We start from the raw sequence: 216,767 nt of genomic DNA on the forward strand, positions 1-216,767 counted from the left end.
GAGTGAGTCGAATTTTATGGGGAACCCTCCTCAACCAAATTCTCATAGTAGACAATCTTAGAAGAAGAGGGAACTCAGTTCCAAACAACCTATATGATTTTTGTGCAAAAGTAGAAGAAACCGTCAATCACCTGATACTGCATTGCCCATTCGCTTGGCAGGTCTAGATGCACTTCTTAAACAAGCTAGGGATTAGTAGCTACATCCCAGGTAGCCTTAAAATGATCAGCCAAATGGCCAAAGGCACTCAGCCTCCAAGTCTAGGTAAAGCTCTCTTGTCAGCCTATATTGCTCACACTCCATGGGGGCTATGGGTTGAAAGGAACAACAGAAGATTCAATAACAAGTTTTCCTCGATTCAAGAAGTCACATATTGGATCGCATGGATGATAGCCGCTTGGATTAACAACAGGATAGAATTTGAGGAAAAGACCCTTCTATTTGAAAGAATTGGCTGCCGGTTGCCCAAATGTCTAAGCCGGCTACCCAACCACTATGAAAGAATAGTTCCCCCTCCTTCCCCCCAATGGAACCTTGTAGTTGAATTTTGATGGTTGCACACTGGGTAATTCGAGTATAGCAGGATTTGGAGGTGTCATCAGAAATTGGGAAGGTACTACTCTGATCACCTACTCAGGACCTCTTAGCACAGAGGAACCTTGAAGTTGAAATTTGATGGTTGTGCAATGGGTAATCTGAGTATGGCAAAATTTAGAGGCGTCATCAGAAATTGGGAAGGTATTGCGCTCGCCTACTTAGGACCTCTCGGCACTTCAGACTCCACCTCAGCTGAGATTCAAACTCTTCTTCCAGATCTCCTCCTCTTCTGCCAACCAGTAAGTGGTGAGCTTCAAATCGAAGGCGACTTCAAAGAGGTGATTGGATGGCGCTTCTTAGCATCTGAACCCCCACGACGCTATTGGAAAACATATTATGAGATTGTTGATGTTGTATCTTCTATTGATTGTACCTGGACTCATGTCCTCAAATCAGCTAATTCTTTGGCTGCTTCTTTGACAAAACAAAGGGCCTCCCTCCAATCGCTCATTGTCTCGGGAAACCCTCTAGTCTAGCCTTTTGTTTGTGTTTTTTCCTGGCTCTGCCTTGAATAAAATTTGCTTTCTTCAAAAAAAAAAAGATAAAATAAAATAAAAATGCTGCAGCTATTAAACTTGTTAACTGACCTTCATCCTCTTAAATGTAATTTTGAGTATATGACATCACATAAACGAGTAGTTAAAGGGAGCTATGGAGAAAGATGGACATATTTGAAGTTGCCTATTTGTGTCCACTTAGTATTTCCAAAGATTCATTCTAATTCCACATTGACACCATATAAAGAATTGTTATCAAACTTCCTTCAATTTCTCTCTTCCTCTATGTCTAGTTCTTCTTATCAGCTACCGTTTCTACTTTTATGCATGTAATTGTGGTCTAAATGGCAAAGAAAAGGAATGTTGTGGGTCTGGTCAAGCAATCACGCCGCCAGAACAGGTTCACAAACATGGATTTCCTTTTTGAAGACACATTAAGAGGCAACTTTTCTCTTGTTTCTTTGTGAATTTGAAAACAGTTTCTTGACATATGAAACCAGAGACTCCTAGTTCCAGTTTCATCAGCCACAGTCATTGTTTCCCCTAATTCCTATATTAATTTGGTCCATTTTTCTACAACATTGTGTAAAAGGATGCATTCCATAATGTGTTGTTTGGTTCTTAATTTGATATTATTTATGTTAAGAAAAAAAGTTTCAATAGCACATTTGGTTAATAAAAGCTCATATAAAATGGACTTGGTATGGATTCTCTGCAATGTCTAGAAAGGATATAGTTGGCAACACTTTCTTGGAATTGGATTTTCACAGACCCTACAAATCACCTAGTTGGTTGTAAATGAATATAAATTTTACTATAAATTGAGCCCATTCACATCCAGAGATTGGCCGCGTCCAGAGGTTTCCTAGACCAAAGTGTTCAAAGATCTTTTCTCAGTTGCTTGGTTTATATGTGCAAAAGATTTTTTTTTTGAAAGAAGGGTGTGAAAATCTATTGCAAAGAGGAGAGAATACAATACCTAGCTAAGGTGGCCTTCCTCCACAACAAGCTGTTGGAGGGAAACTCCCTTTTCAGCTTGAATATCTGCTAAATAATTAGCAGATCTAGGAATGTAATTCCACTTACAGTGTATTTGAGAAAATAAAAACATATATCCTCATATAACTCCCAATGCTGCCAAGGAGGTTTTTGAAGGCTTCGTATACCACTTGATAACTACTTTTGAATCACCTTCAATGCAGAGAATGCTCTCCATCTTTTGCTTGAAGAGTTTTAAACCATTATACAGCCCGTGTAACTCAGCACTTGTTGAAACTGATATACCAATCGGACCCGCATATGTGCAGAAGATTCAACACTAGCTTCTATAAATGTGAATGCAGAGCCAAAAAAACATTTTATGTGGATCCACTGAATTTCCTCTTTCATAGAGGTGGGCACAGGCCAACATTCTATCAATTATCGATCAAAAGTTTGATCATATCACAGGCATCAAGTAGAGCTAGAACAGGTAATGATAAACCACAAGTAGGTCAAATGATTAGGGTCAGGCACAGCAAACAATGACAAGTCAAACAAAAACAAGAGCGGAGATATGTTAGTCTACATTAACCATCAATTAAAGGCTATGTGAGAGAAAGACGAACAAGCTAGGTTGGATAGGCTAATTTTTTTTTAAGCTCTTGGACAAAGAGGACCCAACAATTCAAGTCTACTAAAGATACACCAAACAATAGATAATCAAAAGTTATTATTGGCCTCTTTTCATTTGAAAGGGAAAACACTACATTAGTTTGGTCTTGACGCTTCCACTACATCCCCTATCTTTCATACATCAGTCATTGGAGATGCCAATGACTACTTGTAGATGCAGAATTTGATCCTTGATTATTTGCCACAACTACAAAAGTGTGGGGACATGGGACAACAGATGATACACAAAAAAATGTGACTGAACCACGATGACAAAGCTCTAACAGGGCGGACTAAACATAAGAACTTTATGGGATTTTATTAGTTTCAACAGGTAAGATGGACTTTATGATTTTAATTAGGGTTAGTTTAGCTCTAAATATATTTTAAGAACAATGAAGGGTATTTCAGAAAAACAAGGGTATTTTGAAAAATTAGATGAGATTAGAGTTTTAAGGAAGAATCAGCGACACAAATAGAAAACGATTTGACCTTTAAAAAAGTGGATTTAGAAGTTGAAGGTATGCATAAGAGATTTTCTACAAGAGGACAACTATCCTCTTAAATATTACATAAACTTCCTGTATCATAGTGTTAGCCATAGAGGGCACTACAATCAATTATGATTTCACAATAATGAGCAGGGCCAAGCTTATTAGGAGTATGATTCCTCAAACAAGGAAAATATCCACAGATAAAAATCCAGAAAAAGAGTAGTCAGGTCATTGTCTAAATAATTTAGTAAACGTAGATATCATTTCTAGAGTAAAAGTAGCTAGGAATTAATAATACATATGGGCATATAAAATGCTTCTACCCAATAACACAGAGGTAAATATGTTTCAAATGTCACGGTTATGCCCATCTAAGCGTACATTTCCATTTCACAAAATCTCATTTTTCAAAGGAAGTTTTACTGATTATCTATGAAACAATGAGGATATTACCAACATTCATCGACAAACTATTCCTGAATTACATTTGTTTTATTTAGGTTGAAAATGCCCTTAGTTTCACTGCAAGCCAAGCTATCATTCTCAAGACAGCTAGAGGAAGAGAAAACAAATACAAAACCCATGCCAAAAAAGAATACTAGAGAGCTTGACAAGGGGTGGCATCGAGTCAAGCCAAGCTCGAACCTGCGTATGTTCAAGCTGGGCTTGATTTAAATACTTTGAACTCAAACTCAAGCCAAGCCCAGCCTCAAGCCTAAAATTGGAATCGCTCGAGCCCAATAATTTTAACCGAGTTCAAGCTCCAACCTACAGTAAAAACTTTGCATAAAATACATGTCAAGGAAATTGTATATAAAATTATGCCTAAATTTTACTTAAATTTGGGTATGACCTCTACATAAAATTGGGCATCACCATCTTCTCTCTCTTTCTCCCCCTCCTAATTCCAAATTTAAAGGAATCCGATTAAAGAGGTTTTGGATACAACATAGAGCAAATGGTAATGAAGCTTCCATTGTAACACTCCATAACAAAACAGAAATTTAAAGAGACAGCCACATTTCTTCAAAAATAGTTAAGCTTTGTCCTTTTCTTCTTCCTCCTGACATTTTCTTATTTTTCAGAAACAAATAACTGCTCAGTTTTCAAATTAGTACCCCTAAGCCTTTTTTTATCTAGTAACTATCAACCTATATCAAATTTTCCCAACTATGTTGAGGTTAGCAAATTATATATTGTCAGAAATATCTTTGAGTCTAGTTTCAAACTCAAAAATAATTTTTTCAGACATACAGATAATATAAAGAAACTACCAAAACAAAAAAAATAAAAAAGAATCAGGAGATTATCAAAACATCAGAAAACAAAAATAAAATAAAAGAAAGAAGCAAGCTAAAGATATGTCACTGCCATCACGTCCTTGAAAACTGAGGCCTTTGTGCATTCTAGACAGATGGACTGTTTGATCTATGACTAAACCTGACCTGTACTCTAATACATAATAAAAATAATATAAGAAATATAATAAAGTGAATAAATAATAATAAAACTACCTATATATGGCAATGGAGATAGGGTTCCGTTTGTTTTTCTTGTTCTTCACGAAAGAATTAGATAGTTATCAAAAGGAGTAGAAGCAAAGATTGAAAAGAAAATGGAGATTTGAAACTGACGTGAGAAGAGCAGGAGTTGCAGAGCAGTCCCACCAAACAGTATTCAATTCAAAAGTTAGTATGTATTGGCAACGTAAAGAAGTAGCAGGTTTTTATGGGTTTCATTGCCCTTGGAATCTATTCACCTTCGTTGCCCATCATGCATCGGTTGTGGACTATTGGTGTGTTTTCTAAATTAAATTTCCCAACCCGAAGAACAGAATACGGACCAACAGGGCGATGAGTAATTGGATCCAAGTCAACAACAGGAAGAACGAGACGATCAGTAAAAAAAAAAAGTAGTTAGAGATTAGTAAGAGAGATTAAACACTGACGTAAAAGCAGAGCTTGAATTTGAGTCCTGTATCTAATAAAAATAAATTTTAAAATTGCTGATATTACTGGACGAGAGAAATAGACTATAAGGTGTCTGCATTTATATCTAACAAAAAAAACCAAGCTCGTAAATAGTATTTCTGATGTTGTTAGAAGAAAATAAATAGAAACCAAATCTTTCACAAAACGATAGATTCATAAGTAGAAAAAAATAAATAAAAAATAAGAAAATCGAACCTTTCACAAAACCGAACCTTGACGAGAAATTTCTCTTTTTATGTCGGCAACAATTAATGTCGGCGAAAACCGGTTGATTGAAGAGGCTGTTGAAAAAAAATGGCACCGTTCGGCGGTGAAGAAGGTGATGGCACTGTTGAAACAGGGCATCCCTCCGGGCAGAATCCGAGAGTTTTCTGACTCTAGCGATTTGTCAGAGAAGACGAGATAAGTGGAGTCGTGGAGAGTGGACGGGAGAGGAAGAGAGACTGAGAGGAGAGAACGGCGATTTTTCCGTCGCCTCTCCGCAACTCTGATTTTTCCGTCCCGTCTCGGCTCACGAACCGAACCGTTGTCAAGCCTCGTGTAAGGGAGGGAGGGGAACTTTAGGTCCAACTTGACTTGAAGGAGTCCAATGTGGATCTATTGAGTCAACTTGTTTAACTAAATAGGTTCTAAGTTGATCCAACCCAAATTCGACCTAAACCCAATTAGTCCTTAGAAAAGGACTAAATTGATCCTTAGTAAAATCTTGCAAAGGTTGACAAAAGGGTTCTTTGAGTCCTTAGAAAATCCGAATCGGATCAGAGTGGTTGGATGAGTATATCGTTTAAGTCGAAATGACTTTAGTTCATCTTAATAAGTAGATTTGAGACATGCTCAACTACAACTCTTCTATAAATGTTCTATTGAGTAAAATATTGCAGAGGTCCACATTATATTGAATGTTGTTTCATTAAGGATAGTTTGGAGATTTCACATTTATAATTCGGTTGCCCTATTTTTTCTCTAGGGTTTGGGGTGGTGTTATAATGGTGATGAATGATCATGAAGAGTGTGTGAGAGGTTGGAGAAAAACACAAAGAAAATGGTGTGTACGATTTTCTCTTGTAAACTTTTTCTTCATTATAGTGAATGATAACAGCAGAGGAAGGACAAGACATAGTTTCACCTTGAAGCGAACCTGTATACATATTGTGTATTCGTGCTTAATTATTTCTTCTTCAACGATTATTATTGCTCTCAGTAGTAATGAATTAGAGTGTCTAATTTTTAAAAACTCTTAGTTTCACATCGAAGATTTTTTAGAAGTAGCTTTAATCTCTCATATGTAAATAGGGAGCTTCATAAGCATTGTAAGCATCTCTTATCAATACAATCTCATTTTAACTTTAAGCCACCTAAGGCATCTTGAGCAACAAAATAAAGGATAGTAGGAGGCAAGCCCCTAATTAAAGGGTTTCCATCTTCTCAAGGAGTTTCTACCCTTGGTAAAGGTTAGCCAATTTGATTTTCTTTCCCTTCATCTTTGTTTTACTTTATTTTTACTCATCTTAGTCTTCTTGAGTGTTATTGTGATAATTAGTTAGATATTAGTAGTATTAGAGATCCCCTTGTGGCAAGGGACTCTCATTTTAGGCATGTGTACTGTGCATTACTTCTAAATAACCAATCGCTAATCGGGGGGGGGGGGGGGGGGGACTCTGTCTCTTTGCGGCCTCCTTAGCCCTTATCCTTCTCGCTATGAACGTCCTCTCGGCGTCCTTCTCTCTATCTCGGACTCACTTCTCACTTCTCCCTCTCTTATCCCTCTCGGCCTCCCTCTTTTCTCTCTCTCTCTCTCTCTCTCTCTCTCTCTTCTCCCTCTCTTCTCCCTCTCGTTATTATCTTTTCCCCCAAGATACCTTCTGATTTCGTTCGATTTCCCCCATTTCGATTTCAATTTTCTTTGATTTTGACATTTGGGCATCGATTGCTTAATTTCTACTTCGATTCGACATCGATTTTCCCATTCGGCTTCGATTTCACCCTTCAATTTCGGTTTTCCCCAAACTTCAGAAGGTATGACTAAACCTTAATTTTTTTCGATTAAATTAGTGTTTTAGGGTTTAGGGTTTTAAGTTATGGAATTAGTGTTTAGGTTTAGGGTTTATTATGGTTTTTTTAGTCCAGTTCACACAAAGTTGAGTCACTTACACGGGCGTCCATTAACCAACGAAACCCGACCCCCATCACTGATGAGGTACAGTTAAGTAAAAACCTAATTTTTTCTTAAAAATAAAGATGTGTATTCCATATAAAGGATATTTCAGTTTAAAATTAGAGAAACCAAACTTTATAATCTTTGCTAATATCAATCTTTTATAACAAACAACGATATCACAAATGAGAAAACAATTGTCAAAGAATAGCCATTTTCTTGTCTTCACTCAAATTTCTTACTCATGGGCATCCACACCAAAAAATTTCTTATTGAGATATAGAAAGGGCCTTAAAACAAGGTATAAATACTTGATTTTATTTTCAAAATTAAAATTTTTTCATATTTTTGTTTGCATGTCTTCTTCTTCTTTTTTTTTTTTCTTTTTTTAAGTCATTATGAAGTGTCATTAAAATTAAGTATATTTTAAATTTTAAATATTATTAATAAATTAAAAAATAAAACTATCTTGTTTTTTTAATGTTTAGGCCGATTAGGGTTTAGGGTTTAATTGTGAAGATAACTCTTTCCTATAAAAACAATGAAAGGTACCGAATGGCCCTAATATTGATGGGCTAAGGGAACTCCATAAGAATGAATATGTCACCAGCCTTTAACGGCCTGGCCCAAATATCTATGGGCTTAAGGGAACATTTTCTTTTTAGGTCCATAAGTTAGAACTCTGAAACCTTTTTTTGCTCCGCTAAGTTCCCTTCATTCCCGTCTCTGCCCCAAAATGAGGCTTCCGGCTCGATATCTTCTGCTTCGCCCTCCGTTACTCTTCTGCAATTCCTATTCTTCTTCTTCTTCTGCTGCTGCTGCTACTGGTACTACCAGAACAGAAGCAACCGCGTCGACTGCAAAATCGACGCGAATAACCTCCGACGAACTCACCCAAATAAACATCCTCATCCCTCGTCTATGTGAATCCAACAACTTCAAAGACGCCATACGCCTCTTCGTTACCTCTCTCCTCTTAAGCCCTCCTCTGGATTCCCTCCCCCTCCCTCTCCTCATCCAGCGGCTCTCCTCCGATCCCCAAACAGCCCCTCCTTTCGCGCTTCTCATTGCCCTCCGCCGTACTGGCCCCCACTGCCACTACGTTCTTCCCCGCGCCGCGTGTCTCCTCGTTGCAGCCTACCTCAAAGACCGCCGTTACCGGGAGGCGACGAAAGTCTTCGATTGGATGCTGCGTCTGGGCCTGCGGAGTGTTCCGGATGCAGAGACTTATCGGGTGTTGATAAAAGGGATGGCCTTAGGTAGAAAAACAATGGAGACGGTGAGGACTTTCCGCTGGATGGTGAATGCCGGATTGCCCGTGGAGCCGGAATTGAGGAATGTGGTGGTGAACAGTTTGTTGAGGGAAGCCAGAGTGAGAGAAGCAAGAGAGATGGATGAATCTTTGAGAAGACTTGCTGAGGGTGACGATGACGTGCAGAGTGTTGTGGGATTTATCGACCAAATGCTGCGTGATAGTGACTGGAGAGAGTAGAAAGGAGGTAATTTGCTTATGTATTTTTCTCTTTTGTGGTTTCCTGCAACATACCTGCATTTTGATGTTCTGCATCAATTGAAATGCTCCGGTCTAGCTACACTGATGTGTCTTGATTTTTGTTCATGTACTCATTTTGTTCTCTATTGATTTTCGCCATACATGATGCTTTTGGAGCTTGTGAGGTGATAAGTTCTCTTCGCTTTCTTTGTCTTTTGGAGGGGGGGTTAATCATAATAAATTTTGAACAAGACAATCAGGAGTGGACAGAGAATCGCCTCTTATGTGTTTACTTTTCAAGTAATGTGCTGCACGGTTGTTGCTCTTGTTTCTTTTGGTTGAAATGTGATTTGCTACTCTGTATATTATAAAATGGAGCTGGGTGTTCTTGGTATAAAGTTTTGCCATACTTATCGAGGTGTACACTCTCAACCTGTGAATTTGACCTTCATGAATTGGACTCATTCCTCTAGACATGAATGACCCACATTCATGGGATGGTCAGCATTCACAGGTTTCAGTATTTCCTTTGAATTTGGTCTCAGTAAACCTGGTCTCTGAACTGTCCATCTTCAGTACTTCTATGACATTGGTTTTCCTTGTGTCTGAAGTTGGTAATCAATTTAGTTTCTACAACAGCCATTCGGTGGTCCCTTATCAATGCAGGTGGAAGTTAAAGTTTTTTTTTTCTTTTTAGTTGAAATTAAAGCATCTGCTCATTGAGGATAAATCATTCAATCCTCAGAGGCTGCACTAGCTCTTCTTTTGTTGGTGATCTCATTGAAGTCATGAGCACCTGTACCTCAAACTCTTGACAAGATTTCTAGTATTAGATATTATTTGCTTGATGGCGCAATACATTGTACTCTGAATTGAATAAAATAGATTCAAGTCAGGGCTTATTTAAAGAATTTGATGCTTGTAGAAAATGAAATCTTATGATGTTCATGTGGATATGCTTCTTATTATGCTACAACTGCTTCTCACAATGGTAGCATGAGATTTTAGTAGAGCAAGCATTCATGTTAGATTTTAGTATGCCTTCACATTGTACTATGGCACCACCTTTTCTCTTTGTGATTTCGTGTATTTTCAATGGGAACTCCAATTCCTTCTCACTTTCTGGCATCTAGGGACCTGTTAGTGTTTGAAGATTCTCTCTTATTAACCTCACTTGACCGAAAACCTCATGTGTGTTGAAAGATTGTGTGTGGAAGAGTATTTTCCCCTAGTAAAGTAGAAAACACTCAATCCCTTATTGGATATTTGTGAATACTGATGTAGCAAGGCAGAAAGACACTGATTTCAGGATGTCTTGATATGCTGCAATGCACAGGGTGCTTTCTAGTTTTGAATTTTCGGAAAGTCCTAGAATTGTACATTTGCTGATGATTGTGGTCAACTGGCAGATACTGAAGCAATCTTCTGTGACATTTGAGTATTTGGTCAGGTCTTTATGCGCATGAAATTAGTTTTCAATGTTTTGGTTAAGTTATTAAGTCTTGATGCAGTCTTTGTTTGATCATGGGAAGGCATATTTTGAATGCCTCTACTACTTTTCTAGGCTAACAGTGTTCTTTTTTTAATTCTTCAATGCCTTGATTTTCAGCTAAATTAAGATGGTTTTACTGATGCTTATTCTCAATCGGATCCACAATTTGGCTGCCATGTTTTTGACCCTAGCAGAAACTTGCATGCTGGTTCCCCTGTTTTGAGAAACTGTCCATTGCAGTTGGTGTAGGATCTACCTCAGACAGTTCTTAAAGATGTTTGATTCTATGTTTCTGATCGTTCCTAGAGTTTCTTGCTATTGCAATTTAGCTTCCATGGACAAGCAAATTTGAAGGAAATTGTAATGTTGTTGATCAAAGATACAAAACATTCAAAAGGATGTTATGTGGTCCACCACTCGGAACTGGAGAATGAGATGGACAGGGCTTGCGAAGGCGAAGAGAAGATCAAATTTCGTTTTTTGCTTGATCCTGATGTCAGTATAAACGTTGGCCACTAGGTGACTGTATAGTTTAATGAGTGAGATCCTTTATGAAACTTGGTCTTGATGATATAGCAGGGCAGAAAAACAGTTTTGCCTCGATGCAGGTTACTAAGTTGTCAAAAGAGAGTCAGAAAAAAATGCAGGTTACATTTGCTCATGTTCTTTGTTATCTTATTACATAGCTTGTAAAAATTGACAAAGAATTACTCAGTTGAATTACTCAAAACTGCGCCAATCAATTACAAAATGAACAGTGCCTCATATCCGACGCTAATAGTTAAATTCATGTAACCTGGTAATTCTCCGTAAGAAGTTGAGCTTCATGTGAAAATTTAGGCGGAGGACCCCCACTCAGTGGTAAAATACTAACAACCTGCAATGAGCAAAATGGAGCATAATAAGGACTCAGGGTTCTCTTCTGGTGAAATCTTATAAAAAATTACCCAGACAAGCTGTGCGTTGATTGTTTGGAATTAGTGCTGACATATGAGAGGCTCTGTGTAGATTCAAAAACAGCAACAACAACTAGCAAAACAGTCGGACAAATACCAAATGGCCTGAGTATACAAGAGTCCATTTTTATCTGTATGCACTATGCAAATGGCATGAAACTGTGCACAAGAAGTTTGGCCAAAGCCTGAAATTTTATGCTGTTCTTTTTCTTTTTTGAATGAGGAAATCCATGCTTGTTAAGGTTGCCGAAGGAAAGAAAAAAAATATGTTTTCTGTCCTCATCCAACCAAAAATTCTAAGAATTCTATCAAAGTCAATTTACAAATGATAGAACAGTAAAAGGTTTCCTTAAAAAAAGACAATTAAGATTCAGTAAACTTTGACCAAGTGATATTTGACCATGACGCTGCCATCTACATATGTAAACAATTCTACAAAAAGAGAGAAAAGGAAAGGTACAAGAAGACGCTTCACAACCTCAACAAAACTGAATCAAGAATGATATTATATAACAAGTAAATCCTATAATAGATAGCAGTTATGATAACTGAAAGTCCAAGCTTGACAAACCTTCACGCCACTGAAAGTTGTTGCAGCAGTAAAACTGACATTAACAGGGAAGAAAACTGACAAATCTACAGGAGGAACAACAAATTCCATTGACCCACTGCCAAGGGTTAAACAGAACAAATCAACATTTAACAAGAGGAAAATTTTAAAACAATAAAGACATCACAAAACAATCAAATAAAACCTAGCTACCACTTCAGACCTGCGGTTCGAATTATCAATAAGAAGAATGGACCACTCCAAGACAGAATTTCTCAGGTCATATCTGCAATAAAAGAACAAACCTTGAATACCAAGTGCATGGACAAGGAGGCAAAACTGCAAGGCCCATTTCAAACAAAATGCATGAGGTTTATGACGGGGTGGATCAAGTTTAAACTTCAATTGGAGTAACAAATGAAGAAAGATCTATAAGAAGAGATTCACAAATGTGCCTACCTCCATTCACCGTCAACCTGTCGCACAGTTGGTGCTTCCCGAACAGCAGGAAGCGGGACTGAGATCACAACATTGTGAAGATCAAACAATGAAGAAGATTCATACTCAATGCTGACGTAAGTCTCACTTCCAGAAATAGAGGGCCAGCAGTTTACTGCATGTGAACAGACAGTTATTAAGTTTGTAATAAAAGATTCAACATAATGAGAATCTAGTCAGTTAGAATTTGTAACCTACTTGTCAATGGGACCACTGACTCATCTGTGGTCTGCATTCTCCACTTGAGAAGACCAATTCCTGCAGCATCACCCGCTTGACCAGTGGGAAAAGGCCTTTTAGGATCTTTCAACCCAAGAATATTTTCATTTGAGAACAGCTCCTTGTTGATGTTTGGATGTGTTTTGAAAAGGACAGCAGGATTCCCTCCAGTTTCGATCTGGACAAAGAACAGTAAGCGTATCATCCTATACTTGGACGGAGAGAGAGAGAGAGAGAGAGAGAGAGAGAGAGAGAGAGAGAGAGAGAGAGAGAGAGAGCAGACCTGTACTTGGATAAGAGCATCATCCTGGTTGAGTATTTGCATAGAAAGGGTACCCTGCACGTCAAAGTTCCCAACCCCACCATCACGCTTGAGTGTTACATTGAGCTTTTCCTCAATTGTCAATGTGATGGGGTCAGTAGGAGGTGTTGCAAATGATCTTGACTGAACACCAGGTTTTACGTCCTCGAGAATCACTTCACCTTCAGCCTTCAGAGATTCCAGAAATTGGTTTGTTTTCTGAGTTTTCCCAAGTTTCATACCAAGACCTTTTGGAGGAGCAGTTGCAGATGCAGGTGAACGACCTAATCACACAAAAATGACTCTTTAGCTTTGAAAATTTAGGAAAGGGAACTCCAATTAATTAATTTCTAGGATTAAACTGATTCAGACATAAGTTATCAATCATTAACCATACAAACAAAAATAAGCCTAGAAAATTCATCCACATCGTTATGCACAAACCTTTTGGCTTGCTAGTGAAGGATTCCACTTCATTGGTCACTCCAAATCCTGAACCACCTCCAAACCCATTCCCACCACTAGAGATACTCAAATCACTAATGGTGCTTTCAGTTCTTCCTTGAAAAGACATAAGCCCACCTTTATCACTTTGGTTCCGATCAAGCTGCAAAACTTAACCCTATGGTTAGCAAGTTATTGAACTAAAACAAGATATGGATGAAACAAAAAAAATAGAATAAGTCATATGAAAACTATGGAGCATTAAAACCTTGCTTTTGTCAATTTCACTAGCTTTCCTCTTCATTATATCCTTTGTGTCATTGATCTTGCTCTGCCTCACCAACTTATGTAATTTTTCTTCATGACTCTCCATCTCACAATATTGCTTAATTTGTGCAACAGTTACACTTTCTTTATGGCCGAGAGAGATGACTTCATCAAAAGCAAAAATGAGCTCAAAAGCATTCTTACAGATGCCCTCTTCATCTAGAGAGAGAGAATATTCAGGTACCTGAATGAAGTTAAGTTTTCAACTGACCATACATCACTCTTCATTATTTACAAGGTATGAACAACTTCATGGGCTGCCTTCTTAGAATTAAACTGCTGTATTTCAAAAACCCATGGCATCTGATCAACTTTGAATCTTTATTATTTTAACATTTTAAATAGTTGCATAACTTTGTTGTACAAGAAAAGATGACCAAATTTTAAATATATTTATCCATGAAGATGAGATTCAAATTTCAGGAATAGTACAGTATTCAACAATTGTAGAAAGCAATAAACACAGAACATGCAACAAAATGAGAAGGATACTATTTTAGAAAGCAGCCTCAAGGTCTCCAAATCTTCAAGAATGTTGCTCTGCTTGTTTGTTACAAGCAGCAAGTATAGAGCTTCTATTGGCTGGTAAACATAGCGGACATTTTCAGTTTCTACATATGTGTGTTGTTTCCCAGTGCCAATAAGCTTGGGAAATGCAGCGAGCAGCCCTTCAATTCTTATGCGAGACATATCAACAAACTGCCTTGAAACCAGTGCTGCAATAATAAGTAAAGACAGGTCAATGGTAAAATTGTGACAGTGTGATCTGCCATTATTTGGAAATGCCTCAGATAATAACAGAATGCATAAAGCTCCATTCATAAGTATTTTCTTAAACAAATTCGTTTGGCAAATCCCAATATAAGAAATGAATAGGCAGATTAGTCACAACTGAGTTGGTATAATCAGAAGAAGCACCAGTCCACAACCCAGTACGATGAATGGGAATAGCACTTGAAAGTTGAAAATGGAAAATTAATAATATGATTGCCAAAGTTCTTTGCGACAAGAAGAAAACTTACCTTTACCAGACTTGGTAATTATAGAAGCAGCAAGAACCACCTATTCATCAGATTAAAATTATGAGCAGAAATGAGTACCAAAGGAATAAACCTCATGTAATCTTTATTATACTAGTGAAGGAAGATTGAACTCACACAGCCTTCAAAAATCAATTAGCACATGCATTACATAATCTTCCAATAACAGTTACATAGAAAACAAATAACTGCAAAAGAAGTGCTAAGCCAAAATGACCCAGAGCATTTACCATTGTGGAAGTTTAAGATTCACGACTTTTACTTGAAAGCACAAGAAACCAACTGAATTATAGACTGTGTCCTTATCTTTGGACGGCTCAGCTCCTGGAAAGAGGTCAGGAAAGAAGATGTGCAGTTAGTACAAAGCAGCACAAAATCTTCAAGTAGAATAAAGAAGATAGTTAGGCATAATAAATATGGATATGAATACTATAGAATTCTCCCTTATAGATCCAACACCATCAGAATTAAGTAATTCCAACAGCTTCTTTCTTGATTTCTATGACAGTGTAATTTTTAGCTACCTGAGACCAAAGATGTTATATTCTCTTTCAGAAGCATGTGAATTTGGATAGATTATTTTTCTTATTTAGGACAATTGGCCACCGAAGGACTCCCACAGAAAGTTACTAATAACACTGTAAATTTGTAAACCAGCCAGACTTAGAAGACAACATAGATGCACAGGCAAATTTTGGCATTTTTATTTGGAGCAGTTCAAGCAAGTATGTTAACTAGTCCAGGGCATTTAATGCTACATGGCATTCTCATCAAAATCATATTTATCATGACTCTGATTGGCTTCAGATTCGGTTAGCACCAGAAAATTAAATCAGCATTAGGCAAAGCTTGAAAATGATCTTTAAATAAGAAAAATAATATATTTGCATATTTATGTTATTTACATGGTTTTGTACCTTAATTTTATATTTTTATTTTTCAAAATATATTAGTTAAGATTCACACAAACAAAATACAGTGCATATTAATATTTTTTGTCTCCTACGAAATATCCAATAAAATTGGAAGAATATAAAGATTAGCAAAGCACCCATTCAAGGACGACATGCAATTCGAGAAAATATCCAAAAAATCTACAATTGAAAAAACGTTAACTTAAACTACATCAAAACTTTTAACAACATTTCCTTTCTATTCTTAGAGACAAACAGAGAAGAAATTTCCCCTGATAACTGAACAAGAACAGACTAACCAAAAGAAAAGGAAGAGGACAAGGAGAATTCTTTCAGGCAAGAAACTAAAGCAATTGAATGGGAATGGCTGGTGCCTATTATTAATTTATTTAGGCTATGCTGATGCTCGGAAGATGAAAACTTAACTAAAAGAGAATGCAAGTAACTTGGCAATACTGGGTACAGCCGATGATCTAGAATGCTGGATAATAGACAGGTTGGTGAACATTAACAGTACGTATGATTTACATGAATCCAATTTGAAGAAGACAAATCCTATCGCACTAGATAATGAAGAGAAGAATTATTCCCTCTTCAAAACATAAAAATTTACAACTCAAAATCAGATAATCCCATTCATCCCAATTAAGCTTCATTTCCAACTAATGTAAACTTTTGGTTCGTTTCAGAAAAGCAAATGATAAATGGCGAAGGTCCCAAAACAGAATAAAATCCTAAAACAATAAAACCCAGATGAATCAACCAAAAACTCAAGGCAAATGGACAAATCTTGTGAAGTAGAGAGCTTCCATACAATTCCCAAAATGAAACAGTAAAGGATCCAGAAAGAATATCAAACAAAAGCAACAGATCCAGTAATGCTTGCAAATTAGCGCCAAGTATAAAAACCCAATGCTCAAAAATTCAGAATCCAGTGTTACTTGTTTTTCAGAAATTGAGTTCAAGCCTATAACCAGTTCAATCAGATCCAAACGGAATTATCCACTCGATAAGATGCTAAAGCTATTTCTCATCGCTAGAAGGTTACGGAGTTCTGGACAGTGCATTCCAATTGACGTCCAATAACAAACCATAAAAATTATATGAGTCAGTTCACAATTTCTATGGAGACATATTTTCAACCAAAGGACAAAGAGAATGAGAAGTAAAACACGGTGAATCACAAAGAGTGAGTCGAAACATATCGAGATCGAGAACGAGATCCAGAGAGAAGCAGAGAGAATGAGATCACCACAGTGAACCATACAGACAGATCATAAAAAAACAAAAGAGAGAACTAAAAGGAAGAGAATGAAAGGTACTACAAGTGAGATCATCACAGCAGAGAGAAAGAAGAGCGAGATACCGAAGAAACCGAGGGGGCTACAAGGAGATGGTGGATAATCGGAGGTTGGTCGCGTCCGCTGGATAATATTTTAGAGCTTGATATTGTAATAGTTGATTATTGTTAATACTAATAATATTTTATATTTTATATTTTAGTATTAATTTTAATCAATTATCTTCTAATTAAATAATTATCACCATTATATGTGTAAATTAATTTTAAAAAAAATTAAAATTAATATCATCGCTTATGTGGAGTTGTTTAGTAGACTTCTTTATTTACAGGAAAATGTAATACATTGAATATTAAAAATCGAAGCTAAACACAAATCGAACAAACTAGCACATACGCGTATCAATTGATGCAGTTTTATGTTCCAATTCCAATGATATATGATGTGTACACGAAATAATCCATTAGGATGGGCACGCGCTTATTTACAATCACAAGAACGTGATTAATGGTAGAAATCCTATCTGAGAGTACTGAGAGAAGTTTTACATCTTCTGGCTAACAATTTGATTCTGGTTAAAAGTGGATGATAGTCCAGTCTTCTAGTCGCGATGTGCCAAGCTTTCTCCTGCTAACCATCCTGACTCTGACCCTGGAAGTTTGGCCAAATTAAACACCGATCCTTGCCATGATATAATTCAACGATCAGCCATTGGATGAATGCATAAGCAACATCTGAAATTCAGTGAAGCAGCCAAGAAAAGAAAGTTATACTGGGCGAGCAAGGGTTCATTTAATTCTGCCCTCTTTGATTTTTTTTTTTTTTTTTCCAAGAAGCTGCTCTGTAACACTTTCAGGCCTTACCTACCATTACCCTTTTGGTTGAATCAACCTATTTCTTGTCTTATAGTGGTCAGACTGGTCAGACAGGTTGGACTCCCCCCCTCACACACACACACACACCAAATTGTAAGAGTAAATTTTTTACATGCAAAAGACGTCCAAAATAAAGCAAAGTTTCAAAAACAAAAAGATAAAAAAACCTTTATTTTCAACAAACATGGTCGCAATTGCATTCCTTCAATGCCAAGAAGGACCAGCTTGAGACTGTTCTGATTCATCATCCTAAGACAGGAGAAGGGCGCATACCATAAATTTCACCTTTGGAGCTTCCTCCTCGCCAATGCTGGGGATTTCTTCGGTATATACACTTTGTAGCTCACCTGACAAATACATAATATCAAGTTAAATTTTGGAAAAAGATGAATAAACTAATCTCCACAACTACAACTTCCATTGTATTTACAGTATCAACCGAAATAACTAACCTGCACCAATTCTCCACCACGCATGACAGACATCGTCTTTTCCTCAAGCTGTGAATCACTTTTAGCTTCCCCCTTGACTTTATTTGAGACATCATTTCCAGTGTTGGGTTCTAGAGATGAAAATTCTTTGGGAGCAGTTCCACCAATAGCCTCAACTTCCAGCTCACTGACACTGCAAATTTCAATAGTGGATTTTGGGATTTTTGTAACTTGCCCATCTGGCACAGTTTTTATAAGAGAGATCTGGTCTGGCATTTTGTCATCTGATTCCAGTGTTACTGCACATTCAGTATCTTCTTTGACAACAGGACTCTGCTGACTGGAAGAATCTCTATAATCCTTAACACCCAAGGATACTTCATTACCTTCAGTCAAGTTCCCAGTCACCCTAGCACTAGATTCATGTACTTCACTCTGATTGGATTCGGAAAGTCCACTCTCGTCTTTAGTATCACCAATAGATTTTCCATTACCAAGAAGCCTGAAACGAAACTTTGCAAAATTTTCTATAGCCTTTTGCCGTAGACGAGCTTCTAGATCATCAGTAGAAGAATCTCCAACATCAACAGATACCTCGCCCTTTGGAGCAGCCCCTGAAATATTGGTTGATGCCCCCACTTCTAGCATTCCCTTTCTCCCTGACCCATTACTGTCATTGCTTCTTGAAGAAGGGCAGTGATCAATAGATTGAATAACATCAGCTTTAGCCTCAACCTTATGGTTATTTACCTGTTCTTGTTCCTTCAATATTTTGCAAGCATTAGCACGTGGATTAATATGTGGAGGTAAACTCTCATGGCTACTTCTGCTACATCTGCTACAAGACGAACAACTCCCTGATGAGCGAGACTGATGCCCGCTTCTTCTTCTGCTCTTTACCTTTACCCTATGAGTGGATCTCCTTGACCTTTTATGTATAATCTCCTCACTGCTGCTACTTGTCCAACTTGAGCATGAATCACTGCTTGGAGAAGGTCTTCGCCTTTTTTTAGTAGATTTCTTCCTTTCCACTGATATGGAACGTCGCTCAGAGCGACTTCTACTTTTGCGGCCATTTCTGTCCTCGCGGCTGGGAGAGCGTCGCGATGGCTTCTTAGTCTTCTTGGAAACTTTTCTTTTCTTCCGACCATTGTTTTCAGAATCAGAAGCTGAAGAGTAGTTCTCCAAGACAGACAAGGAAACATCATGACGACGCTTCTTTGGCTTATCCTGACGAAGGCCATAAAATGTTGTAAAACCGGAGCAGCCTTGGAATTAACATGAGCAGACATGCCATATCAAACACTAGTATACCTTATATGAGGAAGGTTTCCGGCGCTTGTGGGAGGAAGAAACCATAGTCCCAACAGTTCAAAGTGCCTGCAAGAAAATAAAATAAAGAAAGTAGAGGTCAGATGTCAAAAGGAATTTTTCTCTTAACAGGAAAAGGAACCACCAAATGACAAGCTCCTCGGCTCCCTCCTACGGCCACAAATTCCCTGTAAATAAGGAGAAGTAAAGAGAAAGTTATCAACAGGGCTTCCGAAGCAACAGTTCGCCACGTTCACTGAATTAAAGTTGGGTGAGCAAATAGATTTTTCGTAGACAGGACAGGTATATAAACATAACAAACAACTTTCACTGATTTAGGTACCATCAAATATTGAACTCATACCATAGCATTTTCCATAGAATAAATCAATGGTGCAGGAAGATTCAACGCAAAAAAAAAAAAAAAAAAATGCATTGACCAGATCTATTTAGCCTAACGATTATAGATAATAACAAGAACTATTTATCAAAATTTTAAATGTTATTTAATACTTATTGTCATAAGTGCAGTGAGGCAATTTCCTGATACTACTTCCGAATATCTCGACAATTGCTTCGACCCTTAAAAAAAGTATGACATTCACCCTTCGCAGTATTCACAGTAAAAAAGAAATAGACCTAATATTTGATGAAATAATTCCCACATTCGAGAACTTTTTAAGCGACGCCCCGCTATTGAACTCAACCCTTTTCATCAATCTACACAGTGCAAGAACATATGGGTTCAATTAAGGCCTAAATTTGTTACAAGAATATGAAAAACATGTATATAGTATCAATCTAGAGATCCCGTTTATTAAAGGTTAAAAAAGAACGGGTTAGAAAACACGAGGAGAAAAACTTACCCGAAGCTTTGTCAGAAAGAGTTGCAAGGAGAACAGATGCTTCGATATCTCACACAACGAAAGATTTGGATGGAGTAAAGATGACGAGAGGAGTAGCAGATAAATAGGGTTTCGGTTTCTCTCGGTTAGGCTTAGAAAGAAGAAACCCATGGATCGTTCTTATAAGGCACAAACTAGGGAAACCTGGTGGAAACACGTGCCGTTAAAGCCAAAAGATTAACCTAGTGGAACCCTTTTATCATCCACATCAACACAACTATCTATTGTTAACGAATTAATCGAATGGAAAATGATTGATCAACATACGCGATTGATCTATCAGTCCACCTATTTTGATTTGATCAATCAACCAAAGAACACACTCCATATGATTGATCAGACAAAAAAATCCTCTCCACTTAATGATTAATTAATAGAACATCTATTGATCGATCAATCATTGAAATCTTGAAACCCGATTTTTTTCCAAAATAAAAAAAATCCCCCTCAAAATTATCCACTCCATACCAATCCTATACAATGTCTCACACAAAACCCTCATGTAAGAGAACCTTTCTAGGATCAGATTTGTTGATACCTTGTGAAAATTAAAGAATACAAAGCTATAGAGAAAGAACAAAGTTTTGGAAGAAAAATGACTAAAAACTGGCAATCACTCTTATTAGGAATTGTTAAAAAACACCCACATGTGTAAGGGTGATATGACTAGTAAATAAGGAAAACTTTCATAAAGTTGTAATTATACAAGTTGGTGTATGTCCTCATATGTCCTTTTTTTTATGCATGTAGCCCTAAGGACATTGTAGTCATTGTAAATATTCACAAAACTATAAAAACAATATCAAAGCATGGGGTAGAGCATTCAAGCCTCTTCCACTTGGCTCAAATTTATCCATACACCTCTCTCTTTTTTCCTCTTATCTTTTCCACGGTTTCTTCTCTTCTCTCTCTTAAGAATTAGAGTTTCTCTCTTCCATCCTTCCCTTGATATTAGAGCGGTTTCTATGAGTTAGCTCGGCCAACTTATAGAGATAATGTGATCATTTTCTAATCTATCAACTCTAGCAGTTTAAGTTCGTATTCTATCTTTTTTCTTTTTTTCTTATCCTAGTACCCATTGTTTTCTTGGTGTTCTTACCTCCATACAGAACTTTTCATATTACAAATTATATATTTTCAAAAATATCTTTGAGTATACTTTCTAAATCAATTTTGTTTTTTGGCAATCTGAGTTTTCTACAAAAAGAAATCGATGTTTCAAGGAGCAACGGTTTGATTGCAAGAAAGGTTCGAGCAACAGTAAAAAGCTTCAATTATGTTATCGATAACGAGACTTTATATGGAGAATTATATATCAAAAGAAATATTTATAAGTATATTTTCTTACCTATCCATCCAATTCTCAATCTTAGTTTTATAGAGGGAGATATCAATTTCGGAAGAGTCAATGGTCATGTAAGCCAAAGAAGAAAGAGTACTCAGATCAGCCAGATTAAAGAGTCTGAAATCAATCATATTTGTTTATCTCAAAATAAGTATATTTTATGGAAAAAATTTATAATTATATGAAATTCATCGAAGTATAGTTTCATAAGGAGAAAATTTTATGTCAATTTGATCTATATTTAAGGAGATATTCACATTGGAGTTGGCACGGGTCAAGCTACTGAACAAATAAAATCAAGAAGTCATAAAAGTTTCAAGAATGAAGGTTTTTTATGTCAAATTTAGTATCAATTTAAAGCTCTTTGAGTCTTTTTTTTTTTTTTTTGAGAAATAAACTGTTTGTGATTCAAATATTGATATTCAAAGTACCAAAATGTCATTTATGTTAAGAATCTCTCCTTCCACATCCCCCCATTTTCTCTCCTATTATCTCTCCATGCATTGATGTAAATTGAGTTTCCTTTTCTCCTAAAATTTGAGTTTGTTTTAGCCAAATTTCTCTTTTAATTAGAGAGTTTTGATAAAACTTAATCACTTCATGATGTGCTCATTCAAGGTATGCATTATCTTGCTTCGATGTTATTTTCAAGTTTTACGTTTTTTTGTTACTTGGTTGTGTATCTTCCGCATAGTTAACACCAAAAATTGTGATCACCCCCAAAAAATTATACTTGGTCAAATTTATTAAGTTCTACCATATTAGTGTCCCCTAGTTTTTTTTTAAAAAAAGTCACTTTGGAAGTATGAGTTTTGCATAGTCGCCTCCTTTCGGTTAAAAAATGTTTTCCTCTAGTATTCTTCAGTTTATCATCTAATGTTTTTATCATTTCAAAGCAATGCCTAGACCCACTACCTAAAATAAGTATAAGAATGTGCCTAACATCCAACTTGAGTTAAGTCTTTTTATTATTCTCCCTAGATGCATTTTTCGTTTGAGCTACCCTTAGAAAGTGAGTATTCTCTTTATTGTGCCCTAAAGTTGGCATATTTTTCTGCCATTAAAATTGAGTAGAGTGTATTTTAGACTATGGCTATTTTGATTGGTGTATAGAGCTTTGTCGTATAACTAGGAGTAGTGTTTCTTCTCTCACCATTATGTTGTGTGAGTTGGGTCTCTTGGTAAAGAACAAAGATATCCCCAACTAGAGGGGACAAGTAGAAGAAGAAGTACAAAAAAGTGGTAACCAACAATGTAAAATTCTACGTGTTGTGGTGATCAAGTTTTATATGGTTAGAATAACCAATTAATGGGGAAACAAGATGAAGCAAGATGAGAACAAAAAGAAGATGAATCAAATCAAAGCAATCAAAATTTCTTTTTCAAGCACACAAGATTATTTGCAAAATGAATTTACAAACATCAGCTTGAGGGGGAGTGTTAAAAGACACCCACGTGTGTAGGGGTAGCATGGCTAGTAAATAAGAAGAACTTTCATAGAGATGACATAGAGTTGTAATTATGCAAGCTAGTGTCTATCCTCTTATATCCTTTTTCTTTTGAAGCATGTAGCCCTAAGGGCATTATATTCATTGTAAACACCTTCGCACAAAACCTCAATGCATGGAGTAGAGCATTCAAGCCTCTTCCTTTTGGCTCAAATTCGTTCATACACCTCTCTATTTTTTTTTCTCTTTCTCATGGTTTCTTCTTTTTTCTCTCCCAAGAGTTAAAGTTTCTCTCTTTTCTCCTTTCCTTGAAATCTCTTGTATTTGTCATCACCAAGTTACATGAATACATAAAATTAAAAGTATGCCCCCTTATACTCTTAAAACACAATTTATGCGAAAATGAATTTTTTTAAGGATATTGATATAATTGAAGTGTAAGAGAGATACAAAAGGTATAACCTTAATTTATAAGAACAATATGGTCATTAAATAGTAATTAGGATTAATCTTTCACCTCTCAAATTCATGGCCTAGCACTTCTCCTCTCTTCTTTTCTTTCTCTTTTCTTTCTCCTTCTCTCTTTTCCTTCTAGTTCTCTCTCTATCTAAATGTCTTCCTCTACTTTACTTCTCTCTTCTTCCCTCTCTTATTCCAACCCTCTTTAACCTTTCTCTTTCAACTTCCTTGAAATTTAAGAAAAGATAGGGACCTTCCACAATTGGTTATTTTTAATTGGTATCAGAGCAATTTTTCTTTGAGACCTCTGTCTTGGTCGTAAGCCAAAGAGAAGATTAGTTCGGCTACACTATAGGTTCAATGATTTGTGAATTCATATCCCTCATAAGAAAGATATTTTATGTTGCAATATTATACTTGAATGAAAGATATTTCAAGTCTAGTTTTGGAATACACAAGTTTCAATTCAATCTAATCTCTAAGTAAAGAGATACTTATCAGAGTCGACTAACGTTTTGATATTTAATAAAGCAAATAAAACTACCATAAACAATTAAAGGTGAGAGATTTACGCATCAAAGTATATACCAAATTAAAAATCTTTCAGTCTCATTTTTGGATCAAAATGAATTTTAGTATTCTGAGGTATATTTAATGAGATATCACCATCAAAGTCATAAAGGTCAATCTTTTTTCTTCCTTGAGCTCATTCGACCTAGGTCTCTTTTTTTCTTCCCCCATTACTTAAAATTTTTTAAATTATTTGTTCACAATATTCCACGTGTTTCATCTACAATTTCACCACAACAACTTAATCAATTCCAAACATCACCCATATACCCCATCACTAGGGGTTGCATCAAACCGAGCCAGTTTGCGAGTAGCTCAAGCTCGGCTCTGTTCCGGCTCGGTTCGGTTTGATTTATCTCAATCTTGAATCGAATTTGAGATTGAGATCAGGATTGTTTAAGTTAACGAGCCTAGCTCGAGCGAACCATGGTTCTATTCAAAAGCTCACGAGCCGGCTCATTACTTAACAACATTTTGTGGAATCAGGGATTTGACAGGAGAAACCTTCGGAGTTCGGGGAATGGATTCGGGGATTCAAGGCTTGAAAAAATCGGAAGATCGATGTTCTTCCTCTTCAATCTTTAATAAGCGATCAACGTGGATGAGAAGGATCTTCTGGTTGAAAGAAGATGTCATCATTCACCGAGCCCAAGAATATTATGTTGCCGAGAAATAAACATTCTAAAGGGACCAAGGAGACCGAAGGTAAAGCTGAACATAAAAAATGGAAGCTAGGAGAAGAAGAGAATTCTGACACTTCCAAGAAGAGAACCAGAGAGAGAGAGAGAGAGAGCTTATGAAAAAGTTGGTACACTTGACAGTGCTAATGTTTACTCTCATACTGAGGCGAACCACAAGGAAGTTAACAGAGGTGGTCCAACCACCATTCTCATGACATTTGGCCAAGGTACCACTTTCCCTTCAAATGAAGATTTGATTACAATATTTGACAAATTTGGAGAGCTTAATAAATTAGAGACAGAAGTGCTAGAAGATTTGGGTCGTGCTCGAGTGGTCTTCATGAGGAGCACCGACACGGAGAAAGCCTTCAATAGTTTGGACAAAATCAATGCTCTGAGGATTGTCTTTGTTAGTTAACGATATATGTATCTGTTATAGTGTTAACCATTTGTTTGAGAATATGTGCATGTGAATGCCATCAGGCTAGAATATCATGGTTTCTTGTTTTTTTTCTTAATAGTGTATTGAGTTCTCTATCAATGCAGCATTGTACTCATTTGGGTTACATGTGGACCTTTCTTTCCCAGTTTCTTGAGCCCCTGTGCTCTCTGTATTGTTTCTGTTTCTTTCAGTGACTCTCTAGTTTAATCGAGAAAAGAACTGTTATGAGGTTTTTGTTCTTTTAAGTTAATTTTTCTATAGTTTTTTAACTGCCTAAAACGTTGTTGAGTAGCATAAATAACAACAATTACTTTGTAATTGAAGGGTAAAAGATATATCTTATTTCTTTGTAAACTGTTAATTATTCTATAATTAATGCATATGTGGATCAAGAAACTTTAAGCTGTGAGGTTGGTTGAGTCTTAGTTTCTTATTTCTTTCCAATTCTAGGATTATTTGACATATTTGATACGGTGGGGCTAACTTTTACCCTTCAAACATCAACTGGAAATGTATTTGCCATGATAAGGTCTTGTAGATCAACTCCACGTTTTGCTAAAGAGTCAACCATTGAATTTGCGCTACGCAATGTATGAACCTGTCGACAATTTCATCATAGAAGTGAAGAAATATCCATGGAGGGATCTTACTAGAGCTGAACAATGATATGACCATAAAAAATACCTTCTATTACTAGGGAACTAGAGAAACTTTGACAAAAATCCTTACTTTATGAAGACGGGTAAAAAGTTCCACCTTAGATGATATGTATTTTATGCAAAGTTTTAAATATAGGCTGGAACTCGAACTCAGTTAAATTCTTGGGCTCGAGCTTGATTACAATTTAGGCTCGAGGATGGGCTAGGCTCTAGCTCGAGTTTGATAAATTTAAATCAAGTCCAGCTCGAACATATGCAGCTTCGAGCTCGGTTCACTCGATGCCACCCCTACCCATCACTACCTACCTTAATACCAAAATAGCCCAAACCTTCCCCACACATCAAAACGCTTACTCCCACTTTCACTCTCAATTTGGCTCTCCTTTAAGCAAACCCCTGAATCCAATCATTCACTCTACATCTCAAAAACAACTCTCACTATTTTCCTCCTCACCTTAACCTATACAGATCACCAATGTTCTATCCACATAAAACTCAGCCAACTCCATCATATTCTCCATCCATCTCAGTTGCTCCCTCTTCCCCAAACTAATCCTCTTCACCAAACTACTCATCCAGTTACCCTTTCCCATGACAATCCCCATCCTATTTCTTCCATAAATTACACCGCACATTATGTCCCTATTTATAATTCAACCCCAACTCGAATAACTTTTCAAAACCTAACCCTAACCCGTCCCAACAAGAAAATTCTCATTCATACCAACAACCACATCCCCACCCTCATGCACCACTTATGTATCACCCTCTCATTCGGTACAACCACCCACCATTGTCGAAGACCAAAATGTTGTCATTCAAAAAGAAGTTTGGTTGCACCGGGATCTGCCCCCATACTCAACAAACACCAACTCAACATATCACAAGAGAAAAAGCAAAACGAGCTTAACAAGAAGTATACAACTTGGGAGATTGAAGACAAGTTCTTACAATGTTTACTTAGTACCTCAACTTTGAGGGTAAGGTTGATCATCAAAGAGGGTGTCGTTTAATTTATTTCTAGAAAATCTAGGGGTTGTCACTTAGGACACATGAGGATGAATTCCATCTACAATTCCTCGACTTTCAACCTTGAGGACAATGTTGCTACAAGAGGGGAGGAATGATAGAGACTCAAAATTTACCCCCAAAATAAGAAGATAAAAAAAAAAAAAAAACAAAAAAAGGAGAAGAAGAAGAAGAAGAAAAGGAAAGAGAAATAGAAATGCCACTACAAAATAGTAAGTGGTGCCACCTCCAAGAAAGAAGGGGGCATGGGGCTTGAGGGTAAAAAGGGAAAATATCCAAGGTGCTTGGGGCATGAGGAAAAAAGGGAAAATATCCAAGAAGCATGTGGTATGAGGAAAAAAGGGAAAATATCCAAGGAGCATGGGGCATGAGGGCAAAAATGGAAATGCCTAAGGGACATGGAGAATGAGGGCAAAAAGGGAAAATGCCTAAGGCTTATGAGGCATGAGGGTACAAAGAGGAAAATACCCCATCTTCTTGATAAAGATAAGATCCTACAAAATTATATTTATTTTTAATTGATATAATTTTTTAATTCCTATAATCTCTCCTTTGAGTTATGTAATCCTAATTGATTCTCCCCTCTCAAATTTGTGCCCTAACACCTCTCCTTTCTGTTTTTTTCTCTCCTCTTCTCTCTTTTCCTTCTTGCTCTCTCCCTCTCTTCTTCTACTTTACTTCTATTTTTGCCCCTTCTCTTTTATCCCAAACTTCTTAACATCTCTCTCTTCCAACTCTTGCTTGCACTTTTAAGAAAAACAAGACCTTCCCCAAGTGGGTTCTTATCTAATAGAGCTAGTAGATTAAAGTCAAAACTAGCTATCTCTGATGCAAGAACCTTTAAACCAAGAAATATATGACGGCTAGATGCAAACCAAGAAAATTCTCCATGTAAACTACATAACTAGCCAATACAACTTTTAGAAAAGCATTGATGTAGCTAATCCCATGAGCAGCAATTTCATTTTCCATCATACTTGTGGAGGATAGAAATTTTTAAGAAAGCCTGTTCAGCATCTGAATGAATAGCAAACCATGGTGATTCTCAAAACATACAACAGATCAGAGAGAGTGTCTTCATTGTTAATCTATATTTAATTCGCTTCAACATAGCAATAAGTGCTGCTATATACGATGAGATAAAAACAAGATTGCAAGTCACGGATCATACTGAGAACCTCCCTATGTCTATAAAAATCAGTAATTTTTCCTGTACACAGTGAGAATCTCGCAATACTTCACATTCATATTACCGGTAATGTGATTGAATGATCAGAAATGCGGAAAGCTCGAGAAAAAAAAGAATGTATTCTAACAGCAACAACGGATGATCCTTTTCGAAAATTCCTCATAAAATAACCCACAAGAAAAAGGTCAAAATTTCAGGCCTGAGTTCCTGTTAACGCATTCATTTGGACATGATTGCGGTCAAAACAATCACCATGACAAATATGACATGAAAAACAAAAACAAGATCCAGCAACGCGGCGGCCCGAAGCTTAGAGTCCTCGATATCACACTTTACCAGTGACAAGGTCCAGCAGCCGATGGCACCCGTCGGGGATGAAGGCCTTTACAGGGAGAGCCCCATTTGAAGGACCCACAAGCCCTGCAGGCAGATGGAGCCGGCGAGGGCAATCTCGGTGATGAACAGTCTGGGATTGAAGGCAAGCGCAAGGGACAGGAAAGCGGAGATGGCGGCAATGCGGGAGAAGAGGGAATCGCACTTGGCGTGTAGTTCTGATGTCTGGATGGATGAGACGGAGAGAGCCACGGTGGACTGAAGGGCGAATGAGGCGGAGAGGAGAGAGAATGAGAGGTCAGGCGGGAGGACAGGGGGACACAATTTGCCATTAGCTCTCTTTCTATAGTCTTTATTAACGGTGCAACAAAGCTAGAAAAACCTGGTTTGTGTTCAAGAAATGTCATGTATCTTATTTTCTAGTTCAATTGCTCGTTGTTAAGATGAAACAATAAAGCCTGTTGCAACTTTCTTTTACTCTCTTTTGAATTGTTGCTACAAAAGGAATGCAAAAAACGTAGGAAGGTGAATACAAAACGCAGTAACAAGAAGAAACTTACAAACCATCCCAGGTTCCAGATACCATAACCAGACAGAAACTTAAAAGAGAGAGAGAGAGAGACCAAATAGGAAATGGCAAAAAAGCAGTGAATAGAATCAAGCCTCAATTCCCTACGACACTTTCAATGAAGAAAATAAATTTGTAAAAGATGAACTAAAAAATGGTCATAATACAGTTTTATTGGCAGATAGAGAGAGCGTTCAACTTTACACATTTGTTTGCCATCAGCTGCCAAATCATAGATGGATACACGGGAGAATTTACATCGGCAACCAGGTTTTATAGAAGAATGCAATTACCTGCTGTCACCTACTTGATCTTTTAATTTTGAATCATAAGGTACTGCCGTTGCAATGGTGAGCCACCCCGTTGCTGTAAGCTTCCTTCCTTTTCAGGCTTGGCCTATTCAATCCCCAGATACGAATCGTGCGATCATCACTGGCTGACGCCAACATATGTGGGTTTGCTGGGTTCCAACTGACACAATTAACAGCACCAGAGTGCCCAGGCAACACCTCTAACTGCTCTCCCGTAGCTCTATGCCAAATATAAACCTACAAATAACGAGTCCCTCCTGTAACTTGGCAAAGCTAATAACAAGAAAGAAGAAACAAAAGGTAGCTCAATGTTCAGTCTTACAAACTACAGTTTTATACGGACTTTTTAGCACAGAGAAATTGTACGGGTGAAAAGGAGGTAAAGAGAAAAGCAATCCATACTAAAGAGGGATTAAAGACTCCAAACGGCTCTAACAGCTCTCCCGTGCCTCTCGCTTCAACGTCCAAACAAAGGCATCATTGGCAAAGAGCACTGTGGTACCTCAAGCACCAGGATCCAGACAAAGGCAGAGTAGTTTCGTGTGCCTGATCCACAGTGTTGCCATGTTTTTTCACACCACACACAAACAAAGGAATTATGGACAACACCTCTAAACCTGTGCCAGCCTTTTGCTATTAGCGATAAGGACTCTCTTTCAACAGCCAAAAACCTAACCCTAAACCCTGGGCAATTAAAAGCTTTTGGAACTCCACTCTTTCAACAGCTCCAACATACTTAAGAGGAAAGTGAATCACTTGACTAAGATTGCACATCATCAAACAGCATATTTTCAAATGTCTTTAGCCTAAGCATCAGTCATGGACTCTGAAATATACTTACAAGACACTTCAATTAGTAATAAGGACAATCTATTACCATCCATTATCATGATACATGAGATGCAAAAACCTTACAAGAAATTATCTTTCAACAGTTGAAGATGCATTTGCTTTTATAACAAATGATGATTCACACTGAAGTCTTGAGTACTACAATCAGAGAAAAAGTGTGTGCAACCACATCAGACTGAGAGCTACCCAAACTTGAAAAAGAGGTAGAGATACTGCCTACAAACTTGGTGGGTTGGTGTACAAGAGAGGGAAAATCCCCATCTTTGTTAGCTAGAAATATGGCTTCTTAGTTCGGGTTAGAGTTGATCCAAGACCCTGATCCATGTTGGGTAGAACCAAAAGCACAGTATTGATGGAAGTTAAGATTTTAGAAGACAACGAATCCAATCCCAACATAGAAATGCTTACTCATAATAAAGGAAAGCTCATCAAATGCACCTCCATAAAGGTGGACTCTATAGAAAGACAATAGTTTTCTCGGGTACCCAAAAGAGCAAGACAATAGAAAGTTCTCTATTATAAGGTTTTAAATGACAAACAAATAGAAATTTTCTGTTTCTCTATCGAAGAAAGATGAGAAAGTGACAAGGAAATTGAGCAAAAGCCTAATTTTGCTTTGAATGCAAATTTAACGTATAATGTAAATATCTTTGTTACTAAATCAGTCACCACCTAATCTCATATACAAACTTATTATAGAGCCAGAAAGAATAACATATCATTCAGATTTTCAAGGACTCTATAGTGTTGGAGTTTGACATGAGCCAGAAAAATGATGCAATATTTTCTATGAGTTAGTTAGAATATGCAATAAAAATTAAAGCCATCAATAAAGCACCATATATTGATGATATATAGGCATAAAAACCACATACCTGTGAATCCTCACTTCCACTGGCAATGAAAGCTTGCTTAAACCCACCAAAACAAGACCTTATTACAAATCGGGTCCTTTTATGACCTTTGTACTTGGCAACAAGTTTCAATTCCCCAACTATGCTCCACAAATGAATCTCTTGATTTATAAGATTTACCAACAAATATTTATCATCTCTTGACAGGGAAAATGAAGTTATTGTCTGCTCTTCCTCAATCAATCTCTCCTGCTTTGCTTCCCTCTCGAGTAACAGAATTCCATTTTCCATACACATTGTAATTATCTGACGACCATCAGATGTAACAGCCATGTCTGAGATCTTAAGGGTCCTGTGCCCTTTCCATGTTTCCACCTCTTTTCCATCCAAGTCCCACATGCAGATACTCCTATCTGTCAAGCCAGACAGTACCCTTTTTCCATCGGGCAGCCATCCACAAGATATTAGGCCAAGCCCAGATTTCTCATAAACATGGAGGCATGCACCAGAGATGGCATCCCAGCGGCGAACAGACTCCTCCATCCCACATGTAAGAATCTGACGGTCATCAGGGCTCCATGCTACAGTCAATATAGGCTTCTGATGACCAGCAAGGGTGTGCCTTTCTACTACTGTGCCATCCTCATTAACCTACAACATCAAAACGCACAATTAGTTTCGCTTGGATTAGTTTCATATTTTCATAGAAGCACAAGCATTTGGGTCGTTTTGCAAATGAAAAGAATAGTGAAATGGTAAGTATAAAGTAAAAAAGTCAATATTAAGAACAAGTAGGGAAATAAAGTTACTGGACATGCAGCAGCAGCATCATAATTTCTTGACATGTTCATCTGAAATGCAAATGTTTTTTTATTTCAGAATCTGCTATATCTTTCATAAACTAATGCATACAGAGCATGACCAAAAATCAAGAAAGAAAAAAAGAATGCCAAACATATAACTAAGGGAAGGGACTACCAATGTTGTGGGATCCCAGTAACAATTGCTGGTTGAACTTTTGATTGAGTATGTTGGAATTTTCTGCATGATCTCCTTAGCAAGATAGGTTTAGGGCCGAGATGGCAGTTCTGGGTTAAAGTAGTAATCTCGTTTGCTTCCTAGGTGGTCCTCATCACTTGATTTCTATTTGGAATCTAGCAAGGCTCTTGCTGCTCCTGTCTAACATTATCGTGAGAATCATTCCTCTCTTTTCTACTAGGCAAGGCAGTCTGGCTGGTTGAGCCTTACTTCCACTAAGCCCAACCTGTCACAAAAATTTACAAATTCACATTTTTTTCCCATGCCTCAGTAAAAACTTCTCCAAGCCGATCACTAGATCAAATATACGGGGTGACTACCGCCTTCTTCATCACAACATCCCAAATGAAATGATAGTCTACCTCTATGTGCTTTGTTCTCTCATGAAAAACTAGATTACTGGCAATAAAGGTAGCTGCTTGGTTCACAAGAAATGGTCATAGGTTTCTTCTGATAGAACCCTAACTCCTGTGAGACTGATCTCACTAACATTGTGAGTCATTGCCCTATAATCTGCTTTTGCACTAGACCGAGCCACCACATTTTGTTTCTTACTCTTCCAACTGATTAAATTTCCCCCAAGGAAAACACAGTACTCAGTAGTTGACTTCTTGTCTAATTTGGAACCAACATAATCAGCATTAAAAAAAGGTTCAATCTTCAAATGACCACTAGGTCTAAAGAAAAGACCCTTTCTTGGTGCTCCCTTTAGATATCGTAAAATTCTCTATGCTGCCTCGAGGTGGACTTTACATAGATGCTTCATAAATAGACTCACTACACTCACCACAAAAGAGATATTTGGTCTAGTAACTATAGCATATATAAGTTTACCACTAATCTCCGATACATTGTTTTATCATTCAATCCTGCACTCTAATCGTCATGGAGATCATGTCCAACCTCCATCGGTGTATCAATTGGTCTGGCTCCCAAAAGAACATATTCTTGTAGCATATCAGGTTTGTATTTCCGTTGTGTCAAGACAACTCCTTTGCTTCTTGCTACTTCAATCCCCAGAAAGTATTTTAGCAGTTGTAGATCCTTAGTTTGGAAGTGTGTTGCCGAGTGGGATTTAACTTCTTCAATGCTAGAAATATCACTACCTGACAGAGTGATATCATCCACATACACCAGTAATACAATAATTCCAGATGATCTTTTCATTATAAATAAGGAGTAATCACAATGGCTTCTAGAGAATCCCATAGACATGACCACTTGACTAAAATTTTCAAACCAAGCTTGCGGACTCTATTTTGAGCCATAAATAGCTTTCTTGAGTCTACATGCTTTACGCATCTCCCTTTGAGCAACATATCCTGGGGGTTGCTCCATGTACACTTCCTCTTCAAGATCACTATACAAGAAAAAAATTTGGTATCGAGCTACACAAAGAGCATCCTTGATCCACTACAACAGAAACCAGTATCTGAATAGAGGATAGGCGCAGAAATGGAGAAAAATCTCAAAGATATATTATCTCTCAATGGACGAATCTACATTATACTTCACTATATACACCCATCAACAACCAACAATTGCAACCTCCAGAGGTCAATCACATAACTACCAAGTTTCCTTATCTACCAATGCTTCCATCTGTTATGGACCTAGCCAATACTACCCAAAAGACCGGCCTGTTAGGTAGCGGAAAGCCAAGTGCATAACCCAGGACCATAACAATACACCCACCTTCACGAGCCAACGTCCACGGCGGCCTAACACTGGCGATTCGGAGGGGTGCCGAGATCTGCGCGACGCTCTCGCATCCACGCCGGGAGTCGTACTCGCGACGTAGCACCTGCTCTGATACAAATGTTATGGACCTAGCTAGGGGTGGCATCGAGCCGAGCCGAGCCCGAACCTGCTTATGTTCGAGCCGAGTTTGATTTAAATATTTCAAACTCGAGCTTGAGCCTAATAATTTTAACCGAGTTCAAGCCGAGCTCGAGCTTCAGCATTCATTTAAAACTTTTAAAAAAATACAAGTCTCGAGTTCGTGCTTTAATATACATTTAAAATTTTTCAAAAAATACATGTCAAATAAATTGTATATAAAATTATGCATCCATTTTACATAAAATTGGGAATGACCTCTACTTAAAATTGGGCATAAGGGTGGCATCAAATCCACCTGAGTCCGAACCTTGTTCAAGCCGAGTTTGATTTAAATATTTTGAACTCGAGCCTAATAATTTTAACCGAGTTCAAACTCGAGCTCTAGCTGAGTTCGAGCTTAACCTACATGTAATATTCTATATAAAATATATGTCAAATAAATTATATATAAAATTATGCATACATTTTAAAAAAAGAATGATAGTGGAAGTTCAGGATTGAATTTCAATAATGGATTAGAATGGACCAATATTAATCTTTTTTACTCCAAATGTTGTCTAGCTTATTTTGTAATTTTTGAATCCGGCCATAAATTTACTATGGCCTCCTTAGTGCCCCTTGTTGAAAATTTATATTCTAGGAAAAAATAGAAATGTTTTTCCTATGATACATATTTCCAAAAAAACCTTTAAATAAAATCCTATTACTATTAGTGACTTATTAGAAAATTACAAGAAATATTTTAAAATTTTCTTAGGAAAGTTAAATGGACCTCTTATTGCCTCTTCTAGGGAAATAAATAAAACTTAATAATCAATCTAATATATTACAATACTTATCGATAAATTTTTAATCAAATAAAATGTCAAACACAAAATTGCTATGAAAATTGCCTCATGTTAAAAGCATTACAACATCAACTGTCAAATACTCAATCAAAAATTCTCTATACGGTTTTCTAGCCCATCTTGGTAGGAAAATCTTACTTCAAAAATTATATGATTTTTTAAAAAGAATTTTCAATTAGAAAAATGTTTACAAAAAAATGAGACACCAGAAACTTATTTCTACTAAAATTTATTTTCAATTTCTTCAAGAGCCATGAGGAAGGAGAGTTTAAAAAAAAAATACACTTTATGATCTCTCACATGTGAAATCAGCTTTGACGGTTACCACAGCAACGGCCAGAGGGGCTCGGCGGTGACGAGGGGAGGAAGAATTTTTCCCCCCTCGCTCCGCTCGGCGCTCCGGTCTCGACTCCCCCAAATCCCCCGCACCACACCGCTCGTTTAATACTCATAAAAATTAGGGATTTCGAGTCTTGATTTGCGATTTAATTACGACAAATAAAAAATAGTAAAAAAAGCTAAGAAGAAATCAATAGAATAATAAAAAAATCTCCGCACCAGCTTTTTCCCTGTCATTTCTTTTCTTCTCTGCCTTTTTCCTTCGCTCTTCCCTTCGCTGTCTCCTCCCACTTCATTTCTTTTTTCCTTCCTGCATACGGTGCTGCCATTTGTCCTTTGTTCGATTCGTGATTTTCTTTTTTGGGTTTTTGGGGGGCAGAATTCGCCTTGGGTTTGTTGCTGCAGATATGAAGAAATCGGCTGGTGGAACTAGCGCCGACCGCGGATTTTTGCGGCATTAATTTTGGTATAAATAATCGGTTCCTTTTGGCTGTGGTTTGATTGAACTTCTTTATCGCCGGTTTCGATCGTTGTCGATTCTTTTGGTGACTGTCGGTGGTTATTATGGGGATGATGGTTTGGATGCAAAGGAAGGCGTGAAATTGGGTCTTCAATTCGCCGGTGGAGAGTTGGGGTTTTGCTTCTGCTGGGATGGAGATATCTGCTGTTTGATTGGCTGAGGTTAATGGTGATTTGCTGGTTTTGAGCTTCGCGGTTGTCTTTTTTGTTGATTATGGAAAAAGGATAAAGTTGGTTTTGTTGGACGAGATTCCGACAATTTTATGAACCAGAACGATCCTTGTCCGTCTTTTGGCGAGGCAACTGTCGACACCGACAGAGGCGGCCACAACAACGGCCGGAGGGGCTCGGCAGTGATGAGGGGAGGAAGAATTTTTCCCCCCTCGCTCCGCTTGGCGCTCCGGTCCCTACTCCCCCGAATCCCGCGTCGCTCGTTAAATTAACGAGCCGGCTCGCAAGCTTTCGAGCCGAACCTTGATTCGGTTGAGCTCAGCTCGTTAATTTAAACGAGCCGATCCCAGATCTCGAACTCGGCTCGAGATTCGGGTATACCAAATCGAACCAAGCCAGAATCGAGCCGGCTCGGTTTGAAGCCACCCCTAGACCTACCCAATGCTACCCAAAAGACCGGCCTATTAGGTAGCGGAAAGCCAAGTACATAACCCAGGACCATAACACCATCACTACATCCATGGTTTGTTTCCACTGGGGAGACAAGAAAACATCTTGCACTGAAGAAGGAATAGTGCAAGTAGAGATTCACAAGGCAAATTTTCATTAACTATCAAATAAGGAGCCAAATGAGACGGAGTACCTTTTTTTACACCCTTCTGGAGTGCAAAAGGAAGGTGTAAAATCACTTACCTCAAGATTCTGAGACGACTTAGTGTCATGGCCCGATGTGAGAGAGGAGTCTGGAACCTTATGCGATTTTGCCTGTCAACATCAATACACCTCAATGGTTTCTCAACAGTGAGATCTTGTGAAGGTTGAATGTAATAATCAATTGGGAGAGGAATGATTAATCCAGAGGGAACAAAAAGTACAATCTCTGAAGAAGTAGATTCAAAGAATAAGACATTCTCAAAAAATGTAACATTTGCGGATACAAATGTTTTATTAGTAGATGGACAAAAAAAATTGTAATCTTTTCGTGTCCGAATATATCCTATAAAGACACACTTGATAGCTTGAGGAGATAGTTTATCCCTGGATGGCCCCAAAACATGAGTAAAACAGACACAGCAAAATACACGGGGTGGTACTGGAAATAAAGGAGATGGTAGCAAAACCTGAATAGGAATTTTAAAGGAAGAATGTATCCTATTGATAAAAAAACATGCAATAAGAACAACATCACCCCAATATGACTTTGGGACATTCATATGAATCATCATAGTAGCAACTTCAAGTAAATGGCAATTTTTATGCTCAACAATTCCGTTTTGTTGAGGAGTAAAAACGTAAGACGTTTGAAAAATGATCCCTTGGTTTTGACAAAAAATATGAAATTTGTGATTCATGAATTCAAGACCATTGTCTGGACGCAGAATATTAACTAAGGCAACAAATTGATTCTTTATTTTATTATAAAAGAGTAGGAATACATCAAAAGCCTCGGACTTCTCCTAAGGAGGTAAATCCAAGTATACCTACTAAAATCATCAATAAACGAAATAAAATACATATGACCAAACTAACTAGTCATAGAACAAGGACCCCAATTTTTGTCTTATGAAGAGAGACTAAAAATGAACTTATGTGATACTTGCCCAGTTGACATGACGCATTGAAAGGAAATGCTAGAAAGAAATTCTGAAAATACTTGAATTAGTTTTGCTGGATATGGATGACCTAGTCTCAGAGATGCCACCATAAGGGTGAGTCTGTTGAGTGTAGCGCATGTAAGGTATTATCTGGTAGGTGGGCCACCAAATAATACAATCCTCCTATCTCACGAGCGGAACCAATCGTCCTCCTCGTCATGTGATCTTGAAAACCACGGTGAGTATGATAAAAAGTTAAGGAAGAATTTATAGACTTTGCCAACTGACTTACAGACAGTAGATTCAAAGGAAATTTGGGAACAAGTAAGGCTGACTGAAGTGATATGAATGACGCTGGAGTGACAATACCCACTCCCTGAACTGATGAAATAGACCCATTGGCAAGATTAACATGCGTTATATTCAAGAACTCCTTCAAGTCATAAAATATAGATGACATACCTTACATATGCTTAGTAGCCCTTGAATCGAGAGCCCAGGATGGTGACGGACGCACATGGAAAGCTAATATACTTGAACTGGTCCCGGTGTTAGTAGGAACAAAAGCATGAGCCACAGATGTAGAAGAGGAAGCAATGGAGATCTAAGCCATACGATGTGCAATCTACTGTTGTTGCTGAATTAACTGTTACATTTCATAATTGGGGCTTAGGTGTAACAGATGCACCAACATTAGACACATTCCCAGTACCATCATGAGTAGTAGAGTTTCCCTATGTGGGTTTTCCAAACTTAATCCAACATCTATGAATACATTTCCTTTCTGATTTACCATCCATGCGACCTCTTCTTCGGCCTGAGCCATCTCTACCTCTACCTCTACCAGTACCTGTACGTCCTCTAGAAGAATCTGTTGAGCCCGATGCAGTGTCTAAGGTATTAAGAGTGGTAGCTTCAACCATCTTAGCATCTTTGCCCACCTTAGGCACAATTGTCTACTCAGCTCCCATAACCCTATTAAAGGTTGTGGATAGAGTGGGAATCTCATCGGAGGCTAGGACCTAGGCCTCGATTCCATCAAATTTGGCACCCTAAACCATCGAGGAATTTTACTACCAGCAACTGATTTTGTTGTTTTCTTAACTCTCGTTCATCCATAGTGCATGGATGGTAAACATTAATTTCCTGCAAAATTCCTAAAAAAAACTATAGCACTCTTTAACTGTTCTGTTTCCTCTTTTCAAGCAACGAAATTTGTACATAATGGATACACCTATGAAAGATTGCTCTCTTGAGCATATAGAGTCGGACTCTAAAGACACCCACATAGCCTTTGCAGTCTCACAATCCATTACTTGATTCCATTGAGTAGAATCAATGTTGTTGACAATCCAAGTAATGACTTAGCTATATTCTACGATCATCCCTAATGAACTTTGTCTAGCCCAACTAAGATAATTTGAACCTATCAATTTCTCAGAAGTGATAGTAATAGTCCTTTCCATCGTATCCTGAAAATTGTCTAAAGCAGCCATATTGATTGTATAGAATCACAAATCTACCCAATTTCACTTCTCAAGATACTTCTTATAGACCATTGATGTGGGCCTCACATTGAAAAATTAGGGTTAGGGCAAAAATATGATATGTGCATTTTAATAACCTCTAATCACTACACAAATCTCAATTTGAAAGAAAATAATCCCAACGAACCTTCAATTAGGGCTGATGTCAGCCTAGAACAAGATGACACATGCAAGAAGGGATAGGTGGTTCACATCCCAAGACAAGCACAGTAAACCCTCAGGATAGTCAAATCATAGAGAATTGCTCAAGGAACAATAAACCAGTAACCCTAGATGGCAGAAAAAGAAGATGAAAAGATTGAGTTTTTACCAACAAGTACTAAAAAGTTTGAGAAACCCCTCTTCTAGGAGATCGTCTTCTTCAAAAGATGATATTTGCTGACAAAGGACCTTCCGAGATGTGATCTCACTACTCTGATACCATGAAAAAAATCAAAGATTGAGAGAGAGATGAAGAGAAAATGAAAAGGGGAGAAAGGAGAATGGGTGAAAGCTCTTGGAATAAGCTGTTTGAGGGTCGTGCACGACCCCCATCTCTATTTAATTAAGATGATTAGGACAATTACAAAAACGCCCCTCACTTACACTTAATGACCTAACTCCTTATATCTCCCATTCTATATGTCCTATGTACATGAAACTTGAACTGCAGATATAATTCAACATGGGGAACAAGATTACAAAGAAATATGAATCTGACAATAAGGTGAAATAACCAAAATGCCCCTAGACTGGTTTTTCAACATGACCACCATCACTACTCACAGTTGCCCCTACTCTACCCTCCTTTCCCTTGCTAACCCAACAAAGTTCTTTAGTTTCCTGTCCTTCATAAAATGGAGCACCGTCTTTCTTCTTGGAAAGGTAGGACTTTATCCAAAGCCAGTAACCTTACCATCTTAACTCCCTTGCTGGCCTCCCCTCCGATTTCATGTCCTCCCTACCAAGCCCGGCTAGCATTGTCGCTAAAGACAAGGTTCGTTTGGAGGGTTATGTCAGATGGTTTCAAGCACCATTTGGTAAAATAGGATTAGATCTATTTTCCAAAGAAAAATATGAGGTCTTTGAGTTAGAAGCATCAGTACCGTGAATCAAGCTCTCCGCACTAGACCGCTTTGCAGATTTTGGAGGCACTCTATCAATGCTATGCTGGAGTTAGATGATAATTGCTAGTGGCCACAGAATATCATTGACCATAGCTTATCCCTTAGAAACGCTCTTACCTTGATTCCTATATACCAATCAGGGATTCTGTTTTGTAATGGGAACAGCTCATCCTTTCAGTTCTAGCAGGCTTGGTGGATGGAGATGGTCCTCCAATGAATTCTTTCCCACTGATTTGAAGCTTTGTTGCCAGCCCCTCGTTGTTGCTTGTTGAGGCTCTTCCTCTTGATTCCAGCATTCATGGCTGGAGCCTCAATCTGCACAGGAACCTTGGGGGGGGGGGGGGGGGGGGGGCGGCGCACTATTGAAGCTACTCTAAGCAGAAAAGACTAGTGAACAAAAAACCAGACCTCCAGGCAAAAGGAACCAACACTACCATCTAGTAAATAATGGATGTACAGTTATGCTATTAAAGGAAATGAAGGAAGCATCTGTAATTGTGGTCCCATTCTTCAGAATGCCAATTCAGATGCTGATAATATTAGTTAAGATAGACAGTACTAAAAAAAAAAAAAAAAAAAAGATTTAAGAGGGTTGCTCTGGCTTTGCTCTTTACCCAGATAAAAGACTACCTTGCTTAACTTTTGCTACACTATGATTTGGTTCAGGCATCTGTAATAGGGTACTAAGCCAGATTTCCTTCTATTTTTTATTATTTTTTTCTCAAATCAATAAATTTCAGCAACTTTTTATTTTTTTTTCACACCTTTTTCTCAAAAAAAAACAATAAAAAGTTGTGATTTCATTAAAAATAAAAGAAAAAAAGGAGGAAAATAAATATTTTTTTTGTAAAAGAGAAAATTAATACTTGAAATAAGAAAGACCAGAAGGCACTATTAGTTTTATTTTATTTTCCTCTAGTCAACTTTCAGCCAATCTACCCATAGTTTAAATTCTTAGCTCCCAAAAAGAAACTAAACAAAGGAACTAAAAAAGTAAAGATGGACTGAAACAAGGTTTTATGATATACAGCAGGTAAAATTAAACCAATAATCAAGCAGTGAACAGAACATATTATCCTACCCTTACAACAAGAAAATAGAAGGTTTGAACATTCCACTTCAACATTTGAGTCAAAAAAGGTTACCTCCCATATAATAGCAGTACGATCATTGGAAGAGGAGGCCAAGTATCTTCCATTATTTGAGAACTGCAGAAACCATACCTCATCATGATGTGCTTGCAACACCTGCTCCAAACAAAGGTACAAAATTTTCCATATCAAAACCAAATATGTCACAGAAAAGTCAAAACTTGTTATCCATTATTACAAAAAGAAAAAAAAAGAAAATTTAAGCACCCTTTGTCATAGGAATTTCAGGCAGATAAGACATACTTTTATCTAGGTCATTGACAGTTTTTGGATCAAGAATCCATTAGAAATCAGCTACGTCATTGACAGTTCTTTTACATCATTATTGCTTATCCCAGGCTTTATTTCCAAAAAAACTCATTAAAATTCAAGTTTTGAAGGGCTAAGGTCCTCTCATGTTGATACCGAAGGATCACACCAAGATCCTGAATAAGAAACTTTTAACATGTCCAAGAAGGTCAGCAAACACTCAAGTACCTGATCATATGTCTCCTGCTCATTCACATACAATAGAACTTAATCATATTCATACATCTCCACTTCTTAATTGAAGTTCCATCAGACTAGTTGCAGAGGAGCCTCTACCAGTAGATCCTAATCCCAAAAATATTTTAACATTTGATGAGTTAAAAACATGCCCACCTGCACCCCCACACCTTTTCCATTGCACAAAAACATACAAATATCTTAACAGATGGACACAAAAAACGATTATTTTAACAAGATAAGACAACGGAGCAAAGTAAAAAAACTGAGGAATAGGACAACTAAGTTGTGTTATCAACATTAAGATAAGGAGGAAAAAAAATCACAACAAGAGTTCAAACCTGCACGGTTTGTGAAGGAATTTGGTCTCTTCCGCACTGGTGATCTGAGTACAACGACAAAGAACTATCCAAAGAGTTGTGGAAGACACAAGCCTCCCTCTGCACATTCAATGCTTGTTCCACCAAATGCTCTAACCTCCTCTCTGGAATCATAACTGTGGGAGGAAGCAAGTTCTGCAAGTTCTCCAAAAGCTTCAAACGTAAGTTCACTTTAATGAAATCTTGACTGTTGAGTCCTAGCATTTCGCACGGGGCAGGACATACAAGGCAGCCTGAAAGCTCATGGATCCGTTTTGTATTTATGCCAAGTGGCACAATCTCGGACCTCAGTGTCTTTAGAGCATCCATGACTTTGTCATTTTCTAATAGTTCAAAGAATTTTTTCTCCAATATCAAAAAAGAAGCAGATTTTAGAATATTTTCATCCGAAAGACCTATCTTTTGCAATGTGGAAACACTCGCATCCCATTGCCCATCAAGTACTTGTTTCCGGAATAGATTGACCATGGATGAGTGTAAGGGAATCCCAGATTCTTCTTCTAAAAGTTTCCCACTTTTTTGATAGCCAAGAGAATAAAGGGCCTTAGTAATAATCCTGACAAACTCCACTCTTTTGATAACTCCTTTAGAACCAACCATCTCTTCATCTCCTTGGGAAGGTAGCGGCCTGGCCATTGAATCTCCCAAAAAGCAGGTGGTTGGCCCAGTGACAAAACTGTTGGCTGAGAGGCTCAATTCTTCTGAGGACACTTTTACACGTTTCGAGGGTGGCTCATAGTCCTCTACACCTCCCATGAAATGCCCAGCTCAGCCCATATATTCCACACAACCAAAGAAGTACGCCAAACTTCTAAATGGCGAATCAATTTGTCTAATGTGCCTCCCAGTGAACAAGAATCACAGTGGTTTCCTGCATAAAGTAATGAAAAAGATAAATTTATTAAAACAACTTAGCCTTAAAGATCCACAGGATGAATGCATCTCGAGTTCCATGAAAAAACAAGTTCGGTGATGCTTCACTTATCAAGAGTAGGATGGAGGTTTAACCCTTGAATCAAACTAAAGAGGCAAGTACACAAAATTCTAACTTTCACTTCTCTGATTCATTAATTTATAACAAGACTACACAAAAGTTTTACAGAATCAAGCAAAGAAAGAACTGAATTGTTGGCCATGACAAGTTATCAGCTACTCTTGAACTTCTTTTCAAAAATATTATTAAGAAGGAAGAGAGAATACGGCTACCAAGCAACTCTTGAACTTATCAATATCACTACAACTTGCTGTGGATTACAGAATGCTGATTAACTCAATGTGCTTCAGAGATTAATTAAATTCATCCCAAGAAAATGAATCAAATATAACAGAACATCACAGAGTGCAAATAGAAAGAAACTTTGTTACAACAATGAGATACCTACTTATATGTATATCTGCCAAAAGAACAAATAAAATGGGTCAGCAGGGCAGTGATACTTCTTCCCAACTCACAAGGCATCGGTTGATAACAAAGAACATTGACAAAACCAGATGCAAAATCCGCCATACATTGGTAGCAGCTCAACATGGCAGTCTAGCATCCTTTTTCTTTGCCCCTTCAGGAAGTGCCATTGACACATGTGACTAGACGAGGCAAATTTGTTTTTCAGAACTTTATCACAGACATTATTGCAAACACAAGTCTCGTACTGTAACCTACAAGGCTAGCACTAACTGATTTATTCTTTTCCTCTAGTGAAATGAGAAAATGACCGCAAAATGCATTGTCAACAAGAAAAGGCCCAGTTTCACAATGATTCTGCACAAACAAAATATAAAGTAAAAAACTGTCATTGTTCAATTTAGATTGCAAACTTTTACTGATGGTAAGAAAGCGGCGATCAGTAAGGGGGCGAATATCCACATAAAAACAATCACTAATAAAGATGCCCCAATAACAGATATAAGTAGAACCACTGCAGCGACCAAGACAATTAAAAGAGGGGAAAGACAGCAGATGATGAACAGAGATTTCTAACCTGAAATAAAAGCATCCGCTAGTGGGGATTCTGCGGATCTAAACCCCCACCCAGAAATCGCCCCAAAACAACAAAAATATGGATTTGAAAAACACCCAGATGGCGATTTTACTAAGGAGTCGATTTCGGGTCACACGAGCCAACAACCATATGTGAAATCCATCGGAGAAATATGCATAGATAACGGACAGAGATAAATAGAGCGGCAGGGACCAAAACCCTCACAAAAAGAAAAAAGCTTTTCTTTCTCTTTGTATATTGTGCACATTAATATTTTCAAAGTTGGTTAGTTTTGCAATGGAAGTAAAAGAGAAGATGAGGGAAGGAATATAAGGGATATAAGAAGAGTGTTAGGCCATTTGTGCCCATGTGTAGAAGTGTGGATTGTTTTTTGCAGGTACCATGGAGTTTGTCTTGGCGTGGAGGAAAACGTCTCTAATGGGAAATGAAAGGGGAGGTGATTGTCTTTTTACCTCCATTCTGTCACCTATGACGGAAAAGTGAAGGTGAATTATCCAGGTAGATGTATCATGTAATGTCGATAAGCTCATGTGTGAGTGCTCCCTTTCCGCCTCAAGTATTCTGGTGAAGTGGGTACCTGGACTTCTTTTACAAGCAGCGCGAACGGCTGCTGTTTTCAATTTTTACTAGAAAAATGGGATTGTGACTCAGTAACCATAGTTTCCCAGATGATTCTCGAATATGGTTCCGAGGCATTTGGTTCAGATTTTGATTATGGCAATGGACGCTGTCGATTTTGGATTTATATAACAAATGGAGAAATAAACACCAGCGGCTAAATTCCAGAAGCAGTGAGCAGCACCCTTGGAAATGGCACATCAAGATCAGGTTTATTTGACATAGACTTGGAGGCACAAATCTACCTCTGACCCGACTCATCTTCTCCCTCATATATGCTCAAGATTACTTCTTTTCTGTACATTCTGAGAAAATATTTGGGAATGGGTGCCCTTCACTTTAGTAGATTTCATTGGGATCGAAGAGGGATGGTAACAAAGTGGGTTCAATGATGAATCACTGTTTCCTCTACACTTGAACAGGAGACAGACTAAGCTTGCCATTTCCCTCAAGAGTAGGCCCAAAATCGAGTTGGATCTATCCATTTGTATTATTTGTAAGAAAAGAACATGTCTTTATATAATAGATGAATGCACTTAAATCATAATTAATGAAATTAAGTCTTTAACTCTCATTTAATTAAATAATCTTACATATTTCGTGATGTTTTTATAAACCTTAAAGTCCCTACTCATTTGGCGATTGTTGCTGTCAACTATTCCAGAATGAATGCATGATATAAAGGAGAGTAACATTTTAACTTTTGACTCACAGCCATGGGGGGACAGGTCGCAACAACTTTCAAATGATACAGGTGACTACTAGAAAGCTCTTCTATACTGCTGTTCTACCACACTTCATTTTCACTAGAACATGGAACTAGCTAATAGAGGACGAAAATTTGTTCGATCGTCTCATAAGTGTCCCTCCTGTGAAAGACGGACGTATGTCGCTCGAACCAAATCACGCAGCTCCTCATCGATAGCTTCAAGTTCACCAGTATCTCGCATTTGGGGATAAAGAGGAGCAATGTAGTTTACTGCAGCTTCAACTATCTCCCACTGAGTAAGGTCAGCTGCAGACTTGGTGACGAGGAGAGCTAATTGGTGGCTAGTTTTCAGACATGATAAGACCACGTTGTAACTCTCTTCGTGCACATCTTCCAGGAGCCAGAACTGAGACAGCCAGGCCAGTTCCACGTATGCCTGAATCTCGAGAAGCTGGTCCTGTGTGTCTAGATGTTTCCATAAGCAATCTAAGCTGGGTTTTGGCAGCTCTCCAGTATAAAACCAGCTGACTAGTTTGCACAAAGCTTTCCAACCAACGGGAACTTTGACAATTTGGGACTTGCTGTAATACACAGATAAAAGACTATGGATAAGAAACTGATGGAAGCACAAACTGTATAAGCACAAGAAACATGTTTTCTATCAGCAAGTTACAATTAATCCTCAACAGACAAGGTAAAGCAAGAATTTTTTTACATTATTTTACCTCATAGACATTAAATTCATCAGCAAGGGCAAACTCAAGATTTGCTAGCTACTATAAAAAATGCTCTACATTTAGTTTGACTTTAGATGGATTTATTATTTCTGACCATGATGGTAGATGAACAAGTCCATTACTCCGTAGTTTTACATGTGTACACGTCTTAGACTTGATGTCTTAGCATGACAGCTGTTAATGTGTGAGAGAATAGTCCATCATTGGTTAGGGCTTAAAACTTCAAGGAGGGAGGAAAAGATAACTATAACATGGTATAAGAGACAACCCAACCCAAGTCAATGTCATGTTTTGTGCGGCTTCCATGTTTGTTCTCCATGGTTCATGTGAATATGTCCTCATGTTTTATGGGCCGAAGCCGTTGCATGTACCATCTACATCCTAAACAGGTGTCCAACAGAGGTACTTGAGGACATGACCTCGTATGAAGCATGGGAAAATAGTCCCATATTGGGTTAAACTAGAAAAGATATGGTTATTAGTTGGCAAGAGGCTTCCATACCCAAGCCAGTCATGTTGGGAGGACTGAACCGACTTTAACAAATCATAACATTCACATATTGCTTTTTGATTCCTCACTAGCAAGGCCAGATTTTCACTTGTTTGACATGCTATGCAACTTGATATTTTTATACCATCTCCACTTCCAAAACCATTTTTTACTATTATGTCAATTTCATAAATAAATCTGCAAATATACATTGTTCCATTAAACATTATAACAATCAGAATATTCCAAGAGTTCATTTTCAGAGTAACAAGCCACTGCATTCACTTAGTAAATCAAAATGATTCATTTTTCACCTCATCTCTAAAAATTCAATTGAACTCCTAAAGAAAAAAAATATTTATCGGTTACTAAGGTTTTACTGAAGCAAATGCTGTAGAATTCACTTTATTCAAACCTTGCATGCTTCAACCTTAAGATAAAGAAAAACACCAGAGAATTTCACATGTACTTAAGGTCTACTTCATAGATGATATGTTAAAATAACGTTCAGATAAGCTCTTTGCCTAGTCCCATTTAGATTGGTAAGAGGACCTAGGTGAGCATTAAATAAGTTCTTACAATTCAAATATCATGAAGTCGTTGGTGAGGTTAAAGTCCAGTGTACAAGTAAGCTCAAAGTTATACCTGTCTTGCATCCCAGATTGAAACAACGCTGCCAAATAAGTACAGCTTGACCATAATAGGATTCTGTGGACATGCATGTGGGGTGACGACAAGAAGCAAATTGTGCAGTTCTGGGACATCACTTCAGCTGGATTTGCTTCCAATATGGTGTCTCTGTAACCAAAGGGAAAGTTTATCAGAAACAACCATGGCCACTCTTGTAACGTCAAGGTGATTCAGTAAAGAGGATTCACCATAAGGAGGAAGCTAAAAAAGAGAGAAATATACAGATTCAATAAAATTGAAAGATGCTTAGTAAGGAAGCAAAATCATTGTGCAAAAGAAAGGCACATACGAGAGATGTCCATATGTTCTGAGTGCAAGAGTGAAATCAAGGCTAGGAATCTGGGTGCCCCATTTTGGTGTTTTCCTGTAAAGCAAATCTGAGAGGTACATCATGTTGCATCTTTTGGAAAGACTTTTCAACTGTTTCCCTATATTATCATCTGCTTGGGTGCATCCCATATAAACAAACTCCAACAATTTAACCAAGGCACCATGACTTACATGAGAGGACAAACGAACTTCCTGCCTAATGCTTCTACTTGGCTGTTCAATATCACACTGTTCAGCAGAGTCATCCTCCAACATTTTCTCACAGGATTTCTGAACCTCTGGAGGAAGCAAAGATGGGCATGTGACCATAAGAATGACCTTATGAACTCTTAAGTGGTGCCCATTTGAAAGAATTAGATCCACATCTGCTAGTTCATTCTCATAAAGAGCCTTCTTGATCCTTTCACCAAGGCAACAGGGAAAGCCATACAACCCAAAGAAACTAAGACAGCATGCACTGAACCATCTAACGCCTGGAGAAAAACCAGTAGAATTGATTTTGTGAAGCATGTATAGTAAATTTTCATCCTCTTTACTTTCCAACTCTATGCCACTACTAGCTTGACTAAAATTCACCTCTTGGTGACTGTTTTCATAAAAAGTTCCCATCAACTCAAAAAGTGCCCAGAGACAAAAAAACAAAATGAGATCTCCACCCACCCACTCTTCTACAAGAACCCAACAGCATATTCTCGTCCCAGTCGCATTTTGTAGATGAGGAGCTATACTTGACCTTGTAACTTGCCAATCACTGCTTAAACACTTCCTGATCAATGCAATTAATGCCTCCATAACTTCACTCTTGGAGAGAAGGTTCTGATACCGAAACAAACTTATATGAGATGTTAAACTAATTAGAATAATGACAATTTGGGAACTGTCAGATGGCATGATGTCATTCCTTGAGACGATTGATTTCAGGTTATAAAGCTGGTGTTGAAGATGCTTCTCACTAAATGGGGTGAGTGCCTCTAATAACAATTTTCTTACTCTGGAGGCAATGTACTTGCATGGCGAATGGACCATTAACAAGACTGCACGGCATATTGGTTCACGTCCAGATACATGCAGATCTTTGTGAGAGGAAAGAGTAACTGTCTGAAATGTTTTTGCTGCCACCGTACTATTCACAAACATAAGCATTAGTTGATGCCATTAAAATTTGCAGCTACTTATGACTAAAAGTTAGAAGGAAATAAAGGAGAAGAAACACATTACCACGCACAAGCAATAAGCATGTCCAGGCAGCATTTATCTCCATAAATTTTGGGATTAAAATCTGGTGGGCAGTATGCTGCAAGCCATCCAAGAATATCCCATACATAAGGCCTTACAACACGAAGACCTTTAGTACCAAGGTCATCCTCAACAACTGCCAGTTCTTGTAATGGTAACTGTGCCTGAGAATGGTCGAATTCAATAGGCTTTCTGAAAATAAGACCAAGAAGAGCCTGGTCAATTCTCTCTCTCCAGAAATGAGAGTGATGTTTCCCTGCCCAACGAGTAATCAATGCTGAGCGACAGGCCTCTACCACTAAAGGAATTTGATCATTTGGAACTTTTACATGAAAATGTGATTTCCAGCCACTCATTGCATTAAGGATGCACTGGACAATGGGCTCACAACACAGTTCTATCATTTTTGAACAACCTTCTTCAGACCTCTGCATCAGAAAACAGAAATCCATAATCACTAAATGATTTTGAAAGAAATAAAATAACAAAACTGGTTAAAAAACATCAGAGAAGTTCAAACATACAGACAAATGCTGCATGAGTATAAAGGCTTCTACTCGAACATGATGAGGCTGTGAATCTCCCATAAAGTGTACCATCAATTTTACTAGCGCTCCACCTTCTAGAAGCTTTTTGGCTCCATTACTGCATAGAGCTGATGAGTGAAAAGAAATAAAATGACATCTTTAATACATGGTAGCATAATGAATTAATAAAGGATAACTCATCAAGGAAAGAAATTTACCGTAGTCAAAAGGGTACCTAAGGCAGAATAAAGTCGTAGAACCTTGGCTACAACAGAAGACTCAAGGTTCTTACATAGAGCTTGTAATGGAGACATTATTACAGCATTACTCCAAACGAAGTACCTAGAAGGTGGCCACTGCCACATTATGGTCCTCAAAAGTGTTAGCATCTCTTTGAAACATTCAATAGGTTGGCTTCCATTAATATAACCTTGTACAGCATGGAGGATGTTCCCAACTGCATCTCCTTCTTCTATTGCTTGCCAAATTTTGTGGTGCCTTCCAAGGTTTGAGAGGGTCATTTTGGAGAGGATGCAGTTCAAAGCAATGGCAGATGAGACAGAAATTGAAGATCTCTGGGAAGATAACAAGCATGACAAAGTACCAACAAGATTTGAAACATCATACTGGAGCACAGAATTTCCTAACAGCTCAATCAACTTCACCGTCACACTTGCTGCAATGTTCAGCACCATCTCATTTCCAGATTGAAGAATTTTTTCCAGAGCAAGCACCATATCAACGATAGAATTCTGATAAGAGAAATATTACATTGTGTAATATCAGTCTGATAAGCATAGAAGATCAATTAGTTTGCTTAAGTTTAAATTCCCTTAATCTTATCTTACATCTTATATTAGCATTAATTAGTTCAACAATAAGTTGATTACATGTCTCTAATTAGTCATGCCAGACATATAGCGTCAACACCCTACATCAGCACAAATCCCATCCAAATTACATGCACAAATGTCAAAAATGATATAAAAAAAAAAATTGTAAACGAGTTTTCTGCCGGTGCACATTTTTTCTTCGCTTTTCAGAGATGCAAATCACAGAAGGATAATGGAGTGTCAGCATACTACATCATTCAAGCTTAAAAAGCAGGCACGTATTACAAGAACTTAAGAACAGATGCTCGTTATTCTATTGGAATGGAACTCTTTCAAAGGAGATTGTACTTACCTTTACAAGTTGATGACGCAAAAGATCAGAAGAAATACATTCAAGAAATGACGCTATTGAGCGTACAACATGTCCCTGTACCTCCACATTTGTGCATTCCCATCTTCTACCTTTGTTATCCTGACACCTGCGAAAACAAAATTCCCCTTTAATATAAATTTAAAATGGTAAAATCTTAGAAGCCTAATGCACCAAAAATACATGCTGCTGTTTTCTATGTGAGGAATAAGTGTGACTGATTTTTCATTAAAAAAAGAAACAACAATTTTCTGAATGTTAAATTGGCAAAATATAAGATTCAGCTCATGTTCAATACCAAAGAAGTTAGCAAAAAGAACCTACCCTTGTTTTCCTTTTATGAGAGTGAAAAGAATTTGAAGAACTTACATCACACCAAGGTCAAGTGCTTGTCGAAGACGTTGATGGAGAGTCATCATGTGACTGTTGAGACTACGATTCTTTGTCTCCCCCATTTTGGGAGGCTTCATTATGTTCCTTAGTACTTCCAAAATTAAGAAGATTAAATCACATCTTCCACTTTCGAGATATTGGTGATTTCAAAAACTTCTTGCCAAAATCAGTTTCTCTCTTTCTGTTCCACTGTAGAAGATTTTTTTTTCCTTGAAAAGGTTCCTCTCTGGAAGATTTGAAACTCAAATGACTTTTTTCCGTTTTTAATGGGAAAGTATAATGAAACAAAGGCAATGAAGTGCAGAGGCCTCCTCAGGGCATAAAATACGTGGAGCCTAGCAAGACTTTGATGTCCTAAAATGACCAACGTGGCAATGAAGCCCCTGAAAGTGATTTCCCAATGCTATACCTGAAATGCAAATTCTCCTGTTAGCACCAACTACTCAAAATTTAAGAGTGAGCATAGAAAGTTGTTGCTTGGTTAAACAAAACAAACATGAATAATCAACTGGATATCTATCTTGTCATGTCATATGTCTTTCTAAAGGCAAAGAAAACAAGTTAGAGCATAGTATTTGTTCATGTTATACTCTTCTCATGTGTTGCTCCATCTGAAAGGTATGTGGTGTTAGTGAGAATAATTCCATATGGGCTAACATCAAGAAAAGCACGTAATTAATTGTTGGGAAAAAACCTCCTAAATTCAGTTAGTCATTTTAAGATAGACTTGGACCCAAATTTAATATGGTATCAAAGAAAAACATCTGTCTTGTTAGGCTCATTTTGTGCCTACACAATTTATCACCATTTGTGTCGCTCACATCCCAGAACCATTATCCATTTGAGTGGGCCTGGATGTAAGAGGAAGTGATTGTGGGAATAATCCCACATGGGTTAATATCCAGAAAAGTCATATGCTGATTAAAAAAGAAAAAGTCCCCTAACTTCAGCTAGTCATTTTAAGATAATTCATGACTCATCTTTACCGTGTGGGACATAATCAACTAATAAAAAAGCTAAGTGCATTTCACAACTAAAGAGGGAGAAATGAATTAAATAGATGCAAGGGAGTGAATGAGAAAATAAGATTTTTCTTTTTATCATGTACATGTTTAATTTCAACATAAATTTTCCAATGAATGCATAGCCGATATCTTTTAGTTGGTTACCACTTATATGATTATGATGTGAGATAAAAAAACGTAACTATATGGTAATTGACCAAATCATTTAATACAACCCATTGAAAACAACAACAATTTTTTTTAGTTTTGTCACATTCATAAAGCAATCTGTAGAGGCCTTCCCCATTTATTAATCCATTTACTTCCAAAAAATCATGTTAAAGTTCAAATTCTACAAATGATGAACTAGAGAAAGAAAACATAAAAGCAATGCCAAAACTGCCAAGAACAATTCAACCACTTTTTTCACCATGAGAGACAGAAACACTTTCCTTAACAAAGAGAGCCCGTGAGAAACCCAAACCAATGCATAATGTAAAAAAAAAAAAAAAACGACAGTAAGGAGACACTGATGAAGATACACTCCTGCGTTGAACTTTTTTGAAGAAGAAGAAAAAGAAGTGCATTGAGTTCTGGAACTACAAAAGCAAAAGGAGAAGAATGAGAACTTCTTTTTATCTGGGCGACATTCAATTTTAAAGAGATGTTCCTTCAAAACAAATCCTAGTTTGAGAACTTGTTCGCCAGGAGTTCCTTTAAAATAAGGAATAGCCTTCCCGAAAAAAATGTCCAAATATGTTAATTTCATGTAATAACTGACTATAGAAAGACTTCTACCCATCCTAAAACATAAAAAAAAAAAAAAAAAGTATTTGTAAGTATGGCATAATCTCCCGAGATAGATACGTTCTGTGAATACAAATTCGAGGAGGGTGATGAGTGAGAGGTAAATGATCCGCAGGAGTTCGTTGGATAAAACCATAATATTAGAAAACTCTTTCACCGATCATATATCTTTTTTTTTTTAATTTTTAATTTCTCTTTCGAAGAAAGAGAATCAGACACCAGAAAAACCTATTTCCTGGTCTAAGAGAAGACCCAAAATAAAGAAGTCATGCGGGATAAATTAAGGGCGATCAAAACCAATAGGAAATCTTAAGCAACGGGCTCTAAAGAACTCGTCTACAGTGGAGCGAAGGCAGAGGAAGTACGAAGAAGACCGGAGGACAGGGAGCGTAAGGAGAAAGAAAAAGGAAAAAAGAAAAAGAAAGTACCTCTGGAAGTTCGCGTTCCAGCAAGAAATCGGCAGTAAGGATCTCAGCAAGAAGGATAACGTGGTGGAGCTTGTGAAGACGACTGAATCGCGTTAGAAAATGAGCATCCGCTGTAATTTTTCGCGTCGAGAGGCTGGAGACACTCCCTCTCACTTTTCAAGATCAGCACGTCTACCGTCTGCGGTTGACCATCCAGAAGCAACCGACTAACCTGTAAGTGTCCCGTCCCGACTTCTCTTCAGAAGACCCTGTGTCTTTATCCTAGTATTTACGTAGAGCCGCGAACCTTTCTTCTGTATTCTCATCATTACGCAATTAATTTTTTAGGCTTTGAAGGATGATTCAGGATCTGCCAGCCGCTAGCCAAGAGGAATGTTTCGTCTCGGAAAGCTTTTGTTATCTTTGGTTTTGTTTGAAGTACGCTGGGGGTCGCACTAAGACAAATTGATTCTCAAACCGTTTGAATTCAGTTTTTACTGTAGCTCAGCTCGAGTTCAAACTTGAAATAAGGTTCATTAAATATAAAGCCAAACTCGAGATTTTTTAAAATCGGTTTGTTAACTTGTAAATAGACTTATAGATTTTTTTACGAAAATACTATTTACTTTAATTGTTCTTGTTAATTTTTTCTTTTAACTGGTAAATAATTGTTCTTATTTACCTCAAACCTCAAACACAATTGATCTTGTAGCCCTTTTGGGCCCCTCAACATCTAATATTGTTGTTCGTCGATATAATACACACTATCGATAAAGGTGTTTGCTCTTTCTTTTAGGTCTATTAAGTTGGTTATTATACATGAATATACTCTATTGTAAAGTATTGGCCTCCTTTGTGATATATGATAACTTGTAATTAAATGGTACTAAGTTCATCATAATATTTTTTTTTTTGAAGTTTTAAATATAAGTTGGAACTCGAACTCGAGTTCAAAGTATTCAGATCAAGCCAAGCTTAGATATATGCAGGTTGGCTCAACTCGATGTCACTCCTAGTTGATGCTATCTTCCGGGTTTTTATCCGAGTTTTGTTGTTTCTTCATTTCCCTGGAGTTGCAGTTTTGACCAGCTCCGGTAAAATTATTCACTCAAGGGCGTGTTGTTTGTGTCATCTAGAAAATAGAGTTTTTTTTTATTTACCAATTTTTTTTGCTTGAGTTCTCTAATTCCTCTTACTTTTAAGAAATATTAAAAAAAAGTAATAAGTTTTCTATTGATCTAATAAGAAATTATAGGAAAAGTTATCTAAAAATACGAAAATAGCTCATAATTACTTCTTTCTTCAACCTTTTTTATTATTTATAATTTTTTATTTCTCATATCATTATAATTAATTTTCTCATAGTAAGAAAATTAGTCAAAGAGAAAAAAATTATTAAAAAATTAAATAAAAATTATATTTCATCATTTTATTTTCATATGACGGTACAAACATTCTCTAAAGCTCAAAAGCTTGAATTGAAGATAATTCAAGAATATTATAAGAACATAAGAGGATAGAGTTCAAACTCAAACCAACTCATCTTCTTCCAAATCTAAGTCATAGGTGAAGTTCAAGTGAAAGTTGGGTTAGTATGGACCATCTTCTTCCAAATCTGAGTCATAGGTTAAGTTCAAGTGAAAGCTGGGTTAGTATGGACGAGTTGAACTGCACTGGAAAACAATTTACAGTGTTAGTGCTATCAAAGCAGTTCCGTCCACTCTTGTAGCCAGTAGTTTTCCACACCTAACATATCAATCTGTTGGGTTGTGTTGATTAGCTATTGTCATAGTATCAGAGCTGGGCACGCCACGTCCCGCATTTGAATCCCGTGAAAGGCGGTAGAAAATGGGCGGGGTGAGTGTCAGAGTGGTTTCGTCCACTCTTGTAGGCAGTAGTTTTTCGCCCCTAACAGATCGGTCTGTTGGGTTGTATTCGCTAGCCGCTATCAAGTACCCCAAAATAAAAAATATAACTAAAACAAGAGAATGAACAACTTTTTTTATAATATAGTTAAATATAACATATACCTAAACAAATAATTAACCGCACCTAATAGATTGGTCTGTTGGGTTGTATTGGCTAACTGCCGTCAAGTGCCCCAAAATGAAAAATATAACCAAAACAAGAGAATGAACAACTTTTTTTAGAATATAGTTAAATATAACATATACCTAAACAAATAATTAACCAAAACAAACATGATTTCTACACTAATAAGTAATTTAATGTATAATTAAAAATATATTAATATACTATTTAATTAAATAAGATATTATATTAATAAATAATTTTAATTTATTATAAATTAATACAATAATTAGGAAAATTCAAGTGAAAGCTGGTGTTAGTGTGGACGAGTTCAAGTGCACTGGAAAACAGTTTATAGTGTTAGTACCCCAAAATGAAAAATATAACTAAAACAAGAGGAAAATTCTCTCATCCTCAAAAAATAACACAAATAATGAAAAATTTTGGACAACTAAAAATCTGCTTTTCACACTTTCTTTCCAATTCTAAAACCAGAATAAGAGTATGCAATAACCCAAAAGAAACCCCCACTAAAGATGTTGTGCAGGTATTTTATGGAAGCGGTATGATGCTGTGTTTAATCTAGAAGATATGATGCACAAAATAAATGGGATTCTGCAGGATGTCATGATCTAAAGGTAGTTTCCCTCTTTTCTCTACATCACTAATACTGAAAGCCTTTGCTCAGGATTCAATTCTTACTCGTTGACTTGTGCACCTTGATCATCCATCATTTGTAAACGCTTGCTTTTAAGAACCTTTCTCTTCTTGTATGTCATCCACAGAATCACCTTCTCCACCAGCAGGCTGGGTACATAAGAATGTTCAAACATTACTTGGACCACTCATAAAATTGGTGCAGAATCACGAGTGTCAGAAGAAATCCCAGAGGAACATAAAAGCATGCAACACACTTTACAAGAGAAACTAAATTAATAGAAAGAGAAGTTCTCCAGAACGATACACAACCCAAACAAGTTACAAAGACGCCAGGGAGCACCTCAACAACATTGCTCTACTTGCTAAAAGGGGTAACTGGGACAATGATGATGAAGAGAAGAAGGAAACCAAAAGGGAGCTAACAAAATGCAGTGTAAAAGAAGCCTCAAAAAGGGTAGACAAGTCTTATCGCTGTATAGAAGTCTTCAGTGAAAAGAAGCTAGGAGATCATATCCTTAGAATGCAGAACCTGCAGCAGCCTTACTACTGTCAGATATGATAACGGTTGTTACCTTATGACATGAATGTTAACCATTAAAATATAAAGACACATCATGAAAAACTGAAAATTAATTAAAATATTGTCAAGCTAAAATCATTCCCAAAGATGGTAACTATGTTTACCAATCCCTAGGTGCAATGCGTGTGTAGTATTGCATCCCACTTAACAAAGTCATGCTCCTATCAAGAAAACAAATAAGAATGGAAACTCAACTAACATATCATTCTCCACAAGAGAAACACTTCATTTAAATAACACAAGATGGGAAGAAAGTAGTAGTTACTTAAAGCTTAGGCAATGCTTTCCTTTCTTTCATTTTCATTTCTTAGAGAAAAGACAAGAAAGGAGATGTTTGGCGACATTAAACCAGGTTGTTGAAGGTATATATACTTTCGAAATAGACATCTTTGTGTGACAGAATAAAATCAAGAAATTTTTGGTGGAAAGAAAGAAGAAGAAAAGCAGAAGAGAGGCTACCTAGTGCATATTGCATCACCCGAATTCCATCCAGGGCAATGAATGCCAGTTTGCAGCCCTCACATGGGGCAATATCAAGTTGAGTCCACAGTGGATGCACGGAGAGCAGTGGCACAAGCACTCAAACACCAATCTGAATTCCGTTGCACCATTTTGAAAAAATCCAGTTTTTCAAGCATTTCTTCCTCGAAATCATTTCTGACAACTTTAGTTCCATATCACCAAAATCATAAATGCATTTACAAGAATGAAGAGTTCAAACAAAAACAGAGTGCTACATTCTCATGAAAAATTAACAAATTACATCAAAATGGCTATAAAATCCTCACTCGGTATAAATAATCATGCTCTCACTAAAATCACTACATTTGAAAGTATACTGCATTTTTAGAAAAAAATTCCACATCCACCTAGAACAGCAAGCCTGCTTTTGAACCTGCCAAAAAGCAATTCCAGCTACAGAAATTGGGTAAATTTGATGAGAGCAAGAGCAAACACAATGTGGAAATCCTTAACAGCTGAGCTCTCATCATCTAAGAAAGATTAGTTGAATCTTCTGGATGCAAATTTAGCTTTTTCTTCTTTCACCATTGTCTGCACAAAGAGCTCTCCTGCCCTATAGGAAGATCGAACCTAAAGAAGCTCATCCATAAGTTAGATCCCACAAGTATCAGCCTAGGCTGAGAAGTTAATGTCAAATTTCAGGACATCGATAAAATAAACAGTATTTCACAAAGAATTACTAAAAATTTACCAGAGGTCCACTGGCAACATATCGGAAACCGATTGACTCTCCATACTCTTTCCAGAAGTCAAACTTTTCAGGAGTCACATATTCTTTTACTGACAAGTGGAGTGGAGTCGGCTGCAATCAAGCAGTCATGACAATAGGAGTTAATAGAGAAAACATAGACTTCAAGACTGTTTACTACATAGATTGTTTCTTGCACCTGTAAGTACTGTCCTAGAGTGAGAATATCAACACTTATGGCACGCAAATCAGCCATTGTCTGTTTCACCTCTTCATCTGACTCTCCAAGGCCGAGCATGATAGAAGATTTTGATATCATTCCCTCTTTGAAGAGCTTTGCATGTTCAAGAACAGATAAACTCTGCTCATACCTATTTCAACAAGACAAGACAAAGTAATCACTCGCCCATAGTAGAACATGCAAAAGAAGTCTTAGACGAAAATGTAATCTACACATGCATTAGTTACATATCTGCACACTCCACAACTCCCCATTATAGGTCTTCCTAGTATAGGACATTCAGGCCATCCACTCAGTAAATGAGAGCTCAAGATTATTTGTTCATCTCAACAATTCTTTCCCTCAACAACTGTTGACTGTATTTAGTAAGCATATCTGAATCCATCATTTTTTTTATGCATTTGTGTCAAAGTCACTTTAACAAACAAATTTTATTTTCTAAATATTATCAATAAAGATAATTGAGCTAAAAGAAAAAAAGTATGCCACCTTACCCTGCCCGTGGATCTCTAACAATTCGTTGAAGTCTTTTTACAGTTTCAATGTTGTGAGCAAACACATCAAGCCCAGAGTGGACCAAAGATGTTACAGCCCTGAGATCCCCTCGGAAATCAGAAGTTAAGCACTCAACCAGGATCTCAGGCTTCATACTCTGCACAATGAATATCAAGGAGTCAATTTACATTGTGAACTTGCCAGCAATCCCCTGTCAAATGAGTTCTTGGGAGTCAACTCAGTTTAAGATCTACAAACCTTCAAAGCTTTAACAGTATTAGCAAAATGGCCACTGCCACCATCAGGTAGGTCATCACGATCCACACTAGTCAAGACAATGTAGTCCACACTGCAAAATCATTGAAAACATTGGAGCTACATCAAATAGCTAATGCAGAAAAAGCATGCATTTTAGTACAGTTTTTAACAGCTTTAAAGGATACTTTACATTTTCCAAATGATCTCAATCATTTCTCAAGTGAATGACAAAATATGCATCAGACCTAAAAACCATTGTCCAACATAGATTCAAGAATGTGCTTGCCAAGCAGGGAGCATCTCTCCAACAACTTGTTGTTAGGGATTTGCTCCCTCTTCCTTTGTAAATTTTTGCTTGTTAATACAATACATCTTTATAAAAAAAAAAAAACATAGATTCAAGAATGTACTATGGACTCCAAGCCACTAACTAGTAGCTTCACCCAACTGGCTATTCTGGATGTCCTTCATCTAACTTTCAATGAGTTGGATCACTGTCAGACCTGAGACACCTTGGCCTCAGATTGCTCACTGTTATCACCTGAAAAAGCATATCCACTTCATCTCGTTTCACAACTACCTGACACAGAGAGGAACTCGTATACCCATACTTGACAACAATGGCACTCATTCCAAAACCCAAAGAATACACTTCATCGATGAATCTACTATGTAAGTACTAGAACTAGAAGAACAAATCAGAGAAGATGTGGGTCTTCAACCAAACTATCAAACGGATCATGAGAACTGCCCGATGTTACCAGCAAGCTTGGGAATAGATACATGCAATTTATCAATCATCTCTTCGGCACTCTACAACATTAGTGGATCGATATTCTGAGTTGAAAAAGAGCACACATAGACCTTTCCAAGCTTCCACCAGCTTAAAATATTGCAGTCAGGTTTGTCCATGAAGCGATGACTCTTAAGGGTGGTCTATAGTATTACCACTTCCCCTTATGGTAATTTGAGAAAAAATTGTATAGATTTTATGTAGAAACTTTTATGGCTTATTCAAATGCATTATAACCTCCACTGGTCGGAAAAACAGAAGAAAATGTTTCCGTTAATTTGAAACTGAAATCTTGAAAATACCCCCAGCTTGCAATTGCCTTGGCAGTGTTCTCTGGTTCCATAGGGTCAGGAGAGGCTGGGGTTTTGCTGGTTTTCACGGCACAGAAACGGCAGCCACGGGTGCAAGTATCACCCAGAAGCATGATTGTAGCAGTAGCAATATCATCACCGCCACCGCCATTCCAACACTACACCAAAACCACCAAAAAAAAAAAAAAGGTTCAGGCAGCGAAGTTCTCAAGTTTCAATGCCGTGCTTTCACAGAATTATTGGAAGCTATCTACACTGTAGTTGCCGCCGTGCAATGCGACTAAATGATATTTTATTTAGAAAAGATGGACATTGGCTTTCTTTCATCACCCATGCTCAACCTTAAAACCCGTCAAGTTCCTTCCACATGGCAGCTAGCTAGATGGGTCTGATTGATAAAACGAATGGAAGGAAAAAAAAAAAAAAAAATCAAATGTATGACACAAAACTGAATGCTAAGAATCACGTGAAAAATCAAATGAACCAACTGAACGTAAATATAATATAGCAAGCCGATACTGCAGAAAACCAACTGAAACTTCCAAAAGCACAAGACCAGGAGAAAGAAAAAGCAAAGAAAAATAGAAACACAAAATTTCACCTCTCCAATGTTGGGACACTGTGCTTCCTCACAAACTGAGTTCAATTTCAACTGAGACAATTGCTCCTTCACCTGCTGATACCTCTTTCCTTGCGGCGCTCTCTGCCGCAACCAATCAGGTTTCTTGACGTTCGGATCTCGACCGGTATAGGGCCCAAGACCACCAGGGTAGGGGCTTGTCGAGCTGACCGACTTTGACTCGAACAATTTCGACGACTGCAGGGGTTTCGAGTCAGTTTGGTTCGAAGAGTCGACGGCTTCGGAGCAAAGAACTGGACGATAGCTGAAATCATTTCTTGGCTTGACTAAAGAGATTGGCACAAAAGAGAGTGCGGCAGTGGTGAGAGATTGCTGGATCATCTTCGTTCTCTGTGAAATGCGGATGGAAAGAAGTGCAAATGAACGCAAAAGAAGAAAGGAGCTGGGCGGAAAATGATTTCAGATCTTCCAATGAATGTGGAGGGTTTCTTCTCCAATGCCGGACTTCGGTTTCTCCGTAGGTAGATGTCGTTAATTTCAAAGCGAGAGCTTTAATTTGCTGACAATGATAAGAAAATATTATATTAAACATGACGTGGCAAATCCAGGTCAGCTAATAAGAGGCCGAATCAGCAAGTTAGAGACGAACGGAATCAGCAATAGAGGAATAAGTCACTTTCCTCGGTCTTTGCACTAGGGTAGGGTTGCACTTGAAGGGTAATATGAAGATCAGCCGCATTACGTTGTTCATCAGTTTATGTCGTTAGTAGAGCACCAAACTTCATGTCATCTGGATGCTGAAGATGAAGAGGAATATCGTTTCCACGTTATAAAAAAATGGAATCTGATTTCCGACTTCTTTTTTTTCATTTTTTTCTCCCTCTCTCCGGCACCCCCCTCTTGTCTCCGTGCCTCCCTATTTTCTCTCGAGTGCTCTCTGTTTTTCTCTCTCGTTTCTTCCTCTCTCTTATCCCTCTCGGCCTCCCTTTCTTCTTTCTCTTCTCCCTCTCTTCTCCCTTTCAGCCTCCCACTCGTTTCTCTCTCTCGCTATTCTTTTTTCTCCCAAAATACCTTTCAATTTCGTTCGATTTCCCCCATTCCCCCTATTTCGATTTTGTTAAATTTTATTACTATAATAAACTTCGTATTTAAGTCTCTGGTAAATAAAATATAATTAAAGTATGCATTTGATTAATTAATTATTTTTAATTTTGTCAAACTATATTATTAATTAATACCATATAAAAAATCCATCTTATGTTATTAATATAATATTATTTATTTATTTATTAATCATATTTATTTTTAATTTACTCTATTGTATTAGTGATTTAATAGTGGTAATTAAAATATTGTTAACTCAAACACTTGGTTTAATTAACTCATTTTTATAATTAATAAAATCAATAGTTTTAAATTTAATGAAAAAATATTTTTAATTAATAATATGTAAAAATATATAGTGTGTTAAAGTTAGTATTTGATAGATTTTTCCTGTTTAATCATGACTTTTTTTATGTTAAAGAATACCATATATTATCAATAAATTAATAACTAAATGTATTATATTCGTTTATGTTATTTTTAACATTTTTTTTTATGATTAGTCATGTGTACAATTAATTGACTCATGTAATTACTGTATTAATGTATAATAAATAATAATATTTAACTAATATAATATATAATTAAATTAATTAATACATTAATATGTTTTAGTTATACATTAAATTAATTATTCGTGTTATTTTACCTAATTTAATGTTTAAGTATTATATTTTAATTAAGTATATTTTACAAGTTACTAATTCTTTTATTTTCTACGTTTTCCTAATTTGGGGACATTAATACTGAAAATTGTTTTCCAGTGGACATGAACTTGTCCACACTGACACCCATTTGACTTTAAATCAAGAATGGATCATTCATACTACTAAGGTGATCACATCAACCACTCACAGAATCATATATCATCAGAATTCAATAATATTACAATCTGTAAAATAAATCTGCAAAGGTTCCCACAATACAGTGCAAACTACAGAAGTAAATAAAGCTGAGAAATACAAACGACCCCCTCAAAGACAGTACAGATACATAGATAACGCCACGGTAAAATCAAAGTGCACAGAGATGAATCAACGGCTTGGGGGTGGGGAGAAGAAGGGTATCTTTGGGAATGACGGAATGGAAGGAATGCTGGGGATTGAAGGGATGGTTGGAATGGAAGGAATGGTGGGGATGGAAGGCATGGGTGGCAACGTGACCTTAGGTAGCGTTGGGATGGTGGGAATGGGCAATGCAGGTGTCAGCGGCACCGTGGGCTTTGGCAAACTCGGCACCACCGGCGAAGGGATGGACGGAATTGGAGGCAACGTAGGATTGGGTAGGGTTGGGATGGGCAAGGCGGGTGGTGGCGCTGCTGTGTCTAGCAGTCGGCGAGCTGCGAGGCATGAGTGTTGGCTCACCAACAAAAGGGTGATGAGCACTGAGAAGAAAGAGCTGGGGTGGCCGGAGGCCATGATCGTAAGGGTGTAAAGAGCTCGAGAAAGGCTGGCCAAGGATGCAGGAGATACTGCTGTGGGTGCTAAAAGCTCAGTGGGTATTGACAGGAGGAAATCGATGCGTTTTTATAGAGGGAGAGAAGCAGAAATTGCTGCATTTGGCTGTTGGATTCCATGTATGAGGCGGTTGCTTTTTGTGTAATAGTTAGTTCACCTTCCTGGTTATATTTCTTCATCAAGTCAAAGGGAAGCTAAGATTAGATATAAATAGGTTGAGAATTTCTTCAAGCACGCAAACCTTTTCTCTATCTTCCATTTTTGGAGTTGGGAGTCGCTACTCATCATAAAAGAACAAAAACGCTATCTCAACCATCCGATAATAATCAATGATTATCTCAATAGTCCTATCAACGGCTATCGCATCTATCTGATCAATGACTATCTTATCCGTCCAATTGTTTCGCATGTTTCGCACCAAATATCTTTTCGTTTTGAATCTGTTGTGTTTAAAACAATCCTAAGTTCTTTGTTGCATGCTTAGACTTCTCATCCACGATAACTTTGTGGCCAGTGTTAAAATATTTATTATTATTTTTAGAAATAGGATTTTATTTTATTTATTTATTATTAATATTATTTTGGTTGATGGGTCCGTTTCAAAAAAATTAAGGGTTTAGAAAAAAAGAAAATAAAAGAGAATTTAATCATTATTATTGTAAAAATTAATTTTTTATCATTATCACATTTTCATTAAATATTTTTAGGAATAATAATTAAATTCTTAGTTTCTTTTCTCTTGTCGGGGTCGGGTACGTTATTTCATGCAAACGGAGTTTTGTTGTCCGTTTCACATATCTTCCTCTCGATCCGAATCAAAATTTACGTGGCGCAGCCGGCCGTCTCTCGTCAGACGGAGCCCCGGGTTAGTCAACCTATAAGTTTCAGGGGCGCTAAGCTTCGAATCCTCGTGCGCTGCGCGGCTGCTTCTCCGTAATCCGATCTCCAGGCCTATGGAGTTCTTACGGCGTCCTTTGAGAGCGTTGCTACCCCGAAACAGCTCTATTTCCACTTCTTTGCTGCTACTTCTTCTGGTTTACTCGTTTTCGTCTCAGTTTCTTCCAATTGAACCTTACCTCGTTCCTTACCTTACCACCGTTAAGCATTTCACCAATTTTCAGGCATGATTCCATCACACCCCAATATTAGGTTCTTCTTGTCACTTCTAGCTACAGTTAGGGAATCTGAAGTTGTAGTTGCTTTTAATACTTTAATAAAGCTTCTATACAAAATCCTCCCGCGGAAAGTAAACAAAACTGTGCTTATGTTGCAAAGAGTTAACGTCATGTTGGGATTTGGCAAGCGTATAATGAACTTTACGAAATGAATTTATGGTCGTATCATCTTTAGTCTGCCTTTCTTTGTCTTTTTTACGTTTCTTTTTTCTTTTTTCTCTGTGTCTCTATAAATCGGCTCCCTAACTTCAATTTTATCATGCTGAGCTACTGTTGTAAATTTGTTTTGTTTTTGATTTTTGTATGTTTTTTATAATCTGCTTGTCATATGTTTTAGTATAGGATTCATGTTCATTCCCTTTTAGTGTTACTGCTTCTAGTTTCTTATCAACAGTTTATTTACTATCTTGGTTGCTTGCAGGTTACTGTTGATATATTTCCTTTCAGTGTGTATGCACAACTCATATTCACCCTCCTCATGGCACCGGCCTGTCTTTATCTCTCACACAAGGTGGTCATTGTTCTAGGTAATTTCCCTGGAGTTTCATTAATCTTCTTATCTGGATCATACGTTACTTACTCTAAAATATTTAGGGTTGCCTGTGAATATGTTTCCTCTGTTTTTACTTGAATTTGCTTAGCTGGTATCAAATCCCAAATTCACTTAAATCATATATTATGGGACAAGGCAAATTATTTTCTATAACTCGTCACTGACTAGAGATAGTTCTCTTTTAGGGGCTTTGGGGATTCTCATTACCTACTTCATTGTTTGGATGGGAGAATCTCTTCTTTCTATGCAATTCATGCAGGTCAGTGGTTCCATTTCATATGTTCTATTTCATATTCCAAGATCCTCTTTACTGTACCTAGATTCTTCTTTCCTTTCTTTGGTAGCTAAACATCTTGTTCATGTTAGACATTAACCACTATTTCCATCCGTTATATAAACATGATGAATTAGTGCACAGTCAAGTTAACTAAATCATTAATTGTCATAGAAAGAAAATCCTGTAATGTAGGACAGTAGGTCATTTCCCCTGGTAAGAGTTAGTTTGTTCCACTGTACCATATAGTAACTGATTCCTTTGACCGTTTCATCTATTTTTTTTATTTTTTTATTGTGGGACTATCTAATGACAGAGGTTGCTTTTTCTAGAATCTTCATGTGAAACAATGAAACTTTCATTATTATCATTTTTTTCTGCTTTTTTGTAGCATGATAGGATGCTTTTTCAGTAATGAAGGATATTTCCAGATTACATCTTGCAGGATAGTTATCTTTGGTTCCCTTTCTCTTTTTTCTTGTGTAGATCACATATGGATTTGGAACAGCAACACGATTGGCTTTCTCCTCGTATATTTTTCTTCTTGCACCAGAAGAAGAATATCAAGCTATGGTATTTCATCCATGTTGATTCTTTTCAGTATTGAAGACACTTGCTGATTTTGGAATCTATGATATAGATCTTTCTCTGTGTATGAGTTGGAAACATAGACAAATTCATATTACTGAAGAATAACTCTAGCAGTAACCTTGTAACTCTCCAACACTGTTATTCTTATATGCGTCCACAGAATGAAAATGAGTAGGGATATACCTTAAGCAAAAGTGATATCTAAATTAAGATTTTGATTTCTTGTTGGATCGCACTTTATCCAGTTATGTGACCATTATTTGTGTTTGGTTCATTTAAGACTTGAAGATTTGATTCTAAATGTGGCTTGCTAAGCAAATTTAGAATATCATATGTTATGTCTTCAATCTATCACTGCCAGATACTTGTTTTATTGAATCAGTCAAGGAAAAATGATGTTGAACCTCTTTGTGCTTAGATGGTTTTCATTGTGTCAGTTCTATTGCATATGCATATGACATTAAGACAGGATAGACACTACCCATACAACTGTAATATTTCATTTTTTTTTTTTTTGCAGACTAGCTTAACCACCACTACCTCACTCTTGTCATTCATGTTTGCTTCTGAGTTGAGTATGTATACCTTTCACTATCCTCTTGCAGTATTATCTGATCTTCATCTCAGGGCTATTTTTTTGTCTTTTCCATCTGGAATATCTGAGTATGGCCAGAATTAATCCATGGATAAAGATTTTTATGCCCTATTTCTAGTAACGACATTACCTTTGTATTTGAAAAAGGCAACTTTGGTTTATAATGTGCTAGTTTTTCTGCTTTTGTTCTGACAGGTCAGCTACTTGCTCTTGAGAGGGTTCCTTATATTACATTCTTTATTCTCACACTGATTTCGGTGTGTATAAAGTGCATGCATCCCTGCCTAGTTACTTGACTGGTTGGCATTTCTTGCTGTCCCTTTATTTTGCCCTATTGTTGGTTTGACTGATATTGTCTATTCTCAGCTTGGAGTGTGTTGCAATATGGCGCTTTTGTTACCAAAGGATCATTCTTCCAGTCTCCTTTTCTCTTCTGTTGCAAACTGTTCTAAATGTCATGAGGTGACTCTTCGCACTTCTCTTGCCAATTGCTTTCTTTGTCATTCCACTTGGTTTTGATAAGTTCTTTTATCATTATAAGGAAAAAACAAAAGTATCTGATTTCATGTAAAGAAATGTGTCTTTCTAATTTGAAACTCTTCTCAATTTTCAATATTTCATGGGGGAGGTAACCAGGGATTTCATTGGTCGAGACTGTACACGGCATTGTCTGCCTTATTAGTAGCTTCAGATTTTCTGTTCATACGAGTAATACTTCATACATAACAGGTCTATGTCCTGCATGGGAAAACCATGGTTTTTATTTGCTGAGAACTAGAAGCATAATCTGCTTGACAAGCTGCATAGGTCTCTGTTAATAATTGTAGTACTTCAGGTATAACAGCTCTCTTGTTTAGAGTCATTTTCTCTCTTCATAAAGTATCTGGAATTGTTTTTGCGGATGTAACAGGGTTGGGTTAGGACTTTGAAGGAAACGTGGCATGGGAAGGAATTACAGTTTCTATCTCTATGGTTAGTTTTCACTTATTATATTCCAGAACATATAGGCTGATCTTAATGCAGATATGAACTTGTTTTATTTTGGTTAATGGATATGAATATTTCTTGATTACTTAGCATTATTTTATTGTTTGAATTTGTAGTGACTGGTAACTGATGTCTTTATACATAGAGAGAAAGAGAGATGCTTGTATAAGCTATTTTATCTTCTGCTTGACGTGTAACCTAGTGTGTAAATGATGGTTTTCAGGTGGGCAGTGGCATATGCTGGTTTCTCCTTGGTGCAAAATTATGGGACAAGTCTTTTTGATGCTATTGACTCAAACTCAAAGCTGAACGGGCATATTCTTGCAGTGTCTCAGGCAGCTGGAAGCCTTGGAGCATTCTGTGCTGTCTATCTGGAGAGTTTTGCCAATCAATCTGGAATGATCATATATGTGATAGGCTTGGGATCCATGGCAATTTTGTGTATATTCATGGGAATCTCTGCAAGGATATGGTTGGCATACTTAATTTATGTGATAATTTCTGGCATCTATCAGACTCTTGCCTGCTTGCTTAATGTTCGTTGCGGGCGGCTACTCTCAAACAAACAGTTTATCCTTCTTTTTTCCATCAATAATTTTGCTGGCCTACTGCTGGAAACCATTCTGCAGGCTGTCCTGGTGAGTTTAAATCTTAGATTATTTCCAACTCCAGCAAGTTTCTTGGCCTCCTAAAGTGGAATATTTAGAAGGATCATACCACAAGCGAGTTGTTTTAAAAGATATCCAACTCCAAGTTATTAAGCCAACGATATTGGTCTGGCCTGCAGAAATTGTGGATGCTTTTACATTCAATGCACAGAAAATAGTTAAGTCGTTGTTTGATCATTTTCACTTGGTTTAGTTCATGAACGTGGCTGGAGTTCAGACTCACATGCCTTCACTGTGTTGTCCTGGATGAACAGTTTGACAAAAAACCCTGGTTCTTTGCTAAGGGATACTGGTTTAGGATATTTGCAACAAGAATAAAAGTGTAGCACTTCAAGAACTTATACTTTGTTTTTTCGTATAATCATTCTACCTTTTTCTTTTCCCATTTTCAGCAAGAGGAGCTCTTAGGGTGAGGTGCCACCTCATGGTGAGGATGTACTTGGAAAAATTAAATGCCCTTTCTCTTTCATTTTAAAGAAAACCTTCAATATATTCTTTCCAATCACAAAGTTTGCCATCAAATTGCTATTAAATATCCATTAGTCCCATTCAATATAGAGGCCCAACTGAAAAATTGACTCCAAAGAACCATTTTAGTCAATACATTTAGTTAAGAATTTTGGCTGCAGTCAATTAAATTTTATTTCTCAGTATTTAAACATTGATTCAGTTTAGTATTTATAACTTGTCCAATTAGTAAGTAATCATTTGAACTAATTGCTATGAATCTTTTCTCAAAAAAAAAAAAAATCTGCTGGGAATCTATTAGCTACTATTACTTGTTTGATTTATTTTTGTACTGTTAGGGAATTGACTCTTGAGGTCTTAGCCACAGGGTGTTCAATAGTAATTGAATTTGTTCCATTCTACAGTTTAGTTTTTGTTTTGAAAGGCGTTCTATTATCAAATTCAGTTTAGTTTGAATGATCTGTCCATCAAATGTAACCATTACTCTATTAAAATAACTATTAGAGACCTGACTGCCATCTTGTTTAACTACTGGAAATTGAGTACTTAATTGACCTTACCATTACACAATTTATATCTGTATTGGTGAGCTACCAAAAATGTGTCTTATTCTGCAGAATGTGAGAATGCAACGTCTCAATATATAGGTCCTTTCAACACTTTTCACTTTTCACTTTTCACTTTTCACTTTTCAGAAACCTATGTCATTTTTTCTATGTAAGCACAATACTTTCATGGTCAGTTCCATGAAACTGTCTTGCAAAAGCAAAAAAATTTGCACCTTTACTTCTGAAGTTTACATGTATTTTATGTTATTTTCTTGGCAATGCAGGAAATTTCAAGGCTATCTGTTTTTGCACAGTTCACTGTTTTTGGTGGGTTTTTCTCCTTGGCAACCATGGCCTTCATCTTGCTTTGTTTTCTTGGAGGAGAGACCAGGACATCTTCTATTGAACTGGAAAGTGAGCCTGAACCTCTACTTTCCGAATGCACAGATTGAATATTCTTAATATTCTTTGCTATTATTTCATCTGAGGAAGATATAATCACTTGGTTTCACTCAGAAGCATGCGGTGGTCAACACACACTAGGAAGACTACGATAAATATTAAAGATACCTAGGGCCTGGTCATTTATGTGCAAGTGAGATGAGATTTTTCTTCTTGCAGTTGTAAAGTTCACCAATTGGTAGTGGTGCTCAAAAGTTTAATTATCACATAATCAATTGCAGCTTTCATCCCATCAAGCCAGTTCTAGAACCAATGACTTCACTCCTTCAAACACTAAAATTACAATTTAGCAATACGAAAGCAGTTAATGAAAACAAGCAAGTGGAAGGTAAGAAAAGTGAACTTTTGCTGTTCCCAGCAATCAAGCTCAGAGCAACCATTGGAAGTGACAAAAAATTCTACTGAAAGAGGAAACTGATTCAAATCTTATACATGCTGCCTCATAATACAGCAAAAAGTTGACTCAATTTTCTACTAAATGTCTCAAATAAGCTCTTAAGCACAATCCTAAAGAAAAATGAAAAAAAAGACCAGACAAATGACAAATGATAAACACTACCATTTCTGCATCAAGCTGAACTCTGAAACTACCATAAGATTAGCTGCAAGACCTAATCACCTTAGCAAAAACATATTGATAGTGTTTGAGTTCCTTCTTTACATTTGAAACAAATTATCAATAATCTGAACTCTTAGTCTTCTAAAGCAACAACAACCATGCAGCTGCAGATTTTTTATGTAACAAAAATGGATATATCAGAATATGAATGAATTAAAGGGAATTGATAATCCAGAAATGCAAGAAATAGATAGGTGGTAGTCCTATGTCAATCTCTGGTCTCTTGATATTCCTTATCTGACATATCCCATTAGTTACTGCTGCATAAGATTAAAGAACTTACAGAACACCAGAAACCACTCCATGTTCCACAACACCATCAATTTCATCAAAAAGACATTAGGATCAAGAAATTGGAGTTGGAATTTGAAGGTCCACTAGCTACATATAAACATTGAGGACACCAAATATTGAGCTTTGTGCAGACTGATTACTGAAACCACTTTTCAGTGTCAAATACCTGAGATTTAAATGTGAAACATCAACATTGTAATTGGTAAATGGATATTCAATGGAATATCTAGATTCATATCTGGGTTACTTCTGCAGGTGCATATTCAATGGAATAAGACATTTTTCTTGATAGGAGATGTAAATATGAGATCAAGAACATTGTTTCTCTCTTGTAACCTCGTGTGACTGGTCCTGGTAGGGCTTGATGCCTCCCAGTGTAAACTTGTGTGACTGGTGGCAAGATTCGGTTTCATCAGATACCCACAACAGTCTGAGGACAAGGGGGGTCAAGGCAGGCACCATTTTTAATGCAGGACAAAGAGACAAAGATACTTAGAAAATTTTTATAGATATTTTTTATAAATATATATTTTCATGAAACGTTTGACACTAATAGTCCTTTTATAATTTGTTTTTAACCTAAAAATGCTAGAAACATTTTTCCGAATGCTTCATGGAAAAAATATATTTCTAAATAAAAATACTTTTCTGATCCTTGAAAATATATTTTTACCTTTTTTTTTTTGTATAATCCAGATTTAATTTCCATTAATTATATAAAAGATTAAAAACTATATAACTTAAATGGAATAATATCTCTGGTCCAGATAGTCAAACGTTCTAAGAAGCTCTGTAACTCCATATATAACAATGTATATAGTACTTGTAAATATTTACTAAACCCAAGTAACCGACCTTAGCTCAGTTGGTAGAGCGGAGGACTGTAGTTCGAGCAGATAATCCTTAGGTCGCTGGTTCGAATCCGGCAGGTCGGAACATTTTGTCCAATTTTTCAAGAATTACATTTTCTGTTGTTACTTGCTACCATCAATTTTTCTATTGTTCGAGTTGATCAAAGTAGTTGATGAGGGAGACGAAGCTACTCTTCTTAAGCAACAGCCGTGATTTTGTTTTGCCATTTATTATGGCGATTATGCCGAGATTAGAGTTGAAGCTGATCAGCAAGAATCCGTTGCAGATAATCCTTAGGTAGGAACATTTTGTCCAATTTTTCAAGAATTACATTTTCTATTACTTGCTACCATCAATTTTTCTATTGTTCGAGTTGATCAAAGTAGTTGATGAGGGAGACGAAGCTCCTCGTCTTAAGCAACAGCCGTGAATTTGTTTTGCCATTTATTATGGCGATTATGCCGAGATTAATCGGAGTTGAAGCTGATGCGCAAGAATCCGTTGCCTCAGAAAAATTCTTAATAGTATGTAAACCAGAGCTGTGATTTCGGCGGAGGAAGAATAACCTTGACTCCAAGAACAGTATCAATCCATCCCCTCTCATTTTACAAATTCTAGGAAAGAGAAACACTACCAGAAACTACATTACATTCATGAGGGGAAACAAAGTTCTTAGTAATTATTTTTCCTACTTGCAGCCGCGTCAGACCCACCGCGATCAACCTTGTCGTTGTTGTCGCCATGATTCTGCTGATCAGAGTTCTTTGCGTCGGAAATCCGACTGGCGCTAGAGAAGAAATCGATTCGGTCAGACTCAGCGGTCTTCCCTCCTTCGAGGGGAGTTCCATGCTTGTAATTCACCCGCATGGCGTCGTCTTCCGATCGCCTCGCCTGAGCAATCCCGTACTTACATCATCCTTGCTTCTTGCCATTTTACTCGATTATTTACTATTGTTTATTAAATTAGTTATTAAATAAAGAATTAAATCAGCAAATCTGCCCTAGTAAACCGCTTTTTGACCTAATTCAGATTTTATAAAACACCACCCTAATTGAGGAATTGGATTCAAGTAAACCCTATTCAACCTGTGATCAGACTAGTTATTGAGGATTGGAGAAGCTGAATGCAAGAGCTCTTCAATTGTAATTTTATATTTTTTAATTTTTTAAGATTTTTATAAGTTAAACTAACAATGAAATGGGCCAAAGGGCGAAATAGAAGTGGTCTGGGGGATAAGGGACGGACGGGGTTACCTTTTCCACCACTCCCCCTTAACCCCCCTCCTCTTTCTGCCTTCTCTTCGTCTTCCTTCTTTCATCCTCACTCTTCTCCATCGACGAGTAATCCGACAAACTTAACCGGTACGTCATCTTCGACAGCACTACGCTTCCGAGACGCGTGCCTACTTTTTTTTTCTTGCTTCTCACCTTCTGTTCTCTTTGCTCTTCCCTTTTCCCTTTTTCCGCTCTCCATATACGTTACTCTTTCTTCTTCCTCTTCTCTCTTCTCTTCGGAACCACCCTTCTGGTGCAGAGAGAGGGGAAGGGTAGATAGTCCTTTTGCTGTATTTGGACGGGTGGCCCCTTTTTTTTATCAATCCGCGCTCCTTCTGCGCCTGAACCAATTTGTTTGGTCAATATTAGCCGAGTTCATGAGATCCTTTATAATGAATGTATTTCTTTCATTTATTCTACTTTTGTTTACTAAGGATTGTATGTGTTTGATCTTGCATCTACACCGTTGATGAAAGATTTGCAAACTACCATCTGATAGCTGATAACATGGGCAGATTATTTAATTGGATGGTCTTTTCTAGCTGCAGCTTTTGATGGTTTTTTAATTTATACTTCTTATCTATTATTTAGCTTGAAAATCATGGTATTGCTCGATGAATGTCTCTTTGCATCATGAATTTGGGCTGTCAGAAAATTTCTCAAACTATGTTACAGTGATAATTAGATAAGCTGAAAATCTGAGTTTTCTATTGATTTTTTTTTTCCTAATTAACCGAGTATCTAGAAATCCTAGGTAGAATCAATTTGAGCTGAAAATATTATTGACTGATTCATTCAGATGGTAGTCTGTCTTAATTCCGATCAGGAGGAATAAATCTTAAGTATGTTCTATCTTGATCCTGCCTTTTTCTTCCTAATCAGCAGCTTAATAAATTGTCTTGTACATTTTCATCACTCTGTCATTTGTTTTTTATAGAATTGTTTCAAGAGAAATCCATAGATTGCTTGAAGAAAATGGCAAGCGGTTTTCCCCAGCCTCTGCGCATGATTAGTGCTGCTGCTGCCTTGGTTTTTGGAGGAATATTCAGTGTATCACTAGCTTCCTCTTTAACAGTCAAGATTTTAAAAGGAGCTGCAGAAGCTAAGCGGGTAATATAGTTGTTCAGCAGCTAGATGTTGTCTAGGGCAGATTAGCAGTTTTAACTTCAGGCGAGATGTTTATTGTCATTTCCTGCATAAGTCTGCCAGAATTAGGCTAGTCTGTGAGAATTATATTTGATTCTTATGGATTCAACTCAAGTAGCATCATGTGCAGGTAATACTATACCAGTTGCCTCTATAGTTGAAGGGTCTCATCGTTTGTTTATACTGTAGGACTCTGCCATTCCTTGTGAAATAATCCTGACCATACCATATCTTACTAATTAGATTATCTTGTTGCATAGTTTCATGGAATCTTGGATATCGGATTTGTTCAGCTAGACGGCTAATGTAGTCTATCAGTGATGTTTTTGGGTGATTATCTTTCCAAGAACTATAATGAGAGGTTTGTTCTCATCATTGTGCCCTAGCTATTCTATGCAATAGTCAAGTTTGAAAAGAGTGCCTGAAATTTTGCTTTAACAGCCAAAAATAGAACTCAAATGACCACCTCACCCACACTTTTTATTAAACTCGTTTCATCTTATCTTGAATTCTGTAAGGCTGTTGTCATAAGGTTCATTCGACTTACCTGACTTATTGTGAGCATTTTTCAGAAAAAAATTGCACCTCCATGCAAAGTTTGTAAAGGAAAAGGATTTTATACATGCAAACTATGCAAAGCAAATTCAACCATTGAATGGTCTCCCCTTCATGATCCCATTTTCATTAATCCATGTGTTTGCCCTACATGCGAAGGAAACAGGTCAGAGTATTTTCCTCTACTTTGTGAGACTTTCTCTTTTGAATCTGTTTGGTTTGAAGCACAGTGATATGATTGCTTGCCTCTGAAACTGTAGTTGTTGAGTATGTAATAAAAGGACAATTATGATTATATAGATCAAACTACTGCATCACGACCACTGAATTAAGAATGTACAAACTCTGTTCCAGGTAAAACATGCTTACATTTCTCCTTAATAGGGGAAAACTGTTAAAGGGAATAGTCTAACATTGATATATGTTATAAAAACTCCTATGGTTATTAGTTGGCAAATGGCCTCCTAACTTGGCTTTGACTAGTCATTTTAAGATGAACCTGGACCCAACTTTAACATAGAATTTGGACGGGTACCTTTACATGAGCTTCCACCTAAAACATGGAAGCTGCAAAGAAGCTCCATGCATAAAGGGGAGTGTAAAGAATAGTCTCATACGGATCAAAGAGTTAAAAGAATTTGTGTTTATTAGTTGGCAAGAGATCTTTTTACTTAGCTAGTCATTTTGGAATGGTTTTTAACCCAACATGAAAACAAAAAACATTCAAAACTTGAGCAACTACTGGAGGAAACATAAAAATGAGTAAATCCAACACGATTTCGTTTTAGATTCAGAAACAAACCGAAACCAATGGTTAGTTCAAAATGTTTTCTAGTATCCTCCAATTGGTACAGTAGATTTTAATTTTTAATGCTAGTTGTTTTTGGACAAGTGCCTCCATTAAGATTCAGTGAGCCTAACCTAATCAGCAGTCTCTTTCATACTGGTTTCTAGAACTGACGATATATTTTTCTTGTACAGAATACAACGTTGTCTGAACTGCCTTGGAAAGGGTTATGTTTGACCAGAGTGTGAGCATAATGTATTTTGGACATGGATAACTTGAAAGGTTCTTTTGTCTGCAAAGGTGGTGATTCTGGTCTGCAGATCAGGGATGACAGCTTCATCTCTACCCAATGTCCAAAAAATGTAGTCTGGATGTTATAAACACCAAAAGTGCCTTTGACTGTAAATTCTGTGGTTCCCTTCAGTTCCAGAGCTTGGCTTGTTTACCTGCCCTGGCAGTGGATATCAGTGTGACAAGAGCAAAGGGGGAAGGAAAAAAAAATTCCTTTAATGAATAAACAAGGGATTTTAATTGAATACCCATTAGCCTTTTATCAAAGAATTCAATCAATTCATAATCATGTCCAGTTGGTAATTGAGTTGGTAATTGAGTTAACAAATGGAGTCCTAACTGCATATTATTTGTTCAACGAGACATTCAATTGTCAATTGAATTAACTATTACTCCTTGAATGGTCATCGATAGCCCACTGGAGACTTTCTGCAGAGTCTACAGCAGTCATCTTCGCAACAAATAAAAAAATGACTATGAGAGCAAGACAACCCGTAAGGAAGGTTTTAGGCTTTATATAATAGGTTTTAGCCTGAGGCTTAATCCGTTAATCTTTCGGGAGTTCAAGAATCGGCGGTCGGTGGAAATTGAGAGAGCAGATAACGAGGTTTTTTTTTCGCTTCTTTGTTTGCGAGAACCGCGGGATAACAGGGACATCAGGGAAAAGTGTATATTAAGTGCTTGCGGATGAGGCTCTTGTGGAAAGGTCCTGCTCTCCGCCTTCGGCCGGAAGAATAAGAAGGAAAATCTTGTTACTCTTATCTCTTTCTTTACTCCGGGAATCTTGTGTGATTGAGTTTGTGAGTTGCTTCAACAGTTCAACGCATGCAAAAGGGCAGCTCCTCTACATATTTCGTGAATCAGCCTCCTTAACTGCCTTCTTCCTTTCTCCTTGCTTTCTTCGGTGGTTTTCTTTCGGGAAACCTTGGAAATGGTAGGTTTGTTGATCTGAGTCTCTTTTTTTTTTTTTTTCATATAGCTCCATTATCTTGCTTACGGAGTTACCGTTCGACGCTCTGCTTCCACAAGACGCTGGGGTTCGATTCACTTCGTATCTACTTCTAATTATTTATTCGCAGTTCAACTTTTTCTTCCTGTGTGAGGATTTCTTTTGGCTAGTTAATTTGGTTAAAACAGGAGTAAGAGCTACCAATGGCAGCTTTTCTTCACTCTGTATCACCCATCCCGACCCAAACTCCATGCATTACCAAAAAAACTCATTTCTTCTCCCAAATCTCAAATCTTCAGACGGAATCTCTCTCCAAAGGGTTTTCAAAAGTTTTGGCCATGACCCATGTCTCAATTCCGCCCAAAGAATCATATTTTTCCTTACCCAATTGGAAAAATGGGAGGAGCGACCAAAGAAACAAAGAGCTTAGGTTGAATGATGCGTTTCTTTACCTGGAATACATGACAAACAAGGGTCACAAACCCGATGTCTCTCAATGCACCCAGATGATGTACGATCTCTGCAAATCGAATAAAATAAGAAAAGCTGTAAGGGTGATGGAGATGTTGGTCACCGCAGGATGTTCAGTTGATCACTCTTCTTATGCTTACTTGGTTAATCAGTTGTGCAAGAGGGGAAACGTTGGGTATGCCATGCAGCTGGTGGAAAGAATGGAGGGACATGGCTTTGCACCCACCACAATCACTTATAATTCTCTTGTTCGAGGACTCTGTGTTCATGGAAATTTACAGCTTAGTTTGCAGCTTCTCGATAGGTTAATGCAGAAAGGACTGATTCCAAATGTTTTTACATACTCTTTCTTGCTTGAAGCAGCATATAAAGAAAGGGGAGTGGATGAAGCCATGAGGCTGTTGGATGAGATTATTGTCAAGGGTGGGAAGCCCAATTTGGTTAGCTACAACGTTTTGTTAACTGGGTTGTGCAAGGAAGGTAGATTGGAGGAGGCAATTGGGTTCTTCCGGAGTTTGCCATCTCAAGGGTTTAATCCCAACGTTGTGAGCTATAACATTCTGCTGAGGAGTTTATGTTATGAAGGACGATGGGAAGATGCGGAAGAGCTCTTGGCTGAGATGAATGATATAGGTTGTAACCCTACTTTGATAACTTACAACATTTTGATTGGTTCACTTGCTCTTTGTGGAAGAACTGATCAAGCCCTTGATATTCTCGGAGAGATGGCAAGAAATGGATTTAAACCCAACGCTGCCAGTTATAACCCAATTATTACACGATTATGTCAGGAGAGGAAGGTAGATCAGGCAGTAAGGTGCCTCAACCAGATGATGTATTGCCACAGTAGCCCAAATGAAGGGACTTACAATGCCATTGCCATGCTTTGTGGAGTAGGGATGGTTCAAGAGGCCTTCTCCGTTTTACAAACATTGGGTAACAAGCAGAACTACTCGATGCATGAGTTCTACAAGACTGTTGTCTCCAGTTTGTGCCGTAAAGGGAACACTTTAGCTGCATTTCAGCTTTTATATGAGATGACTAAGAATGGATTCACACCTGATTCCTACACAATTTCTTCGCTGATTCGAGGCTTGTGTTTGGAAGGCATGCTAGATGAAGCTTTTGAGATTTTTGTGATTATGGAAGAGAATGGTTATAAACCTGATATCGATAATTATAATGCACTTATACTTGGGTTGTGCAAGGCTCAGAGGACTGATCTTGCAGTTGAAGTGTTTGTAATGATGGTTGAGAAAGGTTATATGCCTAATGAAACAACCTACACTATCATTGTGGAAGGTATTGCCCATGAGGAAGAGACTGAACTGGCAGGGAAACTTCTGAAAGAGTTGTACACACGACAGGTTATGACACGAAACACTTTGGAAAGGCTGATGATGCAGTATGATTTTGAGTTATAGGGATGGCCATTCCTCATTTTGAAGGAAGAAATGCTTAGAATGCAGTGGAAGTGATACCTATCTCATGGGAGAAAAGGGCTTTAGGCTTTTGAATATGATATCAAATACCCATTTGCATTCAAGGAATGCTGCTTGAAAGGTATGAGACCGAGCAGTGAATTGGAGTTGGCCAGGACCTTTCACAGGCACTCAGCCACATGAAGTGAGCTGGATGTGAAATTGTTTTCATCCCATGGCTAAATGCTTTTATGCACCCTTTTATATGTTGTAGATCAATTTCTCTAACTTATATCATACCCAATTTAATTGCTAATATTTTTCAACTTTGATATGATGACAAACGGAGATCTTAATTTCTAAAACAGAGAGTAGTTTTCAAATTGATATGATGAAAACATGAGTTTGTGTTGATATAACCTATTCCTTGCTTTTTACATACATCGATAGCCATATTCATGCTTTATGGTCTTAGAATGCTGTTCTACTGGAAAGATTCAGAAAACGCTTCTATCATGTGGGGAAAAGAATGTGTAAGAACCAAAAGTTGGAAGGGCTGATTCAATCATCGATCATCGGCTATCTCAACCATCTGATCATGATCGGACCGCTGAGATACTCTGAGATACTCTGAGATACTCTTAAAAACTGTAAGAAAAGATTTCAAAACTCCCTCGGCCATCGGGCAATGCCATTTGTGCATAATAACAAAATTCACCGCCACCAAATGGAATGATCAAGCTCAATAGCAGGAACATGGCATGTAAGAGTTAACATAGCTTTTAATTGGCAAAATACAAAAGAATATTAACCACACACCCCGCGCCATTGGAAGCCAGACATGCTCAAGGGGCCGACCTGTCTGATGCATTCCACAATCAACATTCATGAACTGCGTTTACAGTCGCACTAGCATGGCTAACAGACAGCATTTGTTTGATTATATCAAACATACAACAACCTTATCAACATTTCTGTAGGCTGTAGCAATCGGTAGATAGATCACAGACCGAATAAAACACTATAAAGAGCTCTAGAGGAAATATGTGAAAGCCAAGTAGATAACATCCACAATAATCAAGTACCAACATCATTCTCATAAACAGTGTTTGGACAACAAGGGTTTATATTGAAGAATTAAACAGAACATATAAGTAGTTTCTATCAATCGTATAGTTTATAAGCCTAGAGCTGAATGACTTCACTAAAAGGAAACAAGTCAGCCTCTCCCAAAATAGATTGTCACCAATGACAAGATAGTGAGGCTCCAGCCAAAATCCTCTCTACCTGTCACAGTGAGTATTGCACAAGAGAAAATCCATCTTGCCTTCCCAACAGAAATTCTACTTCGATCTCTGTCTCATCTTTCGGCGTTTCCTCTTGAGTCTCCTCATACGCTTCTTCTTCCACTGCAAAATGCAACAAAGAACTCATCAGAAAAGTATAGCTGACCTGAGACTTAGGTACCCAAAGATGTAAAAAATAGTAAATATGAAAATTTCTCATTCAATTTAGGTCATCATATGGGGATCAGTAGCATGGCTTGTCCAATACAAGAAAACACAAACTCTAAGTACAGTACTGATGGATATAGCTTGCCTGGATTTCATCACTTATTTTTGCTACAACATTGACATAATTGCTGTTATCTATTACTGGTACTGAGTCTTAAACTGTGGCTGATTTACTAAACAAGTCCCACTAATTCACATGAAGAAAAGAAGTAATTAATCAGGCAAAAAAGAGGTATACAGTAAAAATCCACCCATCTTTAAAACCTGTAATACAGACATTTTTCACTAATCATAAGTCATTCTTAACAACAACCGATGATGATAAATGAAAAAGAGTGAATTTTTGTTGAACAGACTTCATAGGTAATAATGGAATCATGTTTCTTCCATCCAGTAAATAAAGGAAAAAGAGAAGCACATCTACCTCCAATAACTTTTACATTCAACAAAAAAAAGCTACACAAAACTGAGAAAGTATACACGAGAGAAAGTTAATAACTCAATATGTAAAATGCTCAATAAAACAATGCACATAGAAATTACATCTTTTTCATGAGATGCAAAAATAAAAAATAAAAACTTTCTATTTTGACTATCGAACATAAAGAGACTTATTTTCCTTTTGATCGCAAACATGTACACTGCAAAAGGTTAAAAAATGCACCGACACCCAAACGAAGGTAACAAACCCAGTCCACAACGATAAAAAAGAAAGAAAACTAATCCATTAAACGCAATAGTTAAGACGGGAATAAGTTATAGACAACCGCCGGAAGAAAAAAAAACCACTCTCCGTCCAAGTAAAGCACAAGCACAGGTTTCAAAAGAGGATCAAACCTTAGCCCTCATCTTCCCTTCTTCGGACGACTGCTGGAAACTTCTCCGATTTCCTTCGTCTTGTGACCGTAGTAGCTCACAGGGTCTTAATAAGAGTGGAAACCTAGTTTTTCACATGAGGGTATTTTAGTCTTTCACCTGCGGTGATAGACGATAGTCATTTTAAGCTTGAATTAACGAGTATGGGCTAGCCAAAAATTGAAAAAACATAATCCTTCTTTAATTCTTCTATCTTGAGATACCTTTTTATTTAAATCGTTTTCATCAGAATTATTTTTTGCAGCTTGTGTGGATTTTTTAATTAATTTTTTTTTTTTCATTTTAGCCAACCTGAACCCACCCCCTACAATTTACAAGCTTGTCATAATTGCTGCCTCATCTTCTCAAAAATTGGTGCTTGGACGGTTTCCACTTTCTTGAAATATTATTTCATTTGTACCAATTACAGTTCACCCTCATCACCATATCCAGTTTAAAACTTAAAAATTGAATTCTGAACCTGAAATCTCCCTTGCACATAGCAAAGCTTCTACACTGAAAACACAGGAGATATTTCTCCATCAGAAGAATTCTAGGTGCCATGAGTTCTTCAGCCTACTTTTCAATACATTTAAGAGTTGCAGAACAGGAACAACAGTCAACAGTATTCAATTTGTGACAGGAACTCATTTAGTTGTTTTTTTTTCCTTTTTACTTTTGGATGGACAACAGTGATAATTGTTCATCAATGGAGCTATCCACATGACAAGAAGTTCGACAAGAGGAAGGAATGAGAATGAGGCCAAGACACCGCTGTTCCATCGGAGAAGGGGATGATCGTCGTGTGCTGCTATACTCCACTGCATCCTGGAGGATTATATTCCCTTGCTTGTCTATGCAATGGAAGGCGCCAAGAAAGAAACGGCCATCATTTACACCCACCAGCATCCGGCGGAATAGTAGTTTGCAGACCTGACTGACAAGAGGAGATCTGTATGTGGTTTGGTTCTGTTGATGGTGCAGCTCAGAATCTTGAAAACTTGAATAGAAGTCGGATGGTTGCTCCATTTGACTCTTGGGTGAGGATAGCTTCAAACAAAGATCAATTATTGAGTAAAAGCAAAAGCATAGACTGAGCTCAAACTATCTTCGTGAAGCTTAGTCGCGTAGAGCACCTCCCGACTGCAAAGACCAATGAAAACAAGCCAAAAATATAAATATGAGATTGAAGATTAAATAAACTGAATGAGCTCCCCAATACTGTTTGATTGATATGACATTAATAGAAAATGTTGATAGAATCACAAAGTTTCAAAGGTCTTCATCTCCAAACAGTCTTATTTCAAGAATAAAAATCATTTGTCTAACAAATCAAGCTCTCAGTAACACAAAGAAATTAGTACTTGAAAGAAGAGAAGTTCAATTAATAGCACGTAACAGATGTTCTAGCAGGAAAAGTGAGCTCCATGGAATGAGATCCATCTTCAACTTAAAATGGCATTGCAACAGTGTATGACATAGTTATACACCAAATCATTCAATGCTGACAGTGTGATCCAGAAGATGGTCCACAAAATTTCTTTTAGCATCTATTCACATATGGAAGCTTCCCTTTTATACTGGGTGGAAAGGAACTTACACACCACAAGGTTTCAGAAACAATGATAATAATGAACAAGGACAAACACTCACCCTAGACGCTTTAGCAAAAAACAAGCAGAAATTCACTCCTTCATTTGCAACTTTTTCAAGAAGAGAATTGGAAGAGTAGTAGACTGAGTCTACGAAGAATGCTATAAGTAAAAAGCTCTACAAAGTAAGTAATTTTAAATAGATATCAAGAACATATATATTTCGGTTTAGGACTCCTATCATGGAATTGAGACCTGCAGTCTAGGCATGGGAAATTGAAAGGGAATGGACATCTTAGTTTCTTAACAAAGATGCTTTGCGTTCAACATGTTAGGTTTTATTCAACTGTTGTATTGTCTTACTTGCAGTGTTAAAAATGCAACATGTTCATCTTCTTCATGGAAGTTGCCAATCTCACACTGTAAGCAGCATGAGATATCAACCTGAAAATTCTGCTAGCTTGATAGCATATGGGTCAGAGTTCACTATCACATAAGATACACCTATAAGAGTCACAATCTAGTGAACCTATTTCAGTGCGAAAAATGCTCCCTTACCAAATAAAACTTTGAATAAAGGAGATCCAAGTATATCTTAGAGCCTACAGGTGTTTGTTCAGCGAGCCCCTGCTCATGCCCCTGAATGGAATTGCATATCCCGGGAAAAACAAGAAAGGGGTTTCCAGATTTTTGAGTTTAAGAAGAAAATGTTCAACTCCAAATACCATTAGTGCCTAACTAGGAAAGTGCATGGAAATCCAATCCATTTCCCCTGGTAGATATAAGTGCAAATTCCAAGACATAAGAGACGGAAATGAATACAATAAACAGTAAATTGCTTGGCTAGTTTCCTTTCAGTTACGCTACCAATATAGTCAGCAAGACCTGCAGTAACTGCCAACTACTTTCATTATCATTAAACTAAATCAATAACTATATACAAACATCATTATGGACAATGAGCCAGTATTCAAACATTTGCATCTTTTGCTAATTGCCTTAAAAATGTTTCCACATAGCATCTGTGAGGAAGACAAACAAATCCATCTCTACCTTCATGGTGAAATCAGAACTTTAAATAAGGGTGTTTCCAAATTCAAATGAATTCACATAAACAGGTGCTTATCATTGTTCTTATTCGAAGCCTTAGGTGTATCAGCAGCATTTAGATCCTTAGATATCAATCCAAGTCGTAAGTAGTGCTAATGTCATGTCGCGATTTTTTTATGTCTTGCTGTTCATTGTTAAAGTAAGATGCATAATAGGACTCCCATCCAGAGTTCTTATTACCTTTGATCTGCAACCAAATAGACTACGTATGACACCACTTGGTATTTGAACCATGTCTAAGATCAAATTATGTTGATTGAATAAGGTTGGACACCCCAATGTACTACAAAAGCACTACTATCCAAAAATAAGAAATTTTAGTATACTCCTAATGTCATGCTCTTCAAAAGACAAGGACACAGTTTTGATTTTAGTAAACAGAGTAAAATAAGTAATGATGGATGAATCAAGAGAGAAAGATCAAAAGACTTATTTCATGCTCTTCAAATAGAAATATTTGATTATCAGAAGTTGTTTGAATGACTTTTACGAAGGTTAATGACCTTATCTACAAAAGGCCAGAAACACAAGCATGAAATGTTCATTTCATTTGTAATAAGCTTTGGTTAACAGAGTTGATTCATTTGGGGCTTTAGACCCTCCTTGGAGCTATTCAAACAAATAAAAAGAACACTGATGGATTTGGTTTAACAAAATGAATTGAACAAATTAGATCGTAGCAAGGGTGTTTGCTTAAATTTGTTGTAAAGGAATATAAGTAGGGAATCAACGTGAGTTCCGACTTGCTTTATTAAGAATTTCTAATGGGTGTACATAATCAAACTAAAAGAGAGTAAAGTTCTGGAATAAATTCTTCTTGAATCATTATTTCAGCAACTTCCATTTACCTATAGAAATCTATGCCACCAAGAAGAAACAGCTTTATGCTTATTTCCTTATAAATCTAATGAAGTAGAGAGAGAGGGAGAGGGGAGAGAGAGAGAGAGAGAGAGAGAGAGAGAGAGAGGGAGAGGGAGAGAGAGAGAGAGAGAGAGAGAGAGTTCAGCAACTTCCATTTACCTATAGAAATCTATGCCACCAAGAAGAAACAGCTTTATGCTTATTTCCTTATACATCTAATGAAGCAGAGAGAGAGGGAGAGGGGAGAGAGAGAGAGAGAGAGAGAGATCACTTGCAAACATGTTCACAAAATATAAAGCTGGTATTTTTTTATTTTAAAATTGTAGAGTGTGAGAGAAAGGAATCAAATGCAATTGGAGAAAGCATAGCCCTAATCAAATTTTCAAGTGGAAACCAGCAAAAAAGCATAAATAGAGGCTTGCCCACTACTCGATTCCCATGAGCACTTAGGCTGCATTTGGCAGCACAGAAAGTAGAGAAAAAGAAAAAAAATATTGGGTTTCTTTCTCTTGTTTGGTAGGGAAGAGAAGTTAGGAAAAAAAAAAAAGAAGAGAAAGATGGTTTCTCTTGTTTGGATGCGCATGAAAATGAACAAGAAAAATGAGAAGAACTAAAACACTTTGAAAAGCTTAAAAATCAAAATTAAGACAATCATAAAAAATCTTAATTATTATTTCTTTGTGAATTTGATTGGTTCTACACTTAAGCCTTCACCTTCATATAGATCTTTTTAAACCTTATAGCAGCATCTTTGCCAGTACACTTAGGTGCAGAATGAACTAAAAAAAAACGTATACATTATGTAATGCAACAACAATTATGACGTTGCATTTATGTCGCTTTTGAGCTCACAATAATTCAACATCAAACTTCAACGCAGAAAAATCTCAGTAATTTACACAATACCAGCATTTGATTTTAGTTTCATCATTTACAAGAATATAGAAGGATTACTAACCACCAAATCCCCAAATACCAGAAAAAGAAAAAAATAAAGCATCACTTTCTGAGTCAATCCTATGTCAATATTCATCTGCCCATAGAAAACTAAATATTATTGGTCTTGGGCAATCATGAAGTAAGCAGAGAGTAAGAAACTGAGTAAGGATTGTAAAAGATCAATTTTTATTCTAGTGTAGCACCAATCAAATCATAATCATCTTCTTTGATTAATCAAGCCATACCAACGCTAAAAAAATGAAATTTAAGTTAGCTCTGACATTTTCATTGCTCAGTTTAATACATCCAATCTTCAAACTCAGAACTGTATGAGCAGCTACAGTCGGTCTAACTGATGGGTCGGGCGTTCCAATAGAATGCCCTTGTCGGTGGCGCCTGCAGTTCAACGCTCTTTTACTCAAAAGTTAAATATCGCAGTGAAAAATTTAAACAGTCTTGATCAGCAGTGCATTGAACATTTTAGAGCAAGATAACCATTTCAGGAAAGGAACGGAAAAAAAATGCAAAGCAGCAACCTCGAAACCCACAAGGCAAAATCTAGACTTTTACAACGACTGCAAAAGGAGAGCGTCAGTTCTGATTTCTGAAAGCATAGAAATGTGATATCTGAAGCACCCATTTGGAGAGAGAGAGAGAGAAGAGGATGGACAGATATGAGAAGGACGAAAGCGAGCAGAGGGAAGGGTTGTTACGAGGGAGAAGTTCAGATAGATAGGGAGTTCTTTAATATTTTTCGGACTTACAAGGCGGAGGGATGTCTTAAGAGAAAAACATTTCCAATCAGATAAATAGATACGACGATGACATTATCAGTTTTCCAATGGATGATGGTCTGTTTGCCAACTCTCAACGAAATTTACAACAAACGAGGATGCTCCAGGGGGCGATTTCAAGAAGAAAGAAAAAGAGAAAGAGCTAAGGGGGAGGGGGGAGAGTACCTGTAACCGGAGAAGGCACGCACGATCGTCCCACTGGCTCTGGCCTCTCGGCCCCTGTAAATGGGCAGGTTTTGAAACTCATCCCTACCTTAAGTGGGGTGGATCAATGCAGCTTTCCAAATTAAACCTGCCTTGTCATCCATAGGTGCAACCAGTTTAAATTTAGCCTAAAATTAAATGAAGTGACTTAGTTTTTGCATAATATTTTGAGGCCACATATGTAAGTGTGGTGTAATTGGGTTTATTTTAATGAAAAAACTAGTAGAAAAAGTAATAGTGAAACTATGTGTTGGCCCATATGGTTTCTTAAGAAGGGGTCGATTGAGAATTACAAGTTTAAAAACTTTTAAGTGTGGAATAATTGATAACGAGTGTTTTGTTACTGTTGTTCCCTTATTGGTATTCACCACTCAATAACCCGAGCTTGGGAATTACATAAAAAATTTTTTGACTCTCTTTTAAGCCATATGTATGTTTAAATACATGATTTATAATACAATTTGCCTAAGAGATTAGCTAGATTTTAGCTCTAATAAGGTACTTTCTATCTAAATTTAACCAAGTTCTAAATGAACTTATCACAAATGAAAAATATAAAAGAAAAGTAAAACTTACATCCTTGTCAATTGGAGAGAAAACCTTCTCCTATGAGAGATCCAAACTTACTAACCTTTGTAGCACAATATAGAATGTTGGAGTTTGACTATGATGAATGCAAAGAGATGGTGGGAGAAAGAATAATGGAATTTTGCAAGGTTTTGGCTTACTCTTTCAAAAAAAAAATGCATCTTAGGAAGAATTCAAGAAATTGAGAACAAATGCTAGTGGATATGTCAATAAAAGCCCATTAACTTCTCAAGAGGAGGTTTGGTGGGGTATTTATAAGTTACCCAAGCCAAACTAGTTGTTTTTTGCCCATTTTCAAAAAGTTGAGTTTATATTGATCGATTAGTGTAAAGTAGATGATCTATCAATCATGTGTAGCCACTATTTTTTTTGTCAAAACGTGACTTATTGATCGATCAATATCTTCCTGTTGAGTCTCACATTTTAAGTTGACCATTCAATGTATATGGTATGATCAATCAATTAGAATTCCCATTGGCAGTGTAATGCAAGTATGATCAATCAATTAGAATTCCCATTGGCACTGTAATGCAAGTATGATCAATTAATGATTTTGCTATGATCGATCATGTTTTATGTCTCTGACTGGTAAAATTTTGTACGATTGATCAGTCTCAAAGGTTCATTGATCAATCAACTTGAATTTGCTTTGCTTGGAAAGTATTCACCTATCAATCCAAATGGGTTAATTGATCATGCTTTATAGCACAGATTGGCCATGTTATAAATGATCAATCATGCTTTATATTTTTGGCATATGCACTTCTAGTTGATCAATTGTTCTAGTGCTAGTTCATCATGTAGACTTTTAAAACATGAAAAATAATGATCCTAAGTGATTCTAACATGTATAAAATGTATGTGTGCATTTGTAAAACCATGTTTGAATGCAAAATATGTTAGAAGACTCCAAATTTGTATTATACCTCAAGTTTTGGAAGAAGTGGATTGTTCTCACGTATAGAATCAATTTTTGGCTTTTCTCAGTGATTCCTAAAACTCTACTATCCATTTTTTTTTTATCTTCTAAAGGTGTTTCTTCAAGAGTTATTCGACATTCTATGGAGCTTGAGGACTTGGAAAAATTGTATCAATTCAATGTTTTAGACCTTGAAATTGATGTTTCTTAAAAAAAAAAATATGTGAAATACTAGATTTGTAATTACCAGCTCAATAAGTTTTGTTATCATCAAAATCAAGAAGAGAATAACATTTGGTCAACACTATGCTGGTGAAAATTTCAATGCTAGAGATTAACTCCATTTTTTTTTCAATTTTGCAAGGGACTGCTCAATTAAGTTATTAACTCTTTAAGTTTATTTTAAATAGATACTATTAGTAGGAAATAATTATTGGGGACAAAGAAGACATGGATTTGAGTGAGAAACTGTAAGAGTTAAATCGGTTAGTAAGGACTAATTAATTAAAATTGAGAGCTTTACAAAAATCCTTAACAATTCTAATCAATTGCTCAAATAACTCATAGAGAATAAATTAGAACGGGAGAAGAGAAATATGAATAGGATTTGTTCCTCCTCTACTTCATGTCTGCATTTGAATTTATTCTTTGAAAGTAGAATAAAGATGGAAAAAGTGACCCCATAAATGCTTTTTTCTCCTAAATAGGGAGCGTTATTTGGGAACCAAAAAGACCTTTTGGAAATATTTCTCGAAAGTATCTTATAAAAAATATTATTAAGGTAGAAACTTAGAAGACAATTGGTCTAATAACTCATGTAAAAACCAATGTGAATCTAAATAATATTTTATTGGCTAGAATGCATAAGAAAATGTTGTATTAGTAAAGGCTCAAATATAAACTAAGATTTAGTATTATAATGTTGTCATACTGATTCAACTGACCAATTTTTTAGCAAGTTTGGACCTGTTGGTCAAGACTATGATGTGCCCGGGTGGATACTTGAACTTAGGTTTAATAATATCGCGACTAATCCAATACGAAAGGCCATTTGATATAAAACATACAAAACAATTATCTCAACCGTCCAATCATGATCAGACAACTGAGATAGATGATTGAGATAGTCATTGATTAGACAATTGAGATAGTCATTGATCATGATCGAATGACTGAGATAACGTTTCTCATATTTCATACCAAATTATTTTTCATATTGGATAAGCACTCTGATAATATTAACAATTTTTTTTTTTATTTCACAACTTCAAGGTACTCTTATCTTTGAACTCAGCAGCCACACCCATTTGTCTTTTTCTTCCACAGGCAGCTTAATTACAGGCTTCCACCTGCCTAAATCTTGTCGAACTAAGAACATGCTTAACAGATTATGGATTATAAAAAATATGATTCTTCGAATGCCACTCATGATTCATTCATTCGCTTTAGTGGTGCTAAGCATGTGCTACTGCACTTGATGAGGAAGAGTGATCGATACTCCACTGCCATGGCCGGTGGTCAACTTTTTCCTCCTTTTCTCTCTCTTGATTCCAGTATTTTCCTCCTTGGGCATTTCCAAAACCCGTTAATCAAGTGGAGCTTTGTAGTTTGTATTGTATATTATTCCATTATAGAGTAGTTCAGAGAAAAATCCTGACTTTGTCATTGTTACTTATCAATTGTTGATTAAAATGGCACTATTAGACTCGGGGGTCTGAGCTGAATTGTGGAAATAATATAAAAAAGTAGCATTATGACATTTTTTTGGTATTTATTTGAAAAAGTTTCTGCATTTTATTAGGAACTGCAGGGGGGAAAAACCAAGCGGCCGTGAGGACATGGAAGAATGGGTGATCACTGGTCACCGAAACAGAAACAGGAAGTTTGTCCATCCTTCTGGTGGGCTCCATTGAAACGACCGTTGCTCTTTGCTACCGGATTCAAGCGTGAAACCTGTTCAAATTTATCCAGAAAAGATGTTTTTGTCTCAAGCCATTTGAAGGAAAGTATCACACGGGCTTTTTTTTATTTTCACATCTTCGGAGAAAATTATAAAAGGGAGTCATTTATGGAAATTAAAGATGTAATCTGACAAAGAAGGGATATGTGCGTTAACCCTTTAAAGAATTGAAAGTAGAGGGACATGGTGAGCTGAAGAGTGGCACAGTGGAAGATCCAGTCAACAAAGAGAGAGAGAGAGAGAGAGCAAAGGGTGCTCTGTAGCCTGTGGCACGGTGGTGATCTGTAATTCATTTATCTCGTTAAAATATATAGAACGTTGGAAGAGAACAAGGGGCTGTGTGCCTGGAAAAAGGCTGCAGTCATCGAATTTCTCCATCATTCCCCGTATGAGTACATTTATAACGTCTCTCTTCCATGGGACTTTCTCCGGAGGTGGCGTTTTCCTCATTCATTGTCTAGCTGTTTTTCTGCTCTGGGATGTAGAGAGCACTACATGACACACTAAGTCACGGTGACCCTAAAACTGGAAGAAAATAAAGGAAACTAGAAAAGGGACCTTCGTCCCCTTTAACAAACGTTCATATTCTCTCACACCACCCAAGAAAGAAAAAAACACTTGTAGAATCTCATCTCGGTGCAGCAATCCTCATCCATCTTTTATGAACTAAGGAAGCATTAGGAGGGTGCTTTTCTCGCCAAACAAATTCTTTCTTTTTGTTAACTCGTTCTGTTTAGCTGGCTGTTTCTTAGCTAAATTCCGAAAAAGGGTATTCACTCTGTCACGAAGTGCTTTTTTTTTCTTTGTCTACGGAGGACTCCGGAAAACAGGGTGACTCAATCTACTACGGAGTGTTGAACCTGCGGCAGATTCTCTTCTCAACTATTTTCATACGGAGGAGAGGGAATGACTAAATCTATTTATAGAGGGTTGAAGCTCTTGCAGATTCTTTACTCAGCTATCTTGAAATAGCAGAGAATGGTCTCTATTTTGGTGGTGTAACTACAGAGTGAAGAAGGATGTTGAGTTTCACGCAGGAGTTACTGCTGATGTTTTGAATTAGTACTACTGTATTTTGTTGGGTCCTGCTTCGAGTGCCTTAAATGGAGAGCATTTATTTGTTGCATTTATTGGTACTACTACTGGGTGTTGGAGGCCAAGTCTTGTGCCAGGATGATTCCGATGCTGCGGTTTATATTGTTACTTTGAAGCAGACTCCGGCAACCCATTACTACAGTTATATGAAACTAAGGACTACTCATTCAAATTATGGGGCTCCAGGAAGAATGAACCACCTGCATAAACCATGGTACTTCTTTTACCCCCTCTTTAACGGTCGAAATTGTTCATTACCATTTCCTTTTTTTTTTCTTTCTTCAGTCTTTTGATCAACAAGTTTCAATTAGTCGTTGTTGTCATAGGATGTCAATGGCTGCCACAGTTTCAAAGCTTACTGGATTTTTTTGCCATATCTCGTCCCTTGTTTCAGTATTTGTGATTTCGTTTGCTAAGAGCTCACTGTGACATGGTTGACTGTGACCATCTGCCTGCCGTATTAGCAATGTCAATTGAGGTCAAGGGATGGGTTTTGCCATTTTCCTCACCATCCCTCTGTTTGTTGGAGTATTGTAAATTTTAGCTACCTATATCTTTTTTTCAAGTTATTGTATTGTTTTTCCTCTATTAGTCTGGTTGTGGTATGGATGTGGAATTCTTGGTGCTTGCACTTCTGTTTCGAGTTTCCTCATCCAGGATCTGTGATTGTCTGTGTTATTTACTGAGGGATAGGAATTTCCAATTAGTTTTTGGTGTCAACTTGGTAATCTGCCTGTCAGTTTTTTGCTCATGTTGGCAATACTTTAGGTTATATATCTTATATATTTTTGTTCTCCGGGAAACTGGGTGCTTTGTTTTTATTTCTGTTCTTGATGAGGTTGATCTCTTATTTGTTTTTTATATTCAGGAACGTGTCAAGATCTCACAGGAGTTACAGTTCTTATCTAATTCGAGTACAGAATTTATTACTGAAGCGAGTCTTTAAGGGGGAGAGCTATCTGAAACTCTATAATTACCATTACTTAGTTAATGGCTTTGCTCTTTTTGTTACTCCTCAACAGGTAACTTAGTTATTATTTTTTACATTCTATCTGAATTTTCTTATTAATGTTACATTTTGTTTGCTTGAATAACATTTGTTATTAGTTTGGTCTTTTAAAGTCATTTAACAAAACTAGACTCTTGCAGCCAAATGTTTTAGATGATTAATTTGTTGATCTTGATTTGTAAAAGGCAGAGAAGCTTTCAAGGCAAAGAGAAGTGGCCAATGTGGTTTTAGATTTTTCTGTTAGAACTGCAACCACTCATACCCCAGAATTCTTGGGTCTACCCCGAGGGGCCTGGGTGCAAGAAGGAGGGCCAAATTTTGCAGGAGAAGGAATTGTAATAGGGTTTATAGATACTGGCATTGATCCTACACATGCCAGTTTTTCTGATGATGTTTCTGAGAACAGTTATCCTGTTCCAGCCCACTTTTCTGGAATATGTGAAGTTACAAGGGATTTTCCATCTGGATCCTGCAATAGGAAGCTTATTGGGGCCCGCCATTTTGCAGCATCGGCAATAACAAGGGGAATCTTTAATGCTACTCAGGACTATGCTTCACCATTTGATGGTGATGGCCATGGAACGTGAGTTTTTTTTTTCTCTCTCCACCATGTAATCCTACAAAGGCAAGCTGTTGAGTGTTTTTTTTCCCTCTGTTCTCCGTGTTATCCAATAAAAGGAAGCCTTCGTATTGTTCATGTTCCAACTCCCTGACCTGCTAAAGATGCCCAAATGAGCAACCTAATCCAATTCTTGTATAATAATGAACTATTATAAGTTCATTTCTAACCTCAAAATTGGACACTTGTAAGCCCCTATCAATGTAAAATTAAAAATATTGAGATCTAAACTTTTTTCTTGGAGTGGTTGCATTTATGAGTTCTTTTTCTTTTTAATTCATCTTACATAAGCTTTACCAAATGCAGGCACACAGCTTCCATTGCAGCTGGGAACCATGGGATTCCTGTCATTGTGGCTGGGCATCATTTCGGAAATGCAAGTGGCATGGCACCTCGAGCACAGTAATCAACTACATTTTAATTGTTTTATTGTTAGTTGTGAGTACAAATGTGCATCTCTGTCAGAGGTTGATTCATTTTTACTTAATGTGCTTCAGCATTGCCGTTTATAAGGCCCTATACAAGAGCTTTGGTGGATTTGCTGCAGATGTTGTTGCTGCTATTGACCAGGTAAATGATTAAAATTGTCTATGATCTGTACGAAACTTTTATTGTTTCTCAATCAAGCTTCACCTCCTTTTCTATGGTAGTGCATCTTTATACTCATTTTGGAATTATAAGAGTAAAGCAGCAATGAACTTCGTGATGTCAAATAGGAACCTTCCACAATGAATATCCATCCATCATGAAAAACCTTTGTGACCTACAAACTGCAGCCAAGTGAAATCCATGTTTTCCTACACCATTGCAAGCTCCAACCAAATTTTTATACAGTTATATGTCCGCACTTAATCCACTATTTTTCACTTAGAATTCTATGTCCTTATGTCATTATGTCCCTTTGATGTTTCTTGATTATAATTTCAGGCAGCTCAAGATGGAGTTGACATAGTGAGTTTGTCTATCACTCCCAACCGCAGGCCTCCTGGGTTAGCGACATTCTTCAATCCCATAGACATGGCTTTGCTTTCAGCAGTGAAAGCAGGTATCTTTGTTGTTCAAGCAGCAGGAAATACTGGGCCTGCACCCAAGAGCATTTCTTCCTTCAGCCCATGGATTTTTACAGTTGGTGCAGCTGCTCATGACAGAGTTTATCAAAATACCCTTATCCTTGGCAACAACATTACCATCTCAGGGGTTGGACTTGCTCGTAAGTTTGCTATTATTCTTCTCCAAGATTCTTGCTATTTCATGGTTTTCTTTAGGTTCATATATCTTCCATGTCTACCTTTGTTTTTGGTTTTGGTTTCCCCCCTCTTTTCAGCCCAGACTGATTCAAGAGGGGTGGAGAAAGGTAGAGATTAAGTCTTCAGTTCATGAAGAGCCCTTTAGTCCCTTAAGACTCATTGTCATCTCTATTCTTTTACTTTCACTCCAAAACAACAATGCATATAAGAGTAAAAAGGGCAACTTTTGCCATTCAAGAAAGAGAAAGATAACATTTAATAAGAACTCTTCAAAATCACTGGGTTCATCTTGATTTTTGGGAAAAGTGTTTTTGGTTGACTTCATCAAGTTCTTAAATTTCAACTTAGTAAGATTAAAGTGGGCAATCTCAGGTAGGTATATGATTTGTTCTATAGCTTTTTAATTGGCCTTAAAAGCCATTAAGGCCAACATGATTGGGAATTATAAGTCCAGCCAGTACCAAGTTGAGTTGACTGGTATGGTTCTAAGGTGACAAGATGCATTCCTGGGGATTGTAACCATGTTGTTTGCATAAAGTTATCTTCTACCACTGCATGACTGTTCTTTTTTATATGATTCTAAAACATATGGGCCTTTGAAAAAAATAACTGAAACAGACAGGTATTAACGCTTTAGGAATGACTTAGATTGAAGTATCTACTATTTGTTTTCTGTCTCCCTGGCAATCAAGGACCTACTTTTAAACTTCAATAATGGATGTATACATGTGGATGCTGACTTTTATTCTATTTTCAGCGGGGACTGATGAAGATAAGATGTATACCTTGGTTTCTGCTACTCATGCTTTGATCAATGATACAAGTGATGTCAATGATATGTATCTGGGCGAATGCCAAGACTCAAGTCGTATAAATGAAGATTTGGTCAAGGGCAACTTACTGATATGTAGCTATTCAATCCGTTTTGTGCTTGGCCTGTCTAGCATCAAACAAGCACTGGAAACAGTCAGAAATCTCAGTGCAGTTGGTGTAATTTTCTACATGGACCCATTTGTTATTGGGTTTCAGCTCAATCCAACTCCAATGAAGTTGCCTGGTTTGATAATTCCATCAGCAGATGATTCAAAGGTATAAATTGGCATAGCAGTTTATTTAAAAGTCCTAATTGTTTCTAAAGCACTGCATTACATTCCAAGAGTACATCCAAATTCCTTGCCTTAACTGTAATTCCTTACTCTTTAAAAAGAATAATGTTTAAGTTTCTAGTGACTGCTATTTATAAAATGTACCTTAATTGTTCTGGTTTTGCTCACTCTCTTTCTTCTTTTTGACAGGTTTTCCTCAAGTACTACAATAGTTCCTTGGAAAGTAATGAAACTTCTAATCAAATCTCTAAGTTTGGAGGTGTTGCAAGAGTATTGGGTGGACTAAAACCCAACTATAGTAATTCGGCTCCAAAAGTGATGTATTATTCTGCGAGAGGCCCTGATCCGGAAGATGGTTTTCTCGATGATGCTGATATACTGAAACCAAATCTGATAGCCCCTGGTAATCTCATCTGGGCTGCTTGGAGTTCTCTGGGTATGGATTCTGTTGAATTTGAAGGTAGGAGATTGAACATTGGGTGGTTTAATTTTTTTTACTTTATTTTCATTTTTATTTTGACAAAATTTGTCAATCAGGAGAGAATTTTGCCATGATTTCTGGGACTAGTATGGCTGCACCTCATGTTGCTGGGCTTGCTGCGCTGATTAAGCAAAAATTTCCCAGTTTCAGTCCTTCAGCAATTGCTTCAGCTCTTTCAACAACTGCTTCAGTTTATGACAACCAAGGAAGCCCCATTATGGCCCAACGGTCATATAGCAACCCAGACTCAAACCAGTCACCTGCAACTCCTTTTGACATGGGAAGTGGATTTGTGAATGCCACAGCAGCTTTAGACCCTGGTCTGGTCCTTGATTCAAGTAAGGCCTCTGTCCACATTAATTTTTTGGAAATAATATAAATTTAACCTTTTTTGTTGAAAAAAAAACTGTTCAAAATTTTAGGAACAAGAAAAGAATTAAAATCAGGTAAAAAATTACCGTGTCATGCTCATGATTTATCCTTCATTTATGACACTTGTTATAAAGGATCATTTTAGGTGCCCTTTTGTCTTGTATGCACTACAACTTGGATCCCATACATGGATAATTTTCTCAGGTCTGATGATACATGAGGAACAGATAAAATCTGACTGTGTACAGACAATTATCCAATTTGATAGTATAAACTTTCCTGAGGACAGACCATGACAGTGTTCAAAATCATGTCAATTTCAGTCTTTTTGAGGGATATAGGTCATACAGTTCACCTCTCTTCTCTGAGCATTTTAACAATAATCAGTGTAATGGAAATTATCAACACATGCAGGTGTTCCTGAAGAAGTGCAAATGAATCTATCAGTGAATCTCTCCTTGACTGAATTTGGTTCTAATTTAAATTGATTTCTACTAATTCAAGATAAAAATTATGCTTAAAGTACCACAATTTTCTCAAACTCTGACATGTTAATGAAAAAACTATGACAATATTATTCACAAAAAGGAAAAAAAGATTAAGATAATAACTTTCTGATGCATGTATTTTCTATTTGTAAAGATTTGTATCGAATGCTTGGCTGGTGCCTGAATCATTGTCTTGCTCATGCTTTACAGGCTTCGATGACTACATTTCATTTCTTTGTGGTATAAATGGATCCAATCCGGTCGTTCTGAATTACACTGGCCAGCCGTGTGGGAGTTCTGCTATGAATGGGACAGATTTGAACTTGCCCTCCATAACTATAGCCAAGCTAAACCAGTCAAAAATTGTTCAAAGAACAGTGACCAACATTGCAGACAATGAGACCTATGCTGTTAGTTGGACTGCTCCTTATGGAGTTTCAGTTTCTGTGGTCCCGACTCACTTTTCCGTATTTAACTATCAAAAACAGATACTAACTGTTGTCTTTAATGCTACCATGAACAGCACCTCTGCCAGTTTTGGAAGAATTGGGCTCTATGGGAACAAGGGGCATATTGCTACAATTCCACTATCAGTTATAACGAAAATTGTGCCCAGCACTACTTTCTACTGAAAGAGATCCTCATGGGGTGTGTGGTGGCTGTGTTTTTATATGTTTATTGACCCATTTTTTTACTTTTTATTTCTGTAAATGAGTGTCAGCTTGATATGTAGAACAGTGGCCCATTTAGTTATATGAGATAAATCTTTTTTGCATTAATGAATGTTTCTACTTTCCAAGGTTACTTTTTTAGCTAGAGAGATTTTTCTAGTTGAGTGCTAGCCATTCCCAAAAAGCTGTCGTATAAAAGTTTGGAAAACTAGTGCCAATGTGAATGCACTTCATGGTGTCATTGATTTTTCTAGTCTTTCTTCCTATCTTGCAATTTTTTGTATCTACAACCATCAGTATGAGCCTTTGGAATGATTCTTCGGAATGATGAATGCTTTTGCTTATTTAAATCAATACACAACACGCTTGCTTTGGACAACCATGATGGTGCTTTTGTTCAGTAGATTCCATAGCCGTGCTTCTGTTCAAGAGAATCATGAAAATTGTTCTGCTTCAATTATGGTCAATGAATATAATATTTTACTGGGTAGGCAACATAAAAGTGATCTGTTGACAAATCTGCTGGTTAAGAAGATAAATCTCAAAGACTTTGTACATCAAGGTTTCGGGCATATGGTCATTTACATTGCAATAATTGAGCCTCCACCCTCGAAAGTCATGCGCAGACATTAGGTGGAACAAACTGATATAATGACACTAGAGGTAATATGTACAGAATAATACATGTTGTACACTCTTTTGCTCTTTCTCATTTGCTAGGCATGCAGCTTTCTTCTCTGGTATGCCTGAGTGATCTTCTAAAGAAGCTTTTTTCTTCTAGTGCGAGATGGTAATAAATCCTGGATAGCCATTTTTCATCTTATTAATCAGGTACTAGTATGTGAGAATCCACTTGAAACTACGGTTGCCAGTCAAAAATTGCAAGCTTTTCTCATGGCTCTGTGGAACTTGAGTATGGCATGAGGTTGAGCACACGTTTGTCCAGGAACTTGAGAGACATTGAGCTTATCAAACAGAAGCCATCAGGGCCTGGAGCAGCTAGAGAGGAAAACAACACCTGAAATCTGGCAAATATTCTCTTAAAACTGCAAGGAAAATAAGAAACATTTTAAAATCGGGACAACAAAGTGGTTTACAAATGTTGATTAGAAGAGAAATAAATAATCATTCAAGAAAAAACATCCTTGTGGAGATGATATTACCAACCTTGGTTCTGTACCAGACACGAACCAAATTATCTAGAAGAGCTTCATCAGCCACTCAGCTGATCAATCTGGTGCATAAAGACCCAGCTATCTCCTGATCATCATTGAGAGAGAAGAAGAGGTCCCAACTGAACACTCTAAAAGACTTACTTCCAATCTCATATACCAACGTAGAGACTATTTTATCTGGCTTTTTCAAACAAATCTCACCTCCAAAATACCAAGAAATGACAACAGCCACACCGATGAAGTATGAAAGCACAATAAGGTACAAGAATACAGATATGTATAGCTGAAATCCTGTCCAAGACAATGACTGGACAAAAAGGGAAGAAGATACAAAGAGGCTTTCTGTTGATGTTTTGCTCACAAACGAATAGAATATGTATCACAAAGATAGAAAGAATGCTCTCAAAGAGACAATAGAAAAACAAACTCATAGCCAGATAGTAAGAAGGAAAACACGCCAAAAATGTTCATGGTCCAGGTGAGGTTCGTGTTCGAGTCATAGAGAACTCCTACAACAAGGTTTAAAAAACTTTATCAACTTAAAAGGCCAATATTTGGGAGACAATAAAAAAGGATTTGTAGACCATCAGTATACCTCATTTACATTGAAAAGCCTTGGATTTGTGATATTAGTCATCTGGTTGAGGTATGTGGCTTAGTTTTATGGAAATAGAGCACCAAAAGCAAGATCAAAGAAGAGAACCATAGATCCATTCAGAACAATCATACCTGAAAATAACTATTGGGCCCAAAACTGGGGAGACCAGGAGTGCCATGTGTGTCAAAATGATCACCCAAAGAAAGACACCTGTCATATTTTCATTTTTGTTTTCAGGAAATCTAGATCAATGCATCAAAAGAATCATAAGCTTGTATACCAATTGAAGAACAGTTTACTCACAAAATTCCATCTGAGAATCCTGACTGATCTGCACCGAGCATGCTGTGCCCACGTAGATCACTTGGGCCAGGGTCTTGCCAAATAATAAATAGGTGAGGATAAATCAGAATATGGATCAGATTTCTTTATCAAACAGCTGGAGAACAGAAACATACCTAACATCAAGCCACCGCCAGTACCAAAACTTCCCCTGAAAGACCAAAAAGAGATAAGTCTTTCTACACAGAGAAACTCAGGAATAAATTCCCATGAAGTCATAAAGCATATAAGAAAGTACCCGATGGGCCTCAATCTTGGACACAGAGACTTGTCATGATCATGCTCCTTACAGAGACTACATTTAACACTCTTTGCAGTTTTCTCAACACCAAGTTTTGAACTAGAGTTTCGTGGCCGTCCTCTTGCCTTTGATTGTTGTGGGTCACAGAAAGATATGCTGTTCGGTGTATTATCCACCTCACTTTGAATGAAATCATCCCCTTGACTACTGCCACTTGCTTGAGTCTCAACCTGCAAAACCCTAGAAACTTTTTTCCTGGAACCAACAATTTTATCCCAAGCTTCTCTAAGGGCTCGCACTGCCACATCATAGTCCTGGACAGATGAGGCCCCTGCCTCAGCACATCTGATAGCTTGTTTGCACAAGTCACTGTAACGCAATGAGTAAGATTTACGACAGTTTGTTTGCATCGCAACACTTCGTCTGTCCAAGCCAACCCCACTTTTAGCATTTCTTGTCCATCGTTCTAAGATGTAATACGGTGGAACTGATATTATATCTGATGCTGTCAGCACGATTAATGCATGCCTACAGAGAATGCCTGAAAATTCAAACATCAGGCAACTGCAGCTAACTCTCTTTTCAGGCACATTGAAAATAACTGTACACGATCTTCTTTGCTCCTCATAGCTTGACACACTGTATGTGTGAATTGTTCCTGCCTCTTTAATTTTATTTGCCACATATCCAAGACTTTCATATATTTCCTCCTGGAATTGTAAAAAAACAGCTCGTGTATAGATGTCTGCCATTTGCTTTTCAATTGGCAATCTTGATTTTAACATTGGTTTGACACGTACTGTTTGAACATCCTCTTCAAGTTCCTTCTCAAATCGACTAGTCAAAGCTCTTTCATAATGCATAATGAAGTCTTGCAAGGTGGTGCTTGCATTCAAAAAATCATTAAAAAATGAGTTTATGGTTTCACTTCTTTGACTGGTAGGAAAGTGAGCAAAAAATGTGTCTCGCAAATATATCGGTACCCATCTTTGACGAGCATTATATAGAGAATGAAGCCATTCATTGTCCTTGAGTTTGTATTTACTGATAATGGACTTCCAAGCAGACTCAAACTCATAAATTGTCTCACTCAGGCTTATGCACTTCTGGAACTCCTCCTGAAAGAGCGGGAATGTACGATTTACATGAGACAACTGCTTTGGCACTTCATTTAGAATTTCCCATGTGCAAAAACAATGATGAGTTTTTGGAAAAACTTGTGCTATTGCAGCTTCTATGCCTTCATCTTGATTAGTAACCATAGTGACCGGATGGCGACCAGACATAGCTTCAAGCCATGTCCTGAATAACCAAACAAACGATGATTCGATTTCTTTGAAGAGCAAGACACAACCAAATAATATAGGCTGTTGATGATGGTTCAGTCCTGTGAATGAAGCAAAAGGGATTTCATAATTTTCTGTCTTGAACCTTGTATCGAAACAGACCACATCACCAAAGTAGTTATAAGCCAACCTTGATCGAGCATCAGCCCAGAAAATACAACACAAAGATTCATCTTCATCCTGTTGTGTAGCATAAAAGAAAGCAGGATTTTCAGACTGCATCCGCTTCAAGTAGTCGAGGATACTTTGGGTACTTCTTTCAGGGCTTCTTTTTCTCTTCCGAACAGTTCCATTATGGTTGCCGATGCCTTCTTCAGGGGTGTCTAGATTGTTAATTTGCCTTTCATTTCCACCAGACACCATACTTGTTTCATTTTTACCCATTTTTTCCTCCTCGGAACCTTCCAACAATTTTTTTGAAGCATCAGATGCATTGCTATGTGTTCTAATGCAACGCATTTTACTTGGATCTAGAAGAGCATGGTTATGCTCTTTTACAAACTTTGCAACAACCCACTGTCCATTACTTTGCTTTTTTACCATAACCATTGCTTCACAGCCTAACCTTGTAATGGCTCGTGGTCGGTATATTCTCTCTTTCTTATTCTCATGCTGCTTAGCACGAAAGCCCTCTTTGCAACAAACAAATTTCCTGGCAATAACTTCTCCATCTTTCCTAGAACGACGGTTCTTACTTATACGGCTCCGAAAACCAGTTCTCCTGGCGTACGTACTGTAAAATATCCTAGCTGCCTCCTCAGATTCAAGCTCCATGCCCTCATATGGTTCCATATTTCCATTGATTTCTACATTTCCAAGTTCTTCACGAGCTACCATCATTCCATAGTCCCCATCTGTACGAGATTTAGCACATAATTTTTTTGACTCAGATGCAACCTTGTGTGATCGAAGGGCCCGAGCTTCACTTGGGCTAAGTAAGGGATGGTTATGTTCCTTGACAAATTTTGTGACTGCCCACTTTCCAGTATTAGTCTTTTTTACCGTAATCATGGCCCCACAGCCTTCCCTAGTCACTGCTCGTTGCCTCCTGCTTCGACCTCCAGTGTTTCCCTGTCTATTAGCACGATAGCCCTCTTTGGAACAGACAAAGTTCCGAGCTATATTTTCCCCATCTTTCCTTGAACGTCGATTTCTACTCACACGGCTACCAAAACCAGCCTGTATAGCATATTCATTATAGAAAACCCTTGCAGCTTCTTCAGATTCAAATTCCATACCTTCATATGGTTCTATAACTGTTCCCCCTGAACTCCCTATCATATCACCATTCTTGATGGCAAAATGAGGTTCTATATCTGGTGCTATGCAATATTCATTTGGATCATTGTGGAGTAGAGGCCCGCCAGAGTTTCCTCCCCCATCATGATGTGTAACAGCCATATGTCCAACACTAAGTGGTACATGACATCTGGTAGGGTCAACTTGAGGCGGAATATGACATTCAGTCAAAGCATCCTCTTCATTTGGATTGCCGTCCATTATATTCCTTCACATAAAAGCTGGTCAACAAGCAATTGCATGAACGAGACATTGCTGACATTAGTCGGTTGGAAAACACAAATGGGAAGAGAGAGAAAGAGAGAGAGCATTTTCAGAACCTTATACTGGATTTGCAAGTTCCACAGACTACCAACATGAGCACCTGCTACTTTCCTGAAAGTAGTTCATGCACAACAACTCACCATGAGGAAGATCTCCTTGTGTCACATAAATTTAATGAAAATAGTTTTGCATATAAAGAGTATTTGAAGCAGTAAGTTATTCATATAAAGTACATTTAGATATGAAAAATAAAGAGTGGGAGAGTCTTGATGTGGATTAGACAATAAATCATGTATTTAATAAAAATAAGGTTGTTCTTAGTGTAATATATCTATCTTGTCATTAATGGTACATTAATGTCCTTGGGTAGAGGAATATGGTATAAGCAAATAGATTGAGTTTCTGTAGTTGTCCAAACACAGTTATTCTATACACAGTTCAACCATTACATGTTATTGTATTCAATCAATTTGATGAATTAAGAACAATGATCCACCTCATTTTCTTTAATTCAGCTGCACGACGGATCAACGGAGGGTACTGCAATGCAACAGTCATGAACACCAGTTAACAAAACAAAAATCGCTCAAAACTTAAAAGTTTAAAGAGGAGCAACGTCAATACCGATAATAACATCAATTCAGTAAAGAAGTACAGACAAAAAAAAAAAAAAAAAAAAGACGAAAACAAATGGAAGTTAAAAGTAGTCGCAATTAGAGCACAAAACTCTCGTTACATCCATTACTTCAGCTGTGAAACAGTAGCAAATGGCTTTACTCCAACCCGAGCGACTCACGCGAAAAAAGCAACTAATCCCATCAAGCTGAACTGGATCCAAACCACGCAACAAAACTAAATTCAACAAACAATTCGTTCAATTCACGAACGCAGAAAAATAGAATCAATTACAAAAGATTCTTCGGACGAACAGATTCTGACCAACAATTGAGAACATCAAACTGAAAAGAAGGGGAAAGGGCGTACCGTAAATTGAAATATTTGGAGTTTTGAAAGCGTGTCTCATCCGTATCCTTCTCTCCGTTCTTCTTCCCGGTTCGATTCGTAAAGATACCGAGACAGAGTCGGGAGAAACCAATGGGGGGGAAATTTTTTGTTAGGGTTTGGTAGTCCGAGGGACTACCATCGGTCTCCCCCGATTTGATGCCCCCAGTCGGGGGAGGGCACGTGAGCCATCAGACGGATGACTCGCTTCTTCTGGGCCTGTCGGATAAAACAAAACGACTCGGACCTCCGTTAATGGATCCGTCTCGTTTATCCGCGAGGGCCTCTTCGTTGATTAGCTAGAGGCTGCTAGGAGATTTGGAGAGTTGGAGACTCGGCCACGTCAAACACGGTCAATTATGGGGGCGTTAAGCCCACTCGTCCATTTTGCTATTAATCCTAGTTAACACGGGGGCACGTAAGAGCGACTCAGCAACTCAGTCTGCCAAGTTCCAACCAGCCAAAATAAATAAATGACTTGCGAGAAATTTTGCAGCTATGTCTGGTGCTATCAATGATGGTCGCCCTGCGGGAGCTACAGAAGAAGATGATACCGTTAATTCTTTCGAAGAAAAGAGATCACACCTGGATCCTGTCAGTAAGATTGATCTTACAAATGAGACCATTTCTTATGAAGATGAAAGGCTCCTTGGTCATCAATCCCTGAATGGAGATCAGATTAACTGGACTGTTTTCTCATGCAGATCTTCATGCACTGGTCAATCGCCTGGGCGGCGTAAAAGGAACCATGGCTCCAGCAGATTCCATGAATGTGGGTACGCAATTATTCCATTTTCTATCTCAACACCTGGGTTTTTCTAATACTGAGATACGTTTCAAGAAATCTGTAAAAACGATATTTGATACTTCGTATTGCTCTTAATTTGTTAATACAAAAATTTATTTGCAGGGTCTTCAACATCTCTGCGCTGGAGTTAAACTCATGCATTGACCGCTTTGCTTGGAGAGACTCTAGAGAGGGTTACTGTGGCACTCGTTTCAAGTCTTCAGTTCTCCCAATTCCTCCTCGTTTAGACCCATCCTAACCATGGCACAATCTTCTAGAGGTTCTTTTTAATGAAGGTTTAGTGATATCTCTTACAATTCAGAACTTTTCTGTCATAAAGCCGCTTAAGTAGGCCGAATCTTTAACCTTTAATCTGGCTCGAGGTTGAAGATTTAGAGCTCTAGAAATGTGCACATTTATTGCTCTCCTGGGTCTGCATGCATGAGAGAGCTCTATATAAACCGTCTTCATCTCTTCTGTATGCAGAGTTCGTAGTACTCCAGTCATGGCTTCTCAGTTTGACCTCCAACTGAAACTTTCTGTTGCTTTTCTTTTGGTTTCACTCCTATTCTGCAACACTTTTGTCCCCGGTGACAGTCGCAAGCTCAAAGTGACAGCCCATGTGGGGACCGTGAAGGGAGAAGAAAATGTGAGGCTGAAACTGGAAGAGACGACTCTGCCACCATTGCCGCAATTTCCATTTCCACCACCGTTTGTGATGCCGAAGCTACCTCCTCTTCCTCCACTGCCTTCAATCCCAACTATTCCCATCTTTTCTCCTTTCCCTCCTTCCAACTTCCCTCCTTTACCATTTCTTTCACCACCTCCACTGTGAGCTTAGCCTTCCGACTGGACTAGGGTCGTGTTTGCTGTACTGGAATAACCTTTCGTAGTACCGTTCTTTAGTACACGTACATGGCATAAGTTTTTGTTGATCTCTCTGTACTGAGAATGCACTCTGCACTATGGTCTTTTGTTAGTTGAATGTATCTGAGCTAGTTTGTGGTGTGTACCATTGTTGATGCAAAAGAGAGAAAGAAGCAGCTTGTGAAAATGTTTCGAGACGGAACAACCTTGTGTGAGATGTTGATCTCTCGATCGATCGATCGAGAGAGAACAATGCAGCTTGAACATACAAAAACAAGAGATTTAAACACTTATCACCACCCTAAGAACTAAAAACCTGGTTCCAAATTTGATGGTGGAAATCTTCAATAGTTTTTTTCGTTCTTCACATAATAAAAGCAAAAGTATCGAATAATCAATAACCACTAGCATTAGACCCTCCAAAAGCGGCCGAGCCACCATTTCTCAACGAGACCCAAGTTCCCTAGATGAAAATACACATTGATCACGTTTCTTTCTCTCTCTACTGCAAGAAGAAGATGAAGAGGGAGAAAAGAGCTTTGTAAATGGGAAAGAGGGAGATGGACACATGAGAGGGAAATTGCCGGCTTTGGATTTGGGATATCATATTTCATCAAATTATGTAGATTTTTAATCCTTAAATTTGTTTAAAATGTTACTTTTGAAGGATCGGAAACCAAATTTCTAATAATGGGTAGGTTGAAAAAATGTTAATCAACATCACTAATTTTATCTTTGTCAAGTTATATGACAAGCTCCACTCACAGCAGACTCATCCTACGCTCTCGTACCAAATTGAGCTTCACTAATTTTGAACCAAACCCATCGGTTCACCATCATCTATATTATTCATTCAGAAAATAAAACTGGTTCCGTTGGCGTTCTGCGACGCCAGAGAATCCACAGAGACATTCCTGGAGCTCCTTCAGCAACCAAAAGCACGACACCAAATTAAGATGAACCACAAGACACCCCAGTTAAGTATACAACAGTAATCTCACAATAATTCATCTCCAGATCGATTTCAATGCCGTCTCGGCTCTCGTCAAGCCACAGATTTGTAGGTCACGATCCTTAGAACTCATCTCAGCCACTGCATTTTTTCGCTATAATAATGTAAACGATGAATGAAGTTAAACAGGACATTACATAAGAGGTAAGGTGCTCGTCATTCCAGCCATCAGAAGCTCCCTTGATATATCATTTCACCAGTGTTAGAAAGACCCAAGTAGCCTCAAATGAAAAATGGCATATGAGGGACGTCTTTATAAAAAAACCCCGCACCTTTAACAAAGCAGAAATGAGTCTAGTGTGATATGAAAGCAGACGGGACTGTTGCTCGCTGCTCAGCTCAAGGTAATATCTAGAGATACACTCATTCCGCCAAAAATAATCTCTAATTGGTCCATCCTGCCGAATCACAAACCACAAATTATTTCAAAAGATAATTTAATTAGAAGCAAGATATCCAAGTACAGCTATATACCAGAAGTAGAATTAGCCTTGCAGATCAAGATACGAATTGTAGCAAAGAAACTAATATTTTGGCATCAAGATGCCTTTTTCCTTTTTTTGAGAAGCAAAAAAAAATTGCTAGTTCTTCCTGCAGCTTATAGAGATGGACTATTCTACCTTAAGCAGCTCCAGATAAGGTGGTTCTTCCCGCAGGAGGGAGCCTAGTAACTTTTCCAACTGCAACTGTTTTTCCTATAAAAGCATTGCATCCTTCTTTTAGTGACCTGAAGTCAAATAGACAACCATCTAGCTTTTTTACTTCTTTCTTACCTTCAGACCTAAGAGTAAACCTTCCAAGCTGTTGGAAATCAGAGAAATTCTCTACACAGATTAAGTTGTTCACCTGTCAGGTAAAAAAGAATAAGAATCAGGCGACCATAATCTAACAAAAATGTTGGAAAGTTATAATTTAATGATGGAATACGGGTACAGGGGTATTTTAGTCATTGTATCCTCTCATATGAATGTCATATGCATCCAGCAAGTTAAGACTTCTCATCATGTATTTATGTTTCAAGTCTCACTGAATTCTGATGTGTATTGAGTGAGATATAAGGGTTTTTTTACTTAGAGGCATTATTGTCCTTTTACTGTAAATCCACTTAATTGAAATGATCAAGGGGGTCATGCTTGAACTTTGAGTCAGACTCCAGGGCAGCACACTGCTGCTGCTTCTACAACACTCTTCCTCTCAATTTTCTCTCTTTCTTCCTCTTTAATCCTCCCAAGTTTGTTACTTTTCATGATATCAAGTTTGTTACCTGCAGTAAAAAACATTCTTGGGCTGTTTTTCCACAGATCTTGACTTCTCTTTCCACATTGATCAACACTATTGAAGATTTTTCAAACAATTTCTAAACTGATAGGGTAAAGGTCAAATTTTTCCTTTTTTCTTCCTGCCATAACCATTTGGTTGATAACTTCTACTGCTAATTGAGTAGTTATTATGATTACTACCCTTAAAGAGTTCCTAACTGGAGCCCTAGCTTCATTCCTACCTGTGTACCCACCCTACCCATTGCTTGTGCCATCCCTCTTTTGCCTGGTGTTGTCTGAATTGCATTTTCCCAAGCTTAATCACTGAATTGAAGAGTGTGTGTGCCATTGTTCATTGAAGTGTGATTTGGGTGTGATGATTGTGCCCTAATTCGTAGAGTGGGGCCCATATTTTGGGTGGATTTGGGTTATTGATACCTTGAATTTGGAGCATCTTTGGAACATCTTCTTGAATTCATTTGGGAGTATATTTAAAGGATTAAATGGCAGATTCCAGCAAACATGTTGCTGCCCTTAGACCCTCTGAGAGCTCAAACAGTAAGGATTCCAGTTCCATCCAAATTACCTCCAAGTTGAATGGATCATACTAAGTAAACTGATCCCTTTTGGTTCTTATGTTGAAGGCCACAAAGAAAGTGAAATACATCCAGGATGACGACCCCTAGCCCCTTAAGTGAAGATTTGGAGGTTGAAGATAATCAAGTCATGACTTGGATAGTGAATAGCGTAGAGTCCCGGTTCATTAATCAGATCTTAAGTTGTGGGACAGCCAAGGAGACGTGGACTATGTTGATTTCCATTTTGTCCCAGGAGAGTAATTTGGTCTCGCATATATAAACTGTATGTCTGGTATTTCAATATGCAGACAAGTGATCACTCACTCATTAACTACTTTACGAAGATGAGGGGTGTTTTGCATGAAATCAACACCTTCCATCCTTTTTCTACGATCATTGATGACATTTGAAAAGAGAAAAAGCAGATTCAGGTGGTTCGATTTCTTGATGGTCAAGGATCTGAATACGATGTTATACGTGCTCAGCTGCTAGTAAATGATTACGTAACTACACTTGAACAAACTTTTAACCGAATTATATAGGTAGGTGTAGTGGCAAGCAAAGATGAAAAAGATACATGACTTTCTAATGCAACTGCTCTGAACCTCAACTCATCCTATAGTATGCCTGAGACTCGAGGTCATGGGAGCATTAACAGATGTCATGGCCGAGATTCCTCTACTCGAGACCGTGGTAGTAACAACAGAAGGAATAGGAAGTGTATCCACTGTGGGAGGGCAAACCATTTCTTTGATAAATGTTGATAGAAAGTATGGGCTAACTCTAGTGTGACTGATCATGACTCGACTACCTAATTTGATCCTCAAGAGGAGATTCAACAATTACTTCAGAGACCTGGTCAATTGATCACCACAACTACGGCTTTTACTACCATTGTACTGAACACCTCTACCTCAGGAAGTGCCATGATAGCAAGCATAGGTGTACCACTGAATGTGTCTCATTCTCCCTCCTAAATCAGTGATTTAGGAGCATCTACCCAAATTTCAGGTATGGCTTCTTTGGTTTGGTCTATTAAACCTTCTCAGTCATATCGTCAAGTTACTTTTAGTTGATGGGTCTACCTCCCGTATTCAAGGGGAGGGTATTGTACAAACCACACCTGAGATATCATTGAGCTCTATTCTTTTTGTTCCTTATTTTCTTATTAATTTGTTACTTGTCAGTCACATGACCAAATCTCTAAGTTGATAAATAACCAGTTCTCCTACTTGTGTGCTTCAGAACTTGCAAACAAAGAAGACGATCGACTCCAAATGTGAGAAGGGTAGTCTCTATTTGCTGGAAGGTGTTTCTACTCCACAGACTATGGCACTTGCACCCAAAAAATTTCTACTCCCATGGCACTTGCATTTGGGGCATCCATCACCACCTAAACTTTGTCAGTCCTTTCCATCTTTGTCAATTGATATTTCCTTTGATTGTGAGACATGTCAACTGGGAAAACATCATAGAACTAGTTTCCTAGTTAGTTCTTGTCATAGTTTGTGTATCTTTGAGTTGATCCATTCGGATGTATGGGGTCTTTATAGAGTCCCTAGTCCATTTAGTTTTAAGACTTTGTGTCATTCATGGAGGACTTCAGGAGAGTCACATGGTTGTATATCTGACAAGAGAAATCTAAAGTCTTTGATGTATTTTTTTAACTTCTCTTAATGAAAAGCAAATCAGTTTGGTGCCCATATTTATATTTTTCATACTGATAATAGACTTGAATTTCCCGATCAAAGATTTGCATCATTTTGTGTTTTACGTGGTATTACTCATCAGACTTTTTGTGTCTACTCTCCCTAGTAAAATAGGGCCATTGAACGTAAAAATAGACACCTCAAAGTGACATGTACTTTACTATTTTACATGAATGTCCCTATATCCTTTTGGGGAGACGCAATGTTAACATAATGTTACTTGATGAATCGTATCCCTTCATCTGTTTTGCAAGGGCAAGTTCCTTTGTAGGTCTTGAAACCCTAGTGTAAATTATTTGCTATTGTTCCTTGTCTTTGGTACCTCTGCAGATAAACTGTCATGCTTTGTTCATTTATTTAGTTCCTATATCTCCTCGAGCTGTTAAATGTGTCTTTTTGGATTATTTACATCATCATAATGGATACAAATGTTATGATCCAATTAAAAGAAAGACGTATGTCTCCTCCGATGTTACATTTTTCAAAACACTCCATACTTTGCATCTTCTACAGAGTCTTATTCTTCATCTAATCAGTTTGTGGATAACCCAATACCCATTGTTGTTATGGATGCATCATTGGCAAGTCCCTCTCCACCTCTACAGGTATATAGTTCTCGTCGTTTATTACCTGCATCAGTGTCTATTGATGCTCCAACTCATGAACTCGCCGCACAGGACCAGCCATCTTCCTCCCCTCTTTGCCTATAGTTCTTGGTTGGTCTAATTTGGATCTTCCCATTAGCCTTCAGAAAGATAAAAGGTCATGTACCTCTCATCCAATTTCTCAATATGTTTGTTTTGATTTTGTATCCCCATCATACAAATCATTTGCTATGTCGTTGTCTCTATCTTCTACGCCTTGTTCAGTGTAGGATGTTAAGGCTTCACATGAGTGGAAACAAGCTATGAGGAGATGGATGCTTAGGTATCTAGGGACACATGGGGTCTCTATGACCCACCTTCCAAGGCAGCTGTTGTGGGGTGTCATTGGGTCTAAATACAATTAAATATAAAGTTGATGAGACTATTGAGCGCTATAAGACCAGATTAGTAGCCAAGGGCTATACACAAACCTTTAGTGTTGATTTATCTGAAACATATTCGCCTATGGCTCGACTCACTTCAGTTTGTATTTTGGTTTCAGTGGCAATTATCAAGGGTGACCACTATTTCAACTGGATGTAAAAAATGTTCTTGTATAGCGACTTAAAGGAGAAAGTGTATATGGAGCAACGTTCTGGGTATGTTACTCAAGGAAGACAACGAAAGTATGCTAATTAAAGAAAGCTAACTATGAACTTAAACAAAATCCTAGAGTGTGGTTTGAAAAATTCAGCATTGTGGTGATGAAATTTGAGTTCTATAGAAGCCATTTTGACCACTCTATGTTTGTGCTGAAAAGGAAGATTGGTATTGTTATCTTAGTTGTGTATGTTGACGATATCATTTTATCTGGGAGTGACTTAGAAGTAATTGAGGAGGTTAAAACGTATGTGTCCACACTTTTCAAACTAAGAATTTTGGACATATGAAATATTTCTTTGGCATTGAAGTGGCTCAAAGTAACAAGGGTGTTGTTCTTTCTCAGAGGAAGTATATCATAGATATGTTGCAAGAGTATGGTCTCTTGGGTGCTAAGCCAGTGGATACTCCCATATAAGTAAATGTTGATCTTCACAACTCTCATAATCTTGTACTCAAGGGCAAGAGCCGGTATAGACGCCAAGTGGGGAAATTGATTAATGCTACAGTCACTTGGCCTAATATATCCTTTGCAATAGGAGTAGTGAGTCAATTCATGGAAAGCCCAAGACTGATACATTTAGAAGCAGGACACAAAATTTTAAAATATTTGAAATGTGCTCTTGGAAAAGGCTTACTATATACTCAAAATGAGAAAATTGATATATTGGGATATCCTAATGCAAATTATTTTGGGTGCAAAATGGATAGGAGACTACCACTAGTTACTGTTGTTTTGTTGGAGGTAACTTGGTGAGCTAGAAGAGGAATGGATCTATTGTCGAGGTAAAGTATAGGGCAATGGCGAACACAGTTAGTGAGCTTATGTAAGTAAAGTCAGTCCTTGTTGAGTTCGGATTTCCAATCCCAAAACCTACGGTTATGAAGTATGATAGTCAAACTGCTATATTCATAGCAAGTAACCCAGTATTCTACAAAAGAACTAATTAGATGGAGGTTGATTGTCATTTTTTAGAGATGCAAAGGAAAAGATTTTGTCAAAGCAACTTGGAGATGTGTTCACAAAACCCCGTGGTAGACATGAACACCTGATATTTTGTAACAAGCTGGACTTTTTAACATTTAGTCTCCAGCTTGAGGGGGAGTGTTAGAATACTAGTATAGGGTGTTTTGGTCATTTCATCCTCTCATATGAATGTCATATGTTTCCAGCAAGTTAGACTATCATGTATCGATGTTTCAAGTCTCATTGAATTCTGATGCATATTGAGTGAGATATAACAGTTTTTGTACTTGGGGGCAATATTGTCCTTTTACAATAAATCCACTGAAGTAAAATGATAAAGGGGTCAGCTCGGATTTTGAGTCAGATTCCAAGGCAGCACACTGCTGCTTCTTCTCCATCTCTTCCTCTCAAATTTCTATTTCTTCATCTTTAATCCTCCCAAGTTTGTTACTTCTCATTTCATGTTCACAAAATGATAAGTCATTCTGCCCATCACAATAAACCAATTTTGGGCAATGCAAGGACCACCAATAATACGTTTTTTAGCCACAACATTTCCAGAATTATGCAATAATGACATAACTAGAAGATTTATTAAAAGTTAACCATAGTACATACCTGAATACGACATACTATAACAGCACCATTCTTCACAAAAAGAGCTTTCTTCTTTAGAACTTTCCTGGTCTTAGGGTCAATCTGCTCAAACAGCTCCACAATCTCACACTCTTCAACAACTGAATGTATGTGCATCACCGCCTTGTAGCCAGCAGTAAAAATGGCCTGTTGCATATACATTTTGAGATATGTCCTTCAAGAAGATACATCTGCCAGAAGCTGAGAAGAAAGCCCTACAGTAATAGTTGCAAATACAAAACAGGCCAAGTCAGAGACATACATTATCAACCAACTCCAGGATCTGCAATTGTGCATCAAATTCGGAAATTGCACTTATAGGTCTATCTGCACAATGGAGAAAAAAATGTGACACTTATCAGCAATATATTTCAGCTACTTTGAAACTAAAAATGTGATCTTCCTGCAACAAATATATGACAGTTGCTTTTTTTGACCTCATTTGAAATTCCTTGCGAGTCTAACTTCATCACTATACCATTTTTTTCTCTCCATATGTGCAAGCGCAGGTTCTGATGTTTCCCTCCAAATCCTTAACCCTGTAGTATTTTTTTAAAAAATAATTTTTAAAACAATTTTCTCTTCACTTTATGATCTAAAAGAAACAACACTGTTTCTCTTTCTTTCAACCAAAAGTAGTTTTCTTCACAGATGCATAAGATGAGGAACGGTAAACTTGATGCACCTGACATATGGTATGAAGTTCCACAGAAGCAAAAATAATGAACACATTGTTTATTATTTTAGTCAAAAGCCAAACACAAGGAACATGGGCAAATACACCTTCATAGGAGAAAAAAAAAATTTCTTTATCTTTTCCATTCAAAGAAAGAATTAGCATTCTCAATCCTATTATATTTGCTCCAACAAAACAAATAGTCAAATACTAAGCAGAAGCTTAGAATGATTACATACCAACACTGCATAACACAAAACCACTGAGTATGTCCTCTTCTTCAATCCCTGATAATTTGACTCTGACATTTTCACCTGGACCTGCACGTTTTACTTTGTTTTCATCGCAATGTAGGCCAATAACTTTAACATGAGCCTGTAAGGGAGAATATGCAAACAAAACTGTGATTATTCAAAAATAAAAAATAAAATAAAATAATATGATAAGGTTGAAAATTAGAAGCTTCCCTGCAACGCAAGCTCCACTATTAGACAGAGAAGAGGAAACTAACAAACCTTATTGGGCATGATCAATAAGTTCTCACCCTCCCGGACAGTACCAGACTCTATTTTTCCCATCAGAACTGTTCCCATGTCTTTAAACTTGTCAATTATAGGCATCCTACAAGCAGATCACCATACATACAAACAAACAAAGGATATGTAATCACAGACGTGGTGGAAATAGAGAATCAACATTAATGCATTAAGCACATCATGAAAATCAAATGCTTTAGACAAAATAATGGCCAGAGTTTCCAATTTCAACTACACGATAACATATGAGAACCCCCCCTTCCTAGTCAGGGTTGGACGTCTCACCGAGACACCTTGGATTTCCAAGGGGATGAATCTTACACCTGAGATATCTCGGGCAATACACCCGAGCCACATCTTTAACAGGGTTGAGACATCTCGGAAAACCGAGATGCCCACCCATGTTCCTAACTGCAGGACTAAACCTCACTGGTTAATTTGTCTTCTGCTATGTCTGTGAAAGGGACAAATTCAGTGTTTATGGGAGTTTTAGCATATCTTCAAAAAAAAAAAAAGGAAATCACTTGAAACAAGAAAACCATGGTGAAAAACTTGCATGTAAGAAGAATATTCTTTGATAAATTATGACAGTCAAAGAGCTTTTAAAAAATTAAATTAAAAAAACTACCTGAAATTTTTTTATTCAAGAAAAGTAGCATCTATGAGAACCTTTTTGAATAACATCTGAAGACTGAAAACTATAATCTATTGGCTGTACGCAGAGAAGCCAATTCCATAGTATATCTAAGGAATATATAACTAGAAAGGACTGTTTGCATGATAGTGATTTCCAACAAAGACTCTAAAATGGTCTTACACCCATACTTCATCAATCGAGAAAGAAATTTGAAAGGAAAATAACATTGTTTTCATCTAATAGAGTAGATCTTGACGAATATGTGCTGTAAGTAGATTAATAGCCATCACAGAAATCCCAAGAATAAAAAAAAAATTATCAAATATAAGCAACAATTAGACAGTGACAACCAAGTAATAATCAGCATGTAAACAAAGAGTATCATCTACACCTAGCAGAATTAAAAATATATATACATATAGTTCTCAGCCCAACTGAAACTAGACTAATATTCAAGAGAACCTGCATAAAATTTAATCATCACAAACAATATTCAAAGGTATAAATCTGTTAAAGAATTCAGAGGATTGAACATACAGAATTTCCAACAAATTGAAAAACTAAACCAGAAGTAAGGACAAGTACTTCACAGGTAATAAAACGACTAGCTCATAAGTAGCCTACAACAACATGTAAGGTTTTTGGGAAGAAAATTTAGTAGAAGAATATACTCAATTTAATACATAAACAATAAGAAAATCTTGTACTTCTACCTTAATGGACCTTTAGGATCCCTTGGAGGAACTTCAAGAACATCCAGGGCTTCGAAAAGACATTGACCATTCCACCATGGGCAAATACTCTTATCCACTCTTTCTTTCATGTTAAAGCCCAGCAGTCCAGATATTGGAAGAAAAATAACATCTGCATAAGATAAAGAAAAAATCATTATACTAATCATTAGAGTTTTTTTTGAGAAACAATAATGGTTTCATTGCTTTTGCATGGGCCACTCCCTACCTTCTTTGTTTGCTGCACCCCTTGTCTTTTTTTCTTTTCTTTTTTAATGCATGCCTTGTCTTTTTTTTGAAATGCACACCTTGTCTTTTTTTTTTTTTTTTAAATGATGCTGACCTTGTCTTTTTTTTAAAGAGCATTTGATAGAAGATCAAATCAATAAAAAAAAAAAAAAGAAATCCAACACTACCTTTCTTCACGTTGTAACCAGAACTTCTGAGAAAAGGTACCATCTTTGATTCTATTTCATCATACCTGGTAAACAAGTGATTGATAAAGCAACTACAAGCTCCTGAAGCACAAGAAATAGCAAAAAACAAGCAATATGACTATTGAGAATGCGCACCTTGTTTTAGACCAATTAACAGTAGGATCATCCATTTTGTTTACAACCACAAGCAGCTTAGAAACACCTAACGTTTTTGCAAGCTGGACATGTTCACGGGTCTGGCCACCTCTCTCATATCCAGTTTCAAACTCACCCTTTCGAGCTGATATCACCTGATAGATAGTGATACTCACATAAAATACGTACATATATATATTAGACATACTTAAATCACAATTTGCAAAACCATGGTTACCAGAACTCCAACATCAGCCTGGGATGCACCACTAATCATGTTTGGGACGTAACTCTTGTGACCCTGGAAATTAGACAGCAAAACGAAGAAGATAACTGAGCAAGAAAGACCAAGGGAAATCTTTTTTTCTTTTTGCAAGCACAATGAAACATATATGCAGGTGTAGAAGCATGGGAACCAATTCTTGTTGGACCTTGAGTCAAATCCATTGCAAACTCCAGATAATGATGAAACAACACAAAGTACCAGTAATTTTATATCACATAAGGAGACCCATGGGTATTTGGCTATATCATGTCCAAAATGTAACCACCCCCCCCAAAAAAAAAAAAAAAAAAACGAACTACGTAACAGTTTCAGAGCAAACATGATGCTATCCCATAAATCCCAGTAAAAAATCAGTGAGGATGCCCTGCAGTTAATTACAGAACAATACTGAAGCATCCTACCAGTGTTCACTCCGTGATCCATATGACAGGAACCACGGCCTGTCAAAAATATAAGCTTCATGAAGTGATAAACTTGGATCATGACAAGTACTAGTAAGCACCCCAGACATCTCCACAGTGTGTGCAGGCAGTCCCTTGCAAGGCACACATGCATAAAGGGAAACAGTTTATAATGAACAAACACTTACAGGAGCATCTAAGATGGTGAACCTTGTTGTCTCTGTCTCAAAATGAGCTCGACCAACTTCAACCGTGATACCCTACAATCAAGTTTCAGATAGAAATACTTCAAAGTTATAAACAGTAAGGAAAAGAAGTAAACATCTTACAGTTAGCTACACATAGAAATAGCAGAATGAGAAATGCAAAATGGCTTAGGACAGTGTATTACAAATTCCCTGGGTCTTGATAAATGTTATGGTCCTAGGGATAAGTGTCTATGCCTTCCGCTCCTAACAGGCCGGTCTTTTGGGTAGTATTGGTTAGGTGTTTAACATTTGGTATCAGAGCCGGTCCTTACGTTGCGAGTTCGAATCCCGGCAGACGGCGTGGGCGATCGCGAATCCCAAACGCAGGCAAAACCTCGACGCTATATGTTAAGTTGTTGGGGCCGGGCTGGGCCCTGGGCCGTATGGGCTTGGGGACAAGCCCATTCTCCAGGGGGGATGTGATGTTATGGTCCTAGGGTTAAGTACTTATGCCTTCCGCTCCTAACAGGCCGATCTTTTGGGTAGTATTAACTAGGTGTTTAACAATAAATGTGGAAACAGCACCAGTAGCAGCACTAAAAACTGAATGTGCTTCATATATCCAATAACCACAGAAAAGAGAAAGTGGAGACAAAGAATAATCATCATCTTTATCTTCAGAAACTCGTTTCCAGCAATAAAAAAATAAAATAAAAAGAAAATTAGCTTCAGAGATAATTGAAAGTAACCATATTTTTTTAAATTTATCTTCAGTTTCTGAGTCTAAAACACTCCAAAAATGATACGTATAGAATCAGGTAAGTAAATCACTGTCGGCATAAATTAACTGATCAGGCAAATAATTAGAAAAAATAAAAAAGAAACCATAAAGCATAAAATTATATATCCAAAGCCAACAAAAGAGGTTGATTGAAGAGGAGAGGGGTGGTGTGTGTGTGTGTGTGTGTGTGTGTGTGTGTGTGTGTGGGGGGGGGGGGGGGGGGGGAGGGAGAGAATTATACCTTGACTCGCTCCTCCTCATTTGTATCCATAATATATGCCATATACCTATCACAAACATGAAAAAAAATCAGATAAAAAGCTACCAGCAAAGGTGAAAATGATGTAAGAGAAGTCAACTGATAAAATTTGCAATCAAACACTTCTTGCCTGCATGAAAATGGTATGAACACAAGGTGTGCATCAAAACATAGTATCACAATAAGAAGCAAATAAAGTAAACTGGAAACATGAATTTCATAACAAAAACTTACCAACTTTCTCTACTCTTATCTTTGGCTTCTTTCTCGTATTTCTGAATTGTTCTATCATCAACCTGACCACTCATGAAAAGTATCTGCCCCCCAATTGTCGATTTGCCAGCATCTGCACCCACCATATAAATGAAGTCAACCATAATCTATGAAGCAGCTAAGGGCGAACAATTTGTGAATCAACATAGTATAATCATAGAAAAACCGCCATATACTAAACTCATTTTAACAGACAAAATAAGTACTAGTCAGCTCAGTAAATAAAACATCTGCATGGATAGCCAGAGAGTTAAATGTGGTAAACAGAAGACAGTTGGCATGGTAAAGCTTGCCTGCTGGTAGACTCATATGTCTAAGTTTCCTCACTTGAAATGTCAACTCTATTCATATTAATAACAGTATAAACAGAACATCAACACGACAATGCCAGAAAACTTTAAAAACATACAGACCTCAACATCATCTCCCTAAAGGTCATATAATCTAAATTACATCATCAAAATTAAAAAAAAAAAAAATCTCCTCAACAGACCCTACTCACCAACATGACCAATAAAGACAACATTCAAGTGTAGTTTCTTTTTTGTGTCATCTTCCTCTTCTTCTTCGGCCTGTTTTGCAGTTGTGACATCCTTATCTTTCCCTATAGGTCAGCCAAGCCAGTCACAAACAGCATAAGGAAAATGATGCTTATTTTATCCAATTTTAACACAATAGTATATAAGCTAAAATGTACAACCATAGGCACCTTTTGGCTCCAGTTGCAATGACTGAAGGGATGACTGTATCTCTTCCTTGGCAACTGAATGAAACAAAACTCAGAATTATTAACAGAAAGTTTCTATTAATGCATCCTAGCACTATAAAGCTTCAACTTGTTTTTTCCCTGATTGGTTGGTATAAACATAACTAGAGTCAAGAACATTAAACCAGGGACTTGATAGATGGACATGCATATCTCATCTGACCATCTCTCTAATCATGATCACCAATGCCATGCCTATTGTGCATAAGTAGCCTTGGACATGAATTAAAAATATGAAATATGATTACAATGTTTAAACAAGTACAATCACACAAAAAGATACTTGAGGTGAAGGCCAGAATACACAAGTCCTAATTGGTGTGACCCTACCCTCTTGAGGAGCAGCAACATCATTTAATACAGGTTCTTCCCCTTCTTCTTTCTTACTAAGTTCAGCATCCCAATCAGACTTCTGATCCTCTTCCTTTTGATGCATTTCAACATCCTCTGAGAAGCTCATATCTTTGTCACTTTTCCCTGGAATGCAATTAAGCATCAAAATACCTCAAAACAATTCCCTATTCAGCAAAACACGTGAAAAGGATCCTTTTATAGTAAACCAAATCAATCTCATGGCATCAAAAAAACATTCTTCCTCTTTTTTTTCTCGATTAAGAAAACGAGGAACTAACAGAGGATAACATCAACGTGTTATAAAGGTTATAAATCGAAGAGTTTAACTGCCTCCACCTAATCTGGAAGCCACCTATAACTAAATATAAAAGAGCCTAAATTATTCAACCAATTGCCAGAAGACAATTTCCATCAGCGAAATAAAAACAACGAACAAAACTCTCAGTTGTCACAGCTTTCTTCCTTAAGAAAACCTCAATCAACGGTCTGGTACGAGACAGTAGGTTCATAGTTTCCGCAAAACGCACAGGGCAAGACCGACTGCCACCCTAAGTTGTCCTTTACACCAATACTTCCTTTCATCAATTTATATGCTACTCCCCCCGCTCAAAATTTCAGAATATTTTGCTTCCAGTTAAGGTTTCAAGCATTGCACACTACATTACAATCGATAAAACCCCACAATTACAGGTCCTCGGATAATGGAGATATGAACAGCTTAACCCAAGATATTCAAGAATTAAAAATAAAAAAATACAAAAAAAAAAGGAATGAGGAAAGGGGAGAAATTTACTCCTTACCATCTATGACCGGCGGAGCGAGATCCATATCCATGAACGAAAGTGCCGCAGGGGAGAAGCGATAGTAGTGAGAAATGTAACAAGCCGTAAGCGAACGTAAGCTTCTTCGAGTACACAGTGTTGCCGCGGTTACTTGAGCGCGTATACTTTCATGTAACTATACAGCTGGCAAATCATTCTTTGGATTAATCGGATTGGGATAGTAACTATGAATTTATGAATTTTAAGCTATTTTTGTTATTTTAAAAAAATGCTTCTAAAAATAAGAAAATAATTTTTGAATATGATCTCTCACGATATTATTAAATATTTTATTAAAAATATATTTATTTATATTTAATTAAAATTACAATAAAATTTTCTTGTTCTTCTCCCTAACCACAGCTAGACCTATAACAACAAATTATTAAAGAAATGTCGTACATTTAAAGAAAACATAAATAATTGAAGATCTAAAATCTAAGTGCAAAAAAATCATAATAAATCTAGGCATGAAAGATGTTAACCAACCAGATTTTTATTTTTAGGTCAAAGGATGTTTTATTCATTTAATTTTGGCTTATATTATGATTATAACTTATTTTTATATACTGCCAATATACATAATCGATATAACAGTATGATCGATTGTCCTAAAAACAACTAAGCATGATGTATAATGCATGATCGATCATCCTTTGTAGAGCATGTTCAATCATACTCTCTTTTAACATTATAACATGTTGTACTATTTTTCAATTTTTAATATTTTATCTATATTTTTATTTACTATTGTTTTTAATTTAATTACCCGACTACTGTAGTGGAATAAGGTTATTACATATATCGACAATAATCAGGAAAATTTCTCCCCGGCATGCAAGGGGTTTTTTCTTCTAACAAATTTGTAAAGTTTCAAGAGTATAACTCTACCAAATTGTAATATTCTTTGCCAATTTCTTCACATCAAAATCAGCCAAAAGAGTTTTAGGAAAAATACCATGTATATACGATGTTATCAATATATAGAATAAGTTGTTCCATATATCATATTCATATATTTACCAAAATATAGAACAGGTAATCGAGTAAATAAATGGAATAGTAACAAAATTAACTTAAATTTTATAAAAACATAAAACTATTAATTTTTTTTTATCATATGCACAAAGGCCTGAGAACAATGTCATTCTAATGTATATAAAATTCTTAAAAGAATATTGCAAAATCCTTGCAGAAAGGCATATAAATCATGTTTTATCTCAATCGTACATTCACTTAAATTAAAATCTATCGAGTTACATATACATAATTAGTTAATCAGTCAATTGGGTATAAATTACCCTTACCCATTTTTTGTTCCATTTAATAAATGGTAATTAGGTGTAATCGGGTAAATTACCCAAATACCTAATTGGCCGAGAATTTTTGTTTCATTCTCATACTATCTAATAAATGATAAATTCAAAATCAATTAAATTTGAAAAAAAGGATTTGGGGAGAGGAAGAGACGTGCAGGTAAAGAAAAAACTCCATTTTTTCTATATACACTCAATAGCAATGAATTGGAAAAAGTAGTGGACTTCATCCAAAAGAAAAAAACTCAGTTTTCTTTAATGAAATTTAGATGGGTTCAAGAAAAAGCCAGATCGAATAGAAGGGTATTTTGGTATGATGTTTAGTAATTTTGGTGACGAAAATAAAAGTTATAATATTATAAAATTTTATAATGTTTAAGTCCACCCAGAAAATTAGGTCTGATTTGGATTTAGATTTAGATTTTATACTATGTTATTTAAATAATATATTTGAAACATAAAATTTGTCTACCTAAGGACAAATAATTAATTTTATATTAATAAATTAATACATATAAAATAAAAGTATGATACAGATAAAATAATAATATATGTACCATTATTGTTAGAGATAAACATAAAGATAAAGATAATGATAACAATAAAGATAAAAATAACTAGTTATTGAATTAGAGACATACTAAAATTGTAGAGTTGTAATCATCTATTGTCTCTATTGTAACTCTATAAATAGTATACATCTGATCAATAATAATTACGATAATATTATTATTCATTCCTATATTTAACATGGTATCAGAGCTCTCAATCGATTAATCAGAACCAGTTGCCATATTGCCGGAGGTATTCTTTACAAAAAAGAAAAAAATAGAAAAAAATCCCTTATGTCGACCACCCTCTTCTTTGTTTTTTAACTTCCCCGCCACTATCAACGATCACCCTCGCCGTCGTTGCTGCCCTTGCCCCCACTTTGCCCAACATCCTCGTCTCCAACGTCCCGCTACAACCGCCTGACGCCAGCAAATTCCACGCAACAAAAAGCTCATCTCTCCCGTCGTTGTCGCTGAAATCGATCTTTTAACGATGTCGACCGATTCCTCGTCACTGTCGCCACACCTAATCCCTCTCCATGCGCTTCGCCTTGTTTGCCACCCGTCGTCGTCAATGCCGTTCGCCCCTACGACCACAACGCAAACCGCCTCTAGCCAGGTGGTGCCGCCCAAAGTTCTGTTGTGGACTCAATAGCGGCGCGAGTCATTGAGAGGCGTCATGGCTGAGTTATTGAGTTATTTGTTTTTATTTCAATTTACTATTAAGTGTAGCCGTAGTGGCATAGCTGTAATTTCTTCCTCATGAACTTTTGTATTCGTGAGCCCATGAGAAAGGAAATGAGAAAGGGAAGACTTGAATTCCCAAAAACCAGGATCAACATTCTCCTTTAATGAACCCAAGGATCGGCGTTCTCCTTTAATGAACCTAAGTTACTCGTTCTCTTAAACGAATTTGGATTCTCATCTTTCATCATTGGGCACCCAAACAAATTAGACAAAGCCCCAATCTTACCATCCACTCTAGATCTCTCTTCTCAGTGCTGTGTTACACGATCTATGATTTGAGACCATAACAGTTCCCCCCCGCCCCTGGCGCATCTCGACAGAACTGAGATACCTAAGTTGAGGGGAAAAATTATTTTCCCCTCTCGACTGTGACCCGCACAGCTTGTGAACTCGCACGAGGGAAAAAAACTTTTACTATAGTGCCTCTTCTTCCCATTCAAACGATGAAATTTCTGTCGGTTTCAGCCATTGCTCTTCCACCTCTCTTCACGGGACCATGCAATTCTGTCTGCCCCAACCACTAATCTTCCACCGGACGATGCAATTTCATCCACCCTAGCTGTTGCCCTTACTTCAGATGACGAGATTTCATCTGCCCTAACCGCCTCTAGTGTCGCTGCTCTTCCTTCGGACGATGCAATTCCGTTTGCCCCAACCATTGATCTTCTACTAGACGATGCGATTCTGTCTGCCCCAGCCGCTGCCCTTCCACAGGACGATGCGATTCCGTCTGCTTCAACCGCCTCCAGTGCCGTTGTTCTTCCTCCGGATGAAATAATTTCATCCACCCCAGCTGCCTCCAGTGCCGTTGCCCTTCTCCGCCACTACCGGTGCCACTGTTATCTCCAAACCACTTTCGAGAACACGCTTCCTCTTTTTTAAGATCAAGATTGGACTCTCTTCTTGAATCTCCATCTTGCGGGGGCATGACAGAGATAAATATAAAGATAAAGATAATGATAAAAATAAAGATAACTAGTGATTGAATTAGAGACAGACTCAAATTGTAGAGTTGTAATTATTTACTGTCTCTATTGTAACTCTATAAATAGTGTACACCTTATCAATAATAATTACGATAATATTATTCTTTATTTATATATTTATTAATTATAATCAATATAAAGCATTTCAAATCATTAAAGTATTATTTAATATTAAATAATTTTTTTTGCAAAATTTGACAAGCTCAAGCAAAAAACTGAACTGAACTGAGTTTAAAGATCAATAAGTCTCTCTAAGATTTTTTAAGCCAAGATAAATAAATTAGAAAGGTGAGAGAAAGGTTAAGCAAAAGGAGACCAAGAAAGGTCGCACAACTTTATGGAGACACTTGTCACGAATGATAACCTAACAAAAAGCAGAAATTCAAGTAAGGTCTCTTTATTTAGAGGGCCCTTTCCCTTTCCTGAAAACGTTGATGTTTAATCGATAACACCTATATCGGCAAATTGCATTTCTGTTGGATGATTCCAATCCAACGAATCAAAATTATTTTGTTACGACGCCTGCAATTTTTCATTAAATTATACGTAGATTAAAGGGTGAATGTTGATAGTAAATGACGTCGCTCGCCCCGACGCCTACGGGTTTTTTTTATCCTGCAGATAGCAGCCTTTGATTGACAGTTGAAAGTTGAAACTGAGAAGGAAGGTCTCTTGCGTTTTTTGTAATTAGTAGCTGTGATTCTAACTTTCTTCGAAGGATTGGTTAGTCGTTCTTCCCGACCCCCTCTCTTTTTTTTTTTTTTTTTGATGTTTGTGTGTTGTTGTGTTTAATATGAAATGATCTTGTTCGGGAAGGAAGCTTTCGAGTTACGCGGAATTAAAATTTTTAGGTTTTAGCTGTTGTTGATTTTTGTGGTCGTTTGGAGTTATTTCTGTTGGATATCTCTTCTGATATTTCCATTTTTTATTTGGAGTAATTTAGGGAGCTTTGTTAGAGAACAGGAAGATTAGTCGGCTATTTTTTCAGCGTGTTGTACTTTAATTTGCTTTGTCTGGTAACAATATGTCTAATCTCTTGAGCTAGTGCAGTTTTTTTTTTTTTTTTGAACTTTTTGATTATTCTGTCGGTTGTATGTTGAAGATCAGTGGGAATTGATGTTATTTCATACGAAAATTTGGGGCTCTATAATCTAAATGCTCCAGCTGCAGTGCTCGCGTTTTTGTGGTGACTTGTGAATGATCATAGCTACAACCTTGATATTTTATGTTATGTTATTTTATTTTATTTTATTAGTTTTCAGACTAATTCAGTGATGGGCGCTTTTTTCTTTGTTTCCTGTTTTCTGGTTTGATCCTACTCAATTTTCAGATATTAGCTTTGGCGAGTTTTTTTTTGGAATCTATTGGTTGTTAATTCGAGAAGGAATAAATATTTCGAGTTTCCCCGCTGATTCATGTTCCATTGAATGATGCGAAGCTCTTGGGTGCTCTTCACAATCGTTTTCTCGTTCTTATCTCAGTTGGTTCTGAATTTTCTCCTAAAAGTATATCGAAAAGCTAAATCGTCTGAACGACCTTGACGGAATCCGCGAAAGCTCGAAATTTGCTTTGTTCTTTCAACTTTTACTGCAGCCAGTATAAATTATTATTAGCTCCTTCACGAACGAAAGCTATATTTTGTAAAACACTCAGCTTTCTTCTCTCTCTACCATGATTTTTCTTTTCATTCCCCTCTTCTGCTCTCTTGTACCTTGTTGATACTTTTTAGAAGATCGTAGACATTTTGAGCGGCTGCTTCTCTTCTCTCTTTGTCATTGGATCTTGGATTTCGGATTTGAACAGTTTTTGAAAGGACTTGCATATGATAGATGATATTCCGAGCCTGCTATAGCTTAAATCTCACTGCCTTTGTTGTGATCTCCGTGTACGCATTGTCAATCATGCTTTTTCATTCCTTTGATTATTTTATTTCCAGCTTCAGAACATGTTGCTGTATCCATTGAGTTTATCCTGAAGAATCGGAAATGTTGAAATTTTAGTTGAATGACTTGCCTCTAGTCATTGTTTTGGGTGGGAATGGGAGCTTATTTTTACAAGTCATGAGAGCTGAACTTTTGTTTTTTTGTTTTGCCCACCTTTCTTTATGGATGCTTCACGTCTTTCCAAGTATTTTGTGGTAGAAATTTTCTTAGAATTTCTGTATACTCAAACACCCTGAAGTATAAGTATCTGAACCTAACATTCATTTGTCTGATGCTGGCCCTTCACAGTTGAAGATAACAGAAAAATGCCTGAAAATACAACACCTGAGAATGTTTTAAACAGATTCATGGAAACATTTGCTGATAGTGTCCCAAGTCAGAAGTCAGCTGCTTTTTTTGAGGAGGAGAGTTCTGTTTCAGCACACATGAATAGACTCTTTGGGCGGCAAAAGAGTATTCACAAGGTTTTTGGCGGTGGGAAATGTAAGTTTATTGTGTTAGTCGTTCTGGTTGTAGTTCTTATTTCATTTCTTTCGTCACTGTTTTTCTTGCTAATTACCCTACATGTTTGTAGCTGCTGATGTGTTACTGTGGAGGAATAAGAAGATCTCATCTGGTGTGCTGGTGGGAGCAACAGTCATCTGGATGCTCTTTGAATGGCTTAACTATAATTTCTTGACTCTTGGATGTTTGGCACTGTCTGGGGGAATGCTGATGCAGTTTGTTTGGGCCAATGCTTCTGGTTTGTTAAACAGGTGATTGAAACTGGTACTTTATTGCTGTCAACCGAAAGTGGGATCTAAATGATATTACTGGTCTTCTCCAACAGGTCTCAATCGAGGGTGCCTCGCCTTGTGATACCTGATGAGCTATTTGTCAATGTAGCTGTAACTGTCGGTGCAGAAGTCAATCGATTCTTAAATTATCTTCAAGATGTTTCGACCAAACGAAATGTGAAGAAGTTTCTTGTGGTTTGTCCTGATACACTTTGTACTCAATGCATGCAATGGCGTTCTCTCTGTCATAGATAACAAGTAACAAGATTAGACGAATCTATGAAGTAAATTTCAATAGAAAGCTCCTAATACTATTTTCAGTCTGAGATCATGCTTATGAACATTTTTATTTCTAAGGTGATAACATCATCTCTCTACGCTGATACTTACATTGATCTGCATTTTCCTGCAAAAAGTTCTTTCTGAAGAGTGTCTTTTAGTTGTATCCTTATGAAGGTTGAAATACTAAATTCTGTACTTCTCCTTTTAGATCATTGCAAGCTTGTTGGCAGCTGCCATTGTTGGGACCTGGTGTAATTTTCTTACTGTTGTTTACATTGGTGAGTGTCTAACTTCATTTATATTAAGATTTTGTTCAAGTAGTTAAGTCGAATGTTTAAATTTGCTTGTGCAAAATGTATATGGAACTAACTAGGGATGGCAATGGGCGGGTTTAAGAAGCCCAACCCCTCCTTGCAACCCCGTTCCTGCTCTGCCCAATGATGGGGTTAGTTTTTCAATCCAATCCCTAGTTTGCATCCCATATTGCGACCCTGTCCCCACCCTGTGCTGCAACAGCATTGGTTTTTCAACCCTTTTAGTTAAAAATGCTCAATTCAAAATATTTAAAGAGTATATATTCCAAAACCCCATGGGGTGGGCGTGGGAAAATCCATCCCCACCCTGAACCCGCATGAGTTTTTGGTTTCTCTCTATTCCACCCCATAGGTTCAAACAGCAAAGCAAAATTTTCAACTTTTTCATCTTTCCTTCTATGCACAGACATGAGAACCCTCAACCCAAGTCCCCCATGAGGGTTCAGCCAAAGACCACGATTGTCAAACCCTCACTGTTGCCACTGAACCCTAAACTTTTCTAAAGAAATGTAGTCCTTGAATTTTTCCTCTTAGGCAAACACATTTTCTTGAACTGACAATGCATTATTTGCTGCGAGTGTAAGTTTATCCAAATCCTGCAATGTACCCCATAATGTTTGTGTTTGCATTCCCGAAAATCCATCCATCGGAGTTTCTCACTGACAACTCCATGATATTTGAATTTTGGTTGGTTGGTTGATTAGGTTTTGTTGCTGCCCATACACTGCCAGTCTTCTATGAGAGGTATGAAGACCAAGTTGACAACTTCATATACAATCTACTCGGGCAATTTCAGAATCAATACCGGAAGCTAGACTCAAGTGTTCTTCGCAGAATTCCTAAGGGTAATATCAAGTTAAAGAAATTCAATTGAATTTGGCCATTCTTTGTCCACTTGTTGTAAGCATATTTAGCTGTCAGGAATGGACCATTTTGTACCTTGATATTCAGAAAACTACGAAAAATATTCCTATGTAGATTCTCTCAAATTGTAATTCACTCGACAATTTCAAAGAGTTATTGCAGACCAAATGCCCTTATTTCGGTGTCTTTTAAACTTACACACATATGGGAGAAGGGTTAGCATGCCTTAGAATTGTATTGTTTGGAATAAATATTTGTTAGGACTCTGGAATTGTTGTTTGGAGGCAGGAAGAGGGGAAAGGCAGAGATGAGAGAAGAAGCCCGTGGCTGTCAAATTTGGTTGACAGCGGCTTGTGAATCCTGCTGCAGGTATAGCTGATGTTAGTGAGAGATGAAAGAAGAAAGTTGGGCATTTCATGATAACTACTCTTTTTTTTTTTTTCTTAAATAGATTGTCGACTTGCAATTTGCCTTTATGTAGGTTGTTTGGATGATAAGAGTGTCTTTTGAGTTTCTAGGGCTGTAGACTCTTCATTTGTAGCATGTTAGGTGCAAGGGCACATGCGCAGTCTATGAAAATCCAACCCTGCCAGCAAACTCAACTCTCTAAGGGTATGTTTGAAACCCTATGGAAAAGAAAAGATAATGGAATTTGATCATAATTATTTTCGAAAATAGTTAGTAAAAAAGAGAATTTGATCATTATCTCATTTTCATTGGGTTAAAAATTCAACTGTATCCTTACCGTTTCCTAAACTTTCCTACCTATTTGGTCTTGTTTTTGGATCTTTGACCCATCTATGGGACGACTTATTTATTTATATTATTTAATTATTTGCAAGAGCAATATTAAGTCATTTGGTTTTATGAGCATACATTTTCTTTTCTCTCTTATACTTTCTTTAAAGAAACTTTTTTTTGTTATTTTTGTTTTTTTTTAATATAAAAGATTGTAAAGAACTAAGACATTGTAGGGTTTAGGGATGAGGATTTGAAGCTTTAAAGTATATCAAGAGAGCACAAAATTATTAGCTTAGGGTAAGGCTAATGGTGTTAAAATAAAAAATAAAAAAAAGGGTCCTATAGATGCTATTTATTTAAAATAACCCAATGTTAGCAAATAACTCGATATCTTTGTATAATTAGGCAAATGTCTTTTCAAAGAGCTATTTTATATTCTATAAAATTATAATGGGTTAATTTCCTACATAATCTTGAATATGACATAAATACATATGCATCTTTTACTTTCATATTAATGCTTGCATACCCCTATAATATAACAAAATTACCCACATAACTATGCTGGTGAATTCTGCCAATTAACTCTAATTTTTATATGTATTAAGATTTAAATACCCTCACAACATTGATCTTATCATTCTTGTATCCTACGAACTTACGAATTTATACATTGTGGGTACATATAAGTAACCTAGGAGCTACTTCACATGTGTTATGGTAAGGAGATTTGAGGCACACCTATGGTGTATTAAATGGATTCTATATCTCACTTATGTCGACCAAAATTGAATATTTATATGCGTATATGCAAAAATCATAACTTTATTAGTATAAGATATTTAATTTTTTTTTACATGTAAAAAAGTTGGACTTTAAGTAATTTTAATGGTATTATAAAAGTACATTAGTTCAAAATCCAAAATCTATAGCTATTTTATGTGATTTTTCATAATGAAGGAACTTTTACTCTAGTAAATTCATTGCGAAGCCAATGGATTATAAGGAATTTTTACCCTACTAGTGATTATTGATTGCTAAGTTAATGGTCAATGCATTCTATTCATTAGTATGATCATCATAAAACTCCCTAATGTGTCAAATATATGCCATTAGGAAGTTGTAAGTATTCCCATTGACCGACGTTGTAGTGATTTTTTAACGATACACAATCAAAAAATAACACATTCTATATCATCTAACCTTCATGAGATGAAAAAAGATCTCTTGAAAAACTCATTCACATCACCTAATGAATGGATGAATCAAGTTGTCTCTTATCTTCATCTTTTTCTTTACCAAGACAAGATCTCTTGAAATGAAAAAAGAGTGAACCTCTAAAACAAGTAACTCTTATGCATTAAGGGAAATGGGTTTGTGGTGTGAAAAAGGGTAATGATTTCAATGACCAATCAACTTATGTAGATTACTTGATTTTTAGCAACCTAGTATTGTCTCTTTGAGTAATGTAATACTGCTTTTGTTGTTGATATAGTGCCTATTTGAAATGCAAAAGTGGATGTAGTCTCCAATGTAACACCCACCATAACCTCTTATTGCTTCGAAGTGCAACATTGTATTACAGATAGTTGCAACCTAGTAACGCTTTAAATAGAAAAAAATGAGAGTGTAGTAAGTATCTCCAAGGCACAAAAACGATTTTAATTCCTTAAGGAATAAGTGCCTCTACTTCAGTGTTAAAGTTTGCTGATACTTTGAAGGCAACTTTCCTCTTAGAATACAATACAATCTATGGTGTTCAACCTATAACAATTATACTAAACATCCTCTATCCTCGATCGAAGCAATGTCTTCAAGATTGCTAATTTTTTTGGAGAAATTGGTAAAAATTCTGAATGAAATGAATGGCTTTTGAGAGACTTAGATTAGTTGAAAATGCAAAGAATAACCACTTCTATATAGGTGGTGAGAAGACTCCTTATGTCTCTACAAGGGATCACATGGCTTTTTTAGAAACAACAAAAATGAACTACAAAAATAGTTTAATTGAAAATAGATCAAGTGAAAACCACAACTAAAACACTTCTCTACAATTTATAACTTAAAATTTTTGAAACATCCATTTATCTATTTTAATCACTTATACTAACAATCCCCCACTTAAGTGATTAAAATAAGTATTTCTAGCCATCTATCATATTAATATTATCATACATAAAAAAAGTTGTCATAGTAATATTGTCATACATAGAAGAAGCTATCTTTTGAATTAAACCTTCTCTTGGTGTAAGAACTACAAGGTGTTGTACTCTTAGACACAAATTGGTAATATTACACACAAAATAATATATTTTTTTTAGTGAGGAACTTTTGCCCAACACTTTTATGGCTATAGGTTGTCCTATTTTTCATGAATAATCCTAGGAGTAAACCCTCAAACTCAACCCAAGCATACTCAAATTCTGCAATTGCTCAACCCGAATTTATGTTCAACTTGATACTAGTATCATTAGGAGTGTTATAATCCTTGACTCCTTAGTGAGTTCACTTATCAATAATTTTCTTTGTATTGTGTGATTTATTTAAATCATAATCACCACTAATCTTGCTCACCTCATACCTAAGATAGTATTTACTTCACCTAAGTCATTCATTTTGAAGATAATAGTAAGATACTTTTTAGTTTCAACAACACTCATTTTGTTGGTACTTATAATCAATATGTCACGATTAATATATAAACATGAAATCACACCGTATTCACGAATAAACTTCACATAGATACCCTTATCGATACTATTATATCTAAACCACAAAATAATGTAAAAGCATCAAAATTTTCAAGCTACTTTTTAGGTGCTTAAGATTTCACTAACTTGCAAACTTTATTTTCATTACTCGGAAGAACAAATCATTTTGGTTGTTCTGTATATACTTCTTCATTAAGATCACATTTAAGAATGCAAATTTAGCATCCATTTGATGAATATGTAATGGTATATGAAATGCAAAGCAAAAAGAATCTATAAATGTAATAAAATATTCCGTTCCGCCTAGAATAATTGCACCATTTAACTCACACACATTTTAGTGAATCATTTCTAGTATTTTTGGAGTTCTTCCTATATGACATTTTCTCATCTTGGATTGAATGCAAATTTACATTTTTGCATTTCATCTTGATTAATTTAATTCCTACTTGTTCATAATTTTCATAAAATAAAGTTTAAAGCAATGGTCATCAAAAGTAGAATGTAGTTTAGAAATATATTAGGTAGCACAAAATCTAAAGCACTCATTTGGTTTACAAAGGTTTCATTCTCATAGCATTGATCGAGTATAGGTTTGTCACCAACCATCTTGAAATCAATGTACTTACAAAGGTTCCCTTACTGTTTCGTCGTCTTGTCCCTTTGTCTGGTTTGAATTCCCACGGAGTTTGACAGGTAGCAGGGCATGCTAACCACCGTCTTGACTGGTCTCCAACAATGGCAGCCTCGGACCCATTACTGCAGATACGTCTCCACTGTCTGCATTCGTTCTGAAATGAAACATTTTCTCGTGCAGCTACCGGTAGATGAAGATAGATCAGACATGCACGCGGTAGCCTCCAGCCTTGACATTTCTGTAGTGGCTCCGATAATTTACTATAAGAAGGAACGCATCTGGTTCTGATTAGCACGGGCTGTTTGGAGGTGTTCTTCTAACTCTTTAGTACTTCTTTGTCAAAAGTCCTCCTGGCACAAGAAAAATGGTGGTGAAAGTCTACGGTTCATACAAGTCCGCTTGCTCCCTGAGAGTGATAGCTTGCCTCATCGAGAAGGACGTCGAGTTTGAACTTGTAGAGATCGACTTGGGCGCCGGCGAGCACAAAAAGCCGGAGTTCCTGGCAAGACAGGTGAATCTCGACGACTGGGTCATAAGATCCATTCAATCTGCTGCGAAAATTTCTGGTAATGAATTTGTTAGTCATCCTTCAGTGTTGGCTTAAAGAAGCTAAAGATTCCGCAACTCTTTTTATGCATTTGCAGCCGTTTGGACAGGTTCCGGCCATCGAAGATGGAGACTTCAAGCTGTTTGGTATCTCATTGTTCTTTCAGTTTTTATTTGAAAATTTTCCAGTTTGATTACTTTAATAATTTAACACTTCTTTAACCCAGAATCAAGAGCAATCGCGAGATATATCGCAACCAAGTATGCGAACAGAGGTCCTGATCTTCTCGGCAGCTCCCCGGAAGAGCGAGCACTGGTAGATCAATGGCTGGATGTAGAAGCCCACAATTACAACGACCTTGTCTTCAACATCATCTTCAACCTCTACATCCTCCCGAAGATGGGTAAACCAGGGGATCAGGAATTCGCCAAACAATGCGAGAAGAAACTGGCTGGAGTACTGGACATTTACGAGGAACGTTTGTGTGCAAGCAAGTACTTGGCGGGAGAGTCGTTCACCATGGCAGACCTCAGCCATGTCCCTGGTACCAACTTCTTGATCACTGAAGTTGGGAAGGGATACCTGGTGAGAGAGCGGAAGAATGTGAACAGGTGGTGGGAAGAGATAACTGGCAGGCCCGCTTGGAAGAAAGTCTTGAAGCTTCTGCCGTGATTTACTGGTTTTCTGAATGAAGGGACGGCGGTTCCCATTTCTGAGGAATGTTCAAACACGATCCTGGTTGTTTATCAGTTATTATGATCTTAGGCTTTCATTTTTATGTCTACAATAACATAATAAAAAACTCATTGCTCTTTGTTAGAAATCGAAAGATGTCTTGTCACATGATACTATATCAAGAGGTATGTTGTCACATATCTGATAACGGCAGTTCAAATAGTAAGGTGTGCTTCCATTACTTTGATATCAAGTTCAATGTCATTCTAACCGGAAATTTTGGGTCCAATGCTCATCCTAAAATATATTAACCAGTCGAGTCAAACAGTTCTTTTTTTCCTAATCGATAAACTCTAAACCTTTCAACTTATTGATCCATGTGGGACTATACTTTAACATTTTCCTGAAGTGTGGACCTTCTTTATGCCTCCTACACATGGGTAATTTGGGTGAAGCGCCTACATATAAGTAGTTACTCTAGTACCATGAGAATTTTAGGTTCAAGATCTATCACAGATGACTAGCCAAATTAAAATTTTTTTCCCCAAACTTGTTTATACCCATTGATCCTTATGAGCTATTCTCAACTATGTGGTTTTGTTTACTTCTCAAGGAGTAGGTAAGCGAATTAGGGTTGGATTTCTAGAAATTTGACTTGTAAATGACTTTTTCTTTCATGCAATCAAATAAATGAAAATTCTTGAACAATTTCAAGGAAAGGAATTGCTAAAACACTAACATTTTCACTAATGATCCTTCTACTACTATTTTGACCGTATTCTCTGAAAGCCAAATTTTCTAAAATACATTATGAAATTCATAAAAAAAAAACTAAAAAATGGAAGTTCAGATGCATACTATGACAAACAAATTCCTAGAATTTTTAGAAAGTCATCTAGTCTATCCAAAATGCAATTGATGGAGTCACAGACAGTTTTCTAGACCAAATCCCCTTTTTGTTTTTAACGTGAAAAAAAATCACGTACCAACTTCTCAAAACTCTTTTCCATCAAAATAGGATAAGTTGTAACTGATGGGTAATTAAAATAGTCCGCTATCCCTACATATACCTAATAATGGGTATAAAGAACGTGACTAACATTCTCATCATATAATAGAGATTTTTTCTATCCAACGAGAGGAACATAAAGATTCAGGTTCACTTTCTCGCACAAGTTAGAGCCTACAAGTGTTATTCATTGTAAGCTCTATTTTCTGCCCCAAATGGAGAAATGGTGTGTTCCGGTTCTCTCTTAAGGACAGTGATGAATAAGTGACATCAATATAGCGGAAACCTCCTATTCACACTAACACATCTCCTTGATCGGGTATGGTAACATTGCTCAACAAGTTCTTTAGGTAGTGGAAATAACTAGGAAGATTTGTAGCCAACACCATACAGTGCCTCCTAATCTTTTTTTTTTTTTGTTGTAGCAGTCTCTATTTTTTTATATTTCAAACTAAACCATAATATAATCTTAACCAACCTTAGCTAAAAAAACTTATATGGTTGCACTATCTCCCCTTCTTAATACATTTGGAGCACTTGATCAACACCAAGCCATGACTTTTCACTACTTATATATATTTCCTTCAGACATTTGTACATAGAGACCAGTAAGAAGCTAAACTAACTAGTACCACAGAACAGTGGCTCCGACACTCTTCATCCACTTATGGAAGGAACCCACCAACCCAGGTTTTTTTTAATTCTGTAAACAACCGTTCATCCAACTATTTAAGCCATTGTTTTCCTCTCTGATGGTCAGAAGCGCATGCAGACGCTTCTCCTTCCTCAACCAGCAAAAATCTTCCCAACCATGGAATGCAAGGCTTTTACTCTATTGTCATTGCTCATTTTACTCATCTTAGTGAGCCCTGAGATGTGCCAAGCAGGCCATCATCTCATAGAGATCTCAAAGCCACAATCCCCAAGATCCCTTGATTTCAATCCACACTTTCGTAGTTATGCATGTTGAGATTTCTTCCCTTACGAAAAAATATAATCTTACCTTCTCAGTACATATTCCGTAATCTCTGTAATTATGTGATTTTCATTAATTAATCAACTCTCTATGTATAGTTTTAGTTTGTAAAACGACTATTTAAGTTGACGATGTGAATGAGAAAATATGAAAAGAAACTAAAGTAGTATTTTTTAGTTGGTATCAGAGCAGGAGAGTCCTTCTTCTTCTCCTTCTCGTCGCCGAAGAACAGAGCGAAAGCTTTATCCCGTAGTCTCTCCTGTAGCAGAAGAACAAAGCTGCAACATTGTCTCCAATAAAAAAAAAAAATAGTACAAGTTTGCTCCGTGAACGAAGAAGACGCTGTTTGCGTTTCTCTTTGGCCGTCGCTGTAACACAAAACCGCCGCCACCCGAACTCTCGAAATCCGCTGATGAACCGCCACTGAACCACCTTCCAGCGATCGGCACTAGCGTCACCGACGCAGAAGACGAAGAGCCGCACCAACATCTCTAGCTCGATTTATCTCTGTCGTCGCTCCCAATGCGATGGACCGTCTGAACGATGCCGACGACCGAAGCTGAGCCATCGGTTGGCCGTCTAGCATACCGCCAACCTGAACATCGCTGCGAAGAAGAAGTCGCACCGTCGACGAAGAAGAAGAAGGAACAAAAAAAAAAAAATCGTTTCCGTTAACTTAGGTCCCACATTTTATTTTTCTGGCGGGTTGGGACAAATTTTCGGACTAGACCGAAAACAGATACCCAACCCGGGTCAACCCATTGGCAGACCAGACCGGACTAGTTCTCGGACCGAACCAGACCAAAAAAATTATTCAGAAAGCAGAACGGACCAGTTATTTGACCGAATCGAAATCAGAGACCCACATCGGGTCAACCCAGCGAACAAAAAAAGACCAGACCAATATTTTTTGGGTGATCATCACCGATCTTCTTGCTTCATGTCGAAGGAATAAAAACCAGAGCGTATTTTTACTCACTGAGGTGAGACTGGGGTATATAAAGTCAATATGTTATGAACATATTGGGTATCCAGAATAGAGGGATCCTACTAAAACTCCTCGCAAATGGAACACTAAACCAAATAATCATGCTTCCGTTGCAGTAGCAGAACCCTCCACCTCTGCTACATCCGGTAAGGTTCTTAAAACTTCCACTCTTAGTAAAAATAGTGAATGGATAATTGATTCTGGTACTACTGATCATATGACCTTTGACAATCATCATGTTGAAATTATGAAACCATCTGAACAAAATATCGTATCTACAATAAATGGTACTCCCTCTCACGTTATTGTAGAAGGTTCTATCACCCTCACTGAAAATCTGAGTCTTGATTCTATACTAGTTGTTCCAACCTTCAATCATAATTTATTATCAGTGGCTCAAATAACTCGCACTTTGCATTGTATTGTGATTTTTTGGCCTAACTGTTGTGTGTTTAAGGACATTCGAACTAGGAAGACAATTGGTTATGGTACTAGAAGGGGGAGACTCTATTACCTTGATCTGAAGCCAGAGAGTTCTCATCAGTTAGCTCAAGTATTCTCCGTGAATAAATCTGTAGAAAATGAGATTTGGTTATGGCAAAAAAGGTTGGGTCACTCATCTTTTGGTTATTTAAAGAAACTGTTTCCAAAACTATTTGTTAGGTTAACTGTTTCAGGTTTTAAGTGTGAGGTATGTGAATTGGCTAAAGTTCATCGTGTTCCATTTCAAATAAGCATGAATAGGAGTCTAGCACCCTTTATGATTATCCACTCTGATGTATGGGGTCCAACAAATATAGCCTCTCTGAGTGATAAACGGTGGTTTGTTTCCTTTATTGATGATCACACCTAGATGACTTGGATTGGCTTAATGAAATCAAAAAGTGAAGTTAGTTCACTGTTCAAACAATTTCACAAAATGATAGCCATTCAATACCATTCTACAATACAAACTCTCCGCAGTGACAATGGTGAAGAATTTGTTAATCAAGGTTTGAAAGAATATCTAGATGATCATGGAACTATTTGTCCATACACCCCTCAGGAAAATGGGGCTGTAGAGCGAAAGAACCGCCACCTTCTTGACGTTGTTCGTGCTTCCTTGTTTGAAGCTCATATGTCGGTTAGTTATTGGGGTGAAGCCATCACAACTGCAACTTATCTTATCAACCGAATATCCTTGAGTGCGTTACAATTTAAGACTCCCTTAAGTGTTGTTCATGAAACTATAAGTTCACCTGCTGTGTCGAATATGCCACCTAGAGTTTTTGGGTGTGAAACCATTGTTTATCTCCATAAGCCATTGAGAAATAAATTGGAAGCCCGAGCTCTCAAGTGTGTCTTTGTTGGTTATGCTCAACATCAGAAAGGTTATCGTTGTTATCATTCTCCCTCTCGCAAATTGTATGTCACTCTTGATGTGGTATTTCATGAAGATCACGTGTATTATTCCACTCCTGAATCTTCAATTCAGGGAGAGAACAAGATTGAATTGCAAACCCTTAATCTTCATTTGGATATCTTGGATACTACAAGTGGTAAGTATTCAGATTACAACAGTGAACATCAAAATGATACAAATGAGCATGATTCACAGGATGGAGACAAACAAGACCAGATGGAAGTGATGCAACCAGAGTCTCAAAAGACATCTTCACAAGATGGAGACAGACAAGACCAGATGGAAGTGATGCAACCAGACTCTCAGCCGACATTTTCACCGGATGGAGACAGACAAGATCAGATGGAAGTGATGCAACCAGAGTCTCAGCTGACATTTTCACAGGATGGAGACAGACAAGACCAGATGGAAGTGATGCAACCAGAGTCTCAACCGACATCTTTCCCCCTTCATAATGTACCAGTGGATCAATTGCCTTCTGAGTTCGAGTCCATGTCTGAGCCTCAGGTAAGTTCCGAAACTCAACTAAGAGTGCTACCTCATCGAACAACAAGAAGAAAACCTAGAGTCAATTATGAACCTCTTCTCACCTCTAAATCTCAGTATCCCATGTATAATTTTGTGTTTTATCATAGATTGTCAAGGGCAAATGAAATATTTTTGAATCAATTATCTGTTATATCTATTCCTAATAGTGTGTAGGAAGCCTTGAAAGATCCAAAGTGGAAAGAAGTTATGAATGAAGAAATGAGGTCCCTCCAAAAGAATTCAATATGGGAAGTGGTTGACCTACCTGTAGGAAAGACACCAGTTGGATGCAGGTGGGTATTTAGCATTAAATATAAAGCCGATGACACCATTGAAAGGTTCAAAGCAAGGCTTGTCGCCAAAGGATATACTCAAACCTACGGGATCGATTATATGGAGACATTCACACCAGTGGCCAAAATCAATACTGTTCGGATTCTACTATCTCTAGTTGTGAATCTTAATTGGCCCTTATATTAGTTTGATGTTAAAAATGCATTTTTGCACGGAGATCTCCAAGAAGAAGTATATATGGAATTACTTCCTAGATGTATTATGCAAAACAAATGATGCAAACAAGTATATAAAATGAGGAAATCCCTATATGATTTGAAGCAGTCCCCGAGGGCGTGGTTTGGAAGGTTTCACAAATTTTACGAAATCTATCGAATATAAGCAAAACAACTCAGGTCATACTCTCTCCCTGAAATATAACAAGGAGACCATCACTGCTCTTATTGTGTATGTTGATGATATGATAGTAACTGTGAATGATCCAGAAGAAAAGAAGACATTGCAAAGTCATCTTGATAGAGAGTTTGAAATGAAAGATCTTGGTTACTTAAAATATTTTCTTGGCATTGAAGTGTCAAGATCCAAAGAGGGAATTTTTCTATCTCAACGAAAATATGCTTTGGATTTATTGAAGAAAATTGGTCCAGTCAGTACTCCTATGGAAGAAATTTTGAAACTGGGAACACATTCAGATCAAGTCCTTGTTAACAAGGAACATTATCAGAGACTAGTTGGGAGGTTAATGTATCTTGTACATACCAGACCAGATTTAGCTTATATACTAAGCGTGATTAGTCAGTTTATGCACTCTCCAAGTGAAGAACATATGAATGCCATCAATTGTATCTTGAGTTATTTGAAATCATCTCCAGGAAAAGGAATTTTGTATAAAAAAGGAGGCGACTTAAAAATTGAAGGTTATACTGATGCTGATTGGGCTGGCTCAATAGAGGATCGACGATCTATATCTGGATACTTCACATTTGTAGGTTGAGTTGGTTACTTGAAGAAGTAAGAAACAAGAGGTGGTGGCTAGATTGTTAGCTGAAGCTGAATACCGGGGAATGACCAAGGAAATGTGTGAATTATTATGGATAAAAAATCTCATACAAGAACTACATATTGAACAAATAGGTCCTATGAAATTATACTGTGATAGTAAGGCAACATGTGATATTGCCCACAACACAGTCCAACATGATAGAACTAAACACGTTGAAGTTGATAGAGATTTTATTAAGGAAAAGCTAGAAGCAAGAATCATTGAAGTCCTTCATGTTCGGTCTCAAGATCAACTTGCCGATGTGCTGACCAAGGCAGTGTCTTACCGAGCTTTTTACAATTGTCTCGACAAGTTGGGCATGAGTGATATCCATGTACCAACTTGAGGGGGAGTGTTGAGATTTCTTTCCTTACGAAGAAATTTAATCTTACCTTCTTAGTACATATTCTGTAATCTTTGTAATTACGTGATTTCCGTTAATCACTCAACTCTCTGTGTATAGTTTGTAAAATGGTTATTTAAGCTGGCGATGTGAACGAGAAATATGAAAAGAAATTGCAGTAGTATTATTTAGTATGCCTAATAAGTTTGTGGGAAAATGGCTCAATAAGTGCTTGTAATGGGATTACTTCTGCACTTGTTCGTTATGTTGTGAGAGAGTTTATATTCAAAAGTGATATATCTTTTGTGTCGGATATATGGCTTGTAAACGTCTTCAGGGTGTTTTTGTTGATTTCACATATAGGAGAATGCATAGAGAAACTAATCTGTGTATGGTCATGGATCTCAAGTTGCAGAGCTGAGTAGTCTACCAGTATCGTCTCGAAGGGATCTCTGGAACTGCATGAACTTGAGTCTCCCATGCCATAAAAAATCTGGGGTTCTTTCACTATGGCCCATGGACAGAGACAAATTATCAACACCCAGAAGATCCAGTTTGACATTGTATGGAGTCCAGAGATACTACTGTTTGTCACCGTAATAGCGTATCCAGAGCGTAAGATCTTCGTCTGTTCTCGACTAACCACTACAGGAACGTGACCGAACTCCTGCATAGGCCAATATTGCGTTTGGAATTATCTAGTTCTTTGGTGAAGCTCTTCCACTCGATCCAAATTAACAGTTTTACTGCTCAAGGTTGAACTATCTCTCTTCAGCGAATCCAAGCGGGAGATGTGAGTTGGCAAGAACCAGACAGAGCCAGAAATGGGTTGCTGAAGTCCAAACGGAAATTTTGAAGACAATAAATTGTTGTACTGTGTAATCGACCCAGAAATATCTCAGGAAGCGTATTTCGTTTTTCTCGTGTTGTCAAAAATAAGTTTGTCTTGTCTGTGTCGAATCCGTCATGTGAAGATCGTCTTGCTATTGGCAGCCTGACTTGGAAGCGTACTATCAAGTGGGGCTCTTGCCTTTTCCATGAATTCTAAACGTTGCTGTACACTCCTCTGAAACCTGAGGTTTCTATGAAGTTAATTCGTCCTTTTCGTGCCTCATCTCTTACATTACTCAACTCACAGACCACATTTTCAAGTTCCGGAGTTTCTCTTTTCTTTCTCTGTTCTTTTTTTTTATTAATTCCCTGTCTTGATTGAGCTCGAAAAAAACTTTGGAACAGAACCCTGATGGCTTTGATAGTCGGCAGTGCAAGTTTCTCTCTTTTCCGTCACAGAAGAACGCCCATAATAAGAGCTATCACCTCTGAGGAGGTAACCAGTCTGAACATTGGCGAAGATAATATCAAGTTGGGAGGATCCGATTTGAAGGTCAGTAAGCTCGGAATTGGCGCCTGGGCTTGGGGAGACACTGGCTACTGGAATGACTCTCAATGGGATGGTATGTAAATCATTTGAGTCCAGAATATGTAGAGAGGCTCAATTTTTTCTTATTTTGCCGGGACTAAGCAAGTGCTTTGAGTAAGGATTGTACGGCTCTATCCCTGTCTACCAGTAATGGTCACCTATAATTCCTGCTTTGGTTTTATAACCTTGATGTTTCCTTCTTTCTTTGCAATTAGATAGTTGGAACTTCTATCTTTTGTGAAATTACAAGTTCAGAAAAACCAGCTTTCACACCTGACAACTTTTCTTCATCTTCTATTCCCGAACTGGTGTAAGGAAATTGGCTTACTGGCTTTTTGTTTCGAATTCTTCTTGGATCATTAGCTGAAAGTAAAGTGAAAAGTGGAGAAGAAAAGCAACTTCCTGTCTAATTTATCTTTCGACCCTTTTTTAATTTATAAGATAATTGAAAAAAATGGATACTACTATTGTGGTTTGTGATGCCAGATAATAAACTAAATGCTGCAAAGGATGCGTTCAATGTCAGCCTTGATAGTGGTATAAACTTGGTGGATACAGCTGAAGTTTATGGTGAAAAATGGGTAAAGAGCTTTTTACTCTTCTCCTCTTAAGACTTCAGTTATTGAAACTAAAGCCATGAATTGCTCTCTCTCAATTGCAGTTAAATTCAGGTGCAGTGAATTCTGAAACTCTGATCGGAAGGTAATGTTCTCATTTCTACCAACCAATCCATCTGGACTCTCCATTACATATGGTTGATTTCAAGTAACCATGGGAATAAGTCACTTCGTTTTCAACAGATTCATAGCAGAGAGAAAAGAAAAGGGTCTAACAGAAGTAGCAGTAGCAACCAAATTTGCTCCACTTCCATGGAGGCTTGGGCGGAAGAGTGTCCTTTCTGCCCTCCAGAATTCACTATCGCGTCTGGGACTTTCTTCTGTTGAACTTTATCAACTTCACTGGTACACCGAACTCGTCTGTTCATTCTATTTAAACTTTCCTTGTGGGAGTTTTTAGAATCTAATAAGATGGTTTGGATAATTTTCAGGCCAGGCATTTGGGGAAATGATGGTTGGCACCTCTTCCAAACTCTGAGATTAAGCAGAAAAAGTTTATTATCTCGTTGTGGTAAATTAATGATCAGTTCTTCACAATAATTTGCTCTTACTTGGTTCAACTTCAGGATATGTTGATGGGCTTGGTGATGCTGTTGAAAAGGGTCTTGTTAAGGCTGTGGGAGTCTCAAACTACAATGGTGCAATTCACTTCTGCTTTAGAAATTCTTATTTACATTAATTTAGCTCGAAGCATCGTCTCTGATGAATGAGTAGTTTGATTTTGATTCCCTGATTTATTATGTGAGCCAGAGCAACGTCTGAGGAAGGCATATAACCAGCTTAAAAAGAGAGGCATTCCACTGGCTTCAAATCAAGTGAATTACAGCCTGATATACAGGGCTCCTGAGGAGAACGGAGTAAAGGCAGCTTGTGATGAACTAGGAATCACTTTGATTGCTTATTCACCAATGGCTCAAGGCATGACCCTAAACAAGTGCCTCTAATTCGACAATGTTCTCCACTTATGCTGACTTCGTTTCCCTTTAGAAAGTGTTGCTAAATAGTTTGGTGTTTGTGAAGCAAACCAGTTGCCTTTATATTATCCATTGCAGAATTGTGGTTCTCATTATGTATCTTTTTCTGGGTCATCTTCAGGTGTTCTTACTGGAAAATATACAGCAAAAAATCCACCCAGTGGACCGCGTGGAAAGATTTACACTCCAGAAGTCCTCACTCAGGTATATCACATAACATTCTAACTTTCAAACTTTATTGTTTTTCATCTTCTTCTTCAGACTCTTCCCTGACTGCGTGTCTACATTGTTCAGCTGGAGCCAATGTTCAGCAGAATCAAAGAAATTGGACAGAAGTACGACAAAACATCCACACAGGTTTATTTCAGATTCACAGATTTGGGGTTATGTTACCGACCATAGTGTATCGAGTACAGATAACAGATTCATAAATCTTCCCTGGATAGAAGACTCGGAAAATCTGTTTAAAACACTTCTGAAAGTGAAATTTGAATTTTTCATGCTACTCAATTTTAAATAAATTTTTTTCTACATCCTGTCAGAAACCATTTTCTAATGGAGAAGGTCCTTTCTCACAGGTGGTTCTCAATTGGTTAGTTTGCCAAGAGAATGTGCTTCCAATCCCAGGCGCAAAAACTGCACAACAAGCCACAGAGTTTGCTGGCGCTCTTGGGTGGAGATTAACCAACGATGAGATTGCCGAGCTCAGGTCACTGGCAGCCAGAGCAAAAGTTGAAGGTTTGGTCATTGAGGAGAAGTAAAAGTGGGGACTAGACCTTAGACCTTGTCTGATACCAGAACCAACGGAGAGAGATGAAACTGTTCAGAGAACAAACTGGGGTTTTTTCAACACGAAAACAGTCTTCACATCTGCTCTGCCCTCAAATGGTAGTAACAAGAACCAGTATATAAAGGAATACAAGTTCTCTCCAAGTTTTTCCTTCTCGCCATCTAGTTGCTGCAATTGTTCGGATTGATTTCCCAGAAAGGTTTACCCTAAATTCAGGGATTACCAATGAATTACTAGGTGATCATCACCAGCTATATGGGTAAATCAGAAGCTTGCGGGTATATCAATAGGACAAATGTGCATAAACGAGATCCAAATACTTCATAAACAAGTGAAGATACATTAAAGGGCTTCCAGGAGGAAAAGTGGAGGTGACTGCTGGCCAGTCAAGAACAGCCTCTGCTCCGTAACTTCTAAAGTTAGTTTGTTCAATGCGATCTCAATGGGTTATCATTAGTTTTAGTGTAGATAATTCTGAATCTAAAGCAACCCTTGTGTCCAATAATCTCACAAATCAAAAGCAATCCTTTCTGGTGGTCCATAGCCATCGCTGCCCTCTTTTGCTTTTAGTTTCAAACAAGTAATGAAATGATGATGATGTTTTTCCGCCCACGATGTCCAATCAATTTGAGTTGATAGTTGGTTAATTTACAAATTTGCAAGCTTCTGTTTTAATCACGATGAGACGTGTTACAGCCTGTATTTCTCGTTGTGCAAAATAGTCAGGGCTAAAGTCAAGAAGCTCAGACGCATTCACCATTGCAGCCACATGTTCTTCTTCTACTCTCACCACGAGTTGCATTATTCTGTTTCGAGAAATCAAAATTGTCTGCTTCTGTCTTACATTTTTAAGGACCCAGTTTCCTGTGTTCGGATTCTTGAAGTGATTAGTGGAGCAAGCTTCAAGTCGTCACTTCGAAGAGTTTTTGAGAGAATCTATTGACTGTAAACGTCGACGAAACTTGGCCAGATATATTCGACTTTGAGAACCACCCAAGTATTTTCTTCTTCTTGCGACGTTTTCGGTGGATTCTGATACGGCTTTGGGGAAGAATCCTGATGGCTTCGCTAGTTGGTTGTGCAAGCTTCTCTGTTCTCCGCCGGAAGGATCATAGAGTTAGTGCTATTGCTTCGGAGGAGATTTCTAAGGTGAAAATTGAACAAGATAAAATCCCCTTGGGAGGATCGGATTTGAAGGTCACTAAGCTCGGAATTGGAGCTTGGTCTTGGGGGGACACCAGCTTCTGGAACGACTTCAAATGGGATGGTATACAATTTAAGAACCAAATCAAGACTTCATTTCCATTTTTGTTTTATCACTGTGAGCTATAACTTGAAGAAGAAATTCTGAAGCCAGAACTAATTCAATTTAGTAATATTGAAATCTCGTAGTTTATGGTTTTCCCGGTAATTGCATTATAAATTCCGATTTCTGGTGCCACCAGAGAGGAAGCTCAAGGCAGCAAAGGCGGCTTTTAATGCCAGCATTGATTGTGGCATTACTTTCATCGATACTGCTGAAGTTTACGGCTCAAAGGTGAGAGAGGCTTTTGCTTTTTCTCGTTCATCCCTTCTTCCTCTGATCATCTTTGATATCATACAAGTAATGCAATAAACTCTTTACGTCTGCAGCTCTCTTTTGGCGCAGTAAGCTCTGAAACTTTGATAGGAAGGTACTGCTTTTGATAAATCTATGTTGAGCACATCTAGATATTCTTCCTCCTATATATATATATATATATATTTTGACGTTTCTATGAATGCTTATTTTTAACAGATTCATAAAAGAAAGGCAAGAAACGGGTCCTTTTGAGATTGCCATCGCAACTAAATTTGCAGCTTTACCATGGAGACTCGGGCGGCAGAGTGTTCTCTCTGCTCTAAAGAATTCATTATCTCGTCTTGGCCTTTCTTCTGTAGATCTCTACCAGCTTCATTGGTATCATCAGCAATCTCATTCATCTACTTATTTGGCATTTGTTAAGAAGTAGAAGCTGACAGATGATTTGGAACATTTCAGGCCTGGAGTATGGGGAAATGAAGGTTTGCCTCGCTACTGTTCTTCAAACCCTGAAAGAAGAAAGATTTCGTTAGGAAAACAGCTCCCTTTGAAGATAATTTGAATTCACAGCTATTTTGTTTTAGGGTATATTGATGGGTTGGGTGATGCTGTGGAAAAGGGCCTTGTGAAGGCAGTAGGCGTCTCCAATTATAGCGGTACTTTTCCGTTTATGATTCAAAAATATTTCCAAGAGTTGAGTCAGTTTCATTGATCACCCTACTGGTTTTATTGTTCTGTGCCCCAGAAAAACGTCTTAGAGATGCTTATAACCAGCTTAAGAAGCGTGGAATTCCACTGGCTTCAAACCAAGTGAATTACAGTCTTATCTACAGAATTCCAGAGAAAAATGGCGTGAAGGCTGCTTGTGATGAGCTAGGGATTACTTTAATTGCTTACTCACCGATTGCTCAAGGCAATGATCATACTCTTTATCTATTTTTTATGGTTTTTTGCCTGTATTCTTCAAGAAAAAAAGAATGTTAAAAAAAAAAAAAAAGTTTGATCCAAATGGTTTTCGCCCCTTTACTGTTTTTGGTCCTTTTCTTTCAGGTGTTCTTACAGGAAAATATACACCAGAAAATCCACCAAGTGGTCCTCGTGGGCGGATTTACACTCCAGAATTTCTTGCTAAGGTAATCCCAAAATTGTTCAGTAGGCCATTAACTCAAACTGTACATAGATTGACAAAGGCAGTTTTTCCTCAATGTGCAGATCCAGCCTCTATTGAACAGAGCCAAAGAAATTGGTCAGAATTATGGCAAAACTCCCACACAGGTTATTCTCTCCCTCTCTTAGTGTTTCTTCTTTTTGTAAAGAATAATATAAACTGATAATTCTGATCAGTCAAGCTGTGATTCTTAGCAGCCAAAAATGGTTTGAAGCAAACAGTCGAGTGCCCTCAATTCAGAGGACCTTAAAAAGATCCTAACATATACAAAATTCTTTCTGGAGCTTTTGCTCTCTCTATTGCACGAAGCATTTCTTTCTAAAAATTCTTCAATTAGTCTGCCTTGTTAATTCATTTAGGTGATAGTATAAGTAAATGGTTGAGAAAGTCAGTTGCTTTGGTTACAGAAAAATGTAAAACTCTACTGAGGTGCTCTTCAACAGGTTGCTCTGAACTGGTTAATATCTCAAGAAAATGTGGTTCCCATCCCAGGCGCCAAAAATGCAGAACAGGCCAGAGAGTTTGTGGGGGCTCTCGGGTGGAGACTCACTGATCAAGAGGTTGCAGAGCTCCGGTCACTCGCATCTCAAATAGAACCAGTAATTGGATTCCCTGTTGAGAAGTTGTAAAAAAGATCAACTGAAAGAAGATTTTATCAAATGAACAAAAAGTAACAATCCAGAAATTTTAGATGTCATACATTTTGGGGGGAGTATCTGCCAAACAGGATGGATGAGAAGTAATCTCTGAGGGAGAGAGAAAATTGAAACAGGGATATGTTGAGAGGTCTCCGGTCATGTACTGTATATTCTCATATAATCAGAAGTTCCTCAATTTTTGTCTTCAGACAGCTTACACTTGCAAATCGTGTCCGTAAATATGTGGAAATGAACCAAGTAAATTTCTTTGTATCGTCCCTGTTTTTCACATTATTTCTTTGTATCGTCACCGTATAGTTAAGATCAGTTGACAAGGTAGAGAAGGTATTTCATGGGTAAAGGGGTGATTGAAAACTAGTGTGGGAGCATCAGAAACTACAGCTTACAGTTCGAAGCTTTTTGCTACATCCATGAAGAAGTAGACCATGTTACATCATTGTGAAAATGGAGTTTTCTTTGAAGTTCTACTTGAACTCATGAAGCTAACTGAGATGAAGAGCTCCTTCAGCTGTCTTTTGTTCTCTCCATTGTGAGAATCTTCAAATTAGCAGGCAGTATTCCTTTCAAGCCATGCAAATCTGTATGCCGCGGCATGGTTGATAGTTAAATCGAACAACAGTGAGAAGCATATCTTTCCATTGCTAATATCCCTTAAAGTCTATATTATCAAATAGAAATTATGGAAGCAATCAACTGTAATCTCTTAGAGATTCAAAATGTCTTTTGAGTTACTGAAAAAGCTAATTTGCTCATCACAGGAAAAGACTTCAACCTCAACAGAGGAATCTTCCAAGTATTCCAAGTATAAGCCAGATTGCAAAAATAGCAGAGGTGAATCTGACTCCTTGGTTCAATCCAGCCTCTCCAAAATCTGAATCATAAACCGGTGAGTTGCAAAACTATGGTTTGCAGGTCAACATATAACGATATATACTGCAGAGGTAAAATGCTGCCAAATAGAGTGACACAGTACCAGAATTTGCATTGTACACAAACACAGCAAAATGTTCGCTGTGCACTTGCCATATAAAACCAACAATCAGTCTGTCCTTTAAAAAGATTTAAAACAAATAAACACATTATCTCTCACAACCATTATAACAGTTATCATTTACAAACTCACCAACCTTCAGTTCCATTCTACAATGTGCTATTATGCTTCTGTCGAGGAATATTTTACTCTTAATGCACCAAAAGAGTTTGAATGTGGAGGTTCATGTTGAGGAGATGTTAGGTGAGATCATTTTCATCTAGAGACTCTTCATCTTCATCTTTGCTCCTTTCTATCTTGATAGAACTCAAATCACTGGTAGGCAGTTTCCTTGCAAGCCTAATTATCTGTATCCTATCTTTAGCGATTAAATAGCAAACAATGGCTTTGGATGTTCATAGAGAAAAATTCACAAATCTTGTACTTTTGACAGAGAAACCCTTCCAGAGACTGTGCTACTCAAACAATGGTAAAAATACAAACTTACCACATGATCAAGATTTGAAATTGTGCTTGAGTTAGCAACACGCTTGATTTCTTCAACATCCCCTTCCGAATAAGCTGAAAGCAATTTGCTAGCACAGCGTTCCTGGTCACTATTTAGAAATACCCCAATCCTAACAAAAAGATTTGCTCACGTTGCGGTCATTTGGATTAGGTGCCAATAAGTAGCACTAGCCACTTTAGTAGCAGAATTGAGTAACTAAAATGAAATCGTTTCTGAGAATTTCAATGTACAGGTAATACTTACTGAGAACAATCATCATAACACTTCTGGGCTTGATTGAAATCATGTGCATAGAGGTAAATTATGACTGCACTTAGATATGCCTGCACCCAACTGATATTACTAAGAACAACATACATGCAATTACAAAATATCTCCAGATGTTAGTTTCAGTAATCTACAATGAAATTTGTTTCTCGAAAAACTTCTGTACTCCAGAACAAGTCACAGACCCAACTGAGAGACTAATCTTCCACAAACAAAATAAATTGAAAAAAAAAAAAAAAAAAAAAAAAAACACGCTCTATCAAGGAACCAGCAACCTCTTTTGGATTTGCTTGATTACAGTTGAACTACTTGCCTTTAAGGTAATTTAGTTTAGACAACCCAGAAACAACACCAGCAGTACGTTTTTGGTTCACGATGAAATGAGACTAATTTCTATTCCCCATTCTCATCCAGCAGACAAACCTTACTGTCATGTTTTCATGTTCTTTTTTTTTTCCTTTTAGTTTTCTGTCTGTAGTCCTGTTGGGGCCCCATGTTGAATCCTTTCTTTTTTTAAATTAGATGTTGCATCATCTTCAAAAAGAGAAAAAAGAGGAAAGAAACTTATGAGCATTCACACACTCATAAATCAGTTGCTGGCAGTTGGGTAGCATAACAACCAATAAAACTTCATAGGGTCACTAAATTGTTAAATGGGCTAATAACAATTATGCAATGCCCTTTAGATCTGATTCTTCAGCTGGAAATCCGAATGCAACCAAAGATGAGAACAAGATAATAAGGAAAACACACCTTGCACTGACTGTTGACAGCATTACAGTGATCGGCAGCTAACCCCAATCTTAATAGAAAAGTTGCAGCATCATTGTACCTGGAAGGAAAAACACAAGGAAAACAAAACCATAAATTTGTTAAACTTAGATCCCTAGACATATCCTAGTCTAAACAGCAGTCATATTATGCAATTATAGATACATGTTTTAAAAAAAGTGTGACTATCACAGGGCATGGGATTGCAGAGCCTTCACTCCAGGGTAGATTAACCGAAAGGATCCAAAAGAAAATGCAACAACAAGGAGTCAAGAATCCAAAAGTCATAGGAAATTATAAATAGTGACTAATGAGGTGAAATAAAAGAAAAGATGAGACAATAACCTCTCAAGTTTAACATAAACATTTGTCACAGATCGATACAAGTCAAATGCCATTTGATCCTTCCCATCTTCCTCCAGAATCACACAAGCATCAGCATAGAGCTTGACAGCATCATCAGGGGATGCATCTTCTAGGGCACTAAAATAAAGTAAAAGTTTAGTAAACAAGTTAAAAAAAAAAGTCCAGTCAAACTATTGAAGCAAAACTTTGGAGCAGTAACAGAAAGAACCATTCAGCCTTATATATCCTTCAATTATTAAACAGAAAGTCTAATCAAAACACATCCACAAACCGTGCAGCCTTTCCAAGAGCATCGGATGCAGGCTGTGACCTTTCACACTCTAAAGTACAATTCTGATGCTTTTCTGTAAAGGTCAGAAACTTCTTTCCATTGTTTGAGTTCCTTTGCAAGTGCTGCTGCAGACTCCATACGCTTAGCAGCATCCCAAGGTCTACAAAGCTAGTAAAGGACCTTACAGATAAACAGATTGAGAAATAGCAATGTCTAAGTTTATTCTCACCCATCAAGCACCCACATTGCAGATGAATATTTATCCAACATATTTATTATTTCAAGCACTAGTAATATATGGGACAAACCATATATCTCAAAGGAAGGAATCCTCCAATCTATCCACAAACTCAATAAGGATGCTATAGCCCCATCAAATGGATCAAACCACCACTCCCAGTATTTCTCATTCTTCCATATGGCACATACAAGTAACATGCAATCATTAAACATGTACTAGAGGCCACCCTAATCACCAAATGACTAGCTTAATAAAGCCAAATGTTGTTGTATAAGCAAAAGAAAGATAACCAATAAGAAACACATAATGTGAAGGAGAAGAGGATACGAAGATTGCATTTCTTGCCCTTGGGAAGCCTTCTCAAATGCAACTTTTGCTTTCTCATAGTCTTTGGCAAGTCTAAATGCAACCGCTAGATCCAAAGAAAAAGGAAGCAGTTAAGGCATAAGAAATTTACATGAAGAACCTAGGCTTCACCATTCATGTATTAATTACACAAAACTACCAACCGGCTTGCTCATACAGGACAGTGGCATTCCTCCAATCAGCACTCCACCTAGTAAAACTGAGCTTTGTTCTGTTGAAAGGAAAGAAGGAAAAGGTTAAATTCATAGAAGCCTTCAAAAAAATGAAAAGGGTAAAACAGAAAGAAGGTTTTATTCATTCTCAAAAAGAAGAAAAGTCTTTTTTCTGCACAATTTTAAGGAGTTCAAGCAATCGTGCTTAATGTTCTTATCTTTTCCTTCTCTATTCCTAGTCTAGATACTAAATGATAAGAATCAACCTACTTCAAAAAAAAAAAAAAAAAAATGATAATAAGCAACCAAAGGCACACTTGGATTTAAGAAAATATGAAGTGCATATGGTAAGATCTTGACCAACTTCCTATAAATCATGTACATGAACTAAGACTAGGAGTAAATTTGCCTCAATCAGTGTAGTGGAATTCCCACTTCACCCATCTTTAGTCTCGGCCAACTTCAAGCGAATAGGTCAGCTCACCCAGAAAAATAAACTCGTCAAATTCAAGTGTCGGGTAGATTTGCAGCCGGAAATGAGAAAGATTACAATAGCAGCACGAATAACCAATTTGGAATTAAACACCAAAACAACTTATCATCTAGAATCTTCGAGTTATCTGCTAAAAGCAGTTCATTTTCGCGTTTAACATCAGTAAGTCAAATCTGACTTTGAATTTTCATCGAAATCTACAAGGTTTAACCTAGGTTTTATATTCATCCTTATAAATAACTAGAAATTTAAAGATACCCATCAAATTAGTAACCCATTAGGGCAAAATGTAGAATCCATAAAAAAAAAAATTCAAAATTCCTAAACCGCAACATCAATCAAAAAGTACAGATCGGACGAATCCATATAATACAAAATACAGGGAAAGAGGTGCTTACAGTTTGTCGGCCTTCCTCATTAATTTGTTGGGATCAGACGTCGTCATTCTGTGTTGTCAAACTCGCTCCTCTGTAACCGCGTCCGAGCGCTGCTTTCAGAGGCGAAAGTCGGGTGCGCGTAATTAATGAATGGGCGCACCAGAAAGCCGTTGCATTAATGAGATTATCTTCCCATTTATCAAATTAGGAGAAAAGTTTTGTATTGTAATTTTGTAATAATCCCTTCGGTTAAGGAGATCTCAGATTATATCCCCTTTTATCAAATTAAAAATTTTGTATTGTAATTTTGTATTTATCACTTCGGTTAAGGAGATCTCAAATTATATACCCTTTTATCAAATTAGGAGATAAGTCTATTATTGTAATTTTGTATTTATCCCTTCCGTCGTAAAATGGTGGTTCAGTTCAATCTTTAATATAGTATCAGACCAGATCGATTCGATTAATCCTCAGTATTCACTTCTTCTAATTTTTTTTCCGAAAGCGCTCTCCTTCTCTGCCCGCAGAATCCCCACTCTCTTCCTTTTTCTTTCTCCTCTGCTCGATTGCCATTTAACCCCATTGTTTGTTGTCGCCATCCTTCCTTTGCTTTGTATTGTCGTTATCGCTCATTCGATTATTTTTTTCGGAGACCGGAACAGGAAGACGCAGCTCGTGCGCATCAGAGAGCTGCGGGGAAAACTCGTATCGGCTGAGCCTCCGTGCACCTCTGATGATTCCGATTGAGCCTCCGGAATGGTGTTCCGACGTACCGCAATAGCCGCCCAAGCGCTCAAGCGCAACCACCTCCACTCGCGACTCTGTCAACAGGAGTTTGAAGAAGTTGTGCCCGAGGTTGAAGACGAAGTGCGCGCGTGCGTAATGCCGGGGTGGCATCGAGCCGAGCCGAACCATGTTCGAGTCGAGCTTCATTTAAATATTTCGAGCCGAAACCAGAACCTCGTCTCGAGCTTAAAATTGTTACGGAACTCGAGCCGAACGAGTTCGAGCCAAGCTCGAGCCTTAATATACATTTAAAATTTTTTAAAAAATATATATTGAATAAAATATATATAAAATTATACATATATTTTACATAAAATTGGGCATGACCTCTACATAAGATTGGGCATAACTTATATATAATATGTGTATAAGATTGGGTATAACCTCTACTTAAAATTAAGCATAATCTATATATATAATACTTGTATAAAATTTGGCATGACTTCTACTTAAAATTAGGCATAATCAATATACATAATACTTACATAAACACTCTATAAAATTGTCTATACATTTCATAAACACTTCATGAAATTGTTTATACACTCCATAAAATAATCTAAATACTCCATACACTGCATAATATTATAAATAAACTCCATACAATAATCAAACACAACAAAATTAAATAAAATATCACTATCAATTTACAATCACCCAAATAAAAACTATAAATCCTTTAAATAAAATCCTATTACTATTACAAACTTACTAGAAAATTACAAGAAATATTTTAAATTTTTCTTAGGAAAGTTAAATGGATCTCTTATTGCCTTTTTTAAGGAAATAAATAAAAATTAATAATTAATCTAATATATTATTATACTTATCGATAAATTTTTAATCACATAAAATGTCAAACACAAAATTGCTATGAAAATTGCCTCATGCTCAAAGTATTATATCATCAACTATTAAATACTTATTCAAAATTTTTCTATATGGTTTTCTAACCCATCTTGGCAAGAAAATCTTACTTGGAAAATTATATGATTTTTTAAAAAGAATTTATAATTAGAAAAATATTTTGAAAAAATATGAGGCACTAATGGTCCCTATATTTCTATTAAAAATGTCTTTTCAATATTTATTGAAAAAACCACTAATAGTCTCTAGAAACGTATTTCTACTAAAATATCTTTTCAATTTATTTAAGAGCCATGAGGAAGGGACAAAGAGTTTTTTTTCCTTGTTTATGATCTCGTACATAGGGGTGGCTTTGAATAAATTATATATAAAATTATGCATACATTTTTAAAAATATAATGATAGGGGAGGTTCAGGATTGAATTTCAATAATGGATTAAAATGCACCAATATTAATATTTTTTACTCCAATTGTTGTCTAGCTTGTTTTGTAATTTTTGAATCTGGCCATAATTTATTATGGCCTTCTTAGTGCCCTTAGATAAAAATTTATATTCCAGGAAAAACTAAAAATATTTTTCCTATGATACATATTCCCAAAAAAACCTTTAAATAAAATCTTATTACTATTAGTGACTTATTAGAAATTTACAGGAAATATTTTAATTTTTTTTTAGGAAAGTTAAATGGACCTTTTATTGTCTCTTCTAGGGAAATAAATAAAAATTAATAATCAATCTAATATATTATTATACTTATCGATAAATTTTTAATTAAATAAAATATCAAACACAAAATTGCAATGAAAATTGCTTCATGCTAAAAGTATTACAGCATCAACTGTTAAATACTTATTCAAAAATTTTCTATACAGTTTTCTACCCCATCTTGATACGAAAAATCTTACTTAGAAAATTATATGATTTTTAATAAAAAAATTCAATTAGAAAAATGTTTTAAAAAACATGAGACACTAATAGTTTATAGAAAATTATTTCTATAAAATTTATTTTAAATTTTTTCCAGAGGAAAAAGTTTTTTATTTTTTTTTATTTTATGATCTCGCACGTGCGAGATCATCTTCTCGCCAGGAAAGGGGAGATTATTTCTCCCCTGTTCTGGTTTTTCGCCGAGACGACGCGGAGGGAAGGGGGTTACGGCGCCGGGGAGGACCTATCATCGGGGATGACGGCCACGACGGAGTCGGCGGTGACGGAAATAGAGGCGACGGCGAGGAGATGAAGAAATCGAACAGACGGCCACAGAGGCGGCCGACGAGCAGCTGCGACGGCGGTATAGACGCCGACGAATAGCTACTACGACGGTAGAGGCGGCGACAACAAACGATGGGAGGGGTCGGCGGTGACGAGGGGGGAGGAAAAAATTTTCCCCCCCTCGCTCTCGCTCCCGCACCCGCTCCCGCTCCCGCTCCCCTGCTCGCTCGCGATCCCGTTACCGATTCATACCGATCCGACTCATTTCGAGCCGGCTCGCGAGCCGACGAACCGAACCTAGCTTCGGTCGAGCTCGGCTCGTTAAGGTAAACGAGCCGATTTCGGTGCTCGAGCTCGGCTCGAGCTCGATAAATGACGAATCGAACCTAGCCGATACCGAGCCGAACCAAACTGGCTCGTGAACCGGCTCGGTTCGAAGCCACCCCTATGCGTAAATGTGCCACACGTGTGATAAAAAAACTCATCATTGTTTTTTGATTTCCAGCTCACTGGCTATTTTATGCATGTCCACTCACCAAATCAATTACTAACAACCCAGGTTAGCAAACCATGGCTACTAATTGAGGTGCTCCAACTTACACCCATCGTCCTTGACCTAGTACGTATATGGGCTTTGTCAAATTTATGGCATCCAATGACACTAAGTTAAACAATATCCATCACTTCAACTCGTACCAGTCTAGCCAACCACTTTCTCATACTTCGTCAACACCATGACATCCATGAGCTCATTTGCTACTAATGTCACTTCCAACACCCTCTATCAACTTTGAATGATCTCATTTGCGTACAATCATACAAAAAAACTTAATTTCTATTTTTTAATTTTGTACTACTTTTTTCTATTTAATAAATAGGATGCCAACCCCTACGCTTAACCTATCATCTCCCTATGAGTTAATTTTCCACCAAACGCCAAATTATTCTAAACAAAAGATTTTTGGTAGTTTATGTTATCCTTGGCTTCGTTTATACATATTTCACAAATTCGATCAAAGGTCTAAACCATGTGTATTTCTTAGCTACTCTTTATCTTAAAATGCTTATTTGTGTTTTGATCCCATCTACTTCAAAAATATTTGCATCTCATCATGTCAAGTTTATAGAATCAGTTTTCTCGTACACCTCCCTCAATAATCAACTACCATGTCCCACCTCCACCACCATATATACTTGGATTCCACTTGCACTTACTATTTCATCAACTTCGTCACCACAACCGACTTCTAACACTCCATGTCAAGGGCACCATCAAGACATGCCTCCTTCTGATGATAATTCACAAACCTCTCCATCACCAACACATTGCATAGAAACAGAGCAACAACCACGACCCATCCAATCATCACCAAATGCTACTCATCCATCCATGGAAACCCAATCTACTACCCAACATCACATGACCACTCGGGCAAAAAATAATATATGTAAACCTATTAAAAACTCAACCCTCACACCCACCTACCATCCCAACCCAATCTTGAACCTACCTCCATGACTCAAGCCCTCAAAGATCATAATTGATGTCGAGCTATGTCTGAAGAATATGATACTCTTGCTCATAATAGGACGTAGGAACTAATTCCTCCTTACGGTATCACTAGTCTTGTTGGTTTTAAGTGGATTTTTTCGAATAAAAAAACACTTTCATGGGTCCATTGACATATTCAAAACTTGTCTTGTGGCCAAAGGATTTGATCACCAGCTAGGTGTGGATTACTATGAGACTTTTAGTCTGGTTGTTAAGCCCACCACCTTGAGGCTTGTACTTAGTATTGCAGTGAGCAATGGTTGGTCCCTTCGTCAACTTGATATCAACAATGTCTTTCTTCAAGGCTGACTCTCTAGAACATCCAACCTATTTATGAAAACTTCATAAAGATATTATGGTCTCAAACAAGCTCCATGGGCTTCATGTCATGAAATGCGTCAATTTCTCGTGGGTTCAAGTTTCAAGAATAATCACTCTGATACCTCCCTATTTACTCTCAATATTGGCAAACATGTTTTGTTTCTACTGGTGCATGTCGATGATATTATTATTATTGGTAATAGTGACGATAATATTTCTCAATTTGTTGATTGTCTCGCTCATTGTTTCTCTTTGAAACATCTTGGCTCTCTCTCTTACTTCATTGGAGTTGAGGTTGTTCCGTATCGCAATGGCATATTACTATCTCAACCCAGATACATCCAAGACTTGCTCAAAAAAACTCATATGGAAGATACTAAACCTATTCGCACCCCGTTGCCGACAAACTTTTCATCACTCACTATGACATCAAGCTCTCCTCTCTTTGATCCATCGCAGTTTCATGAAGTAGAAGGTAGCTTGCAATATCTCTCTCTCTCACTATGCTTGATATGTTCTTTGCCATCAATAAGATGCCCCAAATTATGCATCAACCAACTGACGAGCACTGGGTACTTGTGGCACATTGGATAAAAGTCTTCTTCTACATCGTAAATCTTCTATATCTCTATATGAGTTCCCGGATGCCGATTGGGCTGGTAATAAAGATGGCTATTCTACACTAGTGCCCACCTTGGACGTAATCTTATTTCTTGGAGTTCAAAGAAGCAACACACTGTTGCTCGTTCTTTTACTGACTTTGAGTATTGATCAATTGCATCTACTGCTGCTGAACTTCGATGGGTATGCTCTCTACTACTGAACTTGGTGTGACTTTACCGTTTTCTCCTGTTGTCTATTGTGATAATATTGGGGCCACTTTGTTAAGCTCCAATCTCCTGTTTCACTCCATAATAAAACATGTAGCAATTGATTATCACTTCATCTGTGATCAAGTTCAATCTGGTCTACTTCGTGTTGCTCATGTTGCTTCTGCTGACCAACTTGTTGATCTCCTTACAAAGTCATTGTCACGTTCATACTTTCAATTGCTATGAGAAAAGATTGACCTCTCTAACTGTCGCCTAGCTTGAGGGGACATAAAGAGATTTTTCTTTCGGTTTAAGAGACAAGTTTTTTGTTGTAATTTTGTATTTATCCTTTCAGCTTAGGAGATCTCCGTTTATCCCTTTGGTTGTAAATTGTATATAAATACCACTCTCAAGTCAATACAAAGTAGTGGTTCAGTTCAATCTCTAATATGGATGACATCGAACATCTAGAAAGTGACTCTGTTCAGACAATTGGATTTTGTGTTTAGATTATAAATGAGTTTACATTTGCTAAATGGCGTTTTAAGCGAAAGGGTTGGTTTCGTTTAATTATATAAAAATATTATTTATTTTTTTAACATGTGATAGAAAAGGACACATGGGCTACGTCTCTCGTATCACATAGAGAGAATAAATATAACTCATTTAGACAGATACTGGTCTTATTTATTCTTTCTATCTAAACTCTATAAGGGCCTATTTAGAACCACCCACTGAAAAGAAAATAAAAGAAAAAAAGGTAGGAGAGAAACATATTTTCTATTGTTTGGCAACAGAGAATCGTCGATATAAAAGAAAAAGGAAGAGAAAATCACTTTCTCTCTTAGTTAATAAATTTTCTCTTACAAAATGATAAAATTTGCTAATTTTTTTATCTTTTTCATTTTCTAAGTTCATCCAAACAAGAGAAACTATACTTCTTTTATGCTTTCACTCTCATGTTTTTATGGTCATCCAAACAAGAGAAGAAGAAAAATCCCTTTTATTTTCTTTTATTTTGTCTTTCTCTTTTTCTTCCCTTCCTTTTTTTCTTTTTATTCCCATTAAGTCCCATGTTTCATCCTCATGTTCTTCCATTTTCACAAAATAAACAAAAAAGCTAGCCACCAAAATTGCGAACGCCAGCCAAGACAGAGAGTTGCTATCCTTTCAACTCTTGAGGGACCATCAATCAAACTCAGTCAAAACACCTCCGAATTAGGCCGGACCAATGAAAGCAGAAAAGACGATCGCCTTAATCCTCATCCCAGCACTGGAAGCTGAGATCACTCTACAAGCAACCCATCTCCTTCGTCCTCTGCCGAAGAATTGGTAAAATTTCAGCTTCCTGATTCTCATGTGTTTGTGGCCTGTAGCTCCTTCGGAATTAAGCTCCATGTTTCACCCTTGTTATCGTTTCAATGATTTGCATATTTAATGATGGAAATCTGAATATTTCCGTAAATATTTTGATAGCGAAGACGAAGAAGGCAAGGAGAGATTCCTGCGTTAAGGAGAGCTATAAAGAAGGCAACGACTGCATTAAAATGACATTATTATTAAGCCTTGTAATTCAAAAAAAATTACAAGGCAATTGATTCCAAGCAAACTTCACTGTTCATACACAGGAATCGTGGGTGACTGGATGGACCACCTGGCAGGGGTGAAGAAGCCAGTGGCGACTGAAATTTACAATTTACAGACAAAGGAGATATACCGATTACTGAGAAATGATAAGAGGTTGATGAAAGTAGAATTTGGATACTCTGTATCTGTTCTGTGTACCGCCCACGGAAATTCAATGCTTCACCTCTTTCTGAACCCACCACACGACGAGAGAGAGAGAAAGAGAGGGAGGCTCTGCAATCTCTCTCCCTTCTTTATGTTTAAAATATTTATATTATCACCCTTACAGAGTCAGAGTCAGAGCTAGAGGAGAGAGACTTGTCGATGTAAGTGGCGATATTGCCTATATAGTGCAATGATAGAAGATATCATCTGTATCGTCTTTCATGGTTAAATTTTTGCGAGTCAGAAGCTCACACCTCACACACCCTTCTGGATTTTTGAGAGACCAGTAGATTCTTGCAACTCTCTCGAGAGAGGGCGTACGGCTTGTCCAAACAGGAAATACTTTCACGAAGCTTCATCAGCTTTCTTCTTGCAGAACAGAAGCTCAGAGTCAGGTGAGCTATTTTTTTTCTTTTTCTTTTCCATTGTCTGAGTTGGGTTTTTTTTTTTTTTTTTTTTGGCTTCTGATAGTGGCCTTTTTATAGGTCTTTTCTTTTATGCACGTAAGTACCTTCTTCTTCTTCTGTAGAAGGTGCGCTGCTTGGAAATTGAAATTCTGCAGCTGTCTGGTTCCTTTTTCTCTTTTTCTACTGTGTTTGCGTTTTTCTGTAGGCGGATTCTGTTCTTTTTATTGTACGGGATTTGACTTGAATTTCCAGTTGCCTCGTTAGAAATCTGTGTTTTATTCACGGTTTCTTTCCTTGGAGGTTGACGTTGCTCCTATTAATAAATCTTTTCTTCTCTTTTTCTGTTATATTTATATTTCTGCATTGCTTCGTACTTATGCCATGCAGATTTTCTTTCCGGGCAATTTTCTCTCCTGCTCGCTCTTCTCTTTCTCAGTTTTCTAGTCCTTAAATTAGTCATCGTCTTGAAACGAGCGTCGTTTACCGGACATATATGTCTGGTTTAATTTCCAAGCTCCTCTTTTCCTTTTTGTTCCTTATTCCGATTTCTAATTCAATGGAGGGCTCGTAAGAAATTTTGTTGCTTAATCTCTGGTAACATTTTTTTCTGAACGTTCTCTGAAATTCTGGGACTCTTTTTTTGGTTAATCCAACTCTTCTGCTTACCGGACCCTTTGGGCTTCGGCGCTGGAATCTTGTGTGTTCTATTCACAGCTTCCAGTTTCTGATCTTGGAAACAGCTCCGAAGCTGTCCAGTGGGTTAAAATTCTGAAGGCTTTATTCTTTGCAAGCAGAAAGCTTTTGCTCCACCGAAAGATGAATCCCCTAGTTCCTGACTGGAACACGGCGTACAAGTCTAGACCATTTCCTGATTTCTTTCCAGTCCCAAATTCAAAGAAGTCCCTGGGGTATGTAGCAGACCTGCACTTGCTGTTCATATAAAATTTCAAAAATTGCTTTAGTTCGATGCATATGTTATTGAAATCATTAGATTATTTATAACAACAAAAACTTCAATTTCGTTCTTACAGGCCAGACCCCGAGCTCATGGAGCTCTTATGGCAAAACGGTCAGGTGGTTATGAATAGCCAAACGCATCGAAGATCTGTACCCTCCTGTACTGAAACAAAACCGATTCACACACTTGATCAACCATCAAAATTTGGTCTGTCCCAAGTAAATGTAAACAGTTTGGCTGCTGAAGATGAGACTGCCTCTTGGCTGCATTATCCAGTGGAAGATTCATTCGAGAAAGAATTTTGTTCCAATTTTTTCTGTGACATACCAAATGTTGATTCGACCAGAGATCACCCCAACCAAGAAACTAGAGCAAGATCACAAACTCTGTTTAAGCAGTATGAGAATCATGCCATGGCAGAAAACGCGATTCTGCCACAAAAGTCGCAGCTTACTGATCCTGTGGCTCGAGGTCCTAATGTTGGCAGTAGCAGCAGTGTAAACTTCTCCCACTTTTCCAGACTCTACAAGACTGACGGTGAAGGAAAAGGTAACATGGTTCCCGGAGAGAAGGGTGAGGCATCAACGATGACCGTAGGGTTGAGCTACTGTGGAAGCAACCAAGTCCAAAATGAGGCTGATTTGAGTCGTGTTTCGGATAAAATTCTAGGATCAGTGAAGAATGATTTTCAGAAAATGGCTTCTCAAAGCGAAAGAGGGGAAACTGATGCAGTGGAGCCTACAGTTACTTCGTCTTCCGGTGGGTCTGGGGGTAGCTTGGCAAGATCAAGCAAGTTGACTGATCATAATCAAAGTCGCAAAAGGAAAGGTAGAGATGCTGATGAATCAGAATGCCAAAGTGAGGTTAGCTAATCCGTCTTTCCTTGACTATCTGGAAGAGTGGTTTAGTTCTTTCTTAATTAACTGTAAATTTTGTAAAACTTCTCAGGATGCAGGATACGAGTCAGTGGCTGCAAGCAAACCACCTCCAAGATCTGCAACAGCAAGAAGAACCCGTGCTGCTGAAGTTCACAATCTCTCTGAGAGGGTAAGCCAGAGAGATTCCTTCTCAACTTACAAGGATTCTCCTAATGAATTGTTCACCTTCTTCTAACAATTGGCTTGTGCTGCTGCAGAGACGGAGAGATCGAATCAATGAAAAGATGAGGGCACTACAAGAACTTATTCCTCATTGTAACAAGGTGTTTTTCTCTCTCTTCTCTCTATCCAAATTGATTATAACTCTTTAAAAAAATACCTGCCATTTGCAAGTACTGATTGTGTTCTAATTTGTGCAGTCAGACAAAGCATCAATGCTAGATGAGGCAATTGAATACTTGAAATCACTTCAATTGCAAGTCCAGGTCTAAATGATACAGAACTCTGTAAACCACGCTGTGTTTGCTTGTCATCTTCTCGACTAACGTTCACATATTTGCATAACTGGTTACAGATGATGTGGATGAGTAGTGGCATGGCGCCCATGATGTATCCAGGTCTCCAACATTACATGTCACAGATGGGAATGGCCATGAGTTCCACCACTCCTATGCCATCAGTTCATGGTCATGTCCAGTTCCCGACAATTCCTAATTTCGATCAATCTATTGCTTCAGCGCCTACCACGACCCAACCAACTCAATCTCTATCCCCCGTGTTAAATTTTCAAAATCAGCTCCAAAATCCGTATTTAGCAGATTCCTTTGCTCAGTGTCTTCGCTTCCATCCCGTGCAAATGGGTCAGGTTTGAGCTTTCATCTCTTGCTTCTAAAGTTTTCCATTCAGTGATGCAGAGCAGCTGGTTCTTCTTCTCGTTGTCTCTTCGAAAATGCTTCCTGATATTTTCCTCTCATTTGCAGCCAATGAATTTATTTCCTTATGGGACATTGCAGCCTGGTCTGAGGATTGCACTGCCAAGTAGCGGTAGCGGGCCTTTCAGTGGGGATTTTCCATTAGAAAATCTACAAAATGTCAATTTGAGAACCAGTTGAAACGACATCATCTGCTTTTCTCTGTCACCTTCAGTACGTACTTCAAATTTTCAATTCTTGCGTCCTTCTTTCTGCTAGTATAATAATCCGAACTCTCAAAGTTAAAACCTCCATGAATTTCTTTCATGCTATATAACAAAATTTTCTGCAATTTACCTGTTATGATTTTGATATCCTTGGATACTTGTTTTGTACAGTCTCTTGATTGATCTGATTTAAATATTTGAGAGACGCAAGTCTGGGTCAAAAGGATTAAATATCGACCATTTCTGACACCTCCTTTCTTGATGTTTACAGGTTAGATCCATTACAGCTATAAAGCAGGTAAGGCTGGTATGCCTTATCAAATGATCCCACTGGAAATAATGCTTCAAGAACGAGTCCCACTTCCATGCCTACAGAATTTATGAAACAGCTCACTTGCCACCCTACCCACGCCCCCTAAAGACCAGACAGAGATGTATATATCAGAAAAATGCAGGGCCCTGATTCATTTTGAATTCTTATTGAGCTGTAATTGTAAATCTTGTATTTTCTGTCAGAGATCAGGTATCACATTTGAGCCTGTTTTGACTGTGGGTTCTTCTGAGCTTAGTCCAATGTAAAATATTTTGTGCCCCCACAAAGATACGAGCACTCTCCTTTTTGTCCACAAATGAATCTTCTGGGATTTGATACTTGGTTTTGCTGGTGAGTGGTAGTTGCAGTCTATGGCAGATATGGTAAGGATAGAAGTAAAGCAGAACAGATATAAAGAGAAAAAAATTAACCTGTTTACTACTGTTTTCTGCCATGATCATAGAAGCTTTGTGATTCCAACCTAATAAAGCTCTCAACTTGGTTTGTAGGACCCTGAGGAGAGACATGGCTCATGGAAGCCTTGCATCCTCTGATTTTCTACTAGATTGCACCTAACTTGCCCATACCTCATGTCAGGATCCTGGGCATCTTGATTTTTTTTAATGCTCATTTAAGGGTCATAAACAACAGCACCGCTGAGAACCCTCTCCATATCCACCATCAGTACGTGTGACTTGTTTTAAATTGGTAAAACTTTTGATCTATTGGAATTTTGCTCAGAAGCAAGCACCAAAATCTCGAATGCAAGTTGCCTGACTTTGAATGCTTTCCAACTGGTTGTAGTGTCTGGTGGTGGTATCTGGTCAGATTGCAGGAGAAGAAGAACAGAAAAAGAAAAAGCACACCCATTTCAAGTTGTGCAAATTGGAAGCCTTACAAGAATTTCTGGCAAAATTCAACAATGGACTTATCATCTCGTTATCCAAGATTCCTCGCACGCTTCCATGAATCGAATGAAAATGACTCTCCGAACTCTGGAAGTGATTCTGAATAGTTTATCATTTACTCTGACGCGGAGTTTTTGGGTGAGACGGGTTTTCTTATGACTCCAAATTATTAGTTCTGGGCAGGTGAAGATGCTCCGGGGTAACTGTGACAGAATGAAAAGACGGGTGTTGGGCAGAAAGAGAGAGTGAAAGAGAATATCTGTTGGCTCCACTGGGACATTTAATCGAGCAGAAGATAACATTGTTAATGGAAGAAACCATTCATGTTTCTTGTTGTAGACAGCTCTTCTCTCCCCCATTTCTTTACAGTGTTGCAAGGAAGAAGCGTATGATGTCAGAGGAGGACCCCTTCAACATGACTGCTGCTCTCTTTTAGATTTTCCTAAGCTTTTCTCCGTCCACATCTTGAATTCAATATTGGGATTTTGAACACGGTTAACCTGTTCCTTTCATATCCAACATCAGCTGTACCGGTCAAATATCCCATGGATCGAGCTCTCTCATCTTCCTTACTATCCCAAGTTGGAACGAATGGGTCCTTGATTGGTGGTCTTCCTTTCTATAATTTCCACGAAACAGCCGCGGCGAGTCGCCATTTTAGGGAACCAATCTGGTGTTTATCCGCTTCCTGAACCATGCAACTGATTGGAATATTGTACTCGTAAATGGATCTGCAAATAAAGACAGATTAGATGAGATACTGTGATTTATTCAAACCCAGATTCTAACAACAAACAATCTTTTAAGGGCAGAGAAGCTTTCATGAAAACACTCGTCGCTTCCCCTTCATGATGAATTTTATTAGTATTTTTAGGGATAATACATAAACACAAGATATCTCAAGGGAAAGGGAGAAGGAGAAATTCTAACTCTCAGGAGAAAGGAGAGAATAAACCAAGAGAGAAAAGGAAGAAAAAAAGAGAGAGAGAAGGGTATGGAAGAAGTTGAGCCAAGAGGAAGAGACTTGAATGTTTTACCACATGCATTAAGGCTATATTTATAGTTGTGTGAAGATGTTTACAATGAGTATAATGCCCTTAGGGCTACATGTTTTAAAAGGAAAAAGACATAAGAGGATATATACCAGTTTGCATAATTACAATTTTATGCCATCTAGATGAAAATTCTTCTTATTTACTTGTTATTCAACCCTACACATGTGAGTATCTTTTAACACTCCCCCTCAAGCTGGTGTTTGTAACTTCACTTTGCAAATCATCTTGGTCAAGAAACTTGTTTATTTGAAAATAAACTTTGATTTTGTATGATTTGAAAAAAAAAATTGATTGCTTTAGGGACTCATCTTCTTCTTGTTCATATCTTGCTTGTAGTTGTCATTTTGTTCTCATCTTTTATCCCCTTACTTGGATATTTAAGCCACATAAAACTTGATTACCATAATATGTGGAATTCTTCATTGTTGGTTACCTCTTTCTTGTACTTTTTCTTCTAGTTGTCCCCCTCAAATTGAAGATCTTTGATCAAGACAGCCAGCTTGCACAACATAATGGTGAGAGAAGAAAAATCACTTTTAGCTATACGACAATTCTCCATACACCAGTAAAAAATCATAGTCTAAAACACAGTTCACTCAATTTCAATGGTGGAAAAATAATCCAACTATAGGGCACAACAAAGTGACTACTACTTTTTAAGGGTAGCTCAAATAAAAAACACCTCTTGGGTGAAAATAAAAAGACGTGACTCAAGTTAGATGTTGGACACATTCCTATACTTTTTAAGTAGTAGGTTTCTAGGCATTCCTCTGAAGTGATTTAAAAAAAATAAATTGAAGGAAATATTTTGATGAATTAAAGGTGTAAATAAAAAGATAGCAGCTCTCATACTTCCAAGAAAGAAGGAGGCACTTGTAAACCAATGGATGGATAAAAATAGACCAGGTTTAACTCAAGAGGGAGGTAAAAAAATAATTCCTCCATGAACACGATGATTAAAGAAACTTAAAAAACCCCAATAAGAAAGTTTTAAGATGGAACATAATGACGAAAATTTTCTAAAAATAGACTTCTCATATAAGACAACTACATTTTAACACAATTTGATCAATTTGTAAGGAAAATATTCAAGAGATAATTTCTAGAATAAGGGAGATTTAGAACACTACTATTTGGAATTTAGAATGAGAAAACAAAACTTTCTATTTCAAAAATTCAGTCTTTGTAAAAAAAAGAAACTAAACTCATATGGGAAAAAACTTTTCTTAAGGAAATTAATGTGATATGAGATCAAAGAAAAAAAAATTTAATAAAAGAAAAATACTCAAGTTGGTAAAATATTGACAAGATTTTGAAAAAAGAAAAAAACTTAACCAACATTAACAACTCAAAAAGTGGAGCAAAAAATTCAGATTTTCGCATCTAAGAAGATATCAACATGATCTTTGATTATTCCAATATGGATATCCCTCTCTAGAAAGAACATATTGAGAAACGGTTTATTGGGATAAAAAGTAGAGTCACATTATTTTTTTAAGATATAATTGTCAATATAAATTCTCAGTCATGTTGTTACAAACAGTTTAGAAAGTTGAGGTATTCTACTGTTAAAAGAAGTTTTTCTGATGTTTGACCTTTGTTGTTTCAGATGTGGATTTCTCCTTCTATAAAAATATGATTTCAATGATTTTTTTGAGTTTGAGAAACTAGACTCAATGATCTTTCCAACGGTATATAATTTGTTATATGAAACATACGGTAAGAGAGTGAAATATCTAATGAAAAATAGGAATTGGGTAAGAAGACTTCAGGAAAAATGAGAAACTCTTCTTTTTTCTTTTTCTTTCTTCCTTTCTTTTCCGTCTTCTTCTCTTTTTCCATCTCAGATATTTTCTCGCTCTGATACCATGTTGATTTCTAGGGACAACATATAAACCCAAGAGATCTCAAGGGAAGAAGAGAATAGAAGAATTCTAACTCTTGGGAGAGAGGAGAGAATAAACCAAGGGAGAGAAGGAAGAAGAAAAGAGAGACCGGTGTATAGATGAATTTGAGCCAAAAGGAAGAGGCTTGAATGTTTTACCCATGCTTTGAGGCTATATTTATACTTGTTTGAAGGTTACAAAGATTATAATACACTTAAAGTTATATGCTTTAAAAGGAAAACAAAAAGGATATACACCAACTTGCATAATTAAAAATCTATATTATCTCTATGAAAATTCTTCTAATTTACTGATACCACTCCTACACACATGAGTGTCTTTTAACAGGGTGAATTGTAAAAGACTTGGCTAGATCTCAAACTCTTAATCTAACTTTAACCCATACTTATACATCGCAAAAGAAAGAAGAAGAGGGAGGTGACATCTCCAGTAGTTAAGGAAGCTCACCTAAGTATTCTTTACTTGTAAATTAACGCTAAGAATTGGATAGACAATATTTAGTGTTTACAATTTTAATTAATTTTTAAAAATTATTTACTTAGAAAACTAAAAACATAAACATAAAAATAGTTTACAATGCTTCCATATAAAAAAGGGTAAAACTGCATAAAAACTATAAATTGATTCAAGTTGTTGGTAGATTTTTTTTTTTTTTTAGTTTTTACCTATATATGTTTCAAAGAATAATTAATAATTAAATTAATGGTAAAATTATCTAATTACAATATGGACATGACCTCTAAAGCTTAGTAGAGTTGGGTGTCTCATCGATAATTCGATATATGTTACCTTTCTCATAATATGTATCACAAATCGGCCCATACACATAATATTTGTCCTTAAAGGAATATAGACAATAGGGATGTGTATCAATTAATGTTGTTGAAACCAAATTGAGCCAACCGATTCTTTCGGGTTAAACAGATGACCTAGCCAATTGGTCCACGTTCGACCATAAATCAACCTAACTTATGAAAACATCATACCAACTTACCAATCTATTAAATTATTCTAATAGTTAATAATATAAAAGATAGATAATAAATCAAATCTAGCATCCCCCTTTGGTCCAACTTATGATTCAACTCAGTCTAACTAGGGGGTATCGAATTTATCGATTACTCGATTTCTCCTTTGTCATTTATTAAACGGAATAGAAACATCAACGGAAAAAAAATTCTATGACAATTTACCCTACACTTTCCTGTTAGCACAAACACACCTTTACTTTCAAGTAAGCATAAAGTCCATAGTTTCAATAGGAGTTTTATAGGGAGAAATTTTGTAACATTTTTCTTTTATTTTTTGTTAGTTCCATTAATTTTTTTGCCTTGATGCCCAATGAGAAAATTTAGAGGTGACAAAAGTTGACCCAACAAAATCAAATCTATTTATTTGACCCAAACCAAGCTTAAATTCCAACAAAATTATTTAAAATGTATGAATAATCCCACATGGATAGGAGAAAAAAAGTAGAGAAGAAACTTGGGTATAGAAGGAGTTCTTCAAATGAACCAAAGCATACAATATCTGATACGGGTCCATTGGGCCACACTGTATTAAATTAATTTCTTATGGTGGAGGGCCCGCCACCGGTAGCCTGATGTCGGGGGCTCTCCGGCGTAACCCAGGACTTGAGCAGGGTTCAGCTCTTCAACTTGAGTAAGGAAGACAAGACGTCTTTCATGGTAGGCCGATCTTCCGGGGAATGTTCAGTGCAGGACAGGGCCAAGTCCAGGAGCTTCTGGATGTTTTCTCTCTCAAACTCGGTTTTGACGACTAGATGGGGATCGACCAGTTGCAGTAAGATATCATGAGCTCCGTCTCGACTTGCTAGTGCTTTCTGCACATATTCTCTAAGCGTGATGGGCGCTCCATTCTCTTCCAAGCTGCCCGTGGGTCTTTTCTTCGTTAGAAACTCCATTATAATCACACCAAAGCTGAAGACATCAGCTTTTGTAGTCGCCCTTCCCATGTATGCAAACTCTGGAAATCATAAGCATGTGATTCCATCAGAACAAACGTTTCCAAGATCCAGGCAGCCGTACATCTCCATTCAGTGACAGAAATGAAAAACCAGAGAACTTTAAAGGAGTTGAAAAACTTACCAGGTGCAAGGTAGCCTACAGTGCCTTGAAATGCGGAAGCCGATGAGAGGCTGCTTCCATCTTGTAAGTGAACGCCGAGGATTCGAGCTGTCCCAAAATCACTCACATGGGCTTCGAAGTCATGATCCAAAAGAATGTTTGATGGCTTCAGATCACTGTGCACAATCGGAAAATCGTAGTCAGAATGGAGATAGACCAACCCATTTGCAGCAGATATCAGCACCTTCAATCTCTCAGAGAATACCCATCTCGATCGGTCTGTCCCTGGATCATGTATGACTGTTTCCAAGCTACCATTCTGCATCAACTCCAAAACCAAAGCCTTCAACTTTCCACTCTCCCAAGCGTAACCCTCAATCTTGACCAGATTCCTGTGTCTCAACCGGGTCAAGATGTTCAGTTCTGTGTCGAAACATTTGTCTGATACGGCTGAGAACCGGTTTAAACTCAGCTTCTTTACTGCTACTACTCGCCCGTCTGGTAGCATTCCTTTGTACACTATGCTCAGAGCACTTCTCCCAAGCACATTTGCTTCACCGAAGGAATCAGTGGCAATCTCCATGTCCCTCGTAGTGAATCTCTTAAGATCAGGGACGATAGGATATTCTGTAAATTTCTGTTCTATATTCTCCGTCTTACGCTTTCTGACGCATCTGGCAACGACTACAGTGGCGATGATCAGAAGAAGCAAGGCGCAGACGGACGAGAGAATTAAGACAATCAAGAGGGCCTTCTTCGAAAACCTGTGTGAAGCACTACGGTGGTTTTCATCCTTGCAAGGAGATAAAACTTTGGTTCCACAGAGACCGAGATTCCCTTCCAAGCTAGACGAACTCATGTTCAGGAAACAACCAGAGCGCGGGACAGGCCCCTCGAATCGATTGTACGAAAGGTTGAGATACTTCAAACTGGATATAATGGCTAAGCTTTTCGGTATACTGCCATTGAAGTTGTTTCTGGAAAGATCAAGTGAAGAGAGATACACCAGTTTTGCGAAGTCCACCAAGAGCCCACCAGAGAGCTTATTCTGAGAGAGATTGAGGCGTACCAGACTCCGACAGCTTTCGATTGTTGCTGGGAGACTTCCTGTAAGATTGTTATTTGATAAATCGATCACATCAACCATCGGAATGGGACCTGCCGGAATGGGACCTGTCAAGAAATTGTTCGATAAGTTGAGGTACTGCATGATTTGGAGGCCACTGAACAAAGACGGAGGGATTGAACCGGTAAGACGATTGTCAGACAAATCCAACTTCACGAGGCCAGAATCATCACCAATACTACTCGGAATGGTCCCATTGAGCTCATTCCTGCTCAAGTCCAAGACTGAGAGAAATCTGAGTCTCGAGATGGAGTTGGGGATTGGACCAGTCAATCTGTTACCCTGTAATTTGATTTCAGTGAGTTGCTTCAGTCCCAAAACTTGATCCGGGATCACTCCTTCCAACTTGTTATCCACAAGAGTTAGCCCTTGGAGCAGAGAAAGCTTCGATATCTCCAAAGGAATCCGACCTGTAAAGCCATTTCTACTGAGGTCTAGATCCATCAATTGACTCAGGTTACCAATCTCCGGCGGAATTGTCCCCGTGAAGGAGTTTGAATGAATCCTCATAATCCTCAATCGGGCGAGGTTGCCGATCCCCGGTTTGAGTGAACCACTGAAATTGTTCTGCGCTAAATCCAGATAAACCAGTTGGGTGCAATTGAAAAACTCATCTGGGATCTCCCCTTCCAACCGATTATTCCCGACAGAGAAGAAATCTAGATTTTTCAGGAGCCCCAGACCAGAAGGCAAGGATCCCGTCAACGCATTGTGAGTCGAAGTAAAATTTTGAAGACTCGAACAGTTGTAGATGGTAGGAGGAATGGGACCAACCAAACCAGTGCTATAAATAACAAGGACCTCCAAGTTATACAGTGAACCCAGATTTTCTGGTATTTGACCTCCCAGTGGATTATCAGCGAGAGCTAAATATCTCAAGTTTGTCAAGTTCATCAACGAAGAAGGGATCCCCCCGCTAAGATTGTTCTCATGGAGGGTCAGCCTTTCAAGTGATTCCAATGATCCTAGTTCAAACGGTATCTTCCCGGTCAAATTGTTGTTGGACAAACCCAGTTTGATTAGCGAATTGCAGCGTGAAAGAGAGGAAGGGATGACCGAAGACAACCGATTGTCGAACAGATTCAGAACCTGTAAATTGATCAATTCTCCAAACTCGGAGGGGATACTACCCGTTAATTTATTACTGTACAGGCTCATGAATGTGAGGTTCGTACATCGGCCAAGTTCCGGAGGAATCCTCCCTGTCAACTGATTATTGAACAAGTGAAGCAGCTGCAGAGAGGACAGAGTACCAATCTCAGATGGTATCATTCCCGACAACTGGTTTTGACTCAAATCTAACGTGGTCAAACGAAGCAGCCTACCAATAGAAGTGGGTATCGAACCCACCAATTCATTTGTGAAAGCTACAAAAGTTTCAAGGTTAATCAGCTTACCAATATCTGACGGGATCGTACCAGTGAGATTATTTGAATTCAAGCCGATGGCGGATAAAGCAGAGCAATTGGAGAGGCTTTCAGGAATGGTTCCTTTAAAAAAATTTTCCCCAAGGTCCAGAATCTGGAGAGTTTTAAGCTTACCGAGCTCCGAAGGTATGATACCCGAGAGGGAGTTGTTGGCGAGGCCCAATCCGGCGAGCTCCGAGCAGAGTCCCAGCTGGAAGGGGATGGACCCAGTGAAGAGATTCGAGGACAAGTCGAGAATTTGGAGAGATGAGACGTTTCCCAAGAAGGGAGAGATCGTCCCTCGAAGTTGCTTCTCAGGGAGAGAGATGGAAACAACATTACCACCTACAGAATCGCAGGCGATACCAGACCAGTTGCAGTGATGAGTGCTATCAACCCAATCAGACAGAACACCAAACGGGTCGTCGGCGATGGCGCTCTTGAAAGCTTTCAAGGCTTCAACTTCGGCAACGGAGCTGAGCTCCGCAGATTCAAGAGACAACGAGATAAACCCCAAAAGCAGCACTAGCAGCAGCAAGAACATGCCTCTTCTAGTTGCCATTTTCTCAAAATCTCAATAACTGAAGTCGAAAACTGAAATGAGTTGTGTATCGTGTAGAAGGAGAGTTATATAGCAAAAAATGAAGCACAATAGTCAACCTAAGAAATCGAACTCGATACTAAAAGGCATGGACTTTCAGACCTTAGTAAAGTGGAATTTCTTCGAAATAACGTTACTGAAGATCAAATGTTGACTCGTAGACCTTCCCCCAACAGGCCCAAAACAAGAAAATCGAAGTTATTGAGCAAGAAGATTCGCTTACTGTCGACAAGCAAAGCTATGCGCTGCCTCCCACACACAGATCTCTTTATCGTTCTACAAGTTGCAGAAAAATGCCACGGCGGGAAGCCATAAATTGCGTTCGAATCATTGAATGTTGACTGAAGTCGATTCAATGGGAACAGGAAAGCAAGTGGACGTTATCGTAACCTTTTCTCCTCTTTTGGGAAGATCTGTTGAAAGGCTGCAAGTGGGCGCAAGAGTCTCCATTCGGGTTCGTGATTTGTAATTTTTGTGGGTATGATAAGGTTCATGGGACCCTTCAAGAGTGTCTCCATATTGAGTTGTTGATTTGGAATTTTATGGGTGATGGGACCCTTCAAGAGTCTCCCTTCAGTTGGAGTAAGTGTGAAAGAGAAAAAAAAAAGTGATTTAGATGAGACTCAACTTGACCTTGGACTCAAATAAACTGGTGAGATATGTTGAGTCTATTCAAGATGATTAATTAATAATAATTGGGTGTTTAAATTTTATGGGTGATAAAGGTCAAAAGCATATCCATGATATGTGTCTTATATTTATTAAAGTTTCAAAATCATTCCAAAGATAATTAACTAGTAATCATTTAACGGTTCCTTACATCACATTTTGTTTTAATACTTGTTAAAGTTAGATTAAAGTCATTTTGTCTTACGGGATGAGGTCAGAATTTTGCATAAAAACCATGGTTTGGAACTCTCAACTTGATCCTACCCATCCCTATACCAACAACCACCACCTTATCTTCCACATCTCAGAAAAGGAAAAGCGCGGGATAACTACAACTAAAAGGAGTGCATGAACGTTCAACTGGCTTCCCCCTTTCCCAAAAGCGAGCCTCACGGACGACATTCAGAGCGGAAACGAAGGAGGATTCCGAGAACGAGGACCGTGCCTTGTTCAAATCATTTCGAAGAGGACAGCGATAAGACGGATGAAAGGTGGGCGAATGCTGCTAAAATGTCCAATCAGCACTGGTGGATTTGTATTTTGTGCATGAAGACTGAGATCGAAATTAGCTTGCAAAATTCAATGGCTAAGTACCATTCACCGAAGGATATGACCCACAAGACAAGACACCGAATATGGCTTACGATAGTATTGAGGACTGAAGAGAAGGGGACCCCTCGACAGACAGACCTCGACCGTCAATAAGCATGTCCAACCCACAAATCCAAAAGCGTTTTTCCTTTTCTTTTTACAATTTTAAAATACGAAAGAGGATATTCACCGTTTACGAAAAACAGAACGAAACAAAAGTTAGAATTTAACTATTTATATATTTCCATTTGACCGATAAAAATATTCGCGCAGCAAGAATCCTGCCACCTGAAAAGCAACAACTTTAACAGAAAACACAAAATAAAGGACTCGAATCTAACTTGCGCCGGTGATCCGTGAACATCATCTGCCACTCAACAGACTTGTCTTTGGAATCGCACAGAACGGCCCTCCAGCGCTCTGTAGCATAGAATGCATTAAATAACCTAACGTGCGCCGAGGGACACGACAGCAGAGAGACAAACAACGAAAGGTTTCGGGATCAGACTGACGTGCAAAAAACTATTCAGCACAGCACAACATCCATGTGCCTCTGAGATAGCGTTCAAAGTCTCTCATCACTTCCCAAACCCAACGGACTCTGACAACATTCGGAACAATTTAGCATCGATCCGGTTTCGCAGACTAACATGCGCAGACCGACACATAGCCTTACTAGCACAAAGCATCAAAAAAGGACGTCTGGCTCTTGTTCAAACTTTTTTCATGCATTTTGCATCCAACATATTTTAAGTTTTTGAACCAGAAGAAATCGATAAATCAATGAAACGATGGAAGAGAGAGCAATTACAAAAAAGAGAAAAACTGGCTCATTTATATCATCATTGACTTCAGAAAGTTTATCCAAATAAACAGACACCAGCAAAAACCAAAAAAATAATAAAAAAAAGGAAAACATACAAATCAGAACTCTAATTTGCAGACAGCACAATAAGGGAGCAAAAGGCCTACATTAGCCCGAAAAAAATAAAAAAAGACAGGCCTGTATGTACATCTACAGATGTAAGAGTAATCAACTCCACAAGGTAAGAACAAAAAGAAAATAGTTAATAGGAATTATACCAAACTCCAGAGTTGAGAGTCCGATCACCTCGACTACGTGACTGACCCCTCACGGCGACGGCGTCCTTCTTTTGCGGCAAGAACAGCTGGCCTAACCCGAAAACAGAACCGGTCTTTGAAGATCCCCGCAGCGAGCACACTGGAACGTTGAGTACCGGAGTAACCCTCACGTTCGCAGAATAAGATCTCTCCATGCCTCGATGCCTAATATTCCTCGATCCGCCATTGAAGCTGCTCGGGCTGCTGGAGCTTCGCTCCAAGCTCTGGAATACGATTTTTCCCGACGAGTTCATACGTGGACTGTCTACTGACACACCACGCACGGGAACGGTAGCAGAGTCCAGCGCTCTGCGCATTGCGCGGCGCCCGATCCTGCCGGCCTGATGATCCAACGGCCTGGAGTGCTCGACTGCGTTCCGGGCTTTAGAAACTCTAAGGCGGGGAGGATTACGATTGAGCGAAATCGGATGGGGGTACGGTTTGTCGGAATCGAGAGACAGCCGGGGGAGATCTTCGTGATCAGGACCGGAAGACGAAGAAGAAGATAAAGAGAGACGCGAAGAGATGGATACCGACTCACAATCTGAATCTCGGAGTAGGGGAAGACTCAGAGATGCATCAACCGAAGAAGATGATTTATTGGTCCGGTGGAGAAAATGCTTCAGCGATTTCGGGTTCGGACTCTTGGAAGGCACAGAAGCAGCTTTCTGAAGCTCAGGCTTCGGATTCTGCGATTTCTTCAGCCCCAAAAGCTCTCTCCACCTGCTTGAACACCTCGGCGCCTTGGGAGAAAACAGATAGGAGTCAGAACCAGTAACATCGAGTCTCCTACGTGACTTAACCGCCTCAGGCAGTCGAACCATGCTCGAGGAGGTCGTCAAATCAGCGGTCGGACGTACGGCAGCAAGCTGCAAAGGCACCAGCTTCCCGTCCAAAAAGAGCTCGTCAGCCGGAAGCATCGTAACCGGATCGTCGAGCCTAAACTCGAAGTCGAACAAATCCTTGCCCGACGGCTCCGGATCTGCCTTCACAACAGGCTTCTGCGTCTTCTCAGCGGGCGCCGGAGCTTTCTCTACGGCGCTAGCCTTCCCGCCATCATCAACGAAATCCCGGCTAAAGGAGATCCTAGGGCTGAGCCAGCCGTACGAAGGGAAGGTCGGACAGTCGAGAAAGCTCTCCGTCGCCATTCCGATGTTGTTCACGCACGCAGACGCCATCAGCGATCATTGACAGACAACACTCCGACTACAAAACGGATACCAGTTGCCCCCAAGCCGGCCGTCACCGATACTCGACGTTAAGGAAAAAGACTATCAAAGCCGAAAAATGAATAGATGTTATAGATCTTCAGCAGAGTACGGGGGGGGGAAGGGGGTGAGAGAAGGAAAGGGCGTCGTAGAAATACGTCGGGGACCGAGTTAGGGTTTTTTTGGAGAAGAAAGAGAAAGAGGCAGACCCTGCTAAACTGAGTACGCCGCTCGATATTTAAGCACTTCCTGAGACGGAACCGGGTCTTGGAAATTTATACGACTTGTACGTGACCAAGTGGAGGTACGCGCCACGTATTACCTGGCACTTTTTCTGTTAATTTACCGTTTTACCCCGGTCTTTCTCTACAATTCTCATATGCGGATTACTTTGGTGAATTGGAAAACCGACCAAACCCAATGTGGTCAGGCCCGACCCCGACGATGGGGCCGAGACCAGATTCGGACGAGAGTCAAGCAATAATAGAGGAGATGTTTTGCATGTACATTGTGCCACGATAATTCCTAAGTGGACCTGCATGAAATGACATGATGTATGCATTTTCCCTTGTTGTGGCCTAAAGGGACAAGTGAGCCGCGAGCACATTGTGGTCATAACCCAATTCAATTCGAACCCCATAGGGCAGTGGTACTTGAAGTAATAGTAAATGACACTTGTGAACCTACTTTATGGGGGCCTCTTTTACCTAACTTAAAATTGATGACAATAACGACTTGATGTGATCTTCTAACAAACTTAGTAAAAGATGAGTACTTTAGTCCAAGATTACTAGAGGTGAATTTTGTAAACTCTTTAAAGGAGCTTTAATGAATTGGCTTTTTCTGTTGACTAAATTTTTGCACCCTAATTTACATCACACATTCAACTCTTTTCATGGGATATAAATTTTCAATCACCCAATTAAGCGTGGACCACATGACACGCTGTCAGCGACTATCGAATATCCCATGCCAAGGGGGTGAGGGTTCGTATATCGGGTAAAATGTGTGGTTAGGGTAGAGGGTGGACACAGGCCAAGTTATCGACTCGGTCTCGCCTCCGTTTAAATGGACCACATTTATCTGATGCTCTTAATCATACGTCCCTTTTGCCCTTTCCGGCCCGAACCACGAGAAATTCCATTCTCGGCCGAAAATATCGTCTCAATATCTCGCATTTCATTCTTGTCACTTTTTTGTCGCAGGGATCTGACAACTCTGACGTTGACCAATCCTCTGTACCCTTGCCTCTGGCACGTGACTTTAAACGCTCTCTTCCCTACCCCTGCTTCCCGCTTGTCTCGCCTCACCCATCCCTCACCGTCCGATCTCGCGATCTTTTCTCCAATCCGACGGCATGCACACACTCCAAACCCCCACCCCTCGCTGTCCTTTCACATCATTATCTATAACCTCATCCAATCCCCCCTCCTAGTTCACATGACTGCCAGCTGTCGAGCATCTCGCTCTAAACCAGAAGCCTCCACGTGGCGACACCAGCCGCTGGCCTTTATGTGACCGTACGAGCCGGGGACCGAGGACTCGGCAAGAGGAGGTTGCGTGAAGAACACCTCTTAATAGTTCCGTTTTTGGCCGCATCGTGATGATCGACGGTCGAAACGCTCTTCGAGTGGGAGCCACTTTAAGATTACGTTTTTATATGAAATGATGGAATTGGACTTCGAATCCTGTCGCTTCCGAGAGTGAAAACGTGTTTAATTACACCCGAACCGTTTCAGTCCGCAACCGGGCATGATGGACGGCCGCGAATGCTTTGATATTTCACGTTATCGTTAGGAAATGACGGAATCGGGCTTCCCACTTGTGGGAGGAATGGGACGACTTTGGAGGTCATTTTGGGGAAGACAGTGAAACGCTGCAGGACGTGGTGCAGAGGTGCGATGAGAAAGTAATGATGGCGGGACATAAAGGCGCCAAAAATTGGATTTGGTCACGTCAGCGCTCTTTTGATAGAGGACTTCTGTTCGAAGAATTTACGATAATATCCTTTTTATCTATCGGCGAGGGAGAGCGGTCGTGAAATCATTCAGGTAAGGAAAGAGAGGAGGGATCTAAGTGGTTAACTGCCTGTCGTACGATGTCGGACAATGACCGGGTGACAGGGCACAAAAAGATGTTTCCAGATGTCACTGAGGGACTAGACGACATATTTTGAGACACGTGTCCATCAAATAACGACCTAAATGTTGGGCCAATCAATCGAGGCGGCGGAGTCCGTTGGATGTGGATTAGGCCTTAAAGCTATAATTATGCCGGCCATGATCGGTTAGGGTTTCGGAACCCTAGAAAAAACATGAAAGTGATTTTTTGAGAAAATAAAATAATAAAAAAATATAATTTCTCTCTTAGTTATAATATTTTTTTTTAAAATGATAGAATTCCAAGAGAAAAGAAAAAAAATAAAAAAGTAGAATTTTTTAAAATATTACTATTTTTTTTCCATGTACATCCAAATTAGATAAACTATATTTCTCTCTGATTTTTTATGGACATCCAAATAAGAAAAAAAAAACCTTTTTTTTTCTTTCTTTTTCTGTTTTTTACTTTTATTTTCTTTTCTAGGGGTTCCAAACAAACGAGAAAGACCTTGACCAAATACTTTTTTAACTTGGTTCAATTAAATAAATTTTAAATTTTATTTTTCTCCTATTCTCCTTGTGCATCCAAATAAGAGAAACATTTGTTTTCTCTTTTATTTTCCATTGGCATTCTAACAAGATAAAAGTAACATTTTTTTCTTTCTTTTGTAAGGGTCCCAAGACCCTTCTTGACCCACACCAAATGACCAATTGACCAAATTAAATAAGAGAAAATTAGTACAACATCATTAAACCAAGTCGGTTTAAAGGAGGGCGTTGTAATCCTGGGTTAAGTACATATGTCTTCCGCTCCTAACAAACCTGTATTTTGGATAGTATTAACTAGGTGTTTAACATTTGGTATCAGAGCAGGCGCTATGTCGCGAGTTCGAATCCCGACGAGAGTCTTGAACGGTGAGAGTCCTGGGTGGAGGGGGTGACCAGCAGAAACTAGAGTGGGTCGCCGCTAGTGTAGGTAGGCGTAGACATCGGCTCGTGAAAGTGGGTGTGATGTTATGGCCTTCTACTTCTAACAGGTCGGTCTTTTGGGTAGTATTGGCTATGTGCTCAACGTTTGGTATCAGAGCTAGCACCACGTCCGGAGTTCGATTCCCAACGGACCTGGGTGATCGCGAACCCCGGAATGCAGGGTTTCCCAGTTAGGCTATGTACCTATGCTTTCCGCTCCTAATAGGCCCGACTTTTGGGTAGTATTGGTTAGGTGCTCAATATTTGTTGGGTAATGTGGAAGGGGCCAAAATATTTCGGCGAGAGCTTGTGCCGACTGTCGCCAAAGAAGCTTGACAGTAAGGTTGTAGACGTAGCCACCCAATATCACCCGGATTGTACTGAATGTCTCAGTGACCCTGATCATAATATTCTTTCATCCGTGCTTGAGCTTGTTTTCAGTCGTTGGATAGTACATGCTAACAATTGAACTCGATCTAGCAGAGCTTTATCAACGACATCCACTCTGGTGGAACCCTGAACATAAGAAAGTAACCGTGGGAGATCTTGACCATATACGATCCGGAATGGGGTCTCTTGTATGACAGTGTGGAAGGAAGTATTGTAGCAATACTCCGCCCAAGGAATGCAGTCCACCCACCGTTTAGGGCGGTCTCTGACCAAACACCATAAATACATTTCAATGGTGCGGGTCACCACCTCTGTCTGGCCATCCGATTGAGGGTGATACGCTGAAGAATAATTGAGCTTGGTGCTACAAAACTTGAAAAGATCTCTCCAAAATTGACTAGTAAAAACTACATCCCGATCACTTACAATTGATTATGGAATACCGTGTAGGTGAACAATATATGTGAAAAATACTTGTGCTACTGATGCCGCTGTTTAGGGATTCTCCAATGGGATGAAGTGTGCATATTTTGAGAATCTGTTCACTACCACAAAAAGAGTAGATTTTTCCGAAGACTTAGGAAGACCTTTAATAAAATCCATAGAGATGTCCGACCAAACTTGAGTGGGAAGCTCGAGCGGTTGCAACACTGCCTTATTCCTTTGACACACTTGACAAGCAGCTACATATGATGCAATTGATGATTTCATACCTTCCCAATAAAAATCCCCTCAGACCCGTATTAAGGTTCTTTGAATTCCTTCATGATAACTTTTATGATAAGATGACAACGCATTGGCAACCAGAAGAGAAGAGTGAGATAAATAAATGCTCTTCTTATATAAGATGAGGTTGTCATGAAGGGACCATTTTGGAGCTATTTCTCCAGCGGCAATTTGTTGAAACAACTCTTGCAATTCTGGTGTGCGTCTGTTTTCCACCGATATGGAGTCCAAGAGTAGAGGGGTGGGGTGACTAATGGCACACAAATGTGCTGAAACTTCTGATCTACGTGAGAGGGCATCAACTGTTGTATTCAATCTACCTGCCTTGTGTTCCACCGTAAAATCAAATCCCAATAATTCACTAATCCAATGCCGTTGAGGGGAAGTGGAGATGTGCTGATCCAACAAATATTTCAAACTGTAGTGGTCAGTGCGTATGAGAAAATATCTACCCCATAAATAAGGTCGCCAGTGGCGGACTGCCAACGAGTTCACATTCATAGGCGGTTGGATAAATGAGCTGCTAGGGGCACATAATTGGGAATGAACTTTCTATAATATCCGGCTAAGCCCAAAAAACCTCGTAAAGCTGAAATAGTGCTCGGTTGAGGCTAATGTGTGATAGCTGCGATTTTTTTGGGTCCACTGTAGCCCTTAATGCTGTAATGATGTGCCCCAAATAAGCTACCTATGTTCTACCAAATGTACACTTGTCCTTTTTAAGTAAAGGCGATGGGCTTGAATAAGTTGGAAAACCAGGCATATATCTTCTAAATCCTGAGTCCATGACTTGCTGAAAATTAAGATATCATCAAAGATTATTAAAACAATTTTTTAGAGATAGACACTAAATACCTTAATGCCCGGAATGTTGAAGGAGTATTAGAGAGACCAAAGGGCATCATGATGAATTCAAAGTGGCCATGATGAGTATGGAATGATGTCTTCTCAATATCCGGAGGATACATGCGGACTTGATGCGGACTAAATAATATTTTAAGTAACTTATTTTAATTTTTTTTTAATTTTATACATTTCGTTTTACCGGACTAACGGTCTGTATTGTGTATACACCGTGGAGCAACTGTTGAAACCGAATGACTAAACAAGTCGCAAAGGAAGACTCCGTGTGGTTAAATTAGTAAATGCAGAGTCCAACTCGAGTTCCATTCAAGCCAAAACAGGAAAACAGGTTCTATAAAAGCCATGTCTTAGTACCCTAATCATCGTATCAATATTCAATGGCTTTCTCTAAATCCGCCGTTGCCATCATTGTCTTCGCCCTTGCAATCCTTCGCCTCCCTGATTCTGCTGCTTCTGATGCCTCTCATTTTGGAGGTTTTGATGCAATCTATAGCTTCGGCGACTCCATGGCAGACACGGGTAATCTGATTCGCGAAGGTCTGGGACCTATTGGAGCATTTGATCGCTTTCCATACGGAGAAACCTACTTCGGAAGACCGACGGGCCGATGCTCGAACGGCAGGCTCATGATCGATTTCATTGCCGAACGCTTTGATCTCCCCTTTCTCAACGCCTATCTCGATCGCAATGCCTCTTTCGCTAACGGGGTGAATTTCGCCGTCGCCGGAGCGACGGCCCTCGACGCTTCCTACTTGGAAAGCGTTGGTATTGTCTTGCCCTTCACCAAAAGTTCCCTCAACGTGCAACTCGATTGGTTCGAAACCCACCTCGCATCTCTTTGTTCTACACACGAACAATGCATAGCCAAGCTCGATACGGCCCTCTTCTTCTTGGGAGAGATCGGTGGAAACGACTATAATTACGCGATCTTCAAAGGCAAAACAATTTCAGAAGCTACCTCCCTCATGCCCCTTATCATCAAAAACTTAAAAGATGCAGCTAAAAAAGTGATTAAACATGGAGCTCGTCACTTGATTGTGCCCGGCAATTTCCCCACCGGATGCGCAACCTGTTACCTCACGGCGTTCCGCAGCACCAACTCCTCTGATTACGATGGAAGAAGGTGCCTCAAACGCTACAACGAGTTCGCACAGCTTCACAACAACCAGCTGCAACTGATGCTTCAAGGCTTGAGGGAACAATTCCCTTCCGTTAACATACAGTACGCGGACTACTACAATGTATCGTTACAGGTTCTCGATAATGCTCAGACTTTGGGTGTCGACATGGAATCTCGATTCCAAGCTTGTTGCGGTGGGGGAGGCGAATACAATTTCGACCCAAATGCTATGTGTGGAGAAAATGGGACCTCAACCTGCTCTGATCCTTCTAAGCATCTCTCTTGGGATGGAATGCATATGACCGAGATGGCTTACAGAGAAATGGTCGCGTCCCTCTTCGCGGGAAATTTGAAAGGATAGATGAATTAGTCTGGAGTTGAATATTTCCACTTATTTTCAATATTTAAGATTTTTTTTTATTATGTTGGATTTTCTACCAAATTGGTGGCTTGGATGGTTTAGTTCAATGCGGATTGAAGTTTTAATAAATAAATTATTTATTTTTTAAGAAATATTTGTTATATGAAATATTTTTTATTAATTATTAAAAAAGTTTATTTTTTAGAGTATATTTCTTTAATTGCACTAAATAATGATTATGTATCTTATTCTAATATTAAATTTATCTTATTTAATTATATTTATACAATTTATCAAACAACATATATCTTTTAAAGTTTTATAATAGTTTTTAATAATTTTATTTCCTTTTTATAATTCAATTTAAAATGTAAAATTATGTTTTAGACAAAAGATGTTTACATTGTGTTAATTATTTAAAAAATATTTTTATTAATTAATTTTGGTTATTTTTTACCTATTTTATTTATTTTAATTTTAGATAAAATATTAAGTTTAATAGTTAAATATATAGATTGATAAAGTACTAGTAAATGTTAAAAGACCCAAAAGCATCATTTTAATTTTTATATTTAATTTCTAATTTAAATTAATAGATTATTTAAAAAAAATTATATTTCATTTTAACTTTTGGTGGATTTTTTTCAGTTTTTGAATGCATATTGAGTAAAGGAATTGATAATTAAATATTGAGAAAAAGTGGTAATTTTTTGAGTTCTTAGCATTTTGAAGAGTGGTAAACCATCCAGGGCCAAGAGGGTGGAAGACCTTGAGCTCCATGATTAACTAAAAAGGGAAAGACATGAATTTATAGTTATTTTTTTAAATCTATTTATTTTTAAATATTTGATATCTATAAAATATTAGTTTCATTTTGGAGTATTAGTAAATGCATTTTATTTTTCTTAGAGTTATTTAATTAAATTATTTAATTTTCAACCTTTGATATTATTTATTCTTCTTTTCTCCCTGATATTTTGCTATTCAAAAAAAAAAGAATCTACTCTAGGGCTATTTATTCGTTTTAAATGCTAGAAAAAAGGAAAGCTAAATGTTTGAGGTCTATGAAGAACAAACACTAAAGTTTTACCTCCTATAAGTCCTTGCTTTCATAATTAATTAGTTTCTTAATCAAATACAGAGATGAGGAGAATAAGTTAATTCGTATATACGTTAGTAATTTTCAGAATTATGTCTATGGAATACATATTTCAAAGCTTTCACTTGCCCAGAAACATGTATTTTGTTTCTCTTTTTATGTGTTAGTCTTTGTCACTTTTGTTCTCAAATTAGGGCTTTCCTCAAGAGGCAAGTTCCTAACAATTTGGTATTTGAATCAACTTTTTGGGAAACCATAAATCCATAATTTTTCATATACTTATACTCTTTACAAAACTTTTGTCCCGCCACCCCGTTTTGAACCAGCTTCCTCTACCACACTCAACCCCAAATTTCTAGCATGGAAATCAGCCGATCAATGGCTTCTCAATTTACTGTTCTCTTCTCTCATTGAGGAAGCCATGGCTGCCGCTGTTGGCCTCTCCATGGCCTGTGATGTCTGGGTCGCATTAGAGAATACATTCAGCCATCATTCGAAAGCCCGTGAACTGCGACTTAAGGATGATTTGCAACTGATGAAACGCGACACCAAACCAGTTGTTGAGTACGCTCATACCTTCAAAGCTCTTTGTGACTAGCTTCATGCCACTGGGAGACCCGTCGAAGATAATGACAAAGTGCATTAGTTCCTTCGTGGCCACGGTGCCGAATTTTCTAGCTTTTCCATTGCTCAGATCGCTCTCACCTCTCTTCTATGTTTTGTAGATTTAGTTTCTAAAACACAAAGTTTTCAGTTGTTCGAGTGGTCCCTTGAGCCTTCTACCACCACTACGGTGTTCACAACCACTCATCGTAGCCATAACAATACCCATGGAACTTTCTCTGCTTCCCGTGGTAATCAGCGATGTCGTTCTCATTCCCATGGCAACAACTCTTCCAACCAAGGACGCACCCACTTTGATCAGGGTCGTCGTCCACCCAACTGCCAAATCTGTCGCATGGAGGGCCATTATGATGACCACTGCAATCAGCGGTATACTCGGACTGATTTCTCGGCTCATCTTGTTGAAGCCTTCAACACATCTTGTTCTCTCTCTTGACCCGAGGTTGCTAACTGGTTTTTGGACACTACGGCTTCGACCCATATGACCATAGATCCATCTACTTTGGATCAGTCCAAAAATTACACGAGTAAGGACTCTGTGATAATAGTGCATCTCTACCCATTACCCACACTGGTACTTTTTCTCCTATTCCACATATTCACTTATTAGATGTCTTAGTTGTCCCTCATCTCACTAAAAATCTTCTTTCAATTAGTAAATTAACTTATGATTTCCCTCCCTCCGTTACATTTACTAATGCTCTTTTCACTATCTAGAATCGTCAAACAGGAAGGGTGGTGGCAACCGGTAAAAGAGATGGAGGGCTTTATGTGTTGGAGCGCGGCAACTCTGTTTTTCTTTCTGTTCTTAGAAATAAATCTCTACGTGCTCGTCCTGGTCATGTGAATCACTGTTATTTCATTTTTAAAATAAAAAAAAGACGTCTTTCTCTTACGTCTTTATTGCCTTCTCCCAAACTATGTAGTATCTGCCAACTCGCTAAAAATCATCGTTTGCCTTATTCTCGAAATGAACGCAGGTCGTCTTATGTATTAGATCTCATTCATTGCGATCTTTGGGGTCCTTCCCCCGTCAAATCAAATTCTGGTTTTCTCTACTATGTATTTTTTATTGATGATTATTCCCGATTCACCTGACTTTATCCTTTGAAATTTAAATCTGATTTCTTTGATATTTTTCTTCAATTTCAAAAATTTGTGGAAACCCTACATTCTACTCGTATCGAGATTTTTCAAGGTGATCGTGGTGTTGAATTTACTAGCAAGTGTTTCAAAGCTCATCTACGTTCTTCTGGCATTCATCATCAACTCTCTTGCCCATATACATCTACTCAAAACGGTTGTGCTGAAAGAAAACATCGTCATGTGACTGAGATTGGCTTAACACTTATCTTCCACTCTCATCTTCCCTCTCACTTCTGGGTTGACGCTTTCAACACTACAACTTATATCATCAACCGGTTGCCCACTCCGCTTTTTGAAGGTAAGTCACCTTTTGAACTTTTATACGGCTACTCTCCGAATTATGAAAATTTTCATCCTTTTGGTTGTCGTGTTTATCCTTGCTTGCGTGATGACTGGTTTAGCACTTCTCTTCCACTCTCATCTTCCTTCGCACTTCTGGGTTGACACTTTCAGCATTATAGCTTATATCATCAACCGATTGCCTACTCCGCTTTTTGGGAGTAAGTCACATTTTGAACTTTTATACGACAACTCTCCGAATTATGAAAATTTTCATCCTTTCGGTTGTCGTATTTATCCTTGCTTGCGTGATTATATGCCTCACAAACTTTCTCCCCGCAGCATTCCTTGCATTTTCTTAGGTTATAGTCCCTCTCACAAAGGGTTTCGTTGTCTTGATCCTCTCACCTCTAGGCTATATATCACCCATCATGCTCAATTAGATGAAAATCACTTTCTTACAATCCCTAGCTCCCAAGCCTAACCTCTCTCTTCTCTTCACATTTCCAATTTCTTGGAACCGTGTCTTCACCGTATTCAGCCCCACACCCCTTCCCCTCCTCCCCATGCTTCTTTGCCACCCTCGGCCTCTAGTCCGCCTTCTATTGAGACCGTTGCTCCTCCTCCTTCTCCCTTGGGCTCTCATCTTATGATCACCAGAGCTAAAGCTGATATTTTCAAGCCTCGTCATCCAGCGTATCTTAGTGTCTTGGGATCCTCTAGACTTATTTCGGTTCTTCTTACTTCCTCTGATCCCAAAGGATTCAAATCTGCTGCTAAGAATCCTGCTTGGCTTGCTGCCATGGATGAAGAAGTTCAAGCTCTACAAAAAAATGACATTTGGATTTTGGTTCCTCACCCTGTCAACACCAATATCGTGGGCTCTAAATGGGTGTTGCGCACTAAATATTTGTCGGATGGTTCTGTTGAGCGTCTCAAAGCTCGCCTTATTGCCAAATGTTATACTCAGGTACCTGGTCTCGACTACATTGACATTTTCAGTCCGGTTGTCAAAACTACCATAGTCCGTGTTGTGTTTTCTCTTGTTGTTACCAATAAATGGCCTCTTCGGCAACTTGATGTCAAGAATGTTTTCCTCAATGGTAACCTTACTAAATATGTTTATATGGAACAACCTCTTTGGTACATTGATCATCGTTTTCCCACTCATGTTTGTTTGTTAAAGAAAGCTCTCTATGGCCTCAAGCAAGCTCCTCGTGCCTGGTTTCAGCATTTCAGCTCCTTTCTTCTCACACATGGGTTTTCTTGTAGCCGCGATACTTCTCTCTTTGTCTTTCATCAACAATCTAGCCTTATATATTTACTTCTTTATGTTAATGATATTATTGTTACTGGCAACAATCCATCGTTGCTTGACAGCTTTACTCGTAAGCTTCATTCTGAGTTTGCTACAAAGGATTTGGGCTCTCTCAGTGACTTTCTTGGTCTACAAGCTTCGTCCACTCCTGATCATCTATTTATCAGTCAGTTAAAATATGTTTGGGATATTCTCACTCGCGCTCAGTTCCTTGACAGCAAACCTATTCACACTCCCATGGTTATTTCCCAACACTTGTCTGTTGATGGTTCTCCTTTCTCTGATCTTACTCTCTATCGATCTCTGGTTGGCGCCCTTCAGTATTTGACCATTTCGCACCCAGATATTGCTCATGCTGTCAATTTTGTTAGCCAATTTCTGCATGTCCCTACTGAAGATCATTTTCTTGTTGTTAAGCGTATTCTTCGCTATGTTAAGGGCACCTTCCATTTTGGCCTTATTTTTCGTCCATCCACTGTCCCAGTGCGCTAGTCACTTATTCGAATGCTGACTGGGTTTGGCTTACATATCTTTTTCATGATCTCAAGGTTCCCATTCCACGGCAGCCCCTTGTCCATGTTTTTTGGGCATATTTTGAGACACGTGTCCATGAAATAACGACCTAAATGTGGGCCCAATCCATCAAGGCGACAAAGTTCGTTGGATGTGGATTAGGCCTTAGAGCTGAAATTATGCCGGCCTTGATCGGTTACACGGTATATTTGGTGGTGGTGCTTTCGTAATCTCTACAAAAACATTAGGGTTTGGGAACCCTAGAAAAAATGAAAGTGATTTTTTGAGAAAAGAAAATAATAATAAAATATAATATTTTTTATCTTGAAATGATAGATTTCCAAGAAAAAGGGAAAAAATAGAAAGGGGTAGAGAAAATTTTAATAATCAAAAATTTAAAATATTATTATTTTTTATTTTTTTTATTTTTCATGTACATCCAAATAAGAGAAACTATATTTTTTTTAATTTCCTTTCTCATTTTCTATAGGCATCCAAACAAGAAAAAATAAAACTCTTTTCTTTTCTTTCCTTTTCTTTTTCTCCTTTTTTTCTTTATTTTTCTTTCCTTTTCTCTTTCTCTTATCTTTCTTTACTTTTCTTTTCTTTTCTAGGGTTCCAAACAGACAGAAAGACCTTGACGAAATACTTTTTCAACTTGACTGAATTAAATAAATTTTAAATTTTATTTTTCTTCTATTTTCCTTCTGCATCCAAATAAGGGAAACATTTGTTTTCTCTTTTCTTTTCCATTGGCATTCTAACAAGATAAAAGAAACATTTATTTATTTTTATAAGGGTCCCAAACATACTCTTAGTCATAGTCTTTTGTTTCTCTTTTTTGTGAGGAAAATATAATGACCCTTCTTGACCCACACCAAATAACCAATTGACCAAATTGAATAAGAGAAGATTGGTACGACATCATGATAGAGATAGAGATAAATATAATAATAGATATAAAGATAATGATAAAGATAAAGATCGCTAGTGTTTGAATTAGATAGAGACTCAAATTGTAGAATCCTAATCACTTACAATCTCTCTGTGTAATTCTATAAATAGATTACACTTGATCAATAATAATCACGACAATATTATTCATCTTTCCTATATTCTATATAGTATCAAAGTTTTTGATCGATTAATCAAAACCAATCTGTCGTCGCTGGAAATCCTTATTGGAAGCAGTCTACGTAGCTGCAACCCACTACCACCGCTCATATTCTCTCCCTTTCTCCATGCAATCTCGTCGGAGGTATTTTGAAAAAAAAAAAAAAAACTTCTAAGCCGGAGAAACCTTCCGCTGCTTCGTTCACCGGCGCAAACCTTGAACCCTTTTCTTCCTTCACTATTCTCGTTGCCATCACTGCTAAGCCGTTCCCGTCGATCGGTGCGGCACTACGCAATATTTTCCCTCAATTGTCTCTCCAACTCCTCTCTTGTGCTGCTCCGAGACATCACCACCACCTTTAGCCGTCGTTGCACGCAGTCGGCAAGCCAGAGCTCCGACCCTCTACTTTGCTCGTTAGCCCGTTGACAGTCTTGCGACGCCACCACCACTACCATTGTCGTCGCCGTCGATCTTCTGTTGCCTGCCTACCCTCTGCAACAAGTCGTCATCGCTCAACTACTCTGCCAGATTTCATCGAACTTTCGTCGTCACCACCGCAGCAGAGTTCCGCCGCCGCACACCGTCGTTGCACGCCGCCTACAGTATCCACTAGGGAAGCGGAGGTCGATAAAAAAAAATCACCATTTCCTTTTTTGATATGGGCATTATTTTTTATTTTTTAATTTTGTTTTTAATGTATGATGGAAGAGAAGCAGCGGAAAAGTCGAATTTGAGTGAAAATTCATTATATATTTATATTATTATTTTATCAAATATTATTAAAACGGTCTGTATTGTGTAGACACCGCGAAGGAAAGAATTTTAGCAAATTTGTTGAAACCGAATGACTAAACAAGTCGCAAAGGAAGACTCCGTGTGGTTAAATTAGTAAATGCGGAGTCCAACTCCAGTTCTATAAAAGCCAAGTCTTAGTAACCCTCATCATCATATCAATATTCAATGGCTTCCTCTAAATTCGCCATTGTCATCATTGTCTTCGCCCTAGCAATCCTTCGCTTCCCTGATTCTGCTGCTTCTGGTGCCTCTCATTTTGGAGGTTTTGATGCACTCTATAGCTTCGGCGACTCCATGGCAGACACGGGTAATCTGATTAGCGAAGGTCTGGGACCTATTGGAGCATTTGATCGCTTTCCATACGGAGAAACCTACTTCGGAAGACCGACGGGTCGATGCTCGAACGGCAGGCTCATGATCGATTTCATTGCCGAACGCTTTGATCTCCCCTTTCTCAACGCCTATCTAGATCGCAATGCCTCTTTCGCTAACGGGGTGAATTTCGCCGTCGCCGGAGCGACGGCCCTCGACGCTTCCTACTTGGAGAGCGTTGGTATTGTCTTGCCCTTCACCAAAAGTTCCCTCAACGTGCAACTCGATTGGTTCGAAACCCACCTCGCATCTCTGTGTTCTACACACAAAGAATGCAGAGCCAAGCTCGGTACGGCCCTCTTCTTCTTGGGAGAGATCGGTGGAAACGACTATAATTACGCGATCTTCAAAGGCAAAACAATTTCAGAAGCTACCTCCCTCATGCCCCTTATCATCAAAACCATTAAAGATGCAGCTAAAAAAGTGATTAAACATGGAGCTCGTCACTTGATTGTGCCCGGCAATTTCCCCACCGGATGCGCAACCTGTTACCTCACGGCGTTCCGCAGCACCAACTCCTCTGATTACGATGGAAGAAGGTGCCTCAAACGCTACAACGAGTTCGCACAGCTCCACAACAACCAGCTGCAACTGATGCTTCAAAGCTTGAGGGAACGATTCCCTTCCGTTAACATACAGTACGCGGACTACTACAATGTATCGTTACAGGTCTCGATAATGCTCAGACTTTGGGTGTCGACATAGAGTCTCGATTCCAAGCTTGTTGCGGTGGGGGAGGCGAATACAATTTCGACCCAAATGCTATGTGTGGAGAAAATGGAACCTCAACCTGCTCTGATCCTTCTAAGCATCTCTCTTGGGATGGAATGCATATGACCGAGATGGCTTACAGAGAAATGGTCGCGTCCCTCTTCGCGGGAAATTTGAAAGGATAGATGAATGAATCTCGAGTTGAATATTTCCACTTATTTTCAATATTTAAGTTTTTTTTAATCATGTTGGATTTTCTACCAAATTGGTGGCTTGGATGGTTTAGTTCAATCCGGATTGAAGTTTTAATAAATTAATTATTTAATTTTAAGAAATATATTTTTATTAATTATTAAAAAAGTTTAGTTTTTAGAGTATATTTGTTTAATTGCACTAAATAATGATTATGTATTTCTAATATTAAATTTATCTTTTTTAATTTATCAAACAATATATATCTTTTAAAATTTTATATTGGTTTTTAATAATTTTTATTTACTTTTTATAATTCAAACTAAAATGTAAAATTATGTTTTAGACAAAAGATGTTTACATTGTGTTAATTATTTTAAATTTTATTTTTATTAATTAATTTTTTAAATTAATTTTGGTTATTTTTTATATTTTAATTTTAAATAAAATATTAAGTTTAATAGTTAGATAAATAGAATGATAAAGTAGTAATAAATGTGAAAAGACTCAAAAGCATTTATATATTAATTTCTAATTAAAATAATATAGATTATTTTAAATAGTTTATATTTCATTTTAATTTTTGGTGGATTTGATGACAAAAATATCACAAAAATGTCAGTTGTAGCATTTGATGATCTTAGTAAGATTACATTAAGACCTGTTAGTGTCTTTAGTTGGAAATTTATATCCCAAAAAAAGCTAAAAATATTTTTCCTAGGAAACATATTTCCAAGAAACCTTCAGATAAAATTCTAATAGTGCTTTACTAGGAAATCATAAGGAAAATTGTTAGAAATTTTCAAGAAAAATTAATGGACCCATTAATGCCTTTTTTTAGGAAAATAAATAAAAATTAATAATTAATTTCATATATTACCATACTTATCTGAAAAAATCTTTAGTAAAATAAATTATCAAATACAAAATTACTATGAAAAATTATTTTGTTCAAAAAAATTTCATATGGTTTTGTAGCCTATCTTGGATGAAAAATCTTACCTGGAAAATTATATAATTTTCTTGGTAAGAATTTCTGACTAGAAAAGTGTTTCCAAGAAACGTGAAACACTAATGGTCCTTGGAAATGTATTTCTACTAGAAACACATTTCCAACATTCCATGGAAAAATCACTAACAAGGCTTAAGACTTTTAGTAAATGATTTCATTAAAAAGTTTGACTCAAGACTATATTTTACACAAATTATATAATTTTTTAATATCTAATCATTTAGTTTTTCTATTAAACCAAATTAATTTCAGCTAATCAAATATTAGCGACGGAAAGGACTAGAATATGGGCGGGCCTGTTGGTGTTTTTCCACGTAATGAATGTCCAATATGTATCGATAACAAGCCCACCTTAGATTTTTCTGGTTAAATATCTGTAATTTGACACGTATATTTTGGATCTTTACCGTGGATGAGACCGAGGAAAACTCAAATGGCCAAGCAGATGGACGTTGACGCGTATCAAACCGACGTGTCCCTTTTTAAAGTGTCCTTCTCACAGACAATTTAGGCATAAAAAGATCCGCTTCTCTTTCCTCGTCAGTTAGCTCACTGATTTCTGTTAAACGATGCGTGCGATCATTGTTGGTTTGACCCTTTAAAATACACAGAAAATTACACGAGAAAAATCAGAAAAATTAAGGAAAATAAGAATTCCTATTTGGGTTATGAAAAAAACGTCTCGCATTGGAAGAGTCATGGCGTCAATTTCCCACGTAAGTATATATACTGCAGGAAATCTATCAATAGGATTTGAGCTGTTCTGCTGTTTTGCTATTTTGCTATTTTTAAGGTATCTTTTCTACATGGTTGGTTTGTAATTTCATCGACCGAGGGCACTTAAACCTAGAAAGAGGGGGTACGGGTTTACTTTTTGTTTGCATCTGTTAAACGTTAGATTTTGATTTTATTTTATTTAGTTATTTTCGTTTTTGTTGTGTGGGAAGTAGGAATTGGGTGGGTTGAAGTTTCTCTCTGTGTGGATTGAAATTTCCCTTTTATTTTTTTGTTCTTCTATTTGATGGGTCCTTCTCGGTTTTACTCTGGTTTTCGTTAATTATGATACTCGAAGTAAATTGTGGATTTCTTGAATATTTCTCTGCATGGTCTCTGTAATAATATTTAAATTGTTATTTGTTTCTTTCCGTTACACTTTCTTCACGGGTCTTTAGTTTTGGATCATTTGTGAATTGGGGTTGTTTGGGTCTAATAACGTGTAGTAAAAATCTTATCCGGGTTTCCTACGAACAGGAGGGTTTGTTAGAATTCTGTATACCCCTCTTTTTGGGGATAATTGGGGCTTCTGTGCCTTTCTGGTGATTGGCTCTAAAGTACCTGTTGGTATAGTGCTTTTTGGACTCTTCTGTGGAGGATTCGAAGAAGCTTACGTTAGCGAGGTAAACCTGGATTTCCCTGAAAATTTTATCATTTTGGGCTCTATTTCTTATGTGTGGGTATGTTATTCTCAGATAGAGGGTATTCTACCCGGTGGATTTTTTAATAGTGTTGCTGGAATCTATCAATTCGACATTTTCAGTGAGTATTACTTTGATTCTTCAGATCCATGGCCAATGTTGGCTGATTTGCGCTGCTGTCATGGATGTTAGTGATGGAAAATGTTCTCTGTAAATATTGGTGTCTGCATGCCTAGCCGCTATTGATTGGAATAACTGTTAGTATTTTGCCATAGTCTGTGATAACAAATTGTCTAGAAAAACAATTCTTTGACTTGTCTACTAACCAAAAGCATAGTTTGATCGTCTTAGTTTTGTTCCATCTCAGTGGCATAATAAAGAGAATAAAGACCCCCAATGAAATGAAAATAAACACTCATCAGCTAGGAAAGTTCATGCTTTCTGACAAATCTCTTCTATCTTCTGCATTATGAGACATTTTTGATTAAGTACAAAATTGTGACATGTTTTATGCAGAGTGATTTTAATGGAAACTGAATTCAGTACAAACGCCATTGAAAAAGAAATTTCAGGATCTGCCAGTTGTAGTAGTAGTGTACTCTTGGACTCAACTGCAAAACTTGAGAAGCCCTTTGATATCATGGAAGTAGTGCCTGGAAATGCCAATGAAGAAAGTTCAGGCGAGCACCAATCTCCAGTAAACACTAACTCTTATGTTAATCAAGAACGGAAGGTCAAAAGGTGTCTCCGACGCAGGAATTGTATCAATTATGGTTTATTTGATATTGACTCTGATGGTGAATCCCATCATGAACATTTCACCAAGGTAAATAGTATTTATATCACTAAACATGTTTTGTAGTATTTATTTCTTGCAGCATTATATGCTAATACTTTCTATTTGTAGGGTCGCTCATTCAAACAAAGCCAAAGTCTGAAGGCAAGTATTTTTATTTTTGAAACGAAATGAAATGTCTCTATCTTAAGTACATCTATGAAAAAGGCTTATTCATACTGAACTGTTTGTGAGACAGGCATCAGCTAGATGGAGTCCTGAGGAGGCTTGTAGGCCTATGATTGAGGAAGCTCCTGTGTTTTATCCAACTGAGGAGGTAAGCTGATGTCTTTTTTCCTTCACATGACTTATTTTTAGAGGGCATCATATGGAGTAGATATTTCTGGTTTTTCTGAGGATTTCAAAAAACCTGTGTGAGGGACTAGAGATGTGTGCAGCGAAGTTTTAGTTTTAAGGTTTCAGTTTTTCTCTATGTTGCCTGGCATGAATAATATTACCGTGTGCACCATCAATTTCATTGTTTTACCTCTTCAATGAGATAAATCTTAGGGCCTGCTACCTATAAATACCTTACATGTTATAGTTTACAACAGTTGTAGAAAAATATTTTTGTTTCTTTTGTCTCCTATCGTAGGCAACCATCTATCAGCCAACTTCATATAGAATTCTAGTAAGGACTAATAAATGGTGCAATACCATTCAGTCATGATATTAAATACTGGAATCTTAACTTCATTTTTAGAGATACTGTTTAGCCTATAGTATTTTATAAAATTGACACTTGGAAATTGCAAGGATTGCTAGTGGCTTTTTACTTAATATAATTTTTTAACACCATCTCTACAGGAGTTCAAAGACACTCTTGCTTACATTCAAAGCATTCGTCCAAAAGCTGAACAATATGGTATATGCCGAATTGTGCCACCTCCTTCGTGGAAGCCACCATGCCTCCTGAAAGAGAAAAGAATATGGGAGCATGCTAAATTTGGTACTCGGATTCAACAAGTTGATATGCTTCAAAATAGACAGTCAATGCGGCAAAAATCAAGGAGTCGGCACCAGATGAAGAGGAAAAGGAGAAAGCGGGCCCGTTTGGGAATGGTTCGCCATCGTAATTCTTCCAATATTTCTGAGGCCAGTGAAAGTGTGACCTCTGATACTGATGAAAAATTTGGGTTTCATTCTGGTCCAGACTTCACATTGGAAGCTTTCCAAAAATATGCAGATGATTTCAAAGAGCAATACTTTGGAATTAAAGATGCCAATGAAAGAAGTGATGGCCAACCTAATATGAGGTGGAAGCCCTCAGTGGAGGAGATTGAGGGTGAATATTGGAGGATTGTTGAGAAAGCAGTTGAAGAGATCGAGGTACACACATGAGTATGTAAGTGTTTGCTTTTTACGGTTGTAATTTTAAAGCATGTCACTTAATTGAGGTACCCAAATATGCAGGTACTGTATGGTGCTGATCTGGAAACTGGAATTTTTGGAAGTGGGTTTCCTAAATCCACCAAGTTAACTGACACTGATGCAGACCAATATGTCAGATCAGGCTGGAACTTGAACAATTTCTCGCGCTTTCCTGGTTCTGTGCTTTGTTTTGAAAGAGAAGATATCTCAGGGGTTTTGGTGCCATGGCTTTATATAGGAATGTGTTTTTCATCATTTTGTTGGGTAAGTCACCAAAATTCTGATTATCTTGGCAAATGCAACAACTCCAGTCATCTCGTCTCTACTAGCCTAACATATGGCAACTAGAATTGATTGCTGATCATTTTTATCAATTTTCTGATCTAACATTTATTTTGAATTTGCCACAGCATGTTGAGGATCACCATCTGTACTCACTCAACTATCATCACTTTGGTGAGCCAAAGTTGTGGTATGGAGTCCCTGGAACTGGGGCTTCTATGTTGGAGAAAGCAATGAGAAAGCATCTACCCCACTTGTTTGAAGAACAACCAGATTTACTCCATGAATTGGTAAATACTATACACAGCTCATTTCCTTTTGCTCAATCAATATTCTCCTTCATCTTTCTTCTGTGTCTTCTCTTTAAAGTTATTTGTTAATTTATTTTTAAATTCACTGTATTGTTTTTCATGTTGTTCTTTATTTACTTTAGTAGTCACCTTATTTTAGTGGTGTTAATGGAAGAAGTCCAATGTCAAACCACCTATACAGGTAACTCAGCTCTCTCCTTCAGTTTTAAAATCTGAGGGGGTCCCAGTTTATCGTGCTGTTCAGCAATCTGGGGAGTTTGTTCTCACTTTCCCAAGGGCCTACCACTCAGGTTTCAACTGTGGCTTCAATTGCGCAGAGGCGGTGAATGTGGCTCCTGTTGACTGGCTGCCGCATGGACAGTGTGCTGTGGAGCTTTATAGTGAACAGTGTCGTAAGACTTCCATTTCCCAGGACAAGTTGCTCCTGGGTGCAGCTCAAGAAGCTGTCCGTGCTCTTTCAGATCATATGATACTTGGGAAAAACAATTCTGACAATTTGAGATGGAAGAATGTTGCGGGAAAGAATGGGCTACTCACTGAAGCAATTAAGGTATCTCTTTCTCTCTCTCTCTCTCTCTAAAAAATTTTGAGAGGACAAAAACTTATCTGGATGGATGTTGGTTTTTATATCCTTAGAAAGGTCTACATGTTGCTTGGTCACAAACAGAAGTTATCGTCAAGGCACAACATTCATCTTTTAGAGCATGTTTATGCCTGTATCATATTAAAATTATTGTAGAATAATGCTATACTAAGGTGGTTTGGGCCTTTGGCTCAATGGCCACATGAGGGGTTTCTAGTTTGAGGTATTGGGCTCTTGTCTCACCAGGGTATGGGGTTCAACCTTAAAAACAAATTATAGTAAGATTTATCGATATTAAAAACAAATGAAGTATTGCCACTCGTGTAACACTCGAGTGGCGTCTAGGAGTTCTATAAATCCTAAGAGACACAAAAATACATTCTGTCTCTCAAATTAAAATTCTTTTCTGATCTGTAGTTGATTTTGGTTTTGGATTCTGTAGATGCGAGTTGGAATGGAGGAAAACAGAAGAAAGTCTATTCCTGCTTCTTCATGGACGAGAAAGATGGATACAAGTTTTGATTCAACTTGTGAGAGAGAATGTTTTCTATGCTTCTATGATTTGCACTTATCTGCTGCAGGTTGTGAATGCTCCCCAGACCGCTTTTCATGTTTAAAACACTCAAAGTCACTCTGTTCGTGTGAACCACATCACAGGTTTTTCCTCTTCCGATATGAGATGAAAGAGTTGAACAACCTTGTAAGAGCTTTAGAATGTGAATTAAGTGAAGTTCAAAAGTGGGCTTCTGGTAGGCTTGGATTTACAGTAGATTTTGAGATGGCAAAAAATGATGTTCTGGACACATCAAAGGAAGAGTCTAATTGTTGCCTGACATCTTCAAATCCACTGATCGATATAAACATTGTACTAAATCGTGGAAGTGAGAAATATGAAGATCAACATATTGTAGAAATTGGTAGTCAGACTGGGTTTAGCAGAACGATGGAAAATATTCCCAACTTCAGCAAACCAACCAAATCTGAGCATCAAGTTGCTGCCAAAGATATTATATCAAAGCCAAAACAATCCTTTAGCCCATCAGTACATCAACAGACAAAAGAAAAGGACAGTATGACGTCCTATGATGTAGGACTTGTAACTGTAAAGACAGAAATGAGTAGTAAGGATATGTCATCACAAACCAGTAGTTCTCTTTTAGTAGAAAAGCATGGGTCTCTTGATTTAAATCTGGATCTGCAAAAATCTTCCACTGAACAAAGATGTGAATCTACTCAATCTCTAAAACAAGAGCTGGTTCAGATTTCTGCTGTCTCAAGGGAAGCAATTAGCTCACAGTTGACCAAAATAGAGATGGAGTACGAGGCCTCTACAAGATGTAATGTTCATAACACTTCACATTCTGATGTTGACCCATCAGCTCCTCTTTATCATAGTTCAGAGTTTATGTCTCCAAATATTAGAGATTCAGACAGAGCAACATGCTCAACAGATTCTGGACTTCCTTCTACTTCTAGTAGTAGAAAGCTTTTCGGTGTTGAGATTGATGGTTTTCAACCTGGTTATAATTGTCCCAAACTGGACAAGTCTATCTATAGTGCCAGTGTTCAGCTTCTGAATCCAGGAACTGTTATGCCAGGAAGAAAATGGTGCACTAGCAAAGCCATATTTCCAAAAGGTACATTGATCAAACTGAAGTTGCAATTTCTTGTTCAATCTAGGCCAAGGTGGACTTTATTTGGTCATTTAAAATGATATATTACTGAAAGTTTTATAAGCCGCCTCAGTTCTCTAATAATTATTCCAATTTTGCAGGATACCGAAGCCGTTGCAGATTTATTAGTGTGATTGACCCGACACAACTTTGCAGTTACATTTCCGAAGTCCTTGATGCCGGACTGCTTGGACCCCTATTTAAGGTATTGTTTCCCCTTCTATAACTTGAATGATATTCTTGTATCGGATGCTAAATCAGAAGATATCAATTTCAGGTCAGCATGGAGGAGAACCCAAGTGAGGTTTTTGTCAATGATTCTGCCACAAGATGCTGGGAAATGGTGGTACAGAGACTCAACCAGGAGCTCGCACGGCACGATGGCCTAGAGAAGCAAAGGCTGCCCATATTGCAGCCTCCTCAAAGCCTTGATGGTCTTGAAATGTTCGGCTTCTTGTCTCCGCCAACCATTCAGGTAAACTCAGTGAACTATAATGGAAAAATTTAAGCCTATTCTCTGTTCAAACTGAAGGGTGAGGACCCTATGTAAAATGTGAAACTTAATCTACTTCACTAGATCAAAGGGGCCTCCCATTGATATGCTCACATGATTGGTCTGAAATCTCTTGCCTAAACTTTGTAAATGAGTTTTTACTTTATTTTGAGTACTGCTACATTTGCATCCTTAAAAGTATTCTTCTTATGAGAACAGGCAATTGAAGCACTTGATTCTGATCACAAGTGTTCAGAGTATTGGGCATGGAAGTCAGATCGGCAGCAGAGATTCAAGGAAGGTAGGGGATTGAATACTGATCAGGTGTTGGATACCATTTCCATTGGTTCTAGAAGTACAGCCAAGCGATGCCTTTTCCCACCTAGTAACTCTTCTAGGGGGATCCAGAAAGTTTTTGGTGTTGATTTGGTAGAGCAAGAGCCTGGTGTCCCAAATGTAGAGCTTGCAGTGTCAGGAGAGGAGGTGCAGTCCGTGTTAGGGAGACTATTCAAGAAGGCAAGCAACGATGAATTAACCATGATGCATCGAGTGCTCTGTAGTGGGTCGTGGAGTACTAATTGGAGATTGGCATTTTCTGTCTTGCTGCAAGAGATTAACAAAAAAATGTAAATGAGAAATAAAGAGAATAGGGATCAGCATAGCCATTGCAAGTCTTAGAACATTCTTTCATAGGTAACAGATATTTCATTTTTTTGTTTCTGTGATGGGTCCATTCTTTCTCAACTCCCTAGAAGAACAGGTGGTGTTCTACCACTTTCATTTTCCACAACCAACCCATGATCTTATTAGGAGATTTCTTTATTGAAGATTGCCATTGTCTACATCATTTGTTCATCTCCTCAGAATGAGATCAATATTCTAGACAATTTGTACAATAGAACTTTTTATTTTAATATCAAAATTTCCACATTATTTGATCATTTTGGTTGTTCATCTCTTGAGAATGAGATCAACACTCTACATAATTTCTACAACAGAACTTATATTCTGCCATCGAACCTGCTCTATGGTTGGATTAACTTTTTTAACTACTCTCCGAGCATCCTAACTTTCTTCTGTATGTCCTCTTGTTTCTTCTGTATGTCCTCTTGTTCTCTCCGTGTGGGACTTTAAACAACAACATCAGTTATCTCATATTTGATCATTAGTGTTAAATTGTTTAAGTATTGATAAGTTATTAGGTATTTAGAAGTTGAAGGTTAATCTAAATGCAATGTCTTAGGTGATATATTTTCCGACATAATAAGTAATGCACACTGCACATGTCTAAAATTAATATAATCACTTGATTTTTTTTTTTTAATTTCTTGTTCATTTTCAATATTTTTTAAACATTTAAATTAATTAATATAAATCATAAAATTTCTAAATTTATGGAGGTTTTTTACTGTTAACACCCTTTAGAATTGAAAAGGGTTTTTTACTATAATAACCAATTTCAAAAACATATTTTGAGAAACAATTACGCTATCAATTTATTTTGAAAAATACACAATTTTGACCGGTTCACTGTATATGTCTACAGTCAAATGTGACACGTAAGCTTTGACTGATTACATGTCGCCATGTCATCAGTACAATGTGAATAGATGAACACATCGTCAGCCACGTCATTATTCCGATACGTCATCTGCCATGTAAACTACTACGTCATTAAATGATAAAAAATTGAATAATTTTTTTTTTATTTTAAAAATCAAATTTATGAATACACTTTTTATGACCTTATAACTAAAACAATAAATTATCAAAAAATATGATAAAAAATTAAAAAATTAAAACTTACTTATTTAACACCATTTATTATCGATTAAAATACTTATTAATTAAAAATAAAATTTATCGTTACACTTTTTTATTAATTTATATTTTAAAAAATAAAAAATAAAATAAGTATACTAATTAATTAAAAATTTTACTAACATACTATCGATTTTAAAATATTTAGAAATTTAAAATATTTATAAATTAAAAAAATCTTACTCTTAAGTCTTACCCATTTATTATCAATTCAAAATATTTATAAATTAAAAAAATTATACAAAAAAGTCATTTTAGAGTTTAAAAATACAATTTATTTGTATACTTTTTATCACCTTATTTAAAAATAATAAATTATTAAAAAACATATTAGTTAATTAAAAATCTTACAACACCTTTTATTATCGATTTAAAATATTTATTAACTGAAAAAATATGAAAATTTTATTTGAGTTTAAAAAATAAATGTATCGATAAATTTGTGGTTTAAAGCTCTTTCCATGTTGTAAGTTTAAAGACCTCGATGGAAGCATTGAAGAAAAAAATGTTAAGTTTTGGTCAAGGCACAAGGGAGAGTAAATGTTGTACATATCGATGATGTCAAAGAGATCGTTAATGGGAGCCATGGCATCCCAACATATTTGACCCGGGTTCGAAAGACTGAAATTACATTTCTTTATTTCCCTGTGACTCTCATCTGATATCATTGCATGACTCCATGCATAATCTACAAAATCATTATGGTCTGTCTCCTATCCACCCATTACCAATCTGCACACATTTTCAATCCTTTTTTCTTAATTTGAAAGATCTAAATACGATCAATGGAAAATCGTATATTAATAAATAATTTTACATCAAAATATCAAAGAATATTAAAATTTTCTTTCCGCTCTTTGGTCTAATTATAACAAGAATAGGAAACAGCGGGATGACCCCGGCTTCCAAACGCACCAAACCTGTGCTGACAAATAGCCAACCTACAAGCAAGAAAGAGGGAAGGAAGGTCTTATCTGAAAAGGTCAAATCGGTGAACCATGGACTCCTCCGGCCAGCCTGCCTGTTAAAAGAAAGGAAAAGATGATCAATGCAAATGTCAAATATGATAAGGAGAGGGTAGAGAGAAAAACAGAAGGAAGTAAAAAGGTAAAGACACAGATAGGGCCTTGCCTGAAATTTCTTCATTTAGATAAATGTGTCGGTCTTTGTCAGAACAACTCTTCCGTCTCTGTTCTGAACAAGGAAAAGCACATCGAGGCATGAGAGTGAGGGATCGAGAGACAACTAGCGCGACTTCCATTACAAAAAAAGTTAAAGAGGGAGAGAGAATACTCACCTTTTACAGTGTTATCGCAATGAAACTCATCGGCTCTGGTTCTGATGTTTAACCATTTTCTCATGACAGTTTTCGTCTATGATGACTGAAAAGGATCAAATTCAAGCAAACATACTTATATTTCCTATCAAACAAACTGAAATTGTAGAGCTTCTGAAATTCATTAAACTGAAAATACAAAGACAATTACCTTTTGATATCCACTTTGATTTGTTCTCATTTTTAACGCTCAAAGAGCACCAGCCAACATATAATGCCCACCTTTCTTCAGAACATTTATGCCTACCCTCTCAGTTTCTGGTATCCCTATTGTATCTAAAACAACATCAAACCGCTCTTTGAGAGCTAATTCAATATCCTGTGCACCAAGAGATAATAGAAAATTATTAGCTCCAACAGATACTAACAAACAACTCTTGATGACACCAGTTTGTCTTAAATACCAAAGAAATTTTACATGTATGAAAGACGTATCAAAAGGGTACATAGATGACTTGATAGTTTGTAACAAGAGAGGCTTCTGAAAGTTCACAAGCACATGAATATTAAAAATATGTTGTTATATCACCACCACAACAACCAGACTAGTGTGGTGATCATATCTCTTGAAAATTGGCCTAAAGCTACACATGCTTCTGCATTTCATCAGAAAGAAGAATGGAGGGTGCAGAGAAGCTCCATATCTATATTGAAGTAAACTTTGCAGCATAACATGATGCTAGTAAGGGAACTGCTTATCATCAAAGGGCATACAGAACAGAGAGATAAACACACTTAAAACTGCATTTCTTAGGGCGTCAAATGCAGAGGAAACTTAAAATCAAAACCGAGAATGGGACAAGAAAAAGGAGTGCATTAAACACATAATTGGAAATGCAAGACAGTACATTAACCTTCAGTACACTCAATTTCTCTTCAAGAGATCTCTGGTGTTTGTCAAGAAAACCAACTCCCTTACCTCTGAAGCATAATCAATGGCTTGCTCAGCACCTAATTCCAGAGATCGCTTAATACTTAGATCACCACAAGTAGTTGATACCCTGCATCCTGCTGCAATAGAGATCTGAATTGCAGACAGTCAAACTGCACCTCCACCCCCCAACACCAACACCTTTTGGCTGGGAATGTAAAGAAGTGTGATAAGATGGGGAATGTAGATATAAATCCACACAGTTAGCAAAAATACCCTTAACATGATCACCAAAATAACACACAGGTCCTGAGTATCAGATGTATGCAGCAGTTTGTGTAAAAGCTTGTAGTTTGTCTATCAGATGCAGGGTGTGGTGACCATTTTCTATGAATTCCTTTTCTACCTTAGGGAGAAGCAGCATCTCTGGCTGATGGTTATGGCTTAACTGTCGGGCTTCCAGCAGCTACAGCCATCCTATTGAAGAAACAAATTCAATACCGATACTCCCATGGAATAGGTATGGATTATATGAAATGTTTTTTGAAATTGGTGGATATGAAATTGTTGCCATTTATTTTTACATTAATATTAGTAGTGGAGTAGGAGCCATCCTCAAAAAGACATTGGATGCGACTGTTTAAAAGTGAAGGACAATTAAACTTGAATTATCTCAAAAGTTGACAAATCCATTTAGATTTTTTTAAAAAACAGAGCAAAGAAATTGAACAATAATCATGTCCCTATCTTAGTTTTTTTTCAAATGTATTATGCTATCATAGAATAAAAAAACTCAGTTAACCAATGAAAAAGATCAGGATTCCACATTCACTATTTCAAATTCCAAAAAATATTAGGAAAATAAATGGGAATCTGAAACAAATTAGTCACGACTCATATCAGAAAGGTCTTCTGCCAAAGTCTTACCTGCTGGACAAGTTCTACAAACAAATCCGGAGGACTCATCCGAGCTTTTGATTGATTATTTCCAGATGGGGAGATCAAATCTTGAACCTACATGAAACGAGGAAAAATAAACCTTACTGCATTCAACTAAGTACTTTATATGTTGAAATGAAACAAAAAATATAAAGGAAACGATAAAATCATCACCAATCTTTACACGAATGGTGAATCCATCAGGAAACTCAACCATTGGCGTGCCCTCATCTTCAAACAAGGGCTTTACCAAATGGGCACTAACCACAACTTCCACTAAGAACGGCTACAAAATATAAAATTTTAAAATGACAAATTAATACATATAGAATACCAAAAAATAAAAGACAATTATCAATAGTAATACTTAAATTTCACGAGTAATGAAAATGTCCACCTTGGATTGCTACTTCCTGGAGCATCTATTGGGGGGGGGGGGGGGGGGGGGGGGGGGGACGTGAACTGGCGGGTTTCGACATTTTCTAGAGTTATGCCCCGATTGTTTATATCTACCACAGACATAGGTACCACGTTCTACTTTATCCATTTTTGTACGTATACGAACTAAACGTGGACGACCTGGTTGCTTCCTTGCAATAGGTGGAACAACTCGTACCCCCGTATTAGGCCAATAGAATTTATCTTTAGGAGCATTGAATCCAATTGCATATGTTTCTCTATATGTCTCTGTTGTATACCAAGGACCACACAATTGATTGAAATCATAATTGACTTTTCCACACATTGCAATGGTATGGTACAAGGAATTTTTTCCATTTGAAAGTGGGTGCATGTACATGTCATATTCTCCAAATCAACCTGATACAACCTTTCATCATCCATAGAGATTTCATACATATTATTCTGATACTAACGTACATGACATGCTCTTGTTGTATCCATCTTATTTTTAAGAGAAGCATCAACAGAGGGAGTACAGAACGATGTCATCTGTCCTACAAATGACCAAAACTATTAAAGCTCTCAGACATATTGGTGGTCAACACACCAAAGCGAACATTGCCATCGTGCGCCAATGACCAAAACTCAGGACTCAATTCTCCTTCTGTCAATAATTATTTCGCTCTCTTACTTTGCTGCTCAATCAATTCCATTGTATGATCGAATTCTATAATATTTGTCTTCTTTGTTGCAGACCATATGAGGGCATTCAATGTTTCATTTTTTAACGTCTTCTTGAAATCGGCAACTATATGATGCAAACAAAAACGATGAAAATATTATGAAGGTGGAAATTATCTTTAGACCACCCTTATTAAAAAAATTTTACGATCTGAAATCAAAGTAAATGGTTTTCTTCCTTTCATAACAAAACGATCTAGACAAGCTAAAAACCATTCCCAACTTTTTTGATTTTCTTATTCAACAATAGCAAAAGCTAGAGGAAAAAAACCATTATTCCCATCAATAGTAGTAGCAATCAACAGATATGAAGGATATTTCCTATATAAATGTGTTCCATCAACACTAATAAGGGGTCTACAGTATAGGAATCTTGCAATGGATGGCCCAAATGCCCAAAAAACACAGTTAAACATCCTTTCATGGCCAAATTCCTCACAACACAGTATATATTCATTAGCTGGATTCGCCTCTTTTATTGCATCTAAAAACCGTGGCAAAAGATTATATGATTCATCCCAATTATGACAAATTGCTTTTATAGCCTTGCATTTTGCTCTCCATGTTTTCCCATACTTGACAGAGATATGATATTTATCTTTAATGATCTTTCATGATCTGTTGTATATCATTAGAAGTCAAAGTAAATTTCGTCCTCACTGTTGGCATAATGACTTTACAAACGAAAGATGATGTACTCAGTTGATTATTGTGATGAATAGTACTATTAACACGTGTAATCTTCACCATACTTTTTTATCTTAAATTGACGAATCCTTCAATCACATGATGCAAAAACACTCCAAGGGCATCCATCTACACCACATTTAATTTTATAATCATAACTGCTAGACCTCGATGTTTTGTACTTGACATGTCTTTCAATCAAGTATTTTCTCAAAAAATATATCATTTGGGACTTATCCTCAAATATTTGACCCACGCTGATATCATTTGATGTTGAGTCTGAAATATTTATTATTCTAGAATCATCTTTAATACAGCTAGTATTAACCTCCCAAGCATCTTCATATATATCCGGGTACCCATTTCCATTTGTTTTTTTAGCTCTGTTACTATGAACCCCGGCTTCGAATATCTCATCCCCCTCCCCTTCAATATCTTCTAAACCAACATCATTATCACTAAAACTATCACTATCATCATCATTAACAACCCTGAATAAACACAACAATAAACATAAAAATCCAAGTAGGGATAACATAAATATCACACATTTAACAATGAAAGGGTAAAAAAATTACATGGGAGAAGACGTTCCACACTCATATAGTGATGCAATAGACAAGGGTTTCAAAAACCCCACTTCACTCCCTTGTGTATTAAACCTATATAGATAATAGTTTGTACTTAAAACAAGTGATGTAAACTTAACAATTCATATCATAAATATACGAACATAAATACTTACTCCTGTGTACGTGGTAATTCTTGTTCTTGGGGATAGGATGTTTCACCAATAAAGTTTCGATTCCTCGTACCTTCCCTTCCATGGGCTCTTTGTCTTAAGACCTTTTTTTCTAAGAAAATCTCAACCATAGATCGATTACTTGAAGCCATCTCAAATAATTTAGTCAAATCATGATCATTTTCCACATTTAAGATAACAAAAACCCCGTAAAAAAAATGAAACTTTGGCTTTAATAATCATTGGATGAGTATCACCATCCCACCCCGTGACTCCGTACATCATCACTAAAAACTCGCTAAACTTAGTCGAAACTGCAATCCTTTTCATTCGTGATTGACCTCCATCATAACTATCAAAATATCTAGACTTCTCCTTCAATTTTTCATTGTATTGACAGAAGAACCCAACAACTGACGCCATATTATCTATAAAAACTACTTACATTAGTAAGAGTTTATTTATACCAAAAATAACAATGCAAAAACACACCTAAGTCCAAATTCACCGAACACCCCTGGTAGAGCCCCATATGACTTTGCAGTCACTACGAACCGTACCTCGTCAGTGATGGGGGTCGGGTTTCGTTGGCTAATGGATGCTCGTGCAGGCGACTCAACCTAGTTTGAACTAGACTTAACCTACTCTTAATCAGACTCTCTACCCATCCCTAGGGACACATGGAAACTCAATAAAACATAGACAAAAAAATACCATATGGTTGTTATGTATAGCACCCAAATCTCCTCACCACATGGCAAAATCATTCCATAGCACTTCAAAATTATTCAACAACATTCTACAACATTTAAGAATTAACAGAACTAATTCTACAATAGATGACTAGTCCTAACAATGCAAAAACACACCTAAGTCCAAATTCACCGAACACCCCTGGTAGAGCCCCATATGACTCCGCAGTCACTATGAATCGTACCTCGTTAGTGATGGGGGTCAGGTTTCGTTGGCTAATGGACTCCCGTGCAGGTGACTCAGCCTAGTTTGAACTGGACCCAACCTACTATTAATCAGACTCTCTACCCATCCCTAGGGATACATGGAAACTCAATGAAACATACACAAAAAAATACCATGCGGTGGTTATGTATAACACCGAATCTCCTCACCACATGGCAAAATCATTTCATAGTACTTCAAAATTATTCAACAACATTCTACAACATTTAAAAATTAATCGAACTAATTCTATAACAGATGACTAGTCCTAACAATGCAAAAACACACCTAAGTCCAAGTTCACCGAACACCCCTGGTAGAGCCCCATATGACTTCGCAGTCACTACGAACCGTACCTCGTCAGTGATGGGGGTCGGGTTTCGTTGGCTAATGGACGCCCGTGTAGGCGACTCAACCTAGTTTGAATTGGACTCAACCCACTTTCCATTACCCAACCTGCTCTTAATCAGAATTTGTACTCATCCTAGTAACTAGGGTAAACATAAGAAAACATAAACAAAACAAAAAAACCCATGTGGTGGATATTTATAACACCCAAATCTCCTCACCACTTGGAATGATCATTCCATGACACTTCAAATTTATTTAACAACAACTAGCAACTAAAAATCCAGTAAATCTTATCTCAATAGAGTAAATTGCAACTTCATAAATCAGAAAATTAAACAACATTAACTAAAATAAACTAGCAACTTCAAAATATACAACATTCAATGGCATAGGAATCCATAAACTAAAATACAACAAATTATACAGAAAATCCATAAACTAAAATACAACAAATTATACAGAAAATCCATAAACTAACTTTACAATAATTTAAATTTATCTGCAATTAACAAAAATTTCATTAACATAAAATCAGAAATTAAACAGTAAATCACAAAAAAATAATACAGTAATTAAACACCTAAATTCAAATCAACATTGTAATTAAACACAGTAATTAGATTCAATTAACAAAAACCCTAAAAAATCACCCTGCTAAATCGGCTTCTGAAATTCAAATTCTAGTTTGGAGGGTGAGTAGGGCTTCGATTTTGAGAGAAGGGGCGGCGAGAGAGTGAAATGATAGGCTTCGATTTTGAGAAAGGGGCGGCAAGAGGATGAAGAGAGGGGAACGAAGAAGAAGAATGAGAGATGAGGCTAAGACGAAGTCTGGGTTGAGACGAAGAGAGAGCGGTTGAGAGGGGGGCGTCGAGGGCGAGGCCGAGCGGTGGCCGAGGCCGAACAGCGGCAGCTGGCACTGCGATAGGGCGAGAGGAGAGGAGAGGAGAAATAACGAGGAAGAGAGAAGGAAAAAAACACAAAGTGAGGGCTTATGTGGCGCTATATGACATGGCAAAAAGAGGTTTACCATTTAATGACGGGGGCAGCTTATATGGCAGATGACGTGTTGGAATAGTGACGTGGCAGTCGATGTGTTTATCTACTTGCACTGTCCTGATGAGGTGGCAACACATAAACAGTCGAAGCTTACGTGCCACCTTTAACTGTACACATGTACAGTAAACCGGTCAAAGTTTAGTATTTTTCAAAATAAGTTCATAGCGTCGTTTTTGAAATTGGTTATTTTGATAAAAAAATATAGTGGAAACAAAAAAATGAGTTACTTTTTTATAATATACCTAAACAAACATGGTTACTTTTATAATTAGTAATTTAATATAATATTAAAATTTATTAACACAATAAATAATTAAGTAAGGTATTTTATTAATAAATTAAGATAGATTATAGTTACTTTAAATTAATACAATAATTACGAGTTAAAATTAAATCATAAATTTAATTAATTATAAAATATAAAATACTTACAAAATTATTTACTTTTATAATGTCTAGATACTTGATGAAATTCTTAGTTTAACAATATCTCACTTTTAAATTAGTAATTTTAATATAATATTAAAATATATTTAGATAATAAATAAATATGAATTAAAATTAAATTATTAATTTAAATAATTATAAATATAGAATACTCAAACAAAAATGTTTACTTTTATAATATCTAGATACTTGATCATATTCTGAGTTTAATAATATCTTAATTATCACTATTAAATTAGTAATATAATATAATATTAACAGTAATGAATATAATAAATAAATAAAAATGGTATTTTATTAATAACATAAGATAAATTTTAGTGTATATAAATTAATAATATAATTATAAAGTAAAATAAAATTATTAGTTTAATTAATTATAACAAAAAAAAATAAAAAGAGGAGGGTTCGGACGACGAGAGGGTGAAGAAAGGATTCGGCGGGAGGGGGAAGAAATAAAAGAGGACAGCGAGAAGGAGAAGAAACAGAGGAGTTGAAACGGTGAGAGGGGGAAGAAATAGAGGAGCTGAGACGACGAGAGGAGGTAGCATGGCGAGACGGCGAGCCGACAGAGAACAAGAGACGAGAGAGATGAGGGTTGGAATGCAAAAAGGGTCGAGATAGAGGAGGACAGAGGGGGACGGTAAGGAAAAGTGAATGAGCTGGGTTTAGGGTTGGAATTCACTTTCACTCATTTTACGCTGGAGAGTGAAAGTGAATGAGCTAGCTGATTCACCGAAATCCGGGTTCAACTCATCGGCTGGCGAAATATCTCCTTTCTCCCGCTCGTGAAAGCTATCGGCACTCTCTCCCTTCTCCCTCCCGCTCTCGCTCTCGGCCCGCAGCACATCTCGTCTCCTCAGATCTTCCCCTCTCTCACCTCTAGTTCTATTACCACCTCTGGCTTCTCACTTCTGTTTCCCCTAAATCATCCCGATTTCCTTTTATTTCCCCATTTTGACAATGCGACAGTGAGAGGAGGGGTGGAGGCAGGGGAGCGGGAGCCGCGGGTGTTCCCAGTTGGGAACCCGGACGGTGCGTCGATCACCATGGGCTCGTCATCGAGGTTCCCCATGTACGACAACGACTTCGGGTGGGGAAGGCTGGTAGCGGTGAGGAGCGGACGAGCGAACAAGTTCGATGAGAAGATATAGACGTTCCCGGGTCGGGAAGAAGGAGGGAGGGTGGACTTCCGCCGGAAACGCTGTCCGCTTTGGAAGCTGATACAGAGTTTATGCAGTACGTAAGCGCGACAACAACAAGATCATTGGGTTAATTAATCCAAAGGTTGTCGCTTTCGGAAGGAGGATTTGATGGGTTAGTTAATTTTAGTGAGAGAGAGACCGAGGAGGAGCTCGAATGCATCAGTTAATTGTGAATATAATTATTGTATTAATTTAGATTAAACTGTAATTTATCTTAATTTATTAATAAAATATTTTATTTAATTAATTAATATATTTATATATTTTAATACGATATTAAATTACTTGACGAGTAATCATATTTATTTTAGTTAATTATCTGTTTAAGTATATAATCTATTTAGGTATATTATAAAAATTAACTCATTATCTGATTTACGTTATATTTTTATTTTAAGTGTTTTCTAATGCATTTCACATCTAATGCACTATACGTCTACTGCACTAAAACTAACAATTGATTCACTCTTACTCTCACACTTTGGGTCTGTTAGTGACCAGCGTAAGTGAATTGTAGTTCATTTACGTTCGGTAAAATATGCCAAAAGTCATTAGTACCCAACATATGTGCAGGGGGAGAGTAAAATTCAAATGTATTTCACTTTCCCCTGTTTTAAGCATAACAAGAGGGAAAGTGAATTTAGAGGGGTCGGGCTGTCAGGAAGGTTCTATCAAACTAACAGGTAAGTTTCAGTTTCAGGTAAGGCCCTGTTAGGTAAAATATGCCAAAAGCCATTAGTGCCCAGCGTAAGTGCAGGAGGAAAGTAAAATACAAATGTATTTCACTTTCCCCGTTTTAGGCATAATGGGATGGAAAATGAATTCAAAGGGGTCGAGCTCTGAATTCACTTTCCCTCCCTCAATTACATCGGGCTCGGGTTGTCGGGAAGGAAGGCTTTGTCGAATGACGGTTTCAGAGAAAAAAAAAATTCTCTTGCTTGCTCGTGACCTTCGACGATTTCAATCGCTCTCTATGTGACCTATCTCCGATGCTAGACTCCCTTCCTCTCGCCGTCCCCAACATTGACGACCTTCGATGACATCTCTCCTCTCTCTGCAACCGTCGGCGATTTCAATCGCCCCCTCTGTGATCTCTCCCCGGTGTTTGACTCTCTTCCTCTAGCCATTCCCACCACCGACAACCGTCCACGACTTCTCTCCCCTCTTTGCAACCTCTCCAGTTCGATTCGGAAGAAACTAGGGTAAAATTTTTTTCCTGTATCTCGATTGTTAATTGGTCATTGTAGGTATTTGTTTAGAGCACTAGCTATTAAAAATCATTATTAGTATTTAATAAAAGCAATATATTTTACATAATTAAGCATGTATGGGGGTATGTCTCTGATTTGCAATAACCTAGTCCTCGTCCATGGTTGGCTTGACTGAACAGGGAATAAGGAGTTTCGCTGTGGTAACTTCTATTTACTATATTGTTACGAAAAACAATGACAATAAAGTAAATGGTAACCACGAAAGAGACAAGATTTAAGTGGTTCGGCAAATTGCCTACGTCCACGGGAGTTGTAGAGGATTTTATTATGTTGATGAATCACAATACAAAAGTGGGACCAGTGTTGTCCTGGAGAGTCCCACAGCCTCTCTCTTCTTCCTCTCACAGTGGCGCATAACGACACACTGTTACAGCAAACCTGAGAGTTCTCTGTAAGCAACTCTCTTTCTGTAAGTCCCGGCCTCTTTTCTTCCGGCAACAACGTTGAACAGCAACACCGTCCCGAGTCTCTGTTCTTTCGGCAACAACGTCGCCCTTCTCGAGCCTCTTGAGTCTTCTCTCTTTCGGCGACGGCGTCACCCTTCTCAAACCTCTCTTGTATCCAAGAGCTTCTCTGTTCGCACACCTCTCTCTGTAAGTCCCGAGAGATAAGATAAAATCGACATGAGGGAAAATTAATTACACCCTTTGTCATCATATCAGCAGGGTTCTTACTTCCACAAATTTTCTCAAGTAACAGTTATCCGTCATCTAACAATGATCATATAAAATGATACCTGATTTGAATGTGCTTAGTCATGGAATGAAATGTTGGGTGCTTGGCAAGGAATATGACACTCTGACTATCACTGTAGAGAGTGCCCTTTTGATTCTTTTTGCCCAATTCCTCCAAGAAACCCGTAGCCAGATCATCTCCTTTGTAGTTTATGAGCCGACGACCACGGCAGCGCAACGACATTGGCCCTACCTGGTTTTTGCTGACCCTACCAGTAATTTTAATCCAGCCTACGGCTAGTTGGGAGAACCAATGGTGGGTTTCGCATCCCACAAAATTTTCGTCTGTGCTACTACATTGGCCGCTTCCTCTGATTGGTTGTCTAGTGGGCTAACACAGTTAAAGTGGGGGCTACTTGGGATGATGTAGAACCGTTGCGGCCAGCATTCCCTACTTTCGAGCTTGTAGTCAAGCTCTTCTCCAAGAGGGGTGTAATGTTAAGGTCCCAATAGTGGGCCCAGTAAGGCAGAGACATCGGCTGAGTCAATTACCCTGACTGAGTCAGTTAAGTAGTCATTTAATTTATTTTCAAGTTAAATGCCGTGGAGGGGAAAAATTTTAATTTTCTCTTGAACCTTGAAAACATTAGCCCCATTTAAGGGACGTCGTGGAATGAAATAGGGGAGCAAAAAGTTACCAAGGATCTGTGTTCTCCTTCAACGGCGTTCCCCTGGAACCCAAGGTGCAGGACTCCCTTTGAAGAGCTTGGCTTCTTCTCTTCTTCGTTTTCCCCTGCAAAATCGCATTGTGGATCTGGGACCACAACGCAGCTCCCAAATCCTTCATTGCAAAGTGCTCTGACATCTGCTCCTTCAGATTATTGATCTCATCAATACTAGCCCTTGCAATAAGCATGTCATCCACATATAGCAACTGAATAATGTAAGAATTGTCAAAATACCTGACATAGCAACTGAATAATGTAAGAATTGTCAAAATACCTGACATAGCAACAGTGATCTGGCTGACATTTGATATACCCAGCACTGCACATGAAGCTGTCAAATTTCTTGTACCACTGTCTAGGAGCTTGCTTCAGGCCATACAAGCTCTTCTTCAATCTACAAACTGAACCTTCCTTTCCCTGTACAGCAAACCCCTCAGGTTGGTGCATGTAGATGTCTTCTTCAAGGTCTCCATGAAGAAAGGTTGTCTTCACATCTAACTGCTTAAGAAATAAATCTTAAGTAGCAACCATGGACAATACTAACCTGATGGTTGTGATCTTCACCACAGGAGAGAAAATCTCAGAGTAATCAATACCCTGCTTCTGCTGAAAGCCCTTTACAACAAGTCTGGCCTTGTACCTCTTACTGCCATCATGCTCAGTTTTCACCCGGTACACCCACTTGTTGTGCAATGCCTTCTTTCCTGGTGGAAGTTTTGTCAACTCCCATGTTTGATTCTCTAAAAGGGAATCCATCTCATCCTTCATGCCCAGTTCCCACTTGCTAGAATTTTCATCTTGCAAGGTTTCTTCATTACTCTACGGTTCTCCACCATCTGTCAACAAAATATAATTCAAAGTAGGTGAAAAATACTGTGGAGCCGAATAGTCCTAACTGACCTGCGAACTGTAGCTGTAGGAGTGGATGACTTTGGATCTGACTGCAAAATACTAGGAATGGGTGCACTAGACCCACTCTCCTAGTCACTCACATCTCTGCACTGCACGGTGGCCTCTGGTAAGTCATCCAATTTCACGAACTCGAACTCTTGAGGAGCTGCTTCAGCAATTGTACTGGACTTATCCTTGTACACAATCTTCTCATTGAAAATCCCATTCCTGCTTCTTATAATCTTCTGACCTTGATCATCCTAGAAATGATAGCCTAATGCCTCGTCTCCATAGCCAATGAAATAAAATTTCTTTGACTTAGCCTCAAGTTTACTACGAGCATAAGAATCAACAAGAACATAAGAAAGACAGCCAAAACTTTTAAGGTGAGAAAATTTGACCTCTTTCCCATTCCAGGCCTCCTTAGGCAATCTACAATCCAACGGAACTGATGACCCTCTGTTTATCAAATAGACTAAAGTACTAACTGCATCTGCCCAGAAAGTAGGTGGTAATCTAGCGTGCAACCTCATGTTTTTAGCACGCTTATTTATGATTCTGTTCATACGTTTAACAACTCTATTTTGCTGTGGTGTCCCAGGAATGGTCTTCTCCATTCTGATACCCAAAGCTGCACAGTATTCCTTGAACCCACCATCAATATACTCACCAACATTATCAAACCTCAAACATTTCACTTTCAAGTTTGTCTCTGTCTCAATCATGGCCTTCCAAATTTTGAACACATTAAATACTTCAGATTTATGTTTCAAAAAATAAACCCATACTTTCCTGCTGTGATCATCAATGAACGTGACATAGTCACAAAAACCTCCAAGGGATGCCACTGGGGAAGGTCCCCACACATCTGTGTGCACAAGGTCCAGTTTTCTGCCTTTAGTATTCTGCCACTTTTCAAGAAACTGAGCTTCTTTTGTTTCCCCATAATGCAACTCTCACACATACTGAGATCAACTGATTTCAGTTCTAGTAGTTTGCCTCTGGACAGAAGTTCTTTCATGCCCTTCTGATTCATATGGCCAAGCCTGCAATGCCACAAATCTATTGTGCTTTCTGCAATGATAGTAACTAGTAGTCGAATAGAGTGTACCAATTTTCTTACCCGAGCCAGTACCAATGCCCCTTTGGTGACCTTCCAGGTGCTATTTGAGAACACCACTGAATGGCCACAATCATCAAGCTGCCCAACAGAAATGAGGTTCTTCTTCAACTCAGGAATGTGCCTGACCTTTTGCAAGGTCCATTTGTTCTTGTTAAGTAGTGCAATGTCAATGTCTCCCATCCTTACCACGTTCAAAGTCTCTCCATCAGCTAGGTACACCTTCCCTAAATCACCTGCAACATAGTTTTGCATTATCTCCTGATGGTAAAATGTATGGAAGGAAGCCCTTGAATCCAGTATCCAGTCATCAACTGGACTATGAACTGCAAGCAATAGTGCATCCTATATTTATTCAGTTACCACATTAGCATTATTATTCTCAGTTTTCTTAGGTTTTCTACAGTTCTTCTTTATGTGGCTAGCTTTGCCACAATTCCAGCAAGTTGCCTGTTGACCAAGCCTTGACTTGCTCTTGCCCCTGTTCTTTGATTTTGATATGCCTCTGTTTGAGTTCATGTCATGTGATCTCCCCTGAGAATCAACATTCAATGCTGAACTCGAAACCGAGGTCTCGCCTGAATCCCTCCTGCACACTTCCTCAACCAAAATCAAATCACGAACATCATCATATTTCAATTTTGATTTACCGATAGAATTACTGACAGCCATTCTCATGGCTTCCCAACTATTTGGCAATGAAGTTAATACTATCAATGCACGTATCTCATCATCAAATTCAATTTCAACATATGACAATTGATTTGTGATAGTATTAAAATCATTCAGATGTTGTGCAACAGACGTACCATTTGCCATCTTTAAATTGAATAAATTTTTTATCAAATATACCTTGTTATTCGCTGAAGGCTTTTTATACATACCTGACAAAGCCTCTATGAGACCCACAATCGTCTTCAACTTGCTAACGTTGTGTGTAACAGATCTCGACAGGGTTAGCCGAATAATCCCTAGAACCTGTCGATCCAACAGATTCCAATCAGCCTCCTCCATTTTTTTCAGTTTCTTCCCCAACAATGGAAGATGGAGTTTCTTCCCATAGAGGTAGTCCTCTATCTGCATCCTCTTGTATCCAAAATTTGTGTCATTGAACTTCTTGATCCCCGATACCTTCACTTCGTCTCCAGCCATTGTTTTTCCCTCAGACCTGAACCTCAACTCTGATACCAATTGTTACGAAAAACAATGACAATAAAGTAAACAATAACCACGAAAGAGACAAGATTTACGTGGTTCAAAAAATTGCTTAGTCCACGGGAGCTGCAGAGGATTTTATTACATTGAGGAATCACAATACAAAAATGGGACCAGTGTCGTCCTAGAGAGTCCCACGACCTCTCTCTTCTTCCTCTCACAGTTGCACACAATGACGTACTGTTACAGTAAGCCTGAGAGTTCTCTGTAAGCAACTCTCTTTTTGTAAGTCCTGAGCCTGTGTTCTTCCGGGAACAGCATTGAACAACAGCACCGTCCCGAGTCTCTGTTCTTATGGCAACAACGTCGCCCTTCTCGAGCCTTCTCTCTTCCGGCGACGGCATCGCCCTTCTTGAGCCTCTCTTGTATCCAAGAGCTTCTCTGTTTGCACACCTCTCTCTCTCTATTCGCAGACCTCTCTCTGTTCGCACACCTCTCTCTGTAAGTCCCGAGAGATAAGATAAAACCGACATGAGGGAAACTTGATTTTTCCCTTGAGTGTAGCACACGCCAAAGCAAATAAAGAATTTGAAAAATCTCCTCCATGGCCTGCTCAAGTGATGTGGGCCAGACTCCACAGTGTTGTGGTAACTTCTGTTTTCTATATAAGTACCGATGCTTCATTTGCAGTGAAAATGAGTGTGCTTGTGGATCAAAGCAATTTTTTTTTTTTTTGAAGCCATCCATGGTTGTAGAAAGATCGTTGAAGTGTAACATTAGTAATTTTAGAAGAAGGTTAGTTGTTGAATTTGGCAAGTCAAAAACAAGTAATCTGGAAGTAATTTTGTTTGGGAAGCAAGGATTTGCAATAAAAGTGAGTTTGCTTGTGGAACGGAGCAAAATTTTTATTGATAAGCCAACATATGACCATAAAAAAATTTGTATTGAAATTCTGGACTGTAAGAATGTGTTGATTCTCTGTAAATTAGAGAGGAGGACAAGGGGTCCACCACCCCTGTCCCCCTCTTCATTGCCAGCTTTAGAAAGAGGGTTGCAAACGGATCGGAACCGGATCTAATCCAAAACTGAATGTAAATTATGGGATCAAATTATTTTACATCTCATATGATTCCGTATCCAAAAATGGAATGCATAGGTCTTGATCCAGTATGGCTGGAAGGAGGAAAGGTAAAGACAATATGGATAACACTACAAAAGAGCATACGACACATGGACGTGCGACGAAGACAGTAAAATGCTTTGATTTGCTCATTGATCAAGTCAATTTGGGTAACAAATTACCCAATGGAGTTTGGAAACATGAAATTTTCAACAATTGTGTCTATATGTTTAATTTGGATACAACGAACCAAAAAAACTGTTGAACAGTTGAAAAACCGCATGAGGACTTGGAAAAAAATTTATTTAATAGTGAATACATGCCTCAACACTAGCAGCTTTGGGTGGGATCCAATAACCCAGAAAGTCACTTCAAGTAAGACAGTGTGGCAAGACTACATAAAGGTTTGTAAATGTAACATAGAATGTTATGTTTCTTGCTTTATTAATCAGGATTTTTAGTATTTTAAACGATAACTTTTCATGTAGGCGCATAGAGAAGCCGATAAGTATAGGCAAAAAGGTTATCCAATATATGAAAAATTGGCTATAGTGGTTGGAAATTCTATTGACGCAGGGACAACGAGTCACACAAGCAACGAGTCAGAAAATAACCTTTCAAATACTGTAGAAGTGTCAATGATTGAGGACATTGATGAAGATGATGCAATTAGGGAGATCCCAACACCCAACAGTATAGAGTCTCCAAGTGAGGCTCCTTTGAAAAGCAAAACACCAAGAAATGATGAGGATAAAACTTTTGCTACTTGGCATAGGAAGATATGTGAACCATTAGTTAAAAATACTAACAAGGTCGTTGAGGCTATTAACAATATGTCATCATTGCACAACGACTTCGGGGTGGGGAAGGCTTGTAGCGGTTAAGAGCAGGGAGGGTGGACTTACACCGGAAACGATGTCCGCTTTGGAAGCTGATACAAAGTTTATGCAGTGCGTAAGCGCGACAACAACAAGATTATTAGGTTAATTAATCCAAAGGTTGTCGCTTTCGGAAGGAGGATCTTATGGGTTAGTTAATTTTAGAGAGAGAGGGACCGAGGAGGAGCTCAAATGCATCAATTAATTGTCAATATAATTATTGTATTAATTTAGATTAAA

General features: G+C 37.7%; 21 protein-coding genes, 1 long non-coding RNA gene, 2 other non-coding genes and 1 pseudogene across 40 annotated transcripts; 13 read left to right on the forward strand and 12 right to left on the reverse strand.

The window, feature by feature from the left end:
• Nucleotides 1–11,005: 11,005 nt before the first annotated feature.
• LOC137951456 (coatomer subunit delta-like) lies at nucleotides 11,006–17,042 on the reverse strand. The gene is made up of 12 exons (XM_068798118.1): nucleotides 16,987–17,042; nucleotides 14,937–15,030; nucleotides 14,689–14,728; nucleotides 14,159–14,382; nucleotides 13,608–13,850; nucleotides 13,340–13,502; nucleotides 12,878–13,179; nucleotides 12,574–12,772; nucleotides 12,337–12,490; nucleotides 12,101–12,163; nucleotides 11,899–11,995; nucleotides 11,006–11,248 (listed from the first exon to the last, which is right to left on the reverse strand). The coding sequence occupies exons 2-12, from the start codon at nucleotides 14,937–14,939 to the stop codon at nucleotides 11,159–11,161; spliced, it is 1,578 nt and encodes a 525-aa protein (XP_068654219.1). The 5' UTR covers nucleotides 14,940–15,030; nucleotides 16,987–17,042; the 3' UTR covers nucleotides 11,006–11,158.
• Nucleotides 17,043–17,297: 255 nt separating this feature from the next.
• On the reverse strand, nucleotides 17,298–20,569 carry LOC137952020 (uncharacterized). 4 transcript variants are annotated; one of them, XM_068799067.1, is made up of 5 exons: nucleotides 20,405–20,569; nucleotides 19,542–19,726; nucleotides 18,249–19,457; nucleotides 18,070–18,143; nucleotides 17,298–17,572 (listed from the first exon to the last, which is right to left on the reverse strand). In XM_068799067.1, the coding sequence occupies exons 2-4, from the start codon at nucleotides 19,584–19,586 to the stop codon at nucleotides 18,078–18,080; spliced, it is 1,320 nt and encodes a 439-aa protein (XP_068655168.1). In that variant the 5' UTR covers nucleotides 19,587–19,726; nucleotides 20,405–20,569; the 3' UTR covers nucleotides 17,298–17,572; nucleotides 18,070–18,077. The 4 variants fall into 4 exon arrangements, with proteins under 4 accessions (XP_068655168.1, XP_068655166.1, XP_068655165.1 ...); XM_068799065.1 differs by having other exon boundaries at nucleotides 17,298–17,602; XM_068799064.1 differs by having other exon boundaries at nucleotides 17,298–17,655; nucleotides 20,405–20,568.
• An 8,646-nt stretch (nucleotides 20,570–29,215) lies between these two features.
• Nucleotides 29,216–44,746, reverse strand: LOC137951511 (WD repeat-containing protein 26 homolog). 4 transcript variants are annotated; one of them, XM_068798208.1, is made up of 5 exons: nucleotides 44,657–44,746; nucleotides 42,166–43,075; nucleotides 41,333–41,434; nucleotides 31,204–31,833; nucleotides 29,216–29,713 (listed from the first exon to the last, which is right to left on the reverse strand). In XM_068798208.1, exons 2-5 carry the CDS (start codon nucleotides 42,958–42,960, stop codon nucleotides 29,492–29,494), a joined length of 1,749 nt encoding a protein of 582 aa, XP_068654309.1. In that variant the 5' UTR covers nucleotides 42,961–43,075; nucleotides 44,657–44,746; the 3' UTR covers nucleotides 29,216–29,491. The 4 variants fall into 4 exon arrangements, with proteins under 4 accessions (XP_068654309.1, XP_068654307.1, XP_068654308.1 ...); XM_068798206.1 differs by lacking the exon at nucleotides 44,657–44,746 and adding an exon at nucleotides 44,184–44,547; XM_068798207.1 differs by lacking the exon at nucleotides 44,657–44,746 and adding an exon at nucleotides 43,587–43,798.
• A 663-nt stretch (nucleotides 44,747–45,409) lies between these two features.
• On the reverse strand, nucleotides 45,410–53,498 carry LOC137951696 (BTB/POZ domain-containing protein At1g04390). Its single transcript, XM_068798546.1, has 9 exons — nucleotides 53,377–53,498; nucleotides 51,114–51,546; nucleotides 50,727–50,853; nucleotides 49,777–50,293; nucleotides 49,539–49,669; nucleotides 48,997–49,442; nucleotides 47,738–48,901; nucleotides 47,404–47,556; nucleotides 45,410–46,112 (listed from the first exon to the last, which is right to left on the reverse strand). Exons 2-9 carry the CDS (start codon nucleotides 51,212–51,214, stop codon nucleotides 45,677–45,679), a joined length of 3,075 nt encoding a protein of 1,024 aa, XP_068654647.1. The 5' UTR covers nucleotides 51,215–51,546; nucleotides 53,377–53,498; the 3' UTR covers nucleotides 45,410–45,676.
• A 3,872-nt stretch (nucleotides 53,499–57,370) lies between these two features.
• LOC137951664 (lipoyl synthase, chloroplastic-like) lies at nucleotides 57,371–61,018 on the reverse strand. Its single transcript, XM_068798487.1, has 7 exons — nucleotides 60,536–61,018; nucleotides 59,926–60,092; nucleotides 58,831–58,921; nucleotides 58,572–58,729; nucleotides 58,036–58,207; nucleotides 57,840–57,950; nucleotides 57,371–57,718 (listed from the first exon to the last, which is right to left on the reverse strand). The coding sequence occupies exons 1-7, from the start codon at nucleotides 60,893–60,895 to the stop codon at nucleotides 57,629–57,631; spliced, it is 1,149 nt and encodes a 382-aa protein (XP_068654588.1). The 5' UTR covers nucleotides 60,896–61,018; the 3' UTR covers nucleotides 57,371–57,628.
• A 2,899-nt stretch (nucleotides 61,019–63,917) lies between these two features.
• On the forward strand, nucleotides 63,918–69,603 carry LOC137952067 (uncharacterized). Of its 2 annotated transcripts, XM_068799136.1 has the most exons (11): nucleotides 63,918–64,196; nucleotides 64,672–64,777; nucleotides 64,989–65,062; nucleotides 65,564–65,650; nucleotides 66,189–66,243; nucleotides 66,459–66,520; nucleotides 66,630–66,725; nucleotides 67,174–67,235; nucleotides 67,474–67,888; nucleotides 68,311–68,345; nucleotides 69,219–69,236. In XM_068799136.1, exons 1-10 carry the CDS (start codon nucleotides 64,029–64,031, stop codon nucleotides 68,329–68,331), a joined length of 1,146 nt encoding a protein of 381 aa, XP_068655237.1. In that variant the 5' UTR covers nucleotides 63,918–64,028; the 3' UTR covers nucleotides 68,332–68,345; nucleotides 69,219–69,236. The 2 variants fall into 2 exon arrangements, with proteins under 2 accessions (XP_068655237.1, XP_068655236.1); XM_068799135.1 differs by lacking the exon at nucleotides 68,311–68,345 and having other exon boundaries at nucleotides 69,219–69,603.
• Nucleotides 69,604–71,159: 1,556 nt separating this feature from the next.
• TRNAY-GUA (transfer RNA tyrosine (anticodon GUA)) lies at nucleotides 71,160–71,244 on the forward strand. The gene is given in 2 exon segments: nucleotides 71,160–71,196; nucleotides 71,209–71,244. It is a non-coding gene; the product is annotated as a tRNA-Tyr (tRNA).
• Nucleotides 71,245–71,343: 99 nt separating this feature from the next.
• Nucleotides 71,344–75,330, forward strand: LOC137952072 (uncharacterized). Its single transcript, XM_068799140.1, has 4 exons — nucleotides 71,344–71,458; nucleotides 71,860–72,064; nucleotides 74,155–74,303; nucleotides 75,119–75,330. Exons 1-4 carry the CDS (start codon nucleotides 71,394–71,396, stop codon nucleotides 75,159–75,161), a joined length of 462 nt encoding a protein of 153 aa, XP_068655241.1. The 5' UTR covers nucleotides 71,344–71,393; the 3' UTR covers nucleotides 75,162–75,330.
• Nucleotides 75,331–75,802: 472 nt separating this feature from the next.
• LOC137951789 (pentatricopeptide repeat-containing protein At1g79080, chloroplastic) lies at nucleotides 75,803–78,388 on the forward strand. The gene has a single exon (XM_068798700.1). The coding sequence runs from the start codon at nucleotides 76,368–76,370 to the stop codon at nucleotides 78,057–78,059; it is 1,692 nt and encodes a 563-aa protein (XP_068654801.1). The 5' UTR covers nucleotides 75,803–76,367; the 3' UTR covers nucleotides 78,060–78,388.
• A 694-nt stretch (nucleotides 78,389–79,082) lies between these two features.
• Nucleotides 79,083–80,485, reverse strand: LOC137952330 (uncharacterized). Its single transcript, XR_011112226.1, has 2 exons — nucleotides 80,408–80,485; nucleotides 79,083–79,465 (listed from the first exon to the last, which is right to left on the reverse strand). It is a non-coding gene; the product is annotated as an uncharacterized lncRNA (long non-coding RNA).
• A 9,527-nt stretch (nucleotides 80,486–90,012) lies between these two features.
• LOC137951585 (subtilisin-like protease SBT2.3) lies at nucleotides 90,013–96,613 on the forward strand. Its single transcript, XM_068798346.1, has 10 exons — nucleotides 90,013–90,701; nucleotides 91,356–91,509; nucleotides 91,682–92,079; nucleotides 92,422–92,517; nucleotides 92,613–92,685; nucleotides 93,043–93,325; nucleotides 94,120–94,451; nucleotides 94,658–94,928; nucleotides 95,006–95,287; nucleotides 96,020–96,613. The coding sequence occupies exons 1-10, from the start codon at nucleotides 90,496–90,498 to the stop codon at nucleotides 96,439–96,441; spliced, it is 2,517 nt and encodes an 838-aa protein (XP_068654447.1). The 5' UTR covers nucleotides 90,013–90,495; the 3' UTR covers nucleotides 96,442–96,613.
• A 323-nt stretch (nucleotides 96,614–96,936) lies between these two features.
• LOC137951873 (protein FAR1-RELATED SEQUENCE 5-like) lies at nucleotides 96,937–102,861 on the reverse strand. Of its 6 annotated transcripts, none has more exons than XM_068798835.1 (11): nucleotides 102,730–102,861; nucleotides 102,491–102,573; nucleotides 102,242–102,285; nucleotides 101,802–101,856; nucleotides 98,834–101,702; nucleotides 98,712–98,746; nucleotides 98,557–98,629; nucleotides 98,385–98,463; nucleotides 98,251–98,292; nucleotides 97,648–98,164; nucleotides 96,937–97,526 (listed from the first exon to the last, which is right to left on the reverse strand). In XM_068798835.1, the coding sequence occupies exons 5-10, from the start codon at nucleotides 101,680–101,682 to the stop codon at nucleotides 98,123–98,125; spliced, it is 3,120 nt and encodes a 1,039-aa protein (XP_068654936.1). In that variant the 5' UTR covers nucleotides 101,683–101,702; nucleotides 101,802–101,856; nucleotides 102,242–102,285; nucleotides 102,491–102,573; nucleotides 102,730–102,861; the 3' UTR covers nucleotides 96,937–97,526; nucleotides 97,648–98,122. The 6 variants fall into 6 exon arrangements, with proteins under 6 accessions (XP_068654936.1, XP_068654935.1, XP_068654938.1 ...); XM_068798834.1 differs by having other exon boundaries at nucleotides 102,482–102,573; XM_068798837.1 differs by lacking the exon at nucleotides 102,491–102,573 and having other exon boundaries at nucleotides 98,260–98,292.
• A 2,668-nt stretch (nucleotides 102,862–105,529) lies between these two features.
• On the reverse strand, nucleotides 105,530–119,168 carry LOC137951384 (uncharacterized). 2 transcript variants are annotated; one of them, XR_011112124.1, is made up of 19 exons: nucleotides 119,067–119,168; nucleotides 118,243–118,389; nucleotides 117,856–117,909; nucleotides 117,649–117,750; nucleotides 117,108–117,219; nucleotides 116,856–116,901; nucleotides 115,834–115,905; nucleotides 115,197–115,259; nucleotides 114,959–115,113; nucleotides 114,803–114,867; nucleotides 114,369–114,519; nucleotides 112,998–113,103; nucleotides 112,722–112,857; nucleotides 112,069–112,133; nucleotides 111,789–111,953; nucleotides 106,187–106,259; nucleotides 106,034–106,108; nucleotides 105,686–105,811; nucleotides 105,530–105,592 (listed from the first exon to the last, which is right to left on the reverse strand). XR_011112124.1 is itself a non-coding variant. In XM_068798001.1 (18 exons), the coding sequence occupies exons 1-17, from the start codon at nucleotides 119,098–119,100 to the stop codon at nucleotides 106,035–106,037; spliced, it is 1,620 nt and encodes a 539-aa protein (XP_068654102.1). In that variant the 5' UTR covers nucleotides 119,101–119,168; the 3' UTR covers nucleotides 105,530–105,811; nucleotide 106,034. The 2 variants fall into 2 exon arrangements, 1 of the variants encoding a protein (XP_068654102.1); XM_068798001.1 differs by having other exon boundaries at nucleotides 105,530–105,811.
• A 4,031-nt stretch (nucleotides 119,169–123,199) lies between these two features.
• On the forward strand, nucleotides 123,200–127,042 carry LOC137951668 (reticulon-like protein B8). Of its 2 annotated transcripts, none has more exons than XM_068798494.1 (6): nucleotides 123,200–123,410; nucleotides 124,974–125,113; nucleotides 125,205–125,385; nucleotides 125,460–125,601; nucleotides 125,897–125,966; nucleotides 126,707–127,042. In XM_068798494.1, exons 2-6 carry the CDS (start codon nucleotides 124,978–124,980, stop codon nucleotides 126,874–126,876), a joined length of 699 nt encoding a protein of 232 aa, XP_068654595.1. In that variant the 5' UTR covers nucleotides 123,200–123,410; nucleotides 124,974–124,977; the 3' UTR covers nucleotides 126,877–127,042. The 2 variants fall into 2 exon arrangements, with proteins under 2 accessions (XP_068654595.1, XP_068654594.1); XM_068798493.1 differs by having other exon boundaries at nucleotides 123,201–123,410; nucleotides 124,919–125,113.
• Nucleotides 127,043–131,264: 4,222 nt separating this feature from the next.
• LOC137952279 (glutathione S-transferase F11-like) lies at nucleotides 131,265–132,325 on the forward strand. The gene is made up of 3 exons (XM_068799397.1): nucleotides 131,265–131,466; nucleotides 131,600–131,648; nucleotides 131,729–132,325. Exons 1-3 carry the CDS (start codon nucleotides 131,320–131,322, stop codon nucleotides 132,172–132,174), a joined length of 642 nt encoding a protein of 213 aa, XP_068655498.1. The 5' UTR covers nucleotides 131,265–131,319; the 3' UTR covers nucleotides 132,175–132,325.
• Nucleotides 132,326–139,833: 7,508 nt separating this feature from the next.
• LOC137952394 (uncharacterized oxidoreductase At1g06690, chloroplastic-like) lies at nucleotides 139,834–142,639 on the forward strand. Its single transcript, XM_068799549.1, has 10 exons — nucleotides 139,834–140,213; nucleotides 140,666–140,760; nucleotides 140,841–140,881; nucleotides 140,980–141,141; nucleotides 141,228–141,250; nucleotides 141,363–141,434; nucleotides 141,547–141,714; nucleotides 141,892–141,974; nucleotides 142,065–142,127; nucleotides 142,349–142,639. The coding sequence occupies exons 1-10, from the start codon at nucleotides 140,003–140,005 to the stop codon at nucleotides 142,529–142,531; spliced, it is 1,101 nt and encodes a 366-aa protein (XP_068655650.1). The 5' UTR covers nucleotides 139,834–140,002; the 3' UTR covers nucleotides 142,532–142,639.
• A 232-nt stretch (nucleotides 142,640–142,871) lies between these two features.
• LOC137952395 (uncharacterized oxidoreductase At1g06690, chloroplastic-like) lies at nucleotides 142,872–146,135 on the forward strand. The gene is made up of 10 exons (XM_068799550.1): nucleotides 142,872–143,827; nucleotides 144,006–144,097; nucleotides 144,193–144,233; nucleotides 144,338–144,499; nucleotides 144,581–144,603; nucleotides 144,706–144,777; nucleotides 144,867–145,034; nucleotides 145,172–145,254; nucleotides 145,334–145,396; nucleotides 145,733–146,135. Exons 1-10 carry the CDS (start codon nucleotides 143,620–143,622, stop codon nucleotides 145,916–145,918), a joined length of 1,098 nt encoding a protein of 365 aa, XP_068655651.1. The 5' UTR covers nucleotides 142,872–143,619; the 3' UTR covers nucleotides 145,919–146,135.
• Nucleotides 146,136–146,851: 716 nt separating this feature from the next.
• Nucleotides 146,852–150,904, reverse strand: LOC137952397 (gamma-soluble NSF attachment protein-like; annotated as a pseudogene).
• A 7,509-nt stretch (nucleotides 150,905–158,413) lies between these two features.
• Nucleotides 158,414–162,090, forward strand: LOC137952044 (transcription factor PIF4-like). The gene is made up of 9 exons (XM_068799112.1): nucleotides 158,414–158,489; nucleotides 159,296–159,409; nucleotides 159,533–160,322; nucleotides 160,408–160,506; nucleotides 160,595–160,660; nucleotides 160,757–160,822; nucleotides 160,912–161,202; nucleotides 161,318–161,482; nucleotides 161,747–162,090. The coding sequence occupies exons 2-8, from the start codon at nucleotides 159,318–159,320 to the stop codon at nucleotides 161,447–161,449; spliced, it is 1,536 nt and encodes a 511-aa protein (XP_068655213.1). The 5' UTR covers nucleotides 158,414–158,489; nucleotides 159,296–159,317; the 3' UTR covers nucleotides 161,450–161,482; nucleotides 161,747–162,090.
• Nucleotides 162,091–167,303: 5,213 nt separating this feature from the next.
• LOC137951258 (LRR receptor-like serine/threonine-protein kinase FLS2) lies at nucleotides 167,304–170,839 on the reverse strand. The gene is made up of 2 exons (XM_068797844.1): nucleotides 167,767–170,839; nucleotides 167,304–167,644 (listed from the first exon to the last, which is right to left on the reverse strand). The coding sequence occupies exons 1-2, from the start codon at nucleotides 170,837–170,839 to the stop codon at nucleotides 167,304–167,306; spliced, it is 3,414 nt and encodes a 1,137-aa protein (XP_068653945.1).
• Nucleotides 170,840–172,633: 1,794 nt separating this feature from the next.
• Nucleotides 172,634–172,728, reverse strand: LOC137952426 (small nucleolar RNA Z122). Its single transcript, XR_011112259.1, has one exon. It is a non-coding gene; the product is annotated as a small nucleolar RNA Z122 (small nucleolar RNA).
• Nucleotides 172,729–172,951: 223 nt separating this feature from the next.
• LOC137951388 (uncharacterized) lies at nucleotides 172,952–174,666 on the reverse strand. The gene has a single exon (XM_068798005.1). The coding sequence runs from the start codon at nucleotides 174,436–174,438 to the stop codon at nucleotides 173,206–173,208; it is 1,233 nt and encodes a 410-aa protein (XP_068654106.1). The 5' UTR covers nucleotides 174,439–174,666; the 3' UTR covers nucleotides 172,952–173,205.
• Nucleotides 174,667–179,893: 5,227 nt separating this feature from the next.
• Nucleotides 179,894–180,997, forward strand: LOC137951259 (acetylajmalan esterase-like). Its single transcript, XM_068797846.1, has one exon. The coding sequence runs from the start codon at nucleotides 179,894–179,896 to the stop codon at nucleotides 180,995–180,997; it is 1,104 nt and encodes a 367-aa protein (XP_068653947.1).
• Nucleotides 180,998–188,050: 7,053 nt separating this feature from the next.
• On the forward strand, nucleotides 188,051–188,962 carry LOC137951260 (GDSL esterase/lipase At1g28570-like). Its single transcript, XM_068797847.1, has one exon. The coding sequence runs from the start codon at nucleotides 188,051–188,053 to the stop codon at nucleotides 188,960–188,962; it is 912 nt and encodes a 303-aa protein (XP_068653948.1).
• A 1,897-nt stretch (nucleotides 188,963–190,859) lies between these two features.
• Nucleotides 190,860–197,860, forward strand: LOC137951549 (lysine-specific demethylase JMJ18-like). 3 transcript variants are annotated; one of them, XM_068798281.1, is made up of 12 exons: nucleotides 190,860–190,888; nucleotides 192,104–192,413; nucleotides 192,495–192,527; nucleotides 192,622–192,699; nucleotides 193,230–193,751; nucleotides 193,836–194,057; nucleotides 194,204–194,365; nucleotides 194,568–194,936; nucleotides 195,412–196,606; nucleotides 196,744–196,847; nucleotides 196,920–197,117; nucleotides 197,355–197,860. In XM_068798281.1, the coding sequence occupies exons 2-12, from the start codon at nucleotides 192,114–192,116 to the stop codon at nucleotides 197,763–197,765; spliced, it is 3,594 nt and encodes a 1,197-aa protein (XP_068654382.1). In that variant the 5' UTR covers nucleotides 190,860–190,888; nucleotides 192,104–192,113; the 3' UTR covers nucleotides 197,766–197,860. The 3 variants fall into 3 exon arrangements, with proteins under 3 accessions (XP_068654382.1, XP_068654381.1, XP_068654383.1); XM_068798280.1 differs by lacking the exon at nucleotides 190,860–190,888 and adding an exon at nucleotides 191,329–191,569; XM_068798282.1 differs by lacking the exon at nucleotides 190,860–190,888 and adding an exon at nucleotides 191,640–191,708.
• Nucleotides 197,861–216,767: the final 18,907 nt, after the last annotated feature.

The sequence above is a fragment of the Aristolochia californica genome, unplaced genomic scaffold (assembly GCF_029961685.1).
Source record: "Aristolochia californica isolate CCGP_79_NKW_82.1479 unplaced genomic scaffold, dmAriCali1.0.hap1 SCAF_15, whole genome shotgun sequence".
Classification (NCBI taxonomy): Eukaryota; Viridiplantae; Streptophyta; class Magnoliopsida; order Piperales; family Aristolochiaceae; genus Aristolochia; species Aristolochia californica.

Excerpts from the sequence above, each read along its gene's own strand:
- LOC137951456 (XM_068798118.1), bottom strand. Across the intron at positions 12,491-12,573 it reads GTCAGTGGTCCCATTGACAA|TAAACTGCTGGCCCTCTATT; the intron begins GTAGGTTACAAA and ends GTTCACATGCAG. Across the intron at positions 11,996-12,100 it reads ATTGATAATTCGAACCGCAG|TGGGTCAATGGAATTTGTTG; the intron begins GTCTGAAGTGGT and ends AACCCTTGGCAG.
- LOC137952020 (XM_068799067.1), bottom strand. The coding sequence starts at position 19,586 with ATGGTTTCTTCCTCCCACAAGCGCCGGAAACCTTCCTCATATAAG. Across the intron at positions 19,458-19,541 it reads GGAAACCTTCCTCATATAAG|GATAAGCCAAAGAAGCGTCG; the intron begins GTATACTAGTGT and ends GGCCTTCGTCAG. Across the intron at positions 18,144-18,248 it reads GTGGTGGAGAATTGGTGCAG|GTGAGCTACAAAGTGTATAT; the intron begins GTTAGTTATTTC and ends TGTATTTGTCAG.
- LOC137951511 (XM_068798208.1), bottom strand. The coding sequence starts at position 42,960 with ATGGGAGGTGTAGAGGACTATGAGCCACCCTCGAAACGTGTAAAAGTG. Across the intron at positions 41,435-42,165 it reads TTCCTTCACAAACCGTGCAG|GTGTTGCAAGCACATCATGA; the intron begins GTTTGAACTCTT and ends TGTTTGGAGCAG. Across the intron at positions 29,714-31,203 it reads GTGGAAGTGAGGATTCACAG|GTTTATATTTGGCATAGAGC; the intron begins GTATGTGGTTTT and ends CGTTATTTGTAG.
- LOC137951696 (XM_068798546.1), bottom strand. The coding sequence starts at position 51,214 with ATGAAGCCTCCCAAAATGGGGGAGACAAAGAATCGTAGTCTCAACAGT. Across the intron at positions 50,854-51,113 it reads GCACTTGACCTTGGTGTGAT|GTGTCAGGATAACAAAGGTA; the intron begins GTAAGTTCTTCA and ends TTGTTTTCGCAG. Across the intron at positions 50,294-50,726 it reads TGCGTCATCAACTTGTAAAG|AATTCTATCGTTGATATGGT; the intron begins GTAAGTACAATC and ends TTCTCTTATCAG.
- LOC137951664 (XM_068798487.1), bottom strand. The coding sequence starts at position 60,895 with ATGATCCAGCAATCTCTCACCACTGCCGCACTCTCTTTTGTGCCAATC. Across the intron at positions 57,951-58,035 it reads CTCTAGGACAGTACTTACAG|CCGACTCCACTCCACTTGTC; the intron begins GTGCAAGAAACA and ends GCTTGATTGCAG. Across the intron at positions 57,719-57,839 it reads ATGTTGCCAGTGGACCTCTG|GTTCGATCTTCCTATAGGGC; the intron begins GTAAATTTTTAG and ends GAGCTTCTTTAG.
- LOC137952067 (XM_068799135.1), top strand. The coding sequence starts at position 64,029 with ATGGAGTTCTTACGGCGTCCTTTGAGAGCGTTGCTACCCCGAAACAGC. Across the intron at positions 66,244-66,458 it reads CATGTTTGCTTCTGAGTTGA|GTCAGCTACTTGCTCTTGAG; the intron begins GTATGTATACCT and ends TTGTTCTGACAG. Across the intron at positions 67,236-67,473 it reads TTACAGTTTCTATCTCTATG|GTGGGCAGTGGCATATGCTG; the intron begins GTTAGTTTTCAC and ends GATGGTTTTCAG.
- LOC137952072 (XM_068799140.1), top strand. The coding sequence starts at position 71,394 with ATGGCGATTATGCCGAGATTAGAGTTGAAGCTGATCAGCAAGAATCCG. Across the intron at positions 72,065-74,154 it reads CGCCTCGCCTGAGCAATCCC|AAAAAAATTGCACCTCCATG; the intron begins GTACTTACATCA and ends AGCATTTTTCAG. Across the intron at positions 74,304-75,118 it reads CCTACATGCGAAGGAAACAG|AATACAACGTTGTCTGAACT; the intron begins GTCAGAGTATTT and ends TTTCTTGTACAG.
- LOC137951789 (XM_068798700.1), top strand. The coding sequence starts at position 76,368 with ATGGCAGCTTTTCTTCACTCTGTATCACCCATCCCGACCCAAACTCCA.
- LOC137951585 (XM_068798346.1), top strand. The coding sequence starts at position 90,496 with ATGGAGAGCATTTATTTGTTGCATTTATTGGTACTACTACTGGGTGTT. Across the intron at positions 90,702-91,355 it reads AACCACCTGCATAAACCATG|GAACGTGTCAAGATCTCACA; the intron begins GTACTTCTTTTA and ends TTTTATATTCAG. Across the intron at positions 91,510-91,681 it reads TTTTTGTTACTCCTCAACAG|GCAGAGAAGCTTTCAAGGCA; the intron begins GTAACTTAGTTA and ends GATTTGTAAAAG.
- LOC137951873 (XM_068798836.1), bottom strand. The coding sequence starts at position 101,682 with ATGGACGGCAATCCAAATGAAGAGGATGCTTTGACTGAATGTCATATT. Across the intron at positions 98,747-98,833 it reads CCAAGATTGAGGCCCATCGG|GGGAAGTTTTGGTACTGGCG; the intron begins GTACTTTCTTAT and ends TTGGTCTTTCAG. Across the intron at positions 98,293-98,384 it reads GGCCCAATAGTTATTTTCAG|ATGACTAATATCACAAATCC; the intron begins GTATGATTGTTC and ends TACCTCAACCAG.
- LOC137951384 (XM_068798001.1), bottom strand. The coding sequence starts at position 119,100 with ATGGATATGGATCTCGCTCCGCCGGTCATAGATG. Across the intron at positions 117,910-118,242 it reads TGTTGCTGCTCCTCAAGAGG|TTGCCAAGGAAGAGATACAG; the intron begins GTAGGGTCACAC and ends TGTTTCATTCAG. Across the intron at positions 114,520-114,802 it reads TGGTTACAACGTGAAGAAAG|ATGTTATTTTTCTTCCAATA; the intron begins GTAGTGTTGGAT and ends TATCTTATGCAG.
- LOC137951668 (XM_068798493.1), top strand. The coding sequence starts at position 124,936 with ATGCCTGAAAATACAACACCTGAGAATGTTTTAAACAGATTCATGGAA. Across the intron at positions 125,386-125,459 it reads GCTTCTGGTTTGTTAAACAG|GTCTCAATCGAGGGTGCCTC; the intron begins GTGATTGAAACT and ends CTTCTCCAACAG. Across the intron at positions 125,967-126,706 it reads TCTTACTGTTGTTTACATTG|GTTTTGTTGCTGCCCATACA; the intron begins GTGAGTGTCTAA and ends TTGGTTGATTAG.
- LOC137952279 (XM_068799397.1), top strand. The coding sequence starts at position 131,320 with ATGGTGGTGAAAGTCTACGGTTCATACAAGTCCGCTTGCTCCCTGAGA. Across the intron at positions 131,467-131,599 it reads CGGAGTTCCTGGCAAGACAG|CCGTTTGGACAGGTTCCGGC; the intron begins GTGAATCTCGAC and ends ATGCATTTGCAG. Across the intron at positions 131,649-131,728 it reads TGGAGACTTCAAGCTGTTTG|AATCAAGAGCAATCGCGAGA; the intron begins GTATCTCATTGT and ends TCTTTAACCCAG.
- LOC137952394 (XM_068799549.1), top strand. The coding sequence starts at position 140,003 with ATGGCTTTGATAGTCGGCAGTGCAAGTTTCTCTCTTTTCCGTCACAGA. Across the intron at positions 140,761-140,840 it reads AAGTTTATGGTGAAAAATGG|TTAAATTCAGGTGCAGTGAA; the intron begins GTAAAGAGCTTT and ends TCTCAATTGCAG. Across the intron at positions 142,128-142,348 it reads ACGACAAAACATCCACACAG|GTGGTTCTCAATTGGTTAGT; the intron begins GTTTATTTCAGA and ends CCTTTCTCACAG.
- LOC137952395 (XM_068799550.1), top strand. The coding sequence starts at position 143,620 with ATGGCTTCGCTAGTTGGTTGTGCAAGCTTCTCTGTTCTCCGCCGGAAG. Across the intron at positions 144,604-144,705 it reads TGGAGTATGGGGAAATGAAG|GGTATATTGATGGGTTGGGT; the intron begins GTTTGCCTCGCT and ends ATTTTGTTTTAG. Across the intron at positions 144,778-144,866 it reads AGGCGTCTCCAATTATAGCG|AAAAACGTCTTAGAGATGCT; the intron begins GTACTTTTCCGT and ends TCTGTGCCCCAG.
- LOC137952044 (XM_068799112.1), top strand. The coding sequence starts at position 159,318 with ATGAATCCCCTAGTTCCTGACTGGAACACGGCGTACAAGTCTAGACCA. Across the intron at positions 160,661-160,756 it reads TTATTCCTCATTGTAACAAG|TCAGACAAAGCATCAATGCT; the intron begins GTGTTTTTCTCT and ends TAATTTGTGCAG. Across the intron at positions 160,823-160,911 it reads CACTTCAATTGCAAGTCCAG|ATGATGTGGATGAGTAGTGG; the intron begins GTCTAAATGATA and ends AACTGGTTACAG.
- LOC137951258 (XM_068797844.1), bottom strand. The coding sequence starts at position 170,839 with ATGGCAACTAGAAGAGGCATGTTCTTGCTGCTGCTAGTGCTGCTTTTG. Across the intron at positions 167,645-167,766 it reads TGTAGGCTACCTTGCACCTG|AGTTTGCATACATGGGAAGG; the intron begins GTAAGTTTTTCA and ends TATGATTTCCAG.
- LOC137951388 (XM_068798005.1), bottom strand. The coding sequence starts at position 174,438 with ATGGCGTCTGCGTGCGTGAACAACATCGGAATGGCGACGGAGAGCTTT.
- LOC137951259 (XM_068797846.1), top strand. The coding sequence starts at position 179,894 with ATGGCTTTCTCTAAATCCGCCGTTGCCATCATTGTCTTCGCCCTTGCA.
- LOC137951260 (XM_068797847.1), top strand. The coding sequence starts at position 188,051 with ATGGCTTCCTCTAAATTCGCCATTGTCATCATTGTCTTCGCCCTAGCA.
- LOC137951549 (XM_068798281.1), top strand. The coding sequence starts at position 192,114 with ATGGAAACTGAATTCAGTACAAACGCCATTGAAAAAGAAATTTCAGGA. Across the intron at positions 192,528-192,621 it reads AACAAAGCCAAAGTCTGAAG|GCATCAGCTAGATGGAGTCC; the intron begins GCAAGTATTTTT and ends TTTGTGAGACAG. Across the intron at positions 192,700-193,229 it reads TGTTTTATCCAACTGAGGAG|GAGTTCAAAGACACTCTTGC; the intron begins GTAAGCTGATGT and ends CCATCTCTACAG.